The sequence below is a fragment of the Scatophagus argus genome, chromosome 18 (assembly GCF_020382885.2).
Source record: "Scatophagus argus isolate fScaArg1 chromosome 18, fScaArg1.pri, whole genome shotgun sequence".
In the NCBI taxonomy this organism is placed as follows: domain Eukaryota; kingdom Metazoa; phylum Chordata; class Actinopteri; family Scatophagidae; genus Scatophagus; species Scatophagus argus.
The window spans coordinates 19,143,387-19,348,112 of NC_058510.1; the positions used below are offsets into that span (position 1 = coordinate 19,143,387).

Consider the following 204,726-nt stretch of genomic DNA (forward strand, 5'->3'; position numbering starts at 1 on the left):
CTGTTGGTGGTGTTTTTCTTCATACATAAAAACGTTCATTCCTTCCTTTTTTCCCTCAGGCAAAGAATCTAAAGCGCCCACAGTATCAGGCATGAAGTGAGTACAGTCATTTATCGGGGTCTGGGTCAAGGTAGACAGTGTGCTGATGTTTATAGTCCTGGCTCTGAAGGAGAGCGCTTGCTCTCAGGAGTTCCTGCTCATAGACGAGCTTATCTAACTGAGAAATATGGTGATGCAGCTCACTGCTTAGTGCAGAAGGGGAGGAGGAGGCTGAGAGGAATTAAAAAAAAAACACCTTTTCACGTTCTACTAATGACAACAGTTAACTGACCGGTCATTTTAATCTGCTCGAAACAGGATATGATGTATTTCTGTCAACATTCCTGAATGCTTCTGAACTCTTTTTTTTAATGCTGCATTCATCATTATTTTTGTGAGGGTCAAATGTCCAGTGTGAAAGGTTTCATCCGTAGCGTTGCTCGCACAAGCCCGTGGAGGTGCCCGTCTGCAATTATATCCTATGGTCATTCTACAGAAGTGTACAACAATTCATGTCCAATTATTGGGATCACTGCAAAAAATTAATGGTGTATTGGCAAGCTTCTTTGCCAATAGTTTTCCCGCAATCCTGTGGATAAACATACAAATTGTCACACCGTGGTGAGGTATTGTCTTGTTTTGGGTTTATGTCTCGTCATTTCCTGTTTTATTTTGAAAAATAACTCTCCTCTCGTTTGCCGTTCCTCATGTGTCTTCAGTCTGATTGTCTTCCCGATTACCTGATTGTGTCCACCTGTTCCCCATTATCCCTTGTGTTCAAATAGTCTGTGTTTCCCTTATCTTGTGCCAGTGTGTTTTGTCCCCATGTGATCACGCCAGCTTTTCCTCAGCCACAGTCTTGCCTTTGTTTTGTTTTCTGTTCCTGTTCCTGTTTTATCCTCTTTGAGAGTGAATTTTTGTTGCACTTTTCATAGCTTAGTTTAGTTTTATATATTATTTTATTTTATTCTTCAATTATATGTTACTGTTATGTTCTATGTATGCACCAATCACCAAGACAAATTCCTAGTAATGTGAAACCTCTTCACTTACATGGCAATAAAGTCTTTTCTGATTCTGATTCTAGTTAGACTTAGTCATAGTGTTTTCCTCTTCTTAGAGTGATTTTTTTAAGTCAGCCTTAGTTTCCTTTTCTCTGTTTTTGTTGTTAATGTAGAGGAGAACACACATTAGGAAATTTTCATAGCCTTGTTTTGTTTTTTCACTCTGCCAAGAGATTTGTTTCAGACGTCATTATTAAAGTCTGTGCTTGTCCTGACCTGCCCCACGTCTGAGTCCTGCCTGAGTCCGAACCTGACACAAATAAACAAATCAGACCAAAAACATGACCTTCTTGAGGAGGAAGAATAAAACATTTCATTGATGTAGGTTCTCAGTCGTCCAGGGCATGGTAGTTGAGGTGCTTCTTCAGTTCAGAGATTGAAGGGGAAATCCAGATATCCCCCCTGTAGTGGGGATGTCACCTTGGGGGTAGTCTTGAGGGTCATTGACACTTTGTGCCATCATGTGAGTCGTTATAGTCACATGAGCCAAGGTGTGACTCATTAGTGAGTTGTTCCACACCAAACTAGCTGACTACAGGAACCACCTTCGTTTCAACTTAAGATACAGACAGTCCAGACTAGTTCCCAGGATGAAAATATCAGCAGCCCTCTCCAGTGCAAAAACACATCCATCCAATCTCACCTTTCAGGAAAGTCTAGACCAAAGTCTAAATTTTGTAATATAGAGAAAAATAAAATACCCACAGACAAACTAAACAATGTGGTGTATGTGGGTAAGTGCAGGGAGGACTGCTCCGACCTTTACATAGGGGAAACCTAGCAACCACTCCACGGATGCATAGCACATTGCAGGACAGTCAGTGCATTCGGACATGAGCACACAGCTGTATATCTGCATCTCAAGGATAAGGGACACACCTTTGATGACTCAGATGTTCACATTTTGAACAAAGAAGATCGATGGTTTGAGAGAGGTGTTGAAATAGGCCATCAATGTCCACATAGAACATCCATCTTTGAACAGAGGTGGTGGCTTACGACACCAACTTTCAGCCTCCCCATCCCTCATGTGACCCTAACGACACACATGATGGACTGGGACAGCAACTCACTAACGAGTCATATCTTGGCTCATGTGACCATACAACTCACATGATGACATGAATTGTCAATGACTCTCAAGACCACCACCAAGGTTAAAACCCCACTGGAGGTTAAATTGGTTATATATTGGTCTATAGTTGCTTAAAACCTCTGGTCAAGTGTGTGCTCTTTAAGAAGAGGTTTGACTACTTTAACAAGCTTCATGAAGTTGAAACTAAAGCAGGCAGTGTAACACAAAGAACCAAAATAAGATGGAAGTTTATCAAATAAAAAGCAAAGTTCAAACGAAGAACCACAGAAAATAGGTCTTGGTTAAAATCACAATTCTTTCACATTCAAACAGGCAACAAGTACTGGCCAAACACACCACAGTAGGGCGCGACTAGATGAAATTGTTGAAGACTTAAGAGCTTATTTTAGTGATAACATACTTTCTGAACTAGTCTTTAACCAGAAACTGAGGAGCCCTAGAATTAGGACTGAGGTGTCCCTTATTTTCAATAGTTTCCCCTAACTCAGCCAGTTAGAAAATTTTTTTTTTCTTTTTCCACTGACTTTTGTGTTCTTGCTGTCTCTGAACTGAAGTCTACATGGTATTTCAGGTCTCATTTACCACCTTTATAAATGATCTGTTTGCTGCCATTCGTTCATGTACATTATGACAAGCAACGGCCATAGATTACACACTAATTAAGATTCCAAGGCATACTCGTACACTACACTAGTAGACATTCTACTATAAATAAAATGACACTGGAAGAGTATTTCCCTATATGGTAATGAACGTCATAGTACAAGTCATTAACTTCATAATGACAACATTTTCTCTGGGTAAATGATCCACTTCATCTTAAATGATGTTAGATATGCAATGACACTATTTCATCTGTAGCCATCCAGCACTCATACCCATAGATAAGTAGCAGGACCAGATTAAAGTCATTCATTTCACACTCTATATATAGATGCATTCTCTCCCTTTCTGCTTGGCTCTCTCTGACTCTGAGCTCCTCACACATGCATGACAATGAATTTCACACTGATTGAGACAGGATCTCAAATCTGAAATGTGGATGTTTGGAATTAAGGATTATGATAGTGTTGTGGCCACACTGTAGCTGCTACTCATGCCTGGCTGCAAGTCAGTTTTATCCTCCATCAACCCCTACTGGGAGGAATTTAATGTGTCCAGCCCCCAAGCTGAGATGAGGCACATCCCCAAGCACACCCTTCCATTTCTTTGTTTCAAGGGCTTTACTGAGCTCAGGCCCAGTGTTTCTGCCAGCAAGCAGCATCCAGGCGCTCCCACTGAGAAGTCCCTGAATATCAGTGTGCATGCACTTAAGGATGATGATGATGATGAAGAGGCAGCTGAGTGGCACAACACAACGTTATCTACTGAGAAGTAACTCATTAGAGCAATTTTGCATAACTAAAATGAGCTGATGGATCTCAAATGATAATAACAAAATGTCAGTAAAGAAAATATTGAATTCAAGTTTCTGTCTTTCACCAAACTAAGATAAGAAAGCCTTGTTAACTAACTAATCAATTCAGTTCAATTCAATTTTATTTATATAGCTATGTTACTTTTGTATGTATTTTGATATGTATCACATCAAGATTTCTACAATATGTATCACCTTCAAGATACATACAAAAAAGACCACTCTTTGAGTTTACAGCTGTTTGGACTGACAAAATCAGGTATTTTAAGGCAAAATATCATGTGTCCCTTGCCCTAAAAAACTGTTTTTGTGCCTACACTTAACCTAACCGTACTTTAAGCACAGTTTCACGATATAAAAAAATCAAAACATACAGAAATGTAAAGGTTCAACATATCCATGATATGCAGAAATGTACAGTGCCAACATTTATTGAGGCTACTGGGTTGTTAATCAATCTATTTCTTTATAATGGAACATCTAAGGGGGTGTTTGAGGTTTGTGTTTACTGTGTTTGTGTCCACTGTGAGTTCACAGGCATCTGATGGAGAGAACAAGACACAATACAGCAGGAGATAACCATGACCTGGATGAATGAGAATATTCACAGGCTTAATACAGCAGGAGTTTATCATCTAACACACCTGATCGATTTATTTGTTGCTTCATTAACAGACTGACTGTTCATTAGATCAAAACTTCAGTGACTTATCTTGTTCTTGACTGATCTATCAAACTGAGAGCTGAATGCAGATACACAAGCTTTAGATTGAAACTACTTTAACATGTGCTGCCTTGTTTTCATGAATCAAAGTGAACACACAAAGTCAGAAACAAATTCAGAATGAACCTTCAGAAGGTTCCTCATCAATGATCTTCATCAACCTTCACTCAGACCCACCATGAAGACAAAACAGCTGCATTTAGAAAATACATTTCATACACAGACTCAGTTCAACTTGACATCAAATATTCAGAAGAAAATAAGAGAAGAAACCAACTGACATCCACTTTTCTGACTGTGATGAAGCTCCCAAAATGTGTGATTCATGATGCACAGAAATCTGCTAAATACAGTGGGGATCGAAAGTTTGGTAATCTAACCCCAGGTAAAAATTTGTATTAATGTGCATAAAGAAGCCAAGGAAAGATGGAAAAATCTCCAAAAGGCATCAAATTACAGATGAGACATTCTTATAATATGTCAGAAAGTTAGATTTTATTTCCATCATTTACACTTTCAAAACAACAGAAAACAAAATAATGGCGTCTGCAAAAGTTTGGGCACCCTGCACAGTTAATACCTTGTACTGTCCCCTTTGGCAAGTATCACAGCTTGTAAACACTTTTTGTAGCCAGCCAAGATTCTTCCAATTCTTGTTTGAGGTATCTTCGCCCTTTCTTCCAAAATCTTCCAGTTCTTTGAGATTTCTGGGCTGTCTGTCACGCACTGCTCTTTTAAGGTCTATCCATAGATTTTCAGTTATGTTGAGGTCAGGAGATTGTGAAGGCAAAACTGGCAAGACAGTCTTAGATTATATATGAAGGCCCTATGGACTGCCAGAGCAGCCTATTACTCGAAATTAATTGAGGATAAGCATAATTCCAGGTTTCTCTTCAGCACTGTAGCCAGGCTGACAGAGAGCCATAGTGCTATTGAGCCTTGTATCCCTGTGACCCTCAGCAACAATAACTTTATAATTCAATTCAATTCAGTTTATTTATATAGCGCCAATTCTGTTGACCTCATCCCTACTAAGCTACTCAAAGAAGCTTTACCCTCACTTAGCACCTGTCTATGAGACATGATCCATCTGTCCCTTATAACAGGCTATGTACCCCAGTCCTTTAAAGTAGCTGTAGTCAAATCTCTCCTTAAAAAACACACACTTGACCCAAAGGTTTTAAGCAACTATAGACCAATATCTAACCTTCCATATATTTCCAAGATCCTTGAAAGAACAGTCGCCAATCAGCTATGTGACTTTCTTCAAAATAATAACTTATTTTAGAATTTTCAATCTGGCTTTAGAGCTCATCATAGCACAGAAACGGCATCGGTCAAAGTCACAAATGGCCTCCTAATGGCATCAGCTCACCTCAAGCTTCACTGTAAGGAATTTAGGAGTTATCTTTGACCAGGACATGTCCTTTAACACACACATATCGAATATTTCAAAAGACTGCATTCCTTCACCTCCGCAATATTGCAAAAATCAGGCTGCCCTTCTATCAGGCTGCCCCAATAAATCTATAAAGACTCTCCAGCTAATCCAGAACGCTGCAGCAAGATTACTCACAAGAACCAGCATGAGAGACCATATTTCTCCTGTACTGGCTTCTCTACATTGGCTACCTGTAAAATTCAGGATAGATTTTAAAATTCTCCTCCTCACATATAAAGCCCTGAACGGTCAGGCACCATCCTATCTTAAAGAGTTGATAGTTCCTTATTATCCCAACAGAGCTTTGCGTTCCCAAAATGCAGGGCTACTTGTGGTTCCTAGAGTCCTCAAAAGTAGATTGGGAACCAGAGCCTTTAGTTATCAAGCTCCTCTACTTGGGTTGGTCCAGCAGGCGGACACCCTCTCTACATTTAAGAGTACACTAAAAACTTTCCTGTTTGATAAAGCTTATAGTTAGGGCTGGCCTAGGCTGGACCCTAGTTATGCTGCTATAGACTTAGACTCCCATGACGCACTGAGCTCTTTCTTCCTCTCCCTCTCCTTCTGCACACATTTATGTCGCATTAATGCATATCACTAACTCAACTTCTTCCCTGGAGTCCTTGTGTTTTATCGTCTCACAAGTTCCCATGGATCGATGGATGGAACTCACTGCAATTACTACTGTTCGGTCATAATCTATTTAATTCTGTTACTACTCTGTACAGCTACTACCATTTATACCGATACTAATATTGCTATCATAATCACCATAGTACCTCCTGTATACTTCATTATCATTATCTACAGTTCCAATATTTCTAGTATTATTACTGCTGCTATGCATCCCTGCTTGTGTGCTCCTTCTCTCATGCCCCACCCCTCTCTCTCTCTCTCTCTCTCTCAACCCAACCGGTCAAGGCAGATGGCCGCCCATCTTGAGCCGGGGTCTGCTCCAAGGTTTCTGCCTTCTAAAAGGCAGTTTTTCCTCGCCACTGTGGTCAAGTGCTTGCTCAAGAGGAATGTTGGGCTTACAATTTAATTAAAGAGTTTGGTCTAGACCTGCTCTAATTGGAAAGTGTCATGAGATAACTTTTGTTGTGAATTGGCGCTATATAAATAAACTGAATTGAAATTGAATTGAAGGCCATGGCAAAACCTTCAGTTTACGCCTCTTGATGTAATCCACCGTGAATTTTGAGGTGTGTTTAGGATCATTAAAAGTTTGATCTCGCCTGTCAGGAGCTTCCACACTGAAACATCAAAGCCACTGAGCACCGTCAGTCTCCAGCTGGTCTGCGCTCGCCTTCAGTCATCTTTCCAATGGAGACACAGCAGTGAAGACACTGAAGGACAAATTTCACTGTGAGGACATCAGGCAGAACCTTCAGAGCTTTTTGATGTGCTGGAAGAACCTTAGAGATGGTCAGCTTCTGCTTTGTGGCATCCATTTCTGTAGCCCAAAGTGCAGCACAGACAACACTCTGTGAGCTCCATGTCTGCCTGTGCATCATCTCCTTCATAACTCACATCTGGTCATGAATGAACTACTGGAAGAGAGAAGATCCACTTCCTGATATGCGTGTTTACTGTTGTGTATTTAGATCAGAGTCCTTGTTGCAGAACCTGACTGAACTCTGATTATCTGCTTTGTTTTATGTCACCAGTGATGGAAAGAAGAGATTTTATGCAAACAAAATTAATCTTTTTCATTTTGCAATTTTTGTTTTAGAAGAGGAAATCAACTGAAACGAAGGTACATGGGCACGTGAGAGAAGGAGCACACAAGCAGAGATGCACAGCAGCAGTAATAATACAGAAATATTGGAACTGTAGATAATGAAAATGGTAGTGAAATATACAGGAGGTACTGTGGTGAATCTTATGATAGCGATATTAGCAACAGTAATAATGGTAGTAGCTGTACAAAGTAGTAACAGAATTAATATAGATCATGACTCAACAGTAGTAATCGCAGTAAGTTTCGAGCAGGACCACAGCAGGAGGCCCGACCACGATCCATGGGAACCTGCGAGACGATAAAACACAAGCAAGGACTACAGGGAAGAAGTTGGGTTAGTGATATGCATTAATGGGACATGAATGTGTGCAGGAGAGGGAGAGGAAGAAAGAGCTCAGTGCGTCATGGGAGGACCCAGGCAGTCTAAGCCTATAGCAGCATAACTAGGGGCCGGCCTAGGCCGGCCCTAACTATAAGCTTTATCAAACAGGAAAGTATTTAGTGTACTCTTAAATGTAGAGAATTTCTGGTTCTGTTCTGAAACAGAAACTGAATCCTGACCTGAGTGTCTCCAGCTGACAGTTTCAACTCTCCAGTCCAGCAGACACTCCTGCGGGTCATTATTACTCAGGTCCAGCTCTCTCAGAGCAGAGGACAGAGCTTCACATCTTCTCTCTGACAGATTACAACCATTCAACCTGAACAAAGCACAGAGGACAAAAAAGAAAACCTTTCTGTGTGATTTAGATTTATATTTATCTGAAAAAAATTGATATAAGAAAACATTTCATTGTATATTTGACATGACTCACAAGGTAGTTATTTGAGTAATAAAATGAAAATAAAAATATAAAAGTGTATAAGTGTATAGTGTATAGTTATGGGTCACCCTTCACAAGTTAATTCATCTAGTTTTTTTCTTGTGTCTTGTTTAGCTTGTCATTTCCAGTTTTGTCTGTTTTCCCTCCTTTTTTGACAGTTTGCTCCTCCCTGATTAGTTTCACCTGTGTTTTGTTAACCCACCTATATACATGTGTGCTGTCCTTGTGTTTGTTGTGGATTTGCTGTGTTTCTCTGAGTTCCCTGGCAAACCCTGTGTTCTGTGTTTTCTGATGTTCCCAGTGTTGCTTATGGTTTCTGGATCTTCATTTGGACCATTTTTATCAGGACTCACAGTCGTTGTTTCAACTGATCAAGCTATCATCTACATTTTTCAACTCTCATTTGACCTTTTCACCTCAGGGACTGTTGGATCTCCTCCACCAGAGAACCATCAGTTCATTCAGTGAAAGACTCAGGAGGACGCGGAGGAGTCCAGGTGTCCATGTGGCCTCATCCACAGCACTCTGGTACAGGAGAGCTGGTTCTAGTTTGTTTTTAAATATTGCAGGTATTAATAGTTTAAACTTGTTTGCTTGTTCTTCAGCCAGCAGATTGACACCAGATTTGTTGAATGTCTGGTGGACATGAAGAGCAGTCAGAAACTCCTGAACGCTCAGATGCATGAAGCAGAACACCTTGTCCCGGTAGAGTCCTCTCTCCTCTTTAAAGATCTGTGTGAACACTCCTGAGTACACTGAGGCTGCTCTGATATCGATCCCACAGTCTGTCAGGTCTGATTCATAGGAGATCAGGTTGCCTTTCTGCAGCTGCTCAAAAGCCAGTTTTCCCAGAGACTCAATCATCTTCCTGCTGTCTGGATTCCAGTGTGGATCTGTCCCATCTCCTCCATCATACTTGATGTTCTTCACTTTGGATTGAACCACCAGGAAGTGGATGTACATCTCAGTCAGGGTCTTGGGCAGCTCTCCACCCTCTTTGGTCTTCAACACATCTTCCAGAACTGTAGCAGTGATCCAGCAGAAGACTGGGATGTGGCATGAGTCTTCATGATGTCTTGATGTGGGAGATGATTCTTTTCCTCTCTGAATCTCTGAATCTTTTCCTGAAGTACTCCTCCTTCCGTGGGTCAGTGAACCCTCTGAACCCTGTCACCATGTCAACACACTCAGGAGGGATCTGAATGGCTGCTACAGGTTGTGTGATTATCCAGAGGCGAGCAGACGGAAGCAAATTCCCACTGATGATGGTTTGTCAGCAGCATATCCATTGAGGTGGACTCTGAACTCTTCAAACCTGCATATTCCTGCTTCTTTGGTTTCAGTGTTATGAACAAGTTCCACCAAGCTGTACTTTTTCGCTTTCAGCACATTCAGCGCTCTGAAAGTGAGTGGAAATGTGAAGTGGATTTCCTGGTTGGCTTTGTTTTCAGCCCAGTCCAGAGTGAACTTCTGTGTTAAGACTGTTTTCCCAATGCCAGCCACTCCCTTTGTCATCACTGTTCTTTTTTTTTTAAATTCTCCTCCTCACATATAAAGCCCTGAATGGTCAGGCACCATCCTATCTTAAAGAGATAATAGTACCCTATTATCCCACCAGAACTTCCCAAAATGCAGGGCTACTTGTGGTTCCTAGAGTCCTCAAAAGTAGATTGGGAACCAGAGCCTTTAGTTATCAAGCTCCTCTACTATGGAACCATCTTCCGGTTTCGGTCCGGGAGACGGACACCCTCTCTATATTTAAGAGTACACTAAAAACTTTCCTCTTTGATAAAGCTTATAGTTAGGGCTGGCCTAGGCCGGCCCCTAGTTATGCTGCTATAGGCTTAGACTACCGGGGGCCCTCCCATGACGCACTGAGCTCTTTCTTCCTCTCCCTCTCCTTCTGCACACATTCATGTCCCATTAATGCATATTACTAACTCAACTTCTTCCCTGGAGTCCCTGTGCTTTCTTGTCCCGCAGATTCCTAGCGATCATGACTGGACCTCCTGCTGCGGTCCTGCTGTCGTCCTGCCCAAAACCTACTGCAATTACTACTGTTTAGTCATAATCTGACTTAAATCTGTTACGACTCAGTACAGCTACTACCATTATTGTTACTACCATTGTTATCAAAATCACCATAATACCTTCTGTATACTTCATTGTCATTACCATTATCTACATTCCGATACTTCTGGTATTATTACTGCTGCTATGCATCTCTGCTTGTGTGCTCCTTCTCTCACACCCCACCCCCTCTGCCTCTCTCCCTTGCTCTCTCTCTCGCTCTCCTGCTCTCTCTCTCTCTCTCTCTCTCTCTCTCTTTCTCCCTCTCTCTCAACTCAACCGGTCAAGGCAGATGGCCGCCCATCTTGAGCCGGGGTCTGCTCCGAGGTTTCTGCCTTCTAAAAGGCAGTTTTTCCTCGCCACTGTCGCCAAGTGCTTGCTCAAGGGGGAATGTTGGGCTCTCTCTATTTTACAATTTAATTACAGAGTTTGGTCTAGACCTGCTCAAATTAGAAAGTGTCATGAGATAACTTTTGTTGTGAATTGGCGCTATATAAATAAACTGAATTGAATTGTTCTGATTGGTCCATCTCTTCCAGATGAGGCTTTAAAGATGTCTTCTTATCTGATTATTGTTCCTGGTCTTCCAGTTTTCCTGAGTGCTATTTCAATCTGTCTGACCTCATGTTCTTCATTGACTCCTACAGTCCCTTCCTCTGTAATGTCAAGTCAAGTCAAGTCAAGTCAACTTTATTTGTATAGCCCATTTTTACAAGCAGTTTGTCTCAAAGGGCTTAACATAACATCAGCAACATCCTCTGCCCTTCGACCCTCACATCGACTAAGGAAAAACTCCCAGAAAAACCTTTAACAGGAAAAAATGGAAGAAACCTCAGGGTGAGCAACAGAGGAGGGATCCCTCACCCACGGGCAGACGTGCAATGGATGTTGTACAGGCAGGAAAGCAATTAACAACATGAGAAATGACATTACTAAAAAGATAAGTAAAACAAAATCTCAACTGTTTAGTTTCACTTTTTGCTACCACCTCAATATGATTTTAGCATTTCACAAGTTATAAGAAAATTATAGTAATGAAAATTATAATCAACTGCTGTAACATTCATGTATTCTTTTTTTATGTGATGTTGAGAATCACTATCCTATCAGTTCGATTTCGAGGAATGACAGGCAGATGTCAACAATACACACTGGGTTGGTCATAGAGCTGGCTACAGTTCAACTTGAAGATCTGGATGGAGAGATACCTCCAGAAAGATACAGAGAGAGAGAGAGAGAGAAAGGGAGGAAGAGACACAAGACTACGAGGAGCACTGGACACACAGTTAGTGACATAAAATAATGAACTGCATGTTAATCTGACAAGGGGAGAGGATAGAAGAGGAAAAGGAGGAGGGGAAACTGCTTGACTGCTTGGTGGATCATGTTTGTGTCCCCCGGCAGCATAGGCCTATAGCAGCTTAGCTATGATAGAGATTTAAAGATTAACAGTTAGTCAGACCTATTCTACCTGTGGCTATATAGCATGAGGTGAGTGAAACTATGCCTACCAGCCCTACACACTTTATTTGGTGCTAACTATATGCTTTACTAAACAGAAAGGTTTTAAGTTTAGTCTTAAAAGTGGAGGTGGTGTCTGCCTGTCAAACCCAGATTGGCAACTGGTTCCACAGCAGGGGTACCTGATAGCTAAAGGCTCGTCCTCCCGTTCTACTTTTATGAATTCTGGGAATTGTAAGTAAACCTGCACTCTGTGATCTGAGTGATCTATTGGGAATATATGGGACTATTAGATCCTGCAGGTATGATGGGGCTAGTCCATTTAGGGCCTTATATGTAAGTAGGAGAATTTTAAAGTCTATTCTGAATTTTACCGGAAGCCAGTGAAGAGAAGCTAAGATGGGGGAGATATGATCCCTTTCACTGATTCCTGTTAAAACTCTAGCTGCTGCATTCTGGATCAGCTGCAGGTTATTAATAGAGTAATTTGGACATCCTGACAATAGTGAGTTGCAGTAGTCCAGCCTAGAAGTAACGAAAGCATGGACAAGTTTTTCAGCATCACTCTGAGAGAGGACACTCCTAATCTTAGCAATATTACGGAGGTGAAAGAAGGCGGTCTTAGGGGTCTGTTTAATGTGATGAATAAATGACACGTCTGATCGAAGATAACGTCGAGGTTCCTCGCAGTCGTACTGGAGGCCAAAGTAATGCCGTCCAGAGAGAGAATATTATCAGCTATTCTATTTCTAAGGTGTTTGGGGCCTAGAACAATGATCTCAGTTTTGTCTGAGTTTAATAATAAAAAATTGGAGGTCATCCAGTCCTTTATGTCCTTAAGACATGCCTGGAGTCTGGCTAACGGCTCTGTTTCTTCAGGCTTTAAGGATAAGTACAGCTGAGTGTCATCAGCATAACAATGAAAGTTTATGCCATGTTTCTGAATAATATTTCCTTGAGGGAGCATGTATAAGGTGAACAGGATCGGCCCAAGCACTGAACCTTGTGGAACACCGAGGCTTACCCTTATATATGAAGAGGAAACATTATTAATTTGAGCAAAGTGAAATCTATCTGTTAAATATGATTTGAACCAGCGTAGCGCAGTCCCTGTGATCCTAGTCTCATGTTCTAATCTGTGTAATAAAATGCTGTGATCTACAGTGTCGAAAGCAGCACTGAGATCTAGCAAAACAAGTATGGAGACGAGCCCGCGGTCTGATGCCATGAGGAGGTCATTTGTATTTTAGATAAGAACGGGAGGTTGGATATCGGCCTATAGTTTGCTAAGATGTCTGGGTCAAGTGAAGGTTTTTTAAGTAAAGGTCTAATAACAGCGGTTTTAAACGCCTGTGGTACATAACCTGTTGTTAAGGATAAGTTGATCTGATCTAAGAAGGAAACGACAATCAAGGGAAAGACGTCCTTGAGGAGCTTAGTTGGGATGGGGTCTAAGAGACATGTAGTTGGGTTAGATTTGTTAATGCTGGAGGTCAGCTCGGGGAGGTCTATGGGCAGGAACCTGTCCAGAGATGGAGTAGGATTAAAAGAGATTTCTAGAGATGGCACTATATCGGCTATTCTGGGAAGATCTTTATTGATTTTTTCTCTAATGTTATTGATTTTATTGGTGAAGAAACTCATGAAGTCTTCACTGCTAAGAGCTGCAGGAATACAAGGCTCAACAGAGCTGTGACTCTTGGTCAGCCTGGCCACAGTGTTAAAGAGAAAACGTGGGTTGTTCTTGTTTTTCTCTATTAATGTTGAATAATAGGCAGTTCTGGCTTCACGAAGGGCCTTTTTGTATGCCAATAGACTATCTTTCCAGGCTCTCTGGGATTCAGCTGATTTGGAGGAGTACCACTTCCTCTCCATCCGTCTTGATGTTTGTTTAAGTGTTCGTATATTTGAATTATACCAAGGAGCTAGCCTCCTATGATTTCTAACCTTCTTTCTCAGTGGAGCAACCATATCTAAAACTGTGTGCAACGTGGCTGCAGTGTTATTAACAAAAGAATCAATTGCTGCAGGAGTAACATTTAAATCAGTACGGTCTGTTGTACTGGTACATGGTGCTGAGGGGAGCTGTGATGGGATTGCATCCCTAAATCTGTCTACACTATCTTCAGAGAGGCATCTGATATAGTAGACCTTTTTGTTGTGTGCTGTAAAGTCTTCTAGAGTTAGTTCAAAAACTACAAGTGAATGGTCTGAAAGGAGAGGGTTTTGAGGGGCAACTGACAGGTTCTTAGTTTCTAGGCCGTAGGTGAGAACCAGATCGAGTGTGTGATTGTGGCAGTGTGTTGGTTCATTCACTATCTGAAGGAAACCTATTGAATCTAAGAGTGAACTAAAGGCTGTCTTAAGACTGTCAGAGTCAACATCCATATGAATGTTAAAGTCACCTACTATACTGACTTTATCTGTACTGAGCACTAAACTAGATAAGAAGTCAGAAAACTCAGACAGGAACTCTGAGTAAGCAGCAGCAGGTGGGCGATACACAACAACTAATAAAACTGGCTTATCTGACTTCCAGTTTTGGTGAGACAGGCTGAGAGTGAGACTCTCAAATGAGCTATAGATAGATTTAGGTTTGGGGTTAATCTGAAGGCTGGAGTGGTAGATTGCTGCCACTCCTCCTCCTCGGCCTGTGCCTCGAGGAACATGATAGTTAATATAACCAGATGGAGTTGATTCATTTAAACTAACATATTCTTCATCCCGTAACCAAGTCTCAGTGAGGCAAAATATATCAGACTGATGATCAATAATTAGATCACTGACTAGGAGGGATTTAGAGTGGAGGGATCGTATATTTAATAATCCACATCTGACTGTCCTATTTTTTGGCTCTAAATATTTGCTAGTTTGTATTTTTATGAGGTTATTATGAAAATTTTGTGCTGGTTGGACTATGGGAGGACGAGGCACTGACACTATTTCTATGGGATTGTTAAACTTAGTATTACTGTGTGCATTTATATTTTTATTTATTTTAATTTTAACGGAGGGCGGCAGTCCTACAGAAGCAGCAGAGAAGTGTGTAAGACAGCGACTCTGCTTCCTGGCCTCGACCCTGGGTTGTCAGGGGGTTGGTTGTCTAATAAACTTGGCCATATTGGTAGAAATAAGAGCCGCACCACCCCAAGTGGGATGAATGCCGTCTCTGCTAATGAGGCCAGGTTTTCCCCAGAAAGTCTCCCAGTTATCTATAAAGGCCACGTTGTTTTCTGGACACCACCATGACAGCCAGCGACGGAGCGATGACATGCGGCTAAACATATCATCACTGGTCAGATTCGGGAGGGGACCAGAGAATTCTACGGAGACCGACATGGTTTTTGCCAAATTACACACCGACTCAATATTGACTTTGGTGACCTCCGACTGGCGTAGCCGAGTGTCATTAGCGCCGACGTGAATTATAATCTTACCATATTTACTCTTATCTCTCGCCAGCAGCTTTAAATTGCCCTCTAGCTAGCTGCTCGGGGGCTGCCAGGGGGCGACTGACATCAGCTTTAGTAGCTAAAGTAGGCCGGTCCGCACAGGCTAACTGCTGCTGGCTAGCTGTCGGGACTAATGGACTGTGATCTACAGTACGAAGCCGGGACTCTAACTCACTTAGCCTCGCCTCCAAAGCTGTGAATAAACTACACTTTCTACACATCTCACTCTCACTAAAGGAGGCAGAGGAATAGCTAAACATTTCACACACCTTACAGAAGACGGGAGAGGGAGAGTAAGAGGGAGAGTGAGTGGAAGAAGCCATGTTAGCACTAAGCTAAGCTCAACGACAAACAGGACGGGGATCGGAAAAGGAAAGAATCTAAATGATCGTGCGGTTAATAAACTTTTCCTAAAGTGCTTGTGTACTTATTTGTAAGAACCAACCACAGTAAAAGCTAACACAAAAAATGTCGACTGAAGTACACCAATACCACCGAACGCCAAACGCTAGCAAGTGAATCAGTAGTGCAAGAACAGGAAGTGACGCAATACGCAATACGTTACCTAACGCAGGAGGTGGCACAGTGCACAAGTGAGGACCCGATCAAGAAGCTTCTACACGGAGTGTATTACTCATTGCGCTTGACCGTTGAGGGTTATCCCAGTCTACTCACTCGTTTTAACTCACCAACTTCTGCAACACCTTAACTGAAGTATCCTTTTTGTGCTATTCCAAACCCTGCGTGTACACGACCACTTGAGATCTGTGTGATTGTAGGAATTCTACAACACCCTATGCTGTCCGATACACTGACACATGCACAGTGAAAATATCAATAGAGCAGGAAACCACCCCACATCTTCATGGAAAATGTGTCCTCATGAACAACTTTATCTCTACAGATCAACATAAAACTCAAAGAAAATTCTTCCCTCATAAACATGTTGAAATTGCTCAGAGTGGGTGGAGCGCATTCACAACTTCCAAACATCCCTTTCTCCTACATTTTCCTTGTCCAGTCTCCAAACCTTTCTAATCCCTCTTTCATTTCATCTTTTTGAACTTTCTTCTGCCATCTTTCTATTGTTCCTGCTAACACCGACCCTAGGGAGCCGGATTTACAATCCCTCCACTTATCCAAGCTTTTATGTGACATTTGAAACACTATTACACGTGTTATACAGAGAGGGTGAGTGGCACAGTGCCCAAGTGAGGACCCGATCAAGAAGCTTCTACACGGAGTGTATTACTCATTGCGCTTGACCGTTGAGGGTTATCCCAGTCTACTCACTCGTTTTAACTCACCAACTTCTGCAACACCTTAACTGAAGTATCCTTTTTGTGCTAGTCCAAACCCTGCGTGTACACGACCACTTGAGATCTGTGTGATTGTAGGAATTCTACAACACCCTATGCTGTCCGATACACCGACACATGCACAGTGAAAATATCAATAGAGCAGGAAACCACCCCACATCTTCATGAAAAATGTGTCCTCATGAACAACTTTATCTCTACAGATCAACATAAAAATCAAAGAAAATTCTTCCCTCATAAACATGTTGAAATTGCTCAGAGTGGGTGGAGCGCATTCACACCTTCCAAACATCCCTTTCTCCTACATTTTCCTTGTCCAGTCTCCAAACCTTTCTAATTCCTCTTTCATTTCATCCTTTGGAACTTTCTTCTACCATCTTTCTATTGTTCCTGCTAACACCGACCCAAGTCAGCCGGATTTACAATCCCTCCATTTATCCAAGCTTTTATGTGACATTTGAAACACTATTACACGTGTTATACAGAGAGGGTGAGTGGCACAGTGCCCAAGTGAGGACCCGATCAAGAAGCTTCTACACGGAGTCTATTACTCTGTGCGCTTGACCGTTGAGGGTTATCCCAGTCTACTCACTTGTTTTAACTCATCAACTTCTGCAACACCTTAACTGAAGTATCCATCCATCCATCCATCTCCATCTTCTTTCGCTTTATCCTGACCGGGTCGCGGGGGCAGCAGCTTGAGGAGGGATGCCCAGACTTCCCTCTCCCCAGACACTTCCTCCAGCTGTTCCGGGTGGACCCCAAGGCGTTCCCAGGCCAGCTGAGTGACATAGTCCCTCCAGCGTGTCCTGGGCCTTCCTCGGGGCCTCCTCCCGGAGGGGCATGCCCGGAACACCTCCCCAGGAAGGCGTCCAGGGGACATCCGGAACAAATGCCCGAGCCACCTCAACTGGCTCCTTTCGATGTGGAGGAGCAGCGGCTCTACTCCGAGCTCCTCCCGGGTGACAGAGCTCCTCACCCTATCCCTAAGGGAGCGCCCCGCCACCCTGCGAAGAAAGCTCATTTCAGCCGCTTGTATCCGAGATCTCGTTCTTTCGGTCATGACCCAAAGTTCGTGGCCATAGGTGAGGGTAGGAACGTAGATCGACTGGTAAATTGAGAGCTTCACCTTGCGGCTCAGCTCTCTCTTCACCACGACGGGCCGGTACAACGACCGCATTACTGCAGTCGCTGCACCAATCCGCCTGTCAATCTCACGCTCCCATCTTCCCTCACTCGTGAACAAGACCCCGAGATACTTAAACTCCTCCACTTGAGGCAGGAACTGGTTTGCCAGAAGGGGACAGACCACCTTTTTCCGGTCGAGAACCATGGCCTCGGATTTAGAGGTGCTGATTCTCATCCCAGCTGCTTCGCACTCGGCTGCGAACCTCCCCAGCGCACGCTGAAGGTCCTGGCCTGAAGAAGCCAACAGGACAACATCATCCGCAAAAAGCAGAGATGAAATCCTGTGGTTCCCAAACCAGACACCCTCCGGCCCCTGGCTGCGCCTAGAAATCCTGTCCATAAAAGTAATGAACAGGACCGGTGACAAAGGGCAGCCCTGCCGGAGGCCAACATGCACTGGGAACAGGTCCGACTTACTGCCGGCAATGCGGACCAAGCTCCTGCTCCGAGAGTACAGAGACCGCACAGCCCTTAGCAAAGGACCCCGGACCCCATACTCCCAGAGCACCTCCCACAGGATGCCACGGGGAACACGGTCGAATGCCTTCTCCAAGTCCACAAAACACATGTGGACCGGTTGGGCAAACTCCCATGAACCCTCAAGCACCCTGCGGAGGGTGTAGATCTGGTCCAGTGTTCCACGACCGGGACGAAAACCGCATTGTTCCTCTTGGATCCGAGGTTCGACTATCGGCCGGATTCTCCTCTCCAGTACCCTGGCATAGACTTTCCCGGGGAGGCTGAGGAGTGTGATCCCTCTATAATTGGAGCACACCCTCCGGTCCCCCTTCTTAAAAAGAGGGACCACCACCCCGGTCTGCCAGTCCAAGGGCACTGTCCCCGACTGCCATGCGATGCTGCAGAGTCGCGTCAACCAAGACAGCCCCACAACATCCAGAGCCTTAAGGTACCCAGGACGAATCTCATCCACACCCGGTGCTCTGCCACCAAGGAGCTTCCCAACTACCTCAGTGACTTCAGCTTGGGCAATGTATGGACCCGCCTCAAGGTCCTCAGCCTCTGCTTCCATAACGGAAGACACGTCAGCAGGATTGAGGAGATCCTCGAAGTATTCCTTCCACCTTCCGACAATATCCCCAGTCGAAGTCAGCAGCCCCCCACTTCCACTGTAAACAGTATTAGCAGGGCACTGCTTCCCCCTCCTGAGGCGCCGGATGGTTTGCCAGAATTTCCTCAAGGCCGACCAATAGTCCTCCTCCGTGGCCTCCCCAAACTCTTCCCAGACCCGAGTTTTTGCCTCCGCAACCGCCCGGGCTGCTGCACGCTTGGCCCTCCGATGCCCGTCAGCTGCCTCGGGAGTCCCACAAGCCAACCATGCTCGATAGGACTCCTTCTTCAGCTTGACGGCATCCCTTACTTCCGGTGTCCACCACCGGGTTCGGGGATTGCCTGCCACGACAGGCACCAGAGACCTTACGGCCACAGCTCCGAGCAGCAGCTTCCACAATGGAGGTGGAAAACACGGTCCACTCGGACACAATGTCCCCAGCCTCCCTCGGAATCTGGTCAAAGTTCTCCCGGAGGTGTGAGTTGAAAACCCCTCTGACGGAGGGTTCCGCCAGACGTTCCCAGCAGACCCTCACAACACGTTTGGGTCTGCCAAGTCTGTCCGGCTTCCTCCTCCACCAGCGGATCCAACTCACCACCAGGTGGTGATCGGTGGACAACTCAGCCCCTCTCTTCACCCGAGTGTCCAAAACATATGGCCGAAGGCCAGATGACACAGCCACAAAGTCGATCATTGACCTCCGGCCCAGGGTGTCCTGGTGCCATGTGCACCGATGGACATCCTTATGCTTGAACATGGTGTTCGTTATGGACAAACTGTGACTAGCACAGAAGTCCAGCAACAGAACACCACTCGGATTCAGATCAGGGAGGCCGTTCCTTCCAATCACGCCCCTCCAGGTATCGCTGTCGTCATCCACGTGGGCATTGAAGTCCCCCAGTAGAACTAGTGGAGTCCCCGGTCGGAGCACATTCCAGTACCCTTCCCAGGGACTCCAAGAAAGCCGGGTACTCTGCACTGCCGTTCGGCCCATAGGCCGAAACAACAGTGAGAGACCTATCCCCAACCCGAAGGCGTAGGGAAGCGACTCTCTCGTTCACCGGGGAAAACTCCAACACATGGCGGCTAAGCTGGGGGGCTATGAGCAAGCCCACACCAGCTCGCCGCCTCACACCATGGGCAACTCCAGAGTAGAAGAGAGTCCAGCCTCTCTCCACGAGTTGGGTTCCAGAGCCCAGGCTGTGCGTGGAAGTGAGCCCGACTATCTCTAGCCGGTACCGCTCAATTTCCCGCACGAGCTCGGGCTCTTTCCCCCCCAGTGAGGTGACATTCCATGTCCCCATAGCCAGAGTTTTTGTCCGGGATTTAGGTCGCCAGGACACCCGTCCACAGCTGTCGCCCAAACCACATTGCACCGGCCCCTTCTGAACCCTCTCGCGGGTGGTGGGCCTACGAGAGAGCGGGACCCACGTCGCTTATTCGGGCTGTACCCGACCGGGTCCCGTGGGCGGAGACCCGGCCACCAGACGCTCGCCTGCGAGCCCCAACCCCAGGTAACTGAAGTATCCTTTTTATGCTATTCCAAACCCTGCGTGTACACAACCACTTGAGATCTGTGTGAGTGCATTAATTCTCCAACACCCTATGTTGTCCGATACACTGACACATGCACAGTGAAAATATCAATGGAGTAGGAAACCACCCCACATCTTCATGAAAAATAACAAACTTATCCCTGTATTCTCATGAACAACTTTATCTCTACAGATCAACATAAAAATCAAAGAAAATTCTTCCCTCATAAACATGTTGAAATTGCTCAGAGTGGGTGGAGCGCATTCACAACTTCCAAACATCCCTTACTCCTACATTTTCCTTGTCCAGTCTCCAAACCTTTCTAATTCCTCTTTCATTTCATCCTTTGGAACTTTCTTCTACCATCTTTCTATTGTTCCTGCTAACACCGACCCAAGTCAGCCGGATTTACAATCCCTCCATTTATCCAAGCTTTCATGTGACATTTGAAACACTATTACACGTGTTATACAGAGAGGGTGAGTGGCACAGTGCCCAAGTGAGGACCCGATCAAGAAGCTTCTACACGGAGTCTATTACTCTGTGCGCTTGACCGTTGAGGGTTATCCCAGTCTACTCACTTGTTTTAACTCACCAACTTCTGCAACACCTTAACTGAAGTATCCATCCATCCATCCATCTCCATCTTCTTTCGCTTTATCCTGACCGGGTCGCGGGGGCAGCAGCTTGAGGAGGGATGCCCAGACTTCCCTCTCCCCAGACACTTCCTCCAGCTGTTCCGGGTGGACCCCAAGGCGTTCCCAGGCCAGCTGAGTGACATAGTCCCTCCAGCGTGTCCTGGGTCTTCCTCGGGGCCTCCTCCCGGAGGGGCATGCCCGGAACACCTCCCCAGGAAGGCGTCCAGGGGACATCCGGAACAAATGCCCGAGCCACCTCAACTGGCTCCTTTCGATGTGGAGGAGCAGCGGCTCTACTCCGAGCTCCTCCCGGGTGACAGAGCTCCTCACCCTATCCCTAAGGGAGCGCCCCGCCACCCTGCGAAGAAAGCTCATTTCAGCCGCTTGTATCCGAGATCTCGTTCTTTCGGTCATGACCCAAAGTTCGTGGCCATAGGTGAGGGTAGGAACGTAGATCGACTGGTAAATTGAGAGCTTCACCTTGCGGCTCAGCTCTCTCTTCACCACGACGGGCCGGTACAACGGCCGCATTACTGCAGTCGCTGCACCAATCCGCCTGTCAATCTCACGCTCCCATCTTCCCTCACTCGTGAACAAGACCCCGAGATACTTAAACTCCTCCACTTGAGGCAGGAACTGGTTTGCCAGAAGGGGACAGACCACCTTTTTCCGGTCGAGAACCATGGCCTCGGATTTAGAGGTGCTGATTCTCATCCCAGCTGCTTCGCACTCGGCTGCGAACCTCCCCAGCGCACGCTGAAGGTCCTGGCCTGAAGAAGCCAACAGGACAACATCATCCGCAAAAAGCAGAGATGAAATCCTGTGGTTCCCAAACCAGACACCCTCCGGCCCCTGGCTGCGCCTAGAAATCCTGTCCATAAAAGTAATGAACAGGACCGGTGACAAAGGGCAGCCCTGCCGGAGGCCAACCAGCACTGGGAACAGGTCCGACTTACTGCCGGCAATGCGGACCAAGCTCCTGCTCCGAGAGTACAGAGACCGCACAGCCCTTAGCAAAGGACCCCGGACCCCATACTCCCAGAGCACCTCCCACAGGATGCCACGGGGAACACGGTCGAATGCCTTCTCCAAGTCCACAAAACACATGTGGACCGGTTGGGCAAACTCCCATGAACCCTCAAGCACCCTGCGGAGGGTGTAGAGCTGGTCCAGTGTTCCACGACCGGGACGAAAACCGCATTGTTCCTCTTGGATCCGAGGTTCGACTATCGGCCGGATTCTCCTCTCCAGTACCCTGGCATAGACTTTCCCGGGGAGGCTGAGGAGTGTGATCCCTCTATAATTGGAGCACACCCTCCGGTCCCCCTTCTTAAAAAGAGGGACCACCACCCCGGTCTGCCAGTCCAAGGGCACTGTCCCCGACTGCCATGCGATGCTGCAGAGTCGTGTCAACCAAGACAGCCCCACAACATCCAGAGCCTTAAGGTACCCAGGACGAATCTCATCCACACCCGGTGCTCTGCCACCAAGGAGCTTCCCAACTACCTCAGTGACTTCAGCTTGGGCAATGTATGGACCCGCCTCAAGGTCCTCAGCCTCTGCTTCCATAACGGAAGACACGTCAGCAGGATTGAGGAGATCCTCGAAGTATTCCTTCCACCTTCCGACAATATCCCCAGTCGAAGTCAGCAGCCCCCCACTTCCACTGTAAACAGTATTAGCAGGGCACTGCTTCCCCCTCCTGAGGCGCCGGATGGTTTGCCAGAATTTCCTCGAGGCCGACCAATAGTATCTCGGGGTCTTGTTCACGAGTGAGGGAAGATGGGAGCGACGACTTGAGATCTGTGTGATTGTAGGAATTCTACAACACCCTATGCTGTCCGATACACTGACACATGCACAGTGAAAATATCAATAGAGCAGGAAACCACCCCACATCTTCATGGAAAATGTGTCCTCATGAACAACTTTATCTCTACAGATCAACATAAAACTCAAAGAAAATTCTTCCCTCATAAACATGTTGAAATTGCTCAGAGTGGGTGGAGCGCATTCACAAACATCCCTTTCGCCTACATTTTCCTTGTCCAGTCTCCAAACCTTTCTAATCCCTCTTTCATTTCATCTTTTTGAACTTTCTTCTGCCATCTTTCTATTGTTCCTGCTAACACCGACCCTAGGGAGCCGGATTTACAATCCCTCCACTTATCCAAGCTTTTATGTGACATTTGAAACACTATTACACGTGTTATACAGAGAGGGTGAGTGGCACAGTGCCCAAGTGAGGACCCGATCAAGAAGCTTCTACACGGAGTGTATTACTCATTGCGCTTGACCGTTGAGGGTTATCCCAGTCTACTCACTCGTTTTAACTCACCAACTTCTGCAACACCTTAACTGAAGTATCCTTTTTGTGCTATTCCAAACCCTGCGTGTACACGACCACTTGAGATCTGTGTGATTGTAGGAATTCTACAACACCCTATGCTGTCCGATACACTGACACATGCACAGTGAAAATATCAATAGAGCAGGAAACCACCCCACATCTTCATGAAAAATGTGTCCTCATGAACAACTTTATCTCTACAGATCAACATAAAAATCAAAGAAAATTCTTACCTCATAAACATGTTGAAATTTCTAAGAGTGGGTGGAGCGCATTCACAACTTCCAAACATCTCTTTCTCCTGCATTTTCCTTGTCCAGTCTCCAAACCTTTCTAATCCCTCTTTCATTTCATCTTTTGGAACTTTCTTCTACCATCTTTCTATTGTTCCTGCTAACACCGACCCAAGTCAGCCGGATTTACAATCCCTCCATTTATCCAAGCTTTTATGTGACATTTGAAACACTATTACACGTGTTATACAGAGAGGGTGAGTGGCACAGTGCCCAAGTGAGGACCCGATCAAGAAGCTTCTACACGGAGTGTATTACTCATTGCGCTTGACCGTTGAAGGTTATCCCAGTCTACTCACTTGTTTTAACTCACCAACATCTGCAACACCTTAACTGAAGTATCCCTATTGTGCTAATCCCTCCTTTTATCCAAGCTTTTATGTGACATTTGGTAATGGTTTGATGACATCTTCAGACACATGAACCCGCTGATCTTTGAGAATCTGACTAACCAGCTCCGTCACAAGGTTTTGTGAATGCAGTTTAAGCAAAAAATTTTTTGTTTAGAATTCTGAGAAAAGGACAGGAGGATTCAAAAAATGTGTTTTAACAATTGTGAAAACCTGTAAGATGGCACAGTTTTTCCCACTGTTGTGTGGTTGAGGAGGAAAAACAGAACAAAAGAAACAACATAGTCATCCCATATGTATCTGGGGCAGACCTGGGCAAACTGTTCCACAAAAGGCCGGTGTGGCTGCAGGTTTTCTTTCCAACCAAGCAGCAGCACACCAGACTTGACTCATTTAATCAACTGATCTCAGTCTTCAGACAGTTGATTGGTCAAACTGTGTGCTCTTGGTTGGTTGGAGCAAAAACCCGCAGCCACACCGGCCCTTTGTGCCCAGGTCTGATCTGGGGTATCAGAAAAACTCAGGAGGATCTTCAGCAAGCACCGGATCCCCGTGTATTTCAAACCCAGCAACACACTCAGACAGAAACTGGTACATCCCAAAGACAGAACACCACACACTCGAAAAAGCAATCTGGTGTATGCTGTCCAATGCAATGAGGAATGCAAAGACCTCTACATTGGTGAAACTAAACAACCACTACACAAGCGCATGTATCAGCACAGGAGGCCCAACTCCTCAGGCCTAGATTCTGCTGTATACCTACACCTGAAGGAGAAAGCTCACTCCTTTGAGGACAACAATGTCCACATCTTGGACAGAGAGGATAGATGGTTTGAAAGAGGAGTAAAAGAAGCCATCTATGTGAAATTAGAAAAACCATCTCTCAACAGAGGAGGAGGTCTGCGACACCACCTATCTCCAATTTACAATGCTGCCCTTTCATCTCTTCCCAGGAGATTCCACAACTTAGCCTCTAAGGAAAACTGCCATTCACAAAGGACCCCATGTGACTCTAACGACTGTCGTCACAACACAACAGAGCAGTAACGAAGTCGAAACCAACTTTACCATCCCCAACGACTGTCTCAACGACTGTCGTTTGTCACAATGGAACACTAAACGAGCTTATGACACCACTGGTCATGTGAATGCCTCCACAGAGGTTAAATACCTGGGTCTCCACACCAGCTAGTTGGACTAGTCCCAGCCTAGTCAAGCGAGCATGAACTGATGAAGCCTCTTGGATGAGAGGTGAAACGTCTTCAAAGACAAATAACTAAGTCCAGTTGCGTTCGATTGAATTTCCTTGAGATAACCATGACCTGGATGAATGAGAATATTCACAGGCCCACTGTTGTGAGAGTTTTTCCCTCTGATGATAACACAGAGGTGAATGTGTACTGAAAAATTCTGAACTGAACTCAGCAGAATTTGCGTCCCACTTATAATGGGCAGAATGCCTTTGATGTTTTGATCCTCTGAAGATATCATCACATCAAAGCCAAATCATGTCAAACTGACAATTCAGTAAACCCCGCCCCCAGAACACTGACTGTCCAATAGTAGCTTGGCAACTGTAACTAAGCATAACCAAGTGAGCAAACACGCAGACATTGGTAGATTATGATTAGCCGGTGTTACATTACCATTGAGTGAGCATAGCTAACCTAATGATATCACTCCTTTTCTCTGTTGACAATTTCTCTTTATATGAGAATTTGTCTCTCACTAATTGTTTATATATTTCTGATGATGAACAAGTGATGAATGACAAACAGCAAATCCCTTTTATGTGACATTTGAAACACTATTACACGTGTTATACAGAGAGGGTGAGTGGCACAGTGCCCAAGTGAGGACCCGATCAAGAAGCTTCTACACGGAGTCTATTACTCTGTGCGCTTGACCGTTGAGGGTTATCCCAGTCTACTCACTCGTTTTAACTCACCAACTTCTGCAACACCTTAACTGAAGTATCCTTTTTGTGCTATTCCAAACCCTGCGTGTACACGACCACTTGAGATCTGTGTGATTGTAGGAATTCTACAACACCCTATGCTGTCCGATACACTGACACATGCACAGTGAAAATATCAATAGAGCAGGAAACCACCCCACATCTTCATGAAAAATGTGTCCTCATGAACAACTTTATCTCTACAGATCAACATAAACCTCAAAGAAAATTCTTCCCTCATAAACATGTTGAAATTGCTCAGAGTGGGTGGAGCGCATTCACAACTTCCAAACATCCCTTTCTCCTGCATTTTCCTTGTCCAGTCTCCAAACCTTTCTAATTCCTCTTTCATTTCATCCTTTGGAACTTTCTTCTACCATCTTTCTATTGTTCCTGCTAACACCGACCCAATGTCAGCCGGATTTACAATCCCTCCATTTATCCAAGCTTTTATGTGACATTTGAAACACTATTACACGTGTTATACAGAGAGGGTGAGTGGCACAGTGCCCAAGTGAGGACCCGATCAAGAAGCTTCTACACAGAGTCTATTACTCTGTGCGCTTGACCGTTGAGGGTTATCCCAGTCTACTCACTCGTTTTAATTCACCAACTTCTGCAACACCTTAACTGAAGTATCCATCCATCCATCCATCTCCATCTTCTTCCGCTTTTTCCAGGACCGGGTCGCGGGGGCAGCAGCTTGAGCAGGGATGCCCAGACTTCCCTCTCCCCGGACACTTCCTCCAGGTCTTCCGGGTGGACCCCAAGGCGTTCCCAGGCCAGCTGAGTGACATAGTCCCTCCATCGTGTCCTGGGTCTTCCTCGGGGCCTCCTCCCGGAGGGGCATGCCCGGAACACCTCCCCAGGAAGGCGTCCAGGGGGCATCCGGAACAAATGCCCGAGCCACCTCAACTGGCTCCTTTCGATGTGGAGGAGCAGCGGCTCTACTCCGAGCTCCTCCCGGGTGACAGAGCTCCTCACCCTATCCCTAAGGGAGCGCCCCGCCACCCTGCGAAGAAAGCTCATTTCAGCCGCTTGTATCCGAGATCTCGTTCTTTCGGCCATGACCCAAAGTTCATGGCCATAGGTGAGGGTAGGAACGTAGATCGACTGGTAAATTGAGAGCTTCACCTTGCGGCTCAGCTCTCTCTTCACCACGACGGGCCGGTACAACGGCCGCATTACTGCAGTCGCTGCACCAATCCGCCTGTCAATCTCACGCTCCCATCTTCCCTCACTCGTGAACAAGACCCCGAGATACTTAAACTCCTCCACTTGAGGCAGGAACTGGTTTGCCAGAAGGGGACAGATCACCTTTTTCCGGTCGAGAACCATGGCCTCGGATTTAGAGGTGCTGATTCTCATCCCAGCTGCTTCGCACTCGGCTGCGAACCTCCCCAGGTTCTGGCCTGAAGAAGCCAACAGGACAACATCATCCGCAAAAAGCAGAGATGAAATCCTGTGGTTCCCAAACCAGACACCCTCCGGCCCCTGGCTGCGCCTAGAAATCCTGTCCATAAAAGTAATGAACAGGACCGGTGACAAAGGGCAGCCCTGCCGGAGGCCAACCTGCACTGGGAACAGGTCCGACTTACTGCCGGCAATGCGGACCAAGCTCCTGCTCCGAGAGTACAGAGACCGCACAGCCCTTAGCAAAGGACCCCGGACCCCATACTCCCAGAGCACCTCCCACAGGATGCCACGGGGAACACGGTCGAATGCCTTCTCCAAGTCCACAAAACACATGTGGACCGGTTGGGCAAACTCCCATGAACCCTCAAGCACCCTGCGGAGGGTGTAGATCTGGTCCAGTGTTCCACGACCGGGACGAAAACCGCATTGTTCCTCTTGGATCCGAGGTTCGACTATCGGCCGGATTCTCCTCTCCAGTACCCTGGCATAGACTTTCCCGGGGAGGCTGAGGAGTGTGATCCCTCTATAATTGGAGCACACCCTCCGGTCCCCCTTCTTAAAAAGAGGGACCACCACCCCGGTCTGCCAGTCCAAGGGCACTGTCCCCGACTGCCATGCGATGCTGCAGAGTCGTGTCAACCAAGACAGCCCCACAACATCCAGAGCCTTAAGGTACCCAGGACGAATCTCATCCACACCCGGTGCTCTGCCACCAAGGAGCTTCCCAACTACCTCAGTGACTTCAGCTTGGGCAATGTATGGACCCGCCTCAAGGTCCTCAGCCTCTGCTTCCATAACGGAAGACACGTCAGCAGGATTGAGGAGATCCTCGAAGTATTCCTTCCACCTTCCGACAATATCCCCAGTCGAAGTCAGCAGCCCCCCACTTCCACTGTAAACAGTATTAGCAGGGCACTGCTTCCCCCTCCTGAGGCGCCGGATGGTTTGCCAGAATTTCCTCGAGGCCGACCAATAGTATCTCGGGGTCTTGTTCACGAGTGAGGGAAGATGGGAGCGACGACTTGAGATCTGTGTGATTGTAGGAATTCTACAACACCCTATGCTGTCCGATACACTGACACATGCACAGTGAAAATATCAATAGAGCAGGAAACCACCCCACATCTTCATGGAAAATGTGTCCTCATGAACAACTTTATCTCTACAGATCAACATAAAACTCAAAGAAAATTCTTCCCTCATAAACATGTTGAAATTGCTCAGAGTGGGTGGAGCGCATTCACAACTTCCAAACATCCCTTTCTCCTACATTTTCCTTGTCCAGTCTCCAAACCTTTCTAATCCCTCTTTCATTTCATCTTTTTGAACTTTCTTCTGCCATCTTTCTATTGTTCCTGCTAACACCGACCCTAGGGAGCCGGATTTACAATCCCTCCACTTATCCAAGCTTTTATGTGACATTTGAAACACTATTACACGTGTTATACAGAGAGGGTGAGTGGCACAGTGCCCAAGTGAGGACCCGATCAAGAAGCTTCTACACGGAGTGTATTACTCATTGCGCTTGAACGTTGAAGGTTATCCCAGTCTACTCACTCGTTTTAACTCACCAACATCTGCAACACCTTAACTGAAGTATCCCTATTGTGCTTATCCCTCCTTTTATCCAAGCTTTTATGTGACATTTGGTAATGGTTTGATGATATCTTCAGACACATGAACCCGCTGATCTTTGAGAATCTGACTAGCCAGCTCCGTCACAAGGTTTTGTGAATGCAGTTTAAGAAAAAAATTTTGTGTTTAGAATTCTGAGAAAAGGACAGGAGGATTCAAAAAATGTGTTTTAACAATTGTGAAAACCTGTAAGATGGCACAGTTTTTCCCACTGTTGTGAGAGTTTTTCCCTCTGATGATAACACAGAGGTGAATGTGTACTGAAAAATTCTGAACTGAACTCAGCAGAATTTGCGTCCCTTTTATAATGGGCAGAATGCCTTTGATGTTTTGATCCTCTGAAGATATCATCACATCAAAGCCAAATCATGTCAAACTTTACAATTCAGTAAACCCCGCCCCCAGAACACTGACTGTCCAATAGTAGCTTGGCAACTGTAACTAAGCATAACCAAGTGAGCAAACACGCAGACATTGGTAGATTATGATTAGCCGGTGTTACATTACCATTGAGTGAGCATAGCTAACCTAATGATATCACTCCTTTTCTCTGTTGACAATTTCTCTTTATATGAGAATTTGTCTCTCACTAATTGTTTATATATTTTTGATGATGAACAAGTGATGAATGACAAACAGCAAATCCCTTTTATGTGACATTTGAAACACTATTACACGTGTTATACAGAGAGGGTGAGTGGCACAGTGCCCAAGTGAGGACCCGATCAAGAAGCTTCTACACGGAGTGTATTACTCATTGCGCTTGACCGTTGAGGGTTATCCCAGTCTACTCACTCGTTTTAACTCACCAACTTCTGCAACACCTTAACTGAAGTATCCTTTTTGTGCTATTCCAAACCCTGCGTGTACACGACCACTTGAGATCTGTGTGATTGTAGGAATTCTACAACACCCTATGCTGTCCGATACACTGACACATGCACAGTGAAAATATCAATGGAGTAGGAAATCAAAGAAAACTCTTACCTCATAAACATGTTGAAATTGCTCAGAGTGGGTGGAGCGCATTCACAACTTCCAAACATCCCTTTCTCCTGCATTTTCCTTGTCCAGTCTCCAAACCTTTCTAATTCCTCTTTCATTTCATCCTTTGGAACTTTCTTCTACCATCTTTCTATTGTTCCTGCTAACACCGACCCAAGTCAGCCGGATTTACAATCCCTCCATTTATCCAAGCTTTCATGTGACATTTGAAACACTATTACACGTGTTATACAGAGAGGGTGAGTGGCACAGTGCCCAAGTGAGGACCCGATCAAGAAGCTTCTACACAGAGTCTATTACTCTGTGCGCTTGACCGTTGAGGGTTATCCCAGTCTACTCACTCGTTTTAACTCACCAACTTCTGCAACACCTTAACTGAAGTATCCATCCATCCATCCATCTCCATCTTCTTCCGCTTTTTCCAGGACCGGGTCGCGGGGGCAGCAGCTTGAGCAGGGATGCCCAGACTTCCCTCTCCCCAGACACTTCCTCCAGGTCTTCCGGGTGGACCCCAAGGCGTTCCCAGGCCAGCTGAGTGACATAGTCCCTCCAGCGTGTCCTGGGTCTTCCTCGGGGCCTCCTCCCGGAGGGGCATGCCCGGAACACCTCCCCAGGAAGGCGTCCAGGGGACATCCGGAACAAATGCCCGAGCCACCTCAACTGGCTCCTTTCGATGTGGAGGAGCAGCGGCTCTACTCCGAGCTCCTCCCGGGTGACAGAGCTCCTCACCCTATCCCTAAGGGAGCGCCCCGCCACCCTGCGAAGAAAGCTCATTTCAGCCGCTTGTATCCGAGATCTCGTTCTTTCGGTCATGACCCAAAGTTCGTGGCCATAGGTGAGGGTAGGAACGTAGATCGACTGGTAAATTGAGAGCTTCACCTTGCGGCTCAGCTCTCTCTTCACCACGACGGGCCGGTACAACGGCCGCATTACTGCAGTCGCTGCACCAATCCGCCTGTCAATCTCACGCTCCCATCTTCCCTCACTCGTGAACAAGACCCCGAGATACTTAAACTCCTCCACTTGAGGCAGGAACTGGTTTGCCAGAAGGGGACAGACCACCTTTTTCCGGTCGAGAACCATGGCCTCGGATTTAGAGGTGCTGATTCTCATCCCAGCTGCTTCGCACTCGGCTGCGAACCTCCCCAGCGCACGCTGAAGGTCTGGCCTGAAGAAGCCAACAGGACAACATCATCCGCAAAAAGCAGAGATGAAATCCTGTGGTTCCCAAACCAGACACCCTCCGGCCCCTGGCTGCGCCTAGAAATCCTGTCCATAAAAGTAATGAACAGGACCGGTGACAAAGGGCAGCCCTGCCGGAGGCCAACATGCACTGGGAACAGGTCCGACTTACTGCCGGCAATGCGGACCAAGCTCCTGCTCCGAGAGTACAGAGACCGCACAGCCCTTAGCAAAGGACCCCGGACCCCATACTCCCAGAGCACCTCCCACAGGATGCCACGGGGAACACGGTCGAATGCCTTCTCCAAGTCCACAAAACACATGTGGACCGGTTGGGCAAACTCCCATGAACCCTCAAGCACCCTGCGGAGGGTGTAGATCTGGTCCAGTGTTCCACGACCGGGACGAAAACCGCATTGTTCCTCTTGGATCCGAGGTTCGACTATCGGCCGGATTCTCCTCTCCAGTACCCTGGCATAGACTTTCCCGGGGAGGCTGAGGAGTGTGATCCCTCTATAATTGGAGCACACCCTCCGGTCCCCCTTCTTAAAAAGAGGGACCACCACCCCGGTCTGCCAGTCCAAGGGCACTGTCCCCGACTGCCATGCGATGCTGCAGAGTCGTGTCAACCAAGACAGCCCCACAACATCCAGAGCCTTAAGGTACCCAGGACGAATCTCATCCACACCCGGTGCTCTGCCACCAAGGAGCTTCCCAACTACCTCAGTGACTTCAGCTTGGGCAATGTATGGACCCGCCTCAAGGTCCTCAGCCTCTGCTTCCATAACGGAAGACACGTCAGCAGGATTGAGGAGATCCTCGAAGTATTCCTTCCACCTTCCGACAATATCCCCAGTCGAAGTCAGCAGCCCCCCACTTCCACTGTAAACAGTATTAGCAGGGCACTGCTTCCCCCTCCTGAGGCGCCGGATGGTTTGCCAGAATTTCCTCAAGGCCGACCAATAGTCCTCCTCCGTGGCCTCCCCAAACTCTTCCCAGACCCGAGTTTTTGCCTCCGCAACCGCCCGGGCTGCTGCACGCTTGGCCCTCCGATGCCCGTCAGCTGCCTCGGGAGTCCCACAAGCCAACCATGCTCGATAGGACTCCTTCTTCAGCTTGACGGCATCCCTTACTTCCGGTGTCCACCACCGGGTTCGGGGATTGCCTGCCACGACAGGCACCAGAGACCTTACGGCCACAGCTCCGAGCAGCAGCTTCCACAATGGAGGTGGAAAACACGGTCCACTCGGACACAATGTCCCCAGCCTCCCTCGGAATCTGGTCAAAGTTCTCCCGGAGGTGTGAGTTGAAAACCCCTCTGACGGAGGGTTCCGCCAGACGTTCCCAGCAGACCCTCACAACACGTTTGGGTCTGCCAAGTCTGTCCGGCTTCCTCCTCCACCAGCGGATCCAACTCACCACCAGGTGGTGATCGGTGGACAACTCAGCCCCTCTCTTCACCCGAGTGTCCAAAACATATGGCCGAAGGCCAGATGACACAGCCACAAAGTCGATCATTGACCTCCGGCCCAGGGTGTCCTGGTGCCATGTGCACCGAAGGACATCGTTATGCTTGAACATGGTGTTCGTTATGGACAAACTGTGACTAGCACAGAAGTCCAGCAACAGAACACCACTCGGATTCAGATCAGGGAGGCCGTTCCTTCCAATCACGCCCCTCCAGGTATCGCTGTCGTCATCCACGTGGGCATTGAAGTCCCCCAGTAGAACTATGGAGTCCCCGGTCGGAGCACATTCCAGTACCCTTCCCAGGGACTCCAAGAAAGCCGGGTACTCTGCACTGCCGTTCGGCCCATAGGCCGAAACAACAGTGAGAGACCTATCCCCAACCCGAAGGCGTAGGGAAGCGACTCTCTCGTTCACCGGGGAAAACTCCAACACATGGCGGCTAAGCTGGGGGGCTATGAGCAAGCCCACACCAGCTCGCCGCCTCACACCATGGGCAACTCCAGAGTAGAAGAGAGTCCAGCCTCTCTCCACGAGTTGGGTTCCAGAGCCCAGGCTGTGCGTGGAAGTGAGCCCGACTATCTCTAGCCGGTACCGCTCAATTTCCCGCACGAGCTCGGGCTCTTTCCCCCCCAGTGAGGTGACATTCCATGTCCCCATAGCCAGAGTTTTTGTCCGGGATTTAGGTCGCCAGGACACCCGTCCACAGCTGTCGCCCAAACCACATTGCACCGGCCCCTTCTGAACCCTCTCGCGGGTGGTGGGCCTACGAGAGAGCGGGCCCACGTCGCTTATTCGGGCTGTACCCGACCGGGTCCCGTGGGCGGAGACCCGGCCACCAGACGCTCGCCTGCGAGCCCCAACCCCAGGTAACTGAAGTATCCTTTTTATGCTATTCCAAACCCTGCGTGTACACAACCACTTGAGATCTGTGTGAGTGCATTAATTCTCCAACACCCTATGTTGTCCGATACACTGACACATGCACAGTGAAAATATCAATGGAGTAGGAAACCACCCCACATCTTCATGAAAAATAACAAACTTATCCCTGTATTCTCATGAACAACTTTATCTCTACAGATCAACATAAAAATCAAAGAAAATTCTTCCCTCATAAACATGTTGAAATTGCTCAGAGTGGGTGGAGCGCATTCACAACTTCCAAACATCCCTTTCTCCTACATTTTCCTTGTCCAGTCTCCAAACCTTTCTAATTCCTCTTTCATTTCATCCTTTGGAACTTTCTTCTACCATCTTTCTATTGTTCCTGCTAACACCGACCCAAGTCAGCCGGATTTACAATCCCTCCATTTATCCAAGCTTTCATGTGACATTTGAAACACTATTACACGTGTTATACAGAGAGGGTGAGTGGCACAGTGCCCAAGTGAGGACCCGATCAAGAAGCTTCTACACGGAGTCTATTACTCTGTGCGCTTGACCGTTGAGGGTTATCCCAGTCTACTCACTTGTTTTAACTCACCAACTTCTGCAACACCTTAACTGAAGTATCCATCCATCCATCCATCTCCATCTTCTTTCGCTTTATCCTGACCGGGTCGCGGGGGCAGCAGCTTGAGGAGGGATGCCCAGACTTCCCTCTCCCCAGACACTTCCTCCAGCTGTTCCGGGTGGACCCCAAGGCGTTCCCAGGCCAGCTGAGTGACATAGTCCCTCCAGCGTGTCCTGGGTCTTCCTCGGGGCCTCCTCCCGGAGGGGCATGCCCGGAACACCTCCCCAGGAAGGCGTCCAGGGGACATCCGGAACAAATGCCCGAGCCACCTCAACTGGCTCCTTTCGATGTGGAGGAGCAGCGGCTCTACTCCGAGCTCCTCCCGGGTGACAGAGCTCCTCACCCTATCCCTAAGGGAGCGCCCCGCCACCCTGCGAAGAAAGCTCATTTCAGCCGCTTGTATCCGAGATCTCGTTCTTTCGGTCATGACCCAAAGTTCGTGGCCATAGGTGAGGGTAGGAACGTAGATCGACTGGTAAATTGAGAGCTTCACCTTGCGGCTCAGCTCTCTCTTCACCACGACGGGCCGGTACAACGGCCGCATTACTGCAGTCGCTGCACCAATCCGCCTGTCAATCTCACGCTCCCATCTTCCCTCACTCGTGAACAAGACCCCGAGATACTTAAACTCCTCCACTTGAGGCAGGAACTGGTTTGCCAGAAGGGGACAGACCACCTTTTTCCGGTCGAGAACCATGGCCTCGGATTTAGAGGTGCTGATTCTCATCCCAGCTGCTTCGCACTCGGCTGCGAACCTCCCCAGCGCACGCTGAAGGTCCTGGCCTGAAGAAGCCAACAGGACAACATCATCCGCAAAAAGCAGAGATGAAATCCTGTGGTTCCCAAACCAGACACCCTCCGGCCCCTGGCTGCGCCTAGAAATCCTGTCCATAAAAGTAATGAACAGGACCGGTGACAAAGGGCAGCCCTGCCGGAGGCCAACCTGCACTGGGAACAGGTCCGACTTACTGCCGGCAATGCGGACCAAGCTCCTGCTCCGAGAGTACAGAGACCGCACAGCCCTTAGCAAAGGACCCCGGACCCCATACTCCCAGAGCACCTCCCACAGGATGCCACGGGGAACACGGTCGAATGCCTTCTCCAAGTCCACAAAACACATGTGGACCGGTTGGGCAAACTCCCATGAACCCTCAAGCACCCTGCGGAGGGTGTAGATCTGGTCCAGTGTTCCACGACCGGGACGAAAACCGCATTGTTCCTCTTGGATCCGAGGTTCGACTATCGGCCGGATTCTCCTCTCCAGTACCCTGGCATAGACTTTCCCGGGGAGGCTGAGGAGTGTGATCCCTCTATAATTGGAGCACACCCTCCGGTCCCCCTTCTTAAAAAGAGGGACCACCACCCCGGTCTGCCAGTCCAAGGGCACTGTCCCCGACTGCCATGCGATGCTGCAGAGTCGTGTCAACCAAGACAGCCCCACAACATCCAGAGCCTTAAGGTACCCAGGACGAATCTCATCCACACCCGGTGCTCTGCCACCAAGGAGCTTCCCAACTACCTCAGTGACTTCAGCTTGGGCAATGTATGGACCCGCCTCAAGGTCCTCAGCCTCTGCTTCCATAACGGAAGACACGTCAGCAGGATTGAGGAGATCCTCGAAGTATTCCTTCCACCTTCCGACAATATCCCCAGTCGAAGTCAGCAGCCCCCCACTTCCACTGTAAACAGTATTAGCAGGGCACTGCTTCCCCCTCCTGAGGCGCCGGATGGTTTGCCAGAATTTCCTCGAGGCCGACCAATAGTATCTCGGGGTCTTGTTCACGAGTGAGGAAGATGGGAGCGACGACTTGAGATCTGTGTGATTGTAGGAATTCTACAACACCCTATGCTGTCCGATACACTGACACATGCACAGTGAAAATATCAATAGAGCAGGAAACCACCCCACATCTTCATGGAAAATGTGTCCTCATGAACAACTTTATCTCTACAGATCAACATAAAACTCAAAGAAAATTCTTCCCTCATAAACATGTTGAAATTGCTCAGAGTGGGTGGAGCGCATTCACAAACATCCCTTTCGCCTACATTTTCCTTGTCCAGTCTCCAAACCTTTCTAATCCCTCTTTCATTTCATCTTTTTGAACTTTCTTCTGCCATCTTTCTATTGTTCCTGCTAACACCGACCCTAGGGAGCCGGATTTACAATCCCTCCACTTATCCAAGCTTTTATGTGACATTTGAAACACTATTACACGTGTTATACAGAGAGGGTGAGTGGCACAGTGCCCAAGTGAGGACCCGATCAAGAAGCTTCTACACGGAGTGTATTACTCATTGCGCTTGACCGTTGAGGGTTATCCCAGTCTACTCACTCGTTTTAACTCACCAACTTCTGCAACACCTTAACTGAAGTATCCTTTTTGTGCTATTCCAAACCCTGCGTGTACACGACCACTTGAGATCTGTGTGATTGTAGGAATTCTACAACACCCTATGCTGTCCGATACACTGACACATGCACAGTGAAAATATCAATAGAGCAGGAAACCACCCCACATCTTCATGAAAAATGTGTCCTCATGAACAACTTTATCTCTACAGATCAACATAAAAATCAAAGAAAATTCTTACCTCATAAACATGTTGAAATTTCTAAGAGTGGGTGGAGCGCATTCACAACTTCCAAACATCCCTTTCTCCTGCATTTTCCTTGTCCAGTCTCCAAACCTTTCTAATCCCTCTTTCATTTCATCTTTTGGAACTTTCTTCTACCATCTTTCTATTGTTCCTGCTAACACCGACCCAAGTCAGCCGGATTTACAATCCCTCCATTTATCCAAGCTTTTATGTGACATTTGAAACACTATTACACGTGTTATACAGAGAGGGTGAGTGGCACAGTGCCCAAGTGAGGACCCGATCAAGAAGCTTCTACACGGAGTGTATTACTCATTGCGCTTGACCGTTGAAGGTTATCCCAGTCTACTCACTTGTTTTAACTCACCAACATCTGCAACACCTTAACTGAAGTATCCCTATTGTGCTAATCCCTCCTTTTATCCAAGCTTTTATGTGACATTTGGTAATGGTTTGATGACATCTTCAGACACATGAACCCGCTGATCTTTGAGAATCTGACTAACCAGCTCCGTCACAAGGTTTTGTGAATGCAGTTTAAGCAAAAAATTTTGTGTTTAGAATTCTGAGAAAAGGACAGGAGGATTCAAAAAATGTGTTTTAACAATTGTGAAAACCTGTAAGATGGCACAGTTTTTCCCACTGTTGTGTGGTTGAGGAGGAAAAACAGAACAAAAGAAACAACATAGTCATCCCATATGTATCTGGGGTATCAGAAAAACTCAGGAGGATCTTCAGCAAGCACCGGATCCCCGTGTATTTCAAACCCAGCAACACACTCAGACAGAAACTGGTACATCCCAAAGACAGAACACCACACACTCGAAAAAGCAATCTGGTGTATGCTGTCCAATGCAATGAGGAATGCAAAGACCTCTACATTGGTGAAACTAAACAACCACTACACAAGCGCATGTATCAGCACAGGAGGCCCAACTCCTCAGGCCTAGATTCTGCTGTATACCTACACCTGAAGGAGAAAGCTCACTCCTTTGAGGACAACAATGTCCACATCTTGGACAGAGAGGATAGATGGTTTGAAAGAGGAGTAAAAGAAGCCATCTATGTGAAATTAGAAAAACCATCTCTCAACAGAGGAGGAGGTCTGCGACACCACCTATCTCCAATTTACAATGCTGCCCTTTCATCTCTTCCCAGGAGATTCCACAACTTAGCCTCTAAGGAAAACTGCCATTCACAAAGGACCCCATGTGACTCTAACGACTGTCGTCACAACACAACAGAGCAGTAACGAAGTCGAAACCAACTTTACCATCCCCAACGACTGTCTCAACGACTGTCGTTTGTCACAATGGAACACTAAACGAGCTTATGACACCACTGGTCATGTGAATGCCTCCACAGAGGTTAAATACCTGGGTCTCCACACCAGCTAGTTGGACTAGTCCCAGCCTAGTCAAGCGAGCATGAACTGATGAAGCCTCTTGGATGAGAGGTGAAACGTCTTCAAAGACAAATAACTAAGTCCAGTTGCGTTCGATTGAATTTCCTTGAGATAACCATGACCTGGATGAATGAGAATATTCACAGGCCCACTGTTGTGAGAGTTTTTCCCTCTGATGATAACACAGAAGTGAATGTGTACTGAAAAATTCTGAACTGAACTCAGCAGAATTTGCGTCCCATTTATAATGGGCAGAATGCCTTTGATGTTTTGATCCTCTGAAGATATCATCACATCAAAGCCAAATCATGTCAAACTGACAATTCAGTAAACCCCGCCCCCAGAACACTGACTGTCCAATAGTAGCTTGGCAACTGTAACTAAGCATAACCAAGTGAGCAAACACGCAGACATTGGTAGATTATGATTAGCCGGTGTTACATTACCATTCAGTGAGCATAGCTAACCTAATGATATCACTCCTTTTCTCTGTTGACAATTTCTCTTTATATGAGAATTTGTCTCTAACTAATTGTTTATATATTTCTGATGATGAACAAGTGATGAATGACAAACAGCAAATCCCTTTTATGTGACATTTGAAACACTATTACACGTGTTATACAGAGAGGGTGAGTGGCACAGTGTCCAAGTGAGGACCCGATCAAGAAGCTTCTACACGGAGTGTATTACTCATTGCGCTTGACCGTTGAGGGTTATCCCAGTCTACTCACTCGTTTTAACTCACCAACTTCTGCAACACCTTAACTGAAGTATCCTTTTTGTGCTATTCCAAACCCTGCGTGTACACGACCACTTGAGATCTGTGTGATTGTAGGAATTCTACAACACCCTATGCTGTCCAATACACTGACACATGCACAGTGAAAATATCAATAGAGCAGGAAACCACCCCACATCTTCATGAAAAATGTGTCCTCATGAACAACTTTATCTCTACAGATCAACATAAACCTCAAAGAAAATTCTTCCCTCATAAACATGTTGAAATTGCTCAGAGTGGGTGGAGCGCATTCACAACTTCCAAACATCCCTTTCTCCTGCATTTTCCTTGTCCAGTCTCCAAACCTTTCTAATTCCTCTTTCATTTCATCCTTTGGAACTTTCTTCTACCATCTTTCTATTGTTCCTGCTAACACCGACCCAAGTCAGCCGGATTTACAATCCCTCCATTTATCCAAGCTTTTATGTGACATTTGAAACACTATTACACGTGTTATACAGAGAGGGTGAGTGGCACAGTGCCCAAGTGAGGACCCGATCAAGAAGCTTCTACACAGAGTCTATTACTCTGTGCGCTTGACCGTTGAGGGTTATCCCAGTCTACTCACTCGTTTTAATTCACCAACTTCTGCAACACCTTAACTGAAGTATCCATCCATCCATCCATCTCCATCTTCTTCCGCTTTTTCCAGGACCGGGTCGCGGGGGCAGCAGCTTGAGCAGGGATGCCCAGACTTCCCTCTCCCCGGACACTTCCTCCAGGTCTTCCGGGTGGACCCCAAGGCGTTCCCAGGCCAGCTGAGTGACATAGTCCCTCCATCGTGTCCTGGGTCTTCCTCGGGGCCTCCTCCCGGAGGGGCATGCCCGGAACACCTCCCCAGGAAGGCGTCCAGGGGGCATCCGGAACAAATGCCCGAGCCACCTCAACTGGCTCCTTTCGATGTGGAGGAGCAGCGGCTCTACTCCGAGCTCCTCCCGGGTGACAGAGCTCCTCACCCTATCCCCTGCGAAGAAAGCTCATTTCAGCCGCTTGTATCCGAGATCTCGTTCTTTCGGTCATGACCCAAAGTTCGTGGCCATAGGTGAGGGTAGGAACGTAGATCGACTGGTAAATTGAGAGCTTCACCTTGCGGCTCAGCTCTCTCTTCACCACGACGGGCCGGTACAACGGCCGCATTACTGCAGTCGCTGCACCAATCCGCCTGTCAATCTCACGCTCCCATCTTCCCTCACTCGTGAACAAGACCCCGAGATACTTAAACTCCTCCACTTGAGGCAGGAACTGGTTTGCCAGAAGGGGACAGACCACCTTTTTCCGGTCGAGAACCATGGCCTCGGATTTAGAGGTGCTGATTCTCATCCCAGCTGCTTCGCACTCGGCTGCGAACCTCCCCAGGTTCTGGCCTGAAGAAGCCAACAGGACAACATCATCCGCAAAAAGCAGAGATGAAATCCTGTGGTTCCCAAACCAGACACCCTCCGGCCCCTGGCTGCGCCTAGAAATCCTGTCCATAAAAGTAATGAACAGGACCGGTGACAAAGGGCAGCCCTGCCGGAGGCCAACATGCACTGGGAACAGGTCCGACTTACTGCCGGCAATGCGGACCAAGCTCCTGCTCCGAGAGTACAGAGACCGCACAGCCCTTAGCAAAGGACCCCGGACCCCATACTCCCAGAGCACCTCCCACAGGATGCCACGGGGAACACGGTCGAATGCCTTCTCCAAGTCCACAAAACACATGTGGACCGGTTGGGCAAACTCCCATGAACCCTCAAGCACCCTGCGGAGGGTGTAGAGCTGGTCCAGTGTTCCACGACCGGGACGAAAACCGCATTGTTCCTCTTGGATCCGAGGTTCGACTATCGGCCGGATTCTCCTCTCCAGTACCCTGGCATAGACTTTCCCGGGGAGGCTGAGGAGTGTGATCCCTCTATAATTGGAGCACACCCTCCGGTCCCCCTTCTTAAAAAGAGGGACCACCACCCCGGTCTGCCAGTCCAAGGGCACTGTCCCCGACTGCCATGCGATGCTGCAGAGTCGTGTCAACCAAGACAGCCCCACAACATCCAGAGCCTTAAGGTACCCAGGACGAATCTCATCCACACCCGGTGCTCTGCCACCAAGGAGCTTCCCAACTACCTCAGTGACTTCAGCTTGGGCAATGTATGGACCCGCCTCAAGGTCCTCAGCCTCTGCTTCCATAACGGAAGACACGTCAGCAGGATTGAGGAGATCCTCGAAGTATTCCTTCCACCTTCCGACAATATCCCCAGTCGAAGTCAGCAGCCCCCCACTTCCACTGTAAACAGTATTAGCAGGGCACTGCTTCCCCCTCCTGAGGCGCCGGATGGTTTGCCAGAATTTCCTCAAGGCCGACCAATAGTCCTCCTCCGTGGCCTCCCCAAACTCTTCCCAGACCCGAGTTTTTGCCTCCGCAACCGCCCGGGCTGCTGCACGCTTGGCCCTCCGATGCCCGTCAGCTGCCTCGGGAGTCCCACAAGCCAACCATGCTCGATAGGACTCCTTCTTCAGCTTGACGGCATCCCTTACTTCCGGTGTCCACCACCGGGTTCGGGGATTGCCTGCCACGACAGGCACCAGAGACCTTACGGCCACAGCTCCGAGCAGCAGCTTCCACAATGGAGGTGGAAAACACGGTCCACTCGGACACAATGTCCCCAGCCTCCCTCGGAATCTGGTCAAAGTTCTCCCGGAGGTGTGAGTTGAAAACCCCTCTGACGGAGGGTTCCGCCAGACGTTCCCAGCAGACCCTCACAACACGTTTGGGTCTGCCAAGTCTGTCCGGCTTCCTCCTCCACCAGCGGATCCAACTCACCACCAGGTGGTGATCGGTGGACAACTCAGCCCCTCTCTTCACCCGAGTGTCCAAAACATATGGCCGAAGGCCAGATGACACAACCACAAAGTCGATCATTGACCTCCGGCCCAGGGTGTCCTGGTGCCATGTGCACCGATGGACATCCTTATGCTTGAACATGGTGTTCGTTATGGACAAACTGTGACTAGCACAGAAGTCCAGCAACAGAACACCACTCGGATTCAGATCAGGGAGGCCGTTCCTTCCAATCACGCCCCTCCAGGTATCGCTGTCGTCATCCACGTGGGCATTGAAGTCCCCCAGTAGAACTATGGAGTCCCCGGTCGGAGCACATTCCAGTACCCTTCCCAGGGACTCCAAGAAAGCCGGGTACTCTGCACTGCCGTTCGGCCCATAGGCCGAAACAACAGTGAGAGACCTATCCCCAACCCGAAGGCGTAGGGAAGCGACTCTCTCGTTCACCGGGGAAAACTCCAACACATGGCGGCTAAGCTGGGGGGCTATGAGCAAGCCCACACCAGCTCGCCGCCTCACACCATGGGCAACTCCAGAGTAGAAGAGAGTCCAGCCTCTCTCCACGAGTTGGGTTCCAGAGCCCAGGCTGTGCGTGGAAGTGAGCCCGACTATCTCTAGCCGGTACCGCTCAATTTCCCGCACGAGCTCGGGCTCTTTCCCCCCCAGTGAGGTGACATTCCATGTCCCCATAGCCAGAGTTTTTGTCCGGGATTTAGGTCGCCAGGACACCCGTCCACAGCTGTCGCCCAAACCACATTGCACCGGCCCCTTCTGAACCCTCTCGCGGGTGGTGGGCCTACGAGAGAGCGGGCCCACGTCGCTTATTCGGGCTGTACCCGACCGGGTCCCGTGGGCGGAGACCCGGCCACCAGACGCTCGCCTGCGAGCCCCAACCCCAGGTAACTGAAGTATCCTTTTTATGCTATTCCAAACCCTGCGTGTACACAACCACTTGAGATCTGTGTGAGTGCATTAATTCTCCAACACCCTATGTTGTCCGATACACTGACACATGCACAGTGAAAATATCAATGGAGTAGGAAACCACCCCACATCTTCATGAAAAATAACAAACTTATCCCTGTATTCTCATGAACAACTTTATCTCTACAGATCAACATAAAAATCAAAGAAAATTCTTCCCTCATAAACATGTTGAAATTGCTCAGAGTGGGTGGAGCGCATTCACAACTTCCAAACATCCCTTTCTCCTACATTTTCCTTGTCCAGTCTCCAAACCTTTCTAATTCCTCTTTCATTTCATCCTTTGGAACTTTCTTCTACCATCTTTCTATTGTTCCTGCTAACACCGACCCAAGTCAGCCGGATTTACAATCCCTCCATTTATCCAAGCTTTCATGTGACATTTGAAACACTATTACACGTGTTATACAGAGAGGGTGAGTGGCACAGTGCCCAAGTGAGGACCCGATCAAGAAGCTTCTACACGGAGTCTATTACTCTGTGCGCTTGACCGTTGAGGGTTATCCCAGTCTACTCACTTGTTTTAACTCACCAACTTCTGCAACACCTTAACTGAAGTATCCATCCATCCATCCATCTCCATCTTCTTTCGCTTTATCCTGACCGGGTCGCGGGGGCAGCAGCTTGAGGAGGGATGCCCAGACTTCCCTCTCCCCAGACACTTCCTCCAGCTGTTCCGGGTGGACCCCAAGGCGTTCCCAGGCCAGCTGAGTGACATAGTCCCTCCAGCGTGTCCTGGGTCTTCCTCGGGGCCTCCTCCCGGAGGGGCATGCCCGGAACACCTCCCCAGGAAGGCGTCCAGGGGACATCCGGAACAAATGCCCGAGCCACCTCAACTGGCTCCTTTCGATGTGGAGGAGCAGCGGCTCTACTCCGAGCTCCTCCCGGGTGACAGAGCTCCTCACCCTATCCCTAAGGGAGCGCCCCGCCACCCTGCGAAGAAAGCTCATTTCAGCCGCTTGTATCCGAGATCTCGTTCTTTCGGTCATGACCCAAAGTTCGTGGCCATAGGTGAGGGTAGGAACGTAGATCGACTGGTAAATTGAGAGCTTCACCTTGCGGCTCAGCTCTCTCTTCACCACGACGGGCCGGTACAACGACCGCATTACTGCAGTCGCTGCACCAATCCGCCTGTCAATCTCACGCTCCCATCTTCCCTCACTCGTGAACAAGACCCCGAGATACTTAAACTCCTCCACTTGAGGCAGGAACTGGTTTGCCAGAAGGGGACAGACCACCTTTTTCCGGTCGAGAACCATGGCCTCGGATTTAGAGGTGCTGATTCTCATCCCAGCTGCTTCGCACTCGGCTGCGAACCTCCCCAGCGCACGCTGAAGGTCCTGGCCTGAAGAAGCCAACAGGACAACATCATCCGCAAAAAGCAGAGATGAAATCCTGTGGTTCCCAAACCAGACACCCTCCGGCCCCTGGCTGCGCCTAGAAATCCTGTCCATAAAAGTAATGAACAGGACCGGTGACAAAGGGCAGCCCTGCCGGAGGCCAACCTGCACTGGGAACAGGTCCGACTTACTGCCGGCAATGCGGACCAAGCTCCTGCTCCGAGAGTACAGAGACCGCACAGCCCTTAGCAAAGGACCCCGGACCCCATACTCCCAGAGCACCTCCCACAGGATGCCACGGGGAACACGGTCGAATGCCTTCTCCAAGTCCACAAAACACATGTGGACCGGTTGGGCAAACTCCCATGAACCCTCAAGCACCCTGCGGAGGGTGTAGATCTGGTCCAGTGTTCCACGACCGGGACGAAAACCGCATTGTTCCTCTTGGATCCGAGGTTCGACTATCGGCCGGATTCTCCTCTCCAGTACCCTGGCATAGACTTTCCCGGGGAGGCTGAGGAGTGTGATCCCTCTATAATTGGAGCACACCCTCCGGTCCCCCTTCTTAAAAAGAGGGACCACCACCCCGGTCTGCCAGTCCAAGGGCACTGTCCCCGACTGCCATGCGATGCTGCAGAGTCGTGTCAACCAAGACAGCCCCACAACATCCAGAGCCTTAAGGTACCCAGGACGAATCTCATCCACACCCGGTGCTCTGCCACCAAGGAGCTTCCCAACTACCTCAGTGACTTCAGCTTGGGCAATGTATGGACCCGCCTCAAGGTCCTCAGCCTCTGCTTCCATAACGGAAGACACGTCAGCAGGATTGAGGAGATCCTCGAAGTATTCCTTCCACCTTCCGACAATATCCCCAGTCGAAGTCAGCAGCCCCCCACTTCCACTGTAAACAGTATTAGCAGGGCACTGCTTCCCCCTCCTGAGGCGCCGGATGGTTTGCCAGAATTTCCTCAAGGCCGACCAATAGTCCTCCTCCGTGGCCTCCCCAAACTCTTCCCAGACCCGAGTTTTTGCCTCCGCAACCGCCCGGGCTGCTGCACGCTTGGCCCTCCGATGCCCGTCAGCTGCCTCGGGAGTCCCACAAGCCAACCATGCTCGATAGGACTCCTTCTTCAGCTTGACGGCATCCCTTACTTCCGGTGTCCACCACCGGGTTCGGGGATTGCCTGCCACGACAGGCACCAGAGACCTTACGGCCACAGCTCCGAGCAGCAGCTTCCACAATGGAGGTGGAAAACACGGTCCACTCGGACACAATGTCCCCAGCCTCCCTCGGAATCTGGTCAAAGTTCTCCCGGAGGTGTGAGTTGAAAACCCCTCTGACGGAGGGTTCCGCCAGACGTTCCCAGCAGACCCTCACAACACGTTTGGGTCTGCCAAGTCTGTCCGGCTTCCTCCTCCACCAGCGGATCCAACTCACCACCAGGTGGTGATCGGTGGACAACTCAGCCCCTCTCTTCACCCGAGTGTCCAAAACATATGGCCGAAGGCCAGATGACACAGCCACAAAGTCGATCATTGACCTCCGGCCCAGGGTGTCCTGGTGCCATGTGCACCGATGGACATCCTTATGCTTGAACATGGTGTTCGTTATGGACAAACTGTGACTAGCACAGAAGTCCAGCAACAGAACACCACTCGGATTCAGATCAGGGAGGCCGTTCCTTCCAATCACGCCCCTCCAGGTATCGCTGTCGTCATCCACGTGGGCATTGAAGTCCCCCAGTAGAACTATGGAGTCCCCGGTCGGAGCACATTCCAGTACCCTTCCCAGGGACTCCAAGAAAGCCGGGTACTCTGCACTGCCGTTCGGCCCATAGGCCGAAACAACAGTGAGAGACCTATCCCCAACCCGAAGGCGTAGGGAAGCGACTCTCTCGTTCACCGGGGAAAACTCCAACACATGGCGGCTAAGCTGGGGGGCTATGAGCAAGCCCACACCAGCTCGCCGCCTCACACCATGGGCAACTCCAGAGTAGAAGAGAGTCCAGCCTCTCTCCACGAGTTGGGTTCCAGAGCCCAGGCTGTGCGTGGAAGTGAGCCCGACTATCTCTAGCCGGTACCGCTCAATTTCCCGCACGAGCTCGGGCTCTTTCCCCCCCAGTGAGGTGACATTCCATGTCCCCATAGCCAGAGTTTTTGTCCGGGATTTAGGTCGCCAGGACACCCGTCCACAGCTGTCGCCCAAACCACATTGCACCGGCCCCTTCTGAACCCTCTCGCGGGTGGTGGGCCTACGAGAGAGCGGGCCCACGTCGCTTATTCGGGCTGTACCCGACCGGGTCCCGTGGGCGGAGACCCGGCCACCAGACGCTCGCCTGCGAGCCCCAACCCCAGGTAACTGAAGTATCCTTTTTATGCTATTCCAAACCCTGCGTGTACACAACCACTTGAGATCTGTTTGAGTGCATTAATTCTCCAACACCCTATGTTGTCCGATACACTGACACATGCACAGTGAAAATATCAATGGAGTAGGAAACCACCCCACATCTTCATGAAAAATAACAAACTTATCCCTGTATTCTCATGAACAACTTTATCTCTACAGATCAACATAAACCTCAAAGAAAATTCTTCCCTCATAAACATGTTGAAATTGCTCAGAATGGGTGGAGCGCATTCACAACTTCCAAACATCCCTTTCTCCTACATTTTCCTTGTCCAGTCTCCAAACCTTTCTAATTCCTCTTTCATTTCATCCTTTGGAACTTTCTTCTACCATCTTTCTATTGTTCCTGCTAACACCGACCCAAGTCAGCCGGATTTACAATCCCTCCATTTATCCAAGCTTTCATGTGACATTTGAAACACTATTACACGTGTTATACAGAGAGGGTGAGTGGCACAGTGCCCAAGTGAGGACCCGATCAAGAAGCTTCTACACGGAGTCTATTACTCTGTGCGCTTGACCGTTGAGGGTTATCCCAGTCTACTCACTTGTTTTAACTCACCAACTTCTGCAACACCTTAACTGAAGTATCCATCCATCCATCCATCTCCATCTTCTTTCGCTTTATCCTGACCGGGTCGCGGGGGCAGCAGCTTGAGGAGGGATGCCCAGACTTCCCTCTCCCCAGACACTTCCTCCAGCTGTTCCGGGTGGACCCCAAGGCGTTCCCAGGCCAGCTGAGTGACATAGTCCCTCCAGCGTGTCCTGGGTCTTCCTCGGGGCCTCCTCCCGGAGGGGCATGCCCGGAACACCTCCCCAGGAAGGCGTCCAGGGGACATCCGGAACAAATGCCCGAGCCACCTCAACTGGCTCCTTTCGATGTGGAGGAGCAGCGGCTCTACTCCGAGCTCCTCCCGGGTGACAGAGCTCCTCACCCTATCCCTAAGGGAGCGCCCCGCCACCCTGCGAAGAAAGCTCATTTCAGCCGCTTGTATCCGAGATCTCGTTCTTTCGGTCATGACCCAAAGTTCGTGGCCATAGGTGAGGGTAGGAACGTAGATCGACTGGTAAATTGAGAGCTTCACCTTGCGGCTCAGCTCTCTCTTCACCACGACGGGCCGGTACAACGACCGCATTACTGCAGTCGCTGCACCAATCCGCCTGTCAATCTCACGCTCCCATCTTCCCTCACTCGTGAACAAGACCCCGAGATACTTAAACTCCTCCACTTGAGGCAGGAACTGGTTTGCCAGAAGGGGACAGACCACCTTTTTCCGGTCGAGAACCATGGCCTCGGATTTAGAGGTGCTGATTCTCATCCCAGCTGCTTCGCACTCGGCTGCGAACCTCCCCAGCGCACGCTGAAGGTCCTGGCCTGAAGAAGCCAACAGGACAACATCATCCGCAAAAAGCAGAGATGAAATCCTGTGGTTCCCAAACCAGACACCCTCCGGCCCCTGGCTGCGCCTAGAAATCCTGTCCATAAAAGTAATGAACAGGACCGGTGACAAAGGGCAGCCCTGCCGGAGGCCAACCTGCACTGGGAACAGGTCCGACTTACTGCCGGCAATGCGGACCAAGCTCCTGCTCCGAGAGTACAGAGACCGCACAGCCCTTAGCAAAGGACCCCGGACCCCATACTCCCAGAGCACCTCCCACAGGATGCCACGGGGAACACGGTCGAATGCCTTCTCCAAGTCCACAAAACACATGTGGACCGGTTGGGCAAACTCCCATGAACCCTCAAGCACCCTGCGGAGGGTGTAGATCTGGTCCAGTGTTCCACGACCGGGACGAAAACCGCATTGTTCCTCTTGGATCCGAGGTTCGACTATCGGCCGGATTCTCCTCTCCAGTACCCTGGCATAGACTTTCCCGGGGAGGCTGAGGAGTGTGATCCCTCTATAATTGGAGCACACCCTCCGGTCCCCCTTCTTAAAAAGAGGGACCACCACCCCGGTCTGCCAGTCCAAGGGCACTGTCCCCGACTGCCATGCGATGCTGCAGAGTCGTGTCAACCAAGACAGCCCCACAACATCCAGAGCCTTAAGGTACCCAGGACGAATCTCATCCACACCCGGTGCTCTGCCACCAAGGAGCTTCCCAACTACCTCAGTGACTTCAGCTTGGGCAATGTATGGACCCGCCTCAAGGTCCTCAGCCTCTGCTTCCATAACGGAAGACACGTCAGCAGGATTGAGGAGATCCTCGAAGTATTCCTTCCACCTTCCGACAATATCCCCAGTCGAAGTCAGCAGCCCCCCACTTCCACTGTAAACAGTATTAGCAGGGCACTGCTTCCCCCTCCTGAGGCGCCGGATGGTTTGCCAGAATTTCCTCAAGGCCGACCAATAGTCCTCCTCCGTGGCCTCCCCAAACTCTTCCCAGACCCGAGTTTTTGCCTCCGCAACCGCCCGGGCTGCTGCACGCTTGGCCCTCCGATGCCCGTCAGCTGCCTCGGGAGTCCCACAAGCCAACCATGCTCGATAGGACTCCTTCTTCAGCTTGACGGCATCCCTTACTTCCGGTGTCCACCACCGGGTTCGGGGATTGCCGCCACGACAGGCACCAGAGACCTTACGGCCACAGCTCCGAGCAGCAGCTTCCACAATGGAGGTGGAAAACACGGTCCACTCGGACACAATGTCCCCAGCCTCCCTCGGAATCTGGTCAAAGTTCTCCCGGAGGTGTGAGTTGAAAACCCCTCTGACGGAGGGTTCCGCCAGACGTTCCCAGCAGACCCTCACAACACGTTTGGGTCTGCCAAGTCTGTCCGGCTTCCTCCTCCACCAGCGGATCCAACTCACCACCAGGTGGTGATCGGTGGACAACTCAGCCCCTCTCTTCACCCGAGTGTCCAAAACATATGGCCGAAGGCCAGATGACACAACCACAAAGTCGATCATTGACCTCCGGCCCAGGGTGTCCTGGTGCCATGTGCACCGATGGACATCCTTATGCTTGAACATGGTGTTCGTTATGGACAAACTGTGACTAGCACAGAAGTCCAGCAACAGAACACCACTCGGATTCAGATCAGGGAGGCCGTTCCTTCCAATCACGCCCCTCCAGGTATCGCTGTCGTCGCCCACGTGGGCATTGAAGTCCCCCAGTAGAACTATGGAGTCCCCGGTCGGAGCACATTCCAGTACCCTTCCCAGGGACTCCAAGAAAGCCGGGCACTCTGCACTGCCGTTCGGCCCATAGGCCGAAACAACAGTGAGAGACCTATCCCCAACCCGAAGGCGTAGGGAAGCGACTCTCTCGTTCACCGGGGAAAACTCCAACACATGGCGGCTAAGCTGGGGGGCTATGAGCAAGCCCACACCAGCTCGCCGCCTCACACCATGGGCAACTCCAGAGTAGAAGAGAGTCCAGCCTCTCTCCACGAGTTGGGTTCCAGAGCCCAGGCTGTGCGTGGAAGTGAGCCCGACTATCTCTAGCCGGTACCGCTCAATTTCCCGCACGAGCTCGGGCTCTTTCCCCCCCAGTGAGGTGACATTCCATGTCCCCATAGCCAGAGTTTTTGTCCGGGATTTAGGTCGCCAGGACACCCGTCCACAGCTGTCGCCCAAACCACATTGCACCGGCCCCTTCTGAACCCTCTCGCGGGTGGTGGGCCTACGAGAGAGCGGGCCCACGTCGCTTATTCGGGCTGTACCCGACCGGGTCCCGTGGGCGGAGACCCGGCCACCAGACGCTCGCCTGCGAGCCCCAACCCCAGGTAACTGAAGTATCCTTTTTATGCTATTCCAAACCCTGCGTGTACACAACCACTTGAGATCTGTGTGAGTGCATTAATTCTCCAACACCCTATGTTGTCCGATACACTGACACATGCACAGTGAAAATATCAATGGAGTAGGAAACCACCCCACATCTTCATGAAAAATAACAAACTTATCCCTGTATTCTCATGAACAACTTTATCTCTACAGATCAACATAAAAATCAAAGAAAATTCTTCCCTCATAAACATGTTGAAATTGCTCAGAGTGGGTGGAGCGCATTCACAACTTCCAAACATCCCTTTCTCCTACATTTTCCTTGTCCAGTCTCTGAACTTTCTTCTGCCATCTTTCTATTGTTCCTGCTAACACCGACCCAAGTGAGCCGGATTTACAATCCCTCCATTTATCCAAGCTTTTATGTGACATTTGAAACACTATTACACGTGTTATACAGAGAGGGTGAGTGGCACAGTGCCCAAGTGAGGACCCGATCAAGAAGCTTCTACACGGAGTGTATTACTCATTGCGCTTGAACGTTGAAGGTTATCTCAGTCTACTCACTCGTTTTAACTCACCAACATCTGCAACACCTTAACTGAAGTATCCCTATTGTGCTTATCCCTCCTTTTATCCAAGCTTTTATGTGACATTTGGTAATGGTTTGATGACATCTTCAGACACATGAACCCGCTGATCTTTGAGAATCTGACTAACCAGCTCCGTCACAAGGTTTTGTGAATGCAGTTTAAGCAAAAAATTTTGTGTTTAGAATTCTGAGAAAAGGACAGGAGGATTCAAAAAATGTGTTTTAACAATTGTGAAAACCTGTAAGATGGCACAGTTTTTCCCACTGTTGTGAGAGTTTTTCCCTCTGATGATAACACAGAGGTGAATGTGTACTGAAAAATTCTGAACTGAACTCAGCAGAATTTGCAATGGGCAGAATGCTTTTGATGTTTTGATCCTCTGAAGATATCATCACGTCAAAGCCAAATAATGTCAAACTGACAATTCAGTAAACCCCGCCCCCAGAACACTGACTGTCCAATAGTAGCTTGGCAACTGTAACTAAGCATAAGCCATCCATCCATTTTCTATACCGCTTATCCATCAGGGTCGCGGGGGAGCTGGAGCCTATCCCAGCTGACTACGGGCGAGAGGCGGGGTTCACCCTGGACTGGTCACCAGTCAATCGCCAACACACAAAGACAGACAACCACACACTCTCACGCTCACACCTAGGGGCAATTTAGAGTAGCCAATTAACCTAATGTGCATGTTTTTGGTATTGTGGGAGGAAGCCGGAGTACCCGGAGAAAACCCACGCAGGCACAGGGAGAACATGCAAACTCCACATAGAAGGGCCCAGACCGGGATTCGAACCTGGAACCCTCTTGCTATGAGGCGACAGTGCTAACCACTGCACCACCGTGCCGCCCCACTAAGCATAATCAAGTGAGCAAACACGCAGACATTGGTAGATTATGATTAGCCGGTGTTACATTACCATTCAGTGAGCATAGCTAACCTAATGATATCACTCACCTTTTCTCTGTTGACAATTTCTCTTTATATGAGAATTTGTCTCTCACTTATAGTTTATATATTTGTGATGATGAGCAAGTGATGAATGACAAACAGGAAATGACCAGGGACAGATAATGACAGCTGGGGCTGCAGGCTAAGGTAGAGACTTGGTCTCCATTTGTCCTAGAGCATATGTGTCAAACTCAAGGCCCGCGGGCCAAATGTGGCCCGCCACGTCATTTTATGTGGCCCGCGAGAGTTTAAAAAGTCTGAGTGTCTAAAAATAAATAGGTCAAAAGCGTGCTTTGACAAAAAACTACATTTCCCACAAGGCCTGTCGACTATGATACCCGCGAAGTGAGGGCTCACCGCCACTACACGGCAGTGTTTCCACATCAACGTCAACGAGTAGAATTGAGAAATAAATAACGAAAAGGAAAATGTCCAAGAAAAGAAAAGTTGATACAGATGGAAGAATGTTTCAAGAAAGATGGGAAGGCGAATACTTGTTTGTGCTTCAAGGAGAAAGACCGGTATGTCTTTTGTGTTACGAGGCGGTTGTCAAAGAGTACAATCTGCGGCGGCATTTTGACACCAAACACGGAGCTAAGTACGCCAAAGCTAGCCTTCAAGAAAAACAACAAATTGCCCGAGAATTAAAAGGCAAACTGCGGTCGCAGCAGAGTTTGTTCTCGAAATCCACGGCCAAAAATAATGCGGCAGTGAAAGCTAGCTTTATTGTGGCTGAAGAAATCGCCCACACTTCCAAGTCTTTTTCAGATGGAGCGTTTTTGAAGCAGTGCATGCTGAAGGTCTGTGAGCAGGTGTGTCCCGACCAGTTACAGACTTTTAAAAATGTCAGTTTATCAAGAAATACCATCGCGGACAGAGTTAAGGAACTAGCAGAAAATCTTGCAATACAGCTGGCCGATGAAACACGCAGCTACACAGCTTTTTCATTAGCTGTTGATGAAAGCACAGATAACACGGATACAGCGCAGTTATCAATTTTTATTAGAGGCGTGAAGTCGGATCTTTCTATCACTGAGGAGCTGTTGGATGTGGCTGCAATGCATGGGACCACGACAGGACAGGACATTTTTGATGCAGTGGAGAAGTCTCTAACTAAAAATACATTGCCCTGGGAAAACTCGGTGGGATTAACTACAGACGGTGCACCGGCAATGTGTGGAGAAAAAGTGGGCTTGGTTGGGTTAATGAAGGGGAAAATGCAAAAAATGAACTGTCACACGCCTCTGATAACGTATCGCCGCATTATCCATCAAGAAGCTTTGTGTGGGAAGGTGCTGGGGATATATGACATTGTGACCACAGTCATGAAAACGGTGAACTTCATTCGGGCGCGTGGCCTGAATCACCGTCAGTTCCAGCTGTTTTTGCAGGAGATGAGCTCGGAGCACGGGGATGTGCCGTATCATACAGAAGTGCGGTGGCTGAGTAGGAGCAAAGTGCTTAAGCGATTTTTTGAGCTCAGGAAAGACATTGCTCTTTTTATGCAAAGTAAAGGAAAACCCTTGTCTGAACTGTCAGATCCAAAGTGGCTGTGTGACTTTGCTGTGTTGTGTGACATAACCGAGCATCTCGCCCAACTGAATGAGAAGCTGCAGGGACGCAAACAAGTGATCACGCAGATGTCTGACACGATCACCGCCTTCCAGCGTAAACTGGACCTATGGATGTGCCATGTGAAACAGGACAATCTTGTCCACTTTCCTGTTTGTCAGAGCATGTCAGCCTCATTTCCCGAAACCTTTTCATGTGCTCAGTTGGCTATCAAACTGAGCCGGTTAAAGACTGAGTTTGATCGGCGCTTCTCTGACTTCAGAGCACAGCAGTCTGGCTTTGACATCTTTGCTAATCCTTTCACCATCGACGTGTACACTGCACCCCAACACCTTCAGATGGAGACACTCTGGCAGCAGGAAAACGGTGTCAGACATCTGGTCAGAAAACACACAGGTAAGCTTTTTTTTAAAAAAAAAAACTTAATTAGAATATAATGTAATTCAACCAAGAAGAAGAATTAAACTATCTGTGCAATTTAATGATTGTGTTTGCATTTTGTTTTGTATTTATTATTTTCAGAACATGATCAATGGATGGTGATCAATGGAGAGGAGATCCACTTGGTGTGTTCAAGAACAGGCAGCATCTCCTCATCAAAAACTAACCTAAAAACCTGACCAATAGTTGTGAACTGAATCAACCTTTATTTTGTAATAATTTTTAGTTGATTACATATTTATGTGTAGCTGCTGTTGCAGTTATTTAGTGTTTACAGGTTTTATGTGTGTATGCAGACAAATTATTGTAATCAAACCATCAATTGGATGCAAGGCTGTATGCAGCCTTTTTTTGTAAAATGCTACATGTTATACATGTTCTAAGCAGCTAATAATTGTTGATTTTACAGTAATTAAGCCCATTTTAACTTTGACAAAAACGTTTTGAACAAAGTTAATGTCATAATTTGTGTTTTATGTTATATTTCTTTATTCACTTGGATAGTTTGATTCTCGTTTGATGGAGTTATGTGGGTTCCATAAGCTGACAAATTAAAAAGATTTGTTATAACAGCAACAAACAGACATAATTTTTTTCTATGCAGTTGTGATGTTTGTCACTTAAATAAGTAATAAATTCAAAGTTATTTGACATTAAGGAGTCGTTACGTTTGTTTTACATTGCATTTGATTACATTTAGTTACATTTATAAGTTACATCTGGCCCTTTGATGACCGCCATTATGCTGATGTGGCCCTCTGTGAAAATGAGTTTGACACCCCTGTCCTAGAGGCTTTCCATGTTGCAATCTACTGTAGTTTACAGCTAGTCTTATTTTAAAAAAGTTATGGATTTTTGACTGCTGTCATGTTTTGCTTAAGAACAAAGAAAGAAAATTTACATCTTTAATTAGCTTATTGATGCTGTTGGACAGCATAGCTGCAGCCCTCTATGTGCAACATCAGCATGTACAATATAACAAAAATGTAAATATCATGGGCCTTCAAAAATTTCCCAAGGGAGGCAGTGCTATCTGAGATGCACAAACACAAAGGCTTTCTCTTGGGAAAAAGCTGGCTCATCCCAACTGCTGCCTGTCAGCCTGTTTCTATATCACAGACAGACAGCTACTAATCTCATGCGACAAATCGGCCACATACCTCACTGTGTAGCAGGTAAGTGTCTTCTAGGTGACTCAAGTAGTTCAAATTTGTATTTTCACTTTACAGCGGAGACTCTCCTGCATAAAACGAAATAGGTCATATCAGCAGGTGTCTTTGTTCAAGGGACTGTTAAGATAGTGTATGTTCTGTATTCTGTTTTCCTGTATGTGTGCGTGTGTGTGTGTGTGTACTCACCTGAGCCAATCCGGAGCAGAGCTGAGCGACTCTTGTGTTTCTCCAGTCATCCTCTAATGCACACCTGTTCCTCATCTTGGCCAATCAACCCGGTTTGCTCCATGACTATTTAAGGACCGCTCCCCTCCACCTTTGTTGAATTATATTGTCTGTTTTGTTGTGTTCATGTCAGGCTTATTTCTTTTTGGAATTTTGGACTAATTCTTGTTTCTTGTGCTCAGGTTTGCTGGTTTTTGTTGGACTCTTTGGATTTCATGTACTTGCCTGCAAGAGGACCACATGCACTCATCTGCCATCTGGCTCCTTCATTGAGCTCTGCCTTGTTGGGAAAGGCCTCTGTGAAGTCAGACTTAATTCACTTGTATATAGTGGATATAGTTTTGTGTAAAGTTAAGACTGAATAAAATCTTTGCTGTCATTGTCAGTGTTTGCTTTTTGATGCCCTAGTTTTTGATAATCTTAACAGTGACAGTGATTACTAGTGGCTATAGGAGTAATGATGGGAGCAAAGGAGGATGCTAGGTGAAGTTGTTGCATAGTATCCTAGTCCACAGAGGGAGGAAGATGAGGTGAATGTGTGGCTTAAATAATAATCATCCTGCATTCAATGTACCTATCAACTGCTGAGTGCTCAACTTTACAAGTGGTGAATTTATGATTTTTACAATAACTATTTTGACAAGACATGAGCACAGTGTAACTCTTGTTGAATAGTTATTTACCCAGCCAGCTGCAGAGATGCACTCCAATCATTTTGTTTATTTGACTGTAGCTCTGGACAGGAATCTTCTGTCTGTTGTGTACCAAATACTGTAACAGGTCCTCACTACACCTTGGGATGCTGTATAACAAGGTCTGAGGGTTCATCAGGTCATGGTCTTTGTCACCTGGAGACTTTTTAGCCATGAGGCACTGCTTTATTTCACTTCCACTGACTCAGTGGAAAAGGTCTCTTACTAATGGGTCTTTGTTTTCAGCACTGCCCCGGTTGAGTTGTTGCTCCCTCTTGGCAACATTGACAAAGTGAACATTACAGACTGCAGCTGATTGACGTTTTCCTCACTGTCCACGGACACCTCAGAAATATTAACACTGCATGGTGTAAGTTCAAGCTGGGGAGAAATCTAATCAGTCAGGATGAAACATCTGCACACTTATCTGCGTGCAATAATTGATATATCTTATGTTTTGTTTTTGTTTTGTTTTTTTAGTTTTACTTTTTAATGTGTGCTGTTGTTTCTGTAAGCAAAATGACAACCAGATTTTCATGCCACCTTTTGAGCAAGACAGTTAAAAAAAAAAAAAAAACCCAAAACAAACCAGAACCTTTGATTCCAACAAGTTTGAATGTGTTTGCTGTTTCAAATCATTTCCTATCAACGGTCAACATTTTGTGTAAACTATGACAAGGATTATTCCTTAAACCTTAATTCTGTGATTATTTTAACCATGACAGTGAAACACCATTGAACTTTACAAAATTTTTTGTAGTCCAATGATTTAAACAAACTCTCACGAATTTATTCACCAGCAGTTATCTTCAGTAGTTTTGGAAGGTGCAGAAATATGATAGTCCTGCTGAGATCAAATCAGAAAACAACCCCTAGCTGCCATTCTAGAGAGAACAGACAGACAACACATTCTGTCATTTGATTTGGAGGACTTGACCCTGACCCTGGTGAAATATTCTCATTATCCACCCTCACAACATGTGCATTTAAAAGGGGTCATTTGTGCAATTTAGTGGTCCTACTCACACTGCTCAAATTACAGTTACCGTATTTTTCGGACTATAAGTCGCACTTTTTTCATGGTTTGGCTGGTCCTGCAACTTATACTCAGGTGCAACTATAATAAAATATATACGGTAATTTCACATGTTCACGCTGACAGTCGCGAGGGGGCGCTCTAGGCTGGTGTGCCAGTATCTGCTACGCCTATTACTCCTGTACCACCGAAAAATTTAAATTTAAACATAAACTTATAAAGACAACTGAGAAAGACTGAACACAAATGCCCCAAAAAGAAAATCATACCCTGCAGATTACAAGCTGCAAGTAGTGAAATATGCAGCCGAAAACGGTAATCGAGCAGCTGAAAGAAAGTTTGTAGTTAGCGAGAAACTTGTGAGGGACTGGCGAAAAGCGGAGGATACTCTAACTGCAATGAAGAAAACACAAAAAGCTAATCACGGGCTAAAAGCTAGATGGCCACAGCTAGAGGAACAGGGTTTGGTAAACTTATGTTGTTTATGTTATAGTTATCTGAATATCTGTTGATGTGTTACATTAACATACCAGACACCCATTCAGCCCGTTGTTCTCTAATCTATTGTTATTACTATAATTTACCGTTCAAGATGTAATGTCTGTTCTTGATCTCTGATTTTATAAAATAAATTTCCCCCCAAAAATGCGACTTATAGTCCAGTGCGACTTATATATGTTTTTTTCTTCTTCATTATGCATTTTTTGGCTGGTGCGACTTATACTCCGGAGCGACTTATAGTCCGAAAAATACAGTAAACATAAAAAGAGCAATAACAGATCATACACCCCTGCAGCACATCATGTATACTATTCCACAGACTTTAACATGTGGTCAATTTAAGTGAGATGCGAGAGTGCCTCATCACTTTTTGTGTTTTATTTGCATTTGACAACTACCTTTTCTTTTACTTTGATTATTATTTAATGAAACCTTTGTCCTCTTTTCCTTCAAATTATATTTTGTCATTTTTTTAGTGGGCTTGCTTTTGTTTTGAAAAAAAAAACAAAACAAGCTGTTCTCAGGATTTAGGACTCAAACACTGTAGGAAACAGAATTTTGTTTTCTAAGCCTTCACTGAAGCTGTGAAGGTTTTAAAAAACATTTTTAACATCTTGTCATGTTTGTTTGTTGATTTTTTTTTTCAATGTTTTTCATTAATTTTTCTAAAAGAATTAGAAGCAATCTTAAATTTAGAAGAAATTAGAAGAAATCTTGAATTTCCCTCAGGATCAATAAAGTATCTATCTATCAATTATATCATTCATGATACACTGCTGTTAAAACAAAAGAACGCAACAATTTCTGGAGACAAGTATTTCATTTTTTTATTCAAAGGCTGTAAATTTCTTGTTTTCTACAGTGTAAAAAGTCACAATTTGAACTTAAGTTGGAAAGAAGGAAAATTTGAAATTAAAAAAAACAAAAATGCATAATATAAAAATAACTGGATAAGAAAACATCCATACAAAATCCACTCTAAGCAAAGAAATCACATGACCAATAAAAACCAAAAGTTTAGAACGGTTTATAAATTATGTCTCAGAACAAGCTCAAATGAGGAATAATGGAGTACATAGTAGGGCAAGGAACATAAATATTAACACGAATTACATGAATGTCACTATACACAAAACGGAGTATAAAATGTAACTCGGAACAATAACATGAAATATACCTCTTTAAAATGACAAGGAGAAGCAACAGTTGTGATGAATAAAAGAAACATTTATTGTGAACACTCACACAGTGCACAGTCATAAGAAAATAGACAGCAGTAGTATAGAATATGAACTATATATATATATGTATAGATATATATATATATATAATTTTTGTTTAAGTCCTGAATATTCTTCGTGATGTCTGTTTTCAACCAGCAGCATGGGTGGCCATTTCATTAGCAAAGAGAAGAGTTACAGATTGATTTAAAGTGCTGCTTTTTGCATGTTCCTACCTGGAGTCCTTATTCATAAGTGCTTCAGTGATAATTACAAAAATAGAGATTTGAAGGGGCAACAGAACTAGACCTTCAATGCGTTCGTATCCTCTCTCCTGATTGGAAAAAGAAAGAAAATTATTGCTACAAAGGAGAATGACTTAAATCAAATGAGGGGTGGCACTTTCACTTTGATAGTATGAATATATACATGTCATTATTAATTTTGCCTACTACTTAAAAAAATCAGCTGAACAAAGAACAATAGCTTAATTAACCAAGTGATGAACCAGTTAAAGCTGCAATTTTGGCCATCAGGGGGCAGAAAAAAAACAACCCAAAAACAGACACAGCCAGGACATATTACATGCTAATTATGGCTAACCTTTTAATAGTTCACCTATTTTCTCTTTCAGCACACATAGAACAGTAGTATTTAAACAGGTGTTTGTGTCCACCTGATGAATGCTACTGTCCATTTATTTCTGGATTGGGGTTCACCAACTCCTGAGAGAAAATGTGTCTCTTTAGGTGCTTAATGCTCCACTGTATTCACCAACTGGTCTTGACCAGTGTCTTCTCTCTGACTACTGTTCTAGTATGTGGTTCACTGATAGTAACCCAAGGCCACCAGGGTGCAAATGATTCACTGCTATTATGAAAGTATTTCCAAATTCGTCTATGTCCTCTATAGCTGAGCAGAAAGCTCCTTATGTTAAGTATCATGCATTTAACCTTCACAAATTAACCCCCACCCTCCCAACCAAAAAACTCAAATGTGGGCAATGTGACTATAAAACATATCTATAGGAGGAAAAAGAAATCATAACTGAAAAGTGAAGCAGTTTCTAAGATGGGTTTAATAAATCCCAGAACAGTTTTTGTATTGTACACACAAACTGGGAGTAAAATTGAAATAAATGCACATACATTTGTACATTATAAGAAATTGCATACTGCAACCAGATTCAGTGAAAAGATTCCTTCATGTTTCATACTACAATGAGCTACATGAAAAACTAGTGCAACAACAAAACACTTGGCCTTGCTGATGATCAAAGATGTTCATATCTCAATTGGCTGTGAGATGGAACTACAGAGGCTGCCTTCCCCACAGTGTGAAGGCAGCCCAGCGTGTCTCCATGTTTCTTTGATACTGGCCATGAATTAATACTTTCTCTGAGAAAAGAGGAGGAAAAGATCTCAACTGTAGATTTTCTTACATCACTGTAACATGATTTAACATAGCAGAAAGCATCACATGAGAGACCAGAAAAAAGAGAATTAATTATAAGTGACTATGATAAAATCTTGGCCTGTGAGTTGTATTTTTAGCTTTCATGTGAAAAAGTTGCATTCTTTTGACCTCTTTTCACTATGTCCAGCTCTTTTCCTCATGTACAGTACATGAGGTATATTAAACCTGTGACCACACACCCAATACCTATCCTGAACTACAATAAAAAGAGAAAGAGAGATTTAAAAAAAGAGACAGCGGAGTGGTGATTGTCTGGTGCAGCTAAGTAACCCTTGACAGTTTTATTAGGATACAAAGTGTAGAGTGTTTTCATTGGTTGCAGTTGACTGTATCTATCCTGTAAACATATGCATACGCTTTCGTACACACACCGTTGTCAAGATGTCAAGAGAAATGAAACATGAACACATAAAGGCAGGCAAAGTTTTCCTGCTTTCCTAATTTAACACTTTAACGCTGAGCCCATATTTATCATTTTTCAAAGAATTACACCTTGAGTGGTCCTCAGCTGATAACATTTCCAAAAGCTACAAGTGCAACAACCCTAGGTGTCTCCTTAAACAATGAAGGTGGAATTCTTAACATGTCCTTTGAGTTTTCAGTTTGGTTTACGTTCCTTCTGCTAACATGGAGGGAGACAAGTTTATGGCCCATACTGGAGCCAGCCACCAGAGAGTGAACAAGATCTTTTGGTTTCACTTTCAGGGAGCTCTCATGAGATAGATAGATAGATACTTTATTGATCCCGAGGGAAATTCAAGAATTCATGTCATCCACCTTTATATACAGTCAGTGATTACAGCCTTGAGACTGAGAATCTATCAACAAATAAATAGGCCTGAAATAGTAAATTGTTTCAAGTAAAAACTACTGAAACCTAAACTGGATCTGGGAAATTCGGCTACTGGTTCATCAGGTACATCTGACAAAGCATATAAAAGAGAATCCAGTAAAAGAGACAAATGAAGACCAAAGGCAAGTTCGTGGCACACTTGGTTAAAAAATATCTTGCAGTGTATCGCTTGAACACAACTATACCCTCTTGGTATATCAAACACCTACTTTGAACCAACACTTGTGATCTCTCTGTCGGTACAACCACTCATTTAGGTAAGTGAGCAGGAGTTCTTTAAGGCCTTTAGTCTTTAAATAACCGTAAGCAGAGCCCTCTAATGGAATAAAGTTAAATAGCACTATAGACTCATTGAGTACAGTTTTATTTACACAATGCTGTCTTTTATTTATTTATTAAGGGTTCATGTTATTTTTCTTTGATGACATTGTAGACCAGACTCAGATAGTTCCATCCTTGGTTCTTTATTTTGCCTGTGTGTGCTGATAGCTTTCACTGTTAAGTGTGTAGGGCGGCACGGTGGTGCAGCGGTTAGCACTGTCGCCTCATAGCAAGAGGGTTCCAGGTTCAAATCCCGGTCTGGGCCCTTCTATGTGGAGTTTGCATGTTCTCCCTGTGCCTGCGTGGGTTTTCTCCGGCTTCCTTAATTGGCTACTCTACATTGCCCCTAGGTGTGAGTGTGTTGCGTGAATGGTTGTCTTTGTGTGTTGGCCCTGCGATTGACTGGCGACCAGTCCAGGGTGTACCCCGCCCCTTGCCAGTAGTCAGCTAGGATAGGCTCCAGCCCCCCGTGAACCTGACGGATAAGCGGTATAGAAAATGGATGGATGGATGTTCAGTGTGTAATAGATTTTTTTTAAGTTCTACCTTTCATTTAAATCCAAAATTCCACCTTAATTAGTTAGATAAATATGGGCCCAGCAACACATTCTGATATTCACAGCGGTCCTCTCGGTGTTATAAATATGATGTGATAAATCTGAAAGGTGGAAATGAACTTTAACCACATAACAGGAGAGGTTTTTCATCTTTCTGTCTGTTTGGATGCTGTCATTTAACTTACTGACAGGTCACTTTTCCCCACAGCCATCTTATTGGAACAATGTTGCTTCACACAAAACACAACCAAACCACGTGAAAACATCTGACCTAGGCAGAGTTGATATGGCGCAGTCCAGGTCTTCACTTGTTCTTCTTATAACCCACAGTGTGGAACAAGTCCACCCAGGGGTTTGCCAAACAGCAAGCTTCATTTGGGAGGTGAGAATCTAACAGGAATTCAGAATAAGTGCATAGGTGGAGAAAGCAGAAGCAGCCTGTCCTGTTGAGTTACTGACAACACTTTCTTTTTTTGTTTTCTCTTGAATAGGAGAAGCTGCAAATGACAACATGGGCCTGGTAAAGACAACATAGAACAACATACCGCACACCAGACACACACACACACAAAAGGGATTTAGCACTGCGCTCCAGTTAATTGGATTGGACGGTGAAGAGTGTGGATGTCCAATGGGTTTGCCACACGGCCGACTCCACGTCATGTGACCTCAGCGAAGGCGATGTGATTCTGCAAAGAAGAAGGAAAAATGAAGAGAAAATCAGGAAAGTGGAAAGGTTGGTCTATAAGGACCCTTTCATTTGGACTGAACCCTAAAAAGTTATTGAAAGTTTTTTAGCTTTTCTAAAAATTCCAGCCATCGTATGATATTGATTTAAGCCACAAATATATTTGTGAAGAAAGGCTCCTAAAAAGAATTTGAGTTAGTTTTAACAGCAGAAAAAACAAAATAAATAAATAAACCCCACAAAATCACCACACACAAGAAAGAGAGGTTTAAAGGAAAATTCCATGATATTTCAGCCTGGTGTATTTGTACCTGGAAAGCTAGACTTGTGTGCAGCTCGCACCAATATGTATTGTTCTCATGTCCTCAAATCTCTACAATCAAAGTGGCAAGTAAAATAGAATAGCCTATAGAGTCACGCTGGCCACATTTATGTAAACTGAATTTATCATTAAGCTAAGACCCGCAATAATCCAAAACACACCATCATCATGCTCCAATCATTCATCCATTCATCATCCAATCAAGGATATCCTGAACAAAGCAACAGCAAAGCTAAATGCTAGTAAAAGAAGCAGTAGATGGTTGTTCATGGACACAAGAAGCTTTGATTTTTCTAATCCAATCTCGGAGTGTGTTCTGCTGTGGAGTGAGAGTTTGAGGAGGTGGCGGGTAGAGAATGCAAACCTGAAGTGTGTGTCCTTTGTCTCTGCTTTCTAAAGTAGCGACACAGGAAAAACTGAAGCTGTCCTGTTTTCTGTCCTGTCACAGAAAACAACTGTGGTTTAGGGTTTGACAAATGGTCAACAGTTGGGTGTACAGCACATGTGGCCTTAACACTGAAGTCCACGGTTTACATCCTCTCTCCAACCAACAGTCAATGTTGGTTTCACCACGAATTTGATCGTTTTCTAACCACAGCTTAGCCAGAGAGGCAGATAAATCATTTCGGAGGCACTGACTTGCAGTATTTTCTTGTTTGATATACTGTTTGTGGGTATATTAAATATCACTAACAGTATGGGGGCAGTCGTGGCCTAGAGGTTGGAGAAGCGGCTTGTGATCCGAAGGTCACTGGTTCGATTTCCCCACCGGACGGGCAGGAAAAATTTGAGTGTGGTGGAGTGATAATGTCCCCACCCCCCATTAGCCGGCTGATGTGCCCTTGAGCAAGGTACTTAAACCCCAATATGCTCCCCGGGTGCTTGATGCAGCCCACTGCTCCTGTGTGTTTCACTGCATGTGTGTGTGTGTTTGGGTTAAATGCAGAGAAGTAAATCCCCAGCTTGGGATTAATAAAATAATTTAAAAAACAAACAAAAAAATAGGTAGGAACTCTCGCTTAAGGGACGTGCTGTTGGGGGGACAAGCGCACAGTACATAAACACTGCATTGTTGTATTATTGAAATGTCTGGCTGTGTAGAGATTTATGGACGGACGGCTAACTGCTGGCAAAAATGTTACTGAATGTGATTAAGGGTTTCAAATAAGTCTTATGGACAATATATTTACACATAACATTTAATCTTATAGATTAAATTGTGCTCAATTCTGACTGTTGTCTTAGTGGATTCTTACTGTAAGACTAATTGAAAAGTTGGAAGTTTAAAGTTTAAACTCCCCATTAAATGTAGGGAAATAAGTCTGCTTGGAGGATGCATTCCACACAAGTGCACACGTGTTCTGTAGCTATGTTTAGCGCAGGCTCACAAAAAAATTGGAGGTGTTTTCGCACACTTACACCTTCTGCTAATTGACACCACTGTAACCCTCACATGCTTAAGGATGTGGGAATCATAATTTTGGCTTCAGGGAAACGGTGTACTTTCTGCCTGTGTCTAAATTCATTGGGTTTGTTGAAATACTAGAGTACATCTGCAACTTTCTGAATTATTGACAAATCAACTTGCTATTATTACTATGGATTTTATTATTGGCAGGAAGCATTGTTCTAATTCTAGTTCTAAGTCTGTTTTGATTATTATCACCCTTTAATTGACATCAGTAATTAACTGTACAACTACTCAAACTTTGTTTAGCAAATTTCTCCATCTGCATGGGGGTGTCCCTAGATTACACATTACAAATATTTTTCTCAGTTTCTCAGTTCTCAGTCAGGACTGCCTGAAATAATGCTAACCCTAAAAACGTTCATGTTTTAACAGCTTTTCAGTCACACTGATAAACATTACAAACAAATTTGTCAGTCTGAAGTCACTTCTTCAATTTGCAAAAAGAACAGCTGCAACTTTGGACTGACTTTGTTCCAGCGCTGGTACAAAAACAAGATTTGAAACTGGTCTCAGTGAACTTTGAATAGTACATTCATCCAGCTCATCATTTAAAGTCAAGACTTTAAGTTCAAAGAACGCGTGTTCACAATTGCTGAAGTGGTCTGAAAGTAAAAAAAAAACAGACATTAACAGACAACAGACAAGTTAAATTAACTTGTAATAAATGAAACTTGCACATTTATGCTATGTTAATGAGAAAAGATAAGTTATATCCACTAAATTCCTTTTATTTCTATTCTTACTATATGTATGTGCTCTCTCAGTCCTTTGACACAAACATCACGTTAGCTGGAAGATGTAAGATGTTCTGAAATGTTATACTCCGTATAACCGATGGCGGGTTGTGTTAATCCCATCCAGCAGATTGCAGAGATTACCAGTTCAAGCCGATGATTTGTCTCTCTTTCCTTCCTTTAGAGTTTTCATTTAACTAAGATGAGGTGTGATTTTAACATTTATACTGGAGGAAATATCTCCTATATGTGGACGTTTTCTTCTGTTGTGTTCCTGATAAAATAAGTGATAATTCACCATCCACAATGAGAAAGTGACATTTCCTTATGGGTGTTTAATCAAAGCCAACAAGTATTCTGTTCATTTTTCTACAAAGCACATATTTGATGCCACAATCTGATAAAATAGTTGTCACTTTCATTTTATATGTGGGGGAAATCACATTCTGACAGTAATAAATGTATAGGTATGGTATCTTCCAGCCAGGTCACTCCAGATCACTCCACCCCACAAAGAAAAAAACAAAATAAAAGCATTATATTCATTTTTTGCTGCTCAAAGGTTGCTTCCTGTCTTGGCATTTTGTTCACTGTGGCTTGTTTAGCTTCCAGGCATCTTCAGGCTTAGCTATTTTTAGAGCAGGCAATTTTCCGCCAAGCCGTCGTATCTGAGGTGAGAGCGTGAGATTCTCTGCTCTTTGTCAGACGACCGAGCGCAGGCTTTCTCAGCAGGGTGTTGTGAATTGAGTTATCAGATAAGAGATTTTCAGTGTTTCACATTACGTAATGTGTGTCTTGTAAGAGGACGTTAAAAGAAAACACAGCAGGCTAGAATAAATATAAACATGCTGCCTTAATCCGGCATGGATTCTGAAGATGTAAAAACAGAGATTTCACTCAGATGCAAAGACAAAGAAGGGAAAAAAAACACTTCAACCACAAATGCCAAATAATCTGGACATCTTTACATTTGACTCAGTGAGCCTTATCCTCCCTTGGCTTCATTGAAAGGAAACACACTGGTTGGTCATTGTGGAACAAGATGGCTACCATCAGTTGGCCAAAGGATCAGCATCTGACTGGTATACATAGATCTGCGCTAGGGTAATTAATTGAAAATGCTGTATAGTAAGTAATAGCTGAGATCTGGGAACACGCCATGGCTAATAACAGATCAGAGAGGGCAAAAAACATTGTAAGTGTAGACAAACCAGATATTTACCTCAGATTACCAATTTATCTAATGTCAAACACTAGAAATGTGGTATAAACCTTTGTTGTATTGGAAATTCAAACCAAGGTTTATCGATTGATACAGACCCAAAAAGTGTTAAGAAACGGTTAGTTCTTGTCTGTGCTGATTAAAGTGATATCATTTATATGCATGTTCCACCATGTACACTGTTTAGATGTTTAAATTCATATGAGGTAACAGCTTCAGGACATGACATGAGTCCTGTCACTTTTATATATTCATAAAAGCAGAAGAAAACTTACATCTTTGTAGCAAACCCACTCTTCCTCTCCCTGTAATGGTTAGATCTAACCCAACATTTATCCCAAATTCTTTTTTAAAGTATTTAGGGCATTTTTATAGCCCTGTTAGAACAGGGGTCACAACCACAGTCCCCATCCAGACTTGAACTGGGGACACTGTATTCATGGCCCCTTCCATTTTGACTTAGTCAGATTGATTTACTACCAGTTTGATCACCTTTTTTCATCTTTTTACTATTTATAATTCTTATCTTTTATGGTTCTGTATGTCTGTCTTACTGTTTATACTATGATAGAAAAATGAATGGATGAAAATTGTGAACACCTAAAGTAAGTAAAGGATGTCAAGTGGGTCATAATTTCACTTTTTGCCTGGTGTAGGTCTGTTTACAATCACTCTGATCATCTGACTTTTTAAATGTGTTTCCTCTTTGGTTCCTTTTAGTCATGTCACCATATTCCCAGATATCACCAATTATCTTGATAAAACAAACGTTTTATGTTCAAGTAAGTATTCACCTCAGCTGATGAACTGATGAATACCACGCTCTAAGTAAAATCAGAACTGATGGCTAAATTGACAAAAATAAGCTAGTATACCCAAGTCATTATAAACCAGATTTATCCTTATGTGCAATGACAAATTGTTTTACATGTGAAGCCACTGGCTGATGTTGTGTTCTGCAACCAGCAATTCATGTCTCAGCCTGTCACAAAATGCATGCATAGAGTATTTATTACTTCAAATGCATGTTTTAACACGCCCATATGAATTAATACTTCGAATATGCTAGTATTTTCTAAATATGTTGAAAGCAGATCTCATAAAATACATGACTATTTTTTTAATCATATACATTTTCAACACTAAAACTACCACTGTGCATGTTGTTGAAGTTATTGTTCACTAATTCTTTGATAGTGTTGTCATTTTTAAAATGTAAACACTCACAGTCTGGATTTTATTTGCGAATGCCTGGTAATAGTTCTTGTAGAATAAAGCTTTTCAAGGATCTTAGACTGAACACTTCTTGCGTGTGTATTATCTTCTGCCAAGTGATACTTAATCCTGCGTGTTTGTGTTCTAACACAATAAGACAACATCGCCCTAAGCCCCTCTAATAACAGCATATGTCTCAGAAGGATGCACTCCAGGGAAAAGAACAGCTACATCTCTTTCATTCTATCCTGTACTGTTTAGTGATTAGTTTGACTGCGATTTAAAACGCAACTACAACAAATATTTCTTATCAAGCGTCCTTGTTGTCAACATCACACATATGTTACGACGAACATAAGATCGTAACGTCACTTGGAATACCTTCTCCATTCAAACACAGTCTATTCTAAGCTTGACTGAATTTTGGTTTTCACACACTTGAAACAACAGTCTTGCAACTTTAAATTAAAAAGACTAATTTATAGAGTATGGTCTAAATAATTTAAAAATTAATTGAAAAGGGGAAAGATTACATTTGTTTTGCAGGTGGAAAGACAACAGCATCAGTCGTTTGCTTATAGTCCTAAATATGGCCTGAATCCAGGCTGGTCTTATTAGCGATGCATGAAATACCGCAATTCTGTCTCGTCCTAGGCATCTCATCCTTTAATGTCTGAATGAGGCCAACCTAGCTTTAATCATCTCTGATGTCTGCATGACATGAACAGATTTGCTGCTCAACCCAATGTAGTAACCATAGCAACAGGAGATGGAGGAGATGGTTGTTGGGTCACAACCTTCACCCAGGAGATGGAGGTTTGCATCCCACGTGAAACCAAACAATATTGACCTTTTCCTAAACCTAACTACATAATTTTTGTGCCTAAACTGAATATGAGTATGAGAAGCCATCTTTGGGTGGCTTTGGGTCAACAAAGTAAGTGCCTGAATTATGATTGTATCCTACAGTTTCTTCACTTCAGTATCAGACCAAAGACAGGACAGAAGCATGACCAGGTCTGCAGAACAATATCAGCCAGTCGTATCAGTCTAATTCAAATGTGGAATTGAAAAGAAAGGGACAGTTAAGATGTGTCCAGAGATTTGGCAGCATTTGGGTTTAAACCAATTCATAGTTTGTTGCCTTTTGCTTCTGAGATGCTGGAGCCAGCTGAGACCCTGCAGCCAGTGCAGGAAAGCCAGGAGTCGCTCCTTGATGTAGCAAGATTCTTCATCTTCATCATCTGTCTCCTACAGCAGGAGCAGGATGTAGGGGTGCCATTAAAATTTAGACACCGCTAACTGTACACTATATTGGGACTAATGGGAGGTATTGTATCAAAAAAAGTAAAGATGACTGTGCACTGTGGTAAGAGTAAGTTAGTAAGCAAATGCTAACTATAACAAACATATTATCTTGCAGTTTATCCACGAGTGAGTCTGATGTTCAGTATCAGTGAGACCAATAGTTTCTCATTATATATCTGGGCAAGATTTTTTTTTTTTTTTTTTGAAAGAGCTGTCCTATTGGTTAGTCCTTGTCAGTCATCAATGATAAGATTCTTAAGTTGTCAACTATTGTTTTCATAGGTAACCTTGTAATATAACATTTCAAAACTTGTTTCAAGGTTCCTCGTTTATTCGTTTATTCCTCGTTTCAAGGTTTCAGAACATTTTTTGCAAAGACGCACACAGCAGTTTTCAGATCTCATATTACAAGGTTTCAAAAGCTTTTTGCAAACTAATGTGGTGGGACAACAATGCCATATTTGAAACTCGTAACATTTGAAAATGTATACTTAAAAACAGCAAGGGTGCAACAAGAGGTTTGAATCTCTGGAAATGTGAAGCTGAAACTCTGTAATATGCATGTTGCACTTATGAAAAATAAAAATTCAAGTACAAAATTATACTTGCAGAGATTCAAACTTTTTTTTTCAGACTTTCAAAATACTTCTCAAGGTTTCAAAACTTATTTTCAGACTTGCAAAACTTTATTACAGGTTTTAAATTTTCAAACACTGACTTTCAAGGTTTCAAAACGTTTTCTTTCAGTTTCAGATTATGGCAGGATTCTAATCCCATAATCTTCCCCTTAGTTTAGTATATGAAATGGTTTAGACCACTAAGCAGAATGCATGGGGGGCAGGCATAAATAAATCCTTAAAAAGGTGATGTATATTTATTTAAAAGTAATTTATTTGGAGAGACATGTTGAGAGAGGGGTGTTTTTTTTTCTTGAATTTCCCTTGGGATCAATAAAGTATCTATCTATCTAGCTATCTATCCATTTATTTTATTTTATTTCAACCTGGACCAGGTGAATATTAGTAAGGCTATCAGCTATCATTAGCTTCAAATAATTACCATTATTAGTGTTTTGAGTGCTCAAAGAAACATATTGGGTTAAAGCTGAAGCACTGTATGAGTTTACTTTAGAGGTGATACTGAGACTTTATTCAGGGCATACAAAGGTGTGTGTTCAGAGTACAGCTGTGTTGTGTTGTGTTGCACTGACCTGTGAAGCTATATACTTCTCCAGAGGACTCTCCATTCGGCCCATGTTCAGCATGGCTGTGTTGGGCCGCTGCTCCGCTGGTGACTCCTCGCTCAGTAGTAACTTGCCTTTGAAGTTATGAACCACACACACTACCTACAAGACACACACATACACACACGCAGCAAATTTGATAAACACAAGTGGACAAGTGGACACACACACACCAACATACAGAAGTCTCCCATCAGAGGACACAGATAGAGATTCCTGAGTGCTTGGCTGGATTAAGAGAGTAACCCAAGTATGTAGGTCACATATGTGTGTATTGACTTTTTCCTCGGGGTACTACTGTAGCTATGATGGATGTGGGTGTTGCATGAGCTCCACTAATAAGGAGCAAAACGTAGCTTTGAGGCTCAGAGTGAAAATAACCAATTTCAAGTTAGCTGAGCAGGGCCGGAGCAGAACTCCTGCAGTTCAATATATCCTACAGAGCAGTGCAACCAGGGAACCTTTTATGGAGGCACATGACACTCACTCGCAAACGTGAAAAAAGTCATTGCCCACAAACAGCTAATTCTTAGGTTTCGTCCTGTGAGCCAAAGGCAAAACAAGGAGTCACACACCGAGTGAACTGGGATGGGAGCTTGATGCCATTCCTTTTCAAGCAGTATTTGCAACAAAGAGAAACAGTTATAGATTTTTGTGTTACATGGACGTTTTACCTTGCAGGAAGTGAGCACAAAATCTAAACATTTGAAATATGGCAAACGTGCTATCAAACAGTTACTCACACATTCAGCAGTCACAGAGCATACATCATGCAACATTATAACTGCATCAACTAAAGCGTGATAGTAACAAATTTATAATTCTGTCATTTCAGAATGCAAAGCTCAAATCCAACACCAGAGTTGCCACAGCATTTCCTGAACAAAGCTCTTCGGCTCAGTTAGTTTTATATGCAGTTCCAGTCAGAGAAATTTACATTTCACCTTCAAAGGTCCTGTGCTGTTCAAAACTTTACATCAGTCATGAATCCATAACATTTTGTATTTCGCAATTCTGTCCTTTTAAGGCACACAGAAAGAAAGAAGTACCCTGTGGATTTGACCGGCGGCCGACAGGTTGCTGACTTTTAGGTCATCACATATCTGCAAAAGACTTCCATCAATAAAACTCTGTGTGGTTTTATGTAGTAGTCTGTTTTGATTGCACTGGTGCATTTGGGATGAGAGATTGACTGCTGTGCTGAGCCTCACGTCAGTAAAGTTTTGAGTGAGTTTTGAAAAAGTGAACTTTTTAGAGAAATGTGAGTTAGCAATTGTAAAAATGTGATGCAGTGTTGCAAAGTAACGTCAATAATGTTTCATTTGGTGATACTATACAATGAATCTAATAATCACAATACAATAAAACCACATTTTACAAAGATAAAAGATACCATCAGACAAACCTAATAACACATCATGTCAGTAGACTTAAGTTTTAAAGGAAAGAAAGACCCAAGTAACACCAGCTTGGATATTGATAGCTGTTGATATATGACATATAAGCTTTAAATTCCTAACTGGTTCCTAAATGTTGTTTTGTATCCCCATGCTAATCTGTGTGAGCACCTATTTTATGTTTTCATTTTTTCCAAAATTAGAAGCCCAAATGTATGACTTCCAATTCAATTTATTTATATAGCACCTTATACAATCAAAATTGTCTCTAGATGCTTTACAGAAACCCAGAGCCTGAACCCCCGAGCAAGGAGACAGTGGCAAGGAAAAACTCCCTTTTAACAGGAAGAAACCTTGAGCAGGACCCGGCTTGCAAGGGAGAACTATCCTGCTGATAGTCAGCAAGACTATCCCAAGACTGTTATGCACTACAACAAGCTTTAATGCTCCCAATGTATCAGTCGTCCCTTGTAGAGACAATTCAAATACATAAAATGTCCCTGCAAAGCCAGGAGTGAGCCAGTCTGTTCGCTGATTCACTGTGCTCTGTGATAATGGGCGTTTTTTGTTAGAGGAGAGGAGAGGGAGTGAGACAAAAGGAAGAGAGCGAATAAATATGACACAAAAACAGAAAGATGTGTTGTTTTGTGGTTTTCCTTTCTCCATCCATCACTAATGGCACCGTAGTTTATTTTAACCAGAGCCAGTATTGATGGAGTGTGAAGAGGCTGAGTAAGGTCTTATAACTGACCCTCCAGGCACTCTAGTCACAGCAAAGAATGTACCGGCCTTTCTCATTCGAATGCAACGGAAACAGAAAGGATAGGAAAGGCTAAAAAACAGAGAGGAGAGCTTATCTTTCTAGCTGCTGCTAGGAAACGAAATGCTCTGTCTTGGGCCCACTCATCGTCACTGTATTTCATGACAGCGTGCAGCACATATGCGAGAGAAAGACTGGATGTATAGTCTTTCACAAAGGAAAACAGGAAAAAATAAAGAGCATGTGTAGCCATACAACCAAAACAGACTGACGCATCATGGTGCTGTGTAAAATTACTTTGAATCCAACCATTGGATGGATTGCAGCGACACTGGGTTCAAACATTTGAGTTCTGTGCATGATGGATTTTAATCACGTTGATCATCCTCTTGTATCATCATCAGGACAAATTTTGTAAGATGCCCAATTTATTGTTTTATTATCAAACGTCTGCAGTGACATTCCCAACAGCCCTAGCGGTACTTTGAGTTCAGAGCTAATTAGCAGAAGTTAGTATGCTATATTGAAATAAGTATTATACCTACTGTTTATGTTAGCATTGTCACTTTGAGCACAGGATATGCAGTACATGAAAGTGAAATCCTATAACACACTCCATATCTCTCAATTCCTCAGTCCTACACAAACATATAGCATCACACATGGTCTTTGTGGGTGTGTCTCTCACCAGGAAGGTGGCGATGGCAGTGCCGATGATAAAGCCGGCGATGACGTCCGACCAGTGGTTGCGATATTCGGCCACACGGTTCAGACCAGTGAGAAACGCCAGGCACATGAGCCCGAGAGAGAGCACCGGCTTGGCTAGACGAGTGCTCTTGGCCTGCACCGTGCACGTCACATACATCTGCCAGAGAAGAAGACATGCTGAAATTAGTTCATCTGAACATCCAGTAAAATCACTATTTCAGTCAGTTTTTTTCTAGATCAGAAACATTGGAAAACTCACCCCTCTGATGCAAAAAGATTCAAATTGTTGAGCTAAAGCTGTTCCAGAACCCTTACAGTAAAACCACACTCACAGTACATCCCACATTACAGCAGTTTTATTCTCCATATTAACTTGACTGCAGCAATAAAATATACCAAACGTGGAAAATGGATTATCTCGAGATAATGCAGTTTGTTTTAACATGACAGCAAGACGGTCAAAAGAAAAGGGTTGTTTCCTTTTTTTTACTTTTAATGTTTATCAGAGATCAGTGCCAGTTCTACTGTTATTATAACATTCAAACACCCACCAGTGTGGATAGATTCCTTTGCCAAAGATGATTCTTTTGGTTATAGCCTACTAGACAGCAACATGGATTTTTTTGTTGACTGCTCCATCCTATTTAGAACGGACCAATAAGGAATTTTCAGCTGCTTACCCGATTTATTAAATTTATTAAGTCACAGCGTATAGCATAACTAATAAGTGTCTCTCTTTAAAAAGTCCTGGGGAAACAAGCACCACATAATACTATTGTTACACCTATCCTGCGCAGTAATTCATCATAATATAAATACCCTCATATCAAATCACTAGGAAAAGGATTTTTACAGCAAATGCCAAATGTTCATCAGGAGTTCATATGATTTGCTTTGAAACGGCCAAACTGACCCACAGAACAGTGTGTGCACATCATGGTCCACTCTTAGGAATCTCGAACATCAACTTACAGTGTGTTGTCATCATGAGAAAACAAGCTTTGTTATCTTGAAATAACACAATAATTAACTTTCTTCTGATCTTTAGATAATGATATTAAGAAAATAATTGGACATGTGGCTGTTCTCGGTTTACATGTCGTACAATATGAAGGCAATGACCCATTCTGTCTACGGGGAGGCTTTAGGCTTTTTTAAAGTTACTATTTTAGTTTTCATGGCCTGCAAACTCTGCTTCCCGTCAAGCACATTTCAGGCAGAAGTAGGGTTGATGGTGTATAAGGTTTTGCATACAAAGGTTAAACTTTGAGCGTTAAAATTCATATTGAAGTAGTGAAGGTGAGTAGAGCTTATTGGTTTGACAGCTCATGTAAAAATGTGGGATGTTGTGCTCACAGAAGCTATGGCAGTCTCTAAATGCCTGTAGAATGTAAAGACTGTCATGTGATGTCAGGAACTAAAAACTTTTTTCCACACTCAAAATGTTCTCAAAAGCTTGAAATATACTTTATTTTATTTGGACTTTTTTTTCAAATATTCTGAAATTTTCTTCCTGTGCTCCTAATGTTTTATTAAAATGTCTGTGTTAAAATGCCACCAGACAGCTGTGACTGTGTGTAAATATGAGCTGATATGTTAAGTCTTTCCTGAGGGCATCTTTCTATTTTCTCCCATGTATTTAGAGAAGTGCTGGCAGATCTGTCACTGCAACTACAGGATGAGGAAAATAAAAAAATAAAAAAAATTGCAGAGTGTGAAAAAAACAAGGAGAAACAAGCAGATGGAGAGTAATAGACAGAAAACAGAGGAGGGAGGAATGAGAGAAAAGAAGAAGGAGAGGATGATACCCAGAGGGAGAAAGACACAGGAAGAGGAGAGAAGGTGACAAGCACAGAGAGGAGAGGAGGGGAGGGGAGAGGAGAGGAGAGGAGAGGAGGGGAGGGGAGGGGAGAGGAGAGGAGAGGAGAGGAGAGGAGGGGAGGGGAGGGGAGAGGAGGGGAGGATGAGATGCCAGATGATGTGAGGAATAAAAGGGCAAAATAGAGTAAAGAAGAGACAGCAGGAGACAAGCCCTTATGTACTCTTATGTTTTCTGTGGGATTCTACTTTTGTACAGTAAATCTTCTATATGCTTTTGTCACCATAAGTAGGAAACTCTTTTAATTTATGTATCTGCAAAGTGTATCTGTAAAACATTTACCAATAACATGTTTCAATTGTTTACATGATATCAGCTTGGTAACAGACACAAGATGTGTGTGGATGCATATTCCTGTAATTGTGGGGACAAAAAATAATCAGTTTTTTTTATGTTACAAAATGCAAGTCCCCACAACATAAATCATTAAATATTAGGGTGAAGATTTAAAGTCAGGTTGAGGTCAGGCTTAGGTTAAAGTAAGGGTTAGGATTAGGATTAGGCAAGGAAGGGTTATTGTCATGGTTAGGTGGTGAATAAAATTAAGTTGTAAAAAAAAAATAAGAAAGGAATACTATATACTAACTACTAAGTATATATCAGGAGGTTTATTAATTAGTGTATAGTAATATATAGTAGAACAGTTTCATCCCGGAAACCTGTGATGTGCTTATCATGCATGTTGTGGCATAAAAACTGAAAAGTTTCACAGTAATGAAAATCAGCCTACTTGAATTAAAATCCAAATCTTTCATTGTGTGCAGGTTCCCTCTGCTTCTGTAGCTTTGTTGTTTTCTTTTAGTTTTACATGCTAATCTGTCACAACAGAAGATTGATTTTGATCATGAAGTCAGTATCCCAAACCTCTTCCAAGTACCTGTAATGTGACAGGTGAAATTGCAGTTTCATTTAACTTTTCTTGAAATCCTCAACATAAGTATGTGTTAATACTAAGACCATATAATGAAACCCGGGAGCGTCACACTCGCTCATGCTATGACCTCTTAAATCCTTTGACCAGTTATGTAACATCAGTGAAAGGTAGAGAAGAGCTGTTGGTACTTTTATCCAGAGATGTAACTCTGTCTGGCTGCTGAAATGTCACAAAAAGCCTGTAGGTGCGCCACAGAAAAATTACATTCATTTCTTTTACAGTGCAAATATATATTTTTATTGAATATGCGTATGTTATCAAACAGCTATAGATATGAGAGCCAGCATGACTATGTTATAACAATTACCCTCCACACTGCCTCCTGAACAACAACCATGTGGTGCTGTATGTGCACATTACTATCTAAATTGGCCTTATTTTAGTGCCATGATATGAAACTTGGAGAAAATGGAGGAAGGAGGCACACAGAGAGAAAGAGGGAGAAATAAACAAATATAGATCAGAGGAAACATGTCTATGTTTAGCTCTACTCACTAATCTGTTGTGTTGAGGCAGCAGACAGCCTCTAAGGGCCTAATTGTATTTTTCATTAGAGTGCGCAATCTTTCTCCAAGGCCAGATCAAATGTTTCCATTTCTCTCTCGGCAGTTCACTTCTTCTTCATCTCTTTTGGGTATCCAGGACATGAAAATCACGTTTTTCCACTTGCAGTGTGAAACGGCTATATCACAGAGTGGTTCCAGAGAGCGTCCTGCGAGGTTCAAGGTGAATGAGAGTGCACTGTTTACATTCTCATAAATCTTAATTAATCAGCACATCTTGCTGAAAGGAGCCATTTCTGTGGTAGCATTCCACATTTCCTTAATCCATCCTCGTTGTCTTTGTACTTCTTCTGTATCTTATCTCCTTCTGATACACCTTCTTATTAATGGTTGTCATTTGACTCTAAGTTGGTGGAGTGCAGCTCACAGTGAAATGTGCCCTGCCAAGCGCAGGACAGTCACGGGTGTGCTGAACACCCTGACCTGGTGTTCTGGCACATCTGAATATATTTTAATAAATTATGTTTATTAGAGGGCGGCACGGTGGTGCAGTGGTTAGCACTGTCGCCTCATAGCAAGAGGGTCCCAGGTTCGAATCCCGGTCTGGGCCCTTCTATGTGGAGTTTGCATGTTCTCCCTGTGCCTGCGTGGGTTTTCTCCAGGTACTCCGGCTTCCTCCCACAATACCAAAAACATGCACATTAGGTTAATTGGCTGCTCTACATTGCCCCTAGGTGTGAGTGTGAGAGTGTGTGGTTGTCTGTCTTTGTGTGTCGGCCCTGAGATTGACTGGTGACCAGTCCAGGGTGTACCCCGCCTCTCGCCCGTAGTCAGCTGGGATAGGCTCCAGCTCCCCCGCGACCCTGACGGATAAGCGGTATAGAAAATGGATGGATGGATGTGGAGTCTTTATCTCAGAGGAAATCATACTGCCACCATTAAGAGAATAAAAGTGTTCTAGAATTTTGCATGTTGTATTTGATTGTTTTTTTTTCTGAAATCAAACTTAGTTCAATTCAGTCACAGTTTTTCTGTTCTACATGCGTTAAAAAATGCTGACACTTGGGAACATTTTGCATCTTACGGGAACATCACCACCACAGAGGTCTCTGTAGCTGTTTTGCTGAAGCCCAGTGCTCACTGCACAAGGCAAAAACAAATAGAAGCTGTCTTCACATGACCGCTGAGAGAGTCATCGGAGTAAAGAAAGGCCTTCACTATAGACTACTAAATGCCTTTGATGAAAAATGCTCCTTAAAATCATTCATAAATGTTGCTCTGTCTTGGCTGTGTTAATACTATGATGCGAACCTGTGAGGAGAGTGGGGCTGAGCTGGCCCCCTCAGTCCTTCACTTGCCCACCTGATCCTTATCTGCAGTCAATCTCCTCATCAGTACCTGGGTCTCTTTAAGATCTCCATCTGCTTTCCACCATCGCCAGATTATGCCATCTCCGCAGTGGTACAGTCCAGGCTCTTGAAAGTTTTTTGCTTGTTCCTGTATGTGCTTGGATCTAACTGTTATTTTTTGTGTCCAGGTTTTCCTGCCTGCCTGCCTCTGCCTGCTCCGTCTCCAGAGTTGGATCTTTGTTTGTTTTTGTTTGTGGACTGAAGCTTTTCTCTTTCATTTAAGATTCAGATCATTGAGAATTTTGTAGTCTACAAGTTTTGTGGTTGTTGTGGACTGTGGTTGTTGTTGCAGACTGAATTTTGAAATAAAAGAGTCCATCTGCTTATTGGGAGTCCTCCTTTACATTAATCGTAACAGAACCAAGCTATATTTGGTGGAAAAATAGTGAAAATACAAACAAAACATGAACGAAGCAGGCAGGCAGGCTGTGTGAGACGCAGCTTGCCAGACTGACATTGCCACAATATGACTGCACATCGTCACAGTTTTGAACAGAGCCACAGCACCTCAATATATAAGGTCCCTGCTCTGTCGTCATGATTCATGTTACTTTGACAGCTGTTATTTGGACTGTGGTACGCATCTGTGTGTGTATCTGCATGTGTACATGGCTGTCCTTTACCAGGTCAAGGGGATTTCTACCTGCGTGTCATTGTGGCTTGTATGAGCTGTCATATATCAGTTTTATTCTTAGATGCACAGAAACACCTGCTAGTTGACCCTTCCGAAACCACCGACACACACACACACACACACACACACACACAATGTTTTTCATTAGGGCCTCATTTGACCTGAGACTCCTTAACAGCCTCTGCAAGCATTTCATAGCTGGGTGCACGTTCTAACTTATATTTCCCATTTAACGTCCGACATTAGCAGCTGTTGGCATGCTCACTATATCAGAGGCTTGTCAGCTAAATGGAGAGTGTGACATGAAAAATTTAACCTCTGGAGATGAGGCTGAGCTGCTCATCCTCCACTGTTTCAGACATCAATCTCTCTGTCTTGTCAAGATCAAATGGTGTCTTGTGGTATTACTGAGGAAGAGCTGCTCTGGCAGAGATACACAGACAGTGCACTGATCACAGGGTTGGTAGTTCCATCCCCACCTCCTCCTGTCCACATGTTGGAGCGAGAAAAGCACTGAACCCTAATTTGCTCCCAATTGTTATGCATGTGTGGTAGTTCACTGTCATTGTTGTGTCAGTGTATGCGTGCATGGTTAAGCGACCAAAACGCTGTTGCAGTTGGACCACATTATGTAAATGTTTCTATTTTCATAATGTATTTTTCCTAGTATGTGTGTGTGTGTGTGTATATATATATATATATATATGATAATGTTGTTATCCTTAATAAAGTAACTAGTGCTGCTAAGGATAGCAGTTGTCTTTTTCAGTCGTGCTGGCAAAAAAAAATTTTTGTTCCAATTCTTTTGGAAGCAATACAGATGGAGGCATTACGACCTTAAACTGCACTATGAATTTTAGCTATGATCATCAGTACTGAGTAACAATGTTTGGTTATATTTTCAGAACTGCATGCTGTGACTGGCTGGCACGTGTTTTCTCTCAGCAATGACCTCTGGGGCTGAAAAATAAAGCAAACAACAAAGGGTGAAAAACTGCAGTTTCTCCAATGGCCACTTGAGGCCACTTTAAATCCTGGTGCGAAAAAGGGATTTGGTGTCAGCAGTAAATATCCTCATTCATGACAACTGTACAGGAGTTAAGTCTTATATAGCTCACTAAACTCACTAAAATTATATTAAGGCTAAAACTTATGTATTATTAAGGGTGTGACTGCTTTTAATCATTATTATTATTACTATTAATATTATTATTGTTGTTGTTACATGATAAAAACAATACATGTAAAATTACAATATAGAACAATAATAATAAAAAAAAAACTACAATACATATAAAGCAAAAGAGGCCACATCAATTCAAATAAAACACCTTCACACCACTTTACATCTATTTAAAGATTTAAAATAGTAAAAAGGGATTAAAGTACCTACATTCACATCTCTCTGTCTATTAAGTTAGATTTTAATTGAGTAAAAGGGATCAGCTTGTCTAGATTCTGGACAGTGATCCTTCTGTGTGGTGCATAGTATTTAGAAGCCAGTTCCTCAGTTCCATCATTGACATTGTGATCCTCAAGACCACAACACCACCACTGGTGCAGTGTGATCTTGATTTACATTTAGAAGGACAGTGCCATTCTCTTGTGACTGCTAACAACTGCCACCTAACTTTCTTATCTAGTAAACATAGATGTGTTCTAAAGCAAGCCACAGTAATGAACCTAAGGGCTGAGTGACAGATAGCATCTAGAGGTTTAAGAGTGGAGGCAGGAGATTGCACCAAAATTGCATCACCATAGTCTATAACGGACAAAAAACTGACTGGACAGTTTGTTTTCTACAGTTCTGACTAATATATGTTTTATTTCCATTAAAAAATGTTTTTGCTTTTAAGGACTTGGTTCATTAATATGTTTGAAAGCACAGCTTATCATCCTGTCAGATACCAAGGTACTTATAAGAGGACATTCTTTCAATTAGTGTCCCACATGGAGTGGGTTAGTATTCTGTTCAGTCATTTTGTCAGTAGACAGCAGCATGAATTTTGTGTCATCTGACATCAAAATGCAAATTTTAAACCACCTGGGAAATTGAGGGAGCTCTTATACTTCATATGTCCATGCACAGATGAATAGTACCAACTAACAGTACTACATTCACACCTAATTCATTTATAAAGACTGTGTATGAAAGAGGTCCTACAATGGGACCCTGTGGCACACCTTTGTTAACTGGACTGACAGCCATCAGCCAGAACAATTTGTGTTCTTATTCTTGGATAAAAATGTTCTCACCTGTGTTATCTAGATTCTCTATAACTTTATCTAGTTGTGATAGCTTGGAAATTGGTCTGTAATTATTTAGTTCATTGTACTACTGACCTCCTTCATGTAAATGTAAGATGTAGGCTGTTTTTCCATGGTCAGGGATGCTCTCTAGTACCACAATCACATTAAAATTATATTTTAAGGATTCAGCTACACGTGGAGCTGCTCATAGTAAAGTGGACTTTTAATATCTAACGAACAGCTTGAAACACTTGAACACAATTCAACAACAAAGTTCTGTGTTTGTTTGCAACGAAAAGTTCAGTAAGAGTTTAAGCAGTGGGAGGAGATCCAGCATTTTCAAATATATAAGAAATAAAATGTTTATTAAATGCATCACATGCCGCATGCTCTTTCTAGCTCTTTCCAGCTACATCTGTGTTTTACATGGTAAAGCTGAAAGCCTTTTCTGCTGAGACTATTGTTGTCCCACAAATGATTATACTCAGCCTGGCTTGATTGTTGCTGATATCATACAAGCTGCACTCTTATTTTTTTTTTTCTTTTAATTACTTGTCTTTCAATTACTTGTGCATCAGTAACTAATAGTTACTAGTACTAATAGTTAGTAATTGACTTGAATTAATTTTTATTTCAACACAGCATGTCTAGTGTTATTTCTCCCTTACACATTTTTATCTCTTATCATAGCTTTACATTCAGTCAGGGAAATTTGCTTAGGATTTTCCTGCTAGCTCTTTGAATCTTCGGAGAAACAGAATCCGTGTCATCCTCAAATAAGCATATAGGAACTGATTGGTCAGTCTTGACCAGTGTTTTGTTTTGACACTGTTCATTGTTGAGAATGCCCATTCTAAACTGTAACAAAAGTCAAATTTGGTCTTGATTTCTTGAAGAGTGTGCTGCCTCTTTCCCTGGTAAGTCCAGGGAAAAGAGTATATTGTGCCTTATCAACAAACTTTAAACAAAAGAGGCCTACTCTTGTAACAACTTTGGCTTCTGGACTACATGCACAAAGCCTGAGAAACCATGGTTTGCCCGATTTGCTCAGCAGGTTAGGTGAGCTGCCTCAGATCTACAGCTTCCACCGGCTGAAATCCGCCAAGGCCAACTTTCCACCACAGCGTTACTGCCAGGGCTGCTTTGAGTAGGGTGGTGGTCATCAAGGTCATTTCAGGGTTAAGTTTGGGTTTTCAGTGTTGCAACACTGATTCACTTTTTAACAAGCAGATATCACCATAACTTACACCGAACCTGTTCTGGAGAAGGTTTTGATTGAGATAATAGAGGAAAACAGAAAAAAGCACCAGCACTTTTCTGGCAAATGTCTATATCTTTCATAGAAGATCCTGGAGCTCAGTGAGGGGATCATAAGAACTGTGAGAACTGTGAACTCTTCCTACAATAGAGACTGATACAGGCTACTTGTTGAGTCTAAAAGATAAGGAAGTACTGCCGTGAATTACGTTTTTATATTCATTTGTTATTGCTTTGATGTTGATTTGACATTACAGGGTTTGTAGGTGAAAACTGTAGAGTTCACATAAATAGAATACATTCAAGCACACCATTAAGTTAATTGAATACATAACTATAATTAGTCAGATCTACATGACTTACATGTGCATTAATGATAGAACAGTTATTAGCCTATTAATCATAGCCTATAAAATATGCTGTTCTGCTGCCAGCAGACTTGTGCTGCAAACACAACCTCTGTTACATGAACATACTCATGTCTGCCCTGAGAAATGCTGGGTTGACTTAAGTTGATAACCACCTTTGTGTGACTGCCAAATAACAGAAAGATATCCTGGGTATTTTTAACTTGCTTTCTACTACTGGCACCAGGTGCTCAAGAAGCTGGCAGAAGTGGTGGGGAGAAGTAAGCAAGAGCTCAACACACTAATGGGAACCCAACAGGGATTACCTCCAGCAGAAAAGTTGCACCGAAGCTGTCACCACCAGGGGCGGAGTAGAAAATGGAGATGGACCTGGGCAGGGAGTTCCATTTACCAGAAGAAATCAATAGCATTGCACTGTGGCCAAACATGCTGTGGGTTATAGCTGGACAAAAGCTGCTCCTGAATGAGCTCACAGTGCCATGGAAAAGTGCAGAAAAGGAAGATTGAGTGCAAGGCTCTGCCCAGTGGAGGTCGGATACTAGATGCTTTGTGGGCATTCAATGACACATCTACTCAAAAGCCTATGGCAATAGGGGAAAGGACTGCACAAGGCTGCCTGGGAGGTATTGCTAGGCAGAGGCAAAAAACACTTTGAGCTTTTTGCTGAGCCGGGATCTAGCGACTTCTGAAACTGTTTACTCTGTAGGATGTCAGGGAGACATCCCAGTTCTCTGACCCACAACCAGGAGATGTTCTGGTATGAAAACATGACAAAAGCTGTTGATCCTATAACTAAACAAAGAGGCACCAGCAAAAGTGCTCCAGCCTAGAAACGAGCAGGATTAATATCGACCTGCACAAACCAAACTATTACCACCCAAATTTAATCAAAAGTGCTGCTTTTGTTTTTGATGATACTGCGATTTCAGATTTTCCTCAGTGTATTTGTGACTTTGTAATTATTTTTGTCTCAATACATTCATCCATTTTTTATCACTTATCCAGGGCTAGGTTGTGGTGGCAGCAGACTAAGAAAGGTATGAGACTCAAAGAATATGATAAGATAACATAAATATACTTAGACTGTGGGTGTAGTATATAGGAAGTTCCACCCATCAAGCTAATACTTCACATAAATTAGCAGTTTCTGATCCTTTGTGCTGGCTTCTTTATTGATATATCTTAACAACGTTTGCCACTGGTTTTCCATAACTTGTAGAATAATAAATACAGTCTACCACTGATTTTAACCTCCAACATCTAACTAACATTTGGTGATCACAGCTTCAGCAAAGTGCAAAATCACTTACACAGGTCAAGATTAGGGCTTGTCTTCTTCCCATGAAACCCATACAACCAATCACAGATAGACTCCAAACATCTTTGAACTCTCTTCCAGACTTGCAGATTAATGTGTGACACACATGATTGCATAAATGGTATTTACTAGATGGGCTTGATAGACTCAAGTTCAAACAAACCAGAATTACTATGTAAAATGTGCTACCTACAGCTATGAGTATGACAAGAGCAGAAAATATAAATGTTCAGAAATTCACACTTTGAAAATGAGAACTAATATTTTTTGGTGAATTCATTTACAAATGGGAATGAAGGGCTTTTTTCTACAGTATTTTACCTATAGTAAATGGAGGAGAAGAGTAACTCACAGCTAGATAGAGTGCAGCATAGACACTGAGTGCGGCCTCCTTGGACGGGAAAGTTTTGCGGGCCCGCAGGATGTCGTCCTGGTTTCCTGTGCAGGCCTCCTGGTGACTGATGTAGCGCAAGGCCTGCTGGCAGCCCAGTGCTGTGTAGTTTGGTTTACAGACTGTCAGGAAGTAAGGTGCCAGGTTCCCTGTCACTACCTGGCCTGCATTGACAAATATGTCAACGGTGAAGAGGCCAAAGGTGTAGACTCCTGCAAAGAATAAAGAGGAAGGTAAGAGGGAGCACACATAGGACAGAAGGAACTGCTATCAGCAAAAGCACTGGCCAAACTGAGAGGTGGATGACTGTTGGAATGTGTCTTGGAGGAACTAACACATCCTCTAATACCTTTATATCAGGGAACATGAGGAGGGAGGGTTCAAAAAGGCAAAGAGTCTGCAAAAACTTCTTCCTCTCCCCTCCTCTCCCCTCATCAGATCAACATATAATTCATTATTTTATGTCACTAACTGTGTGTCCAGTTCTCCTCGTAGTTTTGTGTCTCTCCCTCCCTTTCTTTCTCTCTCTGTATCTTTCTGCAGGTCTCTCTCCATCCAGATCTACATGTTGAACTGCATCCGGCCCTCTGACAAACCCAGTGTCTACTATCAACATCTGCCCATTTTGTTCTTCTATGTGGTGCTATTATAACTAATTTAAACAACATATCAGCTAAAAAACAAATACATACAACACATAGTCTTCAGAATTCCAATTATAACAACCTGTCATGTTTGTCCTTTGTAATTTATGATGGTCATTGCATGTATGTTTCTCTCTCTCTCTCTCTTTCATCCTCTCTGTCCTGTCTACCTCTTCTTCCCCCCTCTTCACCCAGCCGACTATCAGCAGGATGGTTCTCCCTTGTGAGGCGGGTCCTGCTCAAGGTTTCTTCCTGTTAAAAGGGAGTTTTTCCTTGCCACTGTCTTCTTGCTCAGGGGTTCAGGCTCTGTGTGTCTGTAAAGCATCTAGAGACAATTTTGATTGTATAAGGTGCTATATAAATAAATTAATTGAAATTGAAATTGAAATTGAATTGAAAAAAATCATTCAACTACTTCAAAGGGTCTAACACGATGGAGCATATGACCAATTTAAGGTATGAAGAAAACAAACACTGCATTTCATTTTGCAACACCTGGTTACACAATACAATGTAAGTTGTAGCCCAAATGCTTAGACCATAATACTACTTTCTACATGGGCTTGGGAGCACTTTGTAAACACAGTTTTTTTTGCATGTAATTATATTCTGTTTTTGATTAAGTTTTACACAGTGTCCTAATTTTTTGAATTTGAGGTTGTACCTGTTTTTTACGTACATCTGCAGCCTACTTTCTAATGTCAACATAATATTTTTCAACATTTCTGTGTCATCACTATTTAAAGTGAGCATTGTGTCTTTATCCACTTTATCCACTCATAAATATGTGATACAGTAATATTATTTTCAATTGTTGCTGCTCAGTGAGTTTATTACATTATTCTGTTATACCTGTGTTATATTTGTTAATGAAAGAAAACTATGTGTAGACAATTTATTTTTCACAAGAAGTAGAAATACGACAACAAAAATTTATTACATTTCTCATTCTGAGTTAAAGCAAACTTATAATGAATAATGGACACTGAAACAAATTCTTATTCATCAATCTGCATGCATCTACAGAGTGACACACTGTAACACAAAATGAGTGATTCATGAAACTGTTTCCTCCACAGCCTAAAAAACATCTCTCATTCGAAAGATTATTTATCTGTTGCACTACTCTTGCATTCAGTGGTGTTCTGCCTCTGTCAGTAGTGTTATCTGATGATCTTGGAAGAGACACATTTCATCAACAGTCCTCAACAGCCCTGATATCATAGTAAGGTCCTTTCAGACAGCAAAGGGCTACAGCTACTTTACAGTCAGTGTTCTGTACTTCTGAATCAATGGCAGCAGGGTGTACCTCCATAATCAGCTCAGACAGATGTGTGAAATAGCTGTGCACATTCATGAGGATGGCAGCCGTCGCCGCTCTGCTTGCTGCTGTCAAGGCCCTGCTGCATTCGGCGCCTCATCTGCTATCATGTTTACATTGTATGGGAACACTGGAGACAGGTTCAGCAAGAACTTACGATCTGACACTCCTTTACAGAGACTGCATATCGTTGTGTTCTGTAGGCAGTAATATTCACACAACGCTCATATAAGGATCACCACAGCCGGTTTGCTTTGTTGTTTTACTGTTTCATCTTGCAAAGTTATATTATGCTCTTGAAAAATAATGCAGAAGCATGACAGAAACGTCTGAGTCAGTGTGTCCTCGCTCTGTAGCTCTCTGTCTCCTCTCCCTAATTTCCTAAAAAAAAGTGTGTTGAGACGCTAGCAGAGTGCTTGGTAAAACAACAAGGGTGGGACATAAATCATTCAACCAACTTGTGTTCGCAGTGTGAATGATTTCCTTCTAACACCAGACATAGAATGTTCATCCCGTTGCAGATATGTGCTGCTCCTTACACCATGTGACATTGCATAAAACAGGTCTGCACACAGACACAAAGTGTAACAATCACCCAGGTGCCACTGTCCAATTCATTCTGCTCTGAACCTAAGCAGCAAGGCTTTATGTCTCAGTGATGAAGGGGCTTTAACAGAAATAACTGCTTCCATCCTACGAGAGCCCAGCCCTCTGTCACACTAAATTACCAACAGGCGCTTAGTCAGATGACTCTCTCTCTCTCTCTCTCTCTCACACACACACACACACACTGAGAGAGGTGTTCCACCACAAACACACATACACATCCAGGTTGCATTATTCGCTGTGGCAGCTTTTCCAATCACTGTCAGGTGTTTGTGCTTCTGCAAAGTAATTCAAATTCAGCCAGAAGACATTCATGAAAAGTTGTTGTTTTTAAATGTTCCTGTCTAACTCTTTGCTTTTTCTGTCTCATTCCTCATCAGCCACACCGAGCAGCGGCGTGAGGCTCCAGATGCTGACAGGTCCATTTCCTAACAAGCATCAAATGGGTTTTGTCAAGCGTCGTGTGACTCACTCACTGAGCATTAGCTGCACAGCACATCGGTCTCACTGTGTCCCACTTTCTCCGACACAAACGTGGAAATGTGGGTGCTCTGTGTTTTACGGACGACTTACACTAAGTAGCTAATCGCCCCTCTCTCATCCTGTCTGGCTTTGGGAACACAGAGGGACAACCAAAATTGCTTATTAGGGCATAAATCTAATTCAGTTTTTCCCTGCTTTAAACAATGACATGATCTGCTGCATAGACACTGTGTAGTCACACATGTGCACTCTGAGTCTGTGCAAACCAACTGTGCATGTCTTGGGTGTATGTGATACTCCTGCTTTAGTGCTTTAGTGTGTGTGTGTGGATGCGTATTCCTGTAGCTGTGGGGACAAAAATCTGTTTACACAGTCACAGAGGAGGACCTGCCTTGTAAGTCCCCACAACATAAATCATTAAATATTAGGGTGAAGAGTTGCTTTAAGGTGAGTTTGAGGTTAGGGTTAGGTTAAGGTAAGGGTTAGGATTAGGCAAGTCCTGTTTATGGTTATGGTTAAGTGGTGGTTAAGCCTCCAGGAAATGAATGTAAATCTATGTAATGTCCTCAAAAGTGATGGATAGAAGACTCTCAAGACTCTCTCACTCAGTGTGTGTGTTCAAGGGTGAGTTTGGCTGAAGCAGTGCACTTCTTCTTTGATCTGGTGCCAGCTTCTCTACAATGCAGCAGTATGATGCACCACCCAGTCATTCTCAAAGTTACACTTTCCAGTACTTCCCGTGTGCACACAAACACTTTGACACACTGTCATGATGGGACTGAGCTCAGTGTCACAGGACTTGGGGGGTGGGGTGGGGGGGTTCTTCTTGTCTCAGTCACTTTGCCAGGTTTGGTACCATTATGTCAGGGCGGCTTCCTCCCACAATCCCAAAAACATGCACATTAGGTTAATTGGCTACTCTACATGTCCCTAGGTGTGAGTGTGAGAGTGTGTGGTTGTTTGTCTTTGTGTGTCAGCCCTGCGATTGACTGGCGACCAGTCCAGGGTGAACCCCGCCTCTCGCCCGTAGTCAGCTGGGATAGGCTCCAGCTCCCCCGCGACCCTGACGGATAAGCAGTATAGAAAATGGATGGATGGATGGTACCATTATGTCTGGACAGAGACCAGAAACCAAAACCACACTCTGCTCATGAGCAATGCTACAGCCAGTGACGACGCACAGAGCTTTACAGGGACTCCTTTAGCGCTTTTGTCAAATGAGTGATAGTCAGTTTGGTGCTGAAATCACATCTGATGATAAATACAGCTAAATGAAACAATGCTTAATGAAAAACTACACTGAGTCAAATAAAAACCATTTCCCATCTACCTGTCAAGTGAAGTTTAGATAATGGGTACAGTTCTGATGAACCTCTCTAACTGCAACAATGCAATATCCTTCTTGTATCGGAATGGAACATCTGAAAGGTTCGATCATTCATACTGAATTATTAAATTATAAAATATTTGACTTACTGAGTCTGTTTCTACATTTCTCTTTCTCGCAGCTCTAAGAGTTCCGGCTGTAAACCTTTCGATTTTAAATACATAACATCTCACATACAAGAAGGGAAATGTTGCATTCAGATTTTTAACATGGATTAGCTTTGTTTGAACTAAACTAATAAACTAAATTAAGAGGGAATACAGATACCAGCCCTGTGTCCTAGAAATCACATTTACACACAACTAATTTAATTCAGCAAATAAGTTTGTATTTGCTGAATTAAAGCTTGGAAAATGCCCTAAGGGTGATGTCACAGCCAGCCTTTCTCATTCAAATGAACGTATATGTTTAGTTCAGCTTATTTAGGCAGGTTTGCAAGCTGTTCACCAAACTGATTATTATTACTATTAAATCCTGCTGCAAGAGGGTTCCAGTTTCGAATCCCAGTCTGGGCCCTTCTATGTGGAGTTTGCATGTTCTTCCTGTGCCTGCGTGGGTTTTCTCCGGGTACTCCGGCTTCCTCCCACAATACCAAAAACATGCACATTAGGTTAATTGGCTACTCTACATTGCTCCTAGGTGAGAGTGTGAGAGTGTGTGGTTGTCTGTCTTTGTGTGTTAGATTGACTGGCGACCAGTCCAGGGTGAACCCCGCCTCTCGCCCCTTGTCAGCTGCGATAGGCTTCAGCCCAACCCTGACAGTTAAGCGGTATAGAAAATGGATGGATGGAAATCCAGCTGCTAATCATAGGGACTATCAATGAATATAAGCAATCTATACTTTGAAAGTGGGGTAACCATGGCAACATAGCATGTAAGCGTGGAGATCCGTGACAAATCGCATCAGAACTGAACAGTCTTTTTGTGTGTCTTAGAAGCACTGCCAAACCAGCAGGTGATGCAGAAAACATCATGTTGTGGATGTTGAAGGATAACAATTTCATTAAGCAATGTTGTCTTCAGTATCAGTTGGATCAGTCCATGGCTCCCCATACATAAAGGCGGGGTTAGATAATTGAAGCTTTATAAAACCAGTTCACATTTCCTTTGTTTTAGAGGCTTTTAGAAGAATGTCTGACTTCTCATACCGTCTTGAGAAATAGGCAAGCTGGATTCTACAGCTAGGAAGATCAACAATTCATGAAAGGCCAGCTTCAAGTTAATTTTTTTTTTTTTTTTTTGGCAAGTATATTTATTAAAATTGTGGGTGGTGAGTAAGTCTTTACAATAGTTAAAGGTCTATCAGGTTCTGTGTTTGTGAAATTATTCATCTCTTCACACGACATTCAAAGCATATCATAACCATGTCATTGTCTAGGATGAAAGATTCGGGCCCTTTGGGGGCCCAACAGCAATGAGCACATTGTTTTGGCGAGTACTATTGTGGATGTTTTCCATCAAGAACTTTGTGGAGGATCAAGGACTTTGTGAAGAATAAGAGAGGACCTAAAAACGTCAGTGAAGCTGGTGCTAGCTCTTCAGAACAGTGTTTTAAAATTCTTTTGTGATATTATTCAGGACTTTTCATGGGTTACAGCTTTGGATATTTATAATGGATATTTTCTCCTTTGTTCCAGACTAAAGCTAAAGAACATGCGAAAGATCTCCTTTCAAAACTTCAGACTTCAAACTTTGTTTTGTCAATATATTTTTTTACATAAGCCGAATTTCATCCACTGATTGAACACACACATGCAACATGCAGTGAAACACACGGGTGCCCTGGGAGCAACTGGGGGTTAAGTGCCTTGCTCAAGACCTGCATTATTTTAGTTTATGTTATGTTTCTAAATCAAATAAACAACAAATCACCACACAGCAAACTTGGGGCCATGAGGATGAACCATAAGGTTCATAAAAAACACTGCTATAATTTTAAAATGTTCTGACTGGCTGCACGTATTGCCAGATTGCACACATTTTCATTAACTTTTTTTTTTCAAATATTTTATCTCGAAAGCAAATGAAATCACAGACAGTCTAAAATCTCAGAGGATTTAGGCTCTTTTTAATTTTCATCATTGCTCTCTTTCGTAGCGTGCCACTATATTTGTCTTTACAGCAGCACCACTGTGAGAAAAGCCATTTTCCTCTTTTACAATTCAAACTGCTCATAAGCTTCGCCAGTGGGAATCAATACAGCAATTAGCCTTTCAGTAGTGATATGAAGGAATCAGCAGCGGCCCCAGAACGTAGCATCATACAACAGGCAGCAAAAACAAAATGCAGACAGGAATGGCACCAACATTCAGAAGTAAGATGAACATGTTTCAGTCAGAATAAAAAACCAAGAAAAACCACAGTACAATCAATCATTATTTTGGCGTTTCTTTTAATCTACACACAACTGCAGTTTCAAAACTTCACACGTGAGGATCGGTTTGCTTATAGCGAGCTGAAGATTTGTCCTAATAACAAAACAGAAAAAAAGTGCAGGTGTGGAGTGTGACTGATTGGGTCCACTGATCAATATAAAATGAAATCTTGCCCTTTCATTATGGACATGTCTTTGGTATTCCTTTTGATTATCCAGTTTAGATTACCTCAACAGATATCATATTTTCAGTGTTAAGATTTATTTTAGTACATATGCAATATATGCACTTTGAAAATATTTGTGTTCAGTGCATCAATAGCTACACAAAATATTTTATTTAACCAAATACATATTTATATATAAACTGTGAAAATGTATTTTGTATGTAATATATTTAATAAAACATCATACGGGATGTAATAGTGTTCAAGCAAAGAGAAGCATGAGAAGACTGCTGAGTAACTGATTGCTTGATGTCCCTCAGTATGCACATGTGTTTATTGCTAATAACTCAGTTTTATTCCTTGTGTCAGAAAAAAACAAAAGTTTTGGATACAGAGTATCAATAATTGACGTACTGTAACTTATTACGTCACAGAGTAACTGATGAAGGTGATGTGGATGAACAAATGATTAGGAAAACCATGCAGGTCACAACCACAAACTCTTGCTCAAAGTACAAAAAGAACAGCAATGAGCATGAAACAGCAAGAAGAAGGAAGAAAAACACACAGAGGAGGTTGAGGTTTTCCACTTTAAGAGCTCATTTTTCGAACACGTTCTCCCTGCACAGAACAACCTTGGGAGGGAGGTCGAATGCAACCAGAGGAAGAGGGACGGATGTTTCTGTGTTGACTGAAATCAGACTGTCAGAGCAGAGCTGTGCTGCATTCAGCAGCCACAACATCAGCAACACTGCAGTCCCTGGAGATGCTGCTCTTACTGACAGAGGAGTGCGACATAGATTATAAAACGTTCATGCTGAAAGGAAGGGAAGGGACAGAGAGAGAGAGAGAGAGGAAGGTATGGCAGCTCTGTGGTACTGTTTAGGCTATGGACGACAGCTCATTCTTAAATGTTCCACTGCATGCACAGGCTGTTTGTTGTGTGTATTTACAACATGGCCTTCTGCTGAGTCATATATAAATCAGCATTTCAGATACCTGTGGCGTGCTTTGGCATCCTCGTAACACATGCAGCTACAACGATCAGTCAGTCTTTCCATTATGATGAAGGTCTGGCCTAGGCTAGCCCCTGGTTATGCTGCTGTAGGCTTCGACCCCTTCTCTCAACTTGTTTTACAGCTAATCTACAGCAGTAAACAATAATCTTTCGCACAGTGTGTTAGTTTGGAGAACCACAAGGGGAAAGCACAACTTACCATCTTTCACAGCTTACTCATTGTTGCGCAGCATCAACAATGAATAGGTGAAATAATATCATCTTTTTACATTTCTCACTTTCAACACTATCTGCTCGTCACAGCTGAGGTTAGTGACGGAACACGAAACAATAATTTCAGATATGTGACGACTCAAACATCAGATTCAGGTTCAAGTTTCAGGCTCAAGTTTCACTGTCAATTAGAGGAACATCCACTGTTGATGCTGCGGAGCAATGAGGAAGATGTGAAAGACGGTAAGCTCTGATTGGTTGGGGTCTCATCATAGTCACAGAAATGGCTCGATGGTCTCCCAATCCAAATAAAATGACTTAAAAATATGGAAGTGGTAGCTTGTGAAAACTGGGGAATGACTTTTGTGAGGGTGTACAGCTAGGATCTTGTGTTGAAAAGAGCCTTATAAGGTGCACAAACTGTGTAAAACAGCAGTGCTTGTTCACCCAAAGGCCTGGGCTCACATCTGCTACGAGGTCTTGTTTACATAATGTCACTGGAAGAGGGGCTGTGCATGAACTTTCTAAATCTAAAGTTCAACAAGCAAAGCCTTATAATGCATGAAGGTAAAAAAAAAAACAAAAAAACACACTGCTGAAGTTGAGTATGAGAGAGTACCACGACCCTCGGCTGTGTTCTATATTTAATCTTTCCCAAACAGCATGGCCCTGTGAGTCATCATGCAAAGCAATGCCAGGCATGAGTGAAAGGAGTGGGCTTTGGAGCAGGGAGACGGCCGGGCTCACATGTCGCTGTGCTGCTCTCCAGCAGATGCAAATTCAAGCAACGAGCACGTGCAAGCATAGATACTGATGCACATGAATACACATACTTTGGGCACACACATGTTATACATACGAACAGCCCAGCACGCACATGGAATGAGTCACGTATGAACTGGCACACTGTGGCAAAGAGAGCCAAGAAAAACACAAAAGAGAGGATCTGGGAGCATCTACGCTGAAAGAGTTCTGCTTCTGCATAACAGCTGCAGGATACAGAAGCACATTCTGGGTGAAACAGCAAAGAGCTTCTCACTGATCCTCATGCTGCTTTGTACTTCTACTACATTTGAGAAGGACCTGGATTTCACATCGATATTGTACACGGAAAAACATGATAAGAATATTCAGTGGATCATGGGATTCCCAACATGTTTGGCTTGTCCTTATCTTGCCACATATTTCAGATGAGATGTTAGCAGTTCCAGCACAGAGACACAAATGATTACAAATGATTTTATTACAATAAGTAAAGGCCCCAGAACATAACCCACATGGAAAGAAAATATATGAACATATGTTTTTTTTCTATGCCACATACATTTTCCAATATATATATGTATAGCATATGTAAATATATGTGTGTAAATATGGATATATATGTACATATAGTTGTAAGACATATATGTAGGGGGCCAATTTCGAATATGTGCACAAATGTTGAAAAATATATGAGGCATAGATAAAAAAATATATATGATCATATATTTTCTTTCCACGTGGGATCATTTTGACACCAAAGCCGACTGTTTGAGGAGAATCTCAGCAACTTCTCGACGCAGTGTAATGTGCCTTTAAATCATAAAACTATTTAGAAACAACACTGTTAACAGCTAACAGCTCTGTGAGGCACAGCAGTGCTTTAAGCAGTGCTTCCTCAGTCTTACACTACCATTTCCCTATTGAAGGGCACAACACTTTCACTGAGCAGATAACAAAATCAGGATGCATTCTGGGGCATGTAGTTTACATGAAAAATAAATCAGAGCAAATCTTGAACCTTATTTGTACATAGCATGAAAGTTTTTTATTCTAGGCTAAATTTCACACCTGTAGTTAAGGGTTAGGGTAGATCTTGTGAGTAAAATGAATGAACAACTCATGAAAACAACCCTCCTTTCAGTTTGAGATGGGCAGATATTAGTATGTATGAAACCCAGCTGTTCACTTTACCATCTGTCTTCCCATCTGTTTGGTTGTGAAATGTCATCTTCACTGAATTTGTCGCTATACAGTATAATTCATCTGTGGCAAGCGGAGATCTTGAGCCATTCTTTATCATTGTATTCCTTTGTTTTGGAAGCACCATTTGGCTGCTGGATATTGTGTAAAATGTGTTATGGTGGACAGAAGAATCCCAGTTGAGCGTAGGGAAGTGGCTCTCTGTCTGTAGCTGCTCAACCACCAAAATTATCCGTATCCACATCTGTAGTCGGAATAGATGGGGCTTGAACTAGCACTGTGTGAGGTTAACCAAAAGTTGTTCATTTCCTTATTAACGCATTTAATTTAGATTACACTCATGCTCATACATTCACTCATTCACACACACATTTATACACGGGTAGCAAAGAATACAATGCAAGTTGCCATCTGTTAATCAGGAGTGACAAGCATTCACACAAACACTAGCACCCTGATGGATCAGCCATGGACCAATTTGGCATTCACTATCTTGCCCATGGACACTATGATATGTAGACTGCAGACTCCAGGGACTGAACCACCAACTTTCTGAGTGGATGACTGCTCCACGTTCTGAGCCACTCACTCAATCCTAAACCAAATTTCATAGATAATGTTTATGAGTTGGTCCATACGCTTTGACAGACACATAAGGTAATAACTCAACTTAAGAGCCTGTGGGAGATTTGCGAGCAACATTTCCAATGACATCCACTGACAAGGAGCACTGAAGCTGCCGAAACATGGTGAAAATTAACTTACAATGGTTATAATGGCACAATCATCAGTCGTTAAATGCATCTTTCATGATCTAGTTTGTAAATTCCAGTGACCAGCCTGACTGTTCCACCTTTGTCTTTTACTTCACCATGTGCTTTCTATGGTCCTACTGGAAGATGTTGTCAAAGATATTAAACTAGCTGAGGGGAAATTCTTAAACATTTTATTTTGTCTTGACCGAATACGGAGCTCTTGCCTTATCAGTACTGTACCAACTATCCTCACCTACAACTCACTACATAAGATATAGCTAACAATTGATTTTTGATGCCCATTTTTTGAACCATTCAGGGCAGACCAATCACTGTAGATCTCCAACTCTAAAACCTATAGCTATAGCTGCAAGGCTGATAGAGAGAGAGAGGCAGGTGTGCCTCACAACAGAGCTCAGTAATGCATGGAGACCCAACTGCAATACAGCACAGCAGAGTTTCATTCATTCATTGGACTCTCTCGCTGTTACCAATAGCCATGGATCAAATGCACCATAAAACACACAGACAGATACGCTGTATGTAATAGGATTTCAAGACTGTGTATGTTAAATAGTGTTTTGGAATCTAGGGTAACTGCTGTTACTAATGCAGCTGTAAAGAGGCACTGGCAGCTCACCACAAACCCATTAGCTGGTGTTGGTACATGAAAGAAAAGCAAATGCTGCACCTCTTATGCAGTTTGCTTCAGTGAGCTGTAAGCATTTAGTTAAAGGGCATAGACACTTTTATGTACCCATCGCCATAACATTAAAAGAAAACTGCCTACATCTCTCAAGCACTGCATGTAGTACAAAGTCTCTTAGTTGAAATATGTGCCTCAGATGGGAAAGGTGCCGTGGTCCATTAGCACCTTTCTCTACAATTACTTTTAAATGAAAATTCAGATTTAAAGCTTGTGTCTTATTTTTGTATTTTTGCCCATAATTCCTGTCAACTAATAACATTTTGCTGATAACATTTTACTCACAAGACCAACAGCCACAAGCAAGCTAATCGTTTATCTGCATTATCTAAACCACTTTATTTGAATGTCAAACTGAAAGAGAGTACACTTGAAATGTTACTTAATGAAATTGCGTGCATCTAGATAAAGTCTGGTCATTTAGGTTTGTTAGACACAAATCTCACAATTGTTTATTGCACAGTTTCTTCTTAACAAAAGAGAGTTATAACTCAGCTCCATAAATATGCATTCTGAATAAGGAAGTTACTAAGCATACAGTATAAAGCTGACTGACTGACACTATTTCAATTTCAATTTTTAATTTATTTATATAGCACCTTATACAATCAAAATTGTCTCTAGATGCTTTACAGAGACCCAGAGCCTGAACCCCCGAGCGAGCAGACAGTGGCAAGGAAAAACTCCCTTTTAACAGGAAGAAACCTTGAGCAGGACCCGGCTCACAAGGGAGAACCATCCTGCTGATAGTCGGCTGGGTGAAGGGGGGGAAGAAGAGGTAGACAAAAAAAAAAAAACAAGAGAGAGCTTGTGGCTAATCCAAATGTATTGTTATGACCCTGAGTCATATCTTATGGTAAGTTCTATGTGCTGTTCTCCCTCCCTGCCCGCTAGTGATGTTGTCATTCTTTTTATGCTCTTCTGGCCCTGTTCGGAGTAATGGGAAGCGACTGCATCAGTTCAGGTTTCTCTTTGCGTCGGTTCCCAACCTGACCATGCTGATGAAGTTTTTATGTTATGCTCAGCTTTCTTCTAGGCTGGGCATAACAGTATGAAATTAGCTCAGGAGGCCACAGTAGTTTATCAGCTAGTTCTGTGAGCAGTTGCCACAACACCAAGCTGGCTTGTAAGCTAACTCTCCCACACTTTCCTGATTTCAGAATTGTGCAGAAGCAAATAAGCACATGCTTGTTTATGACAAACAGCAGCAAGTGAAATGAGGTTCATTAGAATCAAGGTGGAGCATTAGTGGAGCATCTTTTGTTGTATTAGCTGTTTACTGTTTTTTTTTCTTTTGCTCAGAAAAAGCAATAAAATATAATTATTGTGACCATTTAATTCTTAATTTAAAAACTGTTCCTGTTTGTGTTGCAGGGTAAAGCAAAACTAGACCAGCATATTTTTCCTCAGTGAATGTTCCCCAGTGCAGGGACTGAGATTCTTACTGTGGTGCACTATTACTGCTGAACAAATACAAGATGCAAAGGAAACTCAACAGCTGAAGCCATTTGTCCTCCGTCTTCAGGAGAAGATCATGTTACCAAAGAGTCATCACAGCGCTCTTAAAAGTGACATCAATTAACACTAAGACATAAGCCTTATTCAGTTATAACACTACCAGTGTATAATACATGATAACTAATGCCAATGGGTCTCTAGGGAATGAAAAGAGCTTTAGCCTGGGATGAGAGTCCTGTTAACATTAATGAACACCGTGAATGGCATGCTGGATGTGTAAATGCAAGGGTAAAGCTAGGCCACCAAGTGGATTCCCCCAGGGATCTAGGTAATAATCCTCTTCTGCAGCCTTATCTCCTGCTCTCACTTAAGCATGTGAGGACAAGTGGAGGCCAACACTATGCTGCAATATGTGTGCTTGACGAAACTCAGACTGTGTGTATCTGCATGTGTGTTTCATTAGAAAGCAGTCTAAGGAATAGAAATTTTAAAAAAATCTAAATAAGACTAAATTCATGAATGTGACAAGTTATCTTAAATCCCTCACACATGCAACTAAAGACAAAATCTGGCTGTGGAGTGGCTCTTACCTAAGGCGCATTGTTTTGCACAATGCAAAGAGGCAATAAATCAAGAATATATTTAATAGAGTGGGAAATGCTAAGTAAGTAAGTAAATGTAATCAATAATGGTGCATTTAAGCATCCTTGAAAAATTTTCTAAAGTTAACTGGAGGTCTGAGTTCAAGTAGCTTGTTTTGTTTTGTTTTTGTTTTAAATTTCGAAAAGTTGGGAACACAGGTCCATGTTTGAGGAGGTTGTGTGACCACACTTTCCACAACAGAGAAATCAGATAAAAAAGATCCTTTGTGGAGTTTTGTGAGGCATTAATGAGGTCATTACTGGCTGAACAGTCAATGTGACTATGATAACAGCTGATGAAGATGACTAGATGATTCTGGTGCTCTAAGAGAGAGCTGATCTAACTTGTGCTGCTATGTAAACGATAGTTAATGTTTGTCAGAAGCCAACTAGCTAATGAAAGTTTTCTTCCAGCTCTTATCAGTTTTTCAATGCTGTATAATAGCTGACGAGAACCAATTAATTGGAACTGGAGAACCAATTAATTCAAAAGCCCACTTGAAGAGCACACCATCTATCCAGTTACCAGATACCATCGTTCCAGTCATCCTGCGCTGCCACCTAATCTGAGTGGTGGTGGTTGTGGGTGTCTGGTAACAGAATAGGTGGTTTACAGTTTGGGTTTTAAATAAAGCAGCTCTCCATAAAAATGGGGACACAAATTGACCACAAGCAGCAGATGCCAATTTATAAAAAGGGACACATTCCCATTTCCGGTGAGGGCGCAAAACAAAAATAACGGTGTCTGAGCACTGACTTGTTGTCGAAGCGCATTAGGTCAATACCATAAAATGTTGCAAGGGTTGGCCCTTGACTGGCGACCAGTCCAGGGTGAACCCCGCCTCTCGCCCGTAGTCAGCTGGGATAGGCTCCAGCCCCCTCGCGACCCTGACGGATAAGCGGTATAGAAAATGGATGGATGGATGTTGCAAGGGTGACATGCACACTGGCATCACAACCCATCACACCTGTATCCAATTTAGAGAGGCCAATTTTGGGAGGACAGCTGTGTGGAAAATGCTCCACATCTCATTCTGTTTTCCACAGGAGATGGACGGTTGTGTCTATGATCATAACCATTCACAAAAAATGCTGCAGTGAAACTTAACTGTACATGTAAAAGCACAGAGTAGTAAAAATGATGTAAACATTTGAGGTTGTTTGACCCTAATCATAACTTTGTTGCTAACGGTATGAACATAAAGAAGCCAGGAGCTGTTACTTTTTCTACCATAACATGCCCTACTCTACAGTACTTTGCAAGGGCATTGTGGCTGCATGGTTTAAAGAAATCAAAGGAGCCAAAGCATTTTTTTTTCTCTCCTACAGCAGTATGCAACCAGATCTTTCCCCAGCGCTTGACACAGCACTGTAGAGAAAGCTTTGGCTACGGGAGACTAGGGTTTGCAGTGATGAAAAGCTAAACACAAGCTTGAGACTTACCAAGGAAGCGGAAGGTCCTGCGCACTAACGGGTTGAGGTAACAGCAGTCCCCAGTGGCCACTGTCTTCTCTGAACGGTCGAACTCTTTGGACGTGTACTGGACCAGGAACAGCACAGTCTCTGTTATTGTGATCTGATAAGAAAAAAAAAAAAGGCCAGATATACAGTGAGGAAAAAGAATTCAGAGGAACTAAGTAAAGGTTTATTTGTAAGTTGGAGCCGCCGTTGTTAGCAGCGCTGTTTTCTCACACTCTGTCACACAGCCCTGAGCTTGTGTGACTGTTTTTTCAGTGGGCTCCATCTGTGCAGACACAGCTGTGGAATACGCAGGAACATATGGGAGAGAGGAAGTCAGTGTACTGTAAGAGAAGGAGCAGAGGTGTGCGTGTCTATGTATGTAGGTTGACTTTTTTTTTTGAATAATAATCTGAGCTGAAGGTGACATCTCTGTAATATTATTTTTTTTTTTTCTGAAGGTTAAATAATGAGTAATGAGTAGCAGCTATCTTACTAGTTTCAAATGCAGTAAATGGAACCTATGGAGTAAGAGGTTTATGTTAACTGCATCTGTGTAGAGGGAACCGGAAAACAAAGATTCATGTTTTCAATCATGAAGATATTCTCATGATTGTGCATTTCTACTGCAGTAACTTATTTCCTTTATTCAGTTCTGCCTGAACGTTATATGTAAGGTCTGTATGTCTTTGTATTCTGGCAATATTAAGCAATACCTTTTATGTTGTGTGGAGGACTCCTGCATGTTGCAACCCACACTGATGAATTCTATGTTTACCACAATCTTTAATAATTGTAAAAAATAAACATCAGCACTTCGATACATGAGTCCCGAAGGATTATCTGTATGAGCTTTTAAACCTTCATCCATGTATTTGTGTGTATCTATGTCAATATGTGACAGCTGCTGTGCTTTGCTGCCAGCAGCTCCACAGTTTGCCAACCTCACTACACCAGCTATACTGTTCTCCATCACACTGCACCCACCAGCGACCTCAGACATAACGACAACCACAGGTACAACATTTCCTGCAATGCCAGCGGCTTCAAGATCAAAACTAGTCATTATTAAAAGAGCATATACTGATGCAGGCAAACCAGCTCTTTAGGCAACTTCTGCTGGCTCCTGAAGAGTCACCATCCCTCAAATATCTTTGTTTCATCGATGTAACTACTTGTAATATTTCAATTTTTTATTCAATTTCAATTTCAATTTATTTATTTATATATCACCTTATACAATCAAAATTGTCTCTAGATGCTTTACAGAGACCCAGAGCCTGAACCCCCGAGCAAGCAGACAGTGGCAAGGAAAAACTCCCTAATATTTACATCCAGCAGCCACTGAAAGCCCAGAAAGCATCTTCATGTTATACACAATAACTCATTATCAACTGTATTAAATTGGGCTTTCATAATATATAAGTTAGAAATGTTTTCACTAAAATGTCAGTTTATTCATTCCTGTGGCTTGTTGGACATTACCTTAAGTATAACTCAGAGCTTGCAGGGATAGCTGCCTTTTCAGACAAAATAAAATGAAATATTCGAATAAAATGACCAGGTGTTCAATGACTTCCGCAAAGACAGCAGAATACAACTCCACCTGGAGTGGATTCATTTTAAACAAGAGAGAGGGCAGCACACAATTAAAACGCAAGAATAAATATAAAGGAATACCAAAAGCAAGAAACTTCAAATACTGATCAACACTGAAAACAGCAGGCCTGCAGAGAACATTACTTCAAATTTCAGATTCAGAAAGATTCAGATTGAGCGATACTTTATTGATCTGTGGGGAAAATTGTGTTTTTTACAGTCGCTCCAACCAAGAATAGAAGTCTGCAGACCATAGAATTCTAATGAAAATATAACTAAAACAAACTTAAAATAAATATTAAAAGTACATGTGCAGCAGTACAAGTATGTAGTGAAGCAGTATTTACTTTAAAAGGGCATAAATAGCCCAACAAACACAGTGCAGTGAACATGCAGTGAAAATTTAATGAAAGCACATGAACTGATGGGGAACAGTGATTAACAGTGAGTCGTTCTCCATCACTATGAGGCTAAGGCAGTGAGGCAAAAGAGCAAAGCAGCTCTAAATAAACAAATAATAGTGAAAAGAAGGTGTGACCTCATTCTGTGGACAGCCGCATCGCAGCCTGAGGACTCTGCTGAGCTTCTGCTGCTCAGACAGTCACAGAATAACATAACTTGTTAATTTATGTAACACTTTGGTGTGCCTAAGTTAAATCAGGCCGAGGTTACATAAGCGGGAAAGAAAACAAAGGCAAAATAACAGATGTTGACGATTGTGGGAGAGGTATAGGTGAATAAAGCACGGAAAGTAGTTGAAGTTTCAGTTGAAAATGAATGCTACAAAAACAGCTGATGACTCACTTGAAGGTTAAGTACTGCAATTAATATTACATTTAAGAAGGGAGGGAAGTGGCAATTGGTTGAGCTCTGTCTGGACGTTGCTCATGTTCTGAATTTTTTGACATTACTTAATTATTATCTCTGCATGTCCAGTCCAGAGATATGAATGAATATATGAATAAGAATGTGAATTTCTAAATCCACTTAAGAAAACCAAATCCTTTTGAATCTGGCCAGTTTGGTGGGGAATAAAGACATTTCTTAGCTTTAAACTAAGTGTCTTGTGTTATTATACCTTGGTGCACCAGTCAAGGTGCCGTTTACATCCACATGTGCCCAGACTCACATAACATTAGTGGTGACCAATAAAGAGCTTTATCACATGGTGCTACGACAATCACCTGAAGCTCAATATAATCAAGACCAATGAGCTTGTGGTGAAATACTATGTCATTGTATGTAATGTATGATGTTTATTGTATGCTTCTCTCTCTCTCTCTCTTTCATCCTCTCTGTCCTGTCTACCTCTTCTTCCCCCCTTCACCCAGCCGACTATCAGCAGGATGGTTCTCCCTTGTGAGTCGGGTCCTGCTCAAGGTTTCTTCCTGTTAAAAGGGAGTTTTTCCTTGCCACTGTCTGCTTGCTCAGGGGTTCAGGCTGTGGGTCTCTGTAAAGCATCTAGAGACAATTTTGATTGTATAAGGTGCTGTATAAATAAATTGAAATTGAAATTGGTGGAGTATGACTCTTCGAATATGGATGCTGCTGCAAAGAAGCTATAAATTAAAAAAAATGTGGAAGCTTCACACATATCTTCAACACAGCAGCACAGAAGATCTCTACAATCAGCACAGTTTCAAGGAGGACTTCGAAGAATTGTGTAACCAATTCAGTATCTGATCAAATGGGAGATATTGTCACCGTTCTGTTTGAGTCATGGTGTTGAATAATGGACAGAAAACATCATGATATCACAGTGAAGTGAGCACAGAACAATCAAAAAATGTACTGTTGTAATTGTACTCACTGTTTTCCTTAACCATAGAGATTCTACTGCACTGAAAGGGTGTCACTGCATTTTTGTCATTACATTTTGCCTGGATGGAAATCAGTGTTTGCTCCTCATGGGGGTACTACGCCACAGCTGAAAAGGTAAAAACCGTAGAGTGGAAATGATATCAATTTTACTTCACCATTCACCAACAACCACATAAATACATTACATATTTTTGAGTGGTAAATTAAACAATAAGCGCAATACTTCCATGCAAATAATACCTGAGGGACTGATTTGTATGGCACACAATAAAGAGCGCCACAAAACATGTCTAACATAAAAACTCCATATAATGATATGACCACCATGTTGTGAATGGTACACATAGTCTGTCCGTCTGATTCAAACCTGACTGATGCCTAAATAAATCTAGAGAAAATCTAGTAAATGGCAAAAAGTAAATCTAGCTAGCAGTAATATAACCACTTTTACTATGACGGGAGTCTTCACTATCTGCTCACATTTACCCTCTGTATGAAAATCAAACTTCCTGTACTAATACTTTAAAATTCCAAGTTCACTGATAAAAACATAACGTGTTCTTTTTAGAGATCCTGCACAACAAATCTCTGTGAAGTCCAAGTGGGACCACCAAAGATTCAACAAGGAGACACAAAAAGAACATTCACTCACCAACAACTTGAATTACATGAATTAGTTACATGAATTAAGCTAAAATGCATTTGTATCTGCTTATATGTTTTGTTTTGTTTTGTTTTGTTTTTTTTTTTTTTTGCAAAAGTGCTGTGTAGGTATGGACAGACTTCAACTTTTACTGTGATGATGAGAAGTTAAAAATTCAATAATGTGCAAACATTGTCATTAATATGTTAAAGGAAAGTCTGCATAAAGGATGCACCCAAGACAGCCCAATGTGAAGATTGTGACACTGCCCTTTCTCCCTTTGTAAAGTTGTGAGTGCCTGACAAGCTGATACAAATGATAAAAAACAATAAAATGGACTGACAAAGCTGACAGACAAAATATTCAGCATAACTAAATTCTAAAAAAAAAAAATACTGACATAGTAGTAGCACCAAACTGTGCTCTCAAATTCCCCAAAGTTCTTCTGAAGTTCCAGGAATCAGAACTGAACAATTCTGAATTTATATGTTAATTAGTCAGTTAGTTCGTTATTGGCACAATAGAATGTTTTTGCAAACCCAAAATGTCCCCCCAGCTCACTCTAACTATTACATTGTAAGAGCTTAAGACGATAGCAATCTTTCATAAAATGTTATACAGTAGAAGGAGAGTCATAATGATGAGCTATAGTTCTACAGACGGTACTGGAGAGAGGTTATAATCATTTCAGCTTAGGACCGACAAGTGAAGATAAGTGCATTGTTTTGCATTAATATAGATTGAGTTTAATTTTCAGTTCAAATTGAGGGAACCAGCCCTGTTCAAATGCTGGCTATGATTGCACAAAGGCATAGTCATTAAAGATCAGTAAAAGAATGGAAGCACAATGGTTTGTACAGTAAGGCATGATATGCTAAATGGCCGGGTTGTTATGTTATGTGCCATGATTGGAATCTCATTTCAAGTTGGCAGTGGAAACCTGTATGAAGAGTGTGTTTGAATGTGCTGGGTTCAGTGAAGCAGTGAATTACTTCTCTGCATTTAACCCATCACTGATTGAAACACACACACATGCAACATGCAGTGAAACACACACAGGAGCAGTGGGCTGCATCAAGCATCCAGGGAGCATATTGGGGGTTAAGTGCCTTGCTCAAGGGTACATCAGCCGGCTAATGGGGGGTGGGGACATTATCACTCCACCACACTCAAATTTTTCCTGCCCGTCCGGTAGGGGAGTCGAACCAGCGACCTTCCGATCACAAGCCGCTTCTCCAACCTCTAGGCCACGGCTGCCCAGAAAGAAAAAACACTGATTTTACTCACTAAATGGTGGGTACTATGGACTGAAAATAAAGGGCTAGCCAGTACATTTACAGCACATGGAGGGCGTTGGGAACCTCTGTACAGCTGTGTCAGCAGGCCGCTACTTTGCAGCTCTCGGCAGGAACAGAGCCACACTGGTGTTTTTCACAGTGATAAAGCAGCAATGAACAGACTGCAGGGCTGGGTTGGCACTGCAGGCTAAAGCTCATTGTGGACTCAGTATGTTGCCATGACCGGATGCCCACAATAGAACATGATAAACACTATTGTGGCTGTTTGTCTCAAGGATGTGCCCCATGCTGCAAGCGTTTGGCTGATCACACACTCAGTGCACTCAGAGGGATTAATCTTTCATTTACAGGTCCCCCTTCCCAACTGGGATTTGCACTGACAACCCCCTGACCTTGCCCAGTCTGAATGTTTCCACCTGGCTGAACATTTAGACGCACAGAGTCCTGTCAGTGAATACAGCACGGTGCATCCAAGTGCATGTGCGGCTGTCAGTGTGTGTGTGATCAGGACGGAGGCCCAGAGCTAAAAGCCACAGAGCTGCCACACAGGTGTTGCCACAGTGATTTATTTGTGTCGACTGGTGAAAAGGATGGACAGGGTAGAGGAGAAGAGGGAAACTGAAACCAAAAAACTGTTTTTAAAACAAATATCTTCGTATCAATAATAGCTAAGAATTCATGTGGAGAAAGTGTGTGGTTTTGTAGAGTATTGGGAATTGTTCTTTTCTTTGAAGTGTTCTGAAACACCAACCCCCTCAAAGGTTTCATTCATTTGAGGTATTGTCTTGTTTTGGGTTTTTTTTTTGCCTTGTCATTTCCTGTTTTATTTTGAAGTATAACTCTCCTCTCGTTTCAGGTCACTTGCCCTTCCTGATTGTCTCCCCGATTACCTGATTGTGTCCACCTCTTTCCCATTACCCTCGTGTGTTCAAAAGGTCTGCGTTTCCCTTGCCTTGTGCCAGGGTGTTTCGTCCCTGTATGATCACGCCAGCGTACCTCGTCATAGCCACAGAAATCTCATCTAGAAGCTCTTTGTTGAATCCTCTGTTTAGACTGAACTTTTGTTGAATATTTTCCATAGTTCAGCTTAGTTTCAATTTAGATTTAGAGTTAGATTTTTCCTCTTTAAGAGTGATTTTTTTGTTGTTGATCTTTTGTTTAGTGAGTTTTCGATTATCCTCTGTTTGGAGTGATTTTTTGTTCTTAGTTAGAAGTATTTTTCCTCCCTTGGGAGCGTTTTCTGTTCCGATAATTCTTATAGCCTGTTTTCGTTCCTTTGTTATTTTGTTAATGTTTCATAGCCGTGGGTTCTCTTCTAGAGAAGAACTCACGTCAGGTAATTTTCATAGCCTCTCTGTTTCATCACTCTGCCAAGAGGATTTGCCTCAGACTTTCTTAATAAAAGTTGAACTTGTTACTCCAGTCTCTGCATCTGAGCCCTGCTCCGAGCCCCAGCCTGACAAAGATTTGAAATTGAAAGAAGAAGAATTTTGATTTTGAGGTTCGAAAAATATAATATTCCACTCAAAGTAAAAATAAGTGTAGTGTTACATATAATTTTTATTCAGTTCTGAAATCTTTTGAATAAAGTCTTTTCTGACAGTTTCAAATATTTTTTCACTTTCGGGTCTCATTTTTTTCAGTTTGAAACTTTTGGTTTGAAACTTTTGGCTTGAAACATAGGTTCTGTGAGAAGTACAGCTCACTTTCCACACACCATATTCACATTATGGGCAGTGAAAAAACTGACACCATTGATAAGGTTCTGTTAGCAAGCAGTTTTAAACCGAACCTGGCACCAGTCACAGTATAAGAGCAGTAAACTATGCCGGCTTGTACAGTTCAAAAGTCACCTTTGACGTTTTCTCACTTCTGCATGCTACTGTAAACGCTAATAATGATGGGTAATATATGTAAGACAGGGGCATACCTTAAGGGGAATTTGCTAAAGCTGGAAATTAAGCACAGGACTAGTAGAGTGTATGTTAGTCGGCATATGCGGCTACTGGCCAGTATCATGTGTTGTTGCTGGCAGATGAAAACATTAAACGACCAAAATGTCAGATGGAAAATATGCCAAATAAATAGGTTCTTGTGTGACGAATAAAATATGTTCACGACTGAAAGGATAACCAGGACTTTATTGTCCCCTGTAAACGATTGATAGGAACAAAAATCTTTGGAATCTGTGAATTACTGATCGAGAACAGGGTACTTGGCAATCGCAACCAGGCTCCATTAACAAAAACAGTAATTTATTGAGCAGAACACAGGAGTTGCTGGAGCATCCCTGCCTCGATTGGTTAGTTTGTGTTATTGTGTCAGTAATAGAAGAAGTATTCAGATCATTTACACAAGTAAAAGTACCACATGGTAACTAAAACACCGAGGCAGTGGTGTGTCAGCAGCTCCTCTGTTCTGCTAGGTTAAATTACTGTTTTTGTCAGTGGAGTCAGGATTCAAGTCAACTTAAATCATTTAATCAAGCCAGAACAATAATTGAAGCTATGTTTGTTTATTATAGAAGCAACTGAAAGGAGACTTTCTTCAAAGACTACTGACTTTGAAAAGCTACAGTGTTGAATAATGGACAGAAAACATTGTGATGTCACAGTGAAGTTGATGCTTGACCTTCTGGATATAAAATGTTATCATTTTATTCTATTAGACATTTGTCATAACTAGTGCATAAAATTCTTTAAGTTAAGCAACCTTTAACCACCAACACCTAATCAGTTCATCCTTGAATCTGTAATCAAATTCTCTCAAGGCCTTCTTCAGATATGACAACCGTGAGTACTGCCCCATTTTACGCAGGTGTCAATTCATCTGTTACTACCCGTCAGTTTGTTAGTGCCCTCCAAAACTACCTGTGGGGTCAATTCTTCTGTCCCACATCAAGACCAGAACAAATATTCAACTTCTCAGCAAAGCAATCATCATAAAACAAGACAAACTATTCATCAAACAACCATGTTTTAGATCTATCAGATCGCAAGATTCTAATACCTAATTATGTCCTCTCGTCGTTTCTTTCTTTCTGGGAATACAGAAATGTTCCATTACTAGCAATTTGTACAGTTTATGGCACAAAAACAATTGTGTATTTTAATCTCTTCCTCAGCACTCAGTCAGTCAGTTTGGTTTGTTTTCCCACCCTCATGTGTGATATCACTCGGAAAAGCAAAAGAGAGCTTTGGAGCAAAGTAGCCTAATGTGAAAAAGGTCACTATGAAGGGTACATAAGCACTGAGAAGACCAAATGGTCGCAGTGTTTGAAGAAAACTGATGACTAGCTCTTCACAGTCACGGAAGTCTGATGTAACACTTTAACACATGGCAGAAAGATTATGACAAACAAAACAAAAATGCACTACAAGTTTACAATAACTACTAATCCCCTTTGCATTTTAAGGAAAAAGCCTATTTTTACTTTTAATAATACAATGGATTTATTGGGCCCTTTTGCTAGTGCAATTTTCTGTTCATTTGAGCAGCTGATTTGGTCTAAATGAAAACTGAAATTTTTGTCTTGCAAGATATTTTCATCATAGTTTTTAAGTTAGCGCATTTCACTTACTTGAAGTTTTCCTTAATAATGTTAATAGGATATCATAAGTTTTTGCTTTTTTTGTAGTTGCCGTTTTACTGATTGAGTAAATTCATGCTTGGAATTATGATTATAAGAATTAGAGCTGTTTGATTAGCACTGACAAATACAGAGCTGTTTTACTTAAGTCAGAATTTGTTATTTCAGGCATTTCATCCTTTTCATCTCTTCGCATTAAAAACAGAACTGTATGCTTGATTCACAAACCAATCTGATAACCTTTAAGATAAACTTCATCAATATATAATCAATTGCAGTAGCATTTGCTAAATCTAACAGCAATTTCTTTCATATTGAGAAAACAACTGTTAAATCTTTTTATGTATCCAGACAAATATACTTATTTTTAATGTTTTCAAGGTGTCATGTGGCTTTTCTTTCTTTCTTTGAGACTGTTTTCTATACTTCTGACACCAATCCCATTATACCAGGAAAAGACGGAGGGACAATCAGTTCATTCAAATCAATTCTTCTAAAGAACCAATGATCAGCAGGATAATTTCTATGCATCAACATTCATGAAATGCTTAGCACTGACCATTCACTCAATTCAGTTGATTTTGCACACTGCACAATATAAATTAAAATATTTTGTGGCATATATTCCTTTATTTGTACACACAGCCTCTTTTACACAACCTGTTTTAAGTGATCCGGGTTGGTGCGGCGCCATTCAGTACCACACTGCTTTTCAATTGATTCCATGGACTGCATCATTAAAAATAATGGTCCTCCACATGGACCACCTGCTGTTGTGAAAATAGAACTGCAGGTGTAAAAAAACCCCCAAATGCTCCATAAAACATCCTGCTGCCAAGCGAGATGGAGAGAGAATGAGAGAGGGAAAGGCAAGGTCAGAAGATTACAGCAGTTTGTGAGTAAACACTGAAATAAGTTGGAGAATTAACAAGAATTAAAAATAATGAAACAGCAAGAAACAGCTAACTAAGTACGATAATGTTCTCAATATATTCTCAACAGACAACTATACCCCACTTTCAGGGCATTCCAAAATTAAGAAAAAGGATTAGAATTTACATAGTGGATCTTGATAGCAATTTAATAGATTGTAGCTCTTGGTCAGATTGCCCAACCCTTTATATATAATATACTGGAGAGCATCCCCATACACAGAAGTCAGAGGGAAATGTCTCATGCAAAAGAGAAACAGTTTATAGTATTCCCAAAACAAAGACCCAATTGGCCTTCTACTCATATGAAAAGGAAAGCTAACAGAAAGAACTTCCAGATATTAACAACACCTAAAAGTTTAAAATCAGCTTCACGGTGAACACATGAGCCCACCAGTTTGTCACAAGCTTATCAAGAGGAAAGGATGTCTTTGTGCTCTGCATATCCGTACAACATATGACCATCATGTGATATTTTGATCACCACAATCTCCTTTTGCAGCTACAAAAGTTCATTAAATATCCCATCTAAACAAATCCTCCAGCAATGCTTTTTTGCAGGGTACTATCCCTCATCCTGGGCCTTGTGCTGAGCAAGATGATTATGAATGGTTTCAAAAAATACAAAAAAAGTGTTGGTTTTTTTTTTTTCCTATGCCAGAATGACAGTGGGTTATACACGACTACACGGTGGGTAAATCATTCGTTGAGCACAGTCAGTGCTATATGTGGAAGAAAATGCAATTTCAAGAAAGGCCACTTTCTTTTGCACTTGTTTCATAAACCTGTGTTTAGTCACTCTCTGGTATCACAGAGAGCTTAAGATGACAATACTGATTGTGATCACTATTAGCTGAGACTGCATCTGGTCTTTGCAGGTCTGCAAAGTGACAAACATGTGGAAGAGAGACAAAAGAGGCATCTTCTACTGTTTATTTACAAAGAAACCTGTGTTAAACTGGTGTGCGGTTACTAGTTTCGCGCTTTTTCACAAGGAAGTAATACAACACGCAGATGAAGACAAGTTTAACACATCTCTGTTTTATTGCTTTTCACTTTCAGATTTGTCAGTGTAAATTCCTACTCTCCTTTGGTGGTGTGCGTTGTTGTGGCTCTAAAATGATCCTGCATAAATAAATACATCATTTAGTCGAATCACTTAGATGATTGCTTTGTTCAAGGTTCAAGATCATCAGATGGATTTTAATATACTTTTTTTTGACCGATGAAATATCTGAGATCAAATTGTTTTGTGGTTGGTCTAATTTGCATTCTCATCGCAAACAAACAGCAGAATCTGCTTCAAAGCACCAATTTCTATGTCAATTCAATTTATTTACTTATATAGTACCTTATACAATCAAAATTGTCTCTAGATGCTTTACAGAAACCCAGAGCCTGAACCCCCGAGCAAGCAGACAGTGGCAAGGAAAAACTCCCTTTTAACAGGAAGAAACCTTGAGCAGGACCCGACTCACAAGGGAGAACCATCCTGCTGATAGTCGGCTGGGTGAAGAGGGGGAAGAAGAGGTAGACAGGACAGAGAGGATGAAAGAGAGAGAGAGAAACATACATGCAATTAACATCACAAGGCCCTCTCCTTCAAGCAGTGTCCATCAAATGCAAACAGACAGAAGGCAAATGCAATAAACAATGTAGGTTTTTCAATGTACCCTATGATCGCATTGCCACAGTAGACATTTCAATAGGTTTATCACAAAAACAAAACAGCAACAACAACAACAAGAGAAAAGATGGCCTAACAGTGCACATCGCCAAGTTTGCCTTTTCTTGCTAGTGGTCCCATTTCACATGCTCTCACTCAGGTTGCCTCATAGTGTAGTCTTGAAAGCAAGTTATTCAGGTCATTATCAAATCAAATGGCACTGTTGTTACTGTACAAAAGTTAAATAATCTCACTTATACATGGACTCGCATTGTATTCTTATCAAGTTATCATTACACAGATTTAGAAAGTGCTATTATTATATCTGCCTTCCATACTTGTGTTGGTCACATACATTAGAAGCCACAACTTATTCGGCTATAACAGAAGCTGACAGGGCCACAGTGACAATGTGCTTCTTGTTTGGTCCCTTAACTACCTCCCTGCTCTCTCTCTCTCTCCATTTCCCTCACTGCAGAGCTATTCCCTGCTGGCTAAGTCATGATGACAGGTCCAGGGTGACCCATGCTGCTTATTACTCAACTGTTCCTCTGGTCAGGGCTGAGCTTGTTCATTGCACTCATTCTCTTCCTCTTCCTTAGACTCTCTCACTTGTTTCATTTCACACCAATCGATGTCTAATCTATCTCCATCAGTACTGCAAGTCAGAGAGTAGCCAACATTATTCTATAATATTTATATATAATATTTGGGCAATGCTTTTCTGGTCAATGTGCCAACCCCTACATATGTGTTTTCACAATAGAGCTCAATGCCTCCATACATCTCCATTTACAAGTTAACTGGGCTTGCAGTGGCAACAACCCTGAACAGGAAAGTGAGACAGCGGCTGACATCGAACGATTGAAGAGGCGTTTTGAACACGTTAACACAAAGGGACTCCAGGGACGGAGGGGAGCAGAGTATTTCATTTTCAGCCACTGAGGCATGAATGAAGCCTGCAGCCTCTGTACTCCACTGAGATACAGTCATTTTAGAAAAACAGCACCCCAAACCAAACAGCAACCACAGCTGAGGGGTAAAGCTGATGTAGGATTGGCTTAAGATGCAGTTTCTCAAATTATCTCCTTCCTCGATTCCAAAAACAAACCAAAAAAAAAAGACCTCAGACCAAACTGGAGTCAAGGGTAAAACATGCAGTATCTCCACTGACATGCAAATCAGTATTTCTTTTTTTTTTCTTTACAAAAGTCAGGGTCTCAACGTCCAGTATCCACTCAATGTAGGATTTAGGGGCAGAAATATTGATAATTATGTTTTCATTAGTGAATAATCACCTGAAAGTAAGAAATGTTGTGTTTTCATTATTTTATTTTATATCTACAAAGGGAGCAGGTCTGCCATTTGGGACAATTGTTTCTTCACTAAACCAGAATGGACTAACCAAACATTTTAATATTTTAGCAGCCACCTCAGGGGAGGGTGAGATGACAGGTGTTCAGATTGGACCTTTAATGTACTGCCAGCGACCATTAAATAGCTAAGAACCTAAGAATTTCAGTTTGTTTAACTGTGTATGGCTATCTATGTGACAACAGAAACTGATCTGACTTAAATAGGATTCCAGCACAGCAGACCACAGTTTTAGCTGCTTTCAACTGTCCCACTTACCATGATAATCAAATGATCTGCATGTTGTAATATGTCCATCGCTTACACAGACTGATAATAAGATCCCCTTCTGTACATTTCATAATCAGAAGATGGAATTGTTAATGATTTAGCCTTTAAAATTATATTAACATTCACATGTTTTCACACCTCAAAGCAACCACACCAGAGCCAGCTTGGACGATGAAGCGGCCCATTCCATGAAGCTCCCGCTGCACAGTTTTTGTACTGATATTAAAGCCAGGAAGTGTGGAGCTCTTCCATTATGGAATCAGCAGACTGTTGGCATCTTTCACATTATGAAATATTTGGTGACGCTGCTCTGTGACTTTAGGTGGTCTTCCGCTTCATGGCTGCATTGCTGCTGTTTCCAAATGCTTCAACTTTCCAACAATATCACTTACAGCTGACCATGAAATATCTAGCAGGAATGAAATGTTCATGAACTGACTTACTGCAAAGGTGGCATCCTATCACTGTACTGTGCTTGAATTCACTGAGTTCTTCAGAACAGCAGATTGTTTCAACAACGTCTACTGGAATTTTCAATTTCTATGGAGTCTTTGCACAGTATTTTTCTCTATTCAGTCGACTTCTCGTCAGTGTGTACATAAACCCGCTCACTGTTTTAATCACACTCTTGAACTTGTTTTGACATATGGCATTGAATTAGAACATTTAATAGTCTTTGAACAAAATTCTCTTTTCTCTGACCATTGTTTAATAACTTTTGAATTTGCATTACTTGACTTCATACCACCAAGAAAAAAATTCTATACTAGTTACCTGTCTGATAGTGCTGAGGCTAAATTTAAGTAAGCAATTCTATTGTCATTTACTTCAGTATCATGTCTCGGTACCACAGAACATAAAGAAAAGTCTTATACAGATTGTAGTCCCTCCCAGACTGACCATTCTGTGGACATCGAGCCCTGTATCCCTGTAACCCTTAGCAGCAATGATTCATATTTTCATCTAAACCAACAACATGCCTCTCAGACCCCATCCCAACTAAGCTGCTCAAATAAGTTTTACCCTCACTTAGCACCTGTCTATGAGACATGACCAATCTGTCCCTAATAACAGGCTATGTACCCCAGTCCTTTAAAGTAGCTGTAGTCAAACCTCTCTTAAAAAGCACACACTTGACCCAGAGGTTTTAAGCAACTATAGACCAATATAGACTATAATAGATTTGTAATCTTCCATTTTTCTCCAAGATCATTGAGAGAACAGTCGCTAATAAGCGACATGACTTTCTATTTCTACATGGTAATAGTTTATTTGAGGATTTCAATCTGGCTTTACAGCTCCTCATAGAAAATTGGCATTCGTCAAAATCACAAATGACCTTCTACTTGCATCAGACGAGGGACTTATCTCTGTCCTTGTACTGTTAGACCTTAGTGCTGCACTTGACACCACTGACCATTCTATCTTATTACACAGATTGGAACCCCTAACTGGCATCAAAGGAACTGCATTAAGCTCACAAGAGTTAGTCATGGAGTTCCCCAAGGTTCTGTCCTCGGGTCAATATTATTCACCCTATATATGCTCCCCATCGGTGATATTATTAGGAAACACTCCATATATTTCCATTGTTATGCAGATGGAACAATTGTACTTGTCAATGAAACCAGAAGAAACAAATTAGTTAGCCAAACTACAGGTGTGTCTTAAAGACATAAAAACCTGGATGACTTGCAATTTTTCACCCCTAAATGCAGACAAAACTGAAGTTATTGTTCTGGCCCCTAAGCACCCTTCGAAATAAATTATCCAATGATACAGCAACTCTAGAGGGCTTAGCCTTGGCCTCAAGCTCCACTGTAAGGAATCCAGGAGTTGTTTTTGATCAGAACATTTCCTTTACCTCACACATAACATACATTTCAAAGACTGCATTCTTTCACCTCTGCAATATTGCAAAAATTAGGCACATTCTGAGTCAAAAAGATGCAGAAAAATTAGTCCATGCTACTTCCATGCTGGATTATTGTAACTCCATTTTATCAGATTGCCCCAATAAGTCTCTGAAGACCCTCCAGCTAATGCAGAACGCTGTTCCGGAAAAAGGCCTCTCAGACTCATTTGCATATGTGAGGTCATACATTAATAAAGTTGGCTGAAATTAAAGGGTCAGGAGACTTGACCATGCGCTATACCTCTGGGCTTATGGGGCATTGTCACAGGAATGCCTAATATAACTGATCATATGCCTGAGTTTAGTGGGCTACTCTGACTGTGGGATGAAAGGGATTCATAATAATAATAATCATAATAATAATAATAAAATGCACAAAAATGAAACACCAATCAAAGCTCTTGATTGCGGTCTTGTCTGTTTACCTATTTTTTAATTTGTGATTTATTTTTATTTTCAGTTTTGTGTCCCCTGTATTTGACTTCTGTAGCTGTAGCACCAGTGCATATCTCAGATATCCCATCTTGTGCTGTTTCAGCTTTCACTATTCTTTTTTTCTATTCTGTCTCTCAAGTCTTACCAATATATGAAAGTTTAGTACTAAACCTGTGGAGTTGAAACTGTCAAGATTAAAAGTTACAGGCACAGAAAAATGATATCCTCCCTGTCAATAGATGAGAGCAGTTACAAAGTGACAAATTTTGACCGTAAATCTCAGGTCAAACATTTTCCAATTGTCATTATTCACACTTTTTTGTCGCTCCAGGACAAAGGCATTCATGCACCTAATGAACTCTAGTCTGAGGACATGATCATTTCTTCCTTTAAAAAAGCCAAGTGCGCGATCCTAAATCCACAGGCAGCAGATGAAACAACAAAATATTTCAGACCACATTCCCCTGTAATCAAGTGACTGATATCATAATCAGGCCTCACAGTGTTTTTCCAGGATAGGGAATTGATGTGCTGGAAGAATTATCTATTTATTGAGAAGATTTTGTAAACACTCCAAATTAATTAGGCAAACTCATTATGGAAAACACAGTTCCAATTCAATTAGGTCTGTTTCTTGAATAGCACTGTAGAGCATATCATCAGTCTATCAGCTGACAGCTACTATGTCTCCAGTTTAGAACAAACTACTCAGAGATTTGTATCAAGGTATCATTAGATGTTCACTGCGTTCCAATGCAGTATGCCAGTCCTCTATTTACTCTGTATTGTGGTTCCTCTCACCCTGCCTGGTTTTATTGCAGCTCATTTCGATCTTCAGGTTCAACAATGACCTTTTACACTTGATCACACAAAAAACTGTCTCAGATCTGCTTTCAGTTCATGTCTATTGCAGTGTATGATTGATAGAGATTTTCCAGTAAACAGTAGGGGAGTCACAAGTTAAATTGTAAATCAAAAATCAGTTCTGAATTTGCAGGATCGGCGTTTCTCCGGCTATTGTGCTGCTACACACACACACACACACACACACACACACACACACACACAGTAAAATGTTTTTTTTGTTGTTGTGGTTGTAACATACCCTTCTGTTACCTATTGACTCTTCTTTTTCTTTTTGTGTTTACCAGTTTGTTACCAGTTTATGGCTGTTGAAATATTATTGTGTGATTGAGTATTTCTACCATGAGTTACTTTCATTTAGTCTCAGTGGTCCACTGTTTTGTCTAATCATAAAACACCACTTCCTGCATGTGTTTTACAAGAAATACATTTCCATGTGAAGCCAGTGGTAGCTCTTTTCTGTAATTATTAGTTTTGTGAGGGGGGGAGAAGAAAAAAGACAGAGCCTACTTATGAAAGAATTGATGAAATTGTGTTTCTGTATCTCATACAAGAACAACCACAGTTTGCTCATCACACTGTGGTAGCTTATTGAGATTTAAAAGAAGGGGAAAGTTTAATTACCACCTGGCAGTTGTAAGCCCCCATGCACCAGTCAAGTTACAGTTTGCATCCATGTCTCTTAAGACTTCATACAATATATATCCTGACTAATAGAGTGCTTCATCATATGATGCATCGACAATCACCTGATGCTCAGAATAACCAAAACCTATGAGCTTGTGGTGCAGTACTGTAATGCTTACAGTAATGCTTCAAATATGGATGTTGCTGTAAAGAAGCTAAATGTGGATTCTTCACACATCTTCAACCCAGCAGAACAGATTTGTGAGGTCACAAAGATCACCAAAATCTTTGAGTCCAAGTGGACATTGTGGCTAAATTTGAAATTCCCTCAAGGTGTTCCTCAGATATCACATTCTTGACAATGAGATGAATGGACAGACAGACATACTGACAACCTGAAAACATAAACCCCCCTGGCTTGGAGGTATGAAAAGATCATTGGTACCAATATCAGAAGAATTAATTTCTTTTTTCGTTGCGGTTTGATCATAAAAGTTTTCCAAGTCAGATTCACCAAACTCTTAACATCTGCCCATTCCCCTGCTATCGAATATCTGATGCTCAATAAGTTCTCGATCTGATTTAGCATCCTACCTTGCACCCCTGTACCATACAGCTTTACTGTTAAACCCTTCTTCAACAATGCATGCAACTTCTACAACATTGCATGCCTTCTCTGTGTCAAGAAACACACACACTAGTGTTTTTTTTTTATTTATTAAAGCCTTACCGATGTCCAAATGTAGCGAGTATGGAGTCCGTGATGGACTGTCCAGTTGATAGCAAATGTAGTCTGTCTGTAATTATACCTTCTACTACTTTACAAAATACAGCTCTAAGTGTGATTGGGCATGGCTAGTTGACAGAAGCTACAGCACAAGTTACCTTGCTAGCCCGTTGGATTCAAACAGCAAGTGGAGCTGTTGTGCAGACAATATGGAAGACGTCAGAGAGCTTGGAGATATCATGCTTTGACTAGAAGAACCAGCATGATTTATCAGCGAATACTATTTGGGCTCTTAATGAAGAAAAATACATTTACTCAAGTACTGTACCTAAGTATAATATTGAAGTACTTCAGTGTAATTTAGAGGCAAATATTGTGCTTTTTATACCACTACATTTACTTGACAACTTTATTTAATACTTAATTTGGAGACTTAATATAATAATACAGCTGAGGAGAACATGCAAAACTATGCACAGAAGGGCCGAGACCAGGATTCGACCCTCTTGCTATAAGGCGACAGTGCAAACCACAGCACCACTATGCCACTCTGAACTCTGAACAGTGCAATTGTATTCCATTCTTCTTTGTCAAACTGTTCAAGATCAGTTTGGTTGCACAGGGACTGGGCATAATAAGCCCTTTTCAAGTCCAGCCACAAATTTTCTGTTGGGTTGAGGTCTGGGCTTTGACTCAGCCACTCCAGAACATTCACCTTGTTATCTTTAAACCATTTCTGTATAGCTTTTGCTGTGTGTTTAGGGTCACTGTCCTGTTGGAAAATAAATCCTCTCCCAAGTTGTAGTTGTCTTGGAGACTGAATCAGATTGTCCTCCAGGATTTCCCTGTATTTTGCTGTTCATTTTACCCTCTACTTTTACAACCCTTTCAAGGCCTGTTGCTGAGAAGCATCCCCACAGCATGATGCTGCCACCATCATGTTTCACGGTGGGGGTGGTGTGTTTGTAGTGATGTGCAGTGTTTGGTGTCCGCCAAACATAGAGCTAGCTATAGCTTTGACTGGTGAAGAACAGTTGTTGTATGCAGAATCCTTCCAATTTCATCAGGATGGCCTGCTCTAGGCACATTTACACATGTGCTATATTCCTTCCATTTTTTAACGATGGATTTAACTGAACTCAAGGGGATGTTCAGTGACTTGAACATTTTTTTGTTTCCATCCCCTGACTTATACTTTTCAATATACTTTCCTCTAAGTTGCTTGAAGTGCGTTCTTTTGTCTTCCTGGTGTAATTGTAGCCAGGAGCACTGATCAATCAGTGACTGGACTTCCCAGACACAGGTGTCTTTACACTATAATCACTTATGACACATTCACTGCACTTGGATGATCTCAGTTTCAGTAATTGTGAGACTGTTAGCACCAACTGGCTGGGCCTCTGCTGACTTGGGTCGGTCTTATTGTGGCGCACCCAAAAATGGGTGACCACACAGGTCTGTAGGTGCATTACTACTTTTTCTTATCATTGTTTATAAATATTTTTCAGCTATTATTAGGCTAGAATGGTCTAGTGCCTAGTAGGAACATATGCGCGTGACACAGGCGGAGCAGTTACGCCCGGGTTGCTAAGGGGGCGGACCACCGCTCTGCCTTCAGATGCACTTGGGATGAAGCACTGAACTACAACAGCCTGTGTCATCTCCCTTCTTTTATCCACCTGTTTACAGGTACACCATATTTATGACGGTGGTACCACTCTTGGGAGCTGTAATATTATTGTAGATTATATATTTTCAGTTAGTTGACATTAGTTAGTAGTTATCTGTTCTCACTTTGACATTAAAGGTTTCTGTCAAGTTTTTTTGAATATAATTCCATTTATAAAAGCAGAAAAGGGTGAAAAAATCCAAGGGGGTGAAAACTTTCTATAGGCACTGTATACTATGATTTGCTCTCTCAGTGGCTGGGTGCTGCAGGTGGATGGTTTCTGCCAAACTCTGCTGTGCAGATGCATATCCATCTATATGGCACTTTTATTCCCGTACACAAAATAGTTGACTACTGAGAACAGTGGGTGCTAAAGTAAGACACTTCTTTGCTTTTTTGTGTTGTAGTGCACAGTGGAGCTGAAAAACTATATGAATAACATCTTTATCTTCATAACTAGAAAACATTTATACTGAAAGTATCTGGACAATATTACTTTTGCAGTTGTTTCCTTAAAGTACTGGCTCCTATAAGGGTTTACTGAATGAGTTTTCTGACTCACTACATGTTGAGTTGTCGCTAAATATTTATATAAACTAATTGCCAACTGGAGCTTTTGACTGAAGCAACTGATTAAACCAGCTTCCTAGTATCTGGTCAACATACACTATCTGAACCAATTCCAGTTAGTATTATATAATGATGTAAGGTGAAAATATTTGAAATTACTGCACTTCAAACTAAATGATATGAATTAGGTTATGGGATTGCATATTTTCATTTGTTCTAAACTACATTCCTTTCAGTTTGTTTCAGTTTTTAAATTTACGACATTCTTACCAATGCTATTATCCCACAACTTATAGAAAGTCGGATCTTTTCCCTTGACACATGATGTCACTTTTCTTTCTGCGTGTCCTGCATGGACCCAGTTTGCAAACCTGCAATACTGCAGAAGGTTATACATTCTGAAAAAATCATGCTATTTGAGACAGAAACACCCTCCATGTTTTTCAGTGGATTATGCCCACTTCTGTTTTCCTCTGCTCAGAAATTACTCCTTACTGGCACACACACAAACACCTGTCTGGATAGCTATTCACATAAGGGCTATTGACTTATGTTTCCCATTGCCGATAAATGAGGACTTCTGTTTTGAAAACAGAAGTGTTATAATTTATTCAGTCTCTCCTCCATTTTGCACCTCTGGTCATCAAATTGCATGTGTTTGCACCTGTATATTTTGTTGGCATTTACATCTGGGCCCTGTTTTAAGAACATATAGACCATAAACTTTATAAATTGTGGGTGCAACACCATCCTGCAACAACTGCATTACTGATGTTTTTAACACTGTATGCTTAGGTACTCAAACCTTTTGGTTAGGGCTCAGGAATGACTTTAATCCTATATAATATTTAGCATGCGTAAAATGTCACACAAACTGTGACTGTGGACATTAGCACTACATGTACTATGAAAAATAACTAAACTGAAATGATTAGTGCCACATAGCCAGTTGTAACTTGATTGATTTTGACATACAAAACTTGATATTTTATCGTGAATGAACACAAAGCACAAATGCAAAGGAACCAAGAGCCTTCCTAAGCTGACTGGGAGAAAGGTGGAAGAGTCTACCTAGAACAGAGGTTTTCGAAATCCAGCCCCCTCAAGGATGGGGAAGCCTTGGACAAAATTTGTCACTCCTTCATTTGAAAAATACTGACTGATCTAGGAAATACCACTGATCTAGGAAACAAAAACCACCCTGGATATTTCATTGTAAGTAAGTCTGCTTCAGACTATCAGTCATCTAAACAAACTTCCCTAAAAGCAAGACATCACACACAGCTGTTTTAACCAGATCACAGATAAACATCATCCCGTTCTCTCTGAGGGAAACATCTTCTGTGCTACACTTCCTTGCAAACTGACTGACATGGCTTCAAACCACATACAGACATTTAATTATCCACTCTATGTTGGGACAACAGGCAAGTGACTTGTAACCTGTCAGCTGGGTTTTCTGTTTAGTCTACAGCAAAATGTATTTCATGATATTCAATCTGTCAATCGCGTTTATCACTCATCTCCATGGAGATTCTGAAAGGAAATACTCAGCCTGCTGAGGGCCTCTCTGAGCCGAGGGGAACAGAGAAAGATGCATCAGTTAAAATACACACTTCTGGTTGTATTAGAGGTGGAATGAAACAAAGTCACAAAATCTGCAAATGGATTTTTACAATAAGTGCTTCACTGGGTGGCTAAATTAAAATTTTGCACAAGTGGACCTAATATGTAAGGAGAATGAGCATATGTGCGTCAAAATTTAAATTTTTGATGTGCGTAGTTTGCATGTTCTCCCTGTGCCTGCGTGGGTTTTCTCCAGGTACTCTGGCTTCCTCCCACAATCCCAAAAACATGCCCATTAGGTTAATTGGCTTTTGTACATTGCCCCTAGGTGTGAGCGTATGCACAAGTGATTGTCTGTCTTTGTGTGTCAGCCCTCCAACTGACTGATGACCAGTCCAGGGTGTACCCCGCCTCTCGCCCGTAGTCAGCTGGGATAGGCTCCAGCCCCCCTGCGACCCTGACGGATAAGCGGTATAGAAAATGAATGGATGGATGGATGGATTTCACATACTCATCATGCATTAAATGATGCACAAAGTTAATTTTCTTTTAAACAGATTAAAAATCACAAAAAAATAAGTTTAGAATCCATTTGAAAGTGCTTTCTGTAAATTTCAATGGATATGTGCTTAGCTCAGCCAGTTGTTTAAGTGCTGTAAAGAAAATTACACAGTGATATAGATGGGTTACATACTGATGGCACTTCACTTGAGTATTTTAACTGTATACTTGTACTTCACTTCATCTCAGTGGCACTGCATTATGCTTACGCTGTTGTCTGTCCTGGTACACCAAGCTTTGACTCAGATTGTAGAAGGTATATTTTCTGAACAACTGAATCAGAAAAGCAAACTTAGCCAACAGCTAACTTAGCTGCTTCTTTTTCTGATTTTTGGTGTTAGTTTGGCTCACAACCCATCTCCTAACATCAACGGGGAGAGAGTTATGACCTGTACTGCACCCAAACACCATGGGGGTTATCAAGATGTTTTGGCTTTACTTTTGAGGAGCTCTCATGTTATCCATCTTTATATACAGTCAACAATAATTATGACGCATATCGGTTGTCAGTGCACACCAATGCAGGTAGTGTAACGGTTAGTAAAAGAAATTAGTGATCATTAGACACACTACCTAAGACACTGATACTGAAGATGGGCACATGTGTCAAGTGAAGAATTGCCCAATATGGATGCAATTAAGGCCACTGAGCCAGGGAATGAACGTAAAGAAGTGAACTGCAATACGCAATAAGACAAGAAGCTAGTCAAAGGTGTGAGTCCGAATCGTAGTGAATTTAAAATGCCTTGTGGAAGCATTTGAGAGCAAAAGATGGCACCATATTTGTTGAATTAACACCAAATTAACCCAGAATTTTAAAAAATCAGTTGTCTCGACACTTATTCTTTGGCTTGTACCTACAATTAGTGGTGAGAGTTGTAAAGGAGTTTTCCTGCTTTCCTTACGGTGCAAAAGGTCGACCCTGGGTCACGATGACATGGCGTCTGTACTAAACCCTGGGATGCAGACAATTTGGCGTTTCCCTCGGATGGAGTTGTGGTTTGCTGACACTAAGGACCACCGTGCCAACATTTTCTCCCTACCACGAGTCACAGAATATTTAGCTTGATGACAGGATATTTATTGCCAAAATGTACCTTTTTATGAATTGGATATTTTGTTATTCATCTTATGTGTTAGCTGCTGAGGCTAATATAAGGACTCAGCAGTCTGAGTTAGACAAATAAAGTGGATGTCTTCAAAGATTACGGTGTTACTAGTCTGAATAATGTTTTTTCAATGTTCTTTTCTGAGCTGGAGTAAAGGAAAAGCAACACAAAGAGGGAATTTAATGCTGTGGCACATATATACTTAATTTGTCTAACTTAAACTACTGCAGCCATGTGCTATAAATTAAATTAAACTTTGGCCTTAATTTAACTCAAATACAGAAAGAACCAAGCATTGACACTGACTTATGAATATGTCAGGACAACTTATGAATGTTCACTGTAAGGAAAATTGAAGCTCGCACTTCTATTCTGTATAGTTTTAAGTCAAGTCACTATGGCCTACCAGTAACTCCAAGGGCAATAATCCTTCCTGTTCCTGCAGGCTTTGCAGGAAATATTAAGTTTATTCACAATAACTTTATATCACTCAAAAAGACTGGAGAATAGAAGCAAGCATAAATTAGAGATTGAAAACAGTTATTCTGCTAGTGACGAGAGACTGAAAGCAGCACAGTCTTTCTCTCTCTCTCTCTCATAACCCAACCGGTCAAGGCAGATGGCCGCCCATCTTGAGCCGGGGTCTGCTCTGAGGTTTCTGCCTTCTAAAAGGCAGTTTTTCCTCGCCACTGTCACCAAGTGCTTGCTCAAGGGGGTTTTGTTGGGTCTCTTTAAAAATCAAATTAAAGAGTTTGGTCTACACCTCCTCTAACTGGAAACTGTCATGAGACAATTGTTGTTCTGATTTGGTGCTATATAAATAAATTGAAATGAATGACTGCTTTATTTCACAGTCCTTGATTCCAGGGAGGACAGGAAGGTCCCAAAGAAGGTATGACACAGGGGCCCTCGTGGACGAGAGCCCAGCCTGAATTACACTCTCTTATGCTTGGTCCACATCCACTCAGTCAGTCAGTCTGACTGGCACCTTCCCAATTTAATCACATCACAAGTAGTATGCAGTGTAATGAAGACTGCCATCAAAGAAAAACTCTCAAGGCAGCAGTAAAGATAGAAGCAAGCTTATGCTGCTAAATCTAGTTAAATGTAATTTTGCTGCTTTGAGACTGTGTGCTGTGAGACAAGCCAGCATGCCTGGGTTGTGTTCAGTTATTCACAGTGTTTTCAGCAGTGTGTGAGTGTGTGTGTGTGTGTGTGTGTGTGTGGTTGTAGACAGAAAAAGAGCTGAAGCAGACACAGAGGTGTACAGACAGTCCTACACGTAGCCAGAACACTTTAGGCCAGCAACTTCAAGAAAATTCAAGGGGCACAGCATCTCGATTGGCAGCTGTTTATAAGTTCATTACACGATCAGTTCATAATTGGCAGGGCTAAAAAAAGATCATTGAAACATAACACAAGCACCATTCATTCAGAAGCCATGGGGTTATTGTGGAGAAGTAAGGAGAGGGGTGGGCAACATTTTTTCCAAAGGGTCACAGTGACTTAGATAAAGAAAGCCAAGAGTCACAAATTGGGCAACTGAGTTGAAACATGAAACACAAGAGTCAACTGGACAGCATGCTCTGTTGCAATCAAGTTAAATAGCAATACAGACTCATTGCAGTCATCTATCTTGAGGTTCATTAACATAATGCTGCCTTTTAAAGATTTTTTGGGGATCATTTTATTGTTCTTTGAGAATATTCTGGGCCAGACGGGCCAGTTCCAGCCCTGGGGCCGCATGTTTTTGGAACGGTGGGCTATTATTATTATTATATATGCAATGGCAATGTTCCACCTGCATAGTATGTCGATTTTGTGTTTGCGAAAAAAGCCTGGATGTATACTAGATTATCAAGAATTTCTATGGATGTGACGTGAGCTTACTGGACACAAAAATTACAGCCCAAAAATGCATCGCTTCAGATTGTACAATGTTCTAGCACAGTTCTAGCACCACTGTGTGGTGGAGACAGAGGCCAGCTTGTCAGCAGGGATTACAGTACAAAGGTGGTTTATGGACAGGGCAGGAGAAGCGTTAAGTAGAAAAGAAATGAGAGGGAGGTAGGGAATCAGTCAGCACCCACCTTTGGAGACCAGAGCAGGTACCATGGAAGTGTGAAATACAGCAAAAAGAACAACCTCTGTATGGTACTCTATGTTAACAGTTAGCAGGACGCCTTGCTGTACCGTTAACTGAGCTAATTAGGTATTAGCATCACATAAAACTGTCCATTAGGAAGCTCTATAAATCATCATGTAACTCTGTAAAGAGTCGAGGCAGAGCAGCTCAAAAACATCAGTGAGAAAACCGGAAAATTCTTTTCCTATGATCCAGTTTCAGCAGAATTAGAAAATAAACTTCAAAAGTTGTGTTTTTGTACAGTAATCAGTGAGGCCCAGCCCCCATAACAACTCCACTCAGACATGAAATACTTTTGTTTTTCCAGTCTAATTCTTGTTTCATCAAATTCACTGCCCCATGTAAAAAATTATATAATTATTAATTACATACAAATTTTCATTCAACACTAGCTCAGACTGAAAAACCCATCATTACATATGGTTATGTAATGCAGAGAAGCTCTATATTTACGCTGATAAATAAATCGTATTTTCATCATCATTTCACTGATCAAAAAAGGCTGCCTGATACGCAGTTAGTAAGAAAAATCACTTCATTTCCATGCACCGTGTATTCTTTTAGGTCAAATGTTCAGCATGCAAAAATCTGACCTATCAGATGAAGCCCTGGATACAGCGGCAATGCATTCACACAACAGGATCTATCAGCTAGCCGTCAACTACCCTCGGATTAATTGGTGTTAATCTCCTTTTTGACCGAGCTATGGCATAACAAAGCAGTCTCCATACCATGTTAAATGTCATGTTGTCATTTTGAGCAACACATCATGGAACTGTAACGTTGATCTACAAAGAAGCTGTGTCTTAAAGCGGCACTAATCTATATCTTTAACTGACAATGATTTAATCTCTACAGAACTGTAAACGATTTCGCTCATACTCATGAGCCTATGGTAGGTCGTTGTTTTAGCTTTCCGGCCTGCAGACTCTGCTCTGGTCAACCTGGTTTCAAGTAGATAACTTAACTTCTCTTTGTAGGCTCAATGTGAAATTTGCTAATACTTTTGTGTTCACACATTATTGCGCTGCCCCCAAGTGGCCAAAACAAATACATTTATTAAACTTATAAAAAATACATAACAGGTATCACTATGGGTCAATGGTTTTTCAGAGACGGCTGCTAATAATCCTTCAGGTTGAAAATTACTTATCTTTCTTGGCCCCACAATGAAGAAATCAAGCCAGAAAAGACCAATAGTTAGGTTTCATATATGTTTACTGAGCAATGGCAAGTGAACTCAGTTTCTAAATGCCATTTAAAATTTGATCCTGTCATTTAAGACCAAAGTAAGCAGTAATCAACATGGAGGCTGCATCCTGACGGAATTACTGGGAACAATATTTCCTCTGAGACGACCACTAAAAATTCATCAGATTGACCAGTCATCTCACATTGGTGCATTTTTAAGACATCACGTCAAAATGAATAAACAAGTTTCACGTTCGATCTTATGCACTGAATTTACGTGAAAGCAGTGTGTACATGACGCTTTAAATGTAATCTTGTCATTTATGGCATTACATTATGGACCACAGATGAAGCCAAAGTCAGCTACCTCATTTTGCTGGCATTTCAGACAAAATACTATCCTGATTTTTCTAATGAAAATGTGGATTTCACATTTGATGTATGACATAAGATGTATACTATGTATCTTGACTTATATGGGGGGACAAAGATACAGCAAAAGTCTGCAGAAAATGCAGATTTTGCATGTGTTTTTCGTTTATTATATACAATAATCTTGAGCAGCAAAGGTGAGATAAATTTCTTACCAACACTCCAAAATGTCCATGATTTTCAGTTTATATAGGTATATAATTTTATGAAGTGGAGAAAATTGGTCAGTCTGCAACCAAAAAAAATGTTATTGCTTGTCAAATAAATAATGAAATAAATAATTCACCAGTCAGATTTTTATGTTCTACACTGTTTCGGAATTGATCAGCGAACATAGAGGGGTTACATTGAAGTTTGCTGATGAAGTGTGTACTCACCAGAAGCGTAGGCAACCCCGACACCACGGCGTACAGCAGGACAGGCGGGACAGCGCTGCTGTCCTCTGGTCCCAGGTAGGGTTTGGTGTAGGTGGTGTCGTAGCAGAAAAAGCCCTGCACGTGCACGCTGAAGGTGTCCGTGTACTCAAAGTAGTAGGCCAGCATGACGGTTCCGGCCATGATCACCAGCTGGAAGTACAACATGATGCAGACGGAGAGCGAGAGACATGTAATTAGAACGAAGCCTTTTCTCTCTCTCTCGCTCGCTCCTAACCAGCCTCCTCCTCCTCCTCAGCGGTACCAGCTCCTGCTGACCGTCTCATGACAGCTTAGCTTCACACAATGAGCCACTCTCTGATCGTGGTGGAGGCTCCACTGCCCTGGCTTCCTCTGCTCGCTGCTGGTGCTGTGACTACAGACTGCGCGCGTGTGTGTGTGTGTGTGTGTGAGTGAGAGAGTGAGTGAGTGAGAGAGAGAGAGAGAGAGAGAGAGAGATGAGGAGGCTTTCGTGTGTGCGCGTCTGTATGTGTTTCAGTGTTTCAGTGAGAAAGACAGATGGAGGAACATATAAGCAAATAGGGGGAGCTCCCTCTCTCCCTCCCTCTCTCCCTCCCTCTCTCTCTCTCTCTCTCTGCATGTTTGTCTAAAGTGGACACTGAACCAAGACATAGCACTGCCATGTTTAACCAGTTCAGGAGCAGACAGGAGAAAAGCAGCCAGAATGAAAAGAGAAAAGAGAAGGAATGAGAAGAAAGCTGCAGGCAGAAGGAGGGGAGACAGAGACATTACATGTGTCTCTACCAGCAGCACAATCTGAAGCTCTCCACTCCACATCAGTGGCATCATGCAAGCCAATATTCTGGGGGCAGGGGGCATAATTAGAGTGAGGGACATGGACTTACATGGCAACGATCTCATTTTCTTCAATTTGACATCCACTATAAATAGAGAGAGATTTGGGGGTGGTGAGTGTGAGTGTGTGTGTGTGTGTGTAAATATATAAACATTTGAAATTAAGTCTGTGCAAGTCACTTTAAGTTAAGATAGCTCAAACGGGCACGTTAGTCTGGGACAGTTCTTAAGCCTCACCTGTGCACCTGATCCAGAACCTGTAACCACACATGCACAACTGTTACAACTGATGGACTTCTCTAGTCTAAAAGCCACCCTTTTAGTCTAAAAACCAAAGAGCTTTACAACATGTGTCACATTCACCCATTTACACACACATTCATACACTGATAGCACTGATAGGGTTCTGCGGTTCCTGTGTTCTCTCTGACTCGACTACAGTGACCATCTACCACAAGTCACAAAGAGCTAGCGAGCCAGAACAACCACACTTTGATGGATGGCTACTGCATTTAGCTGGTACTAAAGGTAGAAATGAACTGATGCTTCACTAACCATTTCAGTGACACGCCGTTAAGCTGTAGCCTACATCACATTTAGCACTGATGCACAACAGAGAAAAAGAGGGTGGGGCTTTTCCACCTTTCATTGACAGATTCCTCAGTACACTCTCCTTGACCCAAAATTGAGCTGATGTTAATATAAATGTTCATCAGTTCAAGTTAGCCACATATAGTGGGCATTTTTCAAAGTTAGTCTCTTTTAACAAAATTAAGCCCGTACCTCTTTGAGTCACTACCCTTCTGTACTCTTCTGTAATAAAAACACTAAGTTTGTGATATCCCCACTAGATCTGATCAACTCAGATTGCAGAAGTCTCATTGTTTAATGATCTTCAGATAAATTCTGTCTTTTTCCATGTAACAAAGGCTCTAGATTTTGAGCAGCTAGTAAGAACAGGAGTAATGATTACAACGCGTAAAATCTGATTCATTGTACATATTCTGAGGATCTGTCAGTTTCTTTTCCTGTTCCCCATTGTTCTCTTCTGTTCCCCCCTCCCTAGTGTTCTGGTTTTGTCTTCTGTTCTGTCTGTGTTCCTGTATGTGCTGTATGAGCTTGGTGTGGTAACCTATTGGCTCCCTCCAACCTACTTATCTACACAGCTGTTCCTCGTTATCTGTAATCAACTCCACCCCAAGCCTCCAGTACAAAGAGACTGCTTCACTCACTCCATCTTCTCCAGATCGTTGCATGTACTTCAGTGGTCTAACGCTTGAGGCGAGCTTTAGTCTTAATTTTGATCTCCCTGTGCTTCAGGTCCACGTTCACTTCCCTTCCAGACATGACGTCCAGCTCGTCCCCTGGATCCTCACCCTGCCTGGATTTCCCCCGTGTGCTAGCCTCCTAGTGTGTCCTCTGAACTCATTGTGGACAAGAGCAGCCTTCCAGTGAACCTCACCTGCCTCACGGCCTTGCCCTTTGTTACACTCACCTGCCACACCAACGTACCACAGGCTGGATATTCTGTCATTCTGTCTGTTTATTACAACCCGTATTTAGATTTATACACATAACTAATAGACTTATTTTAACCCAAACCATCATCTTTTCCTCGAACTAAGTAGCTCTGGTGCCTAACCGACCTTTTCACCTCATTAACCACAATTGGTTAAAGAGTCTTGTTGTTGATGATTTTTTTTCTGAGTCAGTGGCAAACAATGCATTCTGTGTGTAATGTGTAATGTGCACGTAAACTGCACGTTTGAATCCATTTTCTTATGATGTCTTCCCCGCTGATTTGAAGTGTTGTGTGAAATTGGATCAAACAGAGATGATTACCTTTAAACCCTGCAAGCCCCTAGAATGACTAAAACATTTATATCTAATTCTTGCCTTACTCAGTGTCACACACTCTCTTCATTTTCATGCTCATTTTTTTGACTTTAAAAAAAAAGGTATGTTGTTTTTCTTTTTGTTGTTGCGCTGTGCTCTCCTGCTGTTTGCGCTCCATAATTCCTTCATACCCCTTCATACATTCCCACATCTTGACATGCTGAAAAGTTGTGATATGTTAAATACCCCCCGCCGGCTCTGCAGTTATTTATATTCCCTTTCCCTTTATTTATTTTCCTTCTATTGCTGCAGCGACCCCATTTCTCCACATGGATCATTGAAGCCTCATCTTATTTCATACTCTACACCCTCTCTGTCTCTTTCTCCAACACCGGAAATGCATTTATCTGGTGCAGTGACACGCTGAAATCCATAAGTGAAAGCTGTCAGAGGAAACAGAGAGACAAATGGAGATGGAGAGACAGACAGAGATGGAGATGCAGCTTTGAGTAATGGCTGCCATTACTGTGTCACTATGTCATCACTCCCCATTTTAATACAAATGAGGCAAAATCTATATGCTGCTGCTGGCTTCATCCTCAAACACAGCAGAGAGGCATCTAATGACACATTTTTACTAAGGTATACCATCATCAGAAAGTGAATTAATATGACTACATTTGTTTAGAAAAATCTTTTGTTTTTTATTGAGATTATGATTATTATGATTATGATTTTTTGACTTTTTAGAACAAAAGTTTTGTCATATGCCGTCTACACTGAGTCTGGTTCTGCTCGAGGTTTCTGCCTGTTAAAAGGAAGTTTTTCCTCGCCACTGTCGCCATATGCTTACTCAGTGTGGGGTTTTGCCCTGGGACCTGTTTCTCTCTGATTCTGGTTTTGGTGTTTACACACCTGTAAAGTGTCTTGAGATAACTGTGTTATGAATTGGCACTTTAAATAAAACTGAACTGGAAAAAAAAAAAAGAAAGTGAAATGAAATGTAGTCCTTACTGTGACTACTGCCCCTGCGACTTGGAGCCGGATATGCGGGGAGGAAATGAAACAAAACGAAGTGAAATGTAATCATATTTCTGTGTTCCTGTTGCCGAAGAGAATTCAAAATTCAGCCGCAGCCCTTTCAGAGAACAACTGAACAACTGACACCCGCGTCACTTCACACATCAGCCTCATGGCAATCATGCTGCACATTCAACACAGTTCCAGGATAGCTCATTGTTTCCAGGACCTTTGGTGGTAATTTGTCAGTCTTATGAATGTAACCTTTTGTTTGCATTCATAAAAAAAAAAGGTGCCATACTATATTTTACATGAAAAAGTAGAAAAAAATAAATAAACACACATGGTAAGCTTGCCATGAAATAAGATAATAATGATCATAATAATTTCTATATACTAATATGTCCTGATTTCTATCTTGATATTAATAGACTTGCACTTATACAGAGGAAAGGAGAATACACATATGGTTTGCATAGACAGATACACCACATTTTTTAAATTTATTTAATTTTTTTCCTTACAATGCAGTGCGTTTGCTATTTGTTACACACACAAAAAACTGTAACACACCGGATCGATCATGCAGATAGGAGGCTTCAAATCCAACCAATCAGAGCAGTTCATGTTAGCAATGCTGAGTGTGTGAACACAGTTGAGTCTTCTGCAGACCTACCGGTCCATCTGTCACTGTCCCAGTCAGCCTGTGAGGAGCCCCACAGTCAAACACATGCACGCACACACACACACAAACACACACACACCCATGCACACACAAGCAAACAAGGACATCAGTTACTTTCAGAAGTAATTTCAGCACAGTTACTTATTGTCCATGACAACCTGACATCACTTGCCGATAACCGAGGAGGATGCAGAAGTGATCATTAAATTGACTCTATAATGCAGCTGGTCATTTTGTTTCATATTGATATATGCCAGAATTCAATATATGTCCTCCATATAATTAATAAAATGATCAGCTTATGGCAATTTCAGGAATCACTAAACATAAATTTGCAGTGTATCATTATCAATATTTTCTTACACCCCTAAGGGGGCAGGGGGCAGTTGTGGCCTAGAGGTTGGAGAAGCGCCTTGTGATCGGAAGGTCGCTGGTTCGATTCCCCCACCAGACGGGCGGTGGTGGAGTGATTAATGCAAAAAAATGCTCCCCCCTCCATTAGCTGGCTGATGTGCCCTTGAGCAAGGCACGTAACCCCCAATTTGCTCCCGGGGCGCTTGATGCTGCCCACTGCTCCTGTGCGTTTGCTGGGTGTTGCATGTGTGTTCAACTAAGGATGGGTCAAATGCTGAAGACAAATACATGTAAAAATACAAATATATGTAAAATACATATACTGCCAATAAAGCTATTCTTCTTCTTCTTCTTCTTCTTCTTCTTCATGTTTCCAGCATGTGTTGAAAACTAGACCAGAATTAAAGTTTATCCTTTTTTTCCCCATAAGCTGAGTCAAGTAAACCAAAGTAACAATGTGAACAGAGCGACAGATAAAACCAAGAGTACCTGCATGGAAACATACTGCAAGAGGGACATTTTATTATCAGTGGGATCAGCTGACCCTTTGTCAGTTGTCAAGACATTTTAAATGACTTTATGAGAGCATTGCTGTCAATGGAAACATGACAGCAGAGGTACCAGCGAGGAGAGTGAGGTCTTTACTTTTTTTCAGTTTGCAAGCAGAGAACCCCCAGATCAACTAAGATCAGCAGCACTGCAGTAACATCAGCTTCAGAGTGTGATCAACCAGCTGAGACAAAAACAATATTTATGACACAATTTAGCCCAACTTACTATCCTAATCAAAAAAGTCTGTTAACTATTCCACTTTTTGAAGCGACAGCCTGCTTCGCAAGTGTTGTGAGATTAAACGGATGGATCGATAACGGATAGCAGCGAGTCTGTGATGTACGGCCGGAGGTATCCATGTAATCTGCTCCAGCTATCGTCCTCGCACACGGGAGAAGCGTCAGGGTCGATACGAAGAGCTGCCACAGTAAACATGACATCAGAGCGAAGTATGACAGGTACCGTTTTCTACCCCTCGTGAGGAGCAGGAGAGCGTTCATTCCCCTCCCTAAGGAGTGACTAATGAGCTCTGTTGTCTGGTGAACACAGGTGAGTCACAGCACAGCAGCAGCATAAAAGCATGAAGAGACTGACACACACACACACACCTGCAGAGAACACTAAAGCGCAATCGAAAACCTTTTAAGCAACAGCTCGTTAAATTGAGACCAAAGCACAATTTTGATCACTAACACAACAAAATGAAACCTGAGGAATCGCTTTAAACTCCGTCAACTCTGTCTTTGCTGAAATACAAAAAACAAATAATTATTTTTTGCAGAATAATGCCTTTTTCCTCTTCGAATAAACAACACTTCATTATTACTGCATCATGTGAGCGGGATAAATGTGCCATTTTTAGGCATGATCTGCAAGAAATATTACCGTAGTAGCCGGGTTAAGTGTGACGATGGTGTCATCTCACGGTAACACCAGGGCAAGTGATGACATCACCCTATCAAAGTGTTAACAGCTTGCCACTTACCCCTGTACGCAAATTAGATTTTAACAAGTCAAAAAAACACCTCCTGAGTGCTGAAACTGACTGACTAAGGGGGGAGAATATAAAGCAGAGTATATTTAGCAGTGTTTATACTTTAATTTGGTCTTACTTCTGTAGTATTTCCATCAGCTCTGATAATGTTGCAGTTACTAACAAAGCTAAGCCAATCACAGCTAAGCCCTGAGAAACATGGCAACACGGTGGCAACGCGTGACAAGCGTTGCTCGAAGAGGAATTAATTACTCTTACTTATTCACATGTTGCCGTCTGCGCCATCAAATCCTTGGTTATTACATTCTGAACTTCTATTTGTCGAGGAGATAAGACTAAATAATTATTAGATTAAATTGGTTGTGTACAATTTGGCTATTGAAGCTCTGTTGTGTCCCTATCTGATGATGTTCTCTCTGTGCCCTTTCGGTACCAGGCCGACATTATTGTAAGGTTAATGTGACATTACTTAGTGTTATTTTTTTAGGTTTTTTTGCTGGAACGTGTATCATCTGTGAGAAAAATACACTCACCTGCATTAGAGAGTACAGGTTTGCAGCAGATTTCTTTTTAGGACAAACACTGCTCACGGTACCTTTTGACCATTCAATCAGAGGGAAAGAGATCCAGAACGGGAGCCATGCTAGCTTGGATTTAAAGGCATAATATGCAGTTTCAGGTGCTGCTCGTAAACACACAATTCAAAGTTTGCCACTCGTCCACAGAGAGTGAGAGAGCGAATGATGAGAGAGAGAGAAGAGAGAAGAGAACAATGAATCAGGATAATAAAATATTTTTTTTACGATGATGCCACAGCGGCCGCGTTCCAAAACACAAATAAACACACTCACAGCCCCTGCACACACAACCCTCCGCCTTCTGTGTGACCTTCATCCCAGCTCACACAAACGGACCCTGCTACATTTTTATTGGACGGGGGCTACAAGGTGACACACAAAGGCCGACGCCCAGAAACATCTTGACGCAGCAAAATACTAAGAAAATGAGGAAAATACACATGGAGGCCTAGTTCAAAATTTGCTACCAAACCTGAACACGCAGACACAGAAAGTATTCCAACAGAGTTTTAGCCCCCAGCTGACTCCATGGTAATGTTATCCTTCCTGTTTACATGCCACAAAGCCCTCAAAGTACTTAAGCTCCAATATTCACTGTATGATTATCCACCACATGAAAGGAAGACAGAGAAGTTTTTTAAATTTTCACTTTTTTTTTTTTGTCCTGAATATGTGTTGAAATATGTTCTCTCTTGCAGTGGATTTCTGACACATTATTCTAAAAACTAATTTTAGCTAAACGATTAATGAATGTAATACAGGTTTATGTAAACATTTTTTTTCCTAAATGAAAAGGTGTTTCATATTTTGCTGACACCGGTGTTTCACGCTAGCTGCGAAACATACACAGCACATGCGCGTTTGCGGTGGCGTTCCTATTCATCAATAAAGACGCGAATTTCCCGTACGTTAAGTAAAAACATAATCATGGACACAAAACAAAACTGTGCGGAAACAAGGTCAGATTTTTTGGAGCGTTGGTATCTGAATGGTGTTCGATACAAAACCCTGAGTTTAGGTACGTGGACTGGATGTTCGTAGAGTCCATCCATCCATTTTCTATACCGCTTATCCGTCAGGGTCGCGGGGGAGCTGGAGCCTATCCCAGCTGACTACGGGCGAGAGGCGGGGTGCACCCTGGACTGGTCGCCAGTCAATCGCAGGGCCGACACACAAAGACAGACAACCACACACTCTCACACTCACACCTAGGGGCAATATAGAGTAGCCAATTAACCTAATGTGCATGTTTTTGGTATTGTGGGAGGAAGCCGGAGTACCCGGAGAAAACCCACGCAGGCACAGGGAGAACATGCAAACTCCACATAGAAGGGCCCAGATCGGGATTCAAACCTGGAACCCTCTTGCTATGAGGCGATAGTGCTAACCACTGCCCATCCGTAGAGTCATTCATAGTTTTAACATGTTCACAGGCTCTTTTACAAAACTTTAATGTGCAGAACGGACAACGCTTTGTTTACCATTGTGTGAAATCTGTGAAACCATTCAAGAAACTGATACGCCACCGAGACAACATCGCTCTGACTTTACTGAGAATCTATTAATAGGCGTGTTGTGGTTGAGATATGAGAAATGCTTACATTGTGTTTTATTACACCATTATGCCAAAGGCTGAAGTGCGACCTAGATTCAGTCAATAGATCACAGAACTAGGCATGCAGAAATACCTTAGCTAAGAGGCACACACATCACTTTGAAATGCATATCAATCTCCCTCTCTCTCTCTCTCTCTCTCTGAGGCCACGCTAATTCATACTGAGATATTTCTTACACAGAATAAAGCAATGTCTATGAGAGGAATGTGACCGGACTTTCCTAAATAAGTGCTGATTATAACAAATACAGGCAAAATTATATGGCTTTCTGATTTCTGCGGGCCAGTCAAGCGTAGCACACCGGATTTTGATTTCATCATCGTGTCTTATTAAGAGGCAAAATGGCAGAGGAGAAAACTTCAAAGTAACATGCTTCAAGCAGCCCGGGCTTATCTGGCATGTCACACTTCATAAGAAATTCATGCGGCGTCTTTCTCTCGAACCCGCTGATGTGAAGGCCGTTCCTGCAGGCCTGTGTTCTTGAATGAAAATAACTGTGGCAGGCATGGGAGGAAGTGGAGATCGAAGGCTGAGGGCGAAGAAGCTGCAAGGTGAAGCTGTTCCGTGCTCTCAACAAACATGGTCGCCAGGTCACAGCGAGGACCACATGTGTGACAATGCAAACTTATCAGACTTTATATCACCTACCTCTGTCAGAGCCACGATTACACACCTGGACTAAATCTACCTCTCGCCTTTTGCACTCTGAAAAAATGGTATATTCTGATACTGTTTTACTATTATTTATTTTCATACAAGTGCCCTTTAGTGTATTTTATTCTATTTTTATACCCAGTATTTCGTGTCATTGTGTGTTTTACTGTATTGAAGTATACCGGACTGCTATGTCAACCTAATTTCCCCTCAGGGATGAATAAAGTCATCTATCTATCTATCTAAACTTAGATCAAGGAAGGCTGAGCTAAATGCTAACAGACAGCAGACCAGCATGCTTATGATGACAATCATAACACGCACATGTTGCAGGTATATTGTATTAACACTGCTAGTTATGAATAAATAAAACACACCTGAGGCTGATCGGAACGTCATTAGTTTTGCAGGTAGATGGTCATACTGCAAATGCAAGTAGTGAATGAATTAACAATACATGGTTGGAGGCGGGGCGGCACGGTGGTGCAGTGGTTAGCACTGTCGCCTCATAGCAAGAGGGTTCCAGGTTTGAATCCCGGTCTGGGCCCTTCTGTGTGGAGTTTGCATGTTCTCCCTGTGCCTGTGTGGGTTTTCTCTGGGTACTCCGGCTTCCTCCCACAATACCAAAAACATGCACATTAGGTTAATTGGCTACTCTAAATTGCCCCTAGGTGTGAGTGTGACAGTGTGTGGTTGTCTGTCTTTGTGTGTTGGCCCTGCGATTGACTGGTGACCAGTCCAGGGTGAACCCCGCCTCTCGCCCGTAGTCAGCTGGGATAGGCTCCAGCTCCCCCGCGACCCTGACGGATAAGCGGTATAGAAAATGGATGGATGGATGGATGGTTGGAGGCAAGTTCAAATAAAATTGACCAAAAATAAAGAATCTCTGTGTCAGATTTCACGGTATCTCGAATTTGTCTCGAGTAAACTCTCTTCCCAAACAAACCAATAGAGGTTCTCTGAAAAATAAAATAAACTCACCATGCCGTCAGAGTTACCTCGAGCTACCAGTCAGTTCCTCCGTGCCTTCATGCACAAGAGTCTGAAAGTGCAGCTGCTGGTCGGCTAGCTGTGTCACTGCGCTGGCGGCGAAGTGCTGTTGATTCCAATCTTGCATTTGATTTCGACGACCAATATTCAAAGCTCATTTCGATGGATTTTTGATCTTGAATCAAAATCGTCGTCACCAGCCACAGTAACAAGACTTGCCTGTAAGATACTTCTTCTTCCACCATTGATGTCCAGTGGAAAACACATCAGTGAGACACTGTGTGTGTGTGTGTGTGTGTGTGTGTGTGTGTGTGTGTGTTACCCTAATACCAGAATTGAACCAGACCTGAATTCTTTAGTGATTCAAACAGGTCTCCCTGTGAGAAAAACAATGAAATGGAAATTGGTGTGTCTGAGTTGAATGTAATTGTAAAGGTTTGCTGTAAGTCAACCTAAAGAAATAACAATGATTATTTCTTCAGTCAGTATGAAAAACATTCACTGGAACTCGCAGCTACTGATACTGCCTCAGTGTGTAGAGTAGAACCAGCAACAACAACAAAAATAAAGAAATAAACTGAAAGAAGTGAAATAAATGAAATGGCCATCTGATAATAAGGCTATGAAAAAGTTTAATTCCACCCCTGAAAAAAGTTTCCCCCTCCCAAAGCCCTTTTTCTTCCTGTAATGTTTGCTGAAAACTATGGTGTCCAGCTTTGTTAGGAAATTACTTTTTCAAATATAATCTTCATTTGTAAGACAAAGTAGGAGTCTAATAACAGATTAATACATAATAGTTAAAAATAAATGTATTTTAACAAAATAGCCATATCTCATTTAAAGTTAGATTAGTTAGATCAATGTGTGGGTGAATTAATATTATATATTACTAATATTATTCAGAAATGTTAATAATTAATATTGTTTATTTTGAATTCTGTTTTCTGTCTATTCTTTGCCTTGAACTCAGATCATAGATACTTACATCAGTGGTCATCAGGACAACCTGATCTGCCAGTTTCAACATTTCAGTATTCTGGAAGCTTTCCGAACGCTGGGACCTCAAACTCCAAGAACAAGTGATAAGAGGACTGTTGTTCGCCTGAAGGATTCAAGGATTCAAGGATTCAAGGAGCTTTATTGTCATTTCACACATGTAGAAACATGAGGTGGAACAAAATTAGTTTCCTTGGTCCCAGTATAAGCCCAATAACTTACAAAATAACGAATGCTATAAATATAAAACAACACTATATAAATATAAAAACAACCAGGCTAAAAAAATTAAAAAAAAGAGTCCTTTCTACAAGAAAGGACTTATCTTGAGCTTCTCGAGCTTCACCAGCATTCAACATCTCACTGACTTATTACCCAAATAAAAAACTGATGAGTGGAACCAGCTCTAACTAGCTGCCCTTGTGCTTGTGATGCCTGTTCACTCTGAATTGTAGTGGGGACATTTTAACCATGAATAGAGTAAAAGCTGAATATGTAATTCATAATAGTCTTTGCCCATCCACCTCTCATTACTCTCTCTCTCCGTCTGCAAAGAGAGCAGCTAGTGGCTGTCTAATAATGAGTCTCCTCTCAAGGACCTCCCATATCAAAGGGCCCGAGGTGTTCTGCAAGAAGCCGCGAGTAACAAATCCTACCAGCTTTGTCACTAAAGAACGACAACAACAACAACAACAATATTAATATTAATGATAATGCATAAAGCAATGATTTGCATGTTTTAAGTACTGTGCAGCATAATGTTCTCTTCATTGTTTCTATTAATATCCCCAGTTTCATTGCCTTGTAAGTGTCGTGTTTTGAGTTTCTGTGTTGCATGTTCTACAACAGCACCTGGCAACGTGGAATAAACACGACTATTTGACTATTGACTATTTGAATACATACGAGGAAGTGTTCTTCATTTCTCACATATGGCAGACATACAGTCCACCACAACTGGTTAGTGGTTACGCTGATATTGAGCTTCAGGTAACGGTCGTTGCACCGTGTGATGAAGCTCTCTATCAGATCTTTACACTCCATAGTCTCTAAATGAGGACAGCATGTTTCTCACTGAAGATTATTCACTGTAATAATACCTATCAATAATAGTGGTAACTTCCATTTCAACAAAAAATAAACTTTGGTCACAGTATGCATATATGAGTCTGGACAGACATGAATGTTAACTGCAACATGACTGGAGACACCCTGAGGGGCTAATTCTGGTTTTAATCTTATATTCTGTTTTTAGGCCGACTGTACCGTCTGTCCAGGGACTAATGATGAAACAGCCTCTTGGCTAATTCTGCATTTACAGCAGTGTTCATTAACGTGCACCATCCTTGTGCCTGATGACATCCTTTTCAGGCGCAGTATGATGTATGTGATGATTACGTATATTCTCCCGGTGTGAGACAAGATGAAGAAGAAATTTGGCTTTTGAAGAAAAGAAAAAAAAATGTTAAGATTGATTTTGAATTGTGATTTTACACACATGGCAATATTCGTATGTTGTGATTCAACATGTAACAGTAATTCAATTCAATTCAGTTTATTCAGTTTATTTATATAGCGCCAATTCACAACAAAAGTTATCTCATGACACTTTCCAATTAGAGCAGGTCTAGACCAAACTCTTTAATTAAATTGGAGTACAGAGAGCCCAACATTTGGCGACAGTGGCGAGGAAAAACTGCCTTTTAGAAGGCAGAAACCTCTGAGCAGACCCCGGCTCAAGATGGGCGGCCATCTGCCTTGACCGGTTGCTGTAGCTGCTGTTGATACTGTTATTCCTTTTTCCACAGGACGTTTGGCTAATCTAAAGTCTCACAAAACATGCAGCATTACTAATATTACAGCTTGCAGTCTACACAGCTGGACTCCCCTTTTACTGTCCCATCAGGTCAGCTGACTACTCAGTAAACAGATTCACCACAGTTGCTGTCCATCATAAAATTTCTGTCCCTGTGGTCCATGAATGTGAACGTCTCTCGCAGAGTCTTCTCTCGTTGTCTCCTCCAAGACACATGTAAGGCATTGAAATACCCTTGATGGTATACTTTGATCAATTTCTGGGTCACTATTGAAGCAGTAAGAAAGAGAGAAAACACGACTAGCAGAATAGAAAGCACCCATCTCCTCCTCCTGGCTGAATCTTGCTGCGTTCTTTATCTCTTTTACGACAGCTGTATTTTTCATATGTCTTTGTAGTCTCAACAAAATGAATTGTACAAACAGTGGGAACAGCCGGGCTCTCCTCAAAGGCATTGAAGTTATTTCACTCAGATGTTCACAAGTGCCAGCAGTTTGACGAATGAATAAAGAGAGAAGTTAAGCCTGCGTTCACAATCCCATACATACATTGTGCAAAGGCTTCCTGCCTCAAAGACTTTATGACACATGTTTAACATGAAACGCCACTTTGGTGAAATTTAGTAGCAAAAACTATTAGTTTTAGGAAAAGATTGTTGATTGGTTTCATACAGGACTTGAACCCTCCTGGATGAAACTGGTGTGTATGACCAACTACTCAACACCACTGCACCCATCTTAGGACTTTTTCACTTTGCAAAGTACGTTACGTTGTGCAGTTGCTCTGATCATCGGATCGGAGTTGGGGTGAGACCCAGCTGGGGTAGAACCCACGTATGAGATTGCTGCTAGTATTGGTTTTCAATTCAATTCAATTTCAATTTCAATTTCAATTTATTTATATAGCACCTTATACAGTCAAAATTGTCTCTAGGTGCTTTACAGAGACCCAGAGCCTGAACCCCCGAGCAAGCAGACAGTGGCAAGGAAAACTCCCTTTAACAGGAAGAAACCTTGAGCAGGACCCGACTCACAAGGGAGAACCATCCTGCTGATAGTCGGCTGGGTGAAGAGGGGGGAAGAAGAGGTAGACAGGACAGAGAGGATGAAAGAGAGAGAGAGAGAAAGAAACACACTCTGTTTTCACACTCTGTTTAGGTCTGTTCAGGTTCACCAGGTTTATGAGAAGTTTTAATTATTTGTGGGTCTATTCGGATCAAATCCTTGCCAAAAATATGTAACATGTAAGTGCAAAATGAAACACCCTAATATCTGCTTGAAGCTTATGTTTGAACTTTATAGCTAATAAGACAACACACATCTGTTGACTATAAGCTATTCCGTTTCTAGGAAGGAGGTGACAGTCGGCTGGCACATGCTCTGCCTTCTATCGCTTAATCAAAGCATTAGCTTTCTAATCCAAACTAATTGGTTCCTCACTCCTCTCAGGAAAAAACAAAGCAATTTGTTAATAACAAGTCAATCTGTACATATTCACATTCACCAGATCCAACAGGCCCCACAGGAAATAACGAGGAGGACAGGGAGGGGTGGGTAGAACAGTAGAGGTTCTATAGTCCAGTCTCACACTGACTTACATTTAGTTTTAATGAAATCTGCTCATGATATGAAATAGAAAATACTTAGGTACTACTTAAGTAGGCGGTTTGGGGGACAATGGGATGCATACATTATTTGTATAAAAATAAGAATGATTTACTCCCTCACTCTCCCTTGTGAACTCCATGGCTGAACAACCACCAAGATAAACGCCCTCTCACGCTGTACATCTCTCCTGTTCTCCTTAAAACTCTAACTACGAAGAACCAAACACACAGAAACACACACATAAATAGACTGACAAAGAGACAAAGACAGGATGATGAATTTCTACTGCAATATCTGAGCAGCAGAGATCAATAAAGCCAACACGTCCTGCTCTGTCTTTTGCTGGGCTGGGCTAATGGCCAGGGATGTTTGCTGCATGTCATTTCCCATCTCCTCCTGCTTTTTTTTTTCTCCTGTCATCTCACTAATGAAGGCATAAAATACCCCAAAAAATATCTAAACTGTCGCATTTCTGTGGCACGATGTGTGTTTTTGCTGCTGACAAAGCATCAAAAGCATCAAAGCATGTGCAGAACAGGTTCTAAATGTGTGTCCACACAAACAAGAAAATGAGCATATAGTTATCAAATATGGTGCATGCGAAACAATCTCACCTGATCATGCATGTACACGGTCACTTACAAATGCATATACCCCCAAAAAGCAAAATATGGCACTTGTAGCGGACAAAAGCAGCAAATAAGAAAGTCGTTCAGATACCGTGGCTTATCAGAAGGAGGCATTCTCTAAGTTGGATAAAAGACTTGTGTCAGGATATCTCGGGCAGAACTTGGGGATATCACACGTTGAACTCTGTACTGATTGAGCTCAAGTTCAATAAATCTTTCAATGTAAGACATCCAGGTCCAGCATCATTTCTTCACTACTGCCATGCTGACATTTTCTCCCTAACAATACAGATCACAATGAACCGTGTGCATACATATCAGCATATGATCACTGTGTCCTGAGTCCTGCCCGTCCAGTTCAGGTTAGGGTTGAGGTTCTTGTCCAACTTTTAAGCAAACATGAACGTGAAGTTTCATAAGTTCTCAATAAAAGAACGCTTGAACAGCTATGACAACAAAAATATAACGTAACATATTTTTTTCAGTTCCAGAACGTGTTTGCAGCATGCTCTTATCTGCACCCAGCATGGCATCCCCACAAAGAGGGCTGGTAAACAGAGGGCAGGATGGCAGGTAAAAACCTGATGGATTCTTCTACGGTCTACCAGCCCACTGATGAGGCAGCCCACCAGGATTTTCCAGATGGTCAGTGCACCACTGCCAGCAAAAATGTGTACTATAACTGAATTGAGCTACAGAGTCTGGCCATGTATAACCCTCACGTTACTCTTGCAAACCTATCGTCTGCAGAGTGTGGAGGCTGTGCCCTCTAGTGGTGAATCCCTGAACAGCAAGGGCTCAGTCCTATTGTGACTGAGCCATTCATTTATCACAACAGACAACAAAACATGCACACTGCTAACGCAGGACTCTGAATTATGACAGAGCACAATTCAGATCTGTTTACTAAATACCCTTTTGACATTTGATGAGGCCCTAACTGCCTGTGATAACAAATAACAGAGAATGGACTACACAATTATTTCCCCTCACCCTCACTGTTGTAATCCCAGCAGATGCCTCAAATCAGTTTCCAAATGACAGGAGCTGAATGATGATGATGACTTTCAGTTGTAATTGCTAACTAATCTCTCCTGCTGAAGCTGGGAGTGGATGAATTTTCCATTACTAATACACAAAATGTACTGTAACATGCCAATGCTACATCCATTTCCAGGTTCCACTTCTCTGATGTGATTTTTGGATAATAACAGCAAAGAAAACCCCAAATATGCCTTCCAGGCAAAAGAAGGACAGAAGACTTACAAACTGGTACATTGTTTACATCACATTATTCCATGGCCATGAAAAGTGTTTCTCATTAACTGGACAACTTTCATTAAAAGGTGCCAGTGATTTAGTGGCTTATTTATCGTACTTCCACCTCATTGTAAATTGAACAGCAGTTGTTGTTTTTTTCTTTTTTTCTTTCACTGTCAATCAGATTAACCTAGCATCAAGACGTCACTTGAGGCTTTGGAAACTTGTCAATATTTAATATATTATTCCAATAAAGATTTTTTTTTTCTTGACAACAACATCCCCAGAAGAACTTATAAGCAAACATTGTCTGTGAATTCAAAGCCTGATATATATTATTCCTCTGCGGTCATCTTTACCTATTCAGCACAGATTTTCATAGATTTAGCCTTCAGACTGGGAGCTGAGAGTCACAGAGTAGGAAAGTCAGAAACTATTGAGAGACAGACCAACACACTGGGTCTAACTGGACATTTGTGCTAAATTTGGAGAACCTCCCTCATGGCATCCCTGTGTTATTGTGGTCACAAGATTAGAGCATACTGTATGGATGGACGGACAGACAGATGCACAACCCGTAAACATAATGCTACAGCTATCACCGGTGTGGAGGCATAACGATAAAACATAACTGTAAGTTACAAACCTCCCCACATCTTTTATTTGCTGCTTGTAAACCCACCACTTTCACCTGAATCATTAGTATTCAACACCTGGAAAAAATAAAATGTGGAGATTTCTGCTTAAAAAAATAGCATTTTAAAATCAAATTATTTATCAAATTTAGGATCTCTGGGCTTCAGAAGACTTGAATTGCACTGAAAGTGCTGTATGAAGCCATGTACTGTCTTTTGGTGAACTTTTCTGTGACTTTCTTTACTGTCTAACTGACTTTGCAGTTAATGTTCAGGGTCCTATGAATTAATAATGAGTTTTGTTTAAAAGTAGAAGGTGAAAAAGGATGAAAGTAAAAAAGAATATTTTTTTTCCCTTTTGTTCATTTCTGTTGTAGTCTGGAGAAATACTTAAATAAGTTGCTGGTAACACTTCTGAAGAAACATCACAAAGACTGAGTCAGACTAACTTTTGAGTTCACCTTCATCATTTGCTGTCCTCAGTCCACAAGCTTTCCAGTTTATCTCCTCAGTGTTGTGAGCACTTGTGAGTCTACTTCTTCAGGGATTTGCACATAGAATGAAAAGACATTACCCAAATCTACAATCTTTCAGAATTCAACAACATCTACATATCCACAGGGGGAGTTCTTACAGCCTCCACCGCATCAAAGCAGTTTTCCAGTGAGTTAACTCATGTTTACCACAGTTACAACAAGTTATCCAAAACAGAAGGTTGTTTGCCAGTGCCTTCCAAGTCTGTTAGGTCTGTCGGAACCACAGAAAGACTTTCAGGTAAAATTTTAGAATGCACCTAAAATGCACTATAACCTTTACAGGTGAACTTCGTTTGATCTTCTCTAAACTTTTCAATGCACGTGTCCAACTGTTTAATGTTTCAGTACTTATTGCATAACATGCTGTTCTCTAACAAGGTGATTAACCGCAAAAGTGTCTGATCCATGAATCGACCACTAAACGGTCTGGTTCACATACCTGGATAAACAGTACATGGCCATTGTAAGGCTTCAAACAGGATGTTCTCAGAGGGAAGTCGCCACTGAGTTTAGAGTGTCATAGAGTATCATCAGCAGGTTGCAACAAAGACACAGAAAGACTGGAAGAGTCACAGTCAGACCATTCGAAACCGCTTACATCAGCATGGTCTGCGTGCTAGACGATACCTGGCCATATCACCAGGCACAGGCGTCATCGTCTTGCATGGGCCAGGGAGCATTTGTGCCGGACGAGGAACCATTGGGCCTCAGTGCTGTTCTCTGATGAAAGTCGATTCACATTGAGCAGAAACGATGGCCAGCAACCGGGCTGGAGACGTCAAGGACAGCGCTATGCATCAGCCACTGTTGTCACCAGACGAGCTTGGAGGTGGCCACCACCACGCCACGTTAGAGTCTGGGCAGGTGTGTCTAGTCAATACAGAACTGCCCTACACCTTGTGAATGGTACTGTGACAAGCCGATACTGCCGGAATAACATCATTAATCCAGTCACTGTGCCTCTGCATGAGCAACACAGGCCTGATTTCATCTTCATGGACGACAATGGCCCAGCTCATCAAGGTCGCATCATCAGGGAACAGCTGCTGGAGGCTGGGGTACCTCAAAGGGAGTGTCCTGCACTTTCTCCAGACCTGAATCCCATAGGTTTTCTATGGGATATCAGCTGAGTCGTCTTGTAGAGGGTTGTAACCCTGCACCCCAGAACCTCAATGACCCGAGGGCTGCCCTTCAAGAAGAGTGGAATGTCATGCCTCAGAAGATAATAAGTCGACTTGTGATATCCCTAACTTTTTGTGAGTAGTGTATATGAATTCAGTGAGAAAGAGGTATGTCCTAATACTTTTGTCCAAATAGTATAGCTCCCATTAGTTCAGTTAAAGGTAGAGCAAGTGGACCAGGACCACAACTCACACTGGGAGTCAATGCGAGCAACGGGGCTCAGCTCAGCAGCCAGCAAAAACAGGTGGACATCAGACTGAACCCAACAAAACCTTTAAGAACAGCAAAGACTGGTTTATCGACAGGGGGTATATCAGGTGTAAGAATATTTGACATTTTGTGAGTTAGTTTTGTTTATGGATTAAACTAAACACTAAAAGAGATTGTGAAATGTATATATCTCCTAGAAATCCTGAAACTTCGGGTAGGTTATTGGACTATCGGCCCTAGAGGCAGAAATATGAGACAATATTGGCCGGGGATAGCTGGTTAGTATGCTAACTTTAGTAGATGTCTCAAAGAACATCAAAGAACATCCACATGGTTGCCAGAACCCAAGGTTTCCCCACAGAACATTGCTTTGTGTCTGTGTGCTAACTTCTCGTTTATTTCTTTACAAGGAAAACAGCAATAGTTCATTAGTGAATTTCATATGAAATTTCTTCTCTTTTCTCTATTCAAAAAACATGAACTCATTTTTGATGACTCTTCTTATCTAGAACCCAGGAAATTAAACAAATGTGCATCCAGTCAATTCATACAAGCTGACAGAGCATTCATCAGAAGAGCTGTGTGTTTGGATTTCCACTGACAAAAATTTCATTTACCCCTCTACAAATGTGCTTGCGTTTGTCTCTACATTAAGGTAAAGTAACGCAATGAGAAAGTGATTCAATGCTTGATGTTGCAGAGATGTGTGATTTCATTCTCCTGCCACTAGATGGTGATAGATTACTTTTTAAAGAAAAAAAACAGTACCAGGGGCATTCATAAAGCACTACAGATGAAGTCACGAAGTCACAATTATGCACCATTCTAAAATAGCTCCTAATGGGCAGAATTAGGAGACTTTCCTAAAAACAAAGGCTCCTGACAACTGTTTGGTGTAAGAGTTATTCACAAGGGATTTGAGAAGGTCTAAGAGAAATTAGATGTGGTCAAGATGACTCATTGCTGTCTGCAGCTCACAGTCTCTCAGCTGTCACAGTGAATGTCCTTCATTAAATTAAAGTTTTGGAAAATTTAAACATTTAAAAAGCATTTTTATACAGCAATAAAGTCAATGAGGACCCAATCAACTACTCACCAAAGTAACAACAAGTAAATGATGCTGGTTTCATTTCCAGCACAAGATGACTCATTAAATGATGAATGCATCTGTCTTACTGTGTCTTTATGAAAGGTATCTTACCTCTCCTCCCAGTGAGGTGTAGAGCTTCCTTCTCTCTTTGCTATTGAGTTGTTTTCTGGGCATGTTGAATTGCTCTTCTTACCAGCATGAACTGCAGAGAAAATAAGAGATGAATCAGAATAGACATAACGTGGACAGGTGTGCACAAAGGAATGACAGGGAAAGGGGGGTTGGGGGGGCATGCTGTGGCCTAGAGGTTGGAGAAGCGGCTTGTGATCGGAGGGTCACCGGTTCGATTCCCCCACCGGATGGGCAGGAAAAATTTGGGTGTGGTGGTTAATGTGAAAAATGCTCCCTCCCCCTCCATTAGCCGGCTGATGTGCCCTTGAGCAAGGCACTTAACCCCCAATATGCTCCCCGGGCGCTTGATGCTGCCCACTGCTCCTGTGTGTTTCACTGCATGTAATTTGCCAGGTGTTGCATGTGTGTGTTCAACTAAGGATGGGTCAAATGCAGAAGATGAATTCAGTGTGTGTATGTAAAAATATATATACTGTCAATAAAGCTGATTCTTCTTCTTCTTCTTCTTCTTCAAGCACCGCCTTTGGACAGACCATGTCATTGTCCAGGCTCAATACAATAAAGGTGAGGAAGGCTTCAGGTACAGGTGGCATCACCTCCAGGCTCCTCAAGTCCTGCACAGACCAGCTGTGCGGGGTAGTGGAGCACATCTTCCCTATGAGACTGAAGCTGGGGAGAGGACCACAGCTACGGAAAACTTCCTGTGTGGTATTGGTGCTGAAAATACAGCACCTAAAGGACCTAAACAACTACACACCAGTGGCCCTGACACCCCACCTCATGAAGACTCTGGAGAGGCTTATCCTTCTACACCTTCACCATCTGGCAAACCCATTAGTGAACCCACTCCAGTTCGCCTACAAGCCTGGCATTGGGATGGATGACACAGTTATCTTCCTCTGCTCGAGGACCACCCCCACCCTTGCATGATACTGACAGCACTGGGCAGCTCCTTCAGTGGGAGGCTGCTTCATCCCGAGCGTGTGAAGGAGCATTACCACAGGTCCTTCCTCCCTGCTGCTGTGAGACTGTACAACCAGCACTGCTCCAGGCAGACCCCATGCACTCCACCGCAATCACAATCTCACTAACTTAAGTGCAGTAACTCCACCACAATAACTAAAACCCATCAGACCACTATGCAACAACTTCAACAGATCGTGTGCAATACGGTAACCTTTGCTGTAACTTTTTGTACTGCTCTGAAGCACAAGTGGGCAGTCACTCGTGTGTGTTTTTCCTTTGTGTAGTTTTTCTTCCCTGGAAAGGAATTTAGTTAAATCTACTTTGTATAGTTTTGGCATATTTTCAGATTTGTATTTAACTCCTTTGCACCTTATTGCTGCAACGTACTTGTATAACATCATAAAACATATTGTCATCTCTTACACTCCTGTCTGCTCTGCTGAACTAACACTATGTACAATAACTAAAAACTGCATTCTGACTACTTTCCACTGGGTGGCATTAGTATGTAACTAATAACAAACCTGTAAGAGATTATAAACAAGACTTAAAATATCATTTTATTCTTGTCAGTATAAATTCCAAAGCAGTAATTATAATATAAACTCAACAAAAAAACTCAAACCTTTCATTTTTGCTCCCATTTTGGTTGAATTAAAGATTTTTATGCACACAAAAGATTTACAGTATTTCTCTCAGATCTGAAGCACAAATTTGTCTAAATATGTGTTAGTGAGCTCTTCAAGATAATCCATCCACATCTCAGCCTGTAAGTTGCAGAAAAAACACTTTCAGGGGAAGCAGTTTTTCAAAACCTTTGGTAAAAATGAATCTTTACAGAACCAAATATGTAAATGTAGGGCCGAGGCTTGAAAATACTGGTATCCCTCTTTAATGACTTCAGACATCACAAGAACCTGCATAAGTACATTCAAACCTCTGCAATGCTCCTTTAGTGTCCAAACAAACAAATGAACACACTGAGAGCAAAACTGTATTTACAGGCCAACCCAGCATGCACTTCCAGTTTGAACTCTGGTGACCTTTATCAAGTTGAGCAGCAGTCTGCCAGCCTTTATCACAGCGCCAACATAAATCACAGTCAGTCTACCCTAGGGGAACTATGTGAATCTGTTATTCAAGAGCAGTAGGGAAAATGGAGGGATGTTGAGGAAATAAATAATTGTTGAAATAGGCTGAAAACAATCAAAACTTATCTAAGAATTGCAAAAACAGAATTAAGTAAAAAATAAACAGGAAAAGGAATTCATTATGACTAAATTGGTTAAAATGTTCAATCTCATTTATCTGAGCCTTTGTCCTGAGATGTTTGTGTGAAGCCATCACTCCACCACTTGGTCACTTATTGTATCCATCCTCATCACATTCCTCACTGATGCATACAATGAGGCATATCTGCTGCACTACGCTTCTCCACACTGCAGCTAAATTTCCCTCTTCAAATGGTTTTACGCTCCTTAACATCAAAGACATTAAGTCCAAGAGTAAATACCAGTAAACAAATATAACAACTATCAGTATGTCAGCAGGCTACTGCATGAGTTGGACTTTCTTAAACTTCTTTCAAAGTATGGCTTGGCAGCTTGGCTCACAATTCCTGCGTGCGTGAATCCACCAACTACTGAACAGTACTGTTGAGAAAAATCACTATAGAAACACAATGTAAGTTCACTCTGTCTTGTTCAACATAATGTTACTAATGTTACATATCTCTGGAATACTGTATGTGAGCGGCTAACCACTTGCCGAAATGAGGGCAGTAATCCAACACTGAAAACCGTATGTCTTCTTTAAGTATTTAGCCACAACCACAACACAACAAATGTTGGAAGAGTTATGAAATATTAAATGATCCATCTCTGCTCACTACGTCTTTCTAAAACTTTCTTACCCTCAGGTGTGCAAAAACTGTGCAATGTTATGAGCTTCTTTAAAAAATAAAAAAAGTGAACTTATCGGTTATGTTATTGGTTATTATGAGAAGCAGATAATCATTGGTTATTGTATTGGCTAACAAAAACAATTACACCATGCATCCATTAGGTGTCACTGTTTGTGTGTCTTCCCCGCTCCCTCCCTTTTCCTGCCTGCCTCTCTCTCTCTCTCTCTCTCTCTCTCTCTCTCTCTCTCTCAACCTAACCATTCAAGGCAGATGACCACCCACCAAGAGCCAGGGTCCGCTACAAGGTTTCTGCCTATTAAAAGGAAACCACTGTTGCCAAGTGCTTGCCCTGTCATCAAGACCTCATGGGGGATTGTTGGGTCAATATTACACCTGCACTATTTGGAAAGTCTCATTAGATAACTTTTGGTTGTGGTTTGGTGCTATACAAATACACTGAACTGAATTAATTAGTCTTGCTAACTCATAAACTACATGGCTAGCTTGCCTTGCTTGTAACTTAAAGCTAGATCATACTGTAAGTGCAAAAGACTAAAGACTAAGACTAAATTATGAAAATGATCCACGTAAAACCGAGCCTGAGATGTGACTTTTAGTACCTAGTATTAGTCAGATACCAAAAAAATGGATCCTAAACTTCCCACAAGACAACTTGATAGCATTAGACCTTAGTTTCCAAACCCCATAAGGCTCTTTCACTTAATACTGATAATGTGTAGTCCATGACATCACTCTGACCTGTTCAGGGCTGCTCAGGTTTCTCAGACTTGACAAAACTCCTTCAGACACAGACCGCACTATCTAACAGTTCCCACAGACTGAATACAGGCCTGCTACTGTTCATGGCATTTAAGCTGTGCTTCTTCAGCATTCACTGAGTCAAACTGAGCATGTCTACTCGTTCCTTTAACTGGCATCAAGATAACACATTGACCAAGGGGATGCCTCATGAAGGCGCTAAGTTTGGTGGCTGTGCATGCTGAAAAACCACAGACACCAGACAGAGAAATTCACTTTACTGTATTTGTAGAAAGACAGTTCATCGCCCTGATAAGGCTCCGTGGTGGTGTCAGAAATGTAAGGTAAAATGTACATGTTATTCTGATGTTGACCGCCAACATGACACAGGCTACGGTTTGCTAAACCTCTCTTCCTGCTCATGTGGACACAAACGGCCACACATCTGAAGGACACCGTGGAGAGAGCTCCTACCTTGGACAGTTCCAGGAGTTTTTGTAGCCTCTTGGGTCTCAGCCGCTTAAACAGCAGTAACAACCTGGTTACATGTCCCGACAGAAACGACGTCCGGTGTCTGCAACTGTCACATCATCAGCTCACACCGATTCCGGTAGCTTCCAGCGTATCTCCGCACACTTTATCGCATCTTAGTTGTTCTTTTAACTACCGGATCCTTGCTGGTGCATGCATTGAGTTCCGCGCTTAAGACGCATGCGCGCCATAGAGCCGTCTGTGGTGCGCTGAGACGAATGCTGCCTTCAAGTAATGTCGGAAAGGACAGAGGCTGAGTAATGGCCCAGGAAAATGACTATCCTGCGATTCACTGGCGATACAATATAGATTTTATTCTTCATTTTTTATTACTATTATTTGTTATTTTGTATTTTGTATGGTGCACAGGAGAGAGAAAAATCCGGAGTCAATTTCCTTGTATGGTCACACGTACTTCGCAAATAAAGCTGATTCTGATTCTGATTCATACATCCTTAGTAGTCAATAGCGCAAAATTGTAAGTAAAAAGATTACACCTGTCTGTCAGAGCTCTCTCAGCAGCCGGGCCATGTGACCTATCTTCTGCTTTGCAGAGAATTGTTGGTATGAATAGCCAGAAAGCATGCTGGCTTGCATACTGCAAAATATGACCAGATGCAGAGGGACATCCTGCTTTGTTAGCATACTGCATTTGGCATGATTAATCGTTTCCTAGCATACTAAATAGTATGGCGGTATGGGCAATGGAATGCAGCCTAGATTTAGGAAAACAGTTCACTGTTCCTCACTGCATGTTAAGAATCTGAAATTTACTTTCCTTGGCAGTGGCAGCACTATACCAGACAGGGGAAGTGAGGATGGACTCAATAGTGGTATTTAAGTGCACCATCATCTTTGCCATCATTGTCTTCTTGGTCAGGCAGCTGTCCTCGCTTGACATCCTGGGTGATGATGGTGCCAAGGAAGAAGAAGGACGTGGGAAAGTGCTGACTGTGGAGTCACACAGAATGATGGGAATGGGATAGGCTGGGCTCTTCATGAAAATTCCACTGTCTTTATTGAGTTCCAAGTTGTTCTGTTGTCTGCAGTAGGCCACCAGGTGGTCAGATGGCCACCTGCAAGCAGACTCATCCCTCATCAGCAGAACAGCACTCGAACGGCACTCAAATAACATCATTCTCACATATTTCAGAGTGACAAGGCTGTTGTCATTAAATTCTGTGGTCCTTCATATTTTGGGCACAAGCATAATGGTGGATGAGACATATCATGTCTCCTGTGAGATGTTGAGGATACTGTATTTGTGGACACCAAAGACACCTGGTCACCAGAGTGCTTCACTGTGGAGAGGAGAGACAAAAGCCTGTTTTGCACAGTCTGTTTGAGGCAGAAATGTTGCACCACCTCTCCACCTGTTTTGTATGAAAGGTACAAACACAGAATGGAGGGGCATTATTGTCCTGCCTTTAAGTCAGTAGCAGAGTAGTGACAGAGCATCTGCTTAAAAAGAGCGAGACTGTAAGGGACACAACCTATTATATGCACTCTTGCATTATATGCCATGGCTATGTAGAAAGCCTTGGTGAAGGTGAAAGCTGTTATAGTTATAGATGTCTGTGTAGTGGTCAGGTACACCAATACTTTTGTCCATATAGTGTATCTAAAATCACACACTGGGTAATTATGCCAGCACTGTTTGGTTATTGTAAAAGAACAAAGCTGGCACAATGATCCGGCCGCATTGTGGGATTGTGTTTAACAAGGGCTACGGTCTGGCAGCAGCTGAGCTGGGCTTCAGCCTATGCTCCAGTGCTCCAGTAGATGCTCAGATCCAATTAAAGACAAAAGTACTTGCCTACAATGCAAGGACTGGCTCAGACACTTGCTACATCTGGAACATTTGCCTGTCCACCACTCTGCTAATGACAATCATTTTGCTTTGCTTGCAGAAATTCTACTGGCTCTGTTGCAGAATGCTAATCCATTCAGACTGTACCTTGCATGTTCATTGTGTAAAGTCCATGGCACAAGTATATTTAACACCTTTTTGCTAGCTAAGCAGTACATAATCCGGGTGCAAAGTAACACTGCGGTCATCAATATTCGGTACATTTTACTGTGTGTTGATGAATGTTTCTTTCTGACACAGACACTGTCTCCCAGACACAAGTACCTGACCTAAACTTTAATATACAACAGGATGTCTTTTGACTTGGAAATTTCAGGTGTCAAACAGAGTGAACCGTGAAGGCAACATTGCCCTTATATGTGACTGTTCCAGCAGGAGTAACAAGAGTCTTATTGACACACATGCACACACGCACACACACAGACTTACTCTGTTGGTGTCCATTTACCAGGCCAGCAGTGAGAAGAAACCTTGGCAAGCAGCTTGGGTGTCAAAGCTGAGATGTTAAACCTCAAAGTGTACCACAGGCTCTGTCGCAACAGCTTGTCTCGTCACATTCACACACTCGCTGAAATGCTGACAATTAATCGTATTAATTAGCACACAAACGTGTGGTTTTTGAACACTGATGTTGGTAGTTTTATACTGACATGACATGTCCACAAATACTTGCGTGTTTATTTGATCAGTTTGGGATAAAGTACTCATATCGATGTGATCAGGCTTTCCTCAAGGTTTTGGGGTGTTTCTGTGGGAATTTTTGCCTATTCATACCAAAGGTGTTCCATGGGGTTGAGGTCTGCTTGTCCTGAATATCCTATATATATCCGCCTTGACCGGTTGGGTTGAGAAATACTACTACTACTACTACTAATAATAATAATAATAATAATATAGCAGGAAAAGTCCTTCACAGATTTAAGAACTAATGGCACAGAAAATGTCTGAAAACTGCCTTTTTGTATGCTCAGCTGTGAACTACAACTTTTACAGTCTCAGAAAGCTGAAAAGAGTATTAAAATATAAAATGAAAAAAAAAATAAACAGGGTGTATCTCACAACAATAACAGACCACATGTATATATGAAGTGTGTCTGCTGAGTCACCCAATGACGTGTCTGTTCTAAGTTTAAGTAAGCTGACAGTTGACCTTGTGAAACTCATTGCAAGTCTATTGGGCTTTGGCCTTTCATGTCATTTCGTTTTATGATAATTATAGCAGCTGGTATAGCACCAACAACAGGCAAACTGGCTACAGATTCTGCAAGGTGGTGTAAGGTAAGGTCACACTACACTTTGAATATTTACTCTGACTCTAATTCACTTCAGCTGAAGCCCATTTATTATCCATATAAGAACCATGACACCAATTTTTTCAGGTATGAATATGGGAAATTTTGTTGAATGGAAGCTAATGGGATCGTACTTACCATTACAGTACACCTGTAACTTTTTGTGCACGTATGTATGTATTTTAAATGTAAACTATTATATGTTTGAGGCTAGTCAGTGGTGGATGACATATTAGATATTCAGATCCTTGACGGACATAATGTGAAAATCTTTCTTTCAAAAGTATCAGCAAAATGTAGTAGTGAAAGTATCAAAAATGAATGTACTAATTATGTGGATTAGTGCCTTTCTGAGTATTATATTTATACACCTTTGCATCTATCTTTCTTTCTCTATCATTAAATACATATTTACATTTATTTTACGTTAGACAAATGCACATGTATATGGAAGTTTCATGTTTACACAGAAATGCATTAGTGAGAAAACCACCGGCCAATAAGACTCCACCCTCAAAACATTAACATACCACCTTAAGTTTAAGTATCAATGATCAGATAGTGAATCTATGTAGTGAAAAATTACGATGAAAAGTTAAGGTGTGATGAAGAAGACCAACGAGCATGCTAAGATATAAAGCAATACATGTGCAAAAGGCTACAAAATATAATACAAGTGTTTGGATATACCAGTGGATTAATGGTTAGGAAACAGAAGGTGAGTCTTGTGAGGGAAGCCACCAGCGTTTTGCCAAAATTCAAAGTGCTTTGTGTGGCGCCACACTAACACTGCCAATTTCTCAACAAACAACATCCCCACAGTGAAGTGTGGAGGTGGGAAAATCATGCTGTGGGGATGCTTTTCCCTTGCATGGACTGGGGTTGGATTGAAGAGATCTGTTTGACGTGAGGGAAGAATGGATGAAGCAAAATACAGACAGACACTGCAAGAGAACATGGTTTAATGCCCCTTTCAGCAGGACAATGTACAAAATACATAATGTACAGTACATATATATATATATATAGCTAATTAGTCTGTGGTTTAATCATATTGTATAAGTCATATGTTTGAATAGACTATAACATTAAATCTGCCTGTAAAATCAGTATAGAAATTAAAATTCTTTCCTTACAGAGAATTGAAATACAACTGAATTGAATTGAAACAAATATTGGGAATGTAGCTGGAGGAAAATGTAAGATAGTTCCCTGAAGGTAAAGCAGCATCCAATGGAAATACCACAAATTACTCAACATTGTCGTAATATTCTCAAGTACAGTACTGACTGTAGGTGGTTACTTTCTACAGCTGGTCATCATATGGTGCTGAATTTGAGGAGGAGGATTAGAACAAATGCTGAAGTAATAAGAAACAACTTGTAAGGTCAAATAAAACACTGTGAACTGTAGTGCCGTCAACATTGCTGGATGTGTGGATCAAAATAAAATATTAATATCTTCTGTTAACGAATGTTTGGATTGTCCTCTGTGTGGCTGCATGGCGGCGCTGTTGATCTCGCACAAATTACAGCTTTTGGTACAGTGGACTATAAATCACATTGCCTGGTGACGTGTGGATTTAGAATCACTTTATTGGCAGTATATATATTTTTACATACACACACTGAATTTGTCTTCTGCATTTAACCCATGAAGTGAAACACACACAGGAGCAGTGGGCAGCATTAAGACCCCGGGGAGCAAATTGGGGGGGGTTAAGTGCCTTGGTCAAGGGGCACATGGGGAGGGGGGCGTTTTTGCACATTAATCACTCATCAATCACCACACCCAAATTTTTCCTGCCCGTCCAGTGGGGGAATCGAACCAGCGACCCTCCGATCACAAGCCGTTTCTCCAAACTTTAGGCCACGGCTGTCCCTAAGCATGTGCAAAAGAGGTCATGAGACCTGACATAACATGATGTATTGTGCAAAATATGTTTTTTGGTTTGTTTTTGTTTTTTTAATTGTGTGAAACTGACAACTGCTTCCAGTTATTCATCCATTGTCAATGTCAGCAGTCCAAACCGTATACCGTCAGCTCCCCGCTTCCATGTGCGCCTGCGCTCCCTCTCCTCCTCCTCCTCCTCCTCCCTCCGCGATGTGGCTCCGTTTTCTACTTGACATCCCAACGGAAGACATGCCCAGAATCAAACCCGGGGCTTCTCACTAGCGGAGATTAAGGCCCCCACGAGTCTGGGCTTCATACAGACCGGCAGGTTGTCCTGAGCATCCCGCTTCGCACCGCGGCAATGGAGCGCTCCTGATCCCAACACAGGACGCCTGGAGAGCTCAGCCGTCGTCTTCTGCCGTCGCCTCTCAGATCTGTGTGGATATTTCGAGCCTTGACCATGTCTGCGAGAGAGAAGGGGATCCTGACCAAAGACAGCGTCAGCCTGCTTCCCTGTTTCTATTTTGTGGAGGTGGGTTGATGCTGCATGCTTCTCATTCGAAGCCGTTCTGCGTCTCCATCCAAGAGGATGCAGTCGGATGTGCTCGTGTAGAACAGGGACTACAGATCCGTTAGTAAAGATGGGAATCAGCTTCTACTATTTTCATATGTAGGTCAACATTAAAACGCAGCACACCGTAGAAAATGATTCCATGCATACAGTATGCGAGGTGATTTTCCTCCAGTAAAAGCCGTTTTCTCTGTTGCTGGTACAACGAAGCCACCTGTACTCATAATGTAAATAAACAGCTGGGCAGTATTACAAAGAAATGCATTTCTGTTTTTGTTTTCATCAGTTATATATTTATATCTCGCAGATACTGGTACGGTAACAGTTGGACCTGCATACTGTGTGTATTCACACATACACATGCCTCTTGAACATGAACACACTGAATGATGTTTTTTGTTTGTTTTTTTTTTTTTTTCCTGCGTAATTTTTAATTTGAATTCATTTTCTGGCAATCACAGTTCTATATTTTGATCATTTCCATCATGTTCACAATGCATTAGGTCAAGGTGCTGAAAATGTGTGCAACATCAACAAATTATTTTCCATGCAAACAGACCAACGCACATATGCACATATGCACAAGACGAAACCGTCCTTCTTCCAAACAGAATGGCAGACTTACACTGTCAAGTAGGTTTAAATAAGAGTCTGTGGTGACAGGGCAGTGCAGCCATGATGGATGTGGATGGGGGATTCCATAGTGGCAACACTGTCTTTTAATATGGGGCCAGTGAAACAGGCTCTGATTGATGATTTTTTTTTTTTTATGTTGTTTTGTTTGTTTTTTTTTTTAAGATTATCAGGTTGAAAATAATGAAAATGGACTGATGATTTGATTTAAGTACAGATTGCATGTAGCTTGTGGTGACAGTCGCTCATTCCCCTGCTGTGCACTTTATGCATGCTCTAGTTCACCACTGGCCTGTGGCTCTCCACTCAAACTGGCATCATGGACAGTTGCTGCTAATAGTGTATGATGGAGGCTGTTGGAACGACTGCATCGTCCCTGTGGATTTTTCTCTTGAACGGGGGATTCCCTTGATTTTGTTTTCTTTTTAGAATCTTTCATTTACATTTCAAAGCCACTACAATTACAGTGAGTAAGAAATGTCAGCCTGGAGCTTTTCAAATACTAAAGCTGCCGTTCACTGGAGGAATTCTTGCTCACTATTTTTACAAACAACAGGAAGCATTTATCTAGGTCAGTGCTGAAAGTTAATTCTACTCAGTGAGCTACAGCACTTGTGCATATAGTCCACTCATTCTCATTCCTTGAGTGTGTCTGTGTGTCAGTGACTGGTTCTTCAAGAGCCGAGTCGGTGGCCTGTTCAGCTCAACCCCATCCCGCTGTCCTATCAGCCGTGACTGCTATGTCCTAGTGGATGTGAAGTGGACATCAGAGTGTGCCTATCATGATGTATCTCTACACCCTGGAGAGATTTACCTCTGCAATGAGAACTCATGCTCCAATGATGATGGCTTTGGAGTCAGAAAAAGCAGATCTCACACTAGACCTAGATGTAGTTTTGCTGTACTGTAATAAGTTAGCCCTGTACACAACTACATCCACAAACCAACATCAGTTGCAACACCATATGCGATATGTTAAAATTGAGCATTTGATAAGATAAGATAATCCTTTATTAGTCCCATAACTGGGAAATTAGTGTTACAGCAGCAAACAGGATATAGAGTGTGCAAAGCATTCAAGGATAAGGGGAGGAAGAGCATTTAAAACACAGGAAACGAGTACCTGCAGCTGTACACAGTACAGAAAAGAAAAACACTATTCACACTAGAGTTCCTCAAGTTATGATTAGTGGATGGATTGATTATTGTACCGATTTGTTTCAGGGACTAAGGGACCAGGTATGTAGGTACTGATCAAAGTGGTAGTGTTACATGAGTATCTTCAGATCTTTCTGGCACCGTGCAATCACAAGAGCTCTGAATGACATCTCATGCTTTGTTCAACAGTGCAAATAGGTCTGGTGTTGTGCTGGTGCTGTGTTCATGTCATGTGGAATGGATGGCAGAGACAGTAAAGTTTCCCATTGACATCACGATCACCTTCATCACCGTGCAGGTTGTATGACTGCAGATTCAGTCATGTGGCATTGTCCCTTTAAAAATACTGTGAGGTGAAATTATGGCTTTGTTAAATTGCAGTTTTTGACAAAATTACAAAATTCCGAAATTGCAGCCACAAGAGTCTGGATGATATCTTCTCACTTACATAAGTGGCTGTAGTAACATCAAGATGTTTCTTGGATTCAAAAAAGTAAATTGCTGTGTGAGACAGTTACATAACAAGTCACTTCAAAGTGGTCAGGGCAGAAGAAAAGTGGTTAACATGAACATGATGTTGGCAGTTTATTCTGATTTAGTGGAAGTAACAAGTTGTAAACTAAAAAGTTAAATATTTATCAAGTTTAATAAAAGTCCTTGTATAAGAATTAATTGTATCAGTAACAAAAAGGAGTTTTTATTCGGTCACTACCTCCTCTGTTGACCTTCAAAAATCATTATTTGTGCTTAAAAACAGGTTTACCATGTGCTATAATGGTGTTCTCTGAACTACAACCACAAAGTGATTGTAGTGAACATTAGTGACAGATGCCAGTAACGTTTGTAACTCCCTTTAAAGAGATTTCACACATGAAAATCATCTTGCCAGTGAAGTGCACTACTGAGCTTGTGAATGCAGTCGTAAAACAGTTCTCATGGTTCTGGATGAACTTTGTCAAGTCTGAGCAAATAACCCTGATGATGTCATAGTGATGTAATCAGGGTTAACTTAGGCGGTAGCTTGGAGGCTTGGATTTTTCAACAGAAAGCCTTTGTTACCAACTGGAGGTAGTTCAGTTAAAGGTAAAGAAAAATGTTTACCAGGCAGGGAGAAATGAATACAATGAAACAACTTGAAAAATGGCTTAAGTTTCATTATGGGAATTGTAGAATTCAGGAAATTCTTGAAATTGTGACATGTACTAGAGACTAGAGGTCAGGATATGTCAGCCTTTGCTGTATTGGATTTGGATTGCTTTTTTAATCTTTTTATTGTGAGTTTCTCAGCTTTCTAGGGCTTTTGAGCAGCATCGCTAGCTGGATGTTCAGTCACAAGAGGTGGCAAATTAAAACTGAAGGGCGCAGTACTCTTTTCCGTCCATCTTCCTCCACCCCCACCTAGCCAGAAAAAGGGAAGAATGTTTGGCCCAAATACTTCCGTCACTAAAATCATTGGATTTCTTGATATAAAGTCCTTTAAATTTAGGTATATATTAGTTTTCATCTCACTGCAGATTTGGTCACATTCAACAAAACTCAACAAAATGATAAATATGATATGTTAATTAGCTGGGTTGATCTGATTTCTACAAGTATATAAAGCAGTTGTAATCTGACAGGATAGTGAACTAATGTAAGAGACTGTAATATAATTACTGTAATCACATTACTGGTAATCAATTATGAGCCAGTTTTAGTCGATGGAAATTCCATATGTGGCATTGAGCAGTTGCAGATGTTCTTTGTGTTCCCTCACCTAGCCGACTATCAGCAGGATAGTTCTCCCTTGTGAGCCGGGTCCTGCTCAAGGTTTCTTCCTGTTAAAAAGGAGTTTTTCCTTGCCACTGTCTGCTTGCTCAGGGGTTCAGTCTCTGGGTCTCTGTAAAGCATCTAGAGACAATTTTGATTGTATAAGGTGCTATATAAATAAATTGAATTGAAATTATAACAGGCTGGCTGCTCTACTTTAATTTGGACTGAGTGGTGAAATGCAGTGAGGCTCCATTTTGAAGCCTCAGGCTGCTTTTCCTCCAAAGTGGAACAAATGGAAGCATGAGGAGGGCTGGACAACTGTTATCTAAAACTGGGGGAAAACAAAAGATTAAATCAAAAGTATAATTGTAGGGAGGGATGTGGCCATTAGCCTAGATAAAAGATAAAGAGTATAGTGCACCTGCAGGAAAGATTAAGACTGGGTTACAGTACCTTAGAATCAGAATCAGAATCAGAATCAGCTTTATTTGCCAAGTATGTGTGACCATACAAGGAATTTGACTCCGGATTTTTCTCTGTCCTGTGCACCATACAAAATACAAAATAGCAATAATAATAATAAAATGAAGAATAAAATATTTACAAGAAAGGGAAAATATATATATATATACACACATGTAGTGCAAACAGTGGAATGAGGTAGTGCAAACAGTGTGATGGTTCACACATGGCAGGTGGTTTACGGAAAAATGCGACTCCGGTGGGACTCGAACCCACAACCTTTGAATCACTTCTCAAGTGCTTGACTAGAAGTCCAATGCGCTATCCATTGCGCCACAGAGCCACCTAACCCCAGACAGTGGCAAAGAAAAACTCCTTTTTAACAGGAAGAAACCTTAGGACTGTTTACTTACAGAGCTCTTTTGTTGAGGCACTCATCACTTTTGTTTTTTCATCTTTTCTGATACATATGGTCGTTCTGTCAAATGAGGTTTTCTTGGTCCTGCTGTGACTCGGCAGAGCTACATGTCAGACTTCATGCTGAACCTTGACAATTTTACTCAGTGCGAAGCCTACAAAACATATGAAGATTTTGAGATGCTCTCGCAGTAGCGGTCCATCTTTCTTCTCAGTCACAAATGGCTTGCTGGCAGGATCTCGCAAATGCCTTGAGTTAGTTAAATCAAGACGGCATGACAAATTTACATTTGAACTCCAAGAACAGCTGTGGAGTATCTCCTGTGGTGTGTTTGGCTAAGGAAACTAAAACGTAACAGAGCTAATAGCTTACAGCAAAGCTAAACACACAGCAGGACCGAGAGGTTCCGTTCAGAGGAACACGAAGTGTTAAAAAGTACTGCAGTTTAATGTGTCAACACAATATGTTTGCAGTGAATAAATGTACTGAAGTACTTCAGCTGAGTGTAGTTTGGAAGTAAAAGCACTTTGAGTTGGGAGTTGCAAACATTTTACATCAGTGTACATTTGACCAAACTCCTGTCAGAGATAAAAGTTATTAGGTACAACCTAATCACAAACACAAACATCCTATTATATCTTTAATAGCAAATGTACGAATACATCTGCTGTCTTTATTTACAGAAAAAGATTTGTGAGAGAAAATGCATCACTCAACAAGGACCAACAGAATGGTGACTCTTCTCAGAGACATCTGCTGATCACCACACATCAGTTCTTAGTCAAACTTTGATTTTTATCTTGTCAACATTTGAGTATCTAGAGCTTCAGTATTTGAACTCAGCAGAGGAAGGTGCAGCTGTTCACTGAATGTCAGATACATTTAATGAGCATTACATTCTCATACCATCTTTTTTTCCGCTTTAATTTAAAACTGTAGAGTTTGTGATTTATTTTAACAGTCACGCAGGTGGTTTTAACGTTGTGGCTGATGATATTGTGATTGGCTGGGGGCTACAAGCTTACTAGCCAAAGGCTGGTGCTCAGAAACGCCGCTAAGACAGTAAAATAATAACAACTGTAAGAAGAAAGTGCACATACAGACAGGTTCTTTGCAGAGAGCGCTGCACATTTCTAGTGGGTAATAAGTGATTATTGAGAGGTGTTGCTGATGCTTCAACTACGCACAATCATATTTTTACATTATACTAATCCTTTTGGAGATAAATCCACCCATATGGGGGTTGCACTTACAGATCTGAAGTGGGGTCCTTGTGGGAGGGTCCTCGGCACAAAGTGGAATGATTTATTTTCACTCTAACTCCATCCATAATGACAGAGTGTGTGACTACTCTAGTCATGGGTTTCATACGCTTCCTGTATTAAAACATCTAAAAGCAAAATTCTTTATCTTCTTCTCAAAATCTTACCAAATGGGGATCGGCTGAAAGTGACACAAATTAGACAAAGTCATTTTTTTTGTGTAATTTTACTATCTTATTACAAAAGTAATAAATTGTATTTTTTATCTCAAGTATTGCATACCATTGCAGACTTAAAACAACATCACATAAAGTCCTGATAAACTGTGTGTGTAAGGAGCAAAAGAAGCCTGTCAAATCAGCAGCTGCAACAGAGAACAATGCAATCACATTTTCATATCGTTCATAAAAAAGAAGGAACTGGTGGAAAGCATTTGTATTAGTATTAAATGTCATGCTGACTGTTTTGTTTTTATCTTAGACTTCTTTCACATCTGTCTGTCAGCTTTGTATTTACATGTGTTCTAAAGTGTGTTCAGCAAACTCTCATCACCAGAATTCTCCTTCTTCAAACTCATTCATTCAGATTAAGGCTTTTTAATCATCAAAGTTTGGGTTTTTTGGGGGTTTTTTTTGCCTCATATGATTTTTTTTTTTTTTTTTATTTAGCTTTTATTTTACCAGGAGAATTGACCCATTGAGATTAAAAATCTCTTTTCCAAGGGTGTCCTGGCCAAGTGGCAGCACAAGTTACAAAGTTTAAAATTTCAATTTGATTAAAATAACAAATCAATTTGTCAATTTGTTGATGAAGGTACTGTTAGTCACTTGTATGACATTGCTGTTCCACTCATAAAATGTTCCTCATGAAAATACCAGGAAATTTTAAATATGTCAAAATCACATGTAGACGCCTTTTTAGAACAGTTATATTCATATTACCGGCTCTTGCAGGAAGAAAATGACTCTTTCAGTTTAAGATAATAACAGGAATAGCCAGTAACTGGGATTCAGTTAGAAGACTCTATGTGTCAATGCTGAAAAGATCACGCAGCCCCACTCCTGTGTCCGACCTGGTCGAATTCATGAAAGGTTCTTCAGAATCAAATCAAGAGGTAAAAACCTGCAAGATGCGGTCCGGCTTTTGAAATGCTTTTTTATTGCTGTGTTGATAGAAAACTTTCCACATCTAATCAGGCTTTGAAAACCCATATCAGATTGCCCAAGGGCTGGCAGACAAACAGAAGGAAACAGTGAGAAAGGAGGACTGACATTGCCAGAGATCCAGTCAGCATGAAAGAGGATGATATTGAGATAGGACAGCAAAATATGTGACACAGATAAAGTGTTTGCCTGTGAGCGAGACTAAGGGAATGAGGGTGAGACAAAGAGAATGAGACACAGAGAGAGCTAGCTGGCAGTGAATGTTAGCAGATGTAGGCCAATAGAGCACCTCTGCTGAGCTGAAGTCTCCCAGAGGAACCGAGGCTGTTCAGAGAAAGAGAGCGTAAGGAATACAAGACATTCTGCTCTGTGATTTATCACAGGAGGCCTTCAGCAGACTCACTCATCACAGCAAAAACTAGTTAAAAAACTAGCTAGTTTATGTGCGATTTGGTCATTTAGTTGGTAAAACTAGAGACTGACTAAAAGGTCAACTAGTAGTAACAACAAAGTCAGGCAGAAGCACCTTATTTGCAGCTCCCAACTGTTGTTCTGTCATTAATCTCAAGTTTTCATTTGAAGTCCCTGTAACTAAGTACATTTACTCAAGTACTGTATTTAGGTACAAATTTGAGGTACTTTATACTTTTACTCCACTAAATTTTAGAAGGAAATCTGAATTGTACTGTACTCCACTCCATTTATTTGACAGCTATGGTTACGAGTTTCTTTTCAGATAAATAGTTTACATGTAACAAGCATGTTGATTTTTTTGCAAATTGCATTCTTATACATTCACTCTCAACCTAGATGTATATATAGCAGTTCAAATTTGCTTCACCTGAACCAGTTACACCTTTAAAGTCCTGTTTGCATGTACCAAACCAATATCAAGGTATAACACAGCTTATTTTGCCTCTTTTTTCTTACTTGTTTTCTTTCTTTTTTTATTCTTTTACATTTACATGGTCGAAAGAATAGACTTGAAGTTTGATTTTAATATATAATATAATACATAATAAGATAAGAACTTTATTGATCCCGCAGGAAATTGTTGTGCCAGGGTTGCAATACAAAGAAGCATACAAAAGCAGAAAGTAATTTTCCCACAAAATATAATGATATATACAAAAATAACAGAGTATGTAGTATATACATGAGGTATAGATAGATAACGGCACATAAGGTGCAGAATGGCAACAGCTAAGGTACTGATACAATCTTAAAGTTTTAACTGCAGTGCAGGATAAATTGTTCAAGGATTCAAGGATTCAAGGAGCTTTATTGTCATTTCACACACGTAAAACATGAGTGGAACGAAATTAGTTTCCCCGGTCCCAGTATCAGCCCAGTTTCTTAACAAAATAAATATAAATATAAACAATGCTATATAGTATAAAAACAGTGTAATATAAGTGAAAACAGTAGATGATATAAACAACAGTATAAACAGTAGTGCAAAATGGCTGACAGGGTAGTGCAAAATGACCGTAGTGCAATGAACATGAGCAGTTTGAGTTCTGTGCAAATGCTGCATTGTGCAAAATGTTCCATGGGTGGTTGTTTGTGTATTTGTTGGTGTGTGAGGTGTGAGTTTGGCAGCAGGGGCTACAGAGGACCTCCAGAGTTCAACAGTCTCACAGCTTCTGGGAAGAAGCTGTTCCTCAGTTGTTATTGTCCTATGTGGAGAAAGGGGATGAGTTGAAGAGTTTGATAACCACAGGGAGGAAGGACTTCCTGTGGCGTTCTGTGGAGCACCTCGGTGGTCCCAGTCTACAACGATAATAGTTATCTAAGGATCATTACATCGTCAGGGAGAGTGAGTCAGAAAACTGCTGACAGTTTGTTTATTTGCTGGAATAATAAACAATATAAGAGCTGTATAGATCAGGTGATCAGTTGAGTGAGTGAAAAGAAACGTGACGGAGGACAGATGTGTACAGTCAGAACTTTAAGCTGAATATAAGCAATACCACCTCCATATGCCTGTCCTGACACCTGTGGAAGTAATGATATAGAGGGCAGCTACATACAGCAGGGCTTTGATCACAGCTGCTCACAGCAGAAGGAAAATTATCCGTTCATAAGACTAATCTTCCTCCACGAGAAATGCAACTGCATGCGAAGCGCAGGACATAACAAATCAGTCAGCTCCAGGTCTAAGCACTTCTGCAAAAGTAAGCGTGAACCCAAACTGCCTCCTAAAACTTCTTAGTAAGAACTCATTTGACTTAAGTTAGACTCAGATGTTGGAACTTTTCTTTCATTCCTGTCAGCTGATGACAGGATTTCTACATACAGTACAATCAGAATGCAATCATTCTTCCAAATCACTACTTTAGCAACTAGCAGAGGCATATTTCCTTCTCTTTCACCCAAATCTTCATTAGTTCACTTCAAGAAATAACATTCAATTATCTACAGAGGCTTGAATTTGGTACCAGTCAGGCACCTCAACTTACTGAGAAAGCTCTGTGACTGTCAGTGCTGTTGGCCCATCACCCACCAAAAACAGCTGCCAACCAAAGCCCTCTGGAGCATGCTTTCCATTTTTACGTTTGTTATTCAGACATCACTGTCTCTTTCCTGTTCTCCCATCTCTGTAATCACTGAGGGCAAGCCAGGAACACACGAGAGCCAGGAGAGGGGAGTGTTTTATGGCTGAAGGCTGAACACTTCTTCAAATTTAAACTCTCAGTGAAGTAAGTGTGAAATACCATGTGCATGATCCACTCATAATCCTGTTTTCAACACTGAACATTTACAGTTTATATAGTTACTTGTATATGGTGTTCATACCTCAGCTGCAGTATTCATAATTTATCATTCATTTATAATACATATATATATATATATATATATATATATATTATTTCTTGCATAGTGTTTAAGTCTAAATCTATTTTTTCTATTATGGGCCTATCCTTTCTTTTAAACGACTTGACTCCAAGAGGACCCTGCACAAGAATTCTTATGTGACAGGACTGTTGGTTTGTGCACAGATGGCAAATAAAAATCTTGAATCTTGAATCTTGAAGTGTAAAAAGCAAAAGATCAAATCCACATTCTGCTGAATGCACAGATGTTAACATTGTGGTGGTATGTGTTCAGTAACTTTTACTGTACCAGCAATGTGTGCACATTGTTAAAAAATGATCCTATCCTAAATTATCCAAGGACTTTCTTTTCTTTATGTTCTGGTATTGAGGTGTAGAGTACAGTTCTTTTTATTATTATTCTAGTGTTGTATCAAATATCTTGAGGACCTGAATTGACATGCACCAGTTTTTTGGTGCGTGATCACAAACACCCAGAGCCTGAACCCCCGAGCAAGCAGACAGTGGCAAGGAAAAACTCCCTTTTAACAGGAAGAAACCTTGAGCAGGACCCGACTCACAAGTGAGAACTATCCTGCTGATAGTCGGCTGGGTGAAGGGGCCCTACATAGAAGAACAACATGGGCAGATGTTGATAGTAGACATTGGGTTTGTGAGAGGACCGGATACAGTTCAACATGTAGATCTGGATGGAGAGAGACCTGCAGAAAGATACAGAGAGAGAAAGAAAGGGAGGGAGAGACACAAAACTACGAGGAGAACTGGACACAAACATTCTTTAAGAAGGTATGAAGATTGGAAAAAGGGAAGAAATAAATCCAGTTGCTGTGTGAAAGTGGAGAAGAAGGTTACACACTGTAACGGGAGCAGAGTAGAGACAAAGGCAGCTCTCCATGTGCCTACAGGCAAGAAGAAGACTTCTAGTTTAACAGATGTCTTGTCATGGAACAAATGGGTTCATGGGAAATTTTGAGTTAATGGTGAATTTTGCCTAGAGAGATTTTTTTCATGAATCCCAAACAAAGTTGCAGAGGTCATAATGAAGCTTGGATTATAAGTATCCATATCACTATCTGTACAGTAAGCATCAATATAATGCTCTTTGCCGAAGTGTTGAATAGACAGACCAATCAACAAACTGATTTACATCATACTCCATAGCCCCAGCCATTATAAGGACAAGTAACAGTCCTGCACCATGCATAACTGATCCATTTTATGCTTGATATCCCGTTTTCTATCTTATTTTTTGTAATTTTTTTTTTATTTTGTTCTGAGCAGCACATGCATACATGATGATGAGATGGCGAATGCAGAGCACTGGTACTGTGAATAGCAATGTCACTGACTTATGTTTATCATTTCCACAAGCTGAAATGCTGGACAAAAGGTGGTGGTGGTGGTGGTGGTGGTGGGGGGTGATGTTGAGCCAAGACAACAGACCTGAGAGAGGGGGGCGGGTGTAGTGGCGGTGAGTGCTCAGCGGGGAGCTGCACAAGCTGGATGCCTCTTGCATACATGTTTCTTCATCTATTTCTTTATCTATTCAGACATCTAATACATAACAGCTTTAATTTTGGCATCTATCTTTTATTTGGAATGGTTTCTCTCTTTAATTCACTATATACCTATAATAAAGGTATCAGGAATTGGAGTGAAGATGACAGTATTACGTGATGAAATTCCTAAAGCATCATTCATTGCATCAGCAGTTCCATGTTTCCTTTTTTTTTTTCTTTTTTTGCAGTGTGTGCATGTGTGGTTGTCTGTCTCTGTGTGTTAGCCCTGCGATTGGCTGGCCACCAGTTGAGAAGGGTGTTGTCACGAAACGCAGGGAGAGCTGAACCCCGATGCAGAGTCGAAAAGGCTGAGATGCGAGGCAGAGGTCTGAACAATAGTCTTTTATTATTTAAAGCAAAACTGAAAAACACACACTTACTGTGGCATGGGATCAATAAAAAAAAACTGTGGCAAAGTTCACGGTGTAGCATGGCAAGGCAAAAGATATCCTGGCATGGAATCATGGAAGGAGGGGGGAAAAAAAACCCAAGACCTGACAAAGTTGACAAGGTAACACACTGACAAAGAGTGACTGGGAAGACAAGGACTAAATAGACAAGACAACGAGACACAGGTGACACACGTTAGGAGAGAGAAAGCAATCAGGAAAACCAAAAGCAAAGCTACAAGCGACAGAGATACACAGGGGAAGTGACGCTTTCAAAATAAAACAGGACATGACAAAAACCTAGAACATAACACATGGAAACACAAGATACACATGGAACATGACACATGGACTCAAAACCAGGACATGACAGAACCCTTGAACATAAAACATGGAAACACAAGAGACATGACACATGGACTCAAAAACAAAAAAGACAGAGAACCAGGACATGACAGGTGTACCCCGCCTCTCACCTGTAGTCAGCTGGGATAGGCTCAACCCCCCTGCAACCCTGACAGATAAAGCAGTATAGAAAATGGATGGATGGATGGGTGTGATTTGATGAAAACAGAGCCATGTTTAATAATTTTCTGGTCTTGCATTCAACATTCACAACATAAAGGTCCTATTTATCATTCAAGAAAATGGCCTCAAAAACTAAGCTGTTTTGCGTGCAGGAAGATTCTTCGCAGAGTAAAATCCTCGTCAATCCACTCTGTAGTTAAACTGATGAGGGACACCGGACTGTTTGTCTATTAGCAAACTCTTTGAACTCGGCGTTGCGTTGTTTTTTTATATGTTTTATCAGATTGCTTGTGTTGAAAGCTCTTCCTTGCTCTCAGTTAGCACCTGACCGCCCAACTGAACGTCACGCTCCCGTAAAGTGATATCGTTTGCTGTGGTATCGGGACACGAATACCAGTACGAGCACAGGAACAGGACGGGATGGGTTCTGTGTAGTATCTTATCTGTTCCTAGGACTGTGCTCTTCTGGTCAGAGACCAACACTGTTGTACCTGGAATCTGGTGGAGCCACTCTTCCAGTGTGGGGGTCACAGCCCCCGGTGCCCCGATTACCACTGTCTACCACTATTTGCTGTTGGGATTGCTACATCTATCACCACTTCTTCTGTTGTTTGTCAAACACCACAATGTCTGGCTGGCTCTCCATCAACATTTTATCAGTCTGGATCTGGAAGTCCCACAGTATCTTGGCCTGGCTATTCTCAACCTCCTGAGGAGGCATCTTCCAGTCTGACCATGGGACTTCCGGCCCATATAGTGCAGATGTTCCTGTTATACTCTGCCAGCTCCTTGATTATGGCGTTCCATGTATGATGTTCCTGCCTGCATCTGGCTGTTATGTGCTGAATTGTCTCGGGGACATCTTTGCACACCCTGCACCTGGGGTCCTGTCTGGTGTGGTAGATTCTATCCTTTACTGACCTTGTACTGAGTGCCTGTTCCTGTGCTGCCACGACTAGTGCTTCTGTGCTGTTTTTCAATCCAGCCTTTTCTAGCCATTGGTAGGATTTCTTGATATCAGCCACTTCTGATCTGTCAGTGGTACATGCAGTCCAAGGGCTCCCTTTCATTATGGCTCCTCCTCCTCATCATCATCATCATCATTCCCAGAATTCTCCTGCCTGAGGTATTCACTTAGCAGTTCATCTCTGGGTGGCATCTTCCTGGTGTATTCCTGGATCTTTGTTGTTTCATCCTGGACAATGATTCTGACACTCAGTAGTCCTCAGTCCCCCTCATTTTGCTTAGCATACGTCTGGTGCTGGACTTGGAGTGTGAGCAGCTGTCTGTGAAAGTTGTAATTAACAGTACTTATTATTTCAGCCCCCGTTTTTTATTATTCAGGCTCAACATTTTATATAGCCATTCAATGTATTAACATCCTCGCTTTATAGTATTTTAGTGTGTAGTTTCATAACATAAAGACACAACTAGTGCTGAGACAACTGATCAATCCATTAATCCTATTAAGCCATTTTCTTATAAGAAAAATATGCAAGGCCACAAGGTGGTAATTCTAATAATGCTATTGTAAGTTAGGAACTTTTTGATTATCCTAGTTTGTGAATAAGGTCTAAAAGATTCAAGATTCAAGATTCAAGAGTCTTTATTGTCATTATGCAAGCATAACGAAATTTTGTGCAGATTCTCAGCTTAAAAACACACTTATAAATAGTCAGAGAAAATTAAAATTGCACACTTACGAAAAAATATAAAAATATAAAATACTAAATACAAGACCATATAGGATGTAGTGACCCACATGTACCCTCACCACTAATGTTGAATAAACTGAGGATTCAAAACATTACAAACCTCTCTTTTTGGACAAAGCAGGGATGGAAAGTAAGGAGGGACTGATAGAAAGCCTTGGCAGAACAACAGAAAACGAGTGTGTTTGTGAGTGAGGCAAAAGGAAGTAAGCCTACAAACTGAGGCCCTGTATGTAGTTGTGTGTAAGAGGCTCAGCTTCCAGCAGGAGTGTGTTGACTTGAAGAGATTCCTCTGTGCTCCTAGTGGGGCCCTCCTCCATCACACTGCTCTACTTAGCATTAACTGAGCGAGCAGTGCGCCTGCCACTGTGCGCTAGTGAATCAGGGTATTAGGCTGCACGATAAAGCCCATGATGCTGTGGGGCACATTCAGCTCCCACTGACGCATGCTACTGCAGTCCTCTGTAGACAATTTACTGCGATTCAGTTACACATCAGCTTTCTGCCCGCACATGCACCTCACTTCTCTACTCTTTAATAGGACACCACAGAGCCTGGAGATCTGTTAGAAAATATTTGGGAAGGAATTCAGACACAACAGAACTGCTTAGTGCTGGTGTGCAAAATGGAGTCACCTACATTTGAGTTCTCATTTCTTGTTAAGTGTCAGTGAGAAATTTATCAGAGCAATTTGAGGTGCTGACGTTTTCCCCAACAGATATGTTATGTTATTACCAGACTTTTATTGACCTTTATGTCTTGATTACTCGGCTCGAACTTGCCATTTCATTCCATCTCTCTGCTCATTATGTGATGTACGCGTTCCATTAGAGGTTATAAAACCACAGTTTTGTTTCTGCAATAAAGAAACATGAGAGCCAATGGACATTCCATCTCAAAACGGTAAGAACTCTTATTTTAAAAAGAGGAAATATTAATTGATGCTTTGGAATTATTTCACTCATGCTCATGGAAACATATGAATAGTTTCTGTACTTTCTTAAGATGCCTGTCTTATACAACACACACTTCGCCCTCGTGGCAAGGAAAATCTACTGCTGTTCCCTAAATACACTATATATACAGAACTATTGGGACACCTGACCATTACAGCAGCAGGGATTTTAATAACATTGCATTCTAAATACACAGACAGCTTTGCAGCTATAACGGCTTCTGCTCTTCTGGGGATGATTTCCATGTGAATCTGGAGTGTTTCTGTGGGAATTTTTTACCTATTCATGCAGTAAAGCAAGAGTGAGGTCAGGCACTGATGTTGGACAAAAAGGCCTGGCTCGCAATCCACATTTTAGTTTATCACAAAGATGTTCCATGGGGTAGAGGTCAGGGCTCTGTGCAGACCAGTCAAGCCAGGAGCTTTGTACACTGAGGCACAGTCTTGCTAGAATAGAAAAGAGCCTTCCCCAAACTGTTGCCACAAAGTTGAAACATATCATTCTCTAAAAGTCTTGTTATAGTGAAGCAATAATATTTCCCTTCACTGGAAGTAATGGGCCTAGCCCTCTGATAAACAACTCCCATAACATTTGTTAATATAGTGTATTTTTCCCATTGACCACCATTATAAAGTTTTAAACCACTAAGTTTGTATTTCTTTCTCAGGATTTAGAGAGGCAGGTTTTATGCAATTGACACCACCCTAGTGTAAAGTCTAGGGAATGAGGCACGTAAATCAAGGCATTTTAAAAGCACATCATCAGACCAAACACAAAAGCAGTAACATACAGTACAAATACAGCATTGATAGACTGTAAAGGAAGATATTAGACTAAGATTATAAATGATTATTATCATGATAAAATCATGAAAAGATAAAAAGTATATATGGTGATCTAAAGCTTAAGTGCACAGTAAGCGTTGAAAGAAACAGGTGACTGAACCAAACAGAAGGTTGTGTTAAGTTATACCATGTATGAAAAAAATGTAAAAAAAATAAAAAAGCACAATGATATATATGCGCTGATGTACAGTGCATCCGGAAAGTATTCACACCTCTTTTTCCACATTTTATTATGTTACATTCTCGTCCCATTTTTTTCCCTCACAATTCTACACAAATTACTTCATAATGACAAAGTGAATCAAGTTTTGCCATGACACTTGTGATGGGGAAACCAGTGCTACTTTCATTAAGTGGGTGGTTCTTGAACACACCCTTGTGTTCAGGCCAAACCCCTCCTACTGCTTCCTGATTAGACTGAGGGCATTTAAGCCACCTGTGGCCTCATGGCTGCCTCTTTGTCCTTCTCTGGCTGTTGTGTGGGCTTCATCTGACTCTGAGCTCTCCTCTTGTTGCTTGGTCGTATTGGTGTCTGCATTCACTAGTGACTCAAGGTTTGTGTGAACTACTGTTTTATGATGTGATGTGAAGTGGCACTAATGAACATGAACTCTTGTCCTTTTACACTGTAGCTCTCCAGTGTTGTGGGCACTGGTTAAGCTGGGTTAGCCGGTGTACCTTTTCATTAAGGTATGTGATTTTGATCTGTAGGCAGGATATCATAAATGTAAGTACATGTTTTTTATTAATTCATCTTTCCTGAACTTATCGGTTGTTGTCAGCTGCTGTTTTGCATTGGTACTAGTGTTGCCCTTTATTGATCCTCACATGTTAGCCTGCTGGTGTTTTTAATTGGTTGTAGTGTTGTTTGTTTTGTTCTTTTTTCCTTTCTTTAGTGGCATTAGTGGGCTTATAGTGGAGGCTAGGCCCTGTAGTGTGGTTCCCTTCACTGTTTGTAGTGTTAAAGTTCACCGAGACACAGTTTGCAGTGATTGCAGTGAGCACGCATGGTGGGTAAGTGGTTGCACTCCTGGAACACATCCTACAGTAGGCTGCCTCCCTTTAGCTGGCTATTAATTTTGTAATGTGTTTAAAAATAAATCATTTTAGTGTTTCTTTTATAAAAGAATCCTTTGTTGATAAAATTATTAATTTTTCATAATTTGATTCACCTCTGTGGTTGTTGTTGTTCCCTTTCAGAATCAGAATCAGAATTCCTTTATTAATCCCTGGAGGGAAATTCTTGTTTCTACAGACAATTGCACATGCAGTATTCCCGACCAAGAAAGGAGAAAAGTGCAGAGTATATAAATAGGATAAACAAAAACTAAAATCTCAAGTACAGTAGTATTTACAAAAACTGTATTCAAAAAATTTTTTAAGAAAATTTAAAAATACAGGTATGTACAATGTGTAAAAGTAGCCAATATGTACATTGTATAAACAGTGAGTGTGTCCGTCACAGTGCTGAGTTTAACAGTTTGATGGCGACAGGCAGGAATGATTTCCTGTGTCGCTCTGTGGTGCACCGTGGCAGTATGAGTCTGTTGCTGAACGAGCTCCTGTAGCCGATCAGCACATTGTGGAGAGGATGAGAGGGAAAGTCCAGTATAGTTCTTATTTTGGACAACATCCTCCTCTCAGACACCACTGTCAGAGAGTCCAGTTCCTCTCCCACAACATGGCTGGCCTTCTTGATGATTCTGTTGAGTCTGTTAGTGTCCCTCACCCTCAGGCAGCTGCCCCAGCAGGCAACGGCATATGTGATGGCATTTATCCCATCCTTAGTTGAACACACACATGCAACACCCTGCAAATTACATGCAGTGAAACACACACAGGAGCAGCGGGGAGCATATTGGGGGGGTTAAGTGCCTTGCTCAAGGGCACATCAGCCGGCTAATGAAGGGGGGGGGGGCATTTTATCACATTAATCACTCCAGACCACACTCAAATTTTTTCCTGCCTGTCTGGTGGGGGAATCAAACCGGTGACCCGCCGCTTCTCCAACCTCTAGGCCACGGCCCCCTCCCAAGTTGCAGAAATTGATAACTGAGGTAGACCAGAATAAAGAATTTGTGAGGCACTACACACTACTCCTACTTTTTGTGCATATGTGGAGTGAGCAGCTTCCACTGAAAGGAACGTGCATCAGCTTGAAGATTTTGGTTCTATATAACTGTAACATGTAGCTATAATACAGCCTTGTGAAAACTTGAAAACATTTGTCTGAATTCTCTGTGAATACTCTTGACAGGATTTGATATCCACTAGTAAACTGCACCAACTTGCAGTCCTTAGTACAGGAACATTGTGACAGGTTAGTTGGTGAAATGGCTGCAGCAATGTACAGTATAAAGCAGAAATTTGCATAACCTGTCAAGCTGTCTCCTGGCTTTCACAGATCACTGCATTACTGATTTACTCAAAGGAGAGATCAACACCAGCTTTATTGCTTTATTTCATGGTTGAGATTAAACTAGTGTGTTGTGATTTGTCTTTCCTGATTTTAAGACCTCAAGCTGGCGATAATAAACATGGGCTAGCTGTTTCTCATTTTGTTCGTTGGGATGAGGAGACTTCATACGGTAGTTTAGAGCTGAGCTCAATGGGAGCACTTCATGTTGATAAAAGCAGTTCATTCAGCATGCCATCCTCCATCACCCTCAGTGCTATCCTCTCCCCCCCTCAGGTTATAAAAACTATTTTCCATGCCTTGGTTCTCATTATCAAATCAAATTAGCATGCTCATTGAACCATAGGATTATGGGGACATTTGCAGAATACACTGTCAGTTTATCCATTTATTTATTCATTGGGAATCTGTAAAAGCCCTTCCTACCTCAGCTAACTTTACTCCCTTTCATGTCTTTCTTTCTGTTTTTCTGTCTCTTGTTTTGTCCATCGATAGCTGCCAATCCTGGTATCATCTGTGGTTAGTCTGTACTTCCTGGAGTGGACGGATGTGTTTGAGCCGGTGAAGTCTGGCTTCAATTGCCATGACCGCAGCCTAAGCCTGCCCTATATTGACCCCAACCATGAAGTCATCCCCCTGCTGATGCTGCTCAGCCTGGCCTTCGCTGGACCTGCCATTACGGTAAGGATTAGAAACAAACACTGGAGAACGAAGACTATGAGACAGAGACCTGTGGTACTAACCTTATTTGAAGAGGGTTTCACAAAATGAAAAACACCCTGTGGCAGTAGCATGGAGGGTGGTTACCAGCCTCTTTTTATTCTGTCTCTTTTTAAAATTCAGTTTTAAAAACAAATTCTATTTATATATGATATGAATAAAGTTGATTTGTATAGCACTTATCAAAACCAAACAATACAAAGTGCTTTACAGCAAAAACCTAGATAAACATAAAATAAAATGTACAAAATGTATGCAGAATTAAATAGGAGTAAGTCAAAAGGAAATAAGAATTTAACACAATAGATTGATTTGATTAGGTTGAAACCATGAATTAAATAGCATAGAAATATGTATGTATGTATGTATGTATCTGTCTATATATAGATATAGATATAAAAACAATGGGTGCAGGTCCAAGACTTAAATGTAGCATCAAGAATAAAGTGCAGTTAGGGCTATGAAAGAATGAATACTTAAAGTAACACAAATATTAATAAAATAATATTATTAATAAATTAATATATAATATAAATTAATAGCTAAAGTTTGTACAGCCTTTGGGTAAAAGTACGTTTTTAAAAGTTACTTAAAGAATCCCCTCCTATGAGTGTGGATGTCATTGTTTGTTGGTGTGCCAACCATATGCTACGTTTAACTCTTGTGAAAGAATCTAAAATGGATACACAGAGGTGGTTTAAGTTTCTCAGTAAGTCAGCTTCTCTGTGTCTGAGGAATTGTGTATACTACTGGATGGAAAGATTTTCATACAGTTTCCCCATTTAAAGTGTGTGAGTTTATTGTCTTGGTCTTGTTTACCACATAACTTTGAAAATACTGACTGTCAAATAAAGTACAAAGGTGGTCAGATATGTACAAGTCATTTAATTTTATGGGTCTAGTACTTATACCATAGGAAAACACCTGGTTCAACAACATGCTGATGTAAACCAAATGAATTGACTACCTATAGCGCCTTTGTGCCAAAAGAATCACAAGTGTCATCAATATGTATATTAAAATCACCAACTAAAATAATTGTACCACTCATAAGCACAATGGATGATTTAACTGCTTGTGGATGCATGATTCTGTCCAGATATAACTTGCATCTGATTCTTTACCTAAGAATTTTGATGCGCCTGAATGCCTTCTCCTCAGTTAAAAATTTTGAGCAGGTGTTAAGTGTAACTGCCACACAAAATGACAGATAATATAATCCGGCTTCCTCCCACAATCCCAAACACATGCACATTAGGTTAACTGGCTCTACATTGCCCCTAGATGTGAGTGTGTGTGCATGAGTGGTTGTCTGTCTTTGTGTGTCAGCCCTGCATTTGACTGGCGACCAGTCCAGGGTGAACCCCGCCTCTCGCCCACAGTCAGCTGGGATAGGCTCCAGCTCCCCCGCGACCCTGACGAATAAGCGGTATAGAGAATGGATGGATGGATGATATAATATAAAATAATATAATATAATAAAAGCTCTGTACCACAACCAGTCTGATGCGCAGGCATTCACTTTGAAGTACAGCTGTGCAATCTGACCAAAATTCCATTGATATAGGTCATTCAGTATCCATACAATGATGCATATCGCGACGTAGGACATTTTCCGCAAATTTTATGAATATCAAGTAAAATGTAAATAATCATATTTGATTTTTTTTCACCCATTTGAAACCTTTGTACAAATCTTCCATTAATCCTTGTGTGGTGTTCGGGTCTGTGGGACCCGTTTTCAGTTTTTTAATCATCAGAAAAATGATACTATTAATTATTTTTTCAAACTCAGACTCATTGGTCTTGGCTAATTTTCTGTGAAGAACGTTATGTCGGAACACATTTTCAATGACCACACACTGTATACCCCCCCCCCCCCCCCCCCCCCCCCCCCCCCTACATACTGATATTACATACAGGATGTTCGGGTCTGCTGGACCCAGGGCTAATTTAAGCGTGGAAACTGTAGATCCTGTGTACCTTCACTCTGTCCTCCTCCTGTTCCTGCACAAGGTTGCAACATTGTTTCAAAATTCAAGCACAGACACCCGTCTGCTCTCACATTCCCACACATTTTACCCTCTGTTTTGTGGGAACCAACGTTTATTTGCTCATGCTCTATCCCAGCTGCAAATCATTCCAACCAACCAGTATGGTTCCTTATCACAACGATCAAGATAGCCAAAAGACTCTCTGCTCAGAGGGTCTTGCATTTGATTTTGGAAGAGAGAGAAGTTTTTGATGATGATGTAGAGGAAGAGGTTTCACATGAGGTTTCATGTGAGGATCACATTTCTGAAAATTCAAAGTTTGACAGTGACTTTGAAAAAGAGGATGAGATTGAGCATCAGCTGGATTTAAAATGAAGACGAGCCACAGGACCTGCCAGCCCTTGGACCAGTCCCATCAGCAGTCAGCTCCAGGACCAGAATAATTCAATTCAATTCAGCTTTATTTATAAAGCACTTTAAAAACAACACAGTTGGCCAAAGTGCTGTACGCATGTTTAAAAAAAACAGTTAAAAAAAACATGACAGAATTAAAAACAAATTAAAAGGCAATAACATTTAAAAACAAATAAAAGAATTTTAAAATCAATCCGAAAACGGACAGGGAGCCAGTGAATGGAAGCTAAAATCGGAGTGATGTGCTCTCGTTGTTTGGTCCCAGTTAAAAGCCGAGCAGCAGCATTTTGCACCAGCTGCAGGCAGGACAGTGATGTCTGACTCAACCCAACATAAAGTGCATTGCAGTAATCTAAGCGAGTCGTGATAAAGGCATGGATTAAGATCTCAAGATGATGTCCGGAGAGAAATGGCTTGACCTTGGATAGCTGTCTCAACTGCTAAAAAACTGGACTTGGACTTTGACTTTGGCTGGACCAGTCACTGTCTAGTTTTACTCTGAGGTTTGTAGCTGTGTGTCTTAGATATTGTGTTAATGGACCAAGATCTACACAGGCTTTGGAGGCATCACTAGGGCCAAACATCATGACCTCAGTCTTTTTAACATTTAGAAGTAGAAAAATTTTTGACATCCATGCCTTCAGTTCTGCAATGTAATCAAAGAGTTCTTTCCTGTCTCAGTGGCAGGGAAATTTGACAGTCATCAGCATAAGAATGAAAAGCAACACCATACTTTCAAAAAATTGATCCAAGTGGAAGCAGGTACAGGGAGAAGAGAAGAGGACCGAGTATAGAGTCTTGAGGCGCTCCACATGTGAGAGGTGCTACACCAGAGTCAGTGGCATCTAAACAGACACAGAAACTTCTCCCTGTGAGGAAAGACCTGAACCACTATAGGGCACCGCTATGAATATCCACCCAATTCTCTAGGCGAGACAAGAGGATCTGATGGCCCATCGTATCGAAGGCTGCTGTTAGGTCCAACAGAACCAAAGCAACACAGTGACCAGAGTTTGTGGCTAAAGGAATGTCATTAAAAACCCTCAACAGTGCTGACTCAGTACTGTGACGAGCTTTAAACCCAGACTGGAAGATCTCAAGTATATGGTGCCCATCTAAGTATGAATTCAACTGATGTTAAACAATTTTCTTCAAAATCTTCAACAGGAAGGGGAGTTTAGAAATTGACCTAAAATTAGAGAGAACAGAAAGGTCTAATCCAGGCTTTTTAATCAGTGGTGTCACCACTGCATGCTTAAAACTCACAGGTACAATCCCATTTGACAAGCTGCCATTTATCATGCTGAGCACATGCGATGCCAAGGTAGGGAAAACCTCTTTAAAAAGACAGTGGGTCACAGGGAGACCCAGCAGGCTTCATATGACCAATTATATCTCTCAAGGACGGCAGACTGACAGGCTCAAAATGGTCAAAAACAGCAGAGCATGTAACAAAGATGGAGGTGTCATAAGAAGGGTGGGTAATAAGGGCTCTGGTGCTTGTGACCTTATTAATAAAAAGTTCAGGAAGCCCTCAGTTTTAAACAGAACATGAGGATTGTGACAGTTTGAGGTGATAATATCAGAGAGATGCATGGTTTTAGCAGCTTTTACGCCAGCTGTTGCCAGCTGTTGCCAGCTGGCGTAAAAGCTGGCAGATCAGTGGCCAGATATGAATTTAGATCCTGACAAACATCCTTGAGGAGTCCAGATGCTGGAAAATGAAGTGAAGAGCTGTGTTAATGGCATCGTCTACAGAACTGTTGGGTCCAGGAGCAGGTCACTGATGAGGGAGGACAGCACAAGGCGGTCATATTACTACTAACTGGCACAGAGTTCAGGGTGACTGGTCTGTCAGTAAGTCCTGTGGTTCTTGGGTTTTGGGGGATGGGGGACAATGGCAGAGGTTTTGAAGTGGGCTGGTATATAGGTATGGCATATGGTTCCAGTGAGGTAATAAAGATGTCAGTGAACACCAGAGACAGCTAGTCAGCACTGTACTGGGGGGTAGATATGCTTTACATGGGTTCTGTCTCTTGAAAAGCCCAATGTCCCTCTCCAGAATGTGGAGAGTTACTGTTGTAGGGAATGGCCATTGTTGTTGGACCCTGCTGCGATTGAGGAGATGGAGCAGGAGCTGATGGATCAAATCACAGGGGATGGTGTCAGAACTTTTTCTTCTCCAAGTCCAACAGTGGAAATCATTCAGTTTGTTCACAGGACCAGGTTCTTAATGGAGCAGGGGTATTAGGTTTGTAGTTTGTGATCTGTTTGAAAAGCTTCCAACAGAATCATTTGTTGACTGTTGTTGAATACTTTCTCAGAGTACAGCCACTTATTATCTCTCAGTACCTTGCCAAACCTGCACTTTGGCCCCTCAGACCTGTCCCTGTCCCCGCTCCTAAACACTTCTTCTTTTTTCAACCTTAGCTGTCTGAGTTCAGGCATGAACATGGTTTGTCTTTGTTATAACTCACCCTGTCAGATTGTCCCAGTGCAGCACCAGGGATGATGTGAGAGGCACTGAGTTTGGACTGTGGACTGACAGTGATCCAACGCTCACTGTTGAGCAGACGGATGGCCTGGGGGAAGAAGCTTTTCTTCATCCTCTCAGTGTTGGTTCTCAGGCAGCAGAACCGACGGCCTGATGGCAGCAGGGAGAGGAGTGAGTGTCCGGGGTGATGGGGCTGCCTGAGGATCTTCTCAGCTCTCGACCTGCATCGTTTGGTGTAAATGTCCTGCAGGTCGGGTAGAGTTGCTCCTCAGCTGAGTGGACTACCCTCCTAAGTCCCAAGAGGTCCTGCTTTGTGCAGCTGCCCATCCATGTGATGATGCTTCCACTCAAGATGCTCTCAGTGGTGCAGGTGTAAAAGTTCCTGAGCACCTTGAGGGGGAGCCGGAAGTCTCTGAGGCGTCTGAGGTGGAAGAGACGCTGCCTGGCCTTCTTAACAGTCCTGTTAATGTGCAGTGACCAGGACAGGTCCCGTGTGATAGTCACACCGAGGTATTTAAAACTGTCCACCCTTTCCACCTCAGACTCGCCAATGCAGAGTGGACGGATGTCCTTCTGCTGCTTCTTCCTGTAGTCCACAATCAGCTCCTTAGTTTTGCTGACGTTCAGCAGGAGGTTATTCTCCCAGCACCAGCGCTCTAGGTGGGTGACCTCCTTCCTGTAGGCCTCCTCCTTGTTGTGGGAGATTAACCCCACGATGGCTGTGTCATCAGCAAACTTTATGTTGATGTTGCTGTCTGATCTGGACACACAGTCATGTGTGTACAGGGAGTATAGCAGTACTCTAACCCTAACAGAGTATAATAGTAGTACTCATATTATCAGTCAGTTACTTTTTTTAGTTTATATTTGTATCTTACTGACTCCACATGTTCATTGTCACATCTGGATATCTGGAGCAGTGGGTGAGAATTTGGCATCAAACACACTAGTGCTTTCACACAAATATGCACCCAAAAAGCTTCTGCCTTTGTCATGGACTTCTTCTAATATTCCCCATGGAATAAATGTCCTTACGTTGTAGATATAGAAGGTTTGAGATGAGGGGTCTGTCAGCAGAACATCTCAAATCATGTCCACCTCAGACCATACTGGCTTTCTTAGGATGCACATGTATTGCCAGAGCCATGTGATCACTTCCATATAGATTTTTGAAAACACATCTATGTTACAGGATATGAGAAAATGTAGCAAGGAAAGAAAACAGAATAAATAGTGTATTTACGCTGAGGTTAGACTGAAGGGTGCAATGAATTCAGCCCTCTCATCCACTTGGGTGTTCATCAGATCAGACTCTTCCTCATATCCTTGTTCACACTTAAGTCATGTTTAATCTGAACTAGAGCCACTCTATGTGACTGAGCAATGAATCATCTCTTTATTCAAACTGCAGGGCATGTTCACAGTAAGCTGAGTTTTATAAGAAAATTACTAGCTCTTCAACATTTTGTGCTGACAAATACGGGGTAAGCCTTAAATACTTTGTCTCCCTGACAGAGAAAAGTAACAGCACACAGTTGCTATTCTCCATTACTGACTTTTATTGAACATTTTCTTATTTTTTCTTCTTCTTCTTTTTGTTCATAGTGGCTACATTGTATCTGTGAGAAGGTGAGCACCCCCCTTCTCACTGTCTCCCACGAGGGACGCGTTTTGATAACGTGGCATGCGAGGCAGCGTCGGACAATTAAAATTTAAAAAGACGTTTCGGACTTTGTAGCGCATATACACGCTGACGCGTGTGTGCGCACACACACACACACACACACACACACTCCCAAGCACACGGAGAAATGGACTCTATCGTCAGTTTATGTATATGCAAATGCTTGGTGACATGTTTGGCGTGGCGTACGCCATGGATGCTTCGGCGCTGTAAATTCAGCCCGCTGCGTCGCTCACCTTCCGCAACCACAACTCACCCGTATCAGTTTTCTCCCCGGTTTAGCATCCAGGCGTGTGGTGAGGTACCCACTACTCATCCACCTCTTCAGTTCAGTTTGTAAAGACTCTGGTTTTTCATACACTCACAGTCACATGCACTCCCGGTCCGACTCCACTGCTCCTCTGCGGAAGCGCGCGCCGCCGCAGGGGCGGACTTTATTGGGCACAGGGCAAGGGGGCACGGCCCATTGCACTCAGGGGGTTTTTATTTTTCTGTGGTATTGGCTATGTGGTGTTTGTGAAAAAATACTGTATGGTGTGTAAATATTTGGTGTGTGGATAAATTAACTTGTGCATTATTTATTTGTTTGTATCCATTTATTATGATTATAGTATTGTATGGACCATTATGTTTATTGGTAAACAATCCATAATGGTTTGGACCGTTTGGGCTCAACAAGCAGCCCTATTTAAAGGAGCCTCATTTTGCTCTAGTTGTTCCTTGGGAGAACTACTATGTGCTGTTGTGAGAGTCTGTTATTGGTGTTCAGTTCCTGCATTACTCCTGCATTTTGTCTGCCTGTGAAAACCTTGTGTTCTGGGAGAATAAAAGGATTTTTCCTGGCACCTGACGCTTTGCTGCCTTCTATTCTCAACCTCTTCTGCCTGAATCCGGTCTTGCCGAGATCCCGTTATTCAGGGAGACCACTCTGGTCCCTCACAGTATCCTGTCTTTATTGACCATGAAGGCACTTCACACACACTACTAGTGGCATCTATGTCTTTGGGAGATACATTCAACAGAAATTCAAGCTTCAAACTGTAGATTAAAGATCTCTGAAATTTTAATGCATTAACATGACTTTGACTCAACCAAAGCATGGAGATGATGCTGGGTAGTGTTTCTTCTTTCTTCTGCAGCCCTAGCGTCTGCTGAACTTCCTCCAAGGCTTTGTGCAGCCTTCATATGATCCGAGTGGCCAAACCCAGGGCAAAAATAGTTCTTTTATGAGTGTATTCTTATAACTGGAGGCAATATACATTTGCTTCATAGTCATAGCTCTATTAAACTGCTAAAGCAGTAAATGTGGACGACTCTCCGAGAGCTCTCCAAAAGTGAAGTCAAAATATCTTAATCGACCCGGGGGAATGGCCCAAAACTGATCATAAACTCCTCCCTCTTCTATGCTAGCAGGCAGCCACAGACCAATCACGAGACACATGATGCTCGAGGGTCATGACCATCTTGGCACTGAGGAAAACGCTCTGCATTTCCCTCCGCCACCATCTTGGTTCTTGCCGATACGTCACTCATGACCACCTGCCATCTTGGCTTCAAGGGGCACGGCCCCACGAGTCACCCCGTCGCCAACTTGTCTCTTCCTAATACGCACCCACACACACACACACACACATACACGCTCCTATATATATGCACACCCATATGTATATACATGTATAGATATACCCTTGCTGTGTACCTGTGTTATACTTTGTAGTTATTGTCTAACTTGGATTACAGTAGTGTTTATTACAAGTGATACTTGTCTCTGGATGGTTGTTGCTGGTTAATAAATCCTGTTATAATTTAACTTGTCGTTGCCTGTGATTATTGTGAATGTACTTGTGATAACAGCTGGATTCATGACAGTCGGTGCTCGGATTTACGTTTCATCACTTCTTAACAGACTGTTATTTCCCACTTGTTAATTTGGCTATTGGTCCCTGGTGACATTGTGGTGCCCCGATTTTATGTGTATAAAGAATACACTGATTTTGTTTCAATGATTATTTCCCATAATCATTGACCTTCTTGCCAATAACCAAATTGCCCCTACTACTGCACAACAACTAATGCTAAATTTTCATAGCCTACACACCATAAGAATACATCTAAGCAACATATTCATGTAATGGAATACACAAATGTAATTATGATCAGATCCCATGCTCTAATGGTGGGGCAACAATTCAATTCAATTTCAATTTAATTCAATTTATTTATATAGCACCTTATACAATCAAAATTGTCTCTAGATGCTTTACAGAGACCCAGAGCCTGAACCCCCGAGCAAGCAGACAGTGGCAAGGAAAAACTCCCTTTTAACAGGAAGAAACCTTGAGCAGGACCCAGCTTGCAAGGGAGAACTATCCTGCTGATAGTTGGCTGGGTCAACAATATTAGGAGTTGAAAAGAAGAGAGAGTTGCACACCAGGCTTTCTCTTAAAGAGCTCGTATTCACTGCTGCATGACATGTCAAGCGAACGGCACTTCTTCAGAGTACTTCTAGGGTATGCATATCTTTTTTATTAACATGCTCATGGATGTAGTGGGGAATCCTGGGCTGACTTGTCAATTTGGTAACCAGCTTTGTGTGACTGCTTAGCACAACTGAAGTTGTTAGAGTTTGAAGCCAGATAACAGAAATATATCCTGGGTATGTAGAACTCACTTCATAGTACATACTTTGATTAACATTCAAAGCTTGCAGGGATAGATAGACCCATTTTCGGTGAATCCATGATTCCTCAGTAAGATGTATAGTCATTTTTGGCAGGGGAGACACAAAAAGCCAAAAATCAGGAGCTCACTGTTTGAAGCCAAGATAGACATATCCAGCAGAGTTCATCAGCAAGAAGAGAGAGAACTCAACTCTCTAACATTCATCTAAGGAATGCACATCTCACACAACCCTTTGTGATAACAGGCATTTATAGAACTCATAACTTCATTATTATTGATGTTGTTGTTGTTGTCTTTCTCTTGCATATCAATAAAGCCTATTGATATGCGAGTCATGTCAGCCAATAACACAAGTTCCTTTAGTAGATGTCGTCCATCCCTGTAATGTGCAGACACATTTCTTGCAAAGGAACATGTGTGAATGGGAGCAGGGATTAAGACTTGTCGTAATCTGTCCAGCCAATTTCACAACTCAAGACTTAGTAACATTTCAAGGAAATTAACAGTAGCACTGTGTTGTCGGTGAAAGAAGATTTTGCCGATTTTGCCCTTTTAATATTCTGTTCATATATCAAATGCACATTGCGCATTACCTGTCTTGCAGACTTACTAAATATTAAATGCATTACAAGAACACTAGTACTGGACAAAAATAGCTTCTCACCAGATATGTTCGGGAAAATAAGACATTGTTAGCTGCGTACATGTACATCCAGTTCGCACCATCTTCTTCTTCAGTTGAATTTTTATGACAGTGGTTATCAAGTGTTGCTTTACCATCATCTGTTGGACAGTACCTTTCCCCATCTACTCCAGCATTGCTATGGCATATGTGAACAGACTTAAGGCACAGATTCTTGAATGTAGGTGCATGTGTAAATAGTGAAAACTATTAAGATTTCCCCTTCTTACCTTTGAGAGCCATCTCCAACAGCTTGTGAAACAGAGGACCTGAGACTTTCCTGTCCTTGTGACCGGATGCCTCTTGGGCTACAAGGCAATCAAGTGTTTTCACTGTCTCTCAGAGCTAATGCCCACCTTCAAAGCTTAAGAGAAAATGAGTTTGACTTTAGTTAATGCCATTTTACTTCAGTTCATGTTCCTCTGGTGGACTTAAAAGAACATTACTACATGGCTGGTGCTGGGGAAGATATTCAGTAAAATGACAGCAGTTTTGGGATGAGTGAAAAGATGGTGGCTCTGGTCGGTCGAGCTGCTATGGAATTTTTTTGGCTGTAGAAGCAAAAAAGAAACAGACACAGTTTCTTGCTGCATGGTCTCTTTGTCCTTGTTTTTGCAGCTTCAGCTTTCAGTAAATGACAAGTTGACTGAGTTGTCGTCAGTGTTGTCCTCCTGTTACACCATCACGTATATAATGTACTGGAGTCTTCACAAAGTTTCTTTTTGTTTGGCTGTTGATCTGCATTAAAATACATAACCAGCAAGACATTGTACATAACAATCAGACATCATACACTGATAAAGAAGCTTCTAATGAACTTTTACTTGAGTCAGTTAATAATACAGATAACACCAAATCTGCAGCTCAGCTGAGAGAGAGAGACCACAGCAGCAGTGTTTGAAGAAGTGAAGAGAGGGAATCACCTTTTGTAAGAACAAAGCAGTGAATCACAGAAATAAATGGTCATTTACTGTTTCACACAAACAGCCCACACTTCTGCACAACTCTTGAATGTGCACGCTTCATCCAGTCTGCTGTTTGTCTGCGTGTGTGTGTTGCTTATCTCTGACACACAGAAATACAGTGCCTGATGTACATTTCATGACTGACTGAGCAAGGCTGAGACAACAAGATAACCTGGCCATTCTTAGTCCCAAACTCACACCCTCATGCCAAGAATGTCCCAAGCACAACAAAATAACGAGAAAATAAGAAAAAATACAGACAAGTCATGTCAATTTACATAGTGCCTGATTGCAACAGAAATTATCTCATAACCTCACCCATCTCATGACCTCTTCCAAATAGAATAGATCTAGATCAGACACTTTACAGATTCCCAACATTCCCCCACGAGCAAGCATTTGGTGACGGTGGCTTTTAACAGAACAACCTCAAGGCAGACACAGGCTCCAGGTGGGCGACCATCTGCCTTGCCTGGTTGGTTTGAGAGAGAGAGAGAGTCCAGTCATGATTGATGGGAACCTGAGATGAAAAAGCACAAAGACTTTGAGTAAGATGCCGAGTTAGTATCCTGCAGTAACAGGACATGAATGTATACAGAATAAGCAGGAGAGCTGTCAGCTGTGAGTCAAAAGGTAGAGTGGTCATCCACTTGTCAGGAGGTCACTCGTTTAATCCCTGGCCCCCCTGTAATTTACATGTCGAAGTGTCCTTGGGTGAGACATTGAACTCCAAATTGCTCCTGATGGCTGCTCCATCAGTGTTATAGTTGTCATTCCTACTGAACAGGAAGCACCTTGTACAGTAGCCTCTGCCACCAGTGTTTGAGTGTGTGTGTGTGTGTGTGTGTGTGAAGGGGTGAAAACTGGCTCTTGTAAAGCACTCTGACTGTCAGAATAGAAAAGTGCTATGTAATTACAGTCCATTTACCATTGCGGGGTGTCTATAGATAAAAACAATGCCACAGTTGGTTATTAGTGATGATTGAGAAGAATAACTTTTGTATGAGTTGATACTTTGTTTTTTAGGAAATTCCTGTATTGTGTATACAGTTTGCCCTAGTTGACCGAAATTATTCAGATTGATTATACTGAATTAATACTTCAGGGGCTGAACCTGATTGAAATAACATCAACAACGTTTTCCTTTTGGTGTATTATAAATGTTTGTTGTAAAATACGTCAGTTGTCAATGTGATTGCGGCCTCCAGACTTTTCTAGTCTGTTTTTCTGATGGAGGGACTATTTGACCAGAGAGGTTGTGGTGTGGTCAAGATGTTTTTGCAAAAAAACAGTATAAATGACCAAATGTGGAGGACTGTCAATATTAATTCTTTGCAAACTAAACAAAAATAAATTAATTATCAGAAAGAGAGAAATGGAGAGAAAATAATTGTCCTTTATGATAAAAAATATCATATACATTTCTCAAATAAACCCTTGTTTAGCATAAACCCATCCATCTTCACTTTCCTGCAGAGATTTGTGCCAGGTATCCCACTGCAGACACCATGGCTCCCACCGGGCTGTGTATTTCGTGATTTACTCCAGTGCAAGACTAATAAAAGTCTATCTTAAGACCACTTGTCATTTATGGAGGGGTGTGTATTTGTATGAATCACACAGGAAGAGGGTGTCTTGGCCTGCATGCTTGGCTTAGGCCAGAGCTTGGAAGGCCATTGATAGGTGGAACTGTGCAACACTATGCACAAAAATGTACTCAATAGCAGTGTCTCCTTTATTCAAACAAAGGCTCCATTTTAAGAGTCAGTGTGTCTTGGTGTGACGATATTACAGCATTGGGTACCATCCATGCATGGAAAAAAAACATTAGCTAGTTTGTAACTAAATATTTAAAGATTAACAGGGCTCAGGGGTTGGACATGCTGCTCCACGAGAAACATGCATGGTGGGACACAGATTCATGAGATTACTTTTTTGACATTTTGATAGTAAATTCTTAAAATTGCCTTAATCTTGCTGTAGGAAAAAAACAATTTTGATCATCCTCTCAGTCATCAATATTCAACAGGCACAAGTCTATGTTAAAAAAATAAATTACACATATAAATATAGTATCAGAAATAATCAAAAGAAGCAATAGACTGGTCAGTCTGCCTCTCACCCAGTGTATGCCGTCATAAGCTGTCCCTTGACGAAAAGCATGTATGGAAAAACTAAACGTGATAATAGCAAGGGGACATGTCTTCCCGTTTTTCCAAATGGAGACCACGTTCTTGTCACCCACTTCTTCATGCAAACACATGACAAGTGTGCTGTTGTGTTAACAGATAATGATTGGAGAGGCCATCCTGTTTTGCTGTCTGTCTCGGAGGAAGAGTGGTGCTGGGGCTGAGGCTAACATTAATGCTGCTGGCTGTAACTTCAACTCCTTCATACGCAGAGCTGTTCGCTTCATTGGTAAACCAAATTTTTTTTTTTTTTTTTGTCTTTCTGCACTGGTCCCAAAGTATGATAATGATATTGTTTCTCTCATGACTCAGACAGCAAGATTAGGCAAAGAAAATCTTTGGCAGTTGCTCCTCCTTTGAGCAAGAACCATCTTTAACTTTACTTATGTTGCGCTAAGATTTCTCAACCGAAACAGATCATTGTAGCCAAGTTGTGTTGTTTAAATGTGTATTTGTCTTAGAAAGAGACAGCAAGCATAAAAGTATGCCATTTCATCATGTCTTTGTGAATTGTATACTGCGTGTCTATCACAGTAAATACATTGCCTGTATACTGGAACTGTACATTGTTAACCAACCTTTCCATCACGTTCTCCTCTGACTTTAGGTGTTCATGCGTTTGGTCTTTGTGCCACAGCCCTCATCACTGACATCCTCCAGCTAATGACAGGCTACCCAGCACCCTACTTCCTCACAGTGTGTAAACCCAACTACACCACACTCAACGTCAGCTGTGAGCAGAACCCTTACATCATGGAGGATATCTGTTCAGGAGCCGACCCTGCAGCCATCAACCAGGGGAGGTGAGGAGGCATTTGAGATTTGAGGTTTTTAGACAGAGCTCTAAATAGAGACTCCCACCGCAAGGTAGAGCTATCAACATTAGTCAATTAATTGATTAGTTTATCGAATGGAAATTAATGCCAACTATTCTGCTAGTCAGTTTGAGTTTTTTGAAAATCATTTATGATAGTAAATGGAGAGTCTTTGGGGTCTGCACTGATGGTTTGACAAAATAAGCAAATTGAAGACAATGCGGTGTGATGATAATATTTTCAAACCTTGCTGAATAACTGACAGATTAATCGATAAAGAAATATTGATACTGACAGCCCCACTGAAAAGTGCAGGAAGCCACAGTGGTTGTGGTTAAGTTCAGTGACTCAAAGTCTGTATTTATGCTGGAGACTAGATGCACCAGAAGTACCTGTGAATGAAAACAGTATTGTGTAAAAAAGAGAAAGTGAGAGCAGTAAGTGTGAGTGTGACATGACTCTGTTGCTGTTTAATTAATGCTGTGAAAATACTAAACTGAATTAACCATGTGAAATATTATGAATATTATTATTTAGTATGATTATATTCAATATGTCAGTCTAAAACTCTAAAATCAGTCTGGAGTTTTTTAGATGTTATATATGCTCACATGGTGAAATCAAAACGATGGTATTTTATTGATGTTTCAGGTTGTAAATTGTATAAACGAAGGCAATCTGACAAATTATTTATTTACTAGCCACTGAAAAATCAATAGATAGTAAAATTCCAGAGGAACATCAGGCCATACTTTGAGTTGAAACAGCAAAGCTGATAACCCAGTAGCTAATGTTAGACAATAGCTAACATTTGCATTAAACCAATTCTTACCATGTCAAGGCTGTCACAGGCAGCCTGGCACCATTTCTATGCTCATGTGTCCTATACAGACTAAATGAATGGATAAATTCACGCTGTGTTGTTAGCATTGCTACACCAAGGAAAAGGTAAGAGATCAGGTTGTCTTTGTCACAGTTACACAAACTAAAATACTGTTTGGAAATGCTAAGTGGGAGCTGTCTTTTTTCACTTTAAGCCTGAAAGTAAAAGGTAGTATTTGTAATAAAGCTTGCAATGTAACATTGACTTGAACCATCTTACTGGCTCTTTACCTAACCTTAGAAATGTTATGGTTAGTATGCAGAATATTCCTTAAAAACAATGTATAGACTCATACAAAAAAAATTCCTCTCAGCTGTTGCGAATGACCCCACTAGAAATGTTGCTGTGTCTTTATCTGCAGAGACACTGCTCTCTATTTGTATTTTCTTATCATTTTATTTTGCTGTGGGCTGTTTCAGGCTTTCAGCAATTCTCTGGAAAAATTGCTAATTACTGAGTCTCATTCCCATGTTAGCAAATACTGACAAACTGGGAATCAGACTCAACAATCAACTGTTTTGTTGATTTGCTGATTACATCCACGTTACATCCACATCCAACACAAAATTCCAAGCACTTAAGCTATCAGTTTTTTGTGTGGTATGAAGAGGCTGGCAAGACATGCCTCCATTGATTACATCCACAAGGTTTAAATGAATGTGTTCAAGATGTGCACTGATATTTCAGAATTAATTTCCACCCTCCCTATCTATTGTGCAAAGCTATAAAATTGTCATTTCAGTGATGAACCGGTTGAATTTGAATGTTAACTGTTGTTGGTAACCCCCCACCCAATGATGACTCCAACTTCGAATAAAGATATCAACCACACTGAGCACTTTATAAAAGCAGGAACTTGTAAATTATGTTAGTAACATTATCAGGGTTCAAAGAGCATGTTCATTGAGCATGCTTATATGTTTGGGGAAAGATTAACTAAAGATATCTGTTTGCAACTGAAATGAAATGAACATGTTAACTCCCACAAGATGTAATGGCACCATTTCTTGACATGGGGTAATAGTGGGCTATGAAAGCACAGAAGTTCAAGTTTGATGCAGTTCATTACAAATCCAGTGGTGGATGATAATTAATAGCATAATGAAGGCTCTCAGTCAGAAACACTTATAGCTCTCTGACAGGTCAACAGATTCAACTCAAGGCCTCATGGGATTGCCAGAGAGAGCTAATAATCATGCTAACAACAGCAGCTCTGTTTTCAACACAGAAAAGCTGATTAATAATCACAGGAGACACTCATGTCTTGGAATTATCTTTATGGATTTTAGCATCTCCAAAAAGACACTGCAGTTCAGAGCTTCCACTGCTGAGCTGCTGAGACCCACAAAGTTGCAAAGGAGAGAGCTGCTGACATAGCTGAGCATGGTTCACACATCGTTTGAATGAAAATTAGCTTCCCTGGAAAGGACATGAACTCCCCTAAAAGCCCAGTTTGAGAAATTTAAGCAGAGCTCGAAAATATTGTCCATTTTTGTGTTATATTTGTTGTATGTAAGCTGTACTTTCCATTACTGAGTCAGGTTGAGCCCCAAGTCAGGCAAGTTCGGATCAAGAAGAATCTCATGGGTTGGCTGTTTTTGCATGCCAATGTGTTACAAAGTGGTGTTCCAAGTAAGTTGTTAATAACTTACAGAATAAGAGACATAGCTGATTCTTGAGTCTCATTCCCTATTATTGAGACTTTATATTACTTAGTTACTGCCAGAAATGGATGAATAGAAGAAGGCTTGAAGCAACTCATATAAAAAAACTGAAGAAGTAAATGTGAACTAGTTCATTTTTGATAATATGAATGTTCAGAATTGAAAACTGCGAATTATGAATTTGAACTAGTTTATTTTAATCTGTGTGAACTAAACTTTGAGCCAGCTCTTGTGAATTGTGAACTTGCTCAACACTATAAGAGGTCACCATTTGCCTCTTAAGGTATGCCATGGGGGAAGCAGGGGCAGAAGGGAGTTTTGGGTGAGATTTCTGGCTAAAATAGGCTACGGACGGTCAGTCCATTCCATTTTTTACCATTGTGTTATTGTGTGCATTATATGAATGCAAATAGTTACACCAACCCGTCATACAGTACATATGTTGTTTTTGAAAGGCCCAATGGCAAAATAATTATCGACTGAAACAGATTATTTAGTTCGATAAAAAGATGGTGTGATTTTTAAAAAAAATAAATTTAGACTTTTTTTGACCACCACTAGAATCTACATATTCTACATAATGTATAATACTGCTACTACAATATACACTACAAAAAAAGTGTAGCCAAATCTTAATGTAGCTGTGCAGAAATACTTGAATACTGGGTTTCAACAGAATGAAGAGACATGAAAAGCACAAAAAAAGAAAAAATATATATATTAGAATTTACCCAATCCAAAATACCATTAAATAGCATCTCTGTACTACACATACTGTATATTTGCCTTCATCTTGCATCTTTTAAAGACAAGATTAATGTAAGTTCTGATTAATTCAGGTTGCTCACATTCAAATTGTGATTTCAATGTAAAAACAATTATAGTATTAACTATTCAAGTAATCTTTCCTTCCATGATTCACCAAAAATATTTTTTAGCATTTTGCATTTGCACAAAAAAAATAGTTCAATCTTTGAACATACAAACCGTTATTACTATTCATGTTATTCTTTTTATACCATGGCCACTTGGCAAAAAATCAAGTGTGGTCATTAAGTCTGTGTCAGACATTAATTTACACAAGCCATTCATTTTATATGTTGTATTATTCACTCATCTTATATTTCATGAAATTTATTTAAGCCTCAGAATTTCTATCATTGGCATTTCTAGTCAAAAGTTGAACAGAGTTCAAAGACAAGTTTTCAACATGGGAGAGAAAGAGATGTTTAATGATTGCCATCAATGTCAAGAATTGAGAATAGCATTGTTGCTACACAAAATAAAAAAATCATTGTGGCAATAACGTTCTGTCATTCTCTCTCACACACATGCTTTCTTTCACTACCTCTTACTTTTAATTGTCCCAATCATTACATAGCATAGTAGGGACTAAACTCATGTAAACACCAGTTACATGCCTTTTGAAATAGAAAATATGTTAACTCACCTTTTAATGATGGTTTACTCACTTGAAATTGCACAGTTTGTAAAAGCTTTGAAAATCAGCTCTGCTTTTCTCTGAGCATTTTCTGACAGTTCAGGAGACAACCTCACCTGCTCCATTCTCCAAAGTATTGCCTGGAACACAACTTGAACTCATGCTCTCTATCTCCCTCCCTCCCACACTAATCTTGTTGTATATTGTACCATGACAGTAAAGACATTCTATTCCCCTTCCTGCCCTCAACAGACAACGTTCTTGAAGGCTGATTGATATTGAAAGTGCTGCAGTGTGAATACACAACTGCTGGCATGGACATCCATTGTAAAAGTTTGCAAATGAGTAATACTAACACATGCATGTATCTAACACTATTATTATTGAGTGTGAAGTTCGTATGTAAATGGAAGTGTACACATGCAGTATAAGTTTAAGTATGTGCGTAGCAGTAGATGATGCGAGGTTTGACCCATGTATTTGGAATACATGTAGATCTGACTGCACACTGCTGGTCTAAATATAACATTCTGCTGCTGGCAAAAGCACTGCTGCTCTCTCTGAGCAGCTTTAGCTTCAATCTCATTTCAAGAACAGAATGGAAAGCTGTTTTGCTGCAGTGGTTGTACATCGGGGCTAATAATCTATTTTAACAGCAGAACCCCACCCCTCCTCACCACTGTGGACTTCAGCCTCAACCCCTCCCTCTTAACACCCCTTCCCCTCCAACACCATTGTATTTTCAGGTCAGAGCCTTCAATCACCATCAGCAGGTCGTCCAAGCAAGTCTGCAGGCCTGGATGGCTTGAAACTCCTGAAAGGATGTGCGGCCCAGCTGTGTGATGTTTTTCAGCACATTTTCCAACTGAGCCTGAGCATGATGGTTGTTCCTGCTCTGTGGAAAACAACACGCCTGGTTCCGGTGCCGAAGAACAGCCACACAGTGACTACAGACCCGTGGCCTTGACATCACACGCCATGAAGTCACTGGAAATGTCGGTCCTAAAGCACGTCCGATCAGTGGTAGAACCCCACCTGGACCCCCTCCAGTTCGCATACCAGCCACGTATTGAAGTTGCACAGAGCTGCACAGAGCCTACACGCACCTGGACAGGGCAGGCAGCACTGTAAGAGTCATGTTCTTCAACTTTTCCAGTGCTTCTAACACCACAAGACCTGCTCTACTTTGCAGTAAGCTCCTGGACATGCAGGTGAATGTCACCTGGATTGGGGACTACCTCACTGGCCGGTCACAGTACGTGAGGCTGCAGAACACCACCTCGGACACCATACTGAGCAGCACAGGGGCTCCTCAGGGGACGGTCCTCTCGCCCTATCTGTTCACACTGTACACCTCGGATTTCAGGTACAGCTCACAATCCTGCCATCTGCAGAAGTTTTCAGATGACTCTGCCATTGTGGGCTGCATCACCGGTGACCAGGAAGCTGAATACCGAGGTGTGGTGGACAGCTTCGTGGAGTGGTGTGGACAGAACCGCCTGCAGCTCAACATAGGGAAAACTAAAGAGCAGCGGGTGGACTTCAGGAAGATGAGTTCCCCCCACAACCCTATCAATATCGAGGGATCCACGTGGACAATAAACTGGACTGGACAGTCAACACCAATGCCCTCTACAAGAAAGGACAGAGTCGCCTTTTCCTCCTGAGGAGACTCAGGTCTTTTAATGTCTGCAGGACAATGCTGCAGATGTTTTACCACTCAGTGGTCTCCAGTGTCATCTTCTATGCTGTGGTGAGCTGGGGCAGCAGGGCGAAGACAGCTGATGCCAACAGGCTTGATAAGCTCATCAGGAGAGCTGGCTCTGTTCTGGGAGTGGAACTGCAGTCTCTGGCAGAGGATGCTGAGGAAACTGCTCAACATCCTAAACAACAAGTCACACTCCACGCTGGAATCCTACCGCAGCACCTTCAGTCATAGACTGAGACCACCGAGGTGCTCCACAGAACGCCACAGGAAGTCCTTCCTCCCTGTGGCTATCAAACTCTTCAACTCATCCCCTTTCTCCACATAGGACAAAACAATTTATCCTGCACTGCAGTTAACACTTTAAGATTGTATCCGCACCTTATCCGTTATCCACGTATCTGCTGTTGTCTATCTATATCTCATGTATATACTATATACTCTGTTATTTTTTTTATAGTACTCTGTTATTTTTTTATATATATATTATTGTATTTTGTGGGGAAATTACTTTCTACTTCTTTGTATTGCAACCCTGGCACAACAATTTCCTGCGGGATCAATAAAGTTCTTATCTTATTTTATCTTATCTTATACATTCCAGATCAGAATCAGAATCAGAATCAGCTTCATTTGCCAAGAACATGTGACCATACAAGGAATTTGACTCCAGATTTTTCTCTCTCCTGTGCACCATACAAAATACAAAATAACAATAATAATAATAAAAAATGAAGAAAATGAAGAATAAAGTATTTATGCACTGAAGGTAACTGTTGTTGGTTTACTTTAACAACAAGTAGAATCCTGTTAGGTCCTGTTGACCAAGTAATCTGTGAACATCTAATGACCATAAATATACAAAAACCATCTTTAAATCAAAGAGGTTAATGTTTTATAGCAGGTAATCAAATCTCAGAAACTCAAGTTTATTGCAATTCATTGCTCAACAATGATGAGCGACATTACTAGAAATGGGGCTGAACAATTAATTGAAATGTTATCAAAATTGCAACTTGTCCAAGCACAATATCTAAACTGCAGAAGCTGCAATTTTTATGTGTGTGAAAGGAAATAAAGAGTAATCTTTGTACACACTACACTTTGATAGCTCCCCACTTGATTTCTCAAATGTCTGTGCCCCGTTTTTGTAATTTGTGTCTTAGGCAACATGTTAGAAATTGACCTCTTTATAGCCTGTATGAATAGGCTGTGTGGTTACAAGCGAAACCTGTTCATTGTACACATTTAACTTTAAAATTAAAACAAAAATATTTTAAAAATTGTGAACGTATTCTAAATTATTAATAAATCTTAATTTATATTCATTATTTTTAGTATTTAGACTAATAGTAGTTGTAAATACTGGTTTAAGGTGGAGAAATGTACCACATGCACACACACGTACGCATGTATGTGTAATGATATGTGCAACTGCATTTACACATGTGATTGTGTGTGTTTTGCACCATTAAATTCACACACATGCAGAGTCAGGAGTAAAGATAAGGGCTGACTGGAGAAATGAGTGCCAGGGGTTGTTAGAAGTAGGTCATTGGGTTGGAGCTCAGTTAGAAACTAGGCCCCAGGTTCTCTTCCATTATGTAGCAAACACTGAAGCTCCTGCTGCTCCACTGCAGTATATGACTGTAGGTCAGACATTCACATTGTGTATTTCTCATTAATGGTAAAATCAGATTAATGTAAGATTTATATTTATCAATGAAATCAGATGAAACCAATTGACTAACCAAACTTCAGGCATGTCTTAAAGACATAAAACCCTGGATGGCTTGCAGTTTTCTACTTCTAAACTCAGACAAAACAGACATCAAAACCAAAACATCTTAGAAACAAATTATGTAGTGATATATCTACCTTGTATGGCCCATTAATGCATGTCACTAACTTCTCCCCAGAGAAGCATAACTATTAGAAGTAACTACTAGAAGTAGAACTATTATTATATTATTGATATTACTATTACTACTGCTACTATCATCATTATTATTGTTAATACTATTAGTGTCATTCAAATACTCTGTTGTTATCTGTTAATGCTGTTGCTATGCATCTCTGTCTGTCTGTACCAAAAAATCAAATTAAAAAATTTTGTCTCAACCTACTCTGGAAAGTGACACGAGGCAACTTTTGTTGTAACTTGGGTGCTATATAAATAAACTGAATTGAACTGAATTTAAATTGGTAGCATCAGATTAAGATATTGTGTCACTTAAATGTAAAATTTAGTTTCACTGCTAACTGCCTTTGTTAAAGTATTTTTTGGGTAACATATGGGTTGAGGAAAATAAACAGATGCATCTATTTTGGTTCAGTCATTCAACCTAGGGTGCAGGCAGGGTGTTCTTTGAGATATCTCATTATGTTTCTATTTTGCTGGCTGTTGTTAAAGCCTCTTTCCACCCTCTGCTGACTCACACATACAGATGTGAGTGCCTGCTGACTCTATTTCTGTTCTGTTCTTTCATCTCTTGCAGAAAATCCTTCCCATCACAGCACGCCACCCTCGCATCCTTCGCTGCTGTCTATATCTCAGTAAGTAATGGTTTGAGCCTGTGTGAGCACAGTAGAATTTAACAAAGCAAATCACTAAGTGGCAGAAGATGGAAATAGCCATGATTAACTTTTCCGTGGTTCTTTACTCTAAACTTCACTATATAGAATCCACTTATCTCTAAAATGTCAACTTTTCAGAAAAGAAGTAAAGAGACTGGTTGATAACAATTGGTTTGCAGGGTTGCTTGTTAATTAGCTAGTCAGCTAGTCAGTAATTAGACAATAAGGAGAAATATGCCACTTCCGAGAAGATCATCACCCTTTGTGTTTTGTGTTGGTCCAAATGATTAACAATGATGCTGCCTGGGATAGCACTTAACACAAAGCAGTAATCTGTTAAGGAAAATTAAAATAAATCTGTTATTTGCCAACAGATGTACTTTAACAGCACTCTTACGGACTCATCCAAGCTCCTCAAGCCCCTTCTGGTTTTCTCCTTCATTATTTGTGCCATCATCTGTGGTCTGACCCGGATTATTCAGTACAAGAACCATGCCATCGACGTGTACCTGGGCTTCTTGCTTGGAAGTGCTATTGCTGTCTACCTGGTAGGTGCAAATGCAGAAGGCCTGTCTGCAGAGTGAAACAGCAGTCCATCATACATAAAGCTTAATTTTTTGTTCCCACCCTGCAATTGCATTGATTAAGATTTACTGAAAATATACCTGAGAAATTTATCAAAAATTTTACCACATCAACTTGTATCTAACTAACCCAATTTAAGTGACACTGTTTTGTTTGGTTTCAGACAGGCTGTTGTTTACTAACAGCAACTGATAGTTAGTGAGTGCTGGCGGGGTTTATACATAACAGAATAGTTGAGAAAGCAATGTTTTAACCTGGGTGTGTCCATCTAATTTGTATTGAGAGCACAACTGAAATCTTTGAGAAATGTCTGTTGGGGTTGTGAGTACAGATGAACAGAACAAAATCAAGCCGAACATAAAACATTGTGCCAGGAATTTATAATTTCTGCAAGTACCTGAAGGCACAGTCAAGTATTCCAACGGGCATGCATGAAAGATTAACTTCACCATGCTAAAAATGCTACAGTGCTAACTTAGGTAGTATTTACAATGTTCAACATATTAGCTTAGAGTATTAGCATACTTACATTTTCTAATTATGGCTAGACACTGCTGAGGCTGATGGGAATGTTATTCATCTTGCAAGTATTTTTTCATAAACCCAAGTAATGAAATGGTTTGATAAATAACTCTTAATGCATCAAGAATTTCCCCTCGGGGATAAATAAAGGAATTCTGATTCTGATTCTGATCAAGCAAAATAAGTAGTAAGTCAAATGCACTGTACATAATGGTTCTATATTTCCTCTGTTGCCAGGGGTTGTATGCGGTTGGAAATTTTCAGTCTAGTGAAGAGACCACCAGTAGTTCCCCTCCACTGCTACATCGCCTCCCCTGCTCTTTACCACACATAAGCCAGGAGGCCGTACTCCACCACTTGCAAATGAAAGCCAGCATGGCCGGGGAGCCTGGTTTATCCACCTCCCATTCTGAGGGCCTGAAGAGGTCCAGTGCAGATGTGGAAGTGATCTCACCCCGCAGCCCTCAGAACAAAGATGCCATGGTGACCTTTAGCCACACCCTTCCTCGGGTCCACACCCCCCAGGCCATGGCAGCATATGAGGAAGCAGCTAGACGTCATGCTGCCACCCTCCACCACGCCTCCATGGACTCCAGTCGTTCAAAGCAGCTTCTGTCTCAATGGAAAAGTAAGAACAACAACCATAAATGCTCCCTGCAAGTCCCAGACTCCTTCTCCTCTTCTGTAGACTCATCATCTGGCCAGTCCTCCCAGCATCTGCATCACCATGGTAGCATGGAGCTCCGATCCAGCTCTGAACCATGTGCTATGGGCCTAAATGGAGGCTTTGATGGTAATGCATACATGTCTAAACTGGCCACAGGTGCTAGTACCACTCTGCCCAGTAACTGTAGTGGTATCACTGGAGGGGCTAGGATATCCATGCAGTCTAGACCTGGGTCTTCACAGCTGGTCCACATACCAGAGGAAGCTCATGAGAATTACAACACTGCTGCCCCAGGAATGGGGGTAGGAGGAGGAAGTGAGGGGATTTCGACATTAAATAACACAGCTCAGGCTAACTGGCAAAGGGCAGCAGAGAAGACTACAGCCTGCAGGACTAATGATAATGGCCAGAACACCCAACCACGAATCATGCAAGTGATTGCTATGTCCAAGCAACAGGGCCTACTACAGACCCATTCCAAGAGTTTAGATGAGAGTAGCATTGGCTGCGGTACCACTGGGAGTTGCCAGGGCACTACTCGTTACAGGGCACTAGCTGATCAAGATCCCACTAACACCACAGGGCCCAGCTCACTGGGTAGTACCACAGGCAGTATTTCAGGGAGTACTGGAGCAATTGTCAGAGTAGACGCCCACCCTGAAAATAACAAGCCAGTGATCCAAGCTCCCTCCACAGATGGAAGTGGATCCTGGAGGTGGCGGTCTCTGGATCATGGCACTGGAGTTGGTGGAGGCACAGGGACTAGTGGAACAGCAGGAGGCTCAGGAGGAGGAGGTGGTAGTTTGAGGCAGTCCTTTGAGCTCAATGATCTAAACAGAGACTCAGAAAGCTCAGACTCTATACGCGAAGGGTCCATTGACAGGAAGCGTGCCAATCACGTCGTTACCACAACTGCCACTGTTAGCACCCCACCCATAGTTACTGTTCACACCCAAAACACCAGCCAGTCAGAGCAGAGGCTCCAACCCCAGGGCCTCTCTACCATAAGGGTCACTCCAGGGGATGGCAGTACTTCTGGATCTGGAGCAGGTGGTGGCGGAGGAGGAAGTGGAGAGACCACTTCAGAAACCCACTCGGTCGTTTCCAGTCGTGAGTCCACACTGCGGAGAAAAGGCAATAATATCATCCTGATTCCAGAGAGAGCTAACAGTCCTGATAATGCCCGTAACATTTTCTACAAGGGAACATCTATAACTCCTGTTTTCAAGGACTAACATACTAAATCATTGGAGACTTTAGAGAAGACATAGTTAATAATACAATACAGCTGGATTTTCTGAGAACTGTGACAAAATGTCCATATTGCCTGCCATTGTATATATCATGAAAACTTCAAAAGAAAAGGTTTTATTCAGCATGAGATTTTTGTACGTGTTTACACAAAATCACAACCTTTTAAGTGTTGTAGAAATAATCACTGTGTACTTTTGTGGTCACTCCTAAGGAAACCTATTGTAATGTCACGTGTGCCAGTGTTTTGAAGATTTGAAAACATTTTTTACACAGTTCTGTATGTTTTGGATATAAATAATCACAAAAAAACAAAAAAGCAAGTTGCGCGGTAACACTGAACTGTAGCAAAATCAGCAAATAGAACTACAAAAAAATAAAAAATTGTATCATAGCTGTGAAACCAGAGTTTACTTCCCTGCACTGTAAATATTGTGTATGTTTGAAAAGGGTGCTACACCAGAAAATACTATTTACTATACAACATACTGTATAATTTAAATAGATAAAGAAAGAATTATTTTACAAAGAGTGGACAACACTGACATTAATATGTGACAGAGATATGTTTTGTATTTTGTCTCTTACTGTACAGATACTGCATACTCAACAGAATACTGTTTTGAACCATAAGTGTGCTTAGCATTCCTTCTGTAGCTATGGAGTCAAATATGCTGTGACTTGCACTGAAATATGCGTTTACTGTACATCGTATACTATAAACCCTGACCTTACCTTTATATCCTGTAATTATGTTTTGATGTTCATGTCAGTTTCATATCTACAGCACAAAAAGGTAGCATAACAATGGTATATCCTGCTTCGTTTGCCATAAAATAATTAGTACATTTCCCAAACTCAATGCAATACTTGACCTCAAGCTTCCCAAATGAATTTGAGAGGTTTCATTCTGCTTAAACAGTCACAAATGGTGTAGTTATTTTTGGGATGTCAGTAAACAAAAGAACAAAGAAACGGCAAGTCCTGTATCAGTTTTATCTTAATGTGTTTGCAACAGAGATAGTGAGTAAAGGGTGTGTTTAGCTTAGCTTAGCACAAATATCTGGCTGCCTATAGTGTTAGTCCAGCTGTTAGTCCAAATGTAGAAATAGTTCTAAAAGCTGAAAAAAAGCTTCATCACACATAGTGTCATTGTTTTCTGTTTCTATTCAAGTCACTTTGTCATGATAATGCAAGTTGTCGGCGGTCGGAACTTTAGATAGGCTGCCATAGTCTTTCTGCTCAGCTTGGCTAAACATATCCCAGATCTTTTTCTTTGATACACAGCGATGAAACTGATATTGGTCTTTTCTTCTGAATATGCTTCAGTTACCAAACAAATATTCTTCTTCTTGTTCTTTTATTTGTCACATTTTTATTAGAAAAAAACAAGAAACAGTTTTGGATTTTATAATCAGAGCACTTTGTTAAGCATTGTGCTCCTCGTAATAGCAAAGATCAAAATTGATTTGCTACATGTAGCACTTTTTGGCACAAATACTATTATTGGTGTTACATTGATACCTCAGTATAGTCAGCCCTGTCTTCTAGAAATCATGTTTATATGCAACTAATTTGCAAGGCAACATTCAGACCTGGATTATGTTCCATGTCAATGTTTATTTGACCAAAACACTGCATTTTTGTGGGTGCATTTTGTGGGGTCACAGGGAGGTGGCCGGGGTGGATGACGGGCATACAAAGTACAGGACTGCACAAACCATCGTTTGTCCAGACTCCAGTCTGTGGTTAGATTTAAGCAACAAAAAATAAATGAAAAAGACCTCGTGGTGTTCATAGAAAACATAATATGTTAACATTACTTTTCCCATATTAGCACACTTACTCTTGTATACAATTGTTTAGTTGTGTACAAGCTGTGTATGAACATAACTTCAGGAGACAGGGCTGGAATAATTATGATCATCAAATGAAAATGTTTTGGAATCGTTGGCTTTGCTGAACAGGAAATGCATGCAGCAGATGTTTTTGGGGTTTTTTTTCTAGGTTTAGCACTCACTCCATCATCTGCAATATGCACGGGAAGAACAGCACCGTCTTCCAGCTTTGTGCAGTAATTTCTTACCACAAAGCAACCAGCAGACTTTCTATCAAATCTAACCCAGTGTACTTGCTAGAGGTCAATAGAGGCTGCCAGTTCTCTCAAAAACCACTTGGTTTGTTTGTGTTGATGATAATTGTCTCAAATTCATTTTTACATTAATAAATGGTACATGCGGGATAGTGACTGTTTATCTGTTGAGGAATTACAACATCTGTAATTCACAGTGGTTTACATTTTGCTACATATCCTTAATTAGTATCTCAGTGGTTATATAACTACCCACTGTCTATAAATTACATTTGACACAAATACTCCAGCACTGTATCAGCACCATTTGTTCTATGAAAATATTTTGCCAGACTTACTGTGAGAAGATTTGCCAAAGCTAGTAATTTTTCATTCGAGAAGAATCTGAATTATCAGTGTCAGTTTGAGTATTTGTATAGCAAGCCTGCATTACGTTGTACATGATTATTGATTTATTTATTATGCCCCAGTAGCATTTGCATGGTCACTTTTATATAGTGCATATCACAATATTTTTATCATAAATGTGCTTTTATTTTGTATTTACAGAAATGTGACAGTATTTTTTTTCTTTAAGTGTTTCATAGTGAAGGTTATATGACAATCTTTTTTATCAAAGTACTGTTTGCCCCTCCATGTAATTACAACAGGCTGGTTTTCCTTTTTTGCTTAAATGAAGCTTCAACTCACTCTGCATCATAAATGTGTACATAATTTAACTTAAAAAAAGCTGACGTTTTGATTCAGCTACAGTCTTTTGTGTTAAGACAAGCATTGAGTGTGTCACTACTTCAAGCACTTAATTTACCAGATTTAGTTTTAAAAGGATACATGTACTGTATAGGTAGAGGTACAATAGTTTTTACTGCCCTCAAAATGCCAGAACGTGAAAATAGGAGAAAAAAAATGTTTCAGTATTTAATTTTAACTGGGATTGTCTAATTTATTAGTCTTAATTTAATTTGTGAGAAGGCTTTTCTGCCAAATAAACACTTAAACTGGCTACAAACAGTATACTGTTTTACACAAGTCTTCAAAAGATGTGTTTCAGTGGCTCAGTCTTAAGGGTAAAATATTCTCTTCTTCTAACCTACATATTGAATAAATATAATTGCCTTCAAAATGAAAGAAAACATACTAATTATGCAATAAAATATATCATGTTCTTTCTCCTAACTCATCAAATAAGGCAGCTTTGTCGGTAACTTCACACTATGATGCTATGCTCACCCCTATAGTGACAGTTTTACACACGCAGGGCTCCACCATCAGGTTGGTAATAATAAACGTCTGGTTAGACTTTCAGAATAAAGCTTACTATCAAACCATTTACTGTTATTAATGTTATGAAACAGTTGTAGCTTGGTTAGGTGTAGTCACTAAACCTCCTTGGTTGGGTTTTGGATAAGATCATGCTTTCTCATCTACGTAAGTTTAGTCAGATCACAAAACCATAGATGTTATATAACTGACACTACTTATGTAACATATAAACAAAATTAGTCATCTTTGACAACTGGTCATACACAAGAAACAAGACACACGAGGCCTCTGAGAGGAAAATCTGTTTTTGTGTATCCAACCACCCCAGCCACCTCTCACCTCTTTCTTGCACAGATTCATACTGCTATGCTAGAGGGATACTTCCAGAGATTACGCTTCAGGGGTTACAGGGGTTACAGGGGTTACAGTGTCATAGAAGTGTAGTGCTCCATATCGTGCTGCCATATTTGATGTGCTGGGAGTGAGAAAGGGCTGCTAATATAGGAATATACCACTAACTAAGGTACTGAAGATTTTGTCCAATCTACTATACAATACAGCTTCCCACTAAAACAGTACAGCACATATTTATTCAACAATGATATTTCATACTAGCTTTTTACAGTCATGAAAACTGCCACTTTTACTCTATACATACAGTACATGATATATGTGTAACCAGCCTGTATAACATCACATGATCAGGGCCATCTTTACAAAGCTGAAGATGCAAGATGGGAGAGTGCGATAAAGAAGATTCATTAGATCTAAGCCTTAACGTTGTCCATAGTCCCTTAAGCAGGGCCCAGAGATAATAGAAATTCT

At 42.2% G+C, this 204,726-nt stretch overlaps 2 protein-coding genes and 1 non-coding gene across 5 annotated transcripts; 1 reads left to right on the forward strand and 2 right to left on the reverse strand.

Annotated features, from left to right (window-relative positions):
• Nucleotides 1-61,841: 61,841 nt before the first annotated feature.
• On the reverse strand, nucleotides 61,842-151,206 carry plppr5b (phospholipid phosphatase related 5b). 2 transcript variants are annotated; one of them, XM_046371587.1, is made up of 8 exons: nucleotides 150,840-151,205; nucleotides 146,717-146,807; nucleotides 126,514-126,702; nucleotides 99,118-99,250; nucleotides 83,898-84,148; nucleotides 72,974-73,150; nucleotides 70,096-70,230; nucleotides 61,842-62,614 (listed from the first exon to the last, which is right to left on the reverse strand). In XM_046371587.1, the coding sequence occupies exons 2-8, from the start codon at nucleotides 146,777-146,779 to the stop codon at nucleotides 62,585-62,587; spliced, it is 978 nt and encodes a 325-aa protein (XP_046227543.1). In that variant the 5' UTR covers nucleotides 146,780-146,807; nucleotides 150,840-151,205; the 3' UTR covers nucleotides 61,842-62,584. The 2 variants fall into 2 exon arrangements, with proteins under 2 accessions (XP_046227543.1, XP_046227544.1); XM_046371588.1 differs by lacking the exon at nucleotides 126,514-126,702 and having other exon boundaries at nucleotides 150,840-151,206.
• Nucleotides 151,207-156,090: 4,884 nt separating this feature from the next.
• On the forward strand, nucleotides 156,091-202,103 carry LOC124049710 (phospholipid phosphatase-related protein type 4). Of its 2 annotated transcripts, none has more exons than XM_046371645.1 (7): nucleotides 156,091-156,483; nucleotides 175,108-175,293; nucleotides 188,536-188,665; nucleotides 189,044-189,239; nucleotides 197,443-197,500; nucleotides 197,896-198,069; nucleotides 198,866-202,103. In XM_046371645.1, exons 1-7 carry the CDS (start codon nucleotides 156,412-156,414, stop codon nucleotides 200,528-200,530), a joined length of 2,481 nt encoding a protein of 826 aa, XP_046227601.1. In that variant the 5' UTR covers nucleotides 156,091-156,411; the 3' UTR covers nucleotides 200,531-202,103. The 2 variants fall into 2 exon arrangements, with proteins under 2 accessions (XP_046227601.1, XP_046227602.1); XM_046371646.1 differs by lacking the exon at nucleotides 156,091-156,483 and adding an exon at nucleotides 172,649-172,750 and having other exon boundaries at nucleotides 198,866-202,102.
• trnar-ucu lies at nucleotides 160,779-160,870 on the reverse strand. Its single transcript is given in 2 exon segments — nucleotides 160,779-160,814; nucleotides 160,834-160,870. It is a non-coding gene; the product is annotated as a tRNA-Arg (tRNA).
• Nucleotides 202,104-204,726: the final 2,623 nt, after the last annotated feature.

What these genes read in the sequence shown, in the direction of transcription:
- plppr5b (XM_046371587.1), bottom strand. Translation starts at nt 146,779, where the DNA reads ATGCCCAGAAAACAACTCAATAGCAAAGAGAGAAGGAAGCTCTACACC. An exon ending in ACACCTCACTGGGAGGAGAG is followed by an intron (nt 126,703 to 146,716) that starts GTAAGATACCTT and finishes TTGTACTTCCAG; the next exon opens with CTGGTGATCATGGCCGGAAC. An exon ending in ATGCTGCACTCTATCTAGCT is followed by an intron (nt 73,151 to 83,897) that starts GTGAGTTACTCT and finishes CTTCTCTGGCAG; the next exon opens with ATGTATGTGACGTGCACGGT.
- LOC124049710 (XM_046371645.1), top strand. Translation starts at nt 156,412, where the DNA reads ATGTCTGCGAGAGAGAAGGGGATCCTGACCAAAGACAGCGTCAGCCTG. An exon ending in TCGCTGGACCTGCCATTACG is followed by an intron (nt 175,294 to 188,535) that starts GTAAGGATTAGA and finishes TTGTGTTAACAG; the next exon opens with ATAATGATTGGAGAGGCCAT. An exon ending in TCGCTGCTGTCTATATCTCA is followed by an intron (nt 197,501 to 197,895) that starts GTAAGTAATGGT and finishes ATTTGCCAACAG; the next exon opens with ATGTACTTTAACAGCACTCT.